The following is a 288358-nucleotide window of genomic DNA, read 5'->3' as shown; positions in this document are numbered from 1 at the left end:
ATTTATTACCGTTACTTTCAGCACTAAAAAGTCTCTCGCTGCCATTATCGTCTTCACATTTAGACGTCCATTTTCTTCTCCGACCACGTGGTGTTTTTTCTCTCCTTTTTTACCTTTTCCTTCTCGCGCACACTTCCTAATTTGCATATCCGCTTTATTTTCGCCTACTGCTGTTGCTCTCTTCGCTACTGCTGATACTTTCCCATGTGCTCGTATCCACGATGTTACAGAAGGATCAAGGACAAGTGGAGTAATCCTAGAAATGGTGTAGCAGCTAATGAAAAGAGAGCCCTTCGGTTGCCCCGTACTAGAGTCGGTTACTTGGCTTATTTTGCATCATATTCTCAACAAAATGTTGTACATTGATATTGAAAAGAGCCATTCTATTTCATAAACGCACCACACATTTAGAATTCTAACGTTTATGGTCCGCTCGAAAAAAGAACAGAAACATTCTTTTCACGTCATAATCGCACCACATTATTTTTAAATTCTAAAAACTATGTGTCGTCCGAAGACAAAAACGAGAAAACATTTTCTTCACGTCACAAACGCGCCACATATTTTAAAATAATGTACTTGTATGCTATTTCTTTAAAGCAATCATCTTGAGAAAATCTTGAAATAAAAACGAAACATTGATGATTGTCTATTAATACCGTAGTACCTTCAACGTTCGTACATACGTGTGTCACAGTTTCCAGATTATTAATTATTCGATCAGGAGATCTTATTTTTTAAAAAGGAGGATAGAATTTAGCGTTCGTAGTATGTTAACACTTTCTATTGCTCTTTTTGATAAATAGGATATCCCGATCACCGACAAGGCAATCTAAAAAAAAAAAAATTTAAATGCAGCGTTTGGGCGGTACGTAAAACTAAAATATACCTTCTTGGTCTTCTGGCTAGGATCCAAGGGTAGTATCTGTTCTGTCTAAAGATGGTATAATGATATCGCGAAGTTTCCGTTCGCACCAGGCGTCCATACAATGGAAATATGTCACAAACTCCTATAAGGATATCGAAGATAAACCGTAATAATCAAATATATTCTGACACTATACTAACTAGATAGCAAATATTAGGTTGGTGAAAAAATAATGTCGGTGTTTTACGTATTTGACGGATAAAAAAAAACGACATTATTTTTGCACCAACCTAATACTTTTACAGTTTTAACAAAAGGGCTACAATAATGTCGCGAGGTTTCCATTCACGCTGAACGTCCACAGAATGCACAACAGCAATATATTACATATGAAAGATTCCGCTGTGGAATTTCCACATGTCCCACTAGTAATAAATAATTTTTTGTTTTTCCTTTTTCATTTTCTAAATCGTAAAATTGAATTCCAACATAAAACATGCACTTTCACGATTTCACGATTCATTCATCCGCCGTTATTACTGACTTAATCAAACGAAGTAACTCATAGTTTGAAATCTGTTTATTATTTAAATATAACTTGCAATATTTTTTTTTCGAAAACTATTTTCATTAATAATTTTCTACTTTATCATTTTTCGTAATTTTTTGATATTTTATTAATTTCGACATGACAGTCAAGAAGATAGCACTGGTTTTAATTGAAATTCAATATTTCCATTTTCGACTTTTGTACTGTTCTTCCTACACGTAGGTGACCAAAAAAAACGGGCCCCAACTCTAATTAGGCCCCGTTTCTTGGTGTTTTGGCCGAATGAAATGAAACTTTGGTCATAACTAGTTTATTATATTCAAAGCATCACATCAAAACACTAGGGTCTTTGGCCTTTTTTTTCTCCGTTGACTGTAAAATGCTCAGGAAAACAATTGAATGTCCTCTGTTTTTTTTTTGGGGGGGGGGGTCACCCTGTATATCTATACGGTTCAATCACATTGGCACATCGGTTCTCGCCAGATTCACCGGAGTTAAGCAACGGTGAACCTTGCCGGTACCAGATGGGTGACCATTTGGGAAGGCTGGGCGCTGTATGTAAAGTGTCGAGTCGTAGAAATTTCCAAGTTGGTATCTGGGGAGCGGGTGGGGGGGGGGGAGATACACCCCCGAATACAAAACGGAAAGCAACAGGAAACTATCGTCTTTACTTGTCTTCCCGAGATTTCTATGTTTCTACAATTTGGAGAACCGTGGGCGCCGGAGCTGTTTTTAAAAAAAAAAAAAAAAAAAAGAGTCGCTGTATGCAGTATATGTTACATTGTTACATTGTTATAGTTTGAAATCTGTTTATTAATTTCGACATGACAGTCAAGAAAATAGCACTGGTTTAAATTGAAATTCAATATTTCCATTTTCGACTTTTGTACTGTTTTTTCTACACGTAGGTGACCAAAAAAAAAATGGGCCCCAACTCTAATTAGGCCCCGTTTCTTGGTGTTGTGTCCGAATGAAATGAAACTTTGGTCATAACTAGTTTATTATATTCAAAGCATCACATCAAAACACTAGGGTCTTTGGCCTTTTTTTTCTCCGTTGACTGTAAAATGCTCAGGAAAACAATTGAATGTCCTCTGTTTTTTTTTTGGGGGGGGGGGTCACCCTGTATATCTATACGGTTCAATCACATTGGCACATCGGTTCTCGCCAGATTCACCGGAGTTAAGCAACGGTGAACCTTGCCAGTACCAGATGGGTGACCATTTGGGAAGGCTGGGCGCTGTATGTAAAGCGTCGAGTCGTAGAAATTTCCAAGTTGGTATCTGGGGAGCGGGGGGGGGAGATACACCCCCGAATCAAAACGGAAAGCAACAGGAAACTATCGTCTTTACTTGTCTTCCCGAGATTTCCATGTTTCTACAATTTGGAGAACCGTGGGCGCCGGAGCTGTTTTAAAAAAAAAAAAAAAAAAAAAAGAGTCGCTGTATGCAGTATATGTTACATTGTTACATCTTCATTTTTTTTTATGTATTTTTATGTGTTATTTCTGCTTAAGTAATTTCTTTCTTTCTTTCTTTTTTGTGTGTAGGTCAACGAAGAACCTGGTACGATTCAATCTATTGTCAACGCGTCCGAATTTCCCCTGAGCATTATTGTGGTGGGTGTTGGCGATGGGCCGTGGGACGTAATGGAAGAATTTGACGATTGCCTACCGCGCCGACGGTTCGACAATTTCCAGTTCGTCGACTACCACGCAGTGACTGGAAAATCGAAACATCCGGACGCCATGTTCGCCTTACATGCCCTCATGGAAATCCCTGACCAATACAAGACCATCAAAAACCTCGGTTATCTCAAAGATAGCGAAGACACGCACTCGGGAATCCTCGGCAGGGACTACAAATTCGAATCGAAGGTGTAAACACTCATACGAGACTTTTTCTTCAGAAAAACGAAGAACCTGTCTTTCTTTCCACTGCATCCCGGAATCAATAAAGGAGGAATGGCTGAAACTCAGTCTGGGTCTGTTTTAGTTTATCGGTACCGGTACAAGAGCGTGGTTATATCATCAAATTTGAAGATGCCGGCGAAATACCGATGGTTGGAGTGGTTTATTTTTGTTTTGTTTTAATTCAGAATAAAAATAATGAACAGATTTAAATCCTCGTATTAAACAAAGTCGATACTTGTAATGAAAGTGTATCCAGAGAATTTCAGAACATTGACGAAGAACCCCGAGTCAGTGCCGGAAATGGCCGATGCAATTTACGATTTGAAAATCAACTTTTCTTTATTTGGAGGGGGAGGGTAGTTCTTTAAAAATAAATTTTTTTTCTGAAGGCCAAAAGAAATTTTTCAAACTTTGATACTCACCTAATCCTAAACCTTCATTAATGTCGTCTGCCTTTTTACATTTTCACGCAGCTTTCAAATCAGTGTGTGAATATTTCTTTTTTTATCGGTACTTTTAATGAAAAAGCCAGAGGATTTTCGCACTTCGAGGGAGAACTCCGAGTCAGTACCGGAAATTGCCAAAGCAGTTTACGATTTGAAGTCACGTTCTTTTCTTCCTGTTTTCTTTTCTATGACGAAGTTTTTTTTAACTCTTTTATTTTATTTTTTGAAATGCTAAAAAAATTAAACCCTAATCTAACATTTTGCGTGTTTAGTGTCATCTAACTTTTTTTTTTACATTATTTTGTGTGTGTGTGTGCGCGCGCGCGTGTGTGTGTGTGTGTTTGTGTGTGTGTGTACGCGCGCGCGTGTGTGTGTGTGTGTGTGTGCGAGCGCACGTGCGTGCGTGCGTGCTATTAAAATCATAAACTGCTGCACCCATTTCTGGGACTGATTCAGGATTCTCCTTCGAAGCACTGAAATTTCTCTGGATACCCTTTCATTACAAGTACCACAAAGTCTGATAAAATATCAGGCCGTGTACTTAAAGCGTGTAAATTATAATTGTATTATAAATAATGCAAAGTTCAATTTTTAGAAGTGGGATTTGGGGGCTAAAGACTGCTCAAAATAAAAAAAAAAGTAAAAATATAATGAAGATCATTTTACATTAAACTTGCATGAAAAAAGTGAACCCCCTGTTAAAAATTGAACATTTAATTTTTTTTGTGCGTGCTTATTCAGATTGGCACTTGTAGCTATAAACAAAAATGAACAACTTTTATATTGTACCCCCTTCTCACAGAATGAATATTTTATATTCCAAAAAATCACAAAAATTGATCGAGTAGTTTTTTTTTTATTTACGAAAAACCAATTTGCCGTTTTTTACCGATAAATGACAGACGATGCATTGTTTATCTAGAGAACATAATAAGGGGAGATAAACAGTGATTATTTTGACAGTTTCCACGTGAATCTGGGTTGTCTGCTCTTGTCCAACGATTTGTTGGGCGCTTTTTTACAACTGTCGTCTAAACAGAGTAGAATTGGATTTTCTTGAATAAAAAAAAATATTGATCAAATTACGTGATTTTTGGAAATATTCTCACCTGGTACGTGCATCATACAGAAATTTCTGTATTTTATTTAATTTTAAATGTTGCCATAAGTGCCAAACTGAATAAGTACCAAATTTTTTTTCAAGACCAATTTTTTTTATGGGAAAAGTTTATTCTTAATCTGACATTTGGTATTTTCATAGAATCACTCTCTTCTGAAAACGAGGTTTCAAACGATTTTTCCAGCGCATTTCGGGTTGTTAAAAATTGTTATGGTATTTGAATCCATTGCTAATTATCCTTTTCTAAGATAGTTACATATATTTATTTGCCACGTATGCACTATTAGGATGGAATCACTTTTCTTTTTTTTCAGTTGGAACATGGGGAGAGTGCATAGCAGGGACAAGCAAATGCAATATCAGGACCGAATTAAAAATAAATCCGTGTTTTTTTAATAACGTATTTGTTTTTGGGTTGTTTTTTGTTTTTTTTTTTAGAAAGTTTTTTTCAATGAATATAAGAAACTTATAATAACACAAAACTGACTGGATTTTTTTTAAACAAAATATACATTTTTTTTATTTTTGATAAAACATGAATTATTATTGAAATGCGTGTGATTTTTTAGAAAACTATTTTTTTTTTAATTAAAAAAAAAATTTTTTTTTTTCATAATGAATGAATGAAAGTTGTTGTCTGCCCCTGTTATGCACTCTCTCCAACTGAAAATCACCAATGTGATTCCGTCCTAACAGTGCATAAGTGCCATTTATTTTTAATGGAAGTTGTTCCAAACGTGAAGACAATTGATCTGAGGAGCTAAAAAAAAAAAAAAAAAAAAAAAAAAACGAAAGAAAAAATGATTAACACGAAAATTACCATAACGTAGTCTTGCAACGAACAAGTCTATAAGTGGAGGAAAAGAGTTCTACACTTAGCCTGTAGTTCTTAAAAAAAAAAAAAAGCTACTGGAATAAGGAAATATATTGTAATGGGATATCCGAACAGTGACCTGATGAAAACCATCAGACCAACGTGTCAAACAAACTGGGACATTATCATTTGTACCAGTTTTCCACCCAAAAATCGTTCTTACGTCACTCGAAAAACAATCGGTTGGAAAGAGTGATTCCATAAAATTACCGAATATTTTGCTTATATATATATATATATATATGTATAAAGGTATAGAATTGTTAACACTCGAGGACTCGTAAACCAAAGAATGAATCAACACGTAATTTACATAAAACGCATCAGAATGAACTTCGGTAAACGTTAACGATCACGGAGAGAACAGAATGCGAGAAAAAAAATTATATGCATTAAAAATGGTTTTATGTTGTCTTTGTTAAATAATAAATGAGGGATCGTTTCTAATTGAAATCTACTTAGTATTACGCAAAAATACTCTTGAAATGTGTCCACATTATACCGAAATTAAAACAAGATGGCGGCCGAATTGCCATGTAGTTTCGCTTATTCACGATAATGTGGGCGTATTTTAAACGTGTTTTTTCTCAAGTTTACATGCGTGATACTAACTGGATTTTAAATCGAAATGATTCCTCATTAACAACTGTTCACAGTCCCCTGCTAGACACGATCCCAAATAGTAGCATCTTGCATTCCAAGTGTTAATATACCTTGTTTGTGATTTTTTAAAAGAAAAATATTTTTAATGCCGATATAGATAATTTTCCTCGCGTTCTTCTCTGGCCGCAATCTAAAATTCTCCATTGATACCGCTTAGTTTTAATGGTGTGGAAACGAGTTGAAAGATTTATTTTATACTTTGTTTTCTATTTTTAAAAAATCTGTCAATACAGTTTACCGTTCTGTAACGAACGGAAATTGACATTTTGTTTGTTTGCTTGAGCTGTTCTGTTTTTGTTTGTTTGTTTGTGTGTGTGTGTGTGTGTGTGTGTGTGTGTGTGTGTGTGTGGTTAATTATTTTGAAAGACTCGTCCTCTGAATTTATACAGCCATGCCCACACACGTTCAAGCAGTATCAAACGATGCCCAAATGAACCACGAATGCACTAGTTTACACTTGCGAACATAGCTCACGCCTCCACATTACTAGCGCTGCGGCTTAGGTGTGTCAGAAACTTCGATAAAAATATTGAATAATTCGATCCCCTGTCTTTCCAAGCTTATAACTACTCGAAAAATGTAATTCAAACCCTAATTTTTTTTCAATTAAAGGGACAAGGACCAACGTTTCATCTCAAAAAAAAAAATACAAACAACGTGGTTTAAAAAAAGAGGGAGTTAAACTTCGGACTTTGCAGGTAAATTTCCAAAAAAACTTTTTTTGTTTGTTTTTTTTTTAAATTTGAATATATTATTTATTGATCTTTTATCTTCAATTTGTGATATATAAAACTTTGGCACATAAATTAATTATTTACTTTTTAATAGACATTTCAAAATAGAGGGCGTGAATTAAAAAAAAAGTTTGTCTAAAATATTATATTCGGTTTATTGGAAAGAGCATAAAATTTCACATTGACCCTGAAAATATCGTAAAAATAGAATCAATAGAAAAATTTTGATAGATTTTTAAAGTTTAAAAATTGAAAAATACTGAACTCGTAAAGTTCAATTAATTTCATTACTGTTTTTTTTTTTTTTAATAAAAAAATAATATTTCTATTACTTTTTATACAACGTTAATAGTTTATTTTGGAAGTATAATCCATAAGGAAAATAAACGACCCACTTTTAAAAGAGAAATTACGAGTTTTTTATATTTTATTCGCAGTTTCGTGTTAGGGGTGTCAAAAATTCCTACAAAAATTCTTTGCTCTTGATACCAAAGCCATCAGAATCTAGACCATTTTTGAAACGGCCTTTCTCCTGTTGACTGCGATATGTTGCTGGCTCTGTTCTGGGCGGCTCACCCTCCCAGACTTTGTCTTTTCTCTTTGAGAAGGGTTAGTTTATTGCTATTGCGCTTGAGGTGCTCTTACCGGAGCCAACATTTTAATCCTATTTCCCGACTATTTTGTAATATCTTCTGGTCATGGGAGTGAGATAAATACTACTTGCATCAATACCTTCGCTTTTAAAGAGCATTACAGGCGAATACAACAATACCTCTACGGACAATACCTTCGCTTTTAAATACCATTACAGGCGAATAAAAAAAATCAACGTAAAAAGGCGAGTATTTATTATTATTTTAATAAAATCAATTAAAAAAAGCAAAAGCTTAAAAAAAAATGAATAAAAAAAGCAATTTCCGATTATTGCCGACCCCAAGCGAACTTTGCCAAGTTGTAATCGTCATCGATAGCAGTAGACACTGCAGCTGAGAAGAATGCGATTCTTTCGACGCGTTAAAACAAGATTCAGTAGAGAATTTGGAACTTTTAGGCTTGAAGAACTTCTTTTTTTTTTTTTTTTTTTCATTTTTGAAGAATTCCAAGGGAAGACAATTCAAGAGGTTTTTAAAGTTTATAATTTTAAATGATTATTTTGATTCATTACGAAAGTTTAATTTTGTAAAACTTTTTGTTTGTTTGTTTGTTTCAATCTAATGATCATTTTCATTCACTTGAGAATGTTCTGGGGGTTCTTTTGTTGTTGTTTTTTTGTTTTTTTGTGAGACTGTTCATTAAAAGTTCGGTTTAAAAAAAAAATCACACATTTTCAAATAGTTTCGATTTTGTACATTTGCATATAAATACAAAAAAAAATGTGGTTTTCAGTTTGGCGATTTCTAGAGCGTACATCAGGGATAGACAAATGCAATTTCAGGATCGAATCGAAATCTCAAAGAATCTCAAGAACAATAAATGCGTGTTATTTATTTTTTTGTTGTTGTTGTTTTTGTTTTGTTTTGTTTTTTGTTACACATTTATCGGATTAAAAAAGAAAATTATAATAACACAAAATAGAGGGGGTTTTATACAGATTTCTGTTATATTTTCGTAACAAAGTCAAAATTCGTAATTTTGAAAAAACTATTTTTTATTAAAATTTTTACTTTTCGTAATGAAGTCAAAACTTTTGTTTGTAATGAATGAGAGTTGTCAAAATTTTTAAATTAACATAAATTTAATATAAATATAAGTAATAAGAGGTTAAAGTAGTTTTCTTGAAGCATTGTTTAATGTGTATATAAACGAAATTTGGGTTTATAGAATGCAGAACAATGCGGAGATGTGACGGATAGACTCGCAATGAAGCAACGTAAAGCATAATGGTGGAAACGGCCATGCAGTTTCATTTTATTGAATCAATACATGTGTGTGGATATGTACAACTATTATATATATATATATATATATATATATATATATATATATATATATAGTCTTGGAAGTTTTTTAACCTTTAAAACTATACAAAAAAATTTAATTTTTTATCATTCGTTAGAAAACTAGTCAGTAAGTCATTTAATAACCTATATATATATATATATATATATATATATATATATATATATATATATATATATATATATGTTTCTCCGCGGATTAAGGACTATCCACTTATCTTGTGCTTCCTTTTTTAAAATTTATGTTTTTAACTCTTTTTCAAGATGTCTTTTAACATGTTTTATTAATCATTTGTTCATATATATATATATATATATATATATATATATATATATATATATATATATATATATATATATATATATATATATAATTATTTTTTTACTATAATAATTATTAAATACCTACAGCCACTAGTGTTTCATCCTTTCGGGAATCTTCAGTGCAGGGTGTTACGATTAATGCCAATCGAACGATCCGAACCCCGCATCACGAGACATCTCTGGCTCGATTAGCGAAGACCCAATCCATTCGGCTACCATTAACCGCGTGAAGTAACGTCGAATTTAAACATTTTAATTTTTAAATGTTCATTTACGTCAGTCAGAGAGTGATCTAATCGTTATACGATGACCTATGCATAAGAGCTAAATTGACCAACTTTAATTCAACTGAAAGTGTTCAACGATAAGAAAAGAATTTCTTAAAGGGGCTGTCATAATTATTTTTTTCTATGATAATTATTAAATACCAACAGACACTAGTGTTTCATCCTTTCGGGAATCTATATAACATTCTACATATATGTTCTTATATTTTTACATGCGTCAAGTAGTCAGGTGTCATATCCGAAATGCTATATTTCTGGAAGTCTTCCCTTCGTCAGTCGTGTGTTTGATTTTCAAATATGCGTAGTGGATCTTGCTGATCGAACTATTCAAGCACACGCCTGATCAAGAGAAGTCTTCCAGAAATATAGCATCGCGGATATGTCATCTGACCACCTGACGCAATTAAGAGCATAAGAACATACTACATTTAAAATGTTATATAAAATATATATGTATGTATAGCCAGTTTCATCATTACACCTTGAGTTGCTTCAGTGTGAGTCTATCCGTTGTTTTTCCTTCTAATAAACCTAAATTTCTTTTATATATAAATATATGTAATCAAGCGTGCGAGTTTTTATTTACAGAGAATACTGTTCTCTTATTAGTTAAAATAAAATTTTCAATTTTCATAACAAAGTCTGTTTTCTTTTAGAAAGGTTTTGTTACGCATTTATTGAATTAAAATGAATTCTAAGAACACAAAATAGAGTTTGGGGGGAGTTTTTTTTACACAAAATAGGGTTTTGTTTTTGTTTTTTTCCTATTTTTAATGAACGCTCGGAGGACTCCTTAGGAATTCTTAAATTGCATTTGTCTGCCTCTGATCTACGCTATCGAAATCGCCAAAGTGAAAACCAAAAAAGTGTTTTCTTCGCAGTAATGCACAAGTGCAAAAAATGCTTGTTGGGTGCTTGTTAAGATAAAGTCGACAGATTGATTTTTTTAGTATGTCATTTTTAAGCAAAAACAATATTACGTACTTAACTGTCATGTTGAAAATAGTAATATATGCAAAAAATTACGTAAATGTATCAAGTAGAACAATTGCTATTGTGTTTTTAGTAAAAAAAAAAAAAAAAGGTCTATTGCTATAAAGCTAAAATGTTTGTCGCCATTAAAATGTAATCTCAAATTTGCGTTCCAAGTTATGTCCCCTGTGTGTGAACTCTTCATCGTCTATTTTATGACTTCTAAGAAAAATACAATTTTACCCAATTTGCCGGAAACATTGCTTTTAACTATAAATAATTTTCTACTCGGCGAATTTTCCTAATTTTAAGATATATTACTATTTTCGGCATGACAATTAAGTACTTAATAATGTTTGTTTGTTTTTATATTGTAACAAACACTTCTATTATAATTTATTCAAGAATTCTAAATTATTTTTTTTTTTTTAGTATTTTAATTCAATAAATGTTCAGGTAATGTTTTGTTTTAGTGCATATTTCAACTGTTTTTGAATATTTCATATCCAATAACATTTGAACATCTCGCAGCGCCACTTTTTGCCTTCTCGTTCCATCGGGTCATCCGGCGCTATCTGGAAATCAAATATACAACAGCGTTATTGTTAATTTATTGTGTTTATTTTGCTTTGACTATTATGTTACGCGAAACTTTAACAACGATATGAGTTGTCTCCCTTGAAATTCTTCAAAAATGTAAACAAAAACTAAAATGCGCATGTGCCGAACATTTGATTCTTATGCGTTTTACATAAATTATGTGTTGTTCGAGGGAAGTATGAGTTATCGAGTGTTAACTGTCCTGTGATTTTGTCATATATAATTGTTATTTAATCATAAATATTTCGTGTCGGTAAAATGAAATCTATCCGCCATTTTTAAAAACATATCCGGTACTTATTCATTCTTAGAGCGAAATTCGAAAATCGAAATATTGAATTTTAATTAATATGATTGAGTTTATATTACAATCCTCAAAGGTACGAAAAGGTTATAATATATATGACATATATGACATATATGACATATATGACACACACACACACACACATGTATATATATATATATATATATATATATATATATATATATATATATATATAAAACTGTTAAATGTTATCAAGGTAATGTAAATGTTTATTCTGTTCGAAAAATAAATAATATTGAGCGCTATTGAAGAACAAGAAAAAATGGCCGCGACGACTTTGAAGTCTCGATAAAGACTTCAAAATAAGGAACAAAACAAAATAGTGGTAGAAACCTACTCAATAAATGTCAAGCTTGATTGAGATTGTCGGACTAACTTCCTCATCTTGGTTGTTATCGTCACAACGTTTCGGCCGTTTTGCCCTCCGGCCTTAATCAGGTGTTTTGTATCGAACTGGGGAACCGTTCGTTAGGAGTCTCGAACTCAACCCTAGCTGGAGTCCGAACACGGTACCCCCGTAATAATAATAAAGGGTTGGGTTCGAGACTCCTAACAAACGGTTCCCCAGTTCGATACAAAACACCTGATGAAGGCCAGAGGGCAAAACGGTCGAAACGTTGTGACGATAACAACCAAGATGAGGAAGTCAGTCCGACAATCTCAATCAATGAAAGCACCTCATCTCAAAAATACAGACAATTAAATGTCAAGCTAACATTTATTGGGTTTCTATCACCATTTTGTTTTATTTTGAAGTGATTATCAATCTTCAAAGATGTAAAGAGATATCGTGGCCATTTTATTTTTCTTGTTCTCCGGTAGCACTCAACATTACTTGTTTTACGAACCGAATAAACATTTTACAGTAAATAAAAATACTTAAAACTTATCCAGTTAGGTATAAACGTAACTTATTTGGCCTTTGATAACATTTATTTGTTATATATTTGTTTTTTGACAACTTTTTCGTGCCTCTGTGGATTGTAATACAAACCCAAACGACGGCATCTACTTAATTGTCGTGTTGCAGTAATTAACATAGCCAAAAATTACGAAAAACGATGCGGTAGAAAATTCATTATTAATGAAAACAGTTTTCGAAGATAGCGAAAAAAAGTTTTGCTAAATTGGCCCAAGATTTTCAGAAATTATCTCCCTTCTTACGATTCGAACTCTCCTGTTTATTTGTATTATTTTTTTTTTTTAAGCAAAACTCAATTTTCGCTGGTTGTCTTCGAAAACTATTTTCATTAATAATTAATTTTTCACATTATTGTTTTTCGGAATTTTTTGATATTTTCATAATTGCGACATGACAATTAAGTAGATACCATTGGTTTTTAGTTAAAATTTAATATTTCTATTTTCGAATTTCGATCTAGTAATGAAGAAGCACCAAATTATCCTGTCTTTTTATTGGGTGTCTGTGGAAGATTCGTGCCATGATTTACCGCGACGTTTCGCTGAAAGGAGTAGGAGGAGAATTAAACGGCGGCAAAACTAAAAAACGGAATGGCATTTTGTTGCTCCGTTTTTTTCCCCACTATTCTGTTCTTATTTAGAATGTAACCTAATTCAAAAAAAGAAAAAAATACAGAAAAAATCTTTATGGTGTACGTATCCGTTATGGAACGAAAACGTCATATTCCAAAAATCGTATAAATTGCCCAAGTGGTTTTATTTTTATAAAGAAAATCATTTTTAAACGCTTTAAAGACATTAATGTGAAAGCGTTTGCATTACAAGGCTGATATCGCAAGTTTGAATTACTGTTGACTTATCTGTCCTTATTTTTTCCAGCTAACGTCGTTAGATAATCCTTTTTTACTTATACAATTTGATTTTCTTACAGTCCGGATTATTTTTTTTTTTTTTTTTTTAGATGAAGGCTGATCGTTTGTATTACTTGTTCTCATCTTGAATGTAATTTGTTCATCGTTTCGGTCGATGTAGCCTTCGACATTCGTAAGTTGGTCAGCATCGTGAAAAAGAAAAGAATTTGTTTCACACATACGAAACCACGGTAAAAAAAAAACAATTCCAAGAATACGAAACCTTTGATCTTCTTAGTTAAAAATAAAATCACTTGATTAATTTAAGTGATTTTTGGAATTTGACATCTTCGTCCTGCGACGGATACGTACATCATAAGATTTTTCTGTAATTTCTGATTTTTTTTTTTTTTAAGTAATTAGGTTGAATAATTCTAAATAAAAACTCACTTTTCTTCGCCGTTTATTCGGTTTCAATTTTTTATTATTAAAAAAAAAAGAAAGAAAGAAATTCTGGTAAATAAATTTCAATCTGATTCATGACTTTGAAAAACAAATGAGATCTTGAATACAAATTTTTGAAAAGATTTTCTTTATTAAAAACAAACTAATAAAACAAAAATTTTTTCCCCAATTAATATTTTTTTAAATGTATAAAAAAAATCTTTATGTTTATTTATATTGAGGTACATGCGAATTATAGCATTTCAAAATAAAATATCATGATTTTTCTTTTTAATTAAAAAAAAATTTTTTTTTTTTTTTTACAAAAGAAGTCATCGCTTATCAAGACCTGGAAACCACTCGACGATAATGGCTAATGGGTGTACAGTGACCAAAGAGAACATGTCGTAGTCGTCGTTAGTAGTAGAAATTTTGTAAATTGGATTACTTAAGGGGATGGCTCATCAAAAATTTGTTTTCGTTGGACTTGAAGACAGCCATATTGTAATTTGCTTATCGGCTGAAAATATTGGTGTACAACAGAAAAGTATGGAAAATTGTCGAGAAGAATTTTAGTTATAAATAAAATTGGCAGTATGGGCTTCCGTATAGGCAACATGGCTGACCGATGCTGACGTCACGTGGAAACTTAAAATTGCGAAAATGCGGTATAGGAACGAAAGGCGTTTTAATAATACAATACATGAAATAAGGTATATGAAATGTAATTAAAAATAATTAAAATAAAAAAAATTAAAATACTATTTAAATGAACGAATCTCTTTTGAAAGATTTAGGTAATAAATTGTCGGAAAAAGTTAAAAAAAAAAAAAAAATGAAATGAATCAATTAATAAAGATTTCCGTAAAAAATTGTCTGAAAAAGAGAAGACGCAAAAGGAAACTCAGTATTATTTATTTCTTTATTTTTTATTTATTTATTTATTTATTTATTTATTGCGTCAAAAACTATTAAAACGCATTTCGTTCCCATTACCGCATTTCGTAATTTCAAGTTTCCACGCGACGTCACTATAGGTCGGCCATGTTGCCTATTCAACCTACGGAAGCTCATATTGCCATAAAATTTATTTCATCTCCCATATTTTTCATTATACGTTGGATCGACGCCATTTTGAACCATTTTGTATCTTTTATTCACAAGGGTTGCGAGTGTTTGTTAAGATAAAGTCGACAGATCGTTTTAATATGCCGTTTTAATCAAAAACAACAGTACTTACTTGTCATGTCGAAAATATTAATATATCAAAAGATTACGAAAATTCATCAAGTATTAAATTATTTATAGTTAAAAGTAATTTTTACGGAAAATTGGGGGTAAAATGCATTTTCCCTAGATATGAACACCTTGAAGATTGCGAATACAGAGTACGTACTTATCTCTATTTTCGCCACTTTAATGGCTGACGTTTTGTTTTAAATCATAGCGATAGATTTTTTTCTTTGCTAAAAACAGAATAGTAGTTGTTCTGCGCGGAATTGCGTAAAAGGGGCGGATAAATCTGTCAATTTAAAGTTTTCCTAGAATGGACGCGCATAATGACTCAAAATGGCGGCGATTCAACTTATAATAGGAATTGTGAGGAAGAAATGAATTTTATTTATTACTCAAAGTATACTCGATAATTTTTCGTAATGTTTAGTGTACACTAATATTTTCAACTGATAAGTAAGTTTTCCTGTTATTTTATTTTTAGCTGTCATGACTCGCATGGATCTCAATACAAATAAGCACCAAATCTTTTCTTTTTCTTTATTTTGTATATATTCATTTATCTTGAAAATAACAATTTCATGAAAAAAAGAAATATTGGACTTCGTTTTTGAAATCATTAAAAAATTAATTAATGCAATGTCATTCTACAATGTTATCAATTTTTCCAATGCTTTTAAACTTTCTTGGCTGGAACAATTTCGTTTCGGTTAATTTGTATTTTTATATTGTCTTCAACTACGGTGTTATATGCCTTTTCTTTACCATAAAAAAATAAAATCCTAACGAGAAAGATGGGGTTTATTTTTGTACATTAGCAGGTTAATGCTAATGCTTATGACTGTACTCAAAAGAATGACAACACCTTGATTTATAAAACCACTAGCAGGGGTGCCCGGCGATGCCAGGGTGTTTAAGTGGTGTAGTAAGAACCCCCGTGCAGGGGTGAGAGGGTAACAACAACAGTAGCGGGGGCGCCCGGGTAAGTAAGGAACCCCGGGGGTGTAAAAAAGTGATAGCAGGGCGGGGGTAATCAAAACAAAAGTAGGCAGAGGTATTTAAAAAAAAGTGGTAGTAAGCAGGCAGGCTCGAACCCGTAACGCGAAGGAGGAAAAAAAAAAGACCTGACCTCTTAGTCGATCTCTCCATCGCGCGACCGGAAGTCAACAGCGTTGAAATTAAGTGAAGTCAATCTAATCGTGACGATGAATTGCAAAAACGTTGGCGAAAAAAGCTATCCCTCCTTGTGCAAAACTGCCCAGTTTAGGGTGAAAGAATTAATGTTTTGGGCCAATTTTTCGATGTTTGTTGTCCGAGACGTCCAGCTTCAAAATGATACCTATCTCTTCAGGATCCGTCGCCTCTGTCGAAAGTTTTTGCGAGACATATAAACACACACATTTTTCCCTTTATATATATATATACTAGCTGGGGGTACCCGGCGATGCCCGGGTGTCTTGAGGTAAATCAAAACTCCGGGGGGGGGGGTAAATAATAAAAAAAAATTTTTTTTGGTAGGTAAGTATGAGAATCGAACACGTACCCTTGAGTTGGAAATTAATGTGTGAAAAAAAAAGCAGGGCAACGTTACCCATTAGGCCACCGCAACATACAACACACACATGTTTGAATTTATTTATTGAACTATAAAAACAGGCGTGCGCAATAAAAGTTAACTCTGCTGCTTCCATTTAACCTAATTAAGAAGGTTAAATAGAAGTCATGCAGCGTTTGGGTTTGTTTACCGAAATTTGACTGTTTTTCCCCAACAGATGTTGGGGAGGGGAAAGCAGCTCCCAATTGTCCAGATTGAATAGCAACTGTCTGATATACAAGATTGATCAAAGCTGATTGCTTCTGGACGTTTTTCCCGGCGCAATGCCGAATACGTCCGTTTGAGTTTAGTTTCACTTTATTTATACTAAAAAGCCCAATCAACACGCGAAAAGTCAAGATAGCAATAATTTTGTAAAAATCGACGTAAATAAATCTATACGCTACGCGGTTTCCTAATTCCTAGATATTATTATATACGACCTATATAAACAGTTTTAAGCGATAGTAAAGAACCCGGGACTGTGTGCGAGAAAAGCCTTTGCCAGACATACACGAAATGGTCACACACATTTTGCCTTTTATATATATAGACTAGCGGGGGGGGTACCCGGCGATGCCCGGCTGCCTTGAGGTAAATCAAAACTCCAGGGGGGGGTTAAATAATAAAATAAATGTTTTGGTAGGTAAGTATGAGAATCGAACCCGTACCCTTGAGTTGGAAATTAATGTGTGAAAAAAAACCGTACTACATTACCCATTGAGCCACGGCGACAAACAACATTAAGCAGGTTATTTAACTATAAAAACAGGCGTGCGCAATAAAAGTTAACTCTGCTGCTTCCATTTGACCTAATTAAGAAGGTCAAATAGAAGTCATGCAGCGTTTGGGTTTGTTTACCCAAATTTAACTGTTTCTTCCCCCAACAGATGTTGGGAAGGGGGGAAACAGCTCCCATTTGTCCAGAACTGTCTGATCAAAGCTGATTGCTTCTGGACGTTGTTACCGGCACAATGTCGAGAAGACGTCGTTTGAGTTTAGTTTCACTTTATTTATACTAAAAAGCCCAATCAACACGCGAGAAGCCAAAATAGCAATAATTTTGTAAAAATCGACGTAAATAAATCTATATGCTACGTGGTTTCCTAATTCCTAGATATTATTATATACGACCTATATAGACAGTTTTAAGCGATAGTAACGAACCCGGGACCGTGTGCGAGAAAAGCCTTTGCCAGACATACACGAAATGGTCACACACATTTTGCCTTTTATATATATAGACTAGCATGGGTGCCCGGCGTTGCCCGGGTGTTTGGAGATGTGTGTTGAGCAAAAAAAATAGTGGTAGTAGGAAGGCAGGCTCGAGCCCATACCGCGAAGGAGGAAAAGAATGGGGGAAAAAACGTGACTTCTTTGCTATTACGATCACTGCCAAACCGGAAGTGACGTAGGTTTAAACTAAGGCTAGACAATCGAAAATATCGGTGGAAAAAGTAGAAGTAGAAGTGACCTGTTGAGAGTGAAGAAATTAATGTTTTTAGCTAAGTTTTCAGTATTTGCGGTCTGAAAGGTTGAGCTTCAAAACGATACTTATCTTGTGAAAATCCGTCGCCTCTGTCGAAAGTTTTAGGCAGACATACAAACGTACATATATAGATTTATATATTTACAAGCGAAGGGTACCCGGTGTTGCCCGTGTGTTTGGAGGTGTGTGTGGAAACTCTAGGGGTGGGGGGGGTTAAAAAAAAAGTAAGCATGAGGATCGAACCCGAACCTTTGAGGCAAAGTTGTAAATTAAAGTGTGAAAAAAAAAACGTGCGACGTTAACGATTGCCCCCACCGCGACATGCTAACGGAAACACGTTTGAATTTATTTAATTACTTGGATTTGGCAGGTCCACGTTTTAATGAGTTAATGAGGTCAAGTTTGACTGCGGGATTTCATTTACTGCTGAACGCTTCTCCCCCCTAAGATGTTACAGGAAAAAGACTAACCCACATGTGGCGAGCGACAAATGTTGAATATTTATCTTCCGAAATCGAGCAAATTAAATAGACAGGCGAGCTTCGTTGTTAACTGTGAGATATTACGATTTATATGTGATATAAAAAGTTTTTTAAAGTTGTGAAGCGAGTGACCGCTTCTCTGAAAAAAAAGCCTTTTGTAGACACACAGAAAAAGCGAACACACACACATACATACATACATACATACATATATACATACATTTTCGCTTTTATATTTATAGACTAGCGGGAGGTACCCGACGTGGCCCGGGTGTTTTTAGGTGTGTGTGTGTGTGTTGGCCAGGTGTTTGGAGGTGTAAAAGGAAAAAAGTTTTAGTAGAAAAGTAGGGTTGAACCTCGAACCTTTGACGTGGAGACGGAAACGAAATGGAAAAAAACCCCTAGGACCTAGCCATCTCGGCCACGAGAGAAGAGGAATGAAAAACTTTTTAATTTAATGTTTATAAAATGAAATTAACAGGTGCGAGAACCTTAAGTCGTGTGATGTTTGACTTTGAAACATGACGCGGCTGCAAGCCAGTTTTCGCTTGTTTTATACTAAAAAGCTACAAAGATAAAAAAAAAAAAAAAAGATACACGGGACGCTCTAAAAATCTGGAAAAAATAACGCGTGAAAGTCGGGCAAATTAAATAGACAGGCGACCCCCGTTCGTAACTCATATATATTATCATTTAGACGTGATATAAAAAGTTTTAAGAAGGGGTGAGCCGAGCGAAAAGTCCAGCGAAAAAAGCCTTTTACAGACATACACAAGAAGCGAACACGCATACATACATACATACATACATACATACATACATACATACATACATACATACATACATACATTTTCGCTTTTATATATATAGATAGAAGGTGATGACAGCTTCATTCTGGGTTTTGGTGTTTAGCGGTGAGGGGGTTCAATGAGTGGAGAGGCATGGTGGGTTGTTAAGAGGAAGCCACGCACACAGGAATCCACTCTCAGCCTTTGCTCGTAAAACAAACTCTCAACTCAATTCAAGCTGCTATTATGTAATCGCTTATGACCTTCAACATCTGACATCTCTCTCTCTCTCTCTCTCTCTCTCTCTCTCTCTCTCTCTTTCCCTCTCTCGAATCGATTCCGAGCCTCTATACGGTGTAGCTGCACTCGCCATTGATTCATTAACATCGGCCTTTTGAGATTTCAATTATTATTTTTGCCTAACGTTAGATTGTCGTCTCAGCATTTTTCAGTACACGCGACCTTGATTATTCAACAAGAGGACAACAACAAAACAACAATTATGTTACAATTTAAAGTGGGGGGATCAGTTTTGTATATAAATGTAATGTAAAATGACCCAAATTTCCGGGCGTTTCTAGAGCAATTAACAATATTTTTGTCATTAAATCTAAGGTTAAGATTAGGTTAAAAACTAATTTATTAGCGATAAATAATTAATGTGAATGTTTTAAGAAATAATTTATTGGAAATAAGAAAATGATTAATAGTGGGGCAGGTTATCTCAATATTCCATAAGAATCTTTCACTTAGTGATACAAGCACCAAGTGAAAGATTGTTTCAGCAATCTGCCCCACTATACAATAAATAAATACGATTAAACATAATAATATCGGCTTTGAAAGAATATCAGATATCCGGTACAAATGGCTGCTCTAGACGAGTTAATTATCGGGCATAAAATTGAATTAATATCTGTAAAGAAAGATAATCCAGTGTGGTCAAAAGGTCACTGAGGTGTTATTTATTTATTTAATTATTTATTTTATTTTGTTTCTATTTTATTTATTTATTTATCGCAAATAGCATGGGATGCCCTTTTCTCTTCCCTGCAACCTCTTTCCTACAGAAGAAACGTTGCCTGTCTCTGCTCTGTCATTATTTCCATGGCAAGTGCTCGTATGAGCTCCAATCTACGGTCTCCCCCTCCTCTTGCAAACTTTCACAAGAAAACAGTATCAATAATGTTCACCACTCTTTATCTGTGTCTAAACCTAAATGTACATTCCATAAACAAAGTTCCTTCCTTAGAACTGCACGCATGTGGAACTCTCTTCCGTTTGCCTGCTTTCCACCTGACTCTAATATGGTCGTCTTCAAGTCCAATGTAAACAAGTTCTTGATGTAAGTAATCCAATTTACTAAATGTCCACTACTAAGGATTACTACGATATTATCCCATTGACTACCGTACATTCATTAAACCTTATCCTCGAGTTGCCTCCGAGCCTTGATAAGTGGTGGCTCGTTTGTAAAAAAAAAGAAGAAAAACTCTTCATTGTCTTCGTCTTATTATGTTAACATTACATTAAGAAAAATAAAGAATCTATTCAAATTAAAAGGTTATCGCGCAGTGACTTATACTTAGAACAACTGAAACAAAATCGATCTGAACAAGAAAATTCAATAAGACCAAAAATGAATCAATAGAGCGCAATTCTATAATTTTATTAAGCTTTTTCTTTCCGTTTCGATTTTGGGCTTTTTTGCTGAAAGAATTATCAACAAGTATTTATTTTTTTTTTATCGCTTTTTGTAGGGAACTCCCATTCTCACCGCAAAATCGATACTATGGACAAGAAAGTTCAATAACACCAAAAATTAATTAATGAATTGTAATTTTATAATTTTACTAACAGGCCACCCGACGTTGCCCGGTTGTAAGATACGCTTAAATAAATGGCGAACCAAAAACATTTTAAATCTCTGTAGGGAAACACGTGACTTACTTGACTAGCACGTGCGCATGATTCAAAGGGTCGGTCGTGGAACGAAATGAAATAGAAAGAGAAGAAAAACTTACATGGCGAGAGAGTTTGTTTTATGGTGAATAATCATGTGACTGTCAATGTTTATGCAAATGAGACTGGTCTATAAAAGCGGACGTGAGGCGACAATGAGGCGAGTTCGTGGGGGATGCCCTTTTCTCTTCCCTGCAACCTCTCTCCCACAGAAGAGACGTTGCGAGCCTATCTTTGTTTTATCGTTTTTTCTATGGCAGGTGCTCGTCCGAGCTCCAATCTCTGGTCCCCTCTCGCCTATTTTTCACGAAAAACACTCTTCTAGCTGAAACCACTGTCAGTAATTTTCCCCCACTCTTTATCTGAGCCTAAATCAAAACGTAGATTCCATGAACAAAGCTTCTTTCTTAAAAGTGCACGCCTGTGGAATTCTCTTCCGTTTGCCTGTTTCCCACCTGACTACAACTTGGATGTCTTCAAGTCCAACATAAACAAATTCCTGATGAATCGCCCTCTTAAGTAAGACACTTTATCAAATCTCCAATAGTAACTATTACTATAATACTATCCCATTGATTACTGTACACGCAATAACCCTTATCCCCGAGTGGCTTCCGAGCCTTGATAAGTGGTGACCTCCATGTAAAAAAAAGAAGGCGCGTTACTTATGCAGACGTGTGGAAGTCATCTGGAAATATCGTTGCGTTTGGAAGTCGGAAGTTTTGACATCAGTGTCGAATTTAACCGAGAAATTGGTGGTTTGGAGTGCAAAATAAATAACACTTGAGTTATTTAATTATAATCTCAGATATTAAAATTTTGAATTATTTCCCTTTGCTTAAGGAGATCGTTAAGCCGCATGACTTTTTAATATTAATGGTGTTCGAAACTCGAACGTCTGTTTCGTAGTTTGTTGGTCCGTTCTTGCTGTAGTTTCGTGGTTAACTGCTTCGTTCATTATTTATAGTTGATTGTTCTCGACTAGTCGTTAGTTCGCATACGATACGAGAAGAAAACACGTACAATTGCTTACTGTTTTTGATACAGGTTGGGACGTAAGGCGAAATCGGCGTATGGCGGTGCTTAAGCAAAATTATATGCAGTACATATTAAAAATTAGTAACAATATAGAGTACAGTATATAATGCACATGTATATAATCAAATAACATTATAAATAACATCGTAATGCGGGGAAAATACCGTAACTAGGGACCGGAAAAACATCGTACTCCACATCGCAACCTGAAAAAAACGTATCCTAGGGCCACCGTATCCTGGGGTTCTACTGTAGTTTCTGAACAACGTCGCATCTCTTCAGCACATAGAAGAATGTAATTTATTGAACCACACATTCACACCATAGCACTAAGCCACTGAACTCGGACAAAAATAAAATCTCAATCTCCAACAGGAACAGAAGACTATTGCAAAAAGATAACATTCCGCATCCAAAAATATTCTCTGTATTTTCCTGACTCGGCCTTTTGTGTGGGTTGAAAATTAGAATTAAAATAAATAACTATTTGCTTTTGTTTATTAAATTATCAATCAAAAGCCATACGTGGAATATTGCAACCCTGTTTATTTTATAAGTATTTTAACGGACGGTTCTCTAATGAACTCCAAACCCTTGTACCCACGACAAACAGCAGAATCCCACCCCTTCACTATAGAAGTCCCTAGATGCCGGGAAGCCTTTTACTCTAAAAGTTTCTTCTCTCGAACTGCTTCCCTGACTGCAGACATGCAGAAGTTCAAGTGTAAATGTAATCATACATCTTGCTGTTCAACTCCGTACATAGTGTCTCTGCAAATTATGTCTCAAATAATAGCCCCTTGCATCCAAGTGGTACTGTGCCTTGTTTAGGATGAAATAGCAATCAAAAAAGGAAATACAGAATAGTTAACAAAGTCCGCCTCCCTATGTTAAGAATGGCGTTCTAAATAATACCGTTATTATTCAAAAAGCCATTCTTAACATAAGGAGGGGGTGGTTAAAAATATTCTCTGTAAGTATTTGTAAAGAAGAACACATTAACTTTGTAATGAAAATAAAATTCAATATTTCCAATGAAAGAAATTACTTTTCATGATTTCTTATGAATTGGTCTGGATTTCCGTACGTGTAAAAAAAAATTAACAGTAAACTAATTTTCACTATTCATCGCCGACTGTTGAACACATTCTTTGCCGGAAGTGGCAAATCTTAGTCGTTACGCCGTATTACCAACGATTCTAAGGGAAATACGGTGATGGGCGATCTTTTAAACCAACGCATTTCAGATGAAAACATTATTACATATTTGCGTGTCGTGTTGAAATTAATATAAATATAAAAAAAATAATCTATTAGAAAACTAATTACAAGTAAAGATAAAATTTATCGAGCTTATCGATTCATAGAGTTTTATCGTATGTTTTAACGTGAAAGAGTTCTAAAATTTCCAAGGGAGATAAGTGCACTGGATCAATTCGACAATCCGCCATTTCAAACTACAAAATGCCGGACGGTTAATCTTCTAATAGACAATTTTTCGTAATTTTTAGAATTCATACTGATTTCAACGTGACACGTAAGTACGTAATAATGTATTTGAAATACAATTGAAAATGAGTCACAATTTTATTTTTTACCTACTTGTAAAATAAGTTGTCGACGAATATTACATGTCCGCCATCACGTCAGGAGTCGCCAAAATGTTGAACAAGAAGACAAGAAATCTCAATCTAATATTTAATAACGGCTTTATTATCTTCGTCAGTAAGAAAAAAGGAAACGGGTTTGTCACCGAAAGTGTTTCTGTGTGGAAACGTACATTAGAAATTAGACAGGTCTGTTGAAAGAGACAGGGTTCGTGTGTGTGTGTGTGTGTGTGTGTGTGTGTGTGTGTGTGTGTGTGTAAATTAGTAGTGGAAACGTGCGTCACAAAAGATTGGAGACAGTAATGTAGGATGAGAAAGAGAGTTCGTGTGTGTATCGCATTGAAGTCCGTGTGTGGAGATAACCATCTTGGCTTGTTTGTATTTACATCTTAGTTGACCCCCGAGCGAACCCGAAGGCCGGGTGAGTTATGTTAAGTCCCAAGAGAGAAGTTGGGGCGAGGACTCCATTCCACATTGAGAAGATCTTGGAAGAAAGAGACAGAGAGAGAGAGAGAGAGAGAGAGTGTGTGTGTGTGTGTGTGTGTGTGTGTGTGTGTGTGTGTGTGTGTGTGTGCTGCCGGTTTAAACTTTTATGAACACGGTCTCGTAAATGTGGAAAATAGAAGATAAGAAATATCATTCTAACATTTAAAAACGACTTTATTGGTTATCTTTGCTAGTATTATGTTGGTGCAAAAATAATGCCGTTTATTTTGTCGTTCAACTATATAGATAGGAACGACATTATTTTTGCACCAACCTAATAGGTATAAGGAAACGGTTAGTCGTGGAAAGCGTTTCTGTGTGGAGACGTAAGTTAACGATTAGACAGGCCTGATGAATGAAAAAGATTTCATGTGTGTTAAAGTTATGGTTCGTTGTCATGATGTATTGTTTGTTTCATAAAAGTTATTAATAGAAATAGAAGCATAGATTAGAGACAGTACTGTATAGTGAGAGAGAAAGTCCGTGTGTATCGCATGTGGAGATAGCCATGTTTACTTGTGTTTATTCTGTTGCGTCCCAAGAGAGAACTTGGAGTGACAGGTCTGTTCCACATGGAATTGTTGTCCGTCCAAGATCTAGAAAGAAAGAAAGAAAGAAAGAAAGAGAGAGGGGGAGAGAAATAAAGAGAGAGAGAGTGTGTGTGTGTGTGTGTGTGTGTGTGTGTGTGTGTGTGTGTGTGTGTGTGTGTGTGTGTGTGTGTACGCGTGCTGCCGGTTAAACCTTTTATAAACTCGGTCACATGATAGTCTTATCTTTGTGTTTTTCGTCGAAACAAGTCCCTGTGCAAAAATCGAACACTTGAAATCATCCGCTGATAGTTCAGTCAGAGGAAAGTCATCGCAGTACTTGTTAACAATGGATGCAAAGATGAGATAATCTTTGTCGTCACGTTTCGCCAGGTTGAAACACTTCCATCTCTTGTGAAAAAGAGTCGTATTCGGGCCGACAACTGCAGATAAGAGTTTGACCTCCTTGGAAAATTCCAGTTCGCTCGTTTTTCTGGGTAGTAAATAGTCAATGAATTTATTGTGTTCTGTGGTCCCTAATTTCCTTAAAAGTAAGCAGACTTTTTTTTTTTTGCATTGCTCCACTCTTGGTAATCAACGGTGAATAAGTCTTCGTATCATCTATAAAAGCGTTCAACGTCTTATCCTGCTCCAGTACTGAGGTCAATGTTGAATTTCATATAGTGTTTTGGGGAGAAAAAAAAGCTTCGCTCTTATCACTGTGTTTCGTTCTGTTCAACATTTTAAGAAAAAATTCCTTTTGCTCCTTCTGTTGAAGGAATAATTTCTCCTCTAATATTTGTTGCCGGTGTTGCTGTCTATCTTCTTTCAACAGTTGTTTTTGTCGCATTCCTCGTGGAACTGCAGGAAACGTTGTTGCTGCTGTTGTTGAAACTACTGTTGAAATTGCAACTGGAGCTGTCTATTTTGTTCTTTTAAATTTTTTTTTTTTTTTTTTTTTTTTTTTTGCTATTGGTCGACCTCCATCTTGAGAAACTGTGGGATAATGACCTTCCAGTTCTCCATCTTTGATATCTACTCAAAGCGAACGAGTACAAAAAAAAAAAACTCGAAGAGAACAAAAAAAAAAAAGAAAAATGTCCTATCGTTTTTTATGTGTGCGTGTACGCGCGCACGCGCGTAAAAAGCCTGTAAAAGATTTTTATATCACTTGGAGTTTTCAGGTCTAAAACATTGAAAGCCAAAATAAAAATAGGAGGGGTCTTTTTCCTAAATATTTAACAGTGAACAAAAATGACGTCTTTGCCTTCTAGCAAAAAAAAATGTCATTTCTTTTTTTTCTTTTTTTTTCTTTTTTGCATAGGCATCACCACATTATCAAGGCCAAGAGGCCACTCAAGGATAAGGGTTAAAGAGTGTACAGTAGAAATTGGACAATATAGTAATCATTAGTAATGAAAATTTGGTAAATTTGATAACTTGTATGGAACGGCTCATCAATAACTTATTTACGTTAGACTTGAACACAACCATATTGTAGTCAGCTGGAAAGCAGGAAAACGGAAGACAATTCCACAGGCGTGCAGTTCTAAGAAAGAAGCTTTGTTCATGGAATCTACGTTTAGGTTTAGGCACAGATAAAGAGTGGGGGGAATTATTGATAGTGTTTACAGCTAGACGAGTGTTTCTTGTGAAAGTTTGGCGAGGGGGGACCATAGATTGAAGCTCAGCCGATCACTTTCCATGAAAATAACGATGCATCAGAGACAAACTCGCAACATCTCTTCTGTGAGATAGAGGTTGCAACGAAGAGAAAAGGGCATCTCCTACGAGGCTACGAAGTCTATTTTGAACTCTATCAATGCAGGCCAAGTCCTTTCTAGCAGCTCCTGCCCAGATGTGGCAACAGTATTCCATCCTTGGACGTACCTGGCTCTAAAAAAGATAGAGAATAGCATCAGCAGTGAGATATCTACCGGGTCGATAGAAAGATCCCACCATTTTTCCAGCGGCCTTGGCAACAGATTTGATGTACGTGTTCCATTTAAGATCAGGAGTGATGGTCAAGCCAAGAAGCTTGTCAAAACTTGAGGCCTCCTGAAGACGAGAGCCATTCATTTCAATTGATGCCAGATGTGGATCAGAATGTTGATGATGTAAAGAGAGAAGCTTGGTTTTAGATGCATTAAAAGTAACCAGCCACTCCTTACCCCATTGTACTACGTGCTCAAGATCAGAGGAGAGAGAATTGGAGAGAACTTGGTCGTTTACTGTCTTAGATGTGCTACCATAAATGGTAGTGTCGTCAGCATAGATGTCTACAAATGATGTAAGGATGTGATTTGGAAGATCATTAATGTAGATCAGAAAAAGAGTTGGGCCCAGGATGGACCCCTGAGGGACACCGGCATTAATACTGTGAGCTTCTGATTTTTGCCCCTCAACTACTACTCTTATGAACCTATCAGAAAGAAATGATTTAATAATTGAGAAGCAATACCATAGCTAGAGATCTTATGAAGTAAACCTTTATGCCATACCCTATCAAAGGCCTTAGATATTTCAAGAGTAATTGCCCTAGAAAGGTTGCCTCCGTCGAGAGATTTGCTAATCCTATGAGATATAACTATAATATATATAATATGTCATTTCTTTTCCTTGTTTCATAAAATAAAATGTTCGCTTCCAATGACACCCATGAAAAAAAAATATTCGGAGAAAAATAATCTTGAACAAATCAAAAATGCAATATTTAAATTCCTGATTGCTTTTTTCTTTTCTTTATTTTTTTACAGCAAAACATAATTTGCCTAACTCTCGCACCTAAAAAAAAAGTTTCCAGTTTGCCAAGAATTAAATCAATGAACGAGTCAACGCGACACCTGTACGCGAATATATGTCAACCGTTAAAAATTAACAGTTTCTTTGTTCTTCAAAAGGGCCACAGGGTTTTTTTTGTTTTTGTTTTTTTTGTTTTTGTTTTTTTTGTTGTTTTTTTTTGTTTGTTTGTTTTTTGTTTTTTGGCAACAAGTACAAAAACGCCTTGTAACAGAAGTCGCGGGGGGGTCACTTTTTTTCTCACGAAAGGGGATTTTTAACTTACAACTTGAGTTTTCATACTTCCTTATTTGCAGTCGTTCTTTTCTTCTTTTTTTTTCTTCTTTTTTATGCGTTCGTTTCTGCGTTCCTTTTATGAGTGGTTTCAGCATCCGTTATGACCTTCGAGAAAATTTCTTTTACCTGCCTCCGGTCCTTCGGGGCCGGGGCAACAAGTGTCAAGCAAGACCATATGTGGGAGCAACCCCACATATAAGACCTTGGTCAATGTAGGGGTAACCCTTCATACCAATTGTCACTATCCAGCTCCCCTACTCCCCGGGGAGTTGGTCCCCATTTCCCCTTCACTCCTCACATTAAAAATCGGCCTTGTGCCTAATTTGCTCGGTGGGGGAGCAAATGAATACCCCCCACCTTTTTTTTCTTCTTTTATTTTTTTCAAATTAACACCAGCCGGGTTTTGCTTGTGAATTTCCGCACGTAAATTCTTTTCACATTACCGTCAAGCGTTATTTTGAATTCGAATTCTTTCGTCGCCAGTTTGTTGCGGTTTAAATGTTGAAAGAGGGGCGAGAAGGCTTGGAAACAGTGAAATGAAAAATATATTAACAGAAAATACAGAGACGTATATTGGTTTAGTTGCACTCCGCTCAACTGGAAGGACAAAGTAAGGTTACAACCCTCTCCTTTTAAGTCTCAGATCCAGACTGCTCGATAGCGGAAACTGGTTACCGGAAGAGACGTCAGGAATCACAATCTGTAGTCAACATCAAAGTGTACCTGGATGTGCTGAATAGTGTTGTGATCCCCTGGTGCAATCAGGTGGCCGCTGGCAGACCCTGGGTGTGGCAGCAGGACTAAGCGCCGACCCACAAGTCCAAAGAGACCCAGGTTTGACTTTAGGAGTGCTACGACTTGGCACCCACTGGGTCCCTTCTCCCCCGATCTGAACCCACTGGACTACTTAGTTTGATCATACGTCGAGAACATCACTAACATGACCTCCCACAACACCAAAGCCAGCCTGATGGCTGCCATACACTGAGTATTCGCCGAGCTCCCGCCAGTGCTTGTGGAAAAGGTATGCTTCCAGTTCCGGCCCCATATCGAGGCAGTGATTGAGGCTGAAGGTGGTAACATTGAATAGATGTCAGCTCTACTACATAATCAAGTTACCTGAATTGATTTTTTCTATCAAAGTTTTAAAATAATTTGTTTTCTTATAAGGAACGGCTCATCAAAAACTTGTTTACGTTAGACTTGAAGACAACCAAATTGTAGTCAGCCGGAAAGCAGGAAAACGGAAGACAATTCCACAGGCGTGCAGTTCTAAGAAAGAAGCTTTGTTCATGGAATCTACGTTTAGGTTTAGGCACAGATAAAGAGTGGGGGAATTATTGATAATGTTTTCAACTACACAAGTGTTTTTCGTGAAAGAAGGCCAAGGGGTGCATAGATTGGAGCTCAAAGATAAAGAGTGGGGGGAATTATTGATAGTGGTTTCAACTACACAAGTGTTTTTCGTGAAAGAAGGCCAAGGGGTGCATAGATTGGAGCTCAAAGATAAAGAATGGGGGGAATTATTGATAGTGTTTTCAGCTAGACGGGTGTTTCTTGTATTTTTATTTACTAGTATTTTTTTTTCTTTTTCGAGATGAGTGTAGTGCAGCAATCAGACTCTAGAAAGATTAACAGAGATGCTACATGAAGGAATGCTATGTGTCAGCTTATATGACGCGCTACTCGTCCGTAAAATACTACGCAGCAGCATGGGCTCAGTCTGCTTATACTGCAAAAATTAACGTCGAGCTCAACAATGCATACAGAACGATTACCGGCAAGCAACCTGCCATCTGTCTATAGGATGTCCGGAAGTGTTCTGCCACAGATTCTTCCAGAGGCGATAGCAAACACAGAGCATGCAATAAATTTCAATAATTTCCCCCACTCTTTTTCTGTGCCTAAACGTAAACCTAAATTCCATGAACAAAGCTTCTTTCTTAGAACTGCACACCTGTGGAACACTCTTCCGTTTACCTGCTTTCCAGCTGACTACAATATAGCCGTCTTCAAGTCCAATGTAAACAAGTTCTTGATGAGCCGTTCCCCCCTTAAATAATCAAATTTACCAAATTTGCACTTCTAACGATTACTATGATATTGTCCTTTTCACCAATGTACACTCTTTAACCCATATCCTCGAGTGGCCTCTGGGCCTTGATGTGGTGATTCCTTTGTAAAAACAAAGCAACAAGTTATGGCATTGATTTTTTGAAACATCCTGTTCATATTAAAAACAAGAACAAAGATAAAAACTGAGACTAATATGAGTATAAAGATAAAAATATTTATTTTCCTGACGGACGCGCTGCCTTTTTTTTTTTTTTTTTTTTTTTTTTTTTACTCACCTTCACCTCAAACATGGCATATTGCCATTTGGATGCAGGGGCTACTAATTGGGACTGGGCCTAAGAAAAGTTAAGATATTGGTTTGCATTGCATTTGAATGTCTGCATATCAGTACATTAGGGAAGCAGGAAGGGAATTCCAAAGTCTAGCCGTTCTAGGGAAGAAGCTATTAAAGTTCAAAAGTTTCTGACATTTAGGGATTTCAACAGTGAAGGGGTGTGATTTTGTTGCTAAGCGGGTTTGTCGGGGATATGTACATCAAGGGGGCACAATTGCAATGAGTTCATCAGAACACATTCCATTAAAATACTTTTAAAACAGGCACAGGGATGCAACATTGTGGCGATGGGACAGGGGTTGAAGTCTAGTTGACAAAGTGGGACCTATTAGATTGCTCTTTCTTATATTTTTAGGGCAGCAGCCCCCGTATCTTCAAAAGCATCTCGTTACAGAATAGAGGCCATGCTTACAACGCCTGTGTCAGAAGCGTTTTCCTGTATGCCAGTGAGACTTGACCTGTTACAGTTGAGAACATTACAGGACAAACTTGCAGCGATCCTGCAATGATACGATGGATATGTTCCTCAAAGACTAAAAGGCAATCAGAACTTCACATGCAGAAGCTGTTTGAGATTTTTGCCCGTTTCTGCAACTCAGAATATCAAGCAAGTAGAGTTGAGGTCGTTAAGACTTCTTGCTATTTCTGACATAAATTTATCAAATCGTTAAAGAATATCAGGAATAATAAAGAATCAAGGATCGATCCCAGAGGCACACCTGCATTAATATCATGTTGTTTAGATGTACAGTCATTTGATTTTTCTCTTGTCGGGGCAGGATCTGTAAAAAAAGGTAAGGATAAATTATGAAAACATTTTTTTTTTAAATATCATGAGTTCTGGTATCAAGGGTAGACTGAAAATCAATTAGAACTTCACTTGCGGGTATTTGTACGTTCCAACTACTCAGGATACCAAGCAAGTAGAGTTGCAAAGAGAGAACCTTGAGGTAGTTTAGACTTTTTGCTACCTTAGTGAAGAGTTTGGTTGGTTGGTTGGTTGGTTGCTTTTGTTTTACGGCACATCAACCCTTTTCAGGTTATTTAATGCCGAATCCGTGATTTTGAAGAACATTTTTTAATATAGTATATTTGTTTTTTAAGTCGTATTCTATTTAACCCATAGTTGGGACCCTAACAGGTACTACCACTCCGGATCAGAGTGGACCTGGGAGCAATGGCAATTAAAGGGTGGCTCCACACTCCCCAAAGCCTGCAAGCTGGGGCCTCACCATCGGATATAGTTTAAGGTCATATGCAGGAACGTGAAGAGTTTGGTGATAGAGGTGGTTGTTGTGATGCCACAACTGCCAGAATCCGTTCTGTAAGGAAGAAATTCAGAGAGCTCCTTCCAATCTTCCCTTGCAGAGGCACTTCGTTACAAAGTAGAGGCCATGCTTACAACACCTGTCTCAGAAGCGTTTTCCTGTATGCCAGTGAGACTTGACCTGTTACAGTTGAGAACATTACGAGACTAACTTGCAGCGATCATGCAATGATACGATGGATATGTTCGTTCTCAGAGCTTGCTGATAGAGCCCCTCTATTAATATGCTGAGATCCAGGCTTGACCTCAATTCAGTAGATGAGATCTTACGCTGGAACAGACTGAGATGATTTGGCCACACTCAACGCATGGCAGTCGACAAGTAGTCAAAGAGAATCATTAACTTGGATGTCCCTGGAGCCTGTCCAAAAAAGGGTCCTGGATATAACCTTAAACTAAATCCGATGGTGAGTCCCCAGCTTGTGGGTTTTGGAGAGTGTGGAGCCACCCTTTAATTGCCATTGCTCTCAGGTCCACTCTGACCCGGAGTGGTAGTACCTGTTAGGGTCCCAAGTATGGGTTGAATAGAAACCGACTTGAAAACAATAAATATATTCTATTAAAAAAATTTTCTTCAAAATCACTGTATTCGGCATTGTCATGAATTCAGAGATCGGTCGATTCACTTTCCCTCTACAGACTCGCCATTAAAAAGTTGATGTCTAGGAGTATTCAGGACTGAAAAGGGTTGATTTGCCATAAAACAAAAAACAACCGACCAACTGTCCAAAAAAGTCGACCCAGGAAGAGGTGGAATGATAACATCAGGAAGGATCTGATGCATCATAAGTGAACAAAAGCATTGGCGATGGATTGAATCAAGTGGAGAGAAGCCATTCGACCATGTCGACGACCCAAATATCAACCCTAGAACACGGAGAACAAGCAACGATAAATGTTTTTTTGTTTTTTTTACATAGGCATCACCACATTATCAAGGCCAAGAGGCCACTCAAGGATAGGAGTTAAAGAGTGTACACTAGAAATTGGACAATATAGTAATCATTAGTAATGAAAATTTGGTAAATTTGATAACTTATATGGAACGGCTCATCAAGAACTTGTTTACGTTAGACTTGAACACAACCATATTGTAGTCAGCCGGAAAGCAGGAAAACGGAAGACAATTCCACAGGCGTGCAGTTCTAAGAAAGAAGCTTTGTTCATGGAATCTACGTTTAGGTTTAGGCACAGATAAAGAGTGGGGGGAATTATTGATAGTGTTTACAGCTAGACGAGTGTTTCCTGTGAAAAGTTTGGCGAGGGGGGACCATAGATTGAAGCTCAGTCGAACACTTTCCATGAAAATAACGATACATCAGAGACAAACTCGCAACATCTCTTCTGTGAGATAGAGGTTGCAAGGAAGAGAAAAGGACATCTCCTACGAGGCTACAAAGTCTATTTTGAACTCTATCAAGGCAGGACAAGTCCTTGCTAGAAGCTCCTGCCCAGATGTGGCAACAGTATTCCATCCTTGTGCAGTAGTATTAGCAGTAGTAGTAGTAGTAGTAGTAGTAATAGTAGCAGTAGTAGTCGTATGCTCATTATCAAGGAAGATAATTTAAATTAAACTTATATATTTAAGCTAGCTAGGATGATATACCAATGAGGCAAAAGAGTTCACAGAAAAAGGGAGGGGAGATAGTTATCTCTCTCTCTCTCTCTCTCTCTCTCTCTCTGTGTTAGGACACATTTATTAAAAACAATAAAAAAGAAAATTTGTTGTCGCTCTCACTTGCTATCCTTCTTTTTTCTAGTAGTAGCAGCAGTAGCAGTGGTAGTAGCAGTAGTAGTAGTAGTAGTAGTAGTATGTTTTTAATGACAAGATGTCCGGATACATCCTACCCATATCGGCAGTTGCCATTTTGTGTGTCGTGCTATCAAGGACAACGTACACAAATATTAGAGGAAAGAAAATAATAAAGAAACTGTTGGAATTGCATTCGTTTGTTCAGAGACAAAAGACAAACGTAAAGAAAAAATTACGGAGGTATGCAAGGTGATACACTCTGTAATATAAAAGGGCAGAACAACATGCAAAGACAATGGATACCCTCTGTAAGGGTAGCTGCGCATGCATGTAATTGTGAAGCAAGGGTTGCACAACTACCAACCACATCTCTCCTAAATCGATACTGCTTGGGTCCAGTGATGACTGGAAACAATGCTGAGATAAGCAGAGAGCACTTGGAATTCTCAAATGGTCATCAATTTTAGTACTGGCCAGGCTCAACGTTGCTCAACTTTGGTGATCTAATGGGAACCAGTGTGTTAATGCGATTATGCCGTATGCCGTTATAGAGCACTGGCTTTTCAAATCATGCTTTCCTGATTTTATATCTAATCTTCCTATCATGAAAGGGAGATAAATAAAAACTCTTTCTTAAGTTTAACCTGTTAATCGTCCTTCCAATCAATGCAGACTAATATGATATAAAGTGACAACAAGTCAATGGACAAGAGTTTTGAGGAAAATAATATAAACAATACAACATTGTACTGACCGGAAGTGATGCTCATATTCCCATCCCAAAAGTAAACTAGATTATAACTGTTACAATATTTTTGCAATATAATGGGGTATAATCTCGCACAGTCAGGAGATTCTATTTATAAACGATGCTGCTAGGAACTAACGAATCGAATTAATTCACGTTCTGCTACCAACCAATCAGAAACTAGAATTGTTCCATAAATATTAAACCTTTCTGTAGCAATTTCGCATGTTTTCTTCTTCGCGTCAACACTGGAAGAATCTTTTGCTCTGTGGATTCCAACTCGAGAATTGTCTACTGCAAACCAGTCACCTCCCAGGACTCGTGTAGAACAACAAACTATGGGAAACTGTTCGGAAACTAAACATGGCTTACACTTCTAAAATAACCCTTTGTTTAAATTTACAAAGTGCCTTCAATAAGTTTCCAGACTATTTTGTACAGACATTTAAAATTGTCGTAGACTCTTGAAAATTCCGGTATTTTATTGCTATACATCTTATGAGATGATAGACCATTTTTTTATGATTTCAGACTCAAAATGAACAGCAGGAATTGGAATACACCCTACTAAAGCCTGCTTGTCACAACTGGTGAATTTCAAAAATGCAATCTGGATGTGAGGACATTTTAGAAGAAGGATATGCAATAAAATTCTGTTTTAAACTTGTAAAAATGCCACAGAAGCGTATGGAATGCTTCAGACTAGTTTTGGACCATCTTGCATGAATCGCGCATTAGTTTTTCAGTGGCATAAGAGATTCAAGGAAGGCAGGGAGTCTGTGAGGGATGATGAGTAGTGTGGGAGGATTAAGGAAGTATGAACACTTAGAGCTAATTAACCAAATAAAGAATTTCATGAATAAGGATCGTTGTGTGTCTATAGAGACAATAAGTGCACAGTTTGATGTCAGTGTGGGAACTGTACACACAATTATTCATGAGGAACTGAAGATACAAAAGATGTGTGCAAAGTCTATCCCAATGCACCAGCCCACTCCATCTTCGTCACAAACTATTTGACCAAGATGGACATCAAGACAGTTCCTCATCCTTCCTATAGTCGATACCTCGCTCCCTGTGACTTTTGGTTATTCCCTAAGTTTAAGGAAAACCTTAGAGGCTATCCTCATGAGACAATTAAGGAGATGAAAGAGGCTGTGACGAGGGTCTTTCATGGGGCCTTCCAGAAGCTGTTAGAACAGTAGAAGTGCATTGCAGCCAGAGGAGATTACTTCAAAGGGACTAGTGTTTCATGTATGGTTTATCAATAAAAGTGCACACATGAAAAAGTCTGGAAACACATTGAAGGCACCTCATATTTTTAACTACCATTAAAACAAATATAACCCTTAGTGATGTTTACATTTCCACACAGCCCAAAAGCATAAAGTAAACATATTTTTACAAAAACCCTTAAAACCAAGTTGAAGGGAAGTAACTATTACAACGCCTCCTTATCTATTTTTAATGGATCTAATTTTTATACCATTAAAAAGCTACAAATATTTTATACTAGCAGTCCAGCCCGGCTTTACTTGGGCCCTATGTACTGTTCATAACTTTATGTGCGCACGTATATATATTTAAAAAAGTTTGACTCATGTTCAGATAACCTATATCTAAAATTTCAAGTGTTTAGACCCAAATTTGTCAGAGGAGTTTGGTAGAGTCTGCAAAGGTCAACGCTTTCAACTTTGACCTCTTGGCAGCCAAATTGTTGCCCAAAAACTGATTAAAAAGCTTGCTGCATATCTGAATACCCTTTACGTAAAATTTCAAATGTTTAGACCCAAAATTGGCTTAATAGTTTGCTAGAGACTGCAAAGGTAAAATCTTTTTAACTTTGACCCCTTGGCAGCCAAATTTTCGGCCAAAAACTGATTAAAAAGCTTGCCCTCTGTCTCAATACACTTTATGTAAAAATTTCAAATGTTTAGGCCAGAAATTAATTGAGTAATTTGGTAGAGACAGCAGAGGACAAATTTTTTTTTAACTGTGACCCCAATTTTGACCCCTTAACATTTATTGTTTTGGGCTCAAATCAAGTTAAAAAGTTTGATCCATGCCCAAGAATCTACATCTAAAATTTCAAGTGTTTAGGCCCAAAATTGGTAGAGAAGTGTGGTAGAGTTTTCAATGGTCAAATGGTACATACACAGACAGACACACACACACACAGACAGACATACACAGACAGATACACACACACAGACAATTTAATTTTTATAGATATATAGATCTTAGATGTGACGAGCATGCACAGAAGCGCTTAAGAATTGTATTTCAGCGTCTTTGTTAGGCCTACTTACAGTGAAAATGAGTTTGTCTAAGTTGATATCAGAGTCATTTGGAGAGTAACTGTGTTCAGGTTCAAATCAACAGAATTGTTTGAGATTGTGTTGTGCCGAATCGTCGGAGGTGTTTGGGATCAAATCGATGGAGATATTTGAGATCATGTTGCATGAAATCGATGGAGGTGTTCAAATCGTGTTATGTCAAATCAACAGAGGTGTTCAAGTTCGAATTCATGGACTTGTTCAGGATCATGTCAGGTTGCGTGGATAAAAATATTTGGGCCCGTGTTGCCACGTGTGATAACAATGTTTTTTTTCTGTCTTCCCTCGTGAAGCAACATTAGATTTGTCGAAAGAATTAATAAATTCACCTACCTAGGTAACCCTTGTTTAGATCCATTTTTAACTACCATTAAAACAAATATAACCCCAACCATACTAATCATAAGTAATGTTTATATTTTCACACGGCCCAAAAAGCATGAAGAATTATACCCCTTTGTTTAAAAAAAAACCCTTGAAATGTCACACGTCTCCTTATCTATCTTTAGCATATCTAATTTTTATACCATTGTAAAGATATAAATATTTTATATCTCAGATGTGACGCACATGCTAATAAATTCACCTACCTTGGCAACACAATTGAACTGATACAACTATAAGATGACATCCTGAGTGGTAGAAATAATTTACCTTATTGCTGTCATTAAAGGAATCGTTTCCTCCTGACGAGCATAACATGGATACAAGAAAGAAAAGTACATACCGGAATGAGAGGTATTCATACATATCGACCATGCGTGACCAATGTATTTTGCTTTCTGTGAAAGATGAGCTGGTCAATGTGCCCTCGAGGACCAATTAAAGACTCGTAGTGATTAGCTAATTCAAGTTGCTCGTCACATTAACAAAAGAATGCGAATGACCGGAATCCATTCATTGTGGGGACATTTTGATTGTGTCACCAAACACGTACGCAAATCGGTATCGTACAAGGAAATGCGGTTGTAATGCGTCACCTTGACACACAAACTTGTGGGGCTACATTTTTTTATCCCTTCGCGTAGGAATACAGTAAACAGGTTAGAACGCTCAAGAAAGTTGGTATATAAAGATTAACGTGCCAAAATTTAAACAATTTAGACAGTGTTTTTTCTTAAGTCATCATGACGTTGCTCACTTCTAACTCCATCCAAAAGATATTAAACCATGCCAAGTCCAGAAAGCATTTCCACAAATAACCATCACTGCTGGCCATGGTTATCACATACACTGGACTCCGTCTATCAGATGTTAAATAGCATCATCAAGACACTCTTGTCGCTGCCTGTAATGCCACTGAAATCTAACTCCAAAAGACTGTTAAGGACTACCAAATTCAGCAGCTGTTCTACAAGTCCCAACAATGATTCCTCGATCTACAGACAATCTTCTGCAGACTGAATAACTGGCTCAAAATTATCACCATGCACACTCAACTGCTATACCCAAATCGGCACGGATTAAAGTTTCGGATAAAAACTGCAAATGAATGAAATATTTTATTTCTCATTAAGGACGCTAATGCCAGCAACAATGAATTAATATGCTATGCTTAGAAACTATTTCTCCACAATATTCAACGTTCATAAAGTTTTCTTCATTAAATTACACAAACTTGATACCTTCCTCAGTCTTGAAGCATTTCTTCAGTCACTTAAAAACTATTAGTCATGCATTCATAATTAAGTAATATTCTTTTCCTCACCCGAAGGATGTTCCCAAATCTTTGCCTTATTAAAGATACCCATCTCCTCACATCATTAACAGACTCCAATCTTTTTAATTTCCTCCACATGAGGAGACAAAGCACATCCAAGAAGAACTCTGACTTGCATCTTTAGCACCAAAAAAATCATTTTCTTTTGGTTAATAAAAATTGTTATTTTATACATTCGTAATTGTTCAAGAGTCGTACCTTTTTGCTGACACATTTTTTTGTTTGTTTTGCTTGTTAGAGAAAGGTGTTTCGACTTTATCATGAATTCAGAGATCGGTCGATTCATTTTCCTTCTACAGACTCACCATTAAAAAGTTGATGTCTAGGAGTATTCAGGACGGGTATAGACGAATATAACAGTTAAATAGTTCTTATGATATTAAAACCATTATTATCGAATGTATTAGATAATATATTTATACTCCCTAGATTGTAATATCTACAATTTGCAAACAGTCATCGTCTCTACATTTATTTTAAGCGAGTTTTTAAAAAAACCTGGTTTTCAGTGTTTCTTTGTCTTTTTCGTGTAAATAAAGCAAAACTGAATTGAATCAAATCAACTCGCTGGCCTTCATGGCCAGCACGTCGTGAAAGCAATCAGCTTTGATCAATGTGGGGAACACCCTTCATATCAGAAAATTACTATTCATTTGAGAGCTCCCCTTTTTTCGGGGAGCTTGGTTTCCCCCAACATCGTGAGGAAACAAATAAATGAAACAGTGGAAAGCTGAACTGGCCTTCAGCCAACCTTCGTTTCTGCACCTGCGTATTTACTTAACAAGTCAACTTTTTGATCGACATTACTAAATTTGAACGCTTTTCACTTCCTATGGCTTCGTAGCGTAGCGGTAAGATGTCATGTTTTCTTTCACGTTCTTTTCTGCCTTTGCGTCACCGCGTCACGGGTTCGAGCCTGTCCGACTGCTAGCAATTTTTTTTTCTTTCACACAGCTAAACACCCGGGCAACGCCAGATACCCTGCTAGTTCTTAATATTGGGAGGGGGTGTTTTGTATTGTTTGGAGCATACATCAAGTGTTTTTAAATTATTAGATAAAACATGAGAATATGGATGCCTTAATATCATAACAATTATAGTGACAAATTTATATGTGATATTCGTTCATATCATACCAGAATAGCCGTAAAAATCACCTTTTTAAAGATAGCGCCTCATTTGGTCCTCTAGATCACATTGACCAATGAGCCTAATAAAAGCGTTTTAGCATTCAAAGCGTACAGAATTATAAACAAAAAAGATCCTGTACTATATAACACAAAAAGATATAGAATTATAAACCTTTGTTTAAATCTATTTTTAAATAAATATTTTTAAAATATCACGGTTGAAGGGAAATAACTATTTCCCTCTTTCTTTTCTATCATCAGCAATTCTTACTTTTCATACCATTGAAAAGTTATTAATATTTTACTAACCCGTGGAAATTCCACGATAGTTGAAAATTTTTAAAACGCATTATAAATAAAATGATTAAAAAAAATAAAATAAAACAAATAACGATGAATTTAAAACAATTTTTTTAGCAAATTCTGTGATTGACATAGAGAGGACCTACCTAAGAAACGGGCAAGAATCCGTCTCGGCAGCAGGCTGAAAGACAGAAAAAGAAAAAAAAGAGTGGTCGTAGTTAACTCCGATAATCAGAAAAAGAGAATGGTCATTGATTATTCTGAGACTGTGAATAAGTACACAAGCCTTGACGCCTACGCCTTGCCCCAGCTGGATGACGTAGTGAATAAGGTTGCTCAGTATAATGTATTCAGCACAATCGACCTGAAAAACGCATATCACCAGATCCCCATTAATGAGAATGACAAACCCTTCACTGATGAAATTATTAGTTCTGAAGACTTACACGACACCTTTGGATACCTGGAGAATATGTGGAAAGGGTCAGGAGCAACACGATGAGAATCTGGCGAAATTTATCAAAGTAACAGAAAAACGGAAAATTACGTACAATAAAGAAAAATGTGCGTTTTCTGTGAATGAACTGAGCTCCATGGGTTATACCATTGGACCCAGCGGTCAAATTAAACCTGACCCCAAGAGGTTGAAGGCTTTAAAATAACTCCCTTATCCAACTGATGGCAAATCACTCAAGCGAGCCCTGGGTTTTTTCTCGTATTATTCAAAGTGGACCCATAGGTATTATGATAAGATTCAGCCTCTTATTAAGACCAATTGATTTCCCCTTAATCAGGAAGCTCGAAATGCATTTGACAGTCTAAAGCTAGATATTGAATCAGCTGTAATAAAAAACTATCGACAAGAATGCTCCCCTTGAGTTGGAGACTGATGTCTCTGATTGTGCTCTTTCTGGAGTCTTCAACCAAAATGGTAGACCAGTTGTTTTTTTTCTCACAAACTCTACACGGTTCCGAACTAAACCATCCAGCTGTTGAAAAGGAAGCGGCTGTCATTATAGAAGCCGTTAGATATTGGCGTCATTATCTCTTGGGGAAGCAAACTTATTACTGATCAGAAATCAGTAAAATTTGTTTACAACCAAAATCACCATAGTCGAATAAAAAATGATAAATCGCTCCGTTGGAGATTCGAGCTTTCATGCTTCAATTTCAACATTATCTATAGTCCTAGAGAGAATAATCTTGTAGCTGATGCAGTGACACGTGCTTCTTGCGCTACTGTGAATAGTAGCAACAACCTCCTCAATTTGCATCGATCCTTGTGCCATCCTGAGATTACAAGGATGATGGTCTTCATAAGGAGTAGAAACCTTCCTTACTCTCTTGAGGATATTCGGCAGATGACAAAGGACTGTATTGTTTGCAACAAGTGCAAACCAAGATTTTTCCACTCTGTTGATGGGCATTTAATCAAATCAACTCAACCTTTCGAGAGATTGAACCTCGATTTTAAAGGACCTCTACTTTCATCTACCCCAAATAAGTATATGTTGGTATTAGTTGATGAATACAGCCGCTTCCCATTTGTATACCCTTGTAAAGACAAAAGTACCCAGAATGTACTGCAATCTTGCTCCCACCTGTTTTCTATATTTGGCATGCCCAGCCAAGTTCATTCAGATAATGGGAGTTGTTTCAAGAGTGCTGAGTACAAGAATTATATGCACGGCAAAGGGATCTTCACTAGCTACAGCACTCCATATCACCTGCAGGGGAATGTTCAAGTGGAGCAAATGAATGGAACAGTGTGAAAACTATTTCATTAGCATTCGAAGACAAAGATTTGCCGACTGAACACTGGGAAGAGGTTTTAGCAGACTCCCTCCATTCCAGTCAGTCTTTAATATCCACAGCCACAAATGAGACACCTCATGAGCGCCTGTTTAAACACCCAAGAAGATCAGTATCCGGGACAGTGGTACCGTCTTGGATGACCGAATCTGGTTTTGTTTTAATGTGGAGATACAACCGGTTAACTAAATATGAACCTCTAGTTGATAAGGTTGAACTTCTAGATGCTAACCCCCATTGTGCCTTTGTCCGATCTAATTAGGGTAGGCAGATGACTGTATCTACACGTGACTTGGTCCCTTTGAAAGACTTCCAATTCACCGATCACCCACATGACTCGGAAAACTGGAATGATACACCAGCAGGTCAGCAAGAGGAAAATTCACCCTCACCAGTAGAACCACCTGTTTTGCGACGGTCAGAACGTAGTAGAGGGCCACCAGATAAGTTAAATTTGTGATTCTAGAGTTTAGTGAATCTTGATTAAATTTATTTTGCGCATCAGAACTATTAAATTGCACTCCTTGTGCTGGCTGAATTAGTGAGTTTTAACATTGCGAACCTGAACTATTAAACTGCATTCCTTGCATTGGTTGTGATCAACCCACTTTCATACACTAATACTTGAATGAACTTTCCACCCACGGCAGGAACTTTCTAATCTAATGAAGGGGAGAATGTTGTATTGTGTTTCGTATTGATACAAAACCTCCCAATAGCACTCTCCGTGACGAAGCGCTAGCTCTGTATACTACTCCAGTAGTGTCCGCCATGTTACTTTATAGTGTTGACGTCGGACCCGACATATCGTTCTTTTGCGCTAATAAAAACCTTATTTAAAGGGTATACAGTATTTGTTTTACTTACAACAAGATGGCGGCTGTTGTCTTTTAAAGCCTCCGGTCATGCATAGATCTTGAGCAGTCTCATGTGGTATATGCAAATTGGGTGTGCCCGAAACATTATGAAAGGCGAGTCGCTGGGAGGAGTGAGAGAAGCGTTTTAAGACATGCAAATAGAGAATGTTGACGTGTATCTCATGTTGTAAACAATGAACTCTACTCAACTCAACTTGTGACTAGCGAACCTCTGCTTAACGTTTCAACCAAAAAGTTTTGTTGCTTTGCGTTAGACAAAGACTTCTGATACACCTTTTAAAGCTAAAAAGAATTGATTTAGAAAATTAAAAAAAAATTTTTCTAGGAAAATTCAACACACAACACATTGTTTTTAGTTTTGTTTTATTTTCTTAATTTTTTATATAAATTATAAAGGAATAGATGTCGGTTCACTTGCACATTTGTTTAAATTTTAAAAGAAAATATAATAAAAAATCTTACAGTCTCCTCTCAATATGACTGTTTTTTTTTTAATTATATAATAAAATAGCCAATTTGAAACAGTTATGGTTTTGGGGGGGATTTTTAAACTTTTTGGAGAGGAAATGGTTTTAATGATTTCTAACTGATAAAAAACGACTATAAAGGAAGGTAATTCATTTCTCATTAATTAATGTTTGCGATTTTTTTTTTGTGACACTGGACGTACAGACAAGTAACTTAATATTTAGATATCCTAGATTTGTCAAAATAGTTAATAAAGTCACCTACCTAGGCAACACAATTGAACTGACATTAGAAAAAAGAAAGATTTGTTCTTTGCAGGTCAAATGACTATTTGTACCATTTAATGTTATCAAGAAGTAAACATGATTTTCAATGTTATCATGCACCAATACAGCCAAGCTAATGCTAACTCAAGATTTAATTTATCTTTTCTTATCTATTGTTATTTCTCTACAAAAGAAGGGGAGAGAGACACTTAGTTTTAGTAGTGCTCTAGAGGCATCCTTAATTTTGTTTGGTGTTTTCAATAGTGCTCTGAAGGCCCCCTTTCACTCCTCACATTAAAAAAAAGAATTTTTCTTCTAAAGAGGAGTGTCAGAAACTTAATACTATTTAACATCTTCTAATTTAGTATTTTTTTTATGATCCGAGGCAACGGTGGGTAGCCCTGCTGGTAACGATAGAAAGGACTAGTAATTCTGGAACACATTTTCAGGGTATCTTTTCTACATGATTCCCTTTTTAAATCGTTAAATCTATGACAGATTATCAACTAGACTCCGCCCCCCCCCCAAATTAAGTTACAATTGAATGAGGTTACATTCTGCCTTTATCTCGGGACACTAACACTTTTCCACTTTATATTGATTTGACCGGTTTTGTGTATGTCAACCTCTAGGGATTATCAACTCTTGAGAGTTATTTCCCTTGTCTGGCGTCATCAATCAATTGATGGTGAAACATTCATAAATTCCATGCATCAAGACGCAAGATGCTCACTGACTCATTGCGTCCGGAAGCTCAAATCCCGAGAGGCCAGTGTCCTTTCTCAGAAGAGTCCTAATTGTAATAGGAGGCTATTCAGCTCATTGTTTGACCTCTGGACACCACAAGAGCACTTTTCCAGCAGGTTAATAATGCCAAAAATTTAGCGTTGAACAACTGCTGATATATGAAGAATATAAACAGCATTTTATTTATTACATTGTCATGCCATGATATGTTGTAGACGATGTGTATGATAGTTAGTCACACACACACATGCACACATGCACACTCACTCACACACACACACTTATTCACTTACACACACATTTTTTTTTTACATAGGAGTCACCACTTATCCACTTATCAGGACCCAGAGGCCACTCGAGGATAAGGGTTATCGAGTGTACATTAATCAATGGAATAATATCGTAGTAGTTATTAATGGAAATTTTGTAAATCAGATTACTTAAGGGGGTGGCTCATCAAGAATTTGTTTAGGTTGGACTTAAAGACAACGAAATTGTAATCAGCTGGGAAACAGGCAAACGGAAGAGAGTTCCACAGGCATGCAGTTCTAAGAAAGAAGCTTTGTTCATGGAATCTACGTTTTGACTTGGGCATAGTCAAAGAGTGGGGAAAATTATTGGCAGCGGTTTCAGCTAGAGGGGTGTTTATCATGAAAGATTGGTGAGGGGGGACGAGACATTGAAGCTCAGATGAGCACTTGCCATGGAAATAATGATAAAACAAAGACAGGCTTGCAACGTCCCTTCTGATGGGTAGACGCTGCAGGGAAGAGAAAAGGGTATCCCCCACCAAGCCACAAAGTCTATTTTGTACTTTGTCAAGGCAGGATAAGCTGCTTCTAGCAGCTCTTGCCCAGATGTGACAACAATACTCCATCCTTGGACGGACTTGGCTTTTATATAGATAGAGAATTGCATCAGCAGTGAGATATCTACTGGAGTGGTAAAACAATCCCACCATTTTTCCAGAGACCTTGGCAACAGATGTTCCATTTAAGATCAGGAGTAAACGTCAAGCCTAGAAGCTTGTCAAAACATGAGGCTTCTCCAAGACGAGAGCCATTCATTTCAATTGATGCCGGATGGTGATCAGATCATTGATGATAGGAGCTTGGTTTTAGATCAATTAAAAGTAACCAGTCACCTCTTCCCCCATTGTACCATGCACCCAAGATCAGAGTAGAGAGAATCAGGGAGAACTTGGTCATTTACGGCCTTTGATGTGTTGCCATAGATGGTAGTGTCGTCAGCATAAATGTCAACGAATGATCTAAGTATGTGTTTTGGGAGATCATTGATATAGATCACAAAGAGAGTTTGGCCCAGGATGGATCCCTGAGGAACTCCAGCAATAATACAGTGAGCTTCTGATTTCTGCCCATCAACCACTACTCTTATGAGACTATAAGAAAGAAAGGATTTAATAATTGAGAAGACATTTCCAGCTATACCATAGCTGTAAATCTTGTGAAGTAGGCCCTTATGCCATACCCTATCAAAGGCGTTTGATATGTCAAGAGCAATTGCCCTAGAAGGGAAGCCTTTGTCGAGAGATTCACTAATCCTATGAGATAAAACTTCTTTATTTAATATGGACTCCAGTAACTTAGTCATGACGCACAGGAGACTTATTGTTCTGTACTGAGAGGGAGATGATCTATCACCTGAATTCTTAAAGACAGGGCATACTGATGAGGTTTTTCAGGGTGTTGGGAAGCAACAAGACAATGCTTAAATAGTTTTGCAAGTACTGGAGCAAGTTCCGGTTGAAGCTTTTTCAACACTATAATTGGAATGCCATCAGGGCCAGTATCTTTGCTGGAATCAAGATTCTTGATTAGCTTGGCGACATCATGCACAAATATTTGTATGTCGCATAGTGTGTTGTCTGTTATAGAAGGAAATATGGGAGGTTGATGGCCTTGGTCGTATAGAGTAGAATTAGCTGCAAAGTTCTTGGCAAAGAGTTTGGCCTTGTCCGATGCTGATGAGATGATTTCAGGTCCATTGATGATGGTTGAGATAGAACACACGTTTCTGTTCAGGATCCTGTTTGCTATTTGCCAAGCTGCTCTCAGCTACTTTGGATTTAACAGACTGAGCATATAACTTTCTTGCATTTTTTAATACTCTTTTACAGTGGTTGCTGGCAGTCCTGAAAGCGACTTTAGTCTCAGTACATTTATTACGTTGGCAGCTATGGAAAAAGTGAGTTATGTGCCCAATGGCAGCAGCACATTCTGGGGAGAACCATGGCTGGCTGTTAGGTTTTTGCTGGAATTTTTTTTGGAGGGTATGAATCGGTCTATATCTACAATTAACCATTCCGTCAGGTCTAATACTATAGAGGACACATCCTTTTTAAACATGAAACACAGAGGTAGATCTGATATAAATGTATGGCAGCTATCCCAGTCAGCCATAGAGTATCGATATACTGTACGATGGTGAGGTACGTCTGAGGACCTATTATGTCTACATTAACACATTCACACACTGAAACATTCACGCACTCACATGCACTGAATTAGTTGCACGCTCACACACACACACACACAGACTCACATGTACACTCAAACTCATATACACACTCATACACTCACAGAAATTCACTCATACACATACTTACTCACCTGCACTGACACACATACGCTCACACACACTTACTCATGCTTGCACTCATACACTTACACATTCACGCACACATACATACACTCATACATACACACACACACACACACACACACACACTCACTCAACCTTAATTCATGATTACATAATCTCCTGAAAAAAATAAAAATAAAATAATTTGCCATGACTCTCATCCATCGATGGTGAAACTTTCATAAATTCCATATTCGAGAGCTCATCCTTCAAACTCCTTGGCTTAATATTTACAGGAAGCGTGAATCGGAACAAATACATTGGAGGACATTGTCAAGGCTGCTGCAAAGGTAGGCTACCACTATCTTGCTAGAAAATTACTCACACCAAATAGTATTCTATATCTTTACAAAGCCTCAATTCGCTCATGCATGGAGTATTGTCTCCACATCTTGGCTGATGCATCTATCACGTCTCTCACTCTTAGACAGGGTCCAAAAAAGAGTCTCAAATCTAATAAGTCCTCCTGCCCTGTTAACAAAGCTCCAATTTCTGTCCAGTTGCTGATGCTGCAATATCACATTCTTGTGCTTGTTTTATAATGGAATGTGATCATAGCACTTGTGCCTTCTCGGCATACATCAAAAGCAGCAAAATCGCACCCGTAGTTGGCGCTATACTTGTTTGGAGCGAAATAAAAAAAATAAACGCATAAAAAGTAGAAAAATGAATAAATAAACAAAATAATACAAGTCATTGTTTTGTTTTAGTTATGCGGGACTTAATAATTCAAGGGAAGTAACTCACGATATCCGTGCTAAGTCAAAAAGAGTAATAGCCTCTCTGCCTCTCTCTCTCTCTCTCTCTCTCTCTCTCTCTCTCTCTCTCTCTCTCTTCAAACCTAAAATTTTCCAATTATTAGGTACGGGCAAAAAGGGCAGAATAAAGATAGGGGGACATAGTTTTGAAAGCCGATTTATCACATTTTTTTTTTTTTTTGTAGGTTTTCGACTACTTTTTGATTGTATTCGAAAGATTAGAGACTAAAGTTAATTTCCAAAAGGGAAAGAAATATTTGTACATGTGAAAAAAAAAAATGTTTTCACGGCAAGCTAACCAATTCAGCTAAATTTTGAAAGTTAAATAAATTCCGAGGTGGATGTAGTTTTAAATAAATTCATTGTAAAAATCCTTTGAAAGATAAATATTAGTTTTCTGGATCTATTTCAAAGATAGTAAAGTCATAAGATATTGAATTAAATAAAAACACTTTGTTTATACAAAAAATAGCTTTTTTTTTTAAATTCCATTTTGACCCTAAACAAGGCACAGTGCCACTTTGAAGTAGGGGGCTACTATCGGGGACATAAGTTGCAGGGATACTATGGAGGGAGTTGAGCAGCAAGATGTCTGTTCACATTACACTTGAACTTCTGCATGTCAGTACAGTTGGGGAAGCAGTTCATGCAAGCAAGGAAAATATTAGAATCTTACATATAAAAATTATGTGAAACCTGTAATTTAAAAAAAAAAGTAGAAATATTTTTTGCAATGTGTGAAAATATTAAATAAACAATGCTTAATTCAATGATAATATCGGTAGTTCGAGAAATTCATTTTTCATGTTATATCAAATTTATTAATACAGACTTTAGGGGCTTTTATCGTAATATTCCTGTAAAAATTAAAAAATTTATTTTTTTAATTGTTATAATTTACGATGCTTTATTTTCATAAAAAAGCAAAAATAAATTCTTGCATTTTTTTATTACTGCAAACCATAACTTTAGTAAAGGTATTTTTGTTTAAACAAAATACATTTCCACTAAGATTTAAATAAGAAGACTGGGTTCATTATATTCTAAATATTATATATTTGATAAATACTGAAAATTTAATTAAAATTGGTTACTTTCCTGATTTGGGGGGAATTGTTAATTTAAGCGACGGGTCAAAATGTTTATATATTTTGAGCATCGGCATTCACTTGTTATATTAGTTGTTATATTATTAATCCACCACTAATTCTAAACATTCTTTTCAATTCATTATTTATTTATATTTTTCTTTTTACAAAGGAATCACCGTTTATCAAGGTTCAAAGGCAACTCGAGGATAATGGTTAATGCGTGTACGATGGTCACAGAGACAACAGCATTAGTGATAGGGATTAAGTTGGATTTGAAGAGGACCATGTTCTAGTTTGCTGGAAAGCAGGCCAGCAGAACAGAGTTCCACAGGCGAACAGTTCTAGGAAAGAAACTTTGTTCATAGAATTTGCATTTCGATCTAGGCACAGATAAAGGGGTGAGAGAAATTGTTGATAGCAGTTGTAACTAGACGAGTGCTTTTGTGAAGTTTTGACATTTGACATTTCGACATAGATTGAAGTTTACCTGAGCACTTGTGCAGTTTATAAACCGTGCTATACGAATTTCAGCATTTGTTCGAAATAAGAAAATCAAAATATTGAATTTCAATTAAAATCAATGGTATTTACTTGACTGTCATATCAAAATTAGTAAAATATCCAAAAATTTCGAAAAATGATAAAGTAGAAAATTAATTATGAATAAAAATATGCTTTTGAAAACAGTTTCAAGTTATATTAAATAATAAACAAATTCTAAACTATGAGTTACTACCCTTGTTTAAGTAGGTTATGTAACTTGTGGGTCAGCATTCACTAATGCGCAGTCGGAATCTGTCGATATTAGGACCATGGTTGCAGGTGCAGGGATAACTATAAGTCAAATGCAACAGAGTATCACTGGGACCGTTAAAGATAAATTTAACAAGATCTCTGACTTACAGAAAGATCCTACCGAGACACATCCACATCCATATACATTTAAAAGGCGTGAATAACATTGAAGAGGTGATATATCGTTCTTATAATATATATATATATATATATATATATGTATGTATGAGCAAACAGTTAATAAAATATGTTAAAAAACACTTTGAAATGAGTTAAAAACATGTTTAATCTGAAAAGGAAACACTAGATAAATGGATAGTCCTTAATCCGTGGAGTTTCGAAGAAATACTCTCCTTCTCATCAGAGGGTAGGAATTAGCAAAATGCGAGATCGGATTTTGCATGCAGAAGTATTTGATGAAACAACAAGTAAGTCAAAGATCTTACTTGAATGATATAGCACAAAAACAAAAAGGTATACAGAAACACAAAAACATTCAGTGATGGACCACATGAAGGTGGCTTTTAAGCCCTGCCAAACTCTGGCATTCCTTGGCACACATTGTGCAGACATGTATGCCACTAGCAGCACGTTCTTGATGTTCTCTTCTATGTATAATCAAATGCCACTCCAAACCACCTGCTGTTTTGTACATCCGTCTGCAGTTGACACAGGTTAGCTCTGGCAACACAAGACTGCTTTGTGGCTCACTGCACCGATGAGTAGTCTGGTGGCTTATCAGCTCAGCTCTGCTCAGACATAATCTTCCGCACACCTCGCACTTCAGACCAATTTGGTGCCCCTGCCCATCCACGGCTCCTTTCACCCTCCCTTTCCGAATATCACGCTTCAGCCGCTCATACTGGGTTCGATCTGCCTCAAACTTGCCCACACCTCCCCGCAAGTCCTTCTCCACTCTCCACGATCCAAAGCAAGACTCTCCCAGGTTCTTTCATCTATCTTACATTTCTTTAAGGTGGACCTCAAACAATCTTTGAATCTCATTTTAGGCTTTTGAGCCAGACGTCTTCCCTCGGTGAGCTCACCATAAAGGAGTTGTTTGGGAAGTCGACTGTCTAATATCCTCACCATATGTCCACTCCATCTCAGTTTATGTTTGATTAATGTGAGCTTCAATGCTTAGATATTGGGTCTGTTCAAGCACCTCCACATCACTGACATACATTTGCCAACCCACACCTAAGATTCGCCGTAGGCACATTTGGTGAAACCGCTCGAGACGTCTCAAATGCTTCCTGTATGTTGTCCAAGTTTCACAGGCATAGAGAAGAACAGAGAGAACGCATGCGGCATAAACCTTAATCTTAGTTGGCAGCAAGATCCCATAACAGCTCCACAAACGCCTGTACAACTTTCCAAAGGCATCACTTCCCCTGCTGATCCATAACGATACCTCATCATCCAGGGCACCGGACATACTCAGTGTGCTACTCAAGTATACAAACTTAGTGACAATCGCTATCCTTGACCCACAGATATAAACTGATGGCTCATAGTATGGCATGCCTGGAGCAGGCTGATACATTAAGACAGTTTTTTTTCAGATTGATATTCAGGCACAATGCGCTGCAGGCAACCGCAAAGGCGTTCACAAGATGCTGCATATCAGCCACCGTATGAGCCACCAGATCACAGTCATCCGCATAGAGCAAGTCATGGATCGTGTTAATGAGTACCTTTGTACTTGCATTGAAGCACCTAATGTTGAACAACCCCCCAGTAGTTCGGTAACGAATATAGACACCATCAGAGCAACCCCCAAATGCCATCCGAAAGACCATGGTGAAATATAACGCAAAGAGTGTGGGTGCTGAAATGTCTTAACACCATTTTTTACTGAGATAGGATCAACCAGCTTTCCCCCAACGTTGATCACAGCCTTCATATCATCGTGGAAGAGCTTTAAGATGGTTACAAACTTGTCAGGACAGCCAAGTTTTTTCAGAATCTCCCACAAAGCATCCCTATTGACTGTATCAAATACCTTGGTTAAATCGATGAAAACCTGATACAGACCCTTTTGCTGTTCTATACATTTCTCCTGTAGTTGCCTGGCTGTAAAAATCATATCCACTGTGCCGCGACATCTTCTAAAACCACACTGCAACTCAGGCAAAAAATCGTCAGCAGTGTGCTCCAGCATTCTTTCTAGCATGATCCTACAGAGCACTTTACCAACTACTGACAGCAAAGAGATGCCCTGATAATTTCCACATTCATCTCTGTTACCCTTCCCCTTGTATAGCACTAGCATTAATTCATCCCGCCAATCCTGCGGAACACACTCATCCCGCCAAGCAGTCTGCAATAAATCCGCTAATCTTGGGTCCAGAACATTTAAAGATCTCCGCATGCAAACGATTCAGGTCAGGAGACTTTCTATTGTTCAGCTTATGGACAGCTGTTTCAACCTCCTAGAGAGAAGGAACCTCTGCCAAGATATCCTTAACCGGATTGCTAGGAATCGACCTAACAAACTCCTGATCAATGTAAGAAGGTCTGTTGAGGAGGTCATTGAAATGCTCCCTCCATCTATGAAGAATGTCAGTAGGGTTTCGAAGAAGATCCCCACCACCTCTCGAGTGCAAAGGAGTGATAGGTAATCTGGATGGTCCTAAACCGCACGCAGTAGGCTGTATAAGACCTTGGTGTTGTTCGAATCTGAGGCGAGCTGTATTTCCTCAGCTTTCTGCCTCCACCATTCATCCTGCATGTTTTGCAACCTCCTCTGCACCTCGCGCTTGATTGCCTTAAACTTGTCCCTCAATCAACCTTGCTCACCATCCATCAAACCACCCCCGAGATAAGCATGCAATGCCCTGGCCTTTGAATCAAGCAGAACCTGAATTTCATTCTCATTGAACCAATCCTGATTTTTACACTCACAATGACCTAATACTCTTTCACATACCTCACAGACAGACTCCTTAAAAGCAAGTCAAGTGTTTTCACAGTCAATCTCTTCCATCTCCTTAACTAGTTTCTCCACAGGTCCCCCTCATCTTGGGCTTCACAACACACTTAATCTTTGCATGGACCAACCGATGGTCGCTCCAGCACTCTGCACCCCGCATGACATGAACACTGCAGATATCCCTTATCTCACGTTTTTTGACTAACACATAGTCTATCAAGTGCCATTGTTTGGAACCAGGATGCATCCAGGTCGTCTTGTATTTATCCTTCTGCTGAAACACTGATGTGTTACCGATTTTAAAACCCATCTCTGAACAAAACTGCAACAACATCAGACCATTGCTATTACACTTGCCATCTCCGTGTTTACCCAGCACATCTCAGGTTTCAAAATTTCTTCCCACCCTAGCATTAAAATCTCCAAGAATGAAGATCTTATCAGCAGAGAGAATGCGTCTAACTACACTGCACATCTTCTGTTGCATCCATAGTGGGTGCATAGATATGCAAAAAGTTGTATAATGACCATTTACCAGAGGTAACCTCATAGTCATGATCCGGTTAGTCACACCACAGGGAAGTTCTTCCAGGCTAGAAAGAATTGATGCCTTTATAGCAAAAGCCACGCCTGATGACCTCTTACATCCATCCGCTCTACCACTCCAGAAAATGGTGTAGGCCCCAGCCAACTCAGAAAACTGTCCCTCATCAGCCAGCTTGGTCTCAGAAAGAGCAACTATGTCCATGTCATAACGTTGAAGTTCCTTAGATACAAGAGCAGAATTACGCTCTGGACGCGTTATTGCTGATGGCAAGTCAAGCAGCATCCGCACATTCCAACAGCCGATGGTCATTGTCATATATTTCCTCGCAGTAACATGATGATGACCGGGTCCAGGCTGTGGAGCCCTGAAACACCTGCCGGGCCAGGCCTTGGAAATTCCAGTTCCCTTATTGCATTTTACGTTCATAACTATATTTGCCAACTTCATTGAATGTTTTGCCGTTTTAGGCTACAGCCAGTCTTTTTGCTATCAAGATACACGAGATGGTAAAAAGTGTATCTAATTTATATCAAGCAATGCCTGTGCATGGGGCTTTTTATAGTGAGGAAAGACTTTGCACCGAGGCAATCCAACTCTCTAAACAAAAACAATTGCCACAAAAAGAAGAGCAAGTCTACATCATTGGATGCAGCATTGCAGCAGTCACCGCAGGTTTTATATCAGAGTTTTCCTTCTCCTAGAGAGGTTGCCTTCACCACGGCTTACAAAGCCCTCTCCACCCACCATGCCATTTGATCGATGACTGGAACTTAGGTTATATATATATATATATATATATATATATATATATATATATATATATATATATATATATATATATATATATATATATATATATATATATATATACACACACACACATATATACATATACACACACACACACACATATATATATATACACACACACACACATATATATATATATAAATCGTAATTTATTGTTTATTGAATATATATATATATATATATATATATATATATATATATATATATATATATATATATATATATATATATATATATATATATATATATATATATATATTGTTATAAAATAAATTAATCGTAATTTATTGTAATTTTGAATAACATACGAAACTAAACCTTTCGGAATTTGAGTTTTACACAAAGTACTTGAGAGTTATCTCCCTTTTCAATATGGCGAGACACACGTGTTTATCTAGAAGTTGATTCAACTAAAATAATGTTTTCAGCTTTTTAACTTCTTGAAAATTGTTGAATCATGTCAGAGAAAGCACAAGACAGTTGCTACAAGGGAGACATCGATAAGAATCAAGTCTCCGAAATTACATCGGCTAAATGTTTGGATAGTTTTCTTGCCGCTGTCTTGATCTGGATAAACAAACCACACGTTACGAACCGTCGCCTTGTTGGCACTCAACTTCTGTCCGTCTTTCCTTGGAGATATCCCGAAACTGATGATGATGTCCAGGAATTTTTAGAGGACATGTCCAGAAAATTTGGTGACGAGGCAACGGCAGTGTTGAGCCCAGGAGGACAAAGGGATGATGATGATAGCGACAGCGATGAACAAAAACCGGTCGAAATAGAGACTCACGCTCCTGGTGATTCTGAACGTGGGGTTTCTAAATCTCCCCAGACGGACATAACGATAGAAGATCTAAAGTCGTTGTCGACTTCATCGACTTGGCGATTATTAGTGATCGTCCGAGATCTTCTACCGAGACAGTTGAATCAGAGCTCATCATCGCTCAGAGAGGTCATCACATTTGGTAAGGAAATATCGGTGAATTGTAAAGAATGGGTATCCATGGGATTTCAGTACTTACGTAGTCGGTCCCGAGTATTAGCGGAATATCCAGATCCAGCCCTGTAAAAAAGGCCGAAGCTGTTTATGACTTGAAAACCGCAAAAAAGAAATTTGGCACTCATGCAGAATATGGACCGTGCTATATTTTTAGATAGGATTTTCAAGTTAAATTCAATATTTACGGTATCTTTGGTTTATTAAATTGTTAGGTGAGAGTACTGAATAGTTTTTTGTTTTTTTTTTAAGTCATCTCCTCATCATGTTAAGAATGGGTTTCTAAATAAAAACGCTATTATTTCAGCAGGCTCCGTATTTTGCATATATACCAGTTGAAAAGTCTTCCTCAAATAAATAAATAAATGAAGCTGGCTTTCAAACCATGAACTGTTTCTCCTATTTCTGGCTGACTCCAGATTCTCCTGTAACAGAGTCGCTGACGCGTGTTAATAACAGCAGCCACATGACACATATGCAAATGATCAAGCGGTGTGCAATGTGACGTGACAGCAAAGGAAGAGAAGGGAAGGAAAAAAAGAGGGAAAAATACACCATGTGGCAAGAACTAAAAAAAGTGTGTGCCAGTGGAGGATGAGCGTGTGGCCCATGATGGCAAGAGACTTTTTTCGTGCCAAGACAGCAGCGTTTCACTATGGCAGACGAGATAAACTAAGAAACTTAAAACAAAATGCAATGCGTTGTTGGAAAGCACCGGTAATAAATCCCTTTTGTTGAAACTGAAAAAAAAGAAAATGCCTAGTCGAATTTCTTACCTTTATTGGTTCCTTTGCAATTTTTTCAGATATAATACAACATGTTGGGTTCAAATGTTAAAATGTAATGACACCGTTGAAGAAGATTAACAACTACGTTAACGCTCCATCGATACTCGGGACTGACTCATTAAGTACTTAAATAGGGACACCTATTCCTTACAAGTACCAAAATATCTCAAGTTTGAGTTCGTTTTCTTAAGTGTTTCTTTTTAATAACTCTGTCATGAAAAGAAAACAAAAAGTGTCTACTGTGATGATAATCTCTACTTTTATATAAAAGGAACTTTGTGTGTGTGTGTGTGTTCATTCCCTATGGACTCAAAAACGGCTGGGCCGATTTTTATGAAATTTTACACAAAGGTACAATAACCATTAGACCAGCATGGCATGATCTTTACAAAGTGTTTTCAAACCTACTTATTCTTAACATAAAAAAAGCTGTCATGTTTCACGACTGTGCATGCGCATTTGTGAAGCAGTTGGCAAACAGATAAAAATCTGATGAAGTATTTATTTTTCAATTTTGGCCACTTAGCAGCCCTTTTTTCCGGATGAAAATCAATTAAAAGTTTTCCACGTATCTGAATATCCTATATACTAAATTACAAAAGTGTAGATCAAAAATTCGTTGAGTATATAAGTTGAGAAATATCCTCACATACACATTCTCACTTTTATAAATATACTAGCAAACCGCCCAGCATTGCTCGGTCGTAAAATACACTTAAATATGATATTTTGATTAATGCAGCTTTTATATTTATTATTATATTATATTGGACCCAATATATTGTAATGATTTAAAAAGTTAAAAAAAAAAAAAAAAATGACTACAATCGAGAATCGAAACCAAAATGTTTAGTTTATGATTTTTTTTTTTTTTTACTTTGACATTAATGCCTGAACTATGAAAACATATTTGCTACAAGGCTAAAAATTAAAACTATTAAAGCTATTACGGTGCGCATGCATATTCGTAATGCCGTCATTCATCCTTCATCTGGCAAATTTTATTTTTTTAATTTTCACACTTGTGCACTGATTTTCCCCAGATAAAATCTAAATATAAACTTTAGCATGGGTTCGAATACCCTATATATTAAGTTTCATATCTGTAAACCAGAAACTGACAGAGGAGTTTGGTAGGCAAAAAGTTTTTAAACAAATATATATGTGCATATATAAATATATATAAAAAGAGGTTTGTCTTTTCTATGACCTTTGTATGCAAATATTGGGCAAGTATAAATCATGTAGAATATCTGCATGAATATAATTACATGTAATAGTTTACTAAAGATGATCATCCCATAAGAAAATCGAAAAATCTAATAGGGAATTAATTAAAATGAATGTTTAAAAGAATATGCACATTAGCTAGATCTTTTGTAGGTTAATGCAATTCTACGACCCATATATAAGAAAGTTGTATTTTCTTCTTTTTAAATAAACTAGCATTTCAGCCCGGCATTACCCGGGTGTTTGGAGGTATATGTTGAGAAAAAAAAAATAAGGGGTCAATTTTTTTAACTTTGACCCCTATTATGACCCCTTAACATTTATTGTTTTGGACTCAAATCAAGTTATTAAGTTAGATCCATGTCCAAGGAACCTATATCTAAAATTTCAAGTGTTTAGACCCAAAATTGTCAGAGGAGTTTGGTAGAGTTCTCAAAGGTCAAATCGTTGAACTTTGACCCCTTAACAGCCAAATTTCTGGCCGAAACCAGATTACAAAGATTTTCCCAAATCTCACTACCCTGTTTACCAAATTTCATATACTGAAAATTGACAGAGTTATTGCGTAGGGAAATGTACGCAGACAGACACACACAGACACTTTCACTTTTATAGATATATAGATAGAAAAAAGGGTTTTTAATATAAATACCAATACACAAAAAAAAAAAAAAATTTAGAAGAGTATTGATAGATTAATACTAACGGAGTGCACTCGGCCTTGCTGGGTTGTAAACATACGAAATTCAAAATTTAATGGTTTAAAGGCCAAACAAGTGCAGAATCTCTTCCAATAAATAAACCTATTCATTTTTTAAAATTAAATTTGATGTTTCGATTCATAACACAATCTTTTTTTTTCTTTCTTTTTTTTTTTTTTAACCTGCCACGGTGGTGGTAATGCTTGGCATGTCTTCAGATATTGGTGTAGCATAAAGTTTAAATGCCAGATACAGTGTAAGGTGCCAGTCAAGCACGTATGTGTTAAATTATAGAAAAACCACTGTTCATGTTTGGGTGTCTAATTACAATTTCCTGTTCATTTCAGTGTCATATGACTAGTAGTTTAAGAGTTCATCAGTTAAATATTTTCACACACACACACACACGTTTAGTGTTTTATTTATAAAATAAAACCATTGGATAAAATTATGTGGTGTTCTAAGATTTTTCAAAGTAAAGCAAGGTTAACACATCATAAATTTAAAAACGTTCCTTTTTGATGTTGTTGAGCAAAACTCAAAAATTAAAGGTACTTGTACAGTTTAATGAAGACATTAAAAACTGAAAATATTGAAAAAAAAAAAAAAAGTCACGTACCCGTTATGGAATGAAGTTCTCTGGAAAAAAAATTAACTTAATTTGATCTAGTAGTTGTTTTTTTGTTTTGTTTTTTTTCAGCAGAAAAAAACAATTTTTATGACAGCAAGCTGAAGGTAGCCATGTTTAAATTTTTAGACCACAAGGAAGAGAAGGAGGCGCCACGGGGGAAATACTCAGTCTAAAACACCGACACCCCTCCTACCCATGTGAAATAATAGCTTTTCTTCCTTCCTCGTCGGTCCTGGATATGACCTAAAACTATATCCAATGGTGAGGCTCCACCTTGCGGGCCTTGGGGAGTGTGGAACCACCCTTTAATTGCCATTGCTCCCAGGTCCACTCTGACCCGGAGCAAATTAAGTGAAATTTTTTTTTTTTGAAAACTTCATTCCATAACGGGTACGTACAATATAACTTTTTTTTTTTCAATATTATTTTTTTTTTTCTTGATTAAACTGTACAAGTACCAAATTAAAATACAAATTTGATAAAATTTAATAAACAAACTGAATTTTACTTTTTATGCATAACAAATTAAGGTACAATAAATAACTCCTGCTGATTCCTTACTCACGTGATATTTAGGCACGTCATTCGAGTAACCTAGGATTCTTATATCAGGAACAACAAGCAAACGATTTTAATTTAGACGGACTACCATGCCGTTTTGTTTTTTGGTACTTATGCACTTATGTTACTATGCTAAGATAATAATGCTATAATTTAGAAAGCCATTCTTAACATGGGGAGGGGAGAGAGTTTTATAACCATTCTGTACTTTCATCTAACAATTTAATTAAAGAAAGATATCGTAAAACTCGAATTTAACTTGAAAATATGATTTAAAAAATAGCATGGTAACATAAATGCATAAGCACCATTTTTTTTTTTTTTTTTTGCTAAAAATCTTTATAAAATATAAACAAGGTTTTTGTTAATTGTCAGTATTTTTGAGATGAGGTGTTTTCATTGATTGAGATTGTCGGACTGACTTCCTCATCTTGGTTGTTATCGTCACAACGTTTCGGCCGTTTTGCCCTCCGGCCTTCATCAGGTGTTTTGTATCGAACTGGGGAACCGTTTGTTAGGAGTCTCGTAATAATAATAAAGGGTTGGGTTCAAGACTCCTAACAAACGGTTCCCCCAGTTCGATACAAAACACCTGATGAAGGCCGGAGGACAAACGGCCGAAACGTTGTGACTATAACAACCAAGATGAGGAAGTCAGTCCGACAATCTCAATCAATGAAGGTTTTTGTTTTTTTATTATCAGACTTACAGGGAATATCTATTTTAGATTTTTTTTTTTTATTATTTTTTTTTTTTTTTTTTTTCAGATCAACAAAGAAAGCAATTTAAATTTTACCCTTTAGCTCTGTTTAACAATCTTGGGCAAAAATCCTCAACAGAAAATGAAATATTTTACAGTTTCACTTTTAACGATGAAGAAGAACCGAAAAGGTTGGTTGAAATATTTTTTTTCATATCTTGTTTTTTTGTTTTGTTTTGTTTTTTTAAAATACATGTTCAAAATATTTATTTTGATCTTTCTACCAAATCAGAAAAAATATTTATTTTGATCTTTCTACTACATCAGAAAAAATATATTCAAACCACTGACCTCAGCTTATATTGTTCGAATCAGGAAAAAGTGAGTTTGTAAAGTCAGTTGAATATAAAAAAAAATTTTAGTACCACACTATAACAAACAGCCTTGCTGTTTCTTTGGATCCACCAGCAATGTGGAGAATGGGATGTACTACGTGGTCAATAGTCTCTCCTCCGTATCGCTCAGACTAGCATCCAAGGGATGTAGCAAAAGCCTACTATTTTCGGTGATTAAAATGTATGGTAAAAAAACGCCTTGGGGAAACAAACTTTGATTCATTCAGCTTAAGTATAATAATAAATTTGATGTTTCTTCCTTACAAGAGCAAAAATCGAAAAATTGAATTTCAAGTTAATCCAATGGTGTCTACTTAATTATCATGTTGCAGTAATTAACGTATCCAAAACTTACAACAAAACGATGAGGTAGAAAATTATTTATTAACGAAAACAGTTTTTATTTTTTAAGCAATTGATTTTATTTTATTTATTTATGTATTTATTTTTTTTTTTTGGCAATAGAGTAATATACTTTTGCAACAAGTTTCCGGACTCTGATTACGAACATTTTGAGATGGAATTGGATGAATTCAGAAATAATGAAAAAGGAATGTGTAATCGCAAAAGCAAGGAACAATGAGAGATAACTCATTCATGATTTTAAAAACTAGATCGATTAAAGAATTGAATGTTTTGCTAATCTATTTATATATATATATATATATATATATATATATATATATATAGTAATTTATAAAATATATATGGCGATTAAGCTACACTGAATATTCAGCGTTTCATCCACTCTAGGTTGTTTCTCGTTTTTATATGGTCCTCTTCTGTTGAGGATTTTAGTTAGCCAATCAGCTTTCTAATATCCACCGCGCCCCTTCCTATCAGCTAATGGGCATGCATTTTATCGAACAAAGGATCTGTTTTAGAACTAGGTTAGTGGTTTAAGGCAGACATTTTCCTCGTTTTTTTGTTTTTTTTCTTTTTTTTTTATATATATAAATATACATATGTGTACACACATATATATATATATATATACATATATGTGTGATCGTTTATGCATATTCATGTTTATTTAATTTATTTATTTGTTTATTTTCTATTGTTTTTGTTAGTTTTAAAGCTATTTTGTATCGCTATCCTAGAGTAAGTTTTATTTTGTGAGCACAGTTATTTGCTATTTCTCTTCTACAGTTTAATAGATTTTGGGGTTCTTTAAAGTACAGGATAGCAAATTTTTCATGAAGGCATAATTTACATGGGTCGTCTAAATGTCTACACGTGGTAGCTTGTTTTATTATTTTCCATTTGACTACCGGCGAATGTCCGGCGAATATATATATATATATATATATATATATATATATATATATATATATATATATATATATATAAAAGTGAGAATGTTTATGTGTGTGTAAGGACACTTCTCAACCTATATACTCAACAAATGTTTGATCTACAGACTTGAAATTTGGTATCTAGGGTATTCAGATATGTGGAAAACTTTCAAATCGGTTTTCATCCAGAAAAAAAGGGCTGCTAAGGAGTCAAAATTGAAAAATTGGTACTTGGTCGTCAGTGGATTTTTATCTATTTTTTAACTGTTTCACAAGGTTTGAAAACGCTTTTTAAAGATCTTGCCAAGCTGGTCTAATGGTTGATGTACTTGACTCACTATCTTTAGGTTTTGGTTTCAATCTCAGCTCGAGTATTGTTCTTTTTTACAACATGTGAAGTATTGTTCTTTTTTACAACATGTTTAGAAAAAAAAAAACATGCACGCATGCACATGTCTCAGTTTCTTTCCATTTCTTTTTTAATGCATTTTTTTAAAAGGAATTTAACGTTATGTTTTAATACTGGGCAACGCCAAATACATCTAGTATATATATAAAAGTTAAAATGTCTCCGTTAAAGCATGTATGCAAATTAGCAAGTGTGTGTGAGCTTGCGTCATGTGAAAAGAAGAAAAAATGCTCCACGTGGCTGAAAGGAGAAGCAAGTTGCATGCCGTGGAAGATGGACGTGTAAATACGAGGGTGCCAAATGGCAGAGGGGCAGATACTTTTAAAAAAGCACATGTGAAGAGACTTTGGAAATAAAATGAAATGCGTTATTTTGGAAGAACAACAAATAAATGCATTTCGTTTGCACTTTTAAAAAATATAGATTTTTATATATTTCCTCTTTTTTTTGTATGTTCTTTTGCGACAGTACCAGACAGTGTGTGAGTTCAAAATGTTTGAACTGTAACGACACAATTAAAAAGTAACGGCCATGTTACTTATGGGAGATAACTCATTCATGATTTTCAAAACTAGATTGATTAAAGAATTAATCTTGGCCTTCGCGTCAAGATCAAAGTGTTTTGGGGTTTTTTGTTCCCCCCCCCCCCCGCCCTCGACACAAATGAACTATTGTACGATTTTTATTGTTATCTTTTTTTGTTTTTACACGTCAATAAAAAATGTTTTAAAAATTGGGAGTTAAGTAGGATGTCCCCCAGTATGAAAGGGTGAATGCGGTATTATGGTGAAAGATACTAGCTGGGAGAAACTTTTGATTTTGTTTAGTTCTGGAGTGACAAGGATGACCAACGACACCCACAATCCCCCCCCCCTTTTTCAGTTGGCCATGTGCCTAAGTTTTTTGTTCAATGTTGATTTTCAATGTATTTTTAACGAATAAAGGATTTAATATCTCAAAGTGTAGTATCTGTTCTTCAGATCTACACTTCAATTTCTTGTTCTCTGTCAGTGGAGGAGAAATCCTTCACGACTGAGACAATTTTTATTTTTGTTCCTTTTCTGCACATTAAAAAACGACCCTGGTGTCTAACTTTGTCCCGTGGGGAGACATTGTAAATAGGAACCCTTAATGCTCTGTCTTTCGACATGACTGACAATATGTCACAGACACTCTAAAAAAAATGTATTATTAGTGTTGTACACCTTCTGTTGAAAATGGCAACAAAAATATTATGCCTCACCAGTGTTTCCACTAATATACACAAAGAAAAAAAATTAGAAAACACAACATTTCCAGTTGGAAAATTTAAAAAATATTTCGTATAAATATTTGTGAGAATACTGGTAGAGCATAATTTTTTCTGCAAATTTTTTTACAGAGGTTGTCAATGCCTCCGTTCAGTCTCGAAAGACAAAGGATATCCTCCTGTAGGGGCAGCTGCATGGTAAATTGTGAGGCAAGGGTTGCGCAATCTCAACCACACCTCTCCTGAATCGACACTGTTTGAGTCCAGTGGCAAGGTGAAGTCCAGGACGACTTGAAACAATGCCGAGATAAGCAGAGAGCACATACAGCATCTGGAAGTCTCAAATTGTCACCCATTTAGTACTGACCAGGTTCTACGTTGCTTAACTTCAGTGATCCAGCAGAAACTGGTGTGTCAACATAATTATGCTGTACAGACGTTGTTCAATGATATAATATAGATATGTCGTTTCACTATTTACTTCGACGATGCTCAATACTTGTGTAGAGCTTACTATGACAATAAATGACGATGATGATTTCCAATAAGAATGTACAAGGTGCCTTCAATAAGTTTCCAGACTTTTTTTGTTGGGGACTTTTATTGATAATACCCACATGAAACTCTAGTCCCCTTCAAAGTAATCTCCTCCGGCTGCAATGCATTTGTTGTACCGTTCCAACAACCTCTGGAAGACCCCATGGAAGTCTTCCTGTGTGAACGTGTCCATGACCCTTGTGTCACAACCTCTTTCATCTTCTCAATTGTCTCATAACCACAGCCTCTAAAGTTTTCCTTGAGCTTAGGGAATAACCAAAAGTCACAGGGAGCAAGGTCTGGACTATAGGGAGGGTGAGGAACTGTCTTGATGCCCATCTTGGTCAAATAGTCTGCGACAAGGATGAAGTTGTGGACTGGTGCATTCGCGCAAACTATTTATTAACACTAAAAAAAAAATAGCATTACAAGAACGATGATTGTAAATATTGTGAGTCCACAATCTTGTCCCATTTTTTTTTAAGAGTTACTTCCCTTTATTTCTGCTTATAACACAAATATTATTGGCTACATATGTGGACACATGTTTTAGCTGTGATTTCTTTTGAAATCCATTGCTATGAGGTACTAAGCTCAACTGACTTCAAATGGCATTTGAAACATGTATGCACATATGTAGTCAATAAATTTTTGCATGAATAAGGAAACTTATACAATAATACAACTCTCCTTTATATTGAGCACTATTTTATAAACACCAGAGTTTCATTAGATTGACATCTTGGAAACGATAGCAATACAATCATTATATACAAATAGATACACATTACCCTTTATTATAGAGTGTAAAATTATTATTATGCGATTTTTTTTTTTTTTTTTTTTTTCACTTGTAGAATTGTTTTGAATGTGAACGAAACGCAAAAAACAGAATCTGTGAGTATGATGAGCTTCCAATGGCTTCAAGAACGTCTCTTGGTCAAGCTTAGCCGCTGGGCAGGGGAGGATAATTTGCGCACTCAAGCTACATCCCTTCGGACAGTCTCTGTTGATGCCTACCATAGACTTTATAATGAGCTAAAAACCAAATATGGACCTGATCTAATAGAGGTGAGTTTTTTGGGGGTTTTTTTTTCTTATGGAAGTTGCTGCAGACAATGCATGAAGCCACTTGCTGTGTTCAGCTAACAAGAATGAAAAATGAGTATAACAGACAGGAGATACCTATTGACCTTAATCTTGAAAAGACCAAGGCTATAGGTAATAGGAAAACAGTCAGCAGGAAGAGAGTTCCACAAGCCTGCAGTTCTTGGAAAAAAGCTACTGGAATAAGAAGCTGTATTACAATGAGGTATCAAGACAGTGAATTGATGAAGACCACTAGGTCAATGAGTCAAACGAGCTGTAACAAAGGAATCAGAAAATAAATCGGACAATTCTGAAGAACACACGTCATAATAGTATTTGTAGAAAAGAATGAGACTAGCAACATGAGTTCCGTGAGAGTGAGGGTGCAAAGAAAAAGAAAGACTGAAGCCAATCGAATTACATACTTCTGAACCTTATCAAGAATCCACAAATGGAGCAAAAATTCACAAACCCAAATAAGGTAGGATTTTCAAGAAAATGAAGTTGATAATTCTTGGTCAACTGTTACACTACAGACCATATAAACTCTTTTCCTAGAATCCGATAAAACCACGAGACAAAAAGAAAGATATACTGTAACATAATTAGTTGATTAGAGGAAAATTAACTTCTTTACTAACTCAACATTTGAGAGATAAAGGAGAACTTTACTTGAGTATTCAAATATTTATATATGCGGTTCCTTCAATAAGTTTCCAGACTTTTTTTTACAGGCATTTAAAATTGTCGTAGATTATTGAAAATTCAGTATGTTATTGCTATACATCTTATGAGATGACTGACTAAGTTTTATGATTTCAGGTTCAAATTAACAGCTATAGCAGGAATTGGAATACACTCTACTAAAGTCTGATTGTCACAGCTGGTGAATTTCAAAAATGCAGTTCTTGGAAAGAAGATAGTGGAATATGAAGATGTATTACAATAAGGTATCAAAACAATGAATTAATGGCGACCACTAGACCAATGAGTCAAACGAACTGGAACAAAAGAAGCAGGAAATGAATCGGACAATTCTGAAGAACACACGTCATAATAGTATTTGTAGAATAGAATGAGACTAGCAACATCATTTGATTAATTTATATGTGTCGAGACCAACCAACTTTAAACGATTGCATTATAAATTTTTGACAGGCCCATTTGAAATGTTCAACCCATTTGGTACAATGGAGAAAGTGGGCCAGGAAACCAGGTTCCAATTCTCGATTGAGTTGTACCAATGTGAGACTATGTTCAACTGAGGTAGTTGAGTGCTGGTATTGGTAATTTTGGTGTTATATGGGCAGGAATTTTTTTTCTGAAGGTTGGACCATCATGTGACTGCAATACATATGTTTCTTTCAGGTTGATATGTAAATAAACAGTGAAATCAACTCAAAATGTCTTACTTCTATATATGACCTCGTTGCTCATCTTATTTTTGGTTCTTATTCAGAATTCAAACTAATTAAAAAAAAAAATATACAGAAAACTCTTTGTGATGTTGGGACGATTAATCAGGAATCAGAAAAATCGGAACTTTAGGAGGTATCGGAATCGGAAAAATATGTGCCGATTTTCCGATGCCAAAAACGATTCTTTTAATTATCTTTTTAATTTGATTTTGTTGAAAGGCTGTCAGTAAAAATGATAAAATGATGAATATTTAATCATTTTCAAATTACCAACATTAGTAAAATCTATAGATCGTCACCATAAATGTTTTTCTTTTATGTTTGAGAAACTATTTGAACATTTGACATCTTTTTTTTTTTACGGTAATCAGGGAAAAATTACTAGTTTATAGTTAAATATTTAGGGATTTATAAAGAATCAGAATCTATAATTGTATCAGAATTGGTAATTTAGTATGAAATTGGGAAAAATATTGGCACTAGCATATACCCATTATGGAATGAAAATATCATATTCCAAAAATCACGTAAATTAAGTAGTTTTTTTATATATATATATAAAAAAAATTTTTTTTAAAGATTTTAAGCTATATTAAAAATAAATTGTAGCAATTACAAGGCTGATTTTTCTCTGTAGTTCGAATTGGGTTGTCTCCCCCCCCTTTATTTATCAAACATGGTGGATCAAAACATAGTCTTGCTTTGTCATAAAAATTGATTTTCTTATTTAAAAAAAAACTACTTGATCAATTTATGTGATTTTTAGAATATGTCATTTTCATTCCATGACAGGTACATACATCATAAAAATCTTTCTGTATTTTTGTTTTTAAATTAGGCTGAATTCTGGACTTGTATCTTTTTTTTCCCCCCAGAAATGGACGGAAAAAACGGATCCTCAAAAATTTGTTTATGAAGACATCTCCATCGCCACTTTCCTTCTGGTATGTGCTTTTTTTTTTTTTTTTTTTATACAATACTTTGTTCCTCATACAATCAATTAGTAAAGTATTTAATCCTATTTCTTTTTCATCTCTGACAGTAATTTGTCACTGCAATTTATTCCTATTTACTTGGCTCTCAAATTATTGTTATTATTATTATTATTATTATTATTATTATTATTATTATGTTTTTATTATTATTATTTTTATTTTTATTATTATTATTATGTTTTTATTTATTATTGTTATCATGTTTTTATTATTTTTATTATTATTATTATGTTTTTATTATTTTTATTATTATGTTTTTTTTATTTTTATTATTATTATTATTATGTTTTTATTATTATTATGTTTTTATTATTTTTATTATTATTATTATTATGTTATTATTTTTATTATTATTATTTTATTTTTATTATTATTATCTTATTATTTTATTATTATTTTTATTATTATTTTTATTATTATGTTTTTATTATTTTTATTATGTTATTATTTTTATTTTTATTATTATTATCTTATTATTTTATTATTATTTTTATTATTATTTTTATTATTATTATTATTATTATGTTTTTATTATTATTATTTTTATTTTTATTCTAATTATTATCAATATTTTTATTATTTTCCTTTTTATTATTTTATTTTCATCATTATTTTTATTTTATTATTTTTAGCTAGTGGGATCTGTGAAAATTCCACAGCAGACTCATTCATATGTAATATATTGATGTTTGCATTTTGTATCTGTTCAGTGTAAATGGAGATGCTCTGATATTATTGTACCTATTTACTATGCCTCCCCACGGGACAGAGTTAGACACCAAGGTCGTTTTTTAACGTGGAGAAAAGGTACAAAAATAAAAATTGTCTCAATCGTGAAGGATTTCTCCTCCACTGAAAGAGAACGAGAAATGGAAGTGCAGCATCTGAAGAACAGATACTACACTTTGAATTTGGCCAAATATTATTGTAGCTTTTTTGTTAAAACTGCAAAAGTATTTATTTAAGCTAGCAGGAGTGCCTAGCTTAGTTCGGTCATAAAGTACGCTTAAATATATTTTAATTCTTGCAGATTTCATATATATTATTATAGAATTAATGTTTTATCGATTTTTATATATCATAAAGTTGCGATCTCAAAATTAAAAAAAAAAAAATTTATATTGGATTCATCAGCTTGAATTGAAACTGAAACCAAAACTTATGAAAAATATATATGTGCATATATATATATATATATATATATATATATATATATATATATATATATACTTTTTTTAAGAATAGATTTTAAACTCTTCCGACTTAAGGTTACTAATACTAAAATCTAAAAGGTTATGCAAACAAAAAGCTACATTCCAAAGATTTATTTTTAAAATTTACATTTTTATTAAATTAGGCTTTTTACACGTGATCAAAATTATAAGACCAGAGACAAAAATTCTATTAATTGTACAAAAAGTGTATGAAAACATTCAACAATCAAACTTAATAATGAGTTCTACCTCCACTGCTTTTGATGACTTCAAAAATTCTTTGGGGCATGCTAGAAATAAGGGTTTCCATTAAGGTGCAGGGGATCCTGCTCCAGTTCATTTTTTGTTGAATATTGTTTGCCATTTCGATAAACCTCTCTTGTCATCCATCCTCAAACATTTTCAGTTGGGTTCAAGTCCGGTGAGCATGCAGGATGGCATAAGAGATGGACTCCATTTTCTTGTAGAAAGCTCAAGGTCCGTCTTGCAGTGTGGATTGCAGCATTATCCTATTGGAATAATCATCCATCCCCACACAAACGATGACCCTCCATCATCAAACATGCTTTTTGTAGCATACTAACATAACCAGCTACTGTCTGACGACCCTGCACCACCTGGAGCTCCATCATCCATCTGTAAGAAAAGGCACTCCATACCATTACGGACCCTCCACCACTCTGACGTGTGGAAAAAATTTCAAGGGGCATGTTTTTGTCATGCCAATATCACTGGAAACCATCAAGACCATCTTAACTGAATTTTTTCTCATCAGAAAACAGGACTTTCTTCCACTTCTCAACGTCTCAGGTTTGATATTCACGACCAAATCTTAAGCGGTCCACTTTGTGACATGGAAGCAATCGAGGAATTTGTTTACGCTTTTTATTTACCATGCCTTTTTGTTGTAAGTATTGTCTGACGGTTATTGGACTGCAATCAACATCTGTAACCGCCTTAATTTGACTAGAAGAAAGTCCTCTGTCATTCATAACAACCTGCCTGATTCTCCTACTCAATGCAGGAGAAATCGGGGGGGGGGGGGCTTACCAAAGGATTTTGCTTTTCCATAATTTTCAGTGTTCTTTAGAAAGTTGCAAATAACAGTTTTATTGCGATTTACCTTAGCTGCTATCGCTCGCTGTGAGAAACCTTGCTTATGGATCCTAGAATTCGAGAGCGCTCAACTCCGGTTAGTTTTCTTGCTTTAAGCATAGTAACACCTAAACTGAACTAAAAACATTAAAATTACCATAAATCTAACAATTTATACCCTTGGTCTTATAATTTTGATCATGTGTAAAAAGCCTAATTTGATAAAAATTCAAATTTTTAAATAAAATTTTTGGAATGTACCTTTTTGTTTCCATAACCTTTTAGATCATAGTATTAGTAACCTTAATTTGGAAGAGTTTAAAATCTATCCTTAAAAAAGGGTTTCTTTTTAAAGATTTTTAAGTGGTCTTAAATTTTGGATCAGCAGTGTATATATAACTTGAGTTCCTTCAGTTTTAATCGAAACTGAAATCAAAACTTATGAAGAATTCTTGATAAAATTGTTTATTACAAGAAATGGAAGTCCATAACAAACGACTTGGATGGAAGCGTGACACAGAAAATAAATAACACACACACTATCATATTATTATATAGATTATTGTTATTTTTGTTGTTTAGTTCATTGTTATCATTTTATTATTGCTGTTGTTGTTGTTATTATTATTATTATTATTATTATTATTATTATTATTATTATTAGCTTATTTGGGAAAAAGAACAACTGGAATCTGGTTGTTCCAAACAAAGTTTTGTTGACTTGGGTTGCGGCAATGGACTTCTCGTTTATCTCCTTACATCAGAGGGCGTGAGTAAATAATTTTTTTTTTATCCGTTTTACTTTAAAACTAATTCTAGAATAATTCAGAACTTTTACAGATAATGATTAATAATATCAAAAAAAAATATTGAAAAAAAATAATAGAAAAAAAAATTTTTTTTTAAATAATATTGAAAAAAAATAATATTGAAAAAAAAATATTGAAAAAAAAAATAATATTGAAAAAAAATAATATCGAAAAAAAATATTGAAAAAAAAATAATATTGAAAAAAAATATTGAAAAAAAATAATAGCAAAAAAATTTTTTTTTTAAATAATATCAAAAAATAATATTGAAAAAAAATAATAGCAAAAAAAATATTGAAAAAAATAATAGCAAAAAAAATTTTTTTTTAAATAATATCAAAAAATAATATTGAAAAAAAATAATATCGAAAAAAAATATTGAAAAAAAATAATAGCAAAAAAAAATTTTTTTTTAAATAATATCAAAAAATAATATTGAAAAAAAATAATATCGAAAAAAAATATTGAAAAAAAATAATAGAAAAAAAATTTTTTTTTAAAATAATATTGAAAAAAAATAATATCGAAAAAAAATATTGAAAAAAAAATGATAGCAAAAAAAAAATTTTTTTTTTAAATAATATCAAAAAATAATATTAAAAAATAATATTGAAAAAAAATAATATCGAAAAAAAATATTGAAAAAAAATAATAGCAAAAAAAAAATTTTTTTTTAAATAATATCAAAAAATAATATTGAAAAAAAATAATATCGAAAAAAAAAATAATGTGGGATTACAAGCTGATAACTGCAAATACATCAGCCATAAGAGACAATCCTTTAACGTTCCTTTTGACTTGTACTGACTGGACACAAGCTGGTAAAAATGAGTTGGATTCAGAATTCTAGTCATTAAAAATCATTTCATTTCAAATAAAAAAAATTTTTCCCTTTTTTTCTTTTTCTTTCTTTTTTTATTTGTTCCCTTTTTTAATTTTTTCTTTTTTTTTTCATTTTTTTCCTTTAGTTTTTTTTTGTTTCCTTTCTTTTTTAAAATGTTTTTTCTTTTTCGTTTTTTATGCTATTTATTTTCTCACTCTTTTCTCTTTTTTTTTTTTATTTTTCTCTAATCTGCCTCATTTAGCTTTCTCTTTTTTATCGCTTTACTTACTTTCCGGCTTTTTGGCTGGGATCAAAGTACAGCATCTGTTCTATCCTCAGGAAGAAGATCCTTCTAGACTGAGACAATTTTTATTTTATTTTTATTTATTTTATTTTTTTTACATTTTCACCTCGAACAAGGCACAGTGCAACTTTGATGTAGGGGGATACTATCAGGGACATAAGTTGCAGGAATACTATATAGGGAGTTGAGCAGCAAATCCAGAGTACCTCTCTTTTCTCTCTCTCTCTCTCTCTCTCTCTCTCTCTCTCTGCGGAGCTAGATATCAATGTTAAAAACTGACCTTGTGTCTAACTTTGTTCTCCTGAGAAAATGACTAAATACAAATTCATGTCGTGATACAAAAGTCTTCTTTTTTTTATATTCTTCGGATTACTCTTCTCATCTTGAGTTTTTTTTTTTTCACAACGTTTCAATCGATGTAACTTTCAACTTTTTTTAGGTGTAGCTTACCGAACTCATTAATCTTTTTTGTCAGATTCTGGAATCTGCATGAAATTCCAAACCTTTATTTAATCGATGGAGGTAGCATGCCCTTATTCCATCGGCCATGACCAGGTAGAAGTCATTAGTAATTTGCTGTTGTAATTTTGAGTGTCACACTGAGGATCGAACCTTTAACCTCTAGAAGAGTATAACTTTACAACTGAATTTTATCAAGTACTCAAGTACTTGATCTACTGCACCATGTGTCCTTAATTTTTTTTTTTTTTTTTTTTTTCAGCATCCAGGTTTGGGGATAGATATTCAGAAAAGGAAAATCTGGGATCTCTATGGATCCAACACAAAATTGGAGGTAAGTAAACTAACTCCATTGCATGAATGTTGAATGGATGCAGTGTTTAGTGGTGTGTTTTTTAATTTTTTTTTTTTTTTTACTCACGTTCACCTCTAACAAGGCGTATCGTCACTTGGACGGTAAGGGGCTACTATTTGGGACCATGCCTAGGAAAGATTAACAAGATGTTGGTTTATGCTACTTTTAAACTTCTGCATATCAGTACAGTCAGGGAAGCAGGTAGCAGGAATGGAATTCCAAAGTCTAGCTGTTTGAGGGAAGAAACTATTAGAGTAGAAAGCTTTCTGGCATGTAGGGACCTCAACAGATTTTGTTGCTTTAGGTTGTCGAGGGGACACAAGTGCAACAAGTTCATCAGAGTACATTCCATTAGATGTAGATGATGGATTTGTCGTGCTATATTTAAATTTCTTCCAGGATGTTAAACACAAGGTCAAACGTAAAAATATGAATCCTCCTTTTTAATAAGTAGGATCTCCCGATCAAATAATTTATAATCTGGAATATATTAATACCGTGGTAAATTTAGTGTGCATACATACATGTGTCACGGTTTCCAGATTATAAATTATTTGATCAGGAGATCCTATTTATTAAAAAAGAGGATAGAAGGTTATATCATACTACAAACATTAAATTAGTGTACGGATACGCTAATTTAATGTCCGTAGTATGTAATCACTTTCTATCCTCCTTTTTAATAAATATAGTTGTCTTCTCTCTTGATTCAGCTATGCATGTAAATGGAAACTTATTTTCTCCTTTTAACCTGACCAGAATTTATGCAGCCAAGTGCTTGACAACAAATGCTGACACTGACCAAAATGCTGTTTCCGTGGTCTTCATTTTCATCTTTTCTGGTCCTGGATATGACCGTAAACTATATCCAGTGGTGAGGCCCCAGCTTGCGGGCTTTGGGGAGTGTGGAGCCACCCTTTAATTACCATTGCTCCCATGTCCACTCTGACCCGGAGTGGTAGTACCTGTTAAGGTCCCAACTATGGGTTAAATAGAAACCGACTTGAAAACAACAAATATATTCTATTAAAAAAATTTTCTTCAAAATCTTTGGATTCGGCATTAAATAACCTGAAAAGGGTTGATATGCCGTAAAATAAAAACAACCAATCATCTTCTCTTCTGGCTGTGTTGTTGTCTCTCACATTCCCGACTGCCAAAGAGAGCGTAGCAGAGAAGAGATCTCCCTGCGAGATCTAGCGAGAGTTAAGCTAATTTACATATAAATCAACTCCCTCAAAGAGGATAAAACTGGTTGACATTTAAAAAGCAAACGACATACTATCTGAGTATCCACTGCGACGAACGGACTTCGCTAAAGTGATGACCCCCTTCTTTGACGAACACATTATTGGTTTAAATATCCTACTGGAATTACAAAAGAGCAACTTTTTTTTTTTTTAATTCAATTTTTACCCCAAACAAGGCACAGTGCCACTTTGAAGTAGGGGGCTACTGTTGAGGACATAAGTGTCAGGGGTATTATGAAAGGAGATGAGTAGCAAGATGTCTGTTCACATTACACTTGAACTTCTGCGTATCAGTACAGTTGGGAAAACAGAATCCCGGGAGGGAGTTCCAAAGTCTAGCAGTTCTGAGGAAGAAACTATTGGAGTAGAAGGCCTTTTTACACCTAGAGATCTCTACTGTGAAGGGGTGGGATTTAGCTGCTTGCCGGGTTTTTGCGGGGGTATTCACATCGAGGGGGGTACAAGTGCTTGTAGTTCGTCAAAGCATTCACCATCAAAGTACTTGTAGAACAGGCAGAGGGATGCAACATTTCATCGATGGGACTGAAGCCTAGATGACAGTTTAGGACCTATTAGGTTGACAACTCTCTTTTGAACACTGTCAAGGAGTGAGAGATAAGTAGCAGATGCATTAAGCCAAATATGACAACAGTACTCTATACATGGGCGAATGGTGGCCATATAAAGGTACAGGATACTTTCAGGCGTAAGTAGTTTTCTAGCACGGTAGAGAGAGCCCACCTCTCCACAGCAGCCTTGGCAATACTCTCAATGTATATATTCCAGTTCATGTTCCCTGTAAACATTAGGCCGAGGAGTTTAAAGGAAGTATTTTCAGGAAATGTGTTCTTGGTCATTTCTATTGGTGGTAGAGAAGGTTTCTTGTAATTATTGAAGGAAACAAGCTTAGTCTTGGCAGCATTGAATGTGACCATCCATTTTTGTCCCTGGCTCAAAAAAAAAAAAAAAAAAAAAACTTTTTGCTTCAGACGAACAGATTATTCATTATTGTAAGTCTTAACTTAAACTACATTGAATATTTTGCTTTAGTTTTGATAACATTTTTTCCTTCAAATTTTGAAGAACATCTGACAATTTCCTTTTATTTTTATACACTCACACACACACTAAAAAAGACGATTTTTCCTTTTAGTATTATTTATTAATTGTGACATTTTATATTTTGAAAAAAAAAAAACAAACGTTTTTTGTATGCAAATTTCTCTTGGACAGCTAGTCCATAAAATTTTCTTTTGTTCATTTAATTCGTTTGTTTTTTTTTGTTTTGTTTTTTCACTATTCGCAGAAGATGCAAAATTATGGTTTGCACAAGTGGACTTTTTTTTTAAATTCATGATGTCCCCCACCATAATCAGCTACGCATTTTGTGTTGTGACATGCCGGCACCATTAGCTAAAACAGTTCAGGATATAATAATTTACATATAAATCAACTCACACAAACAGCAAAGTGCGTAAAACCGGTTCACGTCTAAAAAGTAAACGGCATGCTGTCTGAGTATCCACCGCGACGAACGGACCTCGCTAAAGGAGCGTGCACTTACTCGCAAGTATAAGAAAATAAATAAAACAAGAGAAACAAAAAAAAAAAAACACAGACTATATAACATCACAGGAACAAACAAACAATAAATCCTCGAATTGCTCCAAGCCTCGATTTGCCTTCAATTGATCTTAGCTGGAAACTGACCTCAACTGTCACAAACTCCGTAAATGACTCTCACTCCTAAAAGTATCTGTAAACTAACTCAGCGCTTCTATATTAACAAAAAAATATTCAATTTCAAGTGAAACAAATGGTACCTACCTAATTATCAGCTCTCAAATAATAACATATCTAAAAATTACGAAAAACGAATGGGTAGAAAAATGATTTAATTAATTAATGAAAAAAGAAATTTGTGAAATGAAGCGAAATCATTGTTTGGGTTACTAAAAAAAAAGATAAGTTGACAAGGGGAGATAATTAAGTTCTGTTGTTGACAAGGGGGAGATAATTTAGTTCTGATGAACGTAATTCAAAATGTTGGACAAATTTTATTCCTTATCTAAACTTTATCGGAAACTGTTTTTCATTAATAATTATTTTCCTACCTTATTGTTTTCTGTTATTTTGGGACATGTTACTATTTGAGACATGACAATTACATAGGTACAATTGGTTTTACTTGAAATTCAATATTTTTTTGTTGTTATAATATAGAAGCACCACTAAGTCTGAATATATCGACCTCTATTGTTCAATCTTTTGTCCTTGTTACTGGCTCGCAAAAAATCTTTGATCTGGCCTGTGGAGCTCTTAAAAAGTTTTAAATGTAGAAATGTGTGAAAATAGACTTGTGCTTTTTCTTTTCTGTTCATAAAATGAATAAAAGAATAAGGTTTTGAGGAATCAGTTTCACTAAAAAGCAAAGCTAATGAGCAAAACAATATAAAATACGTTTTTTTTGTTTTGTTTTTTTACCTGCATAGCTCTAAAAAGTTAACAATTAGGCCCCCTCTAGCAGTATCAGAAATTTCGTGAAAACTATTGAATAATTCCACCCGCCATCTTTCGAAGCTTATAACTCCTCGAAAAATGTCATTCAAGCCCTAATTTTTTTTTTCAATTAAAGGAGCAAGGACCAAGGTTTCATTAAAAAAAAAAACACAAAAACAAACAACGTGGGTTTTTTTTTAAAAAGGTTTTAAACTTCGGACTTTACAGGTAAATTTCTAAAAAACACTACTTTTTTTTGTTTTTAAATTTGAATATATTATTTATTGATCTTTTATCTTCAATTTGTGATATATAAAACTTCGGTGCATAAATTAATTATTTACTTTTTAAGAGACATTTGAAAAGGGGGGGCGTGAATTTAAAAAAAAAACGTTTGTCTAAAATATTATATTCGGTTTATTGGAAAGAGCATAACATTTCACATTTACCCTAAAAATATCGTAAAAATAGAATCAATAGAAAAATTTTGATAGATTTTTCAAGTTTAAAAATTGAAAAATACTGAACTCGTAACATTCAATTTCATTACTATTTTTTTTTTTTAATATTTCTATTACATTTTATACAACTTTAATAGTTTATTTTGGAAGTATAATCCATAAAGAAAAAAAACAACCCACCTTTAAAAGAGAAATTACGAGTTTTTTATATTTTATTTGCAGTTTAGTGTTAGGGGTGTCAAAAATTCCTACAAAAATTCTGATACACCTAGGCCCCCTCTCCCATTCATAAACTTTGGAGATCTGTGCTTCTTTTGTAAAGCAGAAAAAAATGGAAAAATTTGAATTCGGTACAAACGATTTTGGCGACTTGAGTTTTTGGGGGTTTTGTTTGTTTGTTTTTTTTTGTCAATTGGCTCTATTTGGAAGGACCTCTATCCTTCGAGTTGAGAAATTAGTGGCAGGAATAGGAGTACATATTGGATAAAGATGCATGAGTTTATTTAATTTTTTTAAATATTATTTTTAAGGTCAAGGCTCTCATGCCTTCTGCAGAGAATTTATTCCCAGAATATGATTGGATAATTGGTAACCATAGTGATGAACTGACCCCCTGGATTCCTGTTATTGCAGCCAGGTAAACTTTTTTTTCCTTCGTTCATAATAATGGAAGGGAGGTAATAAAGATATTTTCTGTTGGAAACATTTAAAATTGTTAGCAAATCCTCAGTCATAAAAAAATTGGGAATTTCTCGAAACATTTTATTCTTGCATTACTTCCCTTGTTTTCTAGATGGTGATAGATGATTTGGCGTCCCTGACGAAACATCTTCCAACAGATATTTTAACTGAAGAAATTTTTCACATTCTTAAACGAATTATTAGTAGTATTTGTAGTATTAGTATTTGTATTATTGTTAGAATTTTGACATAAAAATATTTTTCTGTAAAAAAATGTGCTTTTTTACTTTTAAGAACATTTCACATGAAAAAGTTAACATGTGGTCTAAAATGTAATTAAATAAATTGATTACGTGGTGAAAGGAAGAAAGTAAATTACACAAACAGGTGTGCCTCTCTCCCGTCGGATGGCAGAATGAGGGAGGGAAAGAGAAAGAAAAAATTTCATTTGTAGAAGGCTCGGTTATATACATGTGGCATTAATTTGCATTTTGAAACCAAATTTCAAACAATTTTTACAGTTCATAGGTCACCTTCTTCAGCTATATTTTGAAATAAACATTTTCTATTTTCATTCATTAAAACAAAAGTTATAATAAAATTACTGGTGTTCGAAAGTTCTCTGAATTAGAAAGGAACGTGAGAGACTATTTCTTCTGATTGGCTCTTGGTTACCAGAGCAACTTTTTAAACATTGACTGTTTATTTATTTATTTTTTTATAAGCGATACTGTGGTGATTTTTTTTTCACTCCCGGAGTGCTTTAAAAGGAGAGGTTATCTGCCCTTTGTTTATATTCTCGTGGCCCCCCACATTTTTGGGACGTATTATTTGTAATTAGGTTTTATTATTTAAATATTTTCTACGTTCATGAAATTAAGTTAATTTTATGCATGTAAAAAACTTAGATAACTTAATTTTGTGCACATAGTAAATATTTAAATAATAAATTAATTATATAATATATCATATGGCGCTCATTCGGCCCCACTTCAAGAAAAATAGGGCTCATTCAGACATTAGTGTATAGAGCCCTTAGAATCTGTGTCATGTTTTCGAGAACGGTATTTATTTCATCAGGGACAAACCTACTTGTCACCGTATTTATATGTAACTTCTCGTTTTGCTGCGATGTTATTTCATTTATTTTTTTTAATCATTATTTATTTTTCTTTCCTCTTCTTTGTGCCTAAATCTCCAATATACAACAACCATTAGCGTACTTATAGTTAAATTAATTTAGAATACATTTTTTACTCATTCTCGTCAACGTGATTACGACCAGACTTGGTCATAGTGGCGGGTTTTTCAAGCCAGCACACTCTTTCCACTCTAGCCAGCCCACGTGAATGGATGTAGTTATTCCACGCTCGCCTATGCCGGTCAAACAACTGGATTTTTACCCGATTCATTGAACAATAAATACCGTATTGTTCTTAATTGGAATGCGCTTGTTTGTTTTTCTTTGCGTCTGAGTTTATCTGGCTGTCCGATCAAGGTGTCAAATAGCATTTTTGCGAGGGCAGCACAATATGTTCTTCTAGTAAACTGGATTGTGAATTAAAAATGATTAAAGACATTTTTACTCACAATGGTTATCCGGAGAAATTGGTTGATAATATTATTTATAATAAAGTTAAAGCTCACAATTCTCCTACAGTTTTTGGTCCCTCCAAGTATCCTGTTTATTTAAAAATCCTTTTAATTGGTGACCCTGGTCAGTGTTTGGGTAGACTTGTTATCAAGTCTGTATCAAATTGTTTCCCATCTGTTGCTCTTTGCTTGATTTATCGTGTTAAGTCTGCATTTCCCTCAATTGTGAAGGATGGTTTGTCCTACATCACAAATAGTAATGTGATTTATCAATTCAATTGTCAGTGTGCTGCTGTCTATGTAGGTTGAACCCGTTTAAATTTGAAGACAAGAATAAACCAACATGTTCCAGCAAGCATCAGACTAGGTAAGCCTCATCACCCCTCGTTCACCTTGGAATCTGCTATTGGTCAGCACCTCGTTGAAAATCCAGCGTGTGTCAATGCATATAAAATGGACTGGTTTAGGATTTTACACCGGGCTGACTCTTCGAATCACCTGAGGATTCTGGAGTCAGTCTGTATCCTCTCACGCAGACCCTCTCTCTGTCGACAGAAGGAATTCGTAAAATCTTTGGACTTATTTGGGGATATATTTTAAATTTTAACTTCCCCGCATATCCCATTTTGTACATATATTTTATACAATTGTACATATTCTACAACGTATAATTTACTTGTAATTTTTTTTTTTACTCATAATCCCATTCGCCCTTCATTTAATTATATATATATATATATATATATATATATATATATATATATATATATATATATAAATTTTTTTTTCATTTCATCCATTCGCTATAATTTTATAAGTAATCCCCACTTAAGTCTTCGCTCTTGCGTGACATTTGTTTTACACTTGATATAAATTCAACGATTGACTCCTGATGAGTTTCTTGATGAAAGGGGCCCCTAGAGTCTGATATTTTAATTGAACGTGGTAAGAACTCTTTTCTTACGACTGTTTATCCTAAGGCGACATTTACCGGCTTCTACACGAATTGGCGCTCATTCGTCCCCACTTCAAGAAAAATAGGGCTCATTCAGACATTAGCCCTTAGAATCTGTTCTTCTAGTAAACTGGATTATGAATTAAAGAAGATTAAAGACATTTTTATTCACAATGGTTATCCGGAGAAATTGGTTGATAATATTATTTATAATAAAGTTAAAGTTTTCCATAAAAAATATGTTTAGTTACTTTTAAGAATGTCTCAAGATATATCCTGGAATGCCATAAATTATTTAAGTTTTAGGTATTATTATTATGGTTATTATTATTGTTTTATAAAACATTGTTACATTAAATAAAGTAGTTGAAGAAAATCATTTCATAATCGTGTAATATTTATTTCTTGCAACTGTTATGTAATTAAAGTTGGTATTATGTGCATTTGATAAAATAAGATGTCTCCACACTGCTGTCTATGTCTAGAAAGAAAACCAACGTTCAATAAAATGTATCCTATGAAATGGAAGAAAAAAGGAAAATTAAATGAAGAAAAAATATTTGTTCAAACTCCTGCTTTCACACGACTAAATTCAACTGAAACTTTTCACTGTCCGTTCTCTCTCTCTGCTGTCGAAACAAGAACTGCCATTGTGCTTTTCACTCATCCTTTTCATAACGATATATAGATATATATATATATATAAAATGTATTTATGCTCTGTTTACTCATTGAGCACTTTTTGGTAGACACATGTTGTTTCATTGGATGTACTTCTAGAAAACTAACTCTACTGGCTAAATATATATATATATATATATATATATATATATATATATATATATATATATATATATATATATATATGTATATATGTATCAGTGTTTTACGGTAAAAAACTTATAAAGCGCTTTAAATAAGGTCGGGAAGACTCTAGGGGCCCCCTTTCATCAACAAACTCATCAGGAGTCAATCGTTGAATTTCTATCAAGTGTAAAACAAATGTCCCGCAAGAGCGAAGACTTAAGTGGGATTACTTATAAAATTATAACGAATGGATGAAATGAAAAAAAAAATTATTTATATATATATATATATATATATATATATATATATATATATATATATATATATATATATATATATATATATTATTATGTCTATGGTAAATAAATATAAATTAGCACAGTCTACATTTGATGCATGGAAAAATAGTATACTTGAATGCGTAAATGAAGAGGTTAAACATATAAAACAATTTAAACGCCCTAGAAAAACCAATCCTCTTTTAAAAAATTCAGAAATACGAGAGGAACTTAAAATACTTCAAGAAAAGTTTGTAATAGTTCCGATTGATAAAGCGGCAAACAATATAGCTTTTATATGTAAAAAATATTATATACAACGTTTATTGTATTTTTTTGTATAGTTTTAAAGGTTAAAAACTTCCAAGACTATATATATATATATATATATAAATTAAATGAAGGGCGAATGGGATTACGAGTAAAAAAAAAAAAAATAATATTAATAATACCTAAAACTTAAATAATTTATGGCATTCCAGGATATATCTCGAGACATTATTAAAAGTAAATGAACATATTTTTATGGACAAATATCATTTTTACGCCAAACTTCTTACAACAATACAAATACTAAGACTAATTCGTCTAAGAATGTGATAAATTTCTTCAGTTAAAATATCTGTTTAAAGATGTTTCGTCGGGAACACCAAATCAGTTAACAGCGTCTAGAAAACAAGGGAGGTAATGCAATAATGAAACGTCTCGAGATGTATGCCAGAATGCCAAAGATTGAAATGTTTGCAAGCAATTGACATCCAATAAATTTACAAATAGAGATTAAAACATCAGCGTGATAAAATTAATGTATCATTTTATAACAATTTGGTTCAGTTACTAATGTGATAAATTCTACTTTTAAAATTCTGTTTAAAAAACTAGAACTCAAATTGAAACTGGGCTCAAATTCTTGTATATATTAAACATTAAATCATTTTTAACACCAATAAGTAATTCAACTAAAATAAATTGTTTTGAACAATAAAAATATTTTCCAATGCTATAGATTGTTTTTATCATCGCTTATGTTTGAATTCATGTTTTGAAACATGGCATAAATCATAAATTTATAACGTCACGTCAAAACTGTAATAATTTTGATAAGGTACTGTTTTAAGCTCTATTTATAAGAAAAGTTCAACTAGCTCAATTGGTAGAATGTCGGTTTTAATATCTCAAGGCTCAACTTTCTGGTGTTTAACGTCTAGAATAAAATGTAGAGAACTGATAATTCTGCCACCTGACCTGATTAGACCAATCACTATTGAACACAACCAGATCCTGCACCGATCCAGAAAAAGTCTTGCCCAAGCCAAAGGGATCTAGCAGGATGTAAGTCCCTCAGCATATGTCTGCTTTATATGTTGGTAATTTAATATTTACATTATAGTCAGCTAACGTACTTGCTAACTTCCGACATAACACTACCGGAAGCGGTGACAAGGCAAATCAGTTCCTTCTCTTTTATTGTTCTTCAGTATTTCTATTGTGAAACGATTTATTGAAATAAAATATAAGAAAAGGACATTATTGAAAAATATGCAATAAAAATTAACAAAATTATAAAAAGATAAAAATAACACAATTAGTCTTTAGTTGCACTTTTAATAACAAAATTAAAAAACAAAAGTTTTTATTTTGTTTGAAATTTTATAAGAAATATATGTTTATGAAACAATAAAAAAAAAGTTTCTTTTTAATTTTAAAAATAAGCTTTTTTTATTTGAATTTATATAATTTATGTTTATGAAAGTATGAAAATAAAATTATTGAAATCAAAATAACAAAATTTCAAACATCATGAAAAAAAATGTATCCAACACATAATATTCCCAAAATAGTTTTAAAAGATTTTTAAAAGTGTTTTCAATAATTCATTAAAAAAAAAAAAGAAAGCAAAAAGGGTTTTCGATAATTCTTTAAAAAAAAAAAAAATAAAACTCATTTCAATAATTCTTGATTAAAATAAGACTGAAAAAACTTTTTCAATGATTATTAAATAAAAAAAATGAAAAATCGAAAAAAAAAAACTAATAAAAAAATTAGTACGTACACAGGGGAGAGATATAGGCATGAGAGAAAAAGCGAAGAAACTGATTTGCTTTGTCAACGCTTGTGGTAGCAGCCATGCCGGAAGCTAGGAAGTATGTCAGCTGACTATAACCAATATTTACTATTAATGCAATATTTTTCATTTCTAAAAATTAGTTAAGATATTTCGAAAATGAGGCAAATTCTGCAATGTATTACATTATATGTTTTAAAAATTGTGATGTACAGGTAGATGTACAAAATCTCTATTTATGTAAGACTAACCTGGCTATCCAGCATTACTCGGGGAAAATGTGTAACATAACTTCTATCCTTCTCCCTTTTCTCCTTCCCACCTCCTCTTATTTTTTCTTTGCCCGACCCATTCCTCTCTTTTTCTCTGTCAACATACACACACATTCACACACACAACTCAAATTGAAACTAAAAATATCAGAGTTATTTCCCTTTAATTAATGGCTCGAAAGAAATCACATGGTACTATTAAAAGATGTTTTGATAATATTAGTGGCCGTTAAACTCTTGGCCTTTTGGCCAAGATCACAATGTAGTATCTGTTCTGATACTGCACTTCGCCTTTGCTGACCTTGATCAGTGGAGGAGAAATCCTTCTCGACTGAGGCAATTTTTATTTTTGTTTCTATCTAGAGTGCCCTTTTTGGAGAGCTGGATTTCCCCACATTAAAAACCGACCTTGTGTTTAACTCTGCTCTTGTAGGGAGGCAAGTAAATAGGAACATTAGTGGTTAGGAACAGGGTGTAGTATCTGTTCTGATACTACACTTCACTTTTTCTGTCATCGATCATTGGAGGAGACATCCTTCATGACTGAGATAATTTTTATTTTTGTTCCTATCCAGAGTGCCCCTTTTTGGGGATCTGGATTCACCTCCACATTAAAAACTGACCTTGTGTCAAACTCTGACTTCATGGGGAGGCAAGTAAATAGGAACGTTAGTGGCCGTTTGACCTGCAACAAATCTTTTTTTGTTGTTTTTTTTTATTTTAAATATTATACATCCAGCCATTTTTTTTTTTTTAATTTCGTGGGTGTATGTTGTGTATTTTTCAAGTTTTAACTGGACATGCAGACATTTTCCCTTTATGTAACTGATAACAAAAAACAAAACTTAGTTCTAAAGAAAAACAGCATATTTTACAAAACTGAACTAGAAATAAAAGTATAAAAATTTTCAGGCAACACCGGATTGGTATAGTCAGTGCAATATCAAATTCTGTTAAAATGTTTTTGCAATTTTTTTTTGTTTTGTACTTGTACAGTTAAGACATTCAAAAATGAAAATATCGAGAAAAAAAAAAAAAAAAAAGATTATATTGTACGTATCCGTTTTGGACTGAAGTTCTCCGAAAAAAAATTTCACTTAATTTCATCAAGCAGTTTTTTTTTTTTACAGCGGAAAAACATGTTCTTATGATAGCACGTTGAAGTCAGCCATTATGAAATTTGCTGAACACGCCACAGGGAGATAACTCCATGTAAAGTACCAATATTCCCTCCACATCTTTAATTCTAGCTTTTCTTCCTAAAAATCGAACTTTTTGCTCGGTATCATAATAAATTGATTTTTCATTGTAAAAAAAAAAAACTACTGGATGAAATTAAGTGAAATTTTTTTTTCAGAGAACTTCGTTCCATAACGGATACATACAATATAACCTTTTTTTCGATATTTTCATTTTTTAATGTCTTGACTAAACTCTACAAGTAACTTTTTTTTATTATTATTCTTCCTGAATCATATTACATCTTGAAATGTTACAAGAGGAATTGAAGAAATGGATCAAGAAATTAAAGTTATCAAATTTTTTCAAATTAGTTTTCAATTTTTTTATGAATTAAAAATTAATTGCTAACATGTCTTTTTATTAATTTTTTTTTTTTTGGAGTATTTGAACTTGTATATATATCTGTGTAGAAACAGATTGTTTTATGATATAAAAACTTATTATCATTATCCAAATTAAAATGACGTTCTACAAGATTATATGTGAATACTCTGAAAGATGGTGCTTCTATATTATAATAATGAAAAAAAAATATTGAATTTCAAGTGAAACAAATGGCACCTACGTAATTGCCATGTCGAATATAGTAATATATTAAAAAATAACAGAAAACGATAAAGTAGGAAAATAATTATTAATGAAAAACAGTTTTCGATAAAGTTTAGATGAGGAATAAAATTTGTCTGACATTTTGAATTATATTCATTACGTGACGTAAGCAACAGAACTTAATAATCTCCCCTGTGACTTCGCTTCATTTCACAAATTTCTTTTTTCATTAATAATTATTCTTTCTACTTTATTGTTTTTCGTAACTTTTGGATATGTTACTATTTGAGACCTGACAATTGCATAGGTACCATTTGTTCCACTTGAAATTCAATATTTTTTGTTATAGATGCGCAAATATATATATATATATATATATATATATATATATATATATATATATATATTATATATCATTTAAGAATTGAATGGAGGATTATTTTCACATATTAATTTAACATAAAATGGAATCCCACTTCTAGCATTTTAGGGCAGTTAACCTGGGAGATAAATTATGTTATTTTTGTTTCTTTTTGTGTCTATTTTTTTTTTTTTAAATGATTACTAATAGTTTTACGACCTTGCTAGTCAGACTTAAAGTTAGTGCTAAGAAACTTAAAAAGTTAGAATGGCCAGCAAATGATCATTAATTCACATTAAATTTATATGAAAAAAAACGATCTCTTACTTTAAATTCTAAAATAATTGTTTTTTTTTTCTTTCTACTAAGTTTTTTAAGGTGTTCACAAGTAATCCCCTAAAAAAGTAGAATCTCATTTTTTTTTTAATTGAACATGTTCTAATTTCTTCTGATTATGTTACTGCTTCACAATTTTGTTCATATTCTTTTCAACTTTATAACAAGCTCTACGTATTTACTTTTTTGCCTTCTAATTAACCTTGTGATTTGCTGGGATGGCAAAATCTAGTTTTTGAGAAGATTTTTTCCTTCTTGATAAGTACTATCATGTCTGATATGTTTGCTTGGCTAACATTTTCCATTGGAAGAATATCTCGTATTATTTAGATTTTCTGAACTACTATTCTTATCTTGAGTGTTGTTTTTGGTCGAGATAACCTCCAACCACCAGTGTAGCATGTTCTTGTTTGGTCAGCCATGACTGGGTAGAAATCCTAAGTAACTCACAATTGTATTTTGAGTGTTATTATTAACTTTCAACCTCCAAAAGAGTGTAACTTTTGCAACTGAATTTTACCAAGTACCTTTATCGGCAAACCTGAACAAGATTTCCTCTCATGCTGTAAAATGAATTCCTTTTCACGTTTTCTTATTTTTGCTGCAGAAGATTGCTGATAACAGATTATTAGCAGGAAAATTTTTTTTTAATGTTTATTTAATGACTTTTAAAATGGGGGATCACTTTTCAATTATAATGTTCTATTAAATTGATACCCCACTTTGCGGTCAATCAGCAATTTTTTAAACATATATTCTTATAATAAGCTGTTATCCCTATTTTGGTTTGTCACGTGTCCGCTATTAAAAATTGATAAGGGAGAGTGAAAAGAAATTGTAATAATTCAAACTGAAATAATTTATTAAAAAAAATTTATAAGGAAGAATAACCACAAAGTGGGGTATCAATTTAATAGAACATTATAATTGAAAAGTGATCCCCCACGTTAAATGTCATTAAATAAACTTTAAAAAAAAAATTTTTCCTGTTAATATGAAACTTAAGTCTGTTATCAACGATAATAAGCAGAAAAAATAAGAAACCGTCAAAAGGAATTAATTTTATGGCAGGGGAGAAAGCTCATTCAGGTCCAAAATGGGAAAGCTCATTCAAGTCCAAAAGGGGAAAGCTCATTCAGGTCCAAAAGGGGAAAGCTCATTCAGGTCCAAAATGGGAAAGCTCATTCAAGTCCAAAAGGGGAAAGCTCATTCAGGTCCAAAAGGGGAAAGCTCATTCAGGTCCAAAATGGGAAAGCTCATTCAAGTCCAAAATGGGAAAGCTCATTCAGGTCCAAAAGGGGAAAGCTCATTCAGGTCCAAAATAGGAAAGCTCATTCAAGTCCAAAAGGGGGGGAAAGCTCATTCAGGTCCAAAAGGGGAAGAAAAGCTCATTTAGGTCCAAAAGGGGAAAGCTCATTCAGGCCCACTCTTTTATCCAGTATGCCATAATACAAATAATCAATCCTCAATTCAAAAAGTAAGTTTTTCCATTCAAAGAAAATCGGGAGGATGAAGGGAGGGGGGGTCTGTGTTGTTTTATTTTTTTCACTTATGCGAATTCTGTGTTTTTTCAGGTCTTCGTATCGGACTCGCTATTTCGTTCTGCCATGCTGCTTTCATGATTTTGACCAGAAGTTCTCCCAGAAAGACCACGGATTGAGCCAATACCGTACCTACCTCAATTACATCCAAGACATTGGGAAAGTCTGCGGATTCGAAGTCGAGGAAGATGTTTTGCGGATACCATCAACAAAACGAGTGCGTAGCTTTTAAATATATATATATATATATATATATATATATATAGTGGTAGTTTGATTTCGTTTCCTAAAAGTACATCCACTCAAACAACAGGTGTCTACTAAAAAAAGGGCTCAATGACTTAATAGAGCATATTATATTAAATACATTTATACAAACAAACAGTTACATATGTGCATACATGTTTCTGTAATTTCCCGTTACAGAGAAATCACATTATCAGGCCAAGGATATTGCTATATAATATATAACGAAGACAAATATATAGATTTTTGGTGTTTGTTAGGATACAGTCGATAGATCAATTTTTTTCAAATATGTCATTTTAAGCAAAAACAATATTACTTAATTGTCATGCCGAAAATAGTAATATATCTCAAAATTATGAAAACCTATTGAGTAGAAAATTATTTATAGTTAAAATTAGTTTTTACGGAAAATTGGGTAAAATGGCATTTTTGTTAGATGTTATAAAGTAAGTCGGGATCAAAGTGTAGTATCTGTTCTGCAGATGCTACACTTAAGATAATTTGTACCGGTCAATGGAGGGGAAACCCTCTATACTGGGACAATTATTATTTTTGGTAACCAGAGTGCCCCCTTTTTGCCTACTTTACGTAAAAACGGCCTTGTGCCTAATTTGTTTTGGTGGGGAAGCAAATAAATATAAATACAATAAAGTAGTAGACAGCTATACACAGGGGACATAACTCCAAAATGAATATTTTAGATTACTTGTATCATGGCTGAAATATTTGTTGCTCATTGCAATACTTTTTTTTTTTTTACTAAAAATACAATAGCAGTTGTTCTACACGATGAATTTTCATAATTTCTGGATGTATTACTATTTTCTACATGACAATTAAGTACAAGCTCTAGAATAGTTAAGTTACGCTGATGAGCCATAGTGCAGGTAAACACATGTACGTAGATAACTGTTTTATTGAAAATTAATTTAAATTCTAAAAAAACATTAAAAACTTGTACAGAAGGTATACAGAATTTTTAATTCTCCGACAAGGAGGACAAATAAACTGGAAAGATCTTATTCCACTGAGTTTCAAAAAATGCAATTCTTCTCATCAGAGGAAAGACATTTGCAAAATATACAAGAAATTTTGCAGACTAGTGCATTAAAAAAACTACAAAGATGAATAAAATCATATATATATATATATATATATATATATAGATAGATAGATAGATAGATATATATGATTTTCAGAATGTGGGAGATTATATATAATAAATTCTACAGCCAAACAACGTCGCAGCCCACAAGAGCTACGACAGTCAATGAACCATGAAACCTTGGCTTGGAGTTATTAGCTGGTTGGATGACCGCGTCCTTTGTTGAGACAAAGTAGGTCCATTTCAGTCGGATTTCGGCGCGGTTTGCTTGATCTGTGTTGGTTGATAGAATTTCTTGTGTGCGGGGTGTTGGCTCAGTTGGTAGAGTGCTTGCCTCGCATGCAAAAGAGGCTCGGGTTTCGAATCCTGAGTTCGGATGTGTCATGAGCTCAAATGAGGGCAAAACTCGAATCTTGGACTTCCAGCTCGTTGACTGTCATAGCTCTTGTGGGCTGCAACATTGTTTGGCTGTGGAATTTATTATATACTAGCGGGGGGGTACCCGGCGTTGCCCGGATGTTTGGAGGTGTGTGGTTTTGGGTAAATCAAAACTGCAGGATGGGGTTTAAAATAAAAAAAAAAGTTTTGGTAGGTAAGTATGAGGATCGAACCCGAACCCTTGAGGAAAAGTTGGAAATCAAAGTGTGAAAAAAAAACATGCGATGTTAACCACTGGACCACCGCGAAATACTAACGGAAACACGTTTGAATTTATTTAATTACTTAAATTGACAGGTGCATGTTTTAATGACTTAATGAGGTCAACTTTGACTGCGGGGTAGTATTTCATTTACTGTGGGAACGCTTTTTTTATTTTTATTTTCCAAAGATGTTGGGGGAGGGGGACCAGCTCCCCATTGTCCAAATTGAATAGCAACTGTCTGAGATAAGGAAAATATTTCCACATTGATCAAATCTGATTGCTTTCGGATATTTCCAGCGATTGCGACCGGAAAAATACCGCCAGAATTAGTGTCGCTTTTATTATACGAAAAAGCCTAATCCACATGCAGCGAGCGAAAAATGTTGAATATTTATCTTTTCAAAGTCAAGCAAATTAAATAGACAGGTGACCTCCATTGTTAACTCGTAGATATTACAATTTATATGTGATATAAAAATTTTAAGAAGTTGTGAGCCAACCGATTGCTTTTCGGAAAAAACCCTTTTACAGACATGCACAAAAAGCGAACATACATACATACATACATACATACACACATTTTCGCTTTTATATTTATATATATTTATATATATATATATATATATATATATATATATATATACTAAAAGAATAACCATCCCAGCAAAGATAAATTAATTCCTTAAATCGAATAGTCTTATCTCCTTATAAAGATTAAAATAAAAATATAAAAAATACTAAACTTTATGTCTAGAATCCTTATTCCAATTTTGATTAAAATTCAGTAGATGATTTTAAATATACTCCAATTTAGGAAATATTTATTGATTAATCGCTGATCGTTATCACCAGTATCATCTTGTCATCCTAGTGCCATGGATCTTCCTGACTTTCTCACACCATCTCACTCTATCCTTCATCACACCTGGTAGGTCTTCATAGCTGGATTGTGAGTCCCCTGTTGGTTGCTTGATGTAGTTTCATTCAACACCAATTGAGCAAGATTCCAGCATTTCTAATTTCTTAAATTTAAATCTTAGATACTTAGATCAAAACCATGAATTTTTTATAAGTAACTAGCGAGGGGTACCCGGCGTTTCCCGGGTGTTTTTCGGGGTATGTGAAAAAAACCCGAAGCGTTGACGACGCGCAGTTGGAAAATAGTAAAGTGTTAAAATAACAAAAAGGTGCGCGTTTTTGATTGACGTGACGGCGATAGGTATTCAGCAGTTACGATTTCGTGCGGGACAGTTTTGAATAAATTGGTTTGTTTGTTTTTAAAAACCTGCTCCCTGTTTATTAGGAGGAGCGAAATGAAAGCTACAGTCTGATATGACGAAATCGACATTGAACAAACGTTACTTAGCTCTCTTGAGACAACTGGCTTTCGGCCTGTCGAGTTTTGCTTTTTTTTATACCGAAAACCGAATGTAACGCGTGCCGATGCGGGAAATGTCGAATAATTAATGTTTGAAAGTCAATAAAATTAAATAGACAGGCGAGCTCCGTGGATAACTCTGAGATATTACAATTTATAGATGATATAAAAAGTTTTAAGAAGTTATGAAGCGAGCAAGCGCTTCTTTGAAAGAAGCCTTTCGTGGACATCAAGGAAAAGCGAACATACATACACACATACATTTTCGCTTTTATATATATAGATGAAACAATTCCAATATTTTTCCCAATTCTGATGCGATTACCGATTCTGTTCTAAATGCCCAATTCGGATTCAGTGCAGGCAATACGAAAAATACTGTTGTGAATTACTTAAGACAGAATGAGTGGCAGAACGTGGATTTTTTTTTTTTTACGAGGTAGTCACCACTTATCAAGGCCCGGAAGCCACTTGGGATAAGGGTTATTGCATGCACGTTAGTATTCGAGATTTGATAAAGTGTCTTACTTAAGGGGGCGGTTCATCAGGAATTTGTTTATGTTGGACTTGAAGACATCCAGGTTGTAGTCAGGTGGGAAACAGGCAAACGGAACAGAGTCCCACAGGCGTGCACGTCTAAGAAAGAAGCTTTATTCATGGAATCTACATTTTGGTTTTGGCACAGATAAAGAGTGGGGAAAATTTTTGACAGTGGTTTCAGCTAGACAGGTCTTTTTCGTGAAAGATTGGCACGGGGTGGGTGGGGGGGGCAGAGATTGGAGCTCAGACGAGCACTTGCCATGGAAGTAATGATAAAACAAAGACAGACTCGCAACGTCTCTCCTGTGGGAGAGAGGTTGCAGGGAAGAGAAAAGGGCATCCCCCATTAAGCCACGAAGCCTATTTTGTACTCTGTCAAGGCATAGGATAGGCTGTTTTTAGCAGCTCCTGCCCAGATGTGGCAGCAGTACTCCATCCTTGGATGTACTTGGCTTTTATATAGATAGAGATTCCGTTCAGATTCCAAAGTTCGACAAGATACACCTGAAGAAGGTCAGAGGTTACAGCAGCCAAAAACGATATGAGAACTCAAATGAGGACCGTAGTTCGAATAATGCTAATAATACAAAATAATAATTATTGGCACCTCCCAGTATTGTCCTGGATATGACCTTCAAAGACATCTGGTGGGGAGATCCTATTTGGCAGCTATGGAGAATGTGGAGTTGCTCCTCAGTTATCACTGCTCCCAGGTCCACTTTGGCTCAGAGCGATAATACATGTTAAGACATCCGATGCTACCAGATCAGGCTGTCTGAAGATACTGGCTTCTTAAGCAAAAACGCACCAAACCTTAATGTAATTGTTTTTTTTTCTTTACCTTTGCAAAACTCAATCATGTTCTGCTATGTCAAAAACAATAGCAATTTCTTCTACAAAAAGATTACATCAGCCAGAACAAAGTGGGGATAACACTCACGATAAGAAGACAAATCCAAATAATAGTTTGTTTTTTTTACAAAGGAATCCCCACTTATCAAGGCCCAGAGGCCACTCGAGGATAAGGGTTAAAGAGTGTATAGTAGTCAAAGGGACAATATCATAGTAATCGTTAGAAGTGTAAATTTGGTAAATTGGATTACTTAAGGGGAACGGCTCATCAAGAACTTGTTTACATTGGACTTGAAGATGATCATATTGTAGTCAGCTGGAAAGCAGGCAAACAGGAAAAAGTTCCACAGGTGTGCAGTTCTAAGAAAGAAACTTTGTTCATGGAATCTACGTCTAGGCTTAGGCACAGATAAAGAGTGGGGGAAATTATTGATAGTGTTTTCAGCTAGATGAGTGTTTCTCGTGAATGTTTGGTGAGGGGGGATCATAGATTGGAGCTCAGATGAGCACTTGCCATGAAAATAACAATAAAGCAGAGACAGGCTCACAACGTCTCTTCTGTGAGAAAGAGGTTGCAGGGAAGAGAAAAGGGCATCCCTCACTAGGCTACAGTCTATTTTGAACTCTGTCAAGGCAGGATACGGTCTTTCTAACAGCTTCTGCCCAGATATGACAAAAATACTCCATCCTTGGATGTACCTGGCTCTTATATAGGTAGAGAATTGCATCAGCAGTGAGATATCTACTGGGTGAATAGAACGATCCCACTATTTTTCCAATACAAAAAATAATAATACAAAGTAACAATCATTAGCACAATTTTCTAGCATTGAATGAGTATCCACTTCACAACCACCACCTTCCAGTAGTTCTGGGTATGACCATAAAAGTCATTAGGTGGTGAGGATTCATTTAGGGGCTGTAGGGAATAGAGTTGCTCCACAGTTACCATTGCTCTCAGGTCTACTTTGGCTCAAAGCGGCATCTAAAGCGGTAATACCTGTTAAGGCATCTAATGTTACCAGATCAGGCTGTCTGAAGATAATGGTGTCTTGAACAAAAATTCACCAAACATCGACGTAATTATTTTTTTTTCCTTTACCTTTGCAAAACTCAACCATGTTCTGCTAAATCAAAAACAATAGCAATTTCTTCTACAAAACAATCAAAATCAAACACCATGAATATTTAAAGATATAAAAAAAAACTTGAAGCATAAGACTTTTACCAAAATTACTGGGTTTGGCATTAGATAACCTGAAAAAGGGTTGATATGCCATAAAACAAAAAAGGCCAAAATCTCCCTGTACAATACGTAGGATTATTAGACTTTGTGTTGGTTAAGCTCCCAACTATTTCCAATTACAATTTTTTTTTTTTTTTTTTTTTCTCAGGTTTGCTTTTTAGGAAGAAAACGGACATATCCTGCAACTGATGAACCTGAATTCGATAAGCGTCGAAGTGACTTTATAAACGGTCGCTGCAAAAAGCAAAAACTTGAAAATTCCAATTCCACTTCGAGTAATTCGCATCCCCATCCACTTCAGAAAGGAAAGCTTGATGAAATCAATAACTCTGAATGTTCGATGGAAACAAAAATTCTGGATATCTCTGAATCGTGGACATCAGGCTTTCAGCCAAGGATTCAACAAAAAGCTTCCGGGATGTGTAAAAATGTTCCTGGGGATATTAAGACACAAATTATTGATACTGTGATAGAAAAATTGATGACTGCAAAAAACGCTACTGTTGTTACACTTTCTGATGGGAGAGTGTGGCGCAAGGGAGGTAATTCTGATTGTTTTTTTTTCTTGTTTTTCTCTCTCTTCCTTTTTAGTTAGATTAAAAATTTGTAGTAGTAATTCTTCTAATGCACTCACCTCTAAACACAGAAGGTCTGTTCTGTTTGATGTAAATACATGGGGGCTGGGAGAGGAAGAAGAACAAGCAGTTGGCGTGGTTGATTTTATGGGAAAGAGGATGAGACTAACCGAGAGAATTCCCAAGATTTTCAGAGGAATAAAAGACCGAACTGCTTCTTCTTTTTCCTCTCCCAGCCCCCATGTATTGAGAGCAAACAGAACAGACCTTCTGTCTTTTAGAGGGAAGTGCATTAGAAGAATTACTATTACAAATTTTCAAATTTTGTGGTTAAAAAAAAACAAACAAATTATTTTTAATTTCATTGCCTAATATATTCTCCATTTAGGAAAAGAAAAATGAATTTAATTGTTCAAAAATGGTTTTTGATGAACTGTCTGCTTGAAGACATGTTTTCTTAATTGCACAATTTTATGAAAAGAAAAATTCTCCCTCATTTATTACTATAGACAACAAAGCCAGCATGTGGTCAAAAAACAAATGTATAACAAATAAATGTTACCAAAGGCAAGATAATTTACTCTTCTTTTACTCTTCCAACTACATGGATGGATGACATTTATTGGGTGGGTTTCTTTCAGTATTTTGTTTTATTTTTTATCTTTAAGTGATTATCAATACTTCCTCAGATGTCCATCTCATGTTTGCTATCTTGTTGTTGTTCTAATTTAGTAACTCAACACTACTTGTGTTCAAAACTTAATAAACACTCCAAGTTAAAACACAACAAACTTATCCAGGTAGGTAGAAGAGTAACTCTTCTTGCCTTTGGTAGCATTCATTTGTTATATAGTTGTTTCTTGGCCACTTTTACGGTTTGTTGCCTATTGTAAAGCATGCTTCAAATTCTATTTTCATTTTTTATATCATCTTGAAGATTCTATACCGCATAAGAAAATAAAAAATCAGAAATTAGAATGTAAAAAAATATAATCAAGAACTTTAAATACTAAAAAACAAACGGTAGTATTTTTTCTTTTTAATTCATACCTCCAGGGTATGATAGAGTAAAATCTATATATCTAAAAGTGAGAATATGTGTGTGCATGCATGTATGAATGTGTATGTGTGTGTGTGTGTGAGGACACTTCTCAACCTATATACTCAACAAATTTTTTATATACAGACTTGAAATTCTGTATATAGTACATTCAAACATGTGGAAAACTTTTTAATCCATTAACTGTTTTTTTTAATCCATTAACATTTTAATCCATTTTTTTAATCCATTTTTTTTAATCCATTAACATTTTTTTAAATCATTTTTTTTAATCCATTAACATTTTAATCATTTTTTTAATCCATTAGCATTTTAATTCATTAACTGTTTCACGAATGCGCATGCGTGAATCGTTCACATGACAGATTATTTATTACACATTTTTAAGATCATGTCAAGCTGGTCTAATGGTTATCATACTTGCCTGACTGTCTTCAGGTTTTGGTTTCGATCTCAGCTCGAGTATGTTTTTTTTTTCACTTAAAAGAAATGAACTGTTTAGAAAAAACATAATACTTGCATGCACATGTCTCATTTTCCTTCCGTTTTTTTTTTTTTGTTGTTTTTTACTTCATTTTATAAAGGAAATTAACATTACTTTTAATACCTACAGTATTTCTGTTTATAATAAAAAAAGAATTCTGCGTTAACTAAAATATAATATTTATGCATATTTTACAACCAGGCAATGCCGAGCGGCCTGCTAGTATATGATAAAAATGAGAAAGTAGAAAATTAATTATTAATGAAGATTGCTTTTGAAGAAATTGTAAATTTTAACTTAAATAATGAACAGGAGAGTTCTTATGATAGCAGGGGAGGTAACTTGATCATGAAAGTAAATGTTTTATATAATAACTAGCGAGGGGTACTCGGCGTTGCCTGGTTGTTTGGAGGTGTGTGGGAGGGGGTTAAAAAAAAAAAAAAGTAAGTATGAGGATCGAACTCGAACCCTTGAGGCAAAGTTGTAAATTAAAGTGTGACACGAGATGCTAACAGAAACACGTTTGAATTTATTTGATTACTTGGATTTAGCAGGTGCCCTGCCCGTTTTAATGAGTTAATGAGGTCAAGTTTGATTGCGGGATAGTATTCATTTACTGCTGAACGCTTTTTTTTTTCCCCCAAGATGTTATAGGAAAAAGACTAACCCACATGCGGCGAGCGACAAATATTGAATATTTATCTTCCCGAAATCGAGCAAATTAAATAGACAGGCGAGCTTCGTTAACTGTGAGATATTACGATTTATATGTGATATAAAAAGTTTTAAAAAGTTGTGAAGCGAGCGACCACTTCTCTGAAAAAAGCCTTTTGTTGACATAAAGAAAAAGTGAACACACATACATACATACATACATACATTTTCGCTTTTATATATATAGATGTAATAATATGTTAGTTGAAATTCAATTTTTCGATTTTTGTTATTATTTCAAGCAAGCACCCATCGGTAATAGTCAGCTAACTTACTTCCTAATTTTCTGTTCTGTTCCACTGGCGTGCTTCCCAGTTGAATACAACATGGTAGCCTTCAAATCCAATATAAACTAATTCTTGAGTCGTCCTCATAAATAATTAAATTCTACCCAATTTACACCATTAATGATTACAGGGTGGAACAATAAAATTGTTGCCGTAGAAAAGACGACGTGATTCCATTTCTCTACCAAAAAAGAATGTGCCTCATGTCCTGATATTGGCGACAGAGTGAAACATAAAATCGTTCATTTACAAACATAAATTGGACTTCAAACACAACAATCCCACTAACGCACTAATTACAAGCAGAAACATTTTTACTCATAATTTTTTACTTTACAAAATGCACCCTGCTCAAAACTGAATTTTCTATCCCACGATGCAAATGTATCGAAAGTGCTGTCATCGTTTTTCCCCATCCGCATCTAACGTAAACGTTAGACTTGAATCATAAACAAAAATTGTCCAAATTTGTTTTTTAAATTCTGTAATTATTTTCTTTCTTTTCTTGAAGGTTCTTTGCCTTTATCGGAAATCGTCGCTTTGTGTGACCCGTCAACTTTAAAACTTCTCAAAAAAGAAAATGGTGGACTCCAAACGTTACTTAAAAATTTCAGCCATATTTTCCAAGGTAAATAATTTTTTTTTTTTTTTCTATAGTTGAATTTTCCGAACCGAGAAAATGCATGACAATATTTTAGGCTGTGCAAAAACCTGGGTTTGAAAAAATTTAAATTAGAGTTATGATCGTTCGGTTTAATATCCATTTTTACATGCTAGACATTGGACAGCTTTATCTCTGACCGGGTCTTTATTTATCCCTCTTTTCCTAAAGTAACATGTGATATGTAATCTATCCCGGGTTACACCGGCATATTGAAATTTGTGATTTTGCTGTGCAGGTTGGTTAGCGCAGGAATAGTTCAAGGGTTAATTTGCTGACGTATGTCAAACTTTGTAGCTGGGGTCGACGATAACACCTGAAATAGGTTATTCGGGTACGTGTGAAAGAGAACATAGAAAGAGAGAGAGAGAGCATGAAAGAAAGAAAGGAAGATATCTTTTCTCTTGCATATAAAAGAGATTGGTGCAAAAATGTGTTAGGAAAAGAAACGCAAAAAAGAGTTAAGAGCGGCCGATAAGAAAGAATGTAGAACCACCAAGACTGAGAAAGAAATAAACCAAACATTAATTAAAAGAAGCCTCATTTTCATCCCAAACAAGGTACAGTGCTACTTTGATGTAGGGGGCTACTATCTGGGAGTTAATTTGCAGGGATACTATGTAGGGAGTTGAGCAGCAAGATGTCTGTTTACATTACACTTAAACTTCTGCATGTCAGTACAGTCAGAGAAGCAGGAAGTCTGAAGGGAATTCCAAAGTCTAGCAGTCCTAGGGAAGAAACTATTAGAGTAAAAAGCTTTCTAACATCTAATGTGTAGGGGTGGGATTTTGCTGTTTGTCGGGGGTAGTTACGTCGGGGGGACAAGGGCTTGCAGTTCATCAAAGCACCTATTATTAAAATACTTGTAAAACAGGCAGAGGGATGCAAAATTTTGTCTGAGCTCCAATCTATGGTTCCCCCCTCACCAAACATTCACAAAAAACACTATCAATAATTTCCCCCACTCTTTATCTGAAGTCTAGCTGATAGTATGGGACCTATTAGGTTGGGACTTTCCTTCGAATCCTGTCTAGGAGGGAAAGACTAGTAGCAGTTGCACCAACCCAAATGTGGCAACAATACTCTATAGATGTAGTTGTCTCAAGCAAAAATTGGCAGCATCAATCCAATCAAAGAATCTTTGAATTATAAAGAATGTCAGGTAAAGAATGGTAGTATTAATCTAGTCAACCTGCAGTCGTCTTCTCGTGTCAAAACAAAAAACTATGACAGAAAAATTAAGAGATTTTTTTTTTTTATTCAATTTTCACCGCACACAAGGCACAGTGTCACTTTGAAGTAGAGGCTACTATCAGGGACATAAGTTGCAGGGGTATTATGAAGGGAGATGAGTGGCAAGATGTCTGTTCACATTACACTTGAACTTCTGCATGTCAGTACAGTTGGGAAAGCAGAATTCCGGAAGGGAGTTCCAAAGTCTAGCAGTTCTGACGAAGAAACTATTGGAATAGAAGGCTTTCTTACACCTAGAGATCTCTACTCTGAAGGAGTGGGATTCGGGTTTGCCGGGGGTATTTTGTACCTGAGAAGTTCGTTCAGTAATTCCTGTCCCTGATTAGTTTGTTCTTATCACCCCTGGCTATAACTATAATCGTCGAAATCTTTGTGTTCATACCCAGTATATTATGCCAAAATTTGCACTCATGCAGTCTTGATCCTTTTTTTTTTCTAGTCTGTATGTACAGTCAGCCTCGTAAGACATTCATAATATCACGATTTTGTTTCAAAATGTAAACATTTTTTTTTTTCTTTTTCTTTACAGTAAGTGGCAGTCATGTCCAGTTTCGGGACTACAGACAACCGTGGGGTTACAAATCTCAAACAAAAACGAAGACGAAAGAGAGGGCAAAATCTTTGAAAACCGCTTTGTGCTGGTTTCATGAAAACCATCCGGATGGTTGCCTCCTTTCGCAAAAGACCTGCAACTTTGCTCATGGACAAAATGACTTGGTATCTAAAACTGAACACCTCTAACACTATACAATAACTCATTAATATGTCTATAAAAGTTTGCATGCTTATATATATATATATCTATCTATATATATATATATATATATATATATATATATATATATATATATATAGACTAATAATAATCCAAATTACATGATCATTTTTTCTTTGCATTTTTTAAAACCCCAACCCATTAAAATCATTCATTTTTTTTAAAAATTTTTCCATAACTGGACCTGACAAAACTAAGCTAAAATAGCTGAAACATACCTACATGTGTAGCCAAATGGCTGAGGACTGTAAAGGAAGGCATAACTCCAATATGTACTGCCAAATACTGCAGCAGAGCATGATTCCCCTCCCTCCAGAAACTCGGTCGCAACATGACAATGACCCAAAACACACATTCAAGACAACCACTGCTTTATTGAAGAGGCTGAGGGTAAAGGTGATGGACTGGCCAAGCATGTCTCCAGACTTGAACCCAATAGAACATCTTTGAGACATCCTCAAGCAGAAGGTGGAGGTGCGCAAAGTCTCATATATCCGCCAGCTCTGTGACGTCGTAATTCAAGAGTGGAAGAGCATTCCAGTGGCTACATGTGAAGCTCTGGTAAACTCCATGCCCAGAAAAGTAAAGGCAGTTTTGGATAATGATGGTGGCCACACAAAATATTCAGAGTTGACATGTTGTATGTTAATATTGACAACTTTTTTAAGGGGTGTACTCACTTTTGTTGCCAGGGATTTAGATTTAATGGCTATATTTTGAGTTATTTTGAGGGGAAAATAAATTAACTCTGTTATACATGCTGCAGACAGACTACTTTTCATTGTGTCAAAAAAATCATTTTTTTCAGTGTTGTCCCATGAAGAGATATACTTAAATATTTGAAGAAATGTGAGAGGTGTACTCACTTTTGTGATTCACTGTGTATATATATAATATATATATATATATATATATATATATATATATATATATATATATATATATATATATATATATATATATATATATACTTCAGAATAGTTTTTATTTAACAATCAGTTGTTATGGAAACGTGAGATTGTAGGTTTACAAAATATTACTGGCAGTAATATTCTATATTTTATCCCATCTAAACAAGAATTGCTTGATATGCAAGATAGAGCAAATAAATTAAATTGTAATTCAATGAATTTCAAAAAACTCTCATTGAAATGAAATGAAATGGTTGAGTTTCATATCAAAGAATTTTTATTATTCTAAGCAAGACAAAGAATGCTTTAGAAAATTAATCTCCTTAACCTATAGGGTTTCGACCTTATTACCAAACGGATGTAAAGAACGTATAACATGGATTTTACCAAGCAAGCTGGATCTAAAAAAACATTCATATCCTTTTTCTGCAAATCCTCCTGCTACAGGACTTCTGATAAATTTATTATTTTGACTTTGACTTTCCATGTCTCACTGACTTTAGCAAATAGGATGCATACCTTTATAAGTATTTGCTAATATTTTCTCTCCTCTGATGAGATGGTAGACATCGAAACCCTATAGGTTAAGGAGATTAATTTTCTAAAGCATTCTTTGTCTTGCTTAGAATAATAAAAATTCTTTGATATGAAACTCAACCACTTCATTTCATTTCAATGAAAGTTTTTTGAAATTCATTGAATTACAATTTAATATATATATATACACGTATTTCAAATTTTAAGAGAGTTATAAGCATTTAACCTTTGGGTAAAACGTTCCAATGTCTGCTGTTGAACACTATCTGATTAGCTTACTTTATTTCTGATTTGGGGTTGAATACCAAACTGCAGAACCAAAAGTGAATTATTGTAACTGTGTTCAAATCTTTCGACCGACAGTAATTATCACTTTTTTTACACTGATGATTGCACTGGCATCAAGCACTAATGTCTGTAGGTAAAAATAATTAATATTTGTTTATAAAAAAAAAATTGTAAGCCCCTTTCAACTAGGATTAGACCTCTTTAAGAGAATTATAATAAACAGTCAACTTTGCGTAAAGCAGTGTTCCAGCGTTTGCTGTTGAACTCTATCTGATTAGCTTTCAGTATTTATCCACTTGCCTTGATATTATATACAGAATTCTTTTTTCTATCCTGTAATAATCTTTGTTGGCTGAGGGGTTTAATACGTAACTGCAGAGTTAGGTGTGACTTTGTGACTGGGTTTGAATCCTTCAACCGGCAATAATTGTCACTTTCTACACTGATAATTGCGTAAATATGAAACAGTGTTTCTAGGCAAGAATAATTGATGTTTATTTATAAAAATATTATATACTAGCAGGACCTGTGGAAATTCCATGGAATGAACGATAAAATTGTCGCTCTACAAAAGACGATATGAGTCTTGGTGAAAAAAACAAAAAACAAAAAGAAACGCTGTACATTTAAATTACTATGAGTATCTTTCTCACACCATTGCAATAATGATCATATATTATCATAATGGTATTTGAAAATGAGACTGCATCAAAGAGGGTTACTCTCATATTCTTGTCCAGGGTTGCCAGATTTGACTTTTTAAAGCCAAATTTCGTGAATTCGGCCTTTATTTTTTTAAGCAGTTTGACTTTCAAAAATTGTATAAACTCTGAGACTACTTTAACACAGTTAATTTTATTTACTGCAACATATGTGATAAAACTAACTATGTCTCTGAATTCTGTCTCTATTTTAACAAATGCAGGATTAAAAGACAGTTCAAAATACCTTGGAGTAGCAAAAGTTTGTTTGTTAAATCACTAAATGGATATCATTTAAGACTATGTAATCAGCCATACCAAATTCCAATTATGTTGAATCTATTGTGATTATTTACACGATAATCCTTTTATGAAAGATATCAACTAGAAATTTCTCTCCAGCTATGGGTAAAATCGAAACTTTTTGTTCAATTAGTATAATGAATTGTTTATAAAAATTGTACACTGATCATCATCATTCATTTAGCGTTTGTTTTTTTTTTTGTTTGTTTGTTATGGAAATCGCTTGAGACAAGGCTTGAAGCCACTTGATGTAAAGAGCTTTAAAACAAATGTATATACATATCTACTATTTCAAGGTTAAAAAAAAACAAAAAAACTGGCCAATGATAAGTGTTAGATGAATAGATTCCGATCCAGAAAACAGCAATTCTTCCCCTTTTGTCAGAAGCATCGCTGATGGAGCATGAGGACTAAAAGACAGAATAATGGAAGCAAGAGTTACGAGGCTAATAAAACGTCCACTTTCTCCTTTTTTACGTGCTAGCATGTCTTGGACTTCTTGTTATGACTATGACGTCACCCACGTCTCTAACGTAGTCATGGTCCTCCCCAACATAAACGTGATCCTATGCGTTGCCCGGGTGTTTGGAGGTGTGTGTGGTTTTGGGTAAATCAAAACTGGGGGGGGGGAGTTTAAAATTAAAAAAAAAAAGTTTTGGTAGGTGAGTATGAGGATCGAACCCGAACCCTTGAGGCAAAGTTGGAAATTAAAGTGTGAAAAAAAGACCTACGACATTAACCATACAAGGAAAACGTGTATGAATTTATTTATTTAACTATTGACAGGTGGCAGCAATAAAAGTTAATTCTGCTGCTTCTATTTGACCTAATTATTGAGGTCAAATAGAAGTCACTGTTTTTTTTGGGGGAGGGGGCCCCATTGTCCAGATTGAATAGGAATTGTCTGATATGAGAGGAGTTTGACCTCACATTGATCAAAGCTGATTGCTTCTGGACGTTTCCCGATGCGATGCCGAGAACGATATTAGCCTTTGAATTAGTTTCGCTTTTTATACGAAAAAGCCGAATCAACACGTAAGAAGCCAAAATAGCAATAATTTTGTAAAAGTCGATGTAAATAAATCTAGACGCGACGCGCTTTTCCAAATCCTAGATATTATTATCTAGGGTGTATATAAATACTTGTAAGCGATCGTTACCCCACCCCTCCCCGGGACCGTGTGCGAGAAAAGCCTTTAGGAGACATACACGAAATGGTCACACACATTTTGCCTTTTATATATATAGATTTAATTGGAATTCATTATTTAAATGAGTATTATTTATTAATTTGTATTTATTGCGGACTATTATCCTCATCTTTTCTTAGTTGTTTCACAACGAAGGCCAGAGGAATAGTTGGCCGAAACATCGTGAAGCAACTAAGAAAAGATTAGAGTAATAGGCCGCAATAAATAAAAATTAATATTTATGTTTTGTTTTTTTGTTTTTTCATGTAAGTTTTTTTTAAATACATTTTTTTTTTAAATACATTTTTTTAAATAAGTTTTTTTTAAATACATTTTTTTTTAAATACATTTTTTTAAATAAGTTTTTTTTAAATACATTTTTTTTAATACATTTTTTTTTTAATATACTGTTAAACTATTTTCTGTTGCACATTCACCTTTTTGAAACTGCTAAAACTGTAAAAAATGTGACACTTAATAGTTGTTTTTCTTTTCATGTTTCTGTAAATAAATATATTTTTAAAATATCTAAATAGTTTGACAAAATATATAACATATCGACTTAAATAAACATAGTTATTTGAAAAGATATGAGATTAAAAAAAATAAAAAATTAATTGATTAAGAAAAGTTTACATATTCTTATATTTTTATTATAAGGGGGTGAAAAAAAAAATAAACATAAGATATATTTGAAAATTATATCCATTTTGTGCTTCCATACCTCAATTGAGAGACGTGGGTGCCAGTTTCCAGCATGTTTGAAAGTTACAGTCTGGTTTTATGCACAATTACCAAAACAAAAATTTGAACTTTTTGGATATTGGAATCAGAAAATTTTGTGCCTATTTTTTTTTCATACCAAAAACGATTCTTTCAATTTTTTTTTTTTTTTTAGTTTGTGTTTAAAACTTAATTTTCCATTACTGGTTTTCATTCGGATAAAATGATAAACTTTATTGGTTTTAAACTACCAATAAAATTGGAAGTTTTATATTATCTTCAAAATGTATTATTACATTGTACATGAGTTTTTATGATAATCTGAAAAACATTATACAAGACAACTAAATATTAAAAGATTTTAAAAGAATATATATATATATATATAGGTTAATCACACACACACATACATATATATATATTGTTGCTATTTCTTCTAATGAGTTAATAGCATAATAGATTCACTGATTGATATAATAATTAAGTAATTGATTTTGCGCTACAAAACAGATACTGTCAAGAATTGTATAAGTCAACTGAATTAAAGGAATAAATTATAAGATGGTCAACATCATGAATTTTGGAATATAACTTTTTGTCATTTATTCTCTCTCTCTCTCTCTCTCTCTCTCTCTCTCTCTCTCTCTCTCTCTCTATTAAGTTAATTATTTAGTTAAAATGTACTCAGTTGGTGTATACGAATCGTAATAGATTAAAAAAAAACTTTTCTCATAAATAAATCGAAACGAAATGGGAAGGAACGACAGAGTGTGTCGATTACATGAACCATGTAAGTTGTCAAAAATGGTGTTTTTATAAGTTTTTTAAGGTAAACATCTGATGAGTATGTGACTAAATATGCAACAATAACATAATTTTGTAGACTTGTTAGTTGCTATACGAAACAATATTGTAATAGTTACCATTTGAAGAATAATAAATACTAACTGGGAAAATTTTATATTTGGAACTTGGAGAATTTATTATGCTACACTAATATATATATATATATATATATATATATGTTGCATCTATATTTGAGAACATCACTTATTTTACCAATTCTCTTCTGTATATAAACTTTTACATTTTTGTACAGACAGTTAACCAAGGGAGATAATAAACTAACATAGGAAATGAAAAACATGCTGTAATAACTGCAATAATAGCAGAACACAGCAAATTGCACAATTTCTTAAAGTCGCCCGATCCTTTGTTTTTAAAGTTCGCAAAGAGTTAGAAGATAATGATGGCCAAATTTCTCCTTTTACTAAACGTAAAAAGCTCTAGCAATGCTCTGACAAAATTAGAACACACAAGTTTATACAACAAGTATAGAATATCAATGACGAGAGCTCACAAAAGTCAATGTGATCAATTGCAAAAAATCTCGGTGTCTCCAAAGCCAAAATTTGAATGACTGGCCATGAGAGTCTTGCATGATGAAGAGAAGCCAGTTTATGTCCGAGACCACAAAAGAAAATCGTTTAGTGAAATCCAAGAGACTCTGCACTATCACATAAGACTCAAACAACTCAAGAATGGTTAGCGGAACATTTTCATGATCACATTACCACCAACTTCTCCAAGTTCTCCAGACCTCAATCCTTTGGATTATTACGTGTGGGGCATTGTTGAGAGAGATGTCAATAGACATCCTCACAACACCAAAGATTCTCTGAAAGCATCCATAGTCAGAGTAATGGACAACATTGATGGCGACCATCTTACATGCACCTGCCAAAGGTTTAAGTCTTGAATAGAAGCTGTCATTGAAGCGGAGGGAGATTTCATTGAATGAAATTATTAAATAAAAATGTCGGTTATGTGCCAATGTTTTATTTAATTACAGATGTGTTGTTTATATTTTTATTTTCTTTAAAAATGTAATAAATATTCTCAAACATCAGACGCACCCTCTGTGTGTGTGTATATATATATATATATATATATATATATATATATATATATAGATGTTATTTGTTTTTGTAATACTTTTTTGAATGAAGTATACGAAATTGCATTTTTATTTAAATGCGAGTTGGGAATAATTTTTCCTTTGACCAATTTGAGCGGCATATATATTGTTTTTAAAATATAATTATTCACTGACATGTGTTTCAGCATCTACGACTCATCATCTAGCTAGATTCAGACACTAATAAGTTGTAGACAATAAAACACATGTCGGTGGATAATTATATATACCAATCTTTATTTAAGAAGCTCAGTGTAATTACAGAGCAATATAGTGAATGAATAACAAAAGACTATATTCCAAAGTTCATGATGTTGACCATCTTATAATTTATTCCTCTAACTCAGTTGACATTTCTTGACAGTATTTGTTTCATAGAGCAAAATCAATCACTTAATTATTATATCAATCAGCGAATCTCTTTTGCCCTTAACTCATCAGAAGAAATAGCAACAATCAATCCGTCAAGAATTGTAAATGTCAACTGAATCAAAGGAATAAATGATTAGATCATGAATTTTGGAATATAGTCTTGTCATTTATTCACTATATATATATATATATATATATATATATATATATATATATATATATACATGTTAGAATTTGTGTTCCTTCACGTTAGGGTTTGGGTTCCTTTTATAGAAGCGTTGGTTGAATTTGAATAAAATGAAATGCGTATTAGATATGTTTAAAGCCGAAACAACACATTATTACAAAATAAACAGACATTTATTTTGTTTGGAATTTATATTAGAATTCATGAATTCTTTTATCTATACCGTGAAAACAACGAACAAACTTATAATTGATGACAAACAAAAAGGAAGTAGTTTTAGCGAGTAACAAAAGGTTTTATCAATAGACAATATGGATAGGAAGCTGTTCAGTAAGATAGAGAAAAGAGAGGCAAGGGTAGGGTTTAAATTCAGGTGTCATGAATGACTGATGAAGGGATCAAACTATGAACCTGTAGATGTATTTAGATTTGGTTTGAAGCATCTTGGGGAGTGGCTATGAGTCAGCGACAATAGAAACAATTGATGGACGACAAGGCTGGACTTAACAATGTTTTTACAACAGTCAGTGTTAAGAGCTTAGAAACAGTCGGACTTAATATGAGTTGGAGTTTAGGACCAGAAAAAAGCAGATCATGGCTTTAGCCAGTTCAGGAAAACTTTGGGAGATCAAGATGAACTGACAGCAACTGGCTAACACGGCCTCGACAGAACGTACATGTCAACTAATGTACCTCCCCGACATAACTACCCCCGACAAACCCGACAAGCTACTAAGTCTAATTCCTTTACAGTAGAGATCCCTAGGTGCAAGAAAGCCTTTTACTCCAATAGTTTCTTCCCCAGAACTGCGGGTCTTTGGAACTCCCTTCCGGGATTCTGCTTTCCCAACTGTACTGATATGCTGAAGTTCAAGTGTAATGTGAACAAACATCTTTCTACTCATCTCCCTTCATAATGACCCTGCTAATTAAGTCCCTGATAGTAGCCCCCTGCTTCAAAGTGGCACTGTGCCTTGTTTGGGGTGAAAATTGAATAAAAAAAAAAATAAAAAAATGTGTAAAGTGTTGATGGGAATGCACACACACACACCCAAAGTCCAATCTATATATGCGTAAAGCATCAGAGATTTCTTTGTTTTTCCTATTTTATTTTTACATTTGTGAGCCTGTGTGCTTCCTATTGATGGTCAACAGTGTGAAAAAGATGACGACAATATGGCCAGAACTAAAAAGATGACAGAAAAATAGAATCCACAGCAAACAATGTTGGGTCGGCAAGCTGTCAGTGGGGCCACGTTGTATTACACCATTAAAATGAGCAACCTTTTGTACTCCAGAATTTATTTTTCTACATACTCACCACCATTCTCAATGTACTTTTGCCAGGAATTCAATCTTCTGACACACGTCCATTGTTAGATACTGGCAGGCAACCCTGGGAAGAAAAAACATTCGATGGGTTGCACGCATGCAAATGTATTCAATAAAAAGAATTTGGGATTTTCCTCTATTGTCTAATGAAATGCATAATTTGATCCAGAAATATATGAGAGGATATCGGTCAAAGCATTGAAATAACAGACAAAAGAAATAAAAAACATTCCGTAAAACAGTCACAAAGAAAAAGTCCGTCAGAAAGGGAGCCAGACTCGTCACCATTTCTTCACTGCCCGACAACCACCTAAACCCGCACCACCCCAAGCGCCTTTCAGAAACATCAAAACACCAGTAATAATTTTTAATCAAAATCTGATTTGTTGGTGTGAAATAAAAACAATATATTTTTATAGATCAGCTGTGTTGTGATTTTACTTGCTGTCAGTGTGTATATGTCTTGTACCAGCAACAAAAATAGATGTTAACAATTATATAGACTGGGCAAACACATTTTGAACAACCTGCCATAGCGAATACGTAACACCATGACAGGAGTTGCTTTCTTAGTCTCACGCCGTCAATATCTACAACAGAGATAAAAATATTTCAGGTCATGAATGCATAAGTTCAGCAGTCATAACAATGCAATTTGCAACCACCTCTGATCACTTTGGGTGGAATAAAAAATAGGTGGCATTACTTTCGGAACACCTTTTGTATTTAAGAAATTCAGAAAAGCTTACATTAGTGATGGTTCCAAGAAAAAAAAATTGGGGCTTAAAAGCAAAAATAAAACAAGATCACGAAACTAAAAATAAACATCAGCATGGAGGGGGGGGGGCATTCAAAAAAATTTGAAAGACGATAAAGAAACAATTTCTTTCATCTGTTTTAATAAAAGAGGCTGGAAAAACTGCAAACATTAAGGACTGGAACCGTCTGGACGACAGCATGACTACAATTCTGGAACATTGAGATTTGTTGTCACTTGATCCTATTGGAAACTAAAAGTTACTGCTGATGGTTGTGACAGCTCCTACAATAAAAAAAAAAAAACAAAGACAATGCATTATTATTTAAAAGATATAATCAAATTATTTAACTTAGTAAATACCCCCGACAAACCTGACAAACAACAGTCCCACATCTACACAGTAACCCCTTGACATAAATACCCCTGACAAACCTAACAAGCAGCAAAATCCCACCCCTACAAAGTAGAAATCCCCAGATGTAAGAAAGCCTTTTACTCTAATATTTTCTTCTCTAGGACTGCTAGACTTTGGAATTCCTTTCCGGGTTCCTGTTTCCCTGACTGTATTGACAGGCAGAAGTTCAAGTGTAATGTTAACAGATATCTTCCTGCTCAACTCCCTACATAGTATCCCTTCAAATTATGTTCCAGATAGTAGCCCCCTACATCAAAGTGGCACTGTGCTTTTTTTGGAGTGAAAATGCAAAAAAAAAAATAAATAAATCCCCTTTCTCAAAGAATGATGTTTTTTATCTTAATTTGATCAGTTATTGTCAATAGAAAAAATATGTAGTAGGTTGATTTATTTTACTGTAAAAATTAGTGTTGGGACGATTAATCAGAATCGGGAATCAGAAAAATCGGAACTTTTGGGGGTATCGGAATCGGAAAATTTTGTGCCGATTTCCCGATGCCAAAGACGATTCTTTCAATAGTCGTTTTTTTATTTAATTTTGTTTAAAACAAAATCCAACACTGTTGATAGGAATAATAAAATGATAAATATTTATTGATTTTAAATGACCAGTAGAACTAAAAACTATAGATCCCCCCCCCCACAAGTGTATTTTTACGCTTGAGAAAATATTTGCACATTTAACGTGTTATTTTCGATAATCGGCAAAAAATAACAACTTTACAGTTAAATATTTTGAGATTTACAAAGAATCGGTAATTGTATTGGAATCAGGAAAAGTATTGGAATTGTTTTTTTTACATCATTTTTTTTTTTTAAGACGTTACGTTTAATACCCTGCAATGCTGGGTACATTTTCTAGTTATTAAATAATTGAGCACTTAAGAATATATATATATATATATATATATATATATATATATATATATATATATATAAACGGCTATATGTCTGTCGGTCTGTCTGTCTACCTGTCTGTCTCCATATTTTCAAACTCTATCTCCTCCGAAACTAAAAGTCACAGAGCGGCAGTAGGGGCTTTTATGGGTCATTAGCCGGTTAAAATCATTTTTAAGGAGTCAAAAATGGGTCAAAATTTAAAAATTTGTTAAACATTTTGTATGTTCATCTTAGCTTGTTTTTAATTTTTGATCGGTTTATATGCGTGTCACATTGTTACAGTGGTAACGTCATCAGCTTTGAATGCTGCAGTTCCGGTTTCAATTCCAGCTGATGGTACCCAAATATTTTTTTTTTTTTACTTTTGAAATTATGACTACAATAATATATACATAATCTGGACAAATTAAAATATCATATTTAAGCATGTTTTACACCTGGGCAAAGCCGCCCCCTCCCCCACTAGTATATATATATATATATATATATATATATATATATATATATATATATATATATACTTGCAGAGAGACCTGACATTGCTCGAGAATGAATGAGGATCAACAAATGTTCCATCCTCTTATGCTTTTATTGTCATTGAAATTAATTTCACTTCTGACTCCTTAGGAGCTATTTTTATCGACTAAAAAACAAATTGAATTTGTTCCATAGGTCCAAATCCCCTATATATCAACTTTCAAGTCTGTAGATCCAAAATTAACAGAGTAGTTTGGTAGAGCCTGTTCTACACACGCACACACACACACACACACACATACACACAAACAAGGTTACTTTTACTTGCAGGCCACTCGGCATTGCCCAGTTGTAAATATGATATTTTAATTTATGCAGATTCTGTATTTATTATTACAGAGCCAATTATCTATCGATTATTATATTATCATTATATATATATATATATATATAGAGAGAGAGAGAGAGAGAGAGAAAGAGAAAGAGAGAGATTTACAAATATTATCTTAAAATTAGAACCTATTAAGATAATCAAAAGCTCAATAGATACTAGATAGAGCTGTTAAAGAAATAGAAAAATATTATAAAAATAGAATTGAATCCCTAAAAAATTCAGACAAGGAATAATAATGACTAGAAATAAAATGTAAGAAAACTTTTGTTAAAATTAAAAGTATTCTCTATAAAATAACAAAAAAAAAACTAATTAGCCAATCAATATATATATATATATATATATATATATATAATGGGTTAAGAAATTCCAACGAAAGAAAGATGTATTTTTTAACATTATTTTATTATTCCGTGTCTTGTGTGTACACACACACACACACACACACACACACACACACACACGTCCTACCCTAAAGGAAAAGAAAAAACACAAGCAGAAAGAGAGAGAGAGAGAGAGAGAGAGAGAGAGAAAGAGAGAGAGAGACAACACAGGAGTGAACACAGCCCAATAAAACAGTAATAAAAATTGAACATTCCAATGAATAGTAGACACACGTTTCAAGACTGAAAGAAGCTACCATATATATATATAATATATACATATATATATAATATAATATATATATAATATATATATGTATATATAATATAATATATATATAATATAATATATATATAATGTATATATAATATATGTATATATAATATATGTATATATAATATATATATATGTATGTATATATAATATATATATATAATATAATATGTATATATAATATATATATATGTATGTATATATAATATATATATAATATATATATAATATATGTATATATAATATATATATAATATATAATATATATATATAATATAATATAATATAATATATATATAATTATATATAATATATATATATATAATATATATATATATAATATATATATAACTACTTCATTTACTCACATAAATTTAATATACGAAAGTATAGATTTATGCGTAAACTTTAAGTATTTACTTCAAAAGTGCTCAATATGTAGGTAGAGCTAGTTATTAAGCCTGACGAATCCTACAGTGGATGAAACGCAGAATATTCAGTGTAGCTTAGTCGCCATATATATTTTATAAATTACTATATAATATATATATATAATATAATATATATATAATATTATATATATATATAATATAATATATATATAATATTATATATATATAATATTATATATATATATATATATATATATATATATGGTAGCTTTTAATAGCAAAATAAAGACCAAATTTTTCCATAACGAATGTAATAAAATAAAACGTGAAAGAAATTTTTAAATTCATAAAAGTAAAATTTGGTCTTTATTCAACTATTGTAAAATTCTGTACTCCCAAAAAGATTTTTAAGTATATTTATTTATACAAACATTATTGGCTACATATATGCATACATGTTTCTGCTGTAACTCCTTTAAAGGTGAAGCTGTCTCTTTCAATAATGCGCAGCAGAAACATGCATGCACATCATATGTAAACATTCTCTCTCTCTCATATATATATACATATATATATATATATATATATATATATATATATATATATAAAGTATATTATTATGTTTGCATTTTATACCAATTTAAGCCCAATTTATATATTGGATGGAATATTGTGTATCAATCAAGGCTTCCTTCAGTCTTGACAGACTATGGATACCCACTGTAAGTGTGCCTGCGCATGAAATTTTTTTTGCAAGAGTTGCACAATCTCCACCCACACCTTTCCTGAGTCAACATTGTTGAATACCAGTGGCAAGTGGAGGTTCAGGACGACTGGAAACAATGCCGAGATAAGCGGAAAGCACATACAGCGCCTAGAATTCCCAAATGGTCACCCATCTGGTACTGGCCAGGCTCAACATTGCTTAACTTTGGTGATCTGACAAGAACTGGTGTGTCAATGTGATTGTGCCGCATATTATATATATATATATATATATATATATATATATATATATATATATATATATATATATATATATATATATATATATATATATATATATATATATATATATATATATGAGAGAGGGAGAGTATATTCTATACACAATATTCCATCCATTATATAGATTAGGCTTGGTAAATGCGAACATAATATTCCCTTAATTATATACTAGCAGGACGCTTGGCATAGTGCTGTTGTAAAATACGCTTAAATATGGTATTTTAATTTATGCAGATTTCATATATATTAATGTAAGAGTCAATTTTCTATCGATTCTTATATATTATAAAGATCTTTCAAGAATAAAAAAATGTATCCATATGACTTGAGTGCATCAGCTTAAACCGAAACCAAAACTTATGAAAAAAAGAAATATATATATATATATATATATATATATATATATATATATATATATATGTTATTTACTATAATAATTATTAAATGCTTACAGACACTAGTGTTTCATCCTTTCAGGAATTATCAGTGCAGAGTGTCACAATGAACGCCAGTCGAGAGATTCGAACCCTGGCAACAGAATATATATATGGTTTCATTAGCAAGGACCCGAACCATTCGGCTTCTGTCAATCGCGAGAGATACAGTTGAATTTAAACATTTATTCTTATTAAATGCTTTATATATATATATATATATATATATATATATATATATATATATATATATTAGCATGGGTGCCCGGCATTGCCCGGGTATTTGGAGGTGTATATTAAGCAAAAAAAAAAAAAGCGGTCATTTTTTTTTTAAACTTTGACCCCTATTATGACCCCTTAATATTTATTGTTTTGGGCTCAAATCAAGTTATTAAGTTAGATCCATGTCCAAGGAACCTATATCTAAAATTTCAAGTGTTTAGACCCAAAATTGTCGGAGGAGTTTGGTAGAGTTCTCAAAGGTCAAATCGTTGAACTTTGACCCCTTAATCGCCAAATTTCTGGCCAAAAACCAATCACATCGATTTTTCCAAATCTCAGTACCCTGTATATCAAATTTCGAGTCTTTAGACTAATAATTAACAGAGTTATTGCGTAGGGAAATGTACACAGACACACACACACACACACACACACACACACACTTTTATAGATATATAGATAAATAGCTTGAGTTCCTTCAGCCATAATCGAAAACTCAAAACTTATGATGAATTCTTGATAAAATCATTTATTACAAGAAATGGAAAGTCATAACAAGTAAACGACAGTCATTCGGAAGAAAAATAATGTAAGCTTGACACACAAAATAACACACATGCTATCGTATTAATATATAGATGATTGAGTGTTTAATGGATACTTTTTTTGTACTAATGAGTTATGAAGGCCCAAAAGCTTCTCGAGTATAATCTATATAAATGAAACAGTAGATGTATTACGTGTCTGTCTATGTGTAAATATTTAACCGATAAACTTGTAAACTACTGGTCACATAACCCTGAAATTAACAGGAAATAGTAATTATACACCAAGGATGGTTTATACCGAGGAAAATATTTGATTGGATGGATGAATAATGCGTACAGACAAATAGCAGCTAGTTGAAATGTAAAATGTTCATTTCAACTTACCGACATATTTAAAAAAATTTCTGCGCATGCTCAAATTCAATTCATTTATTCAAGTCGTTTAATATTAAATTTTTATTACTGATCCCTCAATATCTACATCGGTGGGGGACGTGACTGGAGTGCTAAATGCTTTGTCTTTGATCCTAGCTCATAGCACCCAAGTCATTTGTTTTTCAACTATTGAAATTAGTACTATATAATAGGTACAATATAATATTTAATAGAAAATTAATTCTGTAGTGATAATAAATACGAAATTGGCATGAATTGAAATATATTTAAGCATATTTTACGACCCGGCAAGCCCCCCCCCCCGCTAGTGGTTAATAATTTCATGATATGGACGGTAAAACTACATATTGAGGATTAGAGACGATGATTGAAACTGGTTCAATATAAAATGCATATGTAATAGGCCATCATTGGAAATATAAAATCCATATTAAATAATATTTCGTTTATTCTATTGTTTGGATTTTAAATGCGTGTAAAATCCATCTATCTATATAATATTCTGCCTTTTTCTTGTAAAAATTGCAAACAATACTAAGCATACGAAGAATTAGATTAGAGTTGGAATTATGTTTGGAATTAAGATTAGGTTAGGGTTTTTGTTTTTTTTGTTTTTTAATTTAGTCCTTCAAAAGAAAATTGAAATAATTGAACAAATTCCTAAAAAAAAAAAAAAAAAAAAAAAAAAAGTGAGAATATAAAAACCTAAAAAGACTAATTCAGGATTATCCGTCTAGACTGAAAACTGACTCCATGACTACTGAAATCGTCTAGATACCCCTGCCTTAAGAGCAACAATTTCAGTCGAAGAAAATAGCGTTTACAATACTGTCCCTATTTATTTAGCCCCCTACTTCTTTTTACTAACGCATCACTACTTATCAAAGCCCAAAGGCCACTCGAGGATAAGGGTTAATAGTTTGTGTCAGATTAATAGTAAAAGTAAGGGCTGCAGATCATGGTTGGAGCTGGGCGGTAATTGGTTACTTCATAGGACGGCTCAACAAGAATTTATTAACACTAACCTTCAAAACGACTATGGTGTAGACAACTTGGAAGTAGTCCCTTAGTATCGAGTTCCATAGGTGAATAGTTCTTGGAAAGAAACACTGCTCATGGAAGTTCTGTTTAACTTTGAGATTTTAACATTGGACTTGAACGCCTCAGTTTAGAAGGACACCTCCTCACCAACCCGCCCACTGAGGAGAGAAAACATAAATAATGGTACCAGAACAGATACTGCACTTTGCTCACAACCAAAATACCAACACTGTCTAAAGATCTGAATGATTACTATTCCTACTTACAATTGGTATTTCCTGCTACTCGTATACACGCACACACACACACACACGCACATGCGCGCACACACACATAGACATGCACATGCACACACACACACACACACACATATATATATCTAAGTGACTTTGTCTGTATATGTGTGTGTGCGGAATAGTTACTAACAAACTGCTCCGAATTTTTGGTTTAGAGATTTGAAATTTGATATATAGGGGGATTTGGGCCCGTGGAACAAATTCGATTTTTTTTTTTAGCCGGAAAAATAGCTGATAAGGGGTCAAAATTGCAAAATTTTAACTTGACTGGCATGTCTACTAAACAGGTACCTTTTACGCATGAACAAATAAACATTTATACGTTTGACTACGTTCATTTTTAAAGTTAGTACACACACACATATCTTCTATATCTATCTATCTATCTATCTACTATACTTATATAAATTTGTTGTTTTTTTTTTGTGTGTATTGATATTCATATTAAAAACCCTTTTTCTGTACTTATTTTAAAAGAAAATACCACTTTGTTATATATGGGCCATGGAATTGCATTCATCCGCAAAAGATCTAGCTAATTTGCATATTCTTTTAAACATTAACGTTAATTAATTCCCTATTTGTTTTTTTTGTTTTTTTTTTCAGTTTTCTTATAGGATGATCATCTTTCGTTAACTATTACGTGTAATTATATTCATGCTGATATTCTACATGATTTATACTTGCGAAATATTTGCGTAAAAAGCTTATAATAAACACAAACCTCTTTCTATGCATATTTATGTATGCGTATATATATTTGTTTAAAAAATATGGGGTTTATACATTTTATTTTTACTTTCATCATATTTTTCTTTGGTTTTGATACCCTCAAATTCGAAGCTATCTCTTTACAACCCTTCCTTTTCATAACCTATCATACTTTCATAAATCAGAGTCCATTTTCTGTAGGCTGCTTTTGAACCCAGTCAACGACGGGTACTTTTGCTAGTATATATATATATATAAGTGTAATGATTAAAATTAAATTCTGTAGATTAAAATATATATATAAATATATTCAAGTTAAGAATATATTGTTTGAAACAAGGAATATATGGAGAAAAATTATATTTATTTCCTTAATCTATGAATTTTCAATAATGGCTCATATCATCAAAGGAAATGAAATGCAATTAGCAAAATGTTCAGCTATGAATAAATAAGTATTTTGCTTTTCAGCACATATATTGAAAATGTTATTTGAAAGCTTATTTAAATGGTGTTTTAAGTCATAGAAAAAGGATATCATACAACCTGGGCGGTCCAATATCAGAATGAGTTCAATAGTTTCTGGGATATTACTGCCAGGTCGGACAAGTAGTAATCCAAAGGGAAAATCAAAGGTGATCGAGTATATATATATATATATATATATATATATATATATATATATAGGTGTGTGTGTGTGATTTGAACTTCATCGATTAGTCAAATAAATATCCCCCCCCTTCAAATATGTTTTATGAAATACATATCGTATATCATCAGTTTTTTTTTATTCATTTGATTGAAATATTAAATAATATTTCTGAAAATACAGAACAAATACTGCACTTTGATCACAACCAAAAAATCCAAATGATTAACATGCCTACTCACGATTGGTGTTTCCATACCACTCGTCCGAGTCTTTTGGATATTCCATCGCCCCTCTTCATTTTCCGTCGACTCCAATACAATTGATTGTGACGTTTTTCCTTGTGCTCTGAACTGCAAACCACCCTTCTCCTTAAAAGTCGTATCTTCATCCACAAGTTCCGGGCAAAGGATGGGGCAAGGAGCAATGCTGTCGAACCTTTTGAAATCTATGAGCCATTTGTTTTTCTCATCATTAAATTCCTCTATCTGGTTGAATCGATAACCCCACCAGATCTCATCAGCACTATATGACGTCCTCGCCTGGCATATCTCTCCGGTCGACTCAATCACACCATCGATCCACACGAACATCTCCAAGTCCCTGTCGAGAAGATCTTCCTGTTTCAGCTTAAAAAAGGGGCTTGTCTCATTGATCTTATGTGTGAGTACGATAGGCCACATAAGGAAGGCTCTGTTGCCGACCCTGTTGATCTCAAAGTAGACCTGTGTCTGGTAAAGAGGGTACACTACTCCTTCCTGCGTGATGTACTCGGTCACAAGCATGCCTCTAACCTGGGCATCGATGAGGTGTGTGTGTCGTAGATCTGCAACCCTCACCTGCACAACAAGTTGACCATTCTCTTTACAGACGCAGACGTTCGTGCTGAATCGGATCGTTCTTGCACGTTTCGCAGGGCGAACAAATTTGGCAAAGGTGAAAGCCAACGATACGGAATCAATTAAGAAGCCGATAACGACTTGAAAAAACAGAGTAGGTAACGTACCTCCACAGGTGACACTCGGGTACACAAAGCCATAACCAATCGTTGTTTGCGTCTCAACTGAGAACAGGAAAAAATCCGAGAATGTGTTCAATCCAGGAATACAAGCACTGGTTAGATGCTCAAAAGAAAGGTCGCCGTGGGTGTAACTTAAAAGCCACCAAATAATGGCGAATATTAAAAATGAAATGGCATGCATCGAAAAGAAAATGAGAAATGCCCAACGCCATTTTAGCTCTAACACTGTCGTGTAAAAGTCGCGGAGGTAGAGGAAACGATGACCCGACAATCCCTTTCGGTCGATGCAGTATTTGCCATTTTTGTCCAGTAGTATATGACTGTCATTTTCAGGTTTGCTGTCTGAAACGGAACAGAGAAACCGTCTGAACCATGAACGCTCAGACAGATATCCGGTAAGATTTTGGCGAGAATTAATAACACTTCCGGTCGCCATCTTGTTTTAATTTGATATTTTTAAAGACGGAATTGTCCGTGGTAATACAATTCCCCAAAAGGGAAATAATAAATCTAAGGAATCCGTGTAAAATAAAACTATAATATAAAAAAAAGGACGATTTCGTTGGAGTTTGGTGTAATGATTGTAAGTTTGTGAAAACGGAGCGTCGAGATTATATTTGTATTGACTAGGACATTGACAGAAAAAAAGGGGGCGTTTTTAAACTATTCAAATGAATTACTAATTGAGTTACTTGCCTATTTAAACGGAAAAGATAACGGGATTATATATATATATATATATATATATATATATATATATATATATATATATATACACACACACACACACATATATATATATACACACACACATATATATATACACACACACACATATATATGTATGTGTGTATATATATATATATATATCTATACATATATATGTATTCGTGTATATGTGTGTGCATATATATATACATGTGTGTGTATATATATATATATATATATATATATATATATATGGGTGATTATATATGTATATGTGTGAATACACACGCACACATAATACAGCTTTCAAATGAATAATTCTTTGTGTGAGGATGTAATATCTATTATTGTTAGATGTATGCATGTATGTGTCTACGTCTGTCTATGTGTGTGATGTGCGTTCAAGAACCTCCGCCTTCGCTTAAAAGACCACACCAGTTGTAGGCGGATCTTTGTTGGTCCACAACTTCATCATGTCTCCTCATCAAAGGAGAAAAAAAAAAGAAAAAAAAAAAGGGAAATGCATGTTTTTAATTAAAGCAAAGTAAAATAATTATAAGTGGGGGAATTATGTTTTCCATTTAGCTTACAAGCACTACGCTTCCGTAAAAAGAACCGAGTGCTTTCGGTTATCAATATTATAGAAACAAATGTGAATAAATGTATAGTTGCATTTAAATACGGTATGATTTCTCCCACTTCCAGTGTTAGTTACGTTTTCAGTCGGTATACCCGTGACCACCGAGAGAGAACTGAAATGCTATCTGCTAAGCCAAAACTCTGTAGGCAGCTTCCTTCGGTAGGCACACTTTACCTACATGTCGCTCTGGCAATGACGTCACGCTGTCAGGTTCACAAGCGTCCCTTTATATCTCGGTAGCCGTGGTAGAATGCCGGATGCCAACCAATGGAGTCCTGTTTTTGAATCTCTTTATGGCTAGCCACACGTGTCAGTAGATACGGTGAAAAAGAAATAATCTAAAAAAAATTGCCTTTTTATGCCTGTATAAAAATCGGCAGTTTAAAGACTTTGTAATCGCATCAAACTAGTAAAAAATACCCATTTTCTCTCTAAATTTATGTTTCAAAAATGTAATATCTGTAACAGAAAAAAAAATGAAAACGAATGAAAAGAAGGAACTGTAACAATTTGATTTGATAATAAAAAAAAAAGGGTTACTTGCTGCTTACTTAGAATTATTGTTATTTATATAAAAAAAAATAAAAATGCAGAAAATTTTTTATGATATGCACCTCTCACGGAACGAAGATGTCCTATTCGAAAAACCAAGTAAATTGAACAAGTATTTTTTTTTTTTAAACTAAGAAAATAAAAATTTATTTTAGCGATTTAATGTATCCATTACAAGATTGATTTTGATATCGATAGTTCGAATTGAGTTGTCTTTCCTTTATTTATACATCATATCCGATCAAATCACTATGGCTTGCTTAATCATATAATTCGATTTTCTTAGTTAAAAATAAAACCTATTTGATCAATTTATGTGATTTTTGGAATATGACAGCTTTGTTCTGTAACAAGTACGTCAATCATGAAGATTTTTCTGTATTTTTTTTTTTTTTTAAGTGTAATTCAAAATAAGCACCAAAGGGTTTAACCTATAACGATGTTTGTGCCCCGGGCAATGCCGTGTCGCCTTTCTGGTATATTCTTGTGTGTGACGATATTGTCAGATTGAAAAGAGGGGGGGGAGAAAAAAGAACAAATTAATTAAATCTAACAAGAAACGCAGAAATAATTGCTTCAATGCTTCATGGGAATGGGGATATTCGAATAACAGGTGTGACCTGTAACCCTGCCCGGATTGTTTACAGCTAAGGTCACGATGTTCAGTAGACAATGCTATGTACGAAACTGTCGAAAGATATTTTCTAGAATCTGGGAACACAAACATTTCTCTGATCTGGGAAAGAGACGAAAGAAAAAGAGAGAAAAAAGTTATTAACTTAAAATTTCTAGATGAGAAGGGAGAAGGAGGGAGTTGCAAAACATCAATATAAGGAGAAGCAAACCCCAAGTTAACGATTTGATTCTGCTCGCCAAAGGAATCTACGTCGTTTTGAGATAACCCCTGGACTTGGGGTCGCTGTGGTAGGTGTATCAGAATTTTTGTAGGAATTTTTGACATCCCTAACACGAAACTGCGAATAAAATATAAAAAAACTCGTAATTTCTCTTTTAAAAATGGGTTGTTTATTTTCTTTATGGATTATACTTCCAAAATAAACTATTAAAGTTGTTTTAAAAGTAATAGAAATATTTTTTTTTTTTTTTTTTTTAACAGTAATGAATTTTACGAACTCAATATTTTTCAATTTTTAAACTTTAAAAATCTATCAAAATTTTTCTATTGATTCTATTTTTACGATATTTCCAGGGTCAATGTGAAATTTTATGCTCTTTCCAATAAACCGAATATAATATTTTAGACAAACGTTTCTTTTTTAAATTCACGCCCCCCCCCCATTTTCAAGTGTCTATTAAAAAGTAAATAATTAATTTACCCACCAAAGTGTTATAAATCACAAATTGAAGAGAAAAGGTCAATAAATAATATATTCAAATTTAAAACAAAAAAAGTAGTGTTTTTTAGAAATTTACCTGTAAAGTTCGAAGTTTAAAACCTTTTTTTTTAACCACGTTGTTTGTTTGTTTTTTGTTTTTTTTTGTTTTTTTAATGAAACCTTGATCCTTGCTCCTTTTAATTGAAAAGAAAATTAGGGCTTGAATTACATTTTTCGAGTAGTTATAAGCTTGGAAAGACAGGGGGTCGAATAATTCACGCCTCCCATTTTGAAATGTCTATTAAAAAGTAAATAATTAATTTACTCACCAAAGTGTTATATATCACAAATTGAAGAGAAAAGGTCAATAAATAATATATTCAAATTTAAAACAAAAAAAAAGTAGTGTTTTTTAGAAATTTACCTGTAAAGTCCGAAGTTATAAGAGTTATAAGCTTGGAAAGACGGGGTAGAATTATTCACTATTTTTCACGAAATTTCTGACATACCTATCGCTGTGGCCAACTAAAATCGTCCAGAACTAAAAGCCAATCCAAAAACATTTTAAATATAAACTACAATTATTCACTTTTCTTCCCTAACTCAATATTGTAACATTTATTCAAACTTTATTCAAATAATTATTTTCATACAAAAAAAAATTTACAAAAAAAACAGCTGTCGAATTGTTATATTATTTTTCTGTCTTGTCAAATGATCTCAACGATACAACTCTGGTCAGAGGGTGCAAGGCCAGGAGAGTAGGGAGGATGGGTGTGGATTTCATAGCCGCATGCTCGTGCTTCTGATCTGGCGAAATGTGCGTTGTGGATCAGAATGTTCTTGCAGGAAGAAGATAACTTTTTTAATCTTGCTCCGCCTCTTGATTTTTGTATCTTTCAAAAGTAAGGCATGGTGCCTTTTGTCAGCAAATCTGTTATCATTGGTCCCAGAAAACTGTGAGTATGGCCTACCAAAGGTATCCACATAGTTTTAAAAACAAACTTCGAATTTAAAAACTAAATCGCCCACCTATAATATAAATCTCACCTGTCTGTTTAATGTATGTATGTATGTATGTATGTATGTATGTATGCCTAAAACTTTCGACAGAGGCGACGGATTTTCATGAAATAAGTATCATTTTGAAGCTCGACCGTTCGGACGACAAATATCGAAAAATTGACCAAACACATTAATTCCTTCACCCTCAACTGGGTAGTTTTCTACAAGGTGGGGTCGCTTTTTTCGACTATATTTTTGAAAGTCATTGCCTCTTTTTGATTGTCTAGCCTTAATTTAAACCTACGTGACTTCCGATTTGGCGATGGGCGCAACAGCAAACACGTCACGTTTTTTTTTTTTTTTTTTTTTTTTCATGTTCTTTTTCTCCTTTGCGGTACGGGTTTGAGCCTGCCTGCCTACTACCACTTTTTTTTTCTATTTTTTTTGCTCCAAACACACCTCCAAACAGCCGGGCAACGCCAGTCACCTAGGCTAGTTCTTAATAATAGAGTCAGCCCAAAAACACTTAAGTTGAAAATGCATTTAGAAGTTGTTGTTTTTTTCTGTACAAACATAACCTTGTAACTTTTACCCAGAAATTTATTTTATGCAACCGTCGAATTTGGATTTATTTTTCTTGCTTAAAAAATGATCTCTGCTCCGCCACTGTACAGCTCTGCTGATCAATGCCAGACGATTGCACCTTCGATCTTGACAATATGGAGTGAGTAGTGAGTAATCTGATGGGATGGGACACTTCGACATTTACAGTCTTCATCAGAGCGGCAGTTTATTGCAATCAGGTACCAGGTGACCACTCGGAACCCAGGAACGTCCAAAAAAGGGGGACATTAAAAATTCCGTTTTTTATGGAAATCGCCTCAGGCAAGGCATGACATTACTTGCTGGAAGGTCAAAACCTAACCAACAATAAGTGTTACATGGACAGACTGCGACCTAGAAAACAGCAATTCTTCCTCTTTTGTCAGAAACATCGCTAATGGAATGTGAGAACTAAAGAACAAAATAAAGGAAGCTGCAACAGAGCACAGACACGCGTATGGCAGCTGTATGCAAATGATCGAGCTGTGTGCGAGATGATATCATAGCAAGGAAGAAAGAAGAAAGTGATAAAAGGAACGTGTGTGTAGACAGAGGATCACATTCAAGAGAATCACGATCATGATCATGTTAAAGACACGTGAGTGACGTCACAGCTGTAATGAGAAGTCACGCATGGCCGGAGAATGAGGAATGAAGGTCTTTTCTTCAAACCTGAAACAGAAGTTGAAGTTCTTTCCTCTTCCTTGTCTTTGTTTTTTCTGCGACGGAGTCTACAACGTGTTGGGTCCCTACGTGTTAGCACGTGTGTAAACGTATGTGTAACGTTACATCTTTCTCTCTCTCTCTCTCTCTCTCTCTCTCTCTCTCTCTCTCTCTCTCTCTCTCTCTCTCATTGTTGATATAATCCATTTAAAGTAATAAATCGTACTGTGAAATAGTTTGCCTTGTCCAAGAAGAATTTTTAGATCTTGTGCACTTGTGTGAAGGTACAACATTTTGGTTTTCAGTTGGGACATGGGAAGAGTTCATAGCAAGGGCAGACAATCGTGCATCAAGGACAGAAAACTCTATTTTGTGTTTATAAGTTTCTTATATTTATTTTAATTCAATAAATATATAACAAAAACTTTCTCAACAAAAAAAAATCAGGCATTCGAAAATTTCAGAATTTGACTGGTTATAAAAAAATCTTTAATTTGCGTTTAAAAAAAAACTGTATTTTATGTTATTATAATTTTATTAAATGTATTTTTAAAAAAAATAATTTATGATTAGCAACGGAATTTTTACCAAATAAAAATTATGGTGCAATTCATTAATATTATTGGACTCGTCACTGAAATTGCTTCTCTTGCCTACGGATTATTTCATGGTTTTTATCTCCACCGCAATACTTAAATACTACCCTATGCTGCAGCTGAACAGACCAAACCTGTGATGATATACATTTACATTAGACACTCTGCATAATCACACGGGTGAGATGTACTGGCGATCTACTTTCATATTGTGTTCTGCAGATCTGAACATGCTGCCTCAGAATTGTGTGAATGAACATGTATAGGGTGTCCCAATAAAATGTAAAATTATTGGACTATGGTTCTCATCTTGAGTGTTATTTGTCCAACGTTCCAGTTGATGTAGCTCCCGACCTTTGCCAGGCATGTTGGTTGCCAACAAAAAAAAAGAAGAAAAGTTACTGGCTTCGTAAATGGTTTTGTATTCTTGGAATTGTTTTTGTTTTTTTAATCGTGGTTTGGAATGTGTGAAAAAAAAATGGTTGACAAAGGGAGGTAACTTTAATAAAGTTTGACGGTTAAAATTTTAAGGAGGGGTTGTACAAATTTTGTTTTTCTCGTTTTCTAATTATACATTGAAGGTTCCCATATACTGCTGATATCTATGCTCAGTCTGCTTTTTCTTTTCTTTTTTTTCTTTTTTTTTTTTTTTTTTTGCATATGTGCCGCTTCTGTAAGTCATATAATTCTCCATCTTGCATCCCTATGAATTATTATAACCTCGTTCCATAAATGTATTTTTTTTTCATACATACCAAACCACGTCAAAAAAAATAATAATAATAAATAAATAAAATAACTCCAAGTATACGACACCATCTAAGAAGCCAATAACTTTTCTGCTTTCTTTTCTAAGATGGCGACTAACATGCTTGATGAAAATCGGAGGCTACACCGACCGAAACGTTGCCCCAATAACACTCAAGATGAGAACAATAGTCGGCTCAAAACACGTAGCACAAGTTTAAATCTGTTTCATAAATTATTGTCATTCATCAATAATTCCAAATTCTACAATTGTCTCGAAGTTGAAAGGGAGCGTCTTACGAAAGCATTAATTGCCTGCGTTTATTAATTAATTTATTTATTAAACTTATTTGACACGTGGACAACGCCAAGTAACCCCGTTGGTAAAAATAAAATAAAAAAAGATAATGGATTTACCTTTTGAAGAATTAATATATTCTCAAACGCACTTAACCCTACTTTCTGTGAACTTTATATTCTTTTATTAGGTTTTTTATTGGAACAAAATCATCTTCAGTGTCAATGTTTTCACTGGTGACAGACGAGCGAATTTCGCTCGGGGGAATAATCAACCAATCATAATTCGTGTTCCGATTTAAGGTCGCCTGTCAACAACCAATCATAATTTATGTTCGCCTGTCAACAACGAATCAAAACGAACATTAAAGAAAATACATAAAGACCAATTAGAGACGACATGAAAGGTTATAGTTTTCCCATTCATTTTATCTTCTTCCTTTGTCGTCTTGTTACCTTTCATTTTTTTTTTTTTTTTTAATTATTTCTTTGAACTTTTTTATTCTACCTTATTCCTCATATATATCCAACGCCCCATTCATCATATCTTTCGTTTTAATTATTGCATTTAGTTTCCGGGCAATCGTTTAATTCCTTTGCTGAAACATCAAAATTTGACAAGTTCTATTCATTAACAAAGAGATCTCAAAAGTGGCCATCATGTGGCGCTTCAGGGGAATCATGGTAATCTAGGCGACGCTGTAAACAATTTCAGCATTAGCTTGAATTTTATCGACAGCATTTTTTTAAGATATATATATATATATATATATATATATATATATATATATATATATATATATATATATATATATATATATATAATGGGTTAAGAAATTCCGACGAGAGAAAGAAAAACATTATTACAATGATCTAAACATAATTTTCAATGAAAAACCAAAACACGGAATAATAAAATAATGTTAAAAAATACACATTGTTGGTTACCTCCCTCATTTATATATATATATATATATATATATATATATATATATATATATATATATATATATATATATATATATATATATATAATTTATATATATATATAATATATATATATTATATATATAATATATATATATAATATAATATATATATATATATATATATATATATATATATATAAACTACCTCATTTACTCACATAAATTTAATATACGAAAGTATACATTTATGCGTAAACTTTAAGTATTTACTTCAAAAGTGCTCAATATGTAGGTAGAGCTAGTTAGTAATTTATAAAATATATATGGCGATTAAGCTACACTGAATATTCTGCGTTTCATCCATTATAGGATTCGTCAACATATATAAAAACAAGAAACAACCACAGAATTCGCGCACAAGCCTGACGAATCCTATAGTGGATGAAACGCAGAATATTCAGTGTAGCTTAATCGCCATATATATTTTGTAAATTACTATATATATATATATATATATATATATATATATATATATATATATATAGTGGAAATGGGAATTAATAAAAACTGAAGAAAGTGCTCGATGCTGTTGTAGAGCAAATATGCGTTTTATATATATATATATATTAATTTTATTTATACAAACATTAATGGCTACATATGTGCATACATGTTTCTGTAATCACCCACGTTGGGGGATTACGTCTTCAGGCCAAGAATTACCTTCAAAAGTGACATTTCCACCAAATACATTTTTCTATTTCGTTTATCAAGTTAAAATACAACCTGGGTGGGAGTAAAAAAAAACAAAAAACGGTAAAAGGATGAGTGAGGTCTTTGAAGATAATAAACATCTTTTTTCTTTTCCCCTTCCCCCATCCAACCTAACTTTTGGCTTTTTATGGCATAGGGTACTTGAGAGTTTAGTTTTCTTGTCTTAGAGTCTGTAAGTTAATAACCTTAGCTATGGTCAACCAAGTACTGACCGGTGCCTTTTAATCTACCTCCACCCACACATACATGCAACACACATATAACACACACATACAACACACATATAATATATATATATATATATATATATAGTGGAAATGGTAATTAATAATTAATAATATATATATATATATATACAATTAACGCACAGGGCTGTTTAGCCGCATTAGTATGAAACTGACTATAATTATTGCAATAATAATTTTTAATACCTACAGACACTAGTATTTCATCCTTTCGGGAATCATCAGTGCAGTGTGACATGATTACTACCGGTCGACCACATCTCTGACTTCATTAGCAAGAAACAAACCTCACGGCTAATCTCAACCATGAGAAATATCGTTGAAATTTCAATATTTATTTTTTTCAATATCGTAACATCCGGCCATAGTGATCTAATGATTATAACATCATGATCTTTGCATGTGAGCTTAGGTGACCGACTTTCTATTTCAACTTTAAAGTGCTCAACAATAAGAACAGAGTTTCTTAAAGGGGCTGACATAATTATTACATCAATATATATATATATATATATATATATATATATGCCTACAGATACTAGTGTTTCATCCTTTCAGTAATCATCAGTGAAAAAAGACACGATTACTACCGGTCAGAAGATTCGAACCCAGACACGAAGTTATCTCTGATTCCAATATATATATATATATATATATGTCTGGGTTCGAATCTTCTGACCGGTAGTAATCGTGTCTTTTTTCACTGATGATTACTGAAAGGATGAAATACTAGTATCTGTAGGCATTATATATATATATATATATATACATATATATATATATATATATATATATATATATATATATATATAGTAATTTATAAAATATATATGGCGATTAAGCTACACTGAATATTCTGCGTTTCATCCAACTATAGGATTCGTCAGGCTTATGCGCATAAGCCTGACGAATCCTATAGTTGGATGAAACGCAGAATATTCAGTGTAGCTTAATCGCCATATATATTTTATAAATTACTAACTAGCTCTACCTACGTATTGAGCACTTTTAAGTAAATACTTAAAGTTTACGCATAAATCTATACTTTCGTATAGTAAATTTATGTGAATAAATGAAATAGTTATATATATATATATATATATATATATATATATATATATATATATATATATATATCCAGGTCCAGGCTCGAAAAATAACCCAGAGAAAAGGTTTGAAAGTCAAATGTATATACGGATATGACACCCCCCCTCCAAAATAAAAAAAAATTATATCCAGATTTTTGTATTTTAAAGTTCAATCTGAAAATAGCATTCCAAATCTTGTCGTAAGAAGTGATTCACTGAAAAAAAAACAACAAAAAAAAACGTGCAAATCTTTCCGGGGGAGGGGATCTTCACTAATTCATTTCACGCGACGTTGCCTGGAATTGAATGAGGATTAACGAATGTTTTACAATTCCAATACTTTTATTGTCATCGAAATCAGTGAAATTGATCTTTTTTTTTTCAATCAAATCCATTGATTGTCTGCTCTAGTCAAGGACCCACCGCATTGCACCAGGAGAAAGCTTCACATGTCTCCCCATAGCGACTTAGTCCATAATACATTATAGCCACCATTGCACTGTAGAGAATCTACTGTTGATTTTATAAAATTGTTTTTATATAATGACTTTCATTAAAGTTTAGATACAAAAGTCAAGTATCATTGTTCAATAATGCTCTAAAGAGAAACATTCATTTCAAACACGCCCCTGTCTTATAGAACCTACTGTTGATTTTATATGTGGGGCCCTTTTGCTTGTGCGGTGATAAAAATTTTCAAACACACTTGTGATGTTAGGCTATATAAGGATGTTAACTTTGGTCAAAATCGAACTGCCCTTTCTTTAATCAGATTTTTTCAATTATCGATTTTCGATACTTATCAGGAGCCTTCCGTAACAAAACCTATCCAAGAACACTCCTAGACACATAAAGTACATTTGTGTGAAATCTCAAAATAATCTGCTTAGTCGTTTAAGAGTCGATGGGTAACAAACTCACATACATATATATATATATATATATATATATATATATATATATATATATATATATATATATATATATATATATATTAGAACAGAATCTTCAACTTAATAGGTCCCACACTATCAAACAAATTCCAACCCCTGTCCCATCACCAGAATGTTGCATCCCTGTGCCTATTTTACAAGTATTTTAATAGAATGTGCTTTGATGAAATCATAGCACCCTTGACGTAAATATCTCTGACTAACCCAAACAAGCAGCAAAATTCCACCCCTTCACTACAGAGATCTCTAGATGCCAAAAATCCTTCTGTTCTGATAGTTTCTTTCATCGAGCTGCTAGACTTTGGAATTCCTTCCTGATCTCCTGCTTCCCTGACTGTACTGCATGCAGAAGTTCAAGTATAATATGAAAAAACATCTCGCTGCCCAACTTCCTACGTAGTTTCCCTGAAGATATGGTCCCAAATAGTAGCCCCTTACGTCCAAGTAGCAATATGATTTATTTGGAGTCAACAAAAGTAATCTCTCTCTCTCTCTCTCTCTCTCTCTCTCTCTCTCTCTCTCTCTCTCTCTGAATATGTACAGGAAGAATCTAGAATCCAATCTACACAATATAATGATTGCTTAGATGTAAAACCACTGAAACTCTGGTGTTTATCCCTAAGCAGAGCGTAATTTTTAGCATTTTTATTTGTACAAACATTATTGGCTACATATGTGCATACATGTTTCTGCTGCAACTCCTTTAGAGATGAAGCTGTCTATCTAAATAAGGTACAGTAAAAACATATATGCGCATATGTAGCAAATAATGTTTATTAGTGGGCTGGCAAGGCCACAGGGGAGACAATCAAGCAAAATAACCCCAAGCAAAATTCATCCCAAAGCAACAAAACTAAAGCTGGCTTGCTATGACACTATATATATGTAGGCAAATTTGGGCATATTTTATTGGTTTGAAAATATAGATTATTTTTTACCAATTGTCATAAAATTTTAACCATAGAATAGTATTATAATCTTCAAAAAGCCTGGAAATTTTCATGTAGTTTTGTCCCATTGAACCAAAGATATGAGCATTTCAATATTCAATTTAGCTATGAGCATAACTTTTAGGGTAAAAAAACTTCCAAAACTATATATATATATATATATATATATATACAGAGAGAGACAGAGAGAGAGAGCACCTTTTTTGCCAGTTTTATAAGTTCCAAATCTCAGTGACTATTGATCAGAATTTAACAAATGAAGACTCGTTGGAAAGTTAATGACCTGAATTGTGTAGTGGGCTATGTGACATTTGCCCTTAAGGTTGCATATGAAGAGGATCATCCATCATCCAGAGCCTATTGTCGCCACTTTTTTACGGCCATAAAATGTTTCAATCATTGTCATTTGTTTTCCTAGTTTTGCATATGAATTACAAAATATCTTATATTTCCCCAAAATCTCTGGCCTTGATGGAGGGGAGACTAACACTTGCTGCTATAGTTTCAAATGATTTTAAATAACAGCAAGGTAGACTTGATTCCGAATATTTCTGATTTCATACATAAAATAAATTCCACGGTGTATAAGGCTTATTTTATACTGGAGACAATCATAATCGTACCCTATTTCAAAAAAGAGGGAAGATATAAGATAGGAGATGTATTTGGAATCAAGTCTCCCTTTGCTGTTATTTCAGATCATTTGAAACCATAGCAGCAAGTTTTAGTCTCCCCTCCATCAAGGCCAGAGGTTTGGAGGATATATATATATATATATATATATATATATATATATATATATATATATATATATATATATATATATATATATAATTCTTTATCTCTCCTTTGCATGGCCGGTTTTTATCTGCATTTTCTGATTTATTCTTTAAACTTTCCTATCTATCTAATATATCAATCTACCCACACTTTCATATCTTGTATGTATATTTACTTATGTTTTACTATATGCATTTACTTACTTTTTTTCTTGCTTTTTCCTGAATTTGCAGATACCGGCCATCCTCTCCCTTTAAATAATTCTTATTTTTTATTTTATATTTCATTTTTTATTTATTTATTTTCTATTTATTTACTAATTTATTTATTTATTTTCCATTTAGTGTCTTCTAACAACTCTTGCTGACATTTTTTTAAGTGATGACCTGTACATTTCAGTTGACCTATATTATTTTGCCCTATATATTTTTTTCGCGCCTTTAATAATTTTTTTCGTGCCTTTAACATTTCCTGTCTGGATCATTTTGACTTTTGTTTCTCTATTTTATATTTAACTCTATCACCATTTTTTTTTTTCTTCCCTGATCTTTCTTATTCATATTTATGTCTCAGCAGTAGAGTGAAAAGCATATCTTATTTTTCTTTTATTAATATTATTGGAATTTTTTCCTTTTTTTCTTGTACACATTTTTGTGAATTATACCATGGATTTCTGCCTTTGGATTATTATGGACCATCTTCTTCTAATTACGGGATTTCCTTGGATTTTACTTGTGCAAATGGAAATTCAATTAACTTTCTTGAAGTTATATATTTGGATTTTACCGTCACTGGATTATTTATCTTCCACCAGACTATTCATTCATGTGTAATCACCTTTTTCTTCACCATATTCCATCTGCTTCACTTTTTTTGTTATCAAGTAAGATCTTTGACTTACTTGTTGTTTCATCAAATACTTTTGCATGCAAAATCCGATCCCGCATTTTGCTAATTCCTACCCTCTGATGAGAAGGAAAGTATTTCTTCGAAACTCTGCAGATTAAGGACTATCCACTTATCTAGTGTTTCCTTTTCAGATTAAATATGTTTTTAACTCATTTCAAAGTGTTTTTTAACATGTTTTATTAACTGTTTACTCGTATTACTTTAATTTTACCATCTTGGATCATTTTGGTAAATTTAATTGTAATTTTTATCTTATATATATATATATATATATATATATATATATATATATATATATATATATATATATATATATTAATGATAGGACAATTAAAATATTTTTCCTGATTCTAATACAATTACCGATTTTGATTCTTTATAGATATCTAAATATTTAACTATAGAATTGTTATTTTTCTTGATTACCATAAAAACATAGGTTAAATGTGCATATATTTTCTCAAACGTAAAAATACACTTGTGGTGAGGTGGTAATTTATAGAATTTAGTTTTACTGGTAGCTTAAAAGCAATAAATATATATTATTTTTTCATTAGAACTAACAGTGGAAGATTTTGTTTTAAACAAAATCAAATAAAGAAGACAATTAAAAGAATCGTTTTTGGGATTGGAAAATAGGCATCAATTTTTCCGGTTCTGATATCAATTCCAATACCTCCAAAATCTCCAATACTTCCTATTCTCAATTCCGATTAATCGTCTGAACAATATATATATATATATATATATATATATATATATATATATATATATATATATATATATATATATACGAGAGGCGCTCCAATTTTTATTCCACTCAAACGGATCAGACGGAATTCCAAACTGCATTGTTATGATGACTGAACTTATCCATTCGTGACCTGCATCAAAAGCAGAAAAGCATCATTGAATTCCTGGCAAAGTGCATTAAGAATGATGGTGACTATGTAGAAAAATAAATTCTCGTGCATGAAACGTCACTCGTTTTAATGGTTCCACTCCCGTCTTCATAGCTCTTCAACTTTCTTAGTTAAAAAATAGGAGGCTTTACTTTTGGAACGATTCTCGTACACACACATACACACGTATATATCCTTCTACTTAATTTTCATGTCTATCTAAAGGGAAGAATATATATATATATATATATATATATATATATATATATATATATATATATATAAAGGGAAGAATATATATATATATATATATATATATAAAGGGAAGAATATATATATATATATATATATATATATATATATATATATATATATATATATATAAAGGGAAGAATATATATATACATATATATATATATATATAAAGGGAAGAATATATATATACACATATATATATATATATATATATATATATATATATATAAAGGGAAGAATATATATATATATCAAAAGGGAAGAGTATATATATATATATATATATATATATATATATATATATATATATATATATATATATATATATATATATATACACACACACACACACACACACGTAGGATGAACTTGGCATTAAATGTCAACCAATAAAAACACCCTGTTCTAGCTTACAGATACAGACCCTTGCTTGTGACTCCTCCCTAAAAAAAAAAAAGGCGGAATTCTGCGAGATAAAAAATATAACTGTTTATATTTTTAGACATACACATATTCTAAATATATTTAGCAGCTTCCAAAGTATAAAGTAATTTGCTAAAACATTAAAATTAAAAACAAAACGAAAAAAAAAAGCAAGAAGAGACAGATATACAATAAATATTTGTGCGACATTTTTTTTACATAGTACAAGATGACGTCAATGTCTTCGAACAGACAAGAAAATGTCGGTGGTATTTATGAGCGATGTACCCAATACGGACGGCAGCGACAAGAAAAAACCGTCGGCTCCCTGCGCGAAGCACTCTTTGGTCAGATTCAATTCCCCAAAGTACCGTCTTTACGTCGAAAACATTCCACAAAGAGACGCATTGCTGTCGTAGACAAAAGGGGCCATTATATAATCGGCTACCGAGGGAGGAAACCAATCGTTTTCTTCAGGGACATTTTCATCACATTCGTGGATTTAAAATGGCGTTGGGCATTTTTCTTCTTTTTCATTCTGTATTTTCTCGTTTTCTTTCTTTTTACGCTCGTTTGGGCTTTAGTTTGCTGGGTCAACGGCGATTTCGGACATCTCGGTGAACCCGGCTATGATCCATGCGTCAAAGGGATAGATAGCTTCGCCGGACTGTTGCTTTTTTCGATTGAGACACAAACATCCATTGGTTATGGGTACGTCCATCCGAACACGGAATGCACGGGTTCTCTGGTCGTCCTCTTTTTCCAGATAACCTTCGGCCTCGTTTTGGAGACATTTCTGCTCGCCTACCTCATATCCAAACTCTTCAGACCTTCCTTGCGCTCAAAGACTGTACGATTCAGCAAAACCGCCACTATCTGTCAAGAAGATGGAGCCCTCTGCCTCCAGGTAAGATGTTCAACTTTTCACGAATGCTAACATGAAGTTTTTAACCTTAGATATAACTCTATTAGACTAACGAAAAAGCTATTTTATAACTTAAATATGGCAGACCAACGAAAATTATATTGAAAAATTTGCCAGACAGACCAACTAAAATATTATTTCAATTCTAAGTGTGACAGACTAATGGAAATGTGCTTCAAAACATCAGTGTGACAGACCAACGAAAATACTATTTAAAACTTATGAGTAACAAACCAGCAAAAATGATATTTCAAATTAACATGAGAGAAAACCAACAAAAATGCTATTTCAAACGTATGCAAGACAGCCCAATGAAAATGTCATTTCAAACTTAAGCATGACAAACCAACGAAAATGCCATTTCAAATTAAGTGTGCCAGACGAAAGAAAAAGCTATTTCATGCTTAAGTGGGCCAGGCTAACGAAAATGGTATTTCAAATTTCAGAGTAACATTCTCATGGCAGTTTTTTGAGCTTTACTACTTCCGTTCTGGCTCATGACAAATTGGAAACAAGTGAGAAAGTGTTTTGTTTGTGACGTCATTACGAGACGATTGTCCTATAGGACCAACAGGCTCCTTTTATCCGTTTATTTTATTTATTTATTTATTTTTAACAGAGCCCCGTTTTCTAGATGTATTGCTTTCAATACAGTTTACAGATAAATTAAGATTCATAAATAATTTAAAACACTCCTTAGTGGAAGAATGCGTGATTTATTTTAAACAATTTTCGTCATCTCGCTGCTCAACTCCCTAAATAGTATCAATGTAAATTTGGTCCCAAATAGTAGCCTTTTACATCAAAGTAGCACTGTCTTGTTTAGAGTGAAATAATAAACAAAAACAAGTGAAGCATGCATGGTCCCCGTAAGTGCACAGTGAACGAAGCATAAAAAATTACTAAGTTCAGCATTACCCCCCCCCCCCAATTTAGCCCCAAAAGTCCCCAGGGGACGTCAAATCCTGGTGAAAATAAACAAACGGTGCAGTTTTAGGCCTTAATATATGTAAATTTGAGTTCTGCACCATGCAAAAAAAAAAAAATCATTTGCACCCCCATTAATCCCCAAAAGTCCCCAAACCTTAATATATTTAGATTTGAGTTCAGCACTATGCAAAACTGCTAAATAGACATACACAGAAAATTTGGGACAAATTTGGTAAAATAGTCCCAAAAATGGAGTGGTTTTATTAACTCTGACGCACACCCAAGGGTTATAGCGAAGTATAGACAAACAAAATTATATAGAAATCAGTTAGTTACAACTTTTCAGAAAGTTTTATAAAAATCTAAGGCGTCAATTTTTTTTAATAAGCACAAAAATGTCAATTTTAGCCATTTTAATCTGAAAAGCACCCCTAGGAGGGGGGGGGGGGCAACCAGAGATTTCTTGGAAAATCTGTTCTGTTACTTTTTTACTCATATCATGTTTAATGCTTGGGAAAAATTTTTTTAAATTCCAAGGCGTAGTTATCGAACTCAATCAAAACCACTGTTTGTTAAACTGTAGAACAAACATTCAAATTATTTTGTATTTGTTTTTGTTTTTTTCTTTTTTGTTTTCTTTTTTATATATATATATATATATATATATATATATATATATACCACCAGTTTCTAACTTAGTAATAAGGATGATAAAACAAGGTGGGGATAAAAATAAAATATTTAACCAGTTAAATAAAGCATGTGTTCGTTATCCTGATGCTTTTGAATCGTTTAAGATTGACCAGACTATATTAATAAAGGAAATCCAAAACTATATTAGCAATGTATAAAATGTATTTATAATTACATTAAAAAAAAATGTATATATGTAAAAATATTTTTAACCTTTATATATCTTAATTTTAAATAAGAATGTAAATATACTAAATACTAATCATAGTGGGGGTGATAAGCAATTAGATGGATTAATCCGTAATCTTATAAATACAAGACTGATAAATTAAAAAATATATCCATTTTAAATGTGGAAATTGATGAATCACACAGAAGAAATTCATTTTTATAGTATGAAAAGGTTAGTAACTGCAATTAAGAATAGGAAATTGGATCAGATTTTTGTGACATGTCTTCTTCCTAAGATTAAGGGTGGTGGAGTTTGATCAACACTGCTGGGGAGCCATGATGTAATATACTGTTTTGTTTTTAAATCCCCGAAACAGTGTTTCATGGTAAACAACTGATGATCCCTTGAAAAATAAATTATTGGTATTATAGTAAATTGGAGAGCGAGTTGATGCAGTGATTGCAGGTGATTAAATGACTTACTGACTAGATGGTTTTCTAACGAATGATAAAAAATATTTTTTGTATAGTTGTAAAGGTTAAAAACTTCAAAGACTATATATATATATATATATATATATATATATATATATAAATTATTTACTATAATAATTATTAAATACCTACAGACACTAGTGTTTCATCCTGTTGGGAATCCTCAGTGCAGGGTGTCACGATTAACGCCAGTCGAGAGATTCGAACCCCGGCAACAGAAGTCATGTCTGGCTTCATTAGCAAGGACCCGAACCGCGAGATATACAGTTGAAATTAAACATTTATTCTTATTAAATGCTAAGTTGACCGACTTTATTACAACTGAAAGTGCTCAGCGATAAGAAATTAATAATTATTAAATACCTACAAACACTAGTGTTTATATATATATATATATATATATATATATATATATATATATATATATATATTAGGTACCTCCAATTAAATAAGTTTTGTATAGGCACTTTTGATAGTACACACATGCAACTCTAGTCCCCTTCGAGGTAATCTCCTCTGGTTGCAATGCACTTGTCGTACCGCTCCAACAACTTCTAAGAGGCCCCATATAAGTCCTCTCGTATGACACAATTAAGGAGATGAAAGAAGCTGAGGCGAGGGTCATTGATACGCTCACATAATAGGACTTCCATGGTCTCACTCTTTTTTCTTCACTGCAACCCCTCTCTCTCTCTCTCTCTCTCTCTCTCTCTCACACACACACACACACACACACACACACACAGACTTGATGTTGCTAGTCTCAGTCTTTTTTGCATTAATACTATCATGGCATGTGATGTAATTAATATTAATACATCCAGGGTTCCATGGTCTCACTCGCCTTAGCTCCTTTCATCTCCTTAATTGTGTCATACAAGAGGACTTCATTAAGACATACGTGGTGCCTTAAATAAGTTTTGTATAGGTACTTTTGATAGTACACACATGCAACTCTAGTCCTCTTCAAAGTAATCTCCTCTGGTTGCAATGCACTTGTTGTACCGTTGAAACAACTTTGAGGAGGCCCTATATAAGTCCTCTCGTATGAGACAATTATGGAGATGAAATAAGCTGAGGCAAGGGTCATATGATACGCTCACATAATAGGACTTCCATGGAGCCTTCCAGAAGTTGTTGGAATGGTACATTAATTGCATTGAAGCCGAAGGAGATTTTTTTTTTTTTTTTTTACACGGAGGTCACCACTTATCAAGGCCCGGAAGCCACTCAGGGATAAGGGTTATTGCAAGTACAGATTACTCTGAAGGAGACTAGAGTTTCATGTGTGTACTATCAATAAAAGTGGCCATACAAAAAACGTGTGGAAAGGTGTTGAAGGCGTTCCTATCCCGTCGCGGTTAACCACCTGACGAAGGCCAGAGAAATAATTGGCCGAAACGTCGTGAAACAACAACTAGAAGATGAGGATGACAACAGTCAGCAATAAATAAATGGATAAACGATACAAATTTACTTAATAAGAATTCCAATTAATTAAATAATATTCTTGAAGTTCTTTTTTTCTTTTTTATAAATCTTTGAATATTTATTCCCTGTGCAAATTTCTGGATGAGTCAAACGAGCTGAAACAAAAGGAAACAGGGAATAGATCAGACAATTCTGAAGAACACACATGCTTAAATAACTTGTGAGTTCGTTTTGAATCCTTTTGCCGCCACTGATATGATCCCCCGTAAAAAGAATATATATTGTTTGAAGAAGCTGAGCGATCTTGATTCAGTTCGAGTAATAAATCTAGTATTTCACAGTATAGACGAGTACCGTAGTTGAAATGGAAGTTCCTAGCGTGAAGTTTGTGTACATTTTGACATCTTTCCCAAATGTCTCTACCAGCTGATATTTATGGCTTAACCAGCCAATCATAACATCGCAGGAGGAAAACCCCGGATGTACTTATATTAATTACATCATATGCCATGATAGTATTAATACAAAAAAGATTGAGATTAGCAACATCAAGTGTGTGTGTGTGTGTGTGTGTGTGTGTGTGTGTGTGTGTGTGTGTGTGAGAGAGAGAGAGAGAGAGAGAGGTTTCAGTGAAGAAGAAAGAGTGAGGTCAAGCAAATTATACTTACTATCACAGTTCAAAATAAATTATAGCTGTGCACAAACATTATTGGTGTTTGTTTGTTTTTTGTTTTTTCTTCAGTAATGATTATCAATAATCTATATTTTCGTTATTTTTTTTATTCGTTTTTCATCTGCAGATTCGAGTTGGGGATCTGCGAGAGAATCCGTTACAATCAGCTGTTGCATACGGCGTTCTCGTAAAAGAAGCGGTCACAGAAGAAGGTATCATCTACCCCCTCTATCAACACGAGCTCCCCTTCACAGTCGACTGCATGGAGGGAGACATGTGCATGAGATGGCCTGTCCTGCTCACCCACAGAATCACGAGTTCCAGCCCATTCTGGGAAATCAAAGAAGCTGACATGCACTCGGAAAAATTTGAAATAATTGTTTTTATCGAAGGTAAAAAAAAAAATGGTTTAAGAATTTTATGTAAATGTTGTATACACAAAAGTGCCAGAGAATGATTGAATTTATTTTTCGTAGTTTTTTTTGTTTGTTTGTTTTTGTTTTTTTTTTGCTAATGAGTTTTTGGGTTTATATTACTGTACACATAGATTCGAAGGAGTTAAAAATAAAAAATAAACAAAATATGGTTAAAAACCCACCGAATATATGTCAGCCTATGTCACGGTAACATATATTGAGCGAGTTTCTAACAGTATTTTGTATATTTTTTTATTTTTAACTCCTTTTCCTAAACTTATAGTGTGAAAGAGAGAGTCGGGTGCCATTTTTAATTTTCCAATACATCGGTAAACACTGTATGTTTTTCGAGCTGAATAAACATGTTACATTAAATAAAAACACTAGAAAATTATCCAGTTAGGTAGAAAAGTAACTTATCTTTCCTTTGATAACATTTATTTGTTATATATTTGTTTTTTTGACAACTTTCTCGAATCTATGTGTACAGTAATACAAATCCGAGTCTTTTTGAGGATGCGAGTGTAGCCAACGTTGAATCTTTCGATAGCTCAGATAATACCACCTGTGTGAGCTACATGAAAGTCTCTCAATTGGACTGGTTAACTCTGACCGTGGATCAATGATTGATTCTTCTGCTCAGCGTCTTTTGTGCTCTGTCATTGATTGGTTCTTTAGTTCTTCCGCCATATCTACTACCATCAGGTAGCGACGTTTACGATTTGCCAGTCACTGCACGAGCATAGGACGATCTAGATCCACGTGCATCTACATCCACATGATGCCAACTGTGATCCTGAAGATTTGAGGCAGCTGAGAGGAGACAAGGAAATCTGGAGAGAGAGAGAGAGAGAGAGAGAGAGAGAGTCACATTGGTCCGGGTAAGGAGCCCGAGCAGATAGATATAGTTTGGTAAAGTTAAAAAAAATGAATGCGCGCATGTCACTTACCAGTGTAGTGTAGCCAGTGTATGCGTGTATAACAATATTATTAGTGTTTAGATAACGAATCTCTATTAACTTATGGGTGTTAAACGTGTGATTCGTGTAGTGTATATTTATAATTAGGGCTAGGACAACAGCATATTCTTTTCATTGTTTTGATTCTCAAGTGTGTATCCGTTGATATCTTATATGCTTTTATATAGAATAATGTGACCGTCTTAACCGTGTTGTGATCTGTGATTTCTCTATTGTGTGCATACATATATTAACAGTTTACCGACAGGATTTAAACAAGAGACGACCATCGTTAACAGTGAGAACACCGGCAAAAGACCATACCTCAACTCTTCCTTTTATGCATCCTAAAATCAAAGTGCTTTTCTCCAAGAAGTGAAAACACCAAGGCCGCAATTATATAGGGATATTTCATTTATTCCTACTGAGTTCCTTTTCAGAGTTGGAACACTTCATATAAAACTACATTTTGCTAAATTGGCATATTTTGACTTCAAGGGGTGTCAAATCCAAAAACCTTGTCTATCCGCTAACACGTTGCGTATTGAACTCTTCTCTCTGATGACCCAACTCCAACTGAAAAGTGTATGTGTCTCCAAATCCATCTTTTCCATGACGTCATCACTACACGTAGCCTAAAGATGCTTACTGGGTTTTTATCATGTATCTTTGTTTATATTATGGTTAACTTAAATTCGATCTATCAAGTAAACATTAAGCTAACATTCCTGAGAACTATTAAATGTAAATATTTCAACTTAACAAATTTCGCATCAATAATATTTTTCTATCTAACAAGTACAATCATAATAATCTACTATTATACTTTCTGGTGTTTTTCAGTTGACTAACAATATAGGCACATCCCCATTACATCAAGGGGTTGACACGATGTTGGCTATGTCCGAATTGCTGGGAATGTAACATGATCGCTTACCAGGGAGAGTTACTTAGGTTTGTTGCCCATGTTGTGAGTGATGATTAATTAATAATTATGAATTAAGAATCAAGAATCAAATAAAAACATACCTTGTTTGTTTTAAAGAAGATTCACATTGGAAGTCATATCGAGGCTGACAAAAGAAATTAATTAACATGTAAAAATGTTTTAGTTTTAACACACAAACAAGAGAGACCGTCTGTCTTTTTATTTCCATCTTGACACGAAGAGGGAAAATACACATAATCACAACTTCATATAGTAACGAGAAAACAAAGGGAAGTAACTCTGTTACTTAAATCCTTATATCACTGAAAAACAAGCAGAAATCTGGAGCCGTCAAAAGGGAGACAACTCTTACAACTTTCACAATATTAAAACATGATCCCAGTTAAAATCTCTATCATATTGATAATTCCAACAATAGGAACGTCTCTGGAAAGACAACTAGTTCCCCACGTGTTAGACACACGATAAAACGATAGGCACATCCCCATTACATCAAGGGGTTGACACGATGTTGGCTATGTCTGCTGGTGGGTCTTCTGTTGGCGTCATTACTGGCAAAGTTTTCATCTCAATGATGGCAGGGACAGCTGTGTTGGAATTGTATATTGTATGCAATAAGAAAACAATGTGCTATATATATATATATATATATATATATATATATATATATATACGAGCAAACAGTTAATAAAACATGTTAAAAACACTTTGAAATGAGTTAAAAACATATTTAAAGGAAACACTAGATAAGTGGATAGTCCTTAATCCGCAAAGTTTCAAAGAAATACTTTCCTTCTCATCAGAGGGTAGGAATTAGCAAAATGTGGGATCGGATTTTGCATGCAAAAGTATTTGATGAAACAACAAGTAAGTCAAAGATCTTACTTGATAACAAAAAAGTGAAGCAGAGGGAATATGGTGAAGAAATTTTTATTTCATTTCATATATATATATATATATATATATATATATATATATATATATGCGCTGTTTTACTGTGCAGAGGAAAACAACTCTCTTTCGTTCATTTTTTTCATCTCATAATTTAGGACGCTCGATTAATGGTATTTTTTTATTAAATCAAAACATTAAAAAAAGAAAGCTGTAACAAGTTTTTTTGATGTAACAAAGTTGGTAACATTAATAATACAAAATGTAGTCTGGCTCAGAGGCTAAGGAATGAGTGTGACGAGTTGTATGTTTTGGTTTCGATTCTAGCTGATGGCACCCAAATCATATTTGATATATATTTTAGTTTTGATCTCACTACTATATATTAGGTTTAATACAAATAATCGACAAACAATATTTTCTATAACAATAAACACGTAATCTGCATGAATTAAAATATCATATTTAAGCGTAACTTACAGCTGGGCAATGCCGGGCGGCCTGCTAGTAATATATAAAAGTGAACTTGTCTGTCTGCAGAACGATCTCTACTAAACTAATCTGTTAATTTTTAGTCTACAGGCTTGAAACTTGATATATGGGGTATTCGGACCTGTGGAACAAAATCGATTTGATTTTTAGTCAGAAAAATGGCTGTTAAGGGGGTCAAAATTTTCTATGCACATTCAACTAGTGTTAGTACGATTAATTGGAATCGGGAATTGGAAAAAGCAGAACTTTCTGAGGTATCAGAATCAGAAAAATTTGTGCCTATTTTCTGATGCCAAAAACGATTCTTGTAATTATTTTTTATTTATTTGATTTGGTTTAAAACAAAATTTTCCATTGGTGATAGTAATAATAAAATAATAAGTATTTATTGATTTAAACTTCTAATAAAACTAAAATTTATAGATTACCCCCTCAAAGGTGTGTTGCTTACATTTGAGAAAAGTGTATGCACATTTATGATGTCTTTTTTTTTTATAGTAATCGGGAGAAAATAACCATTTTATAACTAAATATTTTGAGATTTTTAAAGAATCGGAATCTGTGATTGTATTGGAATCAGGAATTTACCATGAAATCTGTAATTATATCGGAATCGGGAAAAATATTGGAATCGTCCCATCATCAAAATATATATTTGTTGGATATGCATACTCGTTTTGCATAAATTTCAATCTTTTAATTTCTTTTGGTTGATTTTTTGCTTTTGGTGAAGAGAAGTAACTCTTAATTTATTTATTGCGGACTATTATCCTCATCTTTCTTAGTTGTTGTTTCACGACGTTTCAGCCAACTATTCCTCTGGCCTTTGTCAGGTGGTAACCTTGACGGGACAGGAACTCCGAATTTCCTAACTGCATCCTCAGTAACTACTGCCTTCCATAGTTGTTGTCGTCTCACCACATTTTAAAACATCGCGAAACAACAACTAAAAAAGATGCGGATAATAGTCCGCAATAAATAAAATTAATAAATAATACTCGTCTCAATAATGAATTCCAATTAAATAATATGAAGGGAGGTAACTCTGTTTAATATCGGATGAAAATTAATATCTCTTTTATGACAATTATCTTTTCTTCGCCTGTTCTGGCACTGAATTGAGGAAATCATTCTTTTAGGTGTGGTGGAATCAACGGGCGAAATGTGTCAAGCAAGGACGTCTTACACCCAGCAGGAGATCTTCTGGGGTTACCGGTTCCAGCAGTTGCTCGAATTTAACCAGACAACGAGGCGTTGGTGTGCAGATTTTACACATTTTGATGAAATAAAGAAATTCCCGACGCCATTGTTGAGTGCGAAAGACATGTCGTCCGTTTTTGAAGGTAAGAAAAAAGAAGAAAGTTTAATAAACTGTAATAGAGTTAAGGTGTGGGGTTAAAGCTAGGTTTAGAACTACACTGGATAATTTAGCAGAGAAGTCAACAGACAATTATACGGAAAAAAAAAAATATATATACAAGAAATAAATGTTACCGTAGACAATAAAAGTTTATTAAATAACTAGTGAGATCCTGGGGAAGTTCCATGGTCAGTTTTACATCAATCTGTATAAATTACTGTTGATCATTTTTTTTTTTTAAATAATTCATGTCTGTCAGATTTAATATTATTTAGAAAAAAAAAAAAACCATGACTCTCTTGTAAAAATAATTGGGCTATCCTGCATATCAACCTTCTTGAACGTGGCCTACATAAATAGAAGGCCGTTTCACTAAAGTCACAGAATAAAGTATAATGGCGATAGGCGACTATTATGAGAATAATTATCATTAGTAGTAGTAGTAGTAGTAGTAGTAGTAGTAGTAGTGTTTGGGACAATTAATCAGAATTGGGAATCAGAACTTTTTTGAATTTTGGAATGGAAAAAATCGTGCCTGTTTTTTTGAGGCCAAAAAAAAAAAAAAAAAAAAAAAAACGATTCTTTTTATTGTTTTTATTTGTTTTCGTTTAAGAAAAAAATTGATTTTCGTCGGCTCATGATGACATGATAAATTTTAATTTATTTTAGACTACCAGTAAAACTAAAATCTATAGATCGTCCCCAACAAATGCATTTTTACGTTTGCAAAAATATAAGCACATTTTAGATGATTTTTTAAGTAATCCGACCTCCCACTAAAAAAACAAAGACAAAAAAAAACAACTCTATATTTAGAAATTTAAAAAGAATCGGAATCGGAATCCGTAATTGTATTGGAATCGAGAATCTTGAACAAAATCTGTAATTATATTGGAATTGGGAAAAATTTTGGAATCGTCCTATCACTAAGTAGCAACAGCAGCAGCATTGCATTTATTGTTCTCGTTTTCTTTTTTTCAGGTTCCAGAGCACTGAAGAACTTTCAGTACTCCGCCCATCTTCCCACCAATATTTCTCGCCCCACACAGCATTTATTCGACACAATGATCGCTTCAAACTGTCCCAGCATTCCTGCCACCATCGCTCAAAGTTTAATAGATGACAACGAAGGATCTATATTGTTTAAAAAGCAAGATCGGAGGTAATACGTAACTATCACTTCCTTGCTCTCTTGGCTCAAAGTGTAGTACCTGTTCTGATACAACACTTTAATCTGTTCTGTCCTCGGTCAGCAAAGAAGAAATTCTTCCAGATCAAGGAAAATTGTATTTTTTGTCCCAATCCAAAGTGCCCCTTTTTGGGGAGCTGGATTTTACCCACGTTAAAAACTGATCTTGTAAGGAGAGTAGAAAGTGAACATTAGGTTTACTTTCAGCAGTCGCATAACTCTTACTTCCCTTATTTTGTCCTTTAGTCCTCACATTCTATAACTGATGTTTCTGACAAAGGGGGAAGAATTGCAGTTTTCTAGGTAAGAATCTATCTAACACTAATTGTTAGTTAATTGTTTGATCTTAAAATAGAATTTTTTTTTTTTTACATCTTTACATCAAGTGGCTTTATGTCTTGTCTGGAGCTATTTCCATTAAAAAAATGTCTATCCTCATAGAAACGCAAGTAAATAGGGACAACGATTTAATTAGGTCTGCTCACCTCAATGCAGTCCATCGATATATGTGTCTGCTATTTTTCTTTGCATTTTTTTTGTTTTTTGGTATACAAGAAAAAGAAAAGCAAATATGTTATATTTAGGAATTTTGTATGACACCACCGTTAAGGAGGACCCCTAAATACTAGCACACACATCTTAATTGTAACAAAATAAGCTAGGACTTAACTCTGTCAAGGCCATCATTGTCGTTTAGTCAAAGTCGTCAGCTCATTTCACCATCTGTTAAATTTCTGCCGAACTTTTTCTGCTTTCATTGTGTCTACCATGATCTGCTTCAATCTGCTCTAAGCCAAACTTGGACTCCTAAATATATTTAGTTTTGACCAGAAATCCTAAACGCCCCATGTTTTGATAAGCTTCTGGGCTTGACCTTTACTCCTGTCCTGAAATGGAACACATACATCAAGTCTGTTGCCAAGATCGCTGGAAAAATGGTGGGATCCTTCTGCCACTCAGAAGATATCTCACTGCTGATGCAATTCTCTATCTATATAAAAACCAAGTATGTCCAAGGATGGAGTACTGCTGCCACATCTGGGCAGGAGCTGCTAAAAACAGCCTATCCTGCCTTGACAGAGTACAAAATAGGCTTTGTGGCTTAGTGGGGGATGCCCTTTTCTCTTCCCTGCAACCTCTCTCCCACAGGAGAGACGATGCGAGCCTGTCTTTGTTTTATCGTTACTTCCATGGCAAGAGCTTGTCTGAGCTCCAATCCCTGGTCCTCCCTTCGCCAATCTTTCATGAAAAAGACCCGTCTAGCTGAAACCACTGTCAAAAATTTTCCCCACTCTTTATCTGTGCCAAAACCAAAATGTAGATTCCATGAATAAAGCTTCTTTCTTAGACGTGCACGCCTGTGGAACTCTGTTCCTTTTGCCTGTTTCCCACCTGACTACAACCTGGATGTCTTCAAGTCCAACATAAACAAATTCCTGATGAAACGCCCCCTTAAGTAAGACACTTCATCAAATCTCAACACTAACGCAATAACCCTTATCCCCGAGTAGCTTCCGGGCCTTGATAAGTGGTGGAAAAAAAAAAAAAAAAAAAAGTCTGACACATTCCATACGTTTCTGTGGCATTTTTTCTAAGTTTTAAACAGAATTTTATTACATATACTTCTTCCAAGGTGGCCTCACGTCCAGATTGCATTTTTGAAATTCACCAGTTGTGACAATCAGGCTTTAGTAGGGTGTATTCCAATTTTTGCTGTAGCTGTTCATTTGAACCTGAAATCATAAAAATTGGTCAGTCATCTCATAGAATGTATAACAATAGCATACTGAATTTTCTAGCAACTACGACAATTTTAAACGCCTGTACAAAAAAGTCTTGGAACTTATTAAAGGCACCTCATATATTCTTCCATATTTATTCCGATTGATATATTGCAAATAACAGTTGTTTATAGCATTTCAAATTGTCCTTTCTCCATTGAATTACATCATAATCCAAATCTTCAGAGGTGACAGTGGTTAAAGTGGTTAACGGCACGGATTGATGACTTGAATGCATCCAAGTTCGAACCCAGTTCGTTCCCCAAAATCACTTTCACTTAAGATGTTGGCAACCTTCACATAGTCCCCCCTGTAAATACTATATGTTTTTCTAGAAAGAATTCTGACAAGAAAAATATCGGGGAAACCAATGCCAACAACAGAAACTTTTGATTTATATGATATGAATGAATTTCGAATCCAGTTCATTCCACAAAATCATTGAAGCATTGTGTGCAGTATGAAGGCTATATCAATGCGATTTGTGAACATGAGTTAGTATATAAAAGAATAATTATAATATTAGAAAGAATGTTTAATAATTTTCCATTTATTTTATGTTTTATTTTAATGTGTTGTACAAGATGATAGGTGTTGATGCCCCTAATTTTTTTAGAGTAGTATCTCTTCTTCAAGGGAGAAAAGAAAATAGAAACGTATACAACTGTTCGGTGAGGCTTCCCATTATTGAAAATTCCTTCTAATATTGTCATTATTCTTTTTCCACAAACCGCATTGATATGTCAATGCGGTTTGTGGAAAAAGAATAATGGTAATATTAGCCTTCAAACACAATTTCTTTCACAAATCCTAACATGATTTCCAAAATTTCTAACCGGACAGTTTGGTCATTTTATTGTTTATGATTTCGAGTCTCCATCAGTAATATTTGCTGTATCAAAGTATTAATTATTATATTGCTTTTTCATTGCAGGCTTTCCATCTAACGAAAAAGTAAAGTGAAAAAGAAAGAAAGAATAGAAATGGAAGAAAAGGAAAACAAATAAAAAGAAAAAAGAACGAAAAAAGAAGAAAAGGAAAAAGAAAGGAAAGAAGAAAAGCATTATTTATTTATTTATTTATTTATTTAAGAACTGTTATCCGCATCTTCATAGTTGTTGTTTCACAACGTTTCGGCCAACTCATCCTCTGGTCTTCTTCAGGTGATTAACTACAACAGGATACGAATGCTGGGTCTCTTAACTGTATCCTCAGTAATTACTGCCTTCCATAGTTGTTGTCATCTCACCACATTTTGGCCAATTAATTCTCTGGCCTGTATTGGGTAGGATTGAAACAGCTTTTTTCAGACAATGCTCACCAGGAATCGTGGAGACTCAACACCACTATGCCATGGGCCCCGAGAGATAACAGCCCATAATAAATAAATAAATAAATATACAAATTACTCACCTCAAAGGATTCCAATAATAAAAATAAATGAATGCTTGTTGAAAAAAAAAAAGAAAAAACACACAAAAAAAAGAAAAGAAGAAAAAAAACGGATATAAAGCCACCCATGTATATGCTGTGTATATGGAATAAATAAAACATTCGTTTTCAATGTCAACGTTTTTTGGGGGGTTTTTTCATTGCTGAGTATGAAACGCTATATATAGTGTCCTGGCAGCTCATAAATGGTAAAGTTTACCAAAAAATAAAACATAAATTATTCACCCTGTTGCCTAATATATATATATTCCATAGGATATTTTTCTTATAATGAAACAATGTGGTATTTACTTTTTTGTGACCTGTTAATGGACATCTCGCTGCTCAACTCCCCACTGTTCCCTGTGAAAACAAATGTTGTTTAAACTGACAATTCTGTGTTTTTCATTGATAATCAATAATATACATATATATATAACACTTATCACAATATTCTGTGGATCTATATTAAAAAAAACCTTGTTAAACTTTGTGACATATTTCCATTCTATGGAGGTCAGGTGCGAACGAACACCCCATAATTTTATTATACCATATTTTTTCAAACTGAAACATAATTATCAAAGTATGCTTACGCAGATAGATATGAAAAGTCTTTATTAAAGTTTGTGCCTATTTCCATTCTATGGAGGCCAGGCGCAAACGCAGACCCCACAATCTTATTATACCATCCCTATTTAAGTTAAAACATACTTATCAAAGTATTATTATGTACATCTATATCAAAAACACTTGTAAACGTTGTTTTTTTTAATTTTTAAATTTTTTATTTCCATACTTTGTGGACCAGGTGCATACGCAGACACTACAATTTAAATGAACCACCGTTCTGCCAGATCAAACATACCCATTCCTGTGTCTCGATACATCTTCTATCATTATATGTAATCAGTTTTTTAAAATAGTCAACCATATAGGTGCCTATTCGTGATCAGGCATACACACACACACATTCAGCTTTATATTATATATATATATATATATATATATATATATATATATACATGTAATAAGTTATGAAAATATATATGGCAATTAAGCTACTCAGAATATTCCGCGAATCCTAACAAATTCACAAAAGAATGAAATGTGGAATATTCTGTGTAGCTTAATTGCCATATATATTTTCATAACTTACTACTTAGCTCTACCTATGTATTGAGCACTGTTGAAGTAAATACTGAAAATTTACACATAAATTATATCTTCGTATATTAATTTATGTGATTAAATGAAATATTCATGTGTGTGTGAGCGTGTGTGTGTTTCCCCAAAACCTATGGCCTTGATGGAGGGGAGACTAAAACTTGCTGCCATGGTTTCAAATGAACAGAAATAACAGCAAGGGGAGACATGATTCCAAATATTTCTCATATATTATATCTTCCCTCTTTTGGAAATAGTGTACGATTATGAATATCTCCAATATTAAATAATCCTTTATACACTGCAAAATTTACTTTATGTATGGAAATCAAAGAGAGGAGATATAACATATGAGAAATATTTGGAATCAAGTCTCCCCTTGCTGTTATTTCAGATCATTTGAAACCGCGGCAGCAAGTTTTGGTCTCTCCTCCATCAAGACTAAGGCTTTGGGGAAATATCAGATATTTTGTAATTCATATGCAAAACTAAGAAAACAAATGACTATGATTGAAACATATTATGGCTGTAAAAAAGTGTCAAAAATAGGCTCTGGATGATGGATGATCTCGTTAATGTGCGACCTTAAGGGCAGATGCTACATAGTTCACTACACAATCCAGGTCATTAGCTTTTCAACGAGCTTTCATTTGTAAAATTATGATCAATACCCGCTGAGATTTGGAACTTATAAATTTGCCAAAAATGGTGCTATCCATCTATCTATCTCTTTATATATATATATATATATATATATATATATATATATATATATATATATATATATATATATTGATATATTGATATATTGATATATCTATACTCGTAGCCAAATTGAATATTGAAATTCTCGTATCTTTGGTTCTATGGGACGAAACTACATGAAAATTTGCAGGCTTTTTGAAGATTATAATACTATTCTATAGTTAAAATTTTATGACAATTGGTAAAAAAAAAAAACATATACCAAACCAATAAAATATGCCCAAATTTGCCTACATTTGTATATATAGTGTCCTGGCAGGCCAGCTTCAGTTTTGCTGCTTTGGGATGAATTTTGCTTGGGTTTTTTTTTTTTGCTTGGTTGGTTGTCTCCCCTGTAGCCTTGCCAGGCCACTAATATATAATAAAATATGATTTATGGTACATGAAAACGATGCCTAATCTAAAAAAATAAAGGTCAGATTATGTATCAGGATAATTTTCTTACATCGAAATAGGTTTTATGTGGCTTGTACATTTTTTGTAACCTAAAATTTGTTGCACAGTCTAATCGGTTTGCGCAGAAATAATTAACATAGATAAAGTAACATCCAACGGCAACACTGAATAATAATTCAAATTCAATCATGAATAAATTGTCACTTTTTAATAATTTGGTTTCCCTTATGCGACATTTTCTCTTTAGTCCCATCAAATTATGAGTATAAAGATAACAGCTAGACTGGCGCTCAGCAGAGCGCATACTTCCACCATGGCTCAACAGTAAAAGTTTAAATTTACTAAATTGAAAAAAAAAATTGAAATAAGAATTCACAAACAAAAAGAAAATTATACTAGCAAAAAACCCCGACGTTGCCTGGGATCAAATAAGAATCAACGAATGTTCCACACTTTCAATACTTTTATTGTCATCAAAATCGGTGAAATCAAACACTTTTCAATCAAATCAATTGACTGCCTGCTTTAGTCGATGACCAATCGTAGTGCACTGAGAAGAAGATTCACATGCATCCTCATAGTGACTGAGGCCACAATATATTGCCCTGTAGAGAACCTACTATTGTTTTTATAAAAGTATTTTATATGATGGCTTGCTTTAAAGTTTAAAATGCAAAATGCGAGTATCATGGTTCAATTGTGCTCTAAACAGAAGCATTCATTTCGAACGCGCCTTTGTCTTATCAAAAATTCTACAGTTGGTTTTATACGTGGGGCCCTTCTGCTTGTTCAATGATAAAACTTCTCAAATACTTTTGTGATGTTGGGCTGTGTAAGGGTGTCGACTTTGGTCAAAATCAGAATGTTCCTTCTTTAATCGAATTTTTTTATTTTCGATTTTTGATTCTTATCAGAGGTATTCCGACACAAAACCTTTCTAAGAACACTCCCAGGCACAAAGTACATTTGCATGAAAAAAAAAATCAGCCCAGTCGGTTCAGAGCCTATAGGGAATGGACACACACACACACACACACACACAAATAGAGGTATAAACGAGCTGAACTTGCCTAACTGAGATTATTTTAAAGTAGTGATGTCATTATTTTATCACGTTATCAAAATGTGTACAGAGACAGGGCAATATGGTGACAAAATCCACAGTGACTAACCTCTTATTTTCTTTATTTACTATTGTAATATTTTAACTTTAAACAAACACCAAAACGAACTGTCGTTTCCAACAAACGCTTACTTGTGCACTTGTAGGGTTTTTGCCAGTGAGCAATCAAAAACCAAATCAAATAATAAAAGTCTTTTTTACATACGTGTGCAATCGTCGTTTTTCCATGTGGGTCGTTTCCGGTATAATGGCGTCATCCAGTAGTTGTTTAACTTAGGCAAATAAAACTCATGCATGAAACCAATGAAGATTTTTTGCAAATTTTAAAGGTTTTATTGAGAAAAGAAATTCTTTAATGAGAGGAGAGAGTAAGAGAAAGGCTAAAATTAATTCCTTTATACTTAATTTTCTTATTTTTACCTTAAAAATGGTCGACAAATGGAAGGTCTTGAGGAAATATTCTTAGATTTCTACATTGTCTTGTCTGTCTGGTGTAGACATAAGATTGACAGAGTAGTTTGGTAGAGACCATTCCATACACAAACAGACAAGGTCACTTTTATATATATACTAGCAGGTCGCCCGGCATTGGCAGGTATTAAACGTAACGCTAAATTTCTTTAAAAAAATTAAGTAAAAAAAAAAAAAAAACGGAAAGAAACTGAGACGTGTGCATGTGAATATTATCATTTTTTCTAAACAATTCACTTCTTGTAAGTAAAAAAAAAAATCGAGCTGAGATTGAAAGACAGTGAGTCAAGTACTATAACCATTAGTCTAGCATAACAATATTTTAAAGGCGTTTCAAACCTACTTATTCTTAACATAAGTGATCTGTAATGTGAACTATTCACAAATGCGTATTTGTGAAACAGTTAGCAAACGGAGAAAAATTCGATGATTTCCACGTGCCAATTTTTCAATTTTGACCCCTTAGAAGAAACCCTTTTGTCCTGATGAAAACTGATTAAAAAGTTTTCCACATACCTATATACCAAATTTCAAGTTTGTAGATTAAAAATTTGTTGAGTATATAGGTTGAGAAGTGTCCTCACACACACACACACACACACACACATGCATTTTCACTTTTATAGAATCATCATCATCATACAGTCCATCAGCCTTGACAATGACTAGTCGGGGCCTCAGTGATTATCCTTCCGTACAGGACTTTCCACCTTGGCCCCCAGCTTGCTTGTGCAGTTTAGGTGTAGTATCTGTTGCACATCAGATAAACACCCTCTGAACCTCCAATGCTCATTTCCAGTGAAGCAAACCCGCGATGACTGGCAGCAGAGGAGACCGCAGCTTCTAATCGAAAGTAATCTTAACCTATCGTGTCCACTACTACGCCTTTTCATTCTGGATGAGGTTCTATAGCCTTTTAAGAAAAACTGCAAGGCAGCAGTAGGATTTGAAGTCAGAGTTTCCATCTCTTAGCCTTTTGCTATAATCAGGCCCATAAGGCAGTGGTGTTTGATTTTGGGGTTGGTTCCCTTAGTCTTCGCCCAACCAAGAGCACCCACAAGACAGTGGGGTAGGGGTTCGTAGTGTGCCAGGGCGTGTCCACACATAGGTGAGCCATAACACACTACCTCTGGGGTCCCCTACTACTCCAAGATCTCCTACAGGTTTAGCCTGGGACTGCAAGGCACTCAGTTACCGTGTGTGGCCAACATGGAGGCACTGTAGGAGTCTTGATGATGGAGAGGCTATGTACTGGCAGGGAAGACTTATGCATAGCTGCTCCCTTTTCACCACGAGGTTAGCCACCGGTGTTAGCTTGAAGTGAGAAGGCATGCAAGCATGAACTTAACACTACCTTATACCTAACACACTAGACGCATCACATCCCCCCGCCGGATTAAAAATCCAAACACACTTTTATAGAATATAAGATATGTGAATGATAAAAAAACCAAATCAAATAATAAAAGTCTCTTTTACATATGTGTGTAGTCGTTGTTTTTCCATGTGGGCCCTGTGTTTTTCCATGTGGTCCCTGTATAATTGCGTCATCCAGTAGTTGTTTAACTTAGATGAATAAAACTCATGCATGAAAACAATGGAGATTTGTTGGGAGTTTTAAAGGTTTTATTGAGGAGAGAAGTTATTTTAACGTGGGGAGAGTGTAAGGGAGCAGTTAAAATTAATTCCTTTTCACTTAATTTTTCTCATTTAAAAATGGTTGACGTACGGACAGGTTTTGAAGAAATCTTCTCTTATATGTCTACATTGTCAGGTGTGTTTTGTCTGTCTGCTGTAGACATAAGATTGACAGAGTAGTTTGGTAGAAACCATTCCGTACACACACAGACAAGTTCACTTTTGTATACATATATATATTGTGACATGTGTAGGGTTTTGATTCAATGAAAAAAACTTATAGATGGATGCCAGTGGATATGCCGTCAATGTTGGTCATTACATACTATATGTGTGACAATTCAACTTTAAACAAACATTAAACGAACTGTTAGGTTTAAAAAATTAAAGGCTGTACACTAAATATATCCGGTATTTTTGATTGTATAAAATAAAATTTGATCAATAAACAATTTCTAGCCGGTATTATTATGATATTATGATTACTATGATGAATTAAAGTTTGAATTATTTCCCTTTGTCGTTGACCTTAATGTAAGCAAAAAACGGCAGACAAGACATTTCACTGTTAAAATGTGTTTTTCTTTTTGTTAAAAAAAAAATACTTGATGAATTTGCACAATTTTTAGTATACTGTCTTTTTTTAAGCTAACAATGCATAATAAAAGTTTGGTGCCATTTTATTTATTTTGTTTTTACAAGCATCTTCTTTTTTTTTTAATATTGAGGTAAAAAAAATTAGTACATGTACAGTTTAATCAAGACATTAAAAAATGAAAATATCGAAAAAGTTTATATTGTACGTATCCGTTTTGAACTGAAGATCTCAAAAAAAAAAAAATTTCACTTAATTTGATTGAGTTTTTTTTTTTTTTTTACAGCGGAAAAACACGTTTTTATGACAGCACGTTGAAGACAGACTTGGGTTTTTTCTTAATTTTTGTTTGGAGTTTAGAAACGCTACGGGGAGATAACTCTAATTAAAGCGCCGACACTCCCTTCCCATCTTTAATTCTAGCTTTTCTTCCTAAAAATTGAAGCTTTTGCTCGGTATCATAACAAATTGTTTTTTCGCTGTAAAACAAAAACTACTTGATGAAATTAAGTGAAATTTTTTTTTCAGAGAACTTCATTCCATAACGGATACATACAATTTAAACTTTTTTCGATATTTTCATTTTTAATGTCTTGACTAAACTGTACAAGTACCAAAAGTTTATTGTAATTGTGAAATAAATGTGTTATCTTCAGTTCAAGAATAAATTTTGATGTTTTCCTTCATTTGATCAAATTTATATTTCATTTTACTTAAGAGCCATATACGTCCTAAAACGGAGTATTGTTGCCGCATCTGGGGAGGGGCTGCTCAGAGCACCCTTTTCTGTCTGGACAACGTAGAAACCTGGCTTCAAAATCTAGTGAAGGATGTCCTTTTCTCCTTTCTGCTACCTCGTTCTCACAGAAGAAATATTGTCAGTCTATCTCTGCTCTAACATTATTTTCACAACATGTGCTCGACTCAGCCTCTATCCCTCCTGTAAAACATTCGCACCAAATACTCGTCTAGCTACAGCAACTGACAACAATTCCCCTCTCTCTATCTCTGCCTAAAACTAAATGAAAATTCCATAATCAAAGTTCCTTTCATAGAATTGCCCGTCTGTGGAACACAATATCTCGAGGATGCTTCCCAGCTGACTATGGCATGGTCGTTTTCAAGTCTAATGTAAATAAGTTCATGTTGAGCTGTCTTCTTACATAATGAAACCTTACTTAAGCTCCACCATTACTGATCATCACGGTCTCGTCTCACCGGCCACCTGACACTAATTGACACTTTATCCTCAAGTGGACTTTGGGCCTAGATAAATGATGACCCCCCCACACACACACACACTACTACCAAGTAATTACTACTATAACAGTCACTACTCAATCATGTACATATGGCGCAATGGATAAAGGTATTATATACAATCAGCTTTAAGTGACATTCTTCTGGGGCTACACCCTCATTTACAAGCAATACTAAGAGTACAATAAAAAATTACTTAAGCCTGACAGAATGAGAACAAGCTAATCTATTGTTACTTTCACAGTATGTGCTCGACTGAGCTTCTATCTATGATCCCGCTTATAAAACATTCGCAACAAATACTTATCTAGATACAGCAACTAACAACAATTTTTCTCACGCTCTACCTATGCCTAAAACAAAATGAAAATTCCATAAGAAAAGTTCCTTTCCTAGAAGTGCCTGTCTTTACAAAGGGGTTACCACATATTAAGACCCGGAGGCCACTCGAGGATAAGGGTTAATGTGTGTACTGTAGTCATTGGGACAGTAGCATAGTAATCGTTTGTGGTGGAAATTTGGAATAATTAAATTATTTACGAGGACGATTCAATAAAAACTTTATGCTGTACTTAAAGATGACAATACTGCAGAGCAGTGGAACAGAGTTTCACAGGCGAGCAGTTCTAAGAAAGAAGCTTTCTTCATGGAATCCATATTTAGGTTTAGGCATCAATAGAAAGTGGGGGAATTTATTGATAGTGATTTGGGCTAGAGGAGTGTTTTTTTTTTTTTTTGTAAAAGATTGGTGAGGGGGGTACCATAGATTGGAATTCACTCAAACACCGTGAAAATAATGATAGAGCAGAGACAAGCTTGCAACGTCTCTTCTGTGGGAGAGAGATTTCAGTGAAGAGAAAAGGGCATCACCTACTAGTTCCTATTTACTATGCCTCCCCACGGGACAGAGTTAGACACCAGGGTCGTTTTTTAACGTGGAGAAAAGGAACAAAAATAAAAATTGTCTCAGTCGTGCAGGATTTCTCCTCCACTGAGAGAGAACAAGAAATTGAAGTGCAGCATCTGGACCAGATTGGATTTATTTGCTTCCCCATTGAGCAAATTAGGCACAAGGCCGTTTTTTAATGTGGAGAGAGAGGGAGGGGGGAGGGAAAGGGGGGACCAGCTCCCGGGAGGTGGGAAATGGGAGCTGGATAGTAACTGTTGGTATGAAGGGTTGCCCCTACATTGACCAAGGTTGATATGTGGGGGTTACCCCCACATATGGTCTTTGCTTGCGGCATCTGTCGGAACAGATGGTGTTTATTTGCTCCCCCACTGAGCAAATTAGGCACAAGGCCGTTTTTAATGTGAGGTAAAAACCAGCTCCCCTTAAAGTAGGCAAAAAGGGGGCACTCTGGTTACCAAAAATAATAATTGTCCCAGTATAGAGGGTTTCCCCTCCATTGACTGGTACAAATTATCTTAAGTGTAGTATCTGTCGGAACAGATGGTATTTATTTGCTCCCCCACTGAGCAAATTAGGCACAAGGCCGTTTTTAATGTGAGGTAAAAACCAGCTCCCCTAAAAGTAGGCAAAAAGGGGGGCACTCTGGTTACCAAAAATAATAATTGTCCCAGTATAGAGGGTTTCCCCTCCATTGACTGGTACAAATTATCTTAAGTGCAGCATCTGTTGGAACAGATGGTATTTATTTGCTCCCCCACCGAGCAAATTAGGCACAAAGCCGATTTTTAATGTGAGGAGTGAAGGGGAAGTGGGGACCAACTCCCCGGGGAGTAGGGGAGCTGGATAGTGACAATTGGTATGAAGGGTTGCCCCTACATTGACCAAGGTCTTATATGTGGGGTTTCCCCCACATATGGTCTTTGCTTGCAGTATCTGCCGGAACAGATACTACACTTTGCTCTTGTCCCGAAGGCCAAGTAGGTATCGTCTACTAGTTTATGAAGTCGGTTTTATGTTAAAATAATAAATAACTTCAATTATTCAAACAATAAATTTCTGTTCTGAAAAATTATGTTTTTCTGAATGAAATTTAAACAAAACACACACACACACGCACACACACACACACACACACACACACATATTCGCCCCTTTTTATTTTGTTAACTTTTGATAAAAAGTACCCGACATGTTTAATAGTGTTATTAGAGAATGAGAGTTACTTCCCTTTGTACGTGTACAAATTTGTGATCGCGTCATTCATAAATTTCTGCCAGTCATTCATAAATTTTTCTCTTCCTGCTTGTTGCTTCTTGCCTAATCTATATAAGCTGCCATTCTAAGGCCAGAATATTCATACTTGCCGGCTCGACTACCCACACAATTTAACATATATACGCGCGTGTGCGTGAATATAAGAATTGTTTTGGCATTTTTTTTTTTTTTTATGTTAATGTTTTTATATCGACCTCCTTTATCATACGTTCGCATTGACCGACCGGTTACTTCCTATTTTAGCAACGTAGATTATTTAGAGTAAAAATGGGGGCGGATGTTGTCAAGACTTTTTTTTTTTTTTTTTTTTTACTTTTTTCCCCTGTTAATATCATCGATTACTGACTTAAGTTTCAGATTATAAAAAAAGAAATTGAAAAAATATTTAAGTTAATAAATAAGTTTTTTGGCGAATAAAGTCGAACAATGTCAAAACCCATTTTGGCAGATATTGTCAAGAGTGCCTCCCTCCCCCCTCTAAATTCCACAATTTTCACTTTTAAAAAAAAAAAATTTTCCTGTTAATATCATCGATTACAGACTTTGAAAAAAAAAAAAAAATTTTTATAACTTTCCACATGGGGGTTCAGTTTTCAATGATAACGTTGTACTAAATTGAACACGAACTTTGTGACCACAATGAAAAAATTGATGTGACCAGAAGGTAGGAGTTAGAACGGAGAGGTTAAAAAAGGAAGATTTCTTTACCTCCTCTTCCCTCTAATCTATGTATCTATCTATCTATTCGTCGTGGTCACAAATTTCGCGTTCAATTTAATACAACGTTATAATTGAAAACTGAACCCCCACGTGAAAAGTTATAAAAAAAATTTTTTTTTTTTTTTTTCAAAGTCTGTAATCGATGATATTAACAGGAAAAAAGTTTTTTTTTTAAAAAGTGAAAATTGTGGAATTTAGAGGGGGGAGGCACTCTTGACAATATCTGCCAAACTGGGTTTTGACATTGTTCGACTTTATTCGCCAAAAAACTTATTTTTACTTCAACCACGGTTTAGAAAGAAGAAGAAGAAGAAGAAGAAGAAGAAGGAGGAGGAGGAGGAGGATGACGACGACGACGACTTGTCCAGAATTCAACCTAATTACAAGCACAAATACGGAAAAATTGGTACTTATTCATAATGGCACTTATGGCGACAATTAAAAGTAAAGAAAAGACAAGAAAGTCTGTATGATGTACAGGCTCATTAGAGAACGAAGATATCATGTTCCAAAAATTATGTAAATCGATCAAGTATTTTTTTTTTAAGTAAGGAAATCCAAATTTACAATTTTTAGCGATTTTATTACTAACCTATATTGAACATAAGGCTGATGTATTAAACGTCAGCTATGAAATAGCTGGGAATGTCTTCTCAGTTATAAAATCCTTTCTCTCTAATAGGCTTATAACAGTAGTTGTTGATGGGCAGAAATCAGCAACTCATTGTATTAATGCGGGTGTCCCTCAGGGTTCCATCCTGGGTCCAAAGCTGTTCCTGATCTTCATCAATGATCTCCCAAATCACATTCTTAGATCATTTGTAGACATTTCTGTAGACGGCATGACAATCTATGGTGACACTTCAAAGGTCAGCAATGACCAAGATCTTTCTGATTATCTCTCTTCTGATCTTGAGAACATGGTGCAGTGAGGAAAAAGGTGGTTGGTTAATTTTAATGCATTGAAAAGCAAACTTCTCTCCTTTCCTACTGATCCCCATCACAACCCGATTGAAATGGATGGTTCTAGTCTTGGGGAAGATATAAAGATATAAGCTTCTGGGACTGACCTTCACTCCTGACCTGAAATGGAACACATACATCAAATCTGTTGCCAAGATCGCTGGAAAAATGGTTGGATCACGTTACCGCTCTAGTATCGCACTGCTGATGCGATGCTCTATATATATAAGAGCCAGGTGCGCCACATCTGGGCAGGAGCTATTCGGCACGCCCTATCTTGCCTTGATAGAGTTCAAAACCGGCTTCAAAACCTAGTAGGTGATACCCTTTTTCTTCCCTGCAACCTCTTTCCCACAGAGGAGACGTTGCAAGTCTGTCTCTGCTCTATCGCTATTTTCATGATAAGTGCTCGTCTGAACTCCAATCTATGATTTCCCCTTGCCAAACTTTCATAAAAAAAACTTGAGTAGCTAAAACCACTATATATGATTTTTCCCACTCACTATCTGTGCCTAAATGTAAACGCAGATTTCATGAACAAAGCTTCTTTCCCAGAACTTCCCACTTTTGGAACACTGTTCTGCTGTCATGCTTCCCGGCTGAATACAACATGGTAGCCTTCAAGTCTAATGTAAACAAGTTTCTGTTAAGTCGTCCTCATAAATAATCAAATTCCACCCAATTTACATCATTAACGATTACTTCACTACCACCTTACATCCATTAACCCTTATTCTCGAGCGGCTTTCTGGCCTTGATAAGTGGTGACCCCCAAATAAAAAAAAACTAAAAAAAAAACTTAAGGCTGATTGTTGACATGGACACTTCGATTTGAGTTTTCTCCCCTTATTTATTTCATCGGATTTCATCATTCACAAGGAAAACACTATGACTCGCTTAGTCATTAAATTTGATATTTTTGAATAAAAAAAAAAAACCTACTAGCTCAAATTACGTGATTTTTGGAATATGACATCTTTGTTCTGTGACGAGTGCACACATCATAGAATACTTTTCTGTATTTTCTTTACTTTAATCGCAGCCATAAATGCAATTCTGAATATGCACCGAAAAATCTTTATGATGTACATACTCGAGGATGAAACACGGAAAATTCTGTGTGGCTTAATAGTCCAGTCAATCGAGCTGATTTTTTTTTTTCCTCTCATACAATTACAACGTATTCTTGTGCACACATTTCAGTTTCCGCCATTTGCAAAATGAATTTAATCAACTCCGAATAATTCCAAGAAAATCTCTGACCAAATTATAAAAAGAGATTATTCCAAGAAGACTTCCTGGAATTAAAAGATGCTGCAACATTAAAAGACAACAAAATCATGTGATAAGATTTACTGCCAATAAATAATTCAATTCTCATAAACAATGAATCCAAAATCCAACATGGCCGCCATTAATTTGCAATCTATTCTTTCATTAGATTACTAAAAACATTTAGTTAATTTTTTTTGATTGCATTTTCACCCCAAACAAGGCACAGTACCACTTTGATGTAGGGAGCTACTATTTGGGACATAATTTGTAGGAGTACTATGTAGGAATCTGAGCAGCAAGATGTCTGTTTACATTACACTTCTGCATGTCAGTCCAGTCAGAGAAATAGGAACCCGGAAGGGAATTCCAAACTCTCACTGTCCTAGGGAAGAAACTATTAGACTAGAAGTGTTACATGATAAGAACTGTCCCCTTTTCATGTAAGTAAAAAAATAGGGAATTAGTTAAATGAAAATGATATTAGAATAAGCGGGGATTGAACCCTATAGATAAGTTTTAAAGAACAATAGGTTTAAATGGAATGTCTAGTTAAATTGTTGATTCTGTTAAAATATTTAATAAATACAAATTTGTCTGGAAACTATTCGCATTCTTAGAAAGAATGCATAATAAAAATATCGGTTACAGAATTAGACAAGTAGGTTAAATTCCTTTGTAAAACAACAAAGAGAATGAGAAATTTCCTGGTCGTCAGAAATGGTTTCAAAACGTGCAAACCGCGTATGTTTGAAACACGTGAGTTGTGGTCACGTTGACCAGACATACTTGTGATTTCTCAATATAGGAAAGAGTTTGAAGTTAGTTAGAGGGAATCAGATCAGCCGGTGGGAAGAAGCAGAGAGGTTCAGACCGATTCTCAGTTAGAGTCAGGGCACCCTCTAGGAAGCGAGAGTTTTTAGAGATAACCATGTCAAACTTTGAATCCCTGAAATACAGAATCATGTCCGACCGGTCGAAGAATAAATGTATCATCATGTGTTTTTATAACTGCCATCTTGTGTTGTGTCATTCTACCAAAACAAAGGTAAAGTGAAATTGTATTAATATGAACTTTGTGTTTATAAAAATGTACAACTGTCAAAACGTAAATGTCTAACACACTCTCGGTCTATCTATCTATATATCAAATCTCCTCTCATTGTGTATTACATGCTGTCGGCTCTCATGTAGTAGTGTGTACCCTGTCTCTAGATATCTCACTAAGACTCTCCTAAGATGAACAACAACACTACAGAATATACAATAAGTGCCACCTCTTAAATCTAGGGATTTCTACTGTGTAGGGGTGTGATTTAGATGCTTGTCGGGTTTGTCGTGGGTATTTACATCCAGGGGCTACAAAAACTTGTAGTTCGTTGTAACATCTACCATTAAAATAATTGGGAAACAGGCAGAAGGATGCAACATTTTGTTGATGAGGCAGCGGTTGAAGCTTGATAGTGCAGGACCTATTAGGTTGGCGACTCTTTTGAACCCCAAGTGGGAGAGACTAGTTTGGCTGAACCTCAAACAAATTGATAACAAAGATTTTGAATAACCTCTCTTTCAAATAAAAAAAAGTTTACTACAATTGGGTCAACGGCCGCCATTTTTAAACAATGTTGCCGATTCTAGCCTCCCTTCTCTCAACTCAATTACTGTAAATTCATCTTCAAAAATAACAAATGTAGCAATGTGAAATTGGATAAAAGCAACAGTTTTCATAAAGTTAAATATAATTATAACTTCTGCCTTATTTTATGTCTCTTTTGATGTATTACTGCAGGAGCTTAATATTCTGTGATATTCTAATTGAAGGTTGGCCAAAGTGAAGTACCGATAATTATTGGTGCTGACAAGTGTGCTATTTGCAACAATGAACTGTCCAGTAATGAAGAAATATTCACCGTCAGCCAGAATGGAATCGATTTCATTAACAGAGGTTCTGAACAACATCCTGTTATTAACGGTACCAAGTAGTGGGATCCACCTTGCCAGGTTTTGTTTTAAACCATTTCCTTATCCATACTATCAAAACGTTTGTTACTTTTGTATTTGTCTCAATACGTCCGATGAAATGCCAATCTGGAAGATTTTTGAACATAGAGTTTAAAATTGTTCGAATGGTGTCAAAACAATTGTAACACTAATGAAAAATACACAATATGATACAAACTTTTTTCCTTGTTATTTTGGTTTTGACATTGTATATATATATGTATATATATATGTATATATATATATGTATATATATGTATATATATATATGTATATATATGTATATATATATATAATTATATATATGTATATATATGTGTGTGTATATATGTATATATATATATGTATATATATATGTGTATATATATGTGTATATATATATGTATATATATATGTGTGTATATATATATCTATATATATATGTATATATATATATATCTATATATATATATCTATATATATCTATATCTATATATATCTGTATCTATGTCTATCTATCTATCTATCTATCTATCTATATATATATATATATATATATATATGGGTAGGTTATCCATTAAAAGGCGTTGAGTAAAATTTGAAAATTAAATATGATACGTGTTACATTGAACACTTTAAAGCCAAATAGCTGCAATGCGAATTTTTTTTTTACCTTTATAAAATAAACGAATGCTTATTTTATAAAGAGATATACATATTTCTGAGATATACACTCCTTTTTTCAATCTATATATATGCCTATTTTTTTCCTCTTATTCTTCGCCATGGTGTTGAATGGGAGAATTTGTGTTGAGTCCACATGATGTTAGCTGCGGATTTATCTGTAGACGGATAATTACGCGTGGTCGCACGTGGTTTGAAAATCTGGGTAGGTTATCCATTAAAAGGCATTGAATGAAATTTGAAAATTAAATAAGATACGTGTTACATTGAACACTTTAAAGCCAAATAGCTGCAACGTGAATTTTTCTTTTTACCTTTATAAAATAAACGAATGTCTATTTTTAAAGAGATATATCAACTCAAATTCTCCCATTCAACACCATGGCGAAGAATAAGAGGGAAAAAAATATAGACATATATATAGATTGGAAAAGGAGTGTATATCTCCGAAATATATCTCTTTAAAAATAAACACTCGTTTATTTTATAAAGGTAAAAAGAAAAAATTTGCGTTGCAGCTATTTGGCTTTAAAGTGTTCAATGTAACACATATCTTATTTATATATATATATATATATATATATATATATATATATATATATATATATATATATATTTGTAGTCATCGACATACAGTATTGTTTCGTTGTATCACAACTCATCAGTGCCGCTAGACTAGCACCTCTCCCAAGCCAAGGATCGAACCTAGAACCATTACGTTGACAGTCGACAGTGCTACCTATTGACCCACGCAAGTTGTGCCTGCAAATAACCTCAACAAATGCATATTTTAAACAAACATTCGTCCACCACTTTTATAGTGCTCAAACCGCATTTTTCAGCCAATTAAGTAGCGGATGAGATTATTTACAACAGTGCTCTACCCAAAGAGGATGTGCTTACTCATATAAATTTTTTTTTTTTGTGTATTGATATTCATATTAAAAGCCCTTTTTTCCTATTTATTTAAAAAGAAAATACAACTTTGTTATATATGGGTTGTTGAATCGCATTTATCTGTAAAAGATCTAGCTAATTTGCATATTCTTTTAAACATTCATTTAAATTAATTTCCTATTAGTTTTTTCGGTTTTCTTTTTGGATGATCATCTTTAGTTAACTACGTGTAATTACGTGTAATCATATTCATACAGATATTCTACATGATTTATACTTGTGTAATATTTGCGTAGAAAGGTTATAATAAACACAAAACTCTTTCTATATATATTTATGTATGCGTATATATTTTTGTTTAAAAAAATTTACCTATCAAACTCCTCTGTCAATTTTTGGTCTACAGACAAGAAACTTCATATATAGGGTATTCGAACCGATACAAAACTTTAAATTTGGGTTTTAGCCTGAGAAAATCGGTGCAAAAGTGTGAAAATTAAAAAAATGGAATATGCCAGGTGAAAATCGAACGGCAGCATTACAATTATGCATGCGTGACATAATAGCTATTGGTTCATGTTTTAATTTTTAGCTTTACAGTAAATATGTCTTCGTATTACAGTCATTAAAGGAAAAGTAAATCGTAAGCTAAATGCTTTGATTTGGATTCTCGGTGGTGGTGCATGATTCATTTTTTTTTTTTTTTAAATCATTACTATATATTGGGGCCAATATAATATAATAATAAATACGAAATCTGCATAAATCAAAATATCATATTTAAGTGTATTTTACGACTGGGTAATGTCGGGCAGCCTGTTAGTATATATATATATATATATATATATATATATATATATATATATATATAGTAAGTTATGAAAATATATATGGCAGAATATTTTCCGTTTCATTCTCGTGAGAATTCATCATGAGAATGAAATGCGGAATATTCTGTGTAGCTTAATTGCCATATATATTTTCATAACTTACTACCCAGCTCTACCTATGTATTGAGCACTGTCGAAGTAAATATGGAAAATTATCAGATAAATTATATCTTTGTATATTAATTCATGTGATTAAATGAAGTAATCGTATATATATATATATATATATATATATATATATGGCAATTTAGAAGAAAAAGTGTATCAATCGGTATAAAAAAGAAAAGAAAAAAGGAAATGGCTTATTATGGAAATAGAGTGAAGAAGTTCTTTTGTAATTTTTTTAAACTCCAGGTATTATCTCAGACTTGTTACATACTGTTTTTATTCCTCTTCCCATAAACACTTGTTTGGCAGAATGGATATATATATATATATATATATATATATATATATATATATATATATATATATATATATACCCAAATTTCAAGATGTTGTCCATCTTACCGTTTATTTTTTTAATTTTTGGATGGCGTAACTAAAAGAAAATGCAATTGCAAATTCACTTCCGATTTTGCAATCATGCCCCTATCCCTTTATTTTCTTTTAAAGTTGATGAGTTCCTTTTCTTTTAATGAGTTAAGGGCGAAATAAATTTTAAAAAATTGACATAATAATTACATGAATGATTCTGCACTACGAAACAGGTGCCGTCAAGAATCGAGCATTTTAACATGCTTAAGAAATAAACGGCTACATGGACAGCATCTTGAAATTTGGAATATAGACTTTTGTCATATATACTCTGTAGTTACATCGAGCTTCATAAATCAAAGGATTAGTATGAAATATAATTGAAGAAACAGATTTTGCCACAAGCATATATATATATATATATATATATATATATATAGCAATTAATCTATACAGGTTTCATACCCAAAGGGAATCGTCAGGCTAAAATACTGAAAATTGATACAAAAACTATATCTCCTTATGAGATAGAATATATAATTAAGGATACCTTTTGTAATTCATTTTAGACTGAGGGGATTGTCTGACTTGCTATTTCTCGCTTTCTTCTTTCCCCTAAACACTTGAAATAATTTGGTCCGGCAGTTTTTTTTTTACACGCTAAACTTTGTTTGGCGGGGAGGATATATATTTATTAATGCATTTTTATGCCAAATCCCATCCCTACACAGTAGAGATCCCTAGGTGTAAGAAAACCTTCTACTCCAATAGTTTCTTCCCCAGAAACTGCTAGACTTTGGAACTCCCTTCCGGGATTCTGCTTTCCCAATTGTACCGACATGCAGAAGTTCAAGTGTAATGTGAACAGACATCTTGCTGTTCATGCTGTTCATCTTCCTTCATAATGTCCCTGCAACTTATGTCCCTGATAGTAGCCCCTAACATCAAATTGGCATTGTGCCTTGTTTGGTGTGAAAATTGAATAAAATAAAGGTAAATGTTACCTTATGCTACAACAGAACACCGACAAATCTAAGTTGTTTTTTAGGGGTATTCGAGGTCGCTGACAACGAATCTGATAATAAAACCCGCCACAAATTTACCGTTTGCATGGTATGAGCCCCTGGACCTTGGGACTATTTTGTGCCATTTCACTGCTTTTGGTATTGTTTTTCTTACATGATACGTTCTCATAGTCTTACCACATCGCGTAGGAATCTTGGCATGCCGGAATCTTTAAGCGGTCATTTCAAATAAAGTTTAAAAAAAAAAAAAAGTGGTTTATTTATTATTTATTTATTTATTTTTGTCTTACGTAGTTTTAATGCTTTTTAATTGATCTAGAACGAGAGGTTTACAAAAACATAACCACCAAACATATTTTTATTATTTTAGTTCTTTTTTTGGAGTGGAGGGGGTATTCAATTATAGGACTTGTGTAGTTTAACAGGTGCTTCTGCAGTTTAATTAACCTTTTTTTCCGTAAGTAACGCGCCGACATTTACCATTCACAAAAATTCTGCTTACATTGGGAAGGGGGCAGGGGAGGTGGTGGTGCTGGACTGCTGGGGGTGTGATTATCAGATTCGTTGTCAGCGACCTCGAATACCCCTAAAAAAACAAATTAGAGTGGTCGGTGTTCTATTGTAGCGTAAGGTAACATTTACCAAAATAAATAAATAAATAAATATAAAAATTAGTACACATTTGTCTTTATTATAGAGTAGAGGATTATTTTAGTGTTAGTAATCTGTATCTTCTCTCCCTCTCTCTCTCTCTCTCTCTCTCTCTCTTTCTCTCTCCATTGTTTGAAAAGTTCTATTGTGCTTTTGTCTTTCTTTCAACATCCTCACGAGGTTAATTGTCATTAGTTTGCCCCCCCCCAACAACAACACGAGGCGTAATTCAGCTTATATAAAAAAAAAAAAAAAAAAAAAGAAGCTGCCAATGGGTTACTAGGAAAATACATGAAATGAACAACCGTAAAGAGAGAGAGACAGGGGGCGGGGGACAGACAAAGATAGAAGGTGGGCGAGGAGAAGGAGGAAAAGAAGGAGAGAGAGAGAGAGAGAGAGAGAGAGAGAGAGAGAAACAAAATGATATAAAGAGAAAGATCTTTCATTTCTCTCTCTCTCATTTTGTCTTCCTTTCTCTCTATTATTTTACCTGTCCCCCCACCTCGTGTGTGTGTATAAATATATATATATATATATATATATATATATATATATATAACTATATATATATATATATATATATATATATATAGTTATATATAGTTATATATATATATATATAGTTATCATCCCAAAACCAGATGTATTTATTTCAGTCATAGTACTGATATGTTAATATAGTACATCTTACGCGTGTTTCGTTGAATAGCGGAAATTTATGAAACAACTCCCCAGAAACAGATATATGTTCCTCGGAAAAAAAAAAAAAAACAGTCGGAGAGTTTACATATATATATATATATATATATATATATATATATATATATATATATATACTAGCAAAAGTACCCGTCGTTGACTGGGTTCAAAAACAGCCTACAGAAAATGGACTCTGATTTATGAAAGTATGATAGCTTATGAAAAGGAAGGGTTGTAAATTTGGGTTGAATTTAGGGGTATCAAAACCAAAGCAAAATATGATGAAAATAAAAATAAAATAGATAAACCCCATAATTTATTATACCATACCTGTTCACACTGAAACACTTATCACAATATTTTGTGGATCTATATTAAAAAACCTTGTTAAACTTTGTGACATATTTCCATTCTATGGAGGTCAGGTGCGAACGAACACCCTATAATTTTATTATACCATATTTCTTCAAACTGAAACATAATTATCAAAGTATACTTACGCAGATAGATATGAAAAGTCTTTATTAAAGTTTGTGCCTATTTCCATTCTATGGAGGCCAGGCGCGAACGCAGACCCTACAATTTTATTATACCATCTCTATTTAAGTTAAAACATACTTATTAAAGTATTCTTATGTACATCTATATCAAAAACACTTGTAAACGTTTTTTTTTTAAATTTTTTATTTCCATACTTTGTGGACCAGGCGCATACGCAGACCCCACAATTTTAATGAACCACCGTTCTGCCAGATCAAACATACCCATTCCTGTGTCTCGATACATCTTCTATCATTATATGTAATCAGTTTTTTAAAATAGTCAACCATATAGGAGCCTATTCGTGACCACACACACATTCAGCTTTATATTATAGATATGTGTGTGTGTGTGTGTGTGTGTGTGTGTGTGTGTGTGTGTGTGTGTAACAGGCTTCACTACTCTGGCATGACAATGTTTCCATCTGTAATTATTAATGACTAAGATCTCATCAAGCAAAAAGTCTTTTCCTTTCAATGTTCATATTGAATCGTAATTATTAATAACTACAGATCGAAGCATTGTCATGCCAGTGTTATTATATTAAAATAGCTCTATTTAGTATTGAGCAATGTTTTATAAACTCGGTTGAAATTTTCTGGATTTTTTTCCTCCGAATATATTCTTACTCTGGATTACTCTCTCTCTCTCTCTCTCTCTCTCTCTCTCTCTCTCTCTCTCTCTCTCTCTCAAGATAAAAACCCAGAAAATAACATATATATATATATATATATATATATATGTGTGTGTGTGTGTGTGTGTGTGTGTGTATAGAGAGAGAAATAATGAAAGAGAGATGTACAAAACGAAAGCAGAGAGGGATAGAGAGGGAGAAAGAGAGAGAAATTAAGGGGAGGGGGAGAAGAGAAAAGGGAGGGAGGAGAAACAATAGAAAGAAATACAAAACGACAGAGAGGTAGAAGGGGATAATGAGAGAGAAACAATAGAAAGAAAGACAAAACAAGAGAGAGAGAGATAGACAGACAGACAGACAGACAGACAAAAAGATAGACAGAACGAGGAAAAAGAGACGGAGGGGTCGAGTGAGAGACCTGGCGTGTCGTGCCGTGAGAAGAAACAAAAGCCACGGATTGTCCTTAATCTCTGAACAGCAGGTGTTCGGCTTAATGAAATTATCAAGAAAAGCGAATAAAAAAAAGACCCCCCCCCCTCCCCGAAGTAAATTTGATAATAGAAATAAATCCCCTGCCCTTTCTCTCACCTGGCCCCTATTGTAAAAGGTTTTCCTAGGGACGCTACCTGAAATTAAGAGTCGGTTAAAGCCTAACAGATCGTGTGTGTGTGAAAATTATCGTTTATTTTTCTGAAGGAGTCAGTCTGTAACTGCAATTACGTTAACATTCTGAAAGATTACGTTTCTGAACTTTTTGAGATGAGGATTGGTTATCCGTATTATTTGGATTCTTCGGACTACTGTTTTCATCTTGAGTGTTATTTTTCACTTTTCACAGCGTTTTGGTCGATGTAACCTTCGGCCTTCTTCAGGTGTATCTCGTCGAACTCGTGGAAATCTTTTGCTGAACTCAGGAATCTGCACGGAATGTTGAGCGGGACCCTTTATTTAATCCGGGGGGGGGGGGACATGTTCTTCATAATTTTTGGTTTTGGTTTCGATTATGGATGAAGGAACTCAAGTTTTTTTTTGTTTTTTTTTTTACATGGGGGTATCCACTTATCAAGGCCCAGAGGTCACTCGAGTTAATGGGTATATATTAGTCATTGTAATTTTAGCATAGTAAACATTAGTGCGAATTTTATAACTTGGATTACTTAGGGGGACGGTTCAATAAGAACTTGTTCACATTGTACTTGAAGACAATCAGATTGTAGTCAGCTGGAAAGCAGGCAAACGGAATAGAGTTCCACAGACGAGCAGTTCTAAGAAAGAAGCCCTGTTTATGGAATCTATGTTTAGGTGTAGGCACAGATAAAGAGTATGAGAAACTGTTGATAGTGGTCCTGGCTAGACGAGTGTTTTTCATGAAAGTCCGGCGAGGGGGGGGGGGGCTATAGATTGATGTTCAGATGAGCACCTGCCATGAAAATGATGATAAAGCAGGGACAGGCTCGCTACATCTCTTCTGTGGGGAAGGGGTTGCAGGGAAGAGAAAATAGCATCCCCCACTAAGCTATGAAGTCTATTTTGAACTCTGTCAAGACAGGACAAGCTGCTTCTAGCAGCTCCTGCCCAGATGTGGCAACAGTACTCCATCGTTGGCCAAATCTGGCTATTATATAGGTAGAGAATTGCATAAGGAGTGAGATATCTACTGGAGCGGTAGAAGGATCCCACCATTTTTCCAGTGGCCTTGGCAATGGATTTGATATATGTGTTTCACTTCAGATCGGGAGTAAAGGTCAAGCCCAGAAGCTTGTCAAAACATGAGGCCTCCCCAAGACGAGGGCCATTCATTTCAATTGATGGCAGCTGGGCAACAGAGCGTTGATGATGTAAAGATAGAAGCTTGGTTTTAGATGCACTAAAAATAACCAGCCACTTTTTTCCCCATTGTGCCACATGCTCAAGATCAGAGGAGAGAGAGTCAGAGAGAACTTGGTCATTTACGGTCTTCGAAGTGTTACCAATAGATGGTAGTGTTGCCAGCATAAATCTCAACGAATGATCTAAGGATGTGGTTCGGAAGATCATTAATGTAGATCAGGAAGAGAGTTGGCCCTAGATTTGATCCCTAAGGGACTCCAGCATTAATACTGAGAGCTTATGATTTCTGCCCATCAACCACTATTCTTAAAAACCTATCAGAGAAAAATGATTTAAAAGTTAAGAAGACATTTCCAGCTATACCATGACTGGAGATCTTGTGAAGTAGACCATTATGCTATACCTTATCAAAGGCCATGTAATATGTCAAGAGCAATTGCCCTAGAGAGGAAGCCTCCGTCGAGGGATTCACTAATTCTATGAGATATAACTGTAAGTACGTCTGCTGTAGATCTAGCAAAACAGAAACCATATTGCATGTCACTAAGAAGGTTACTTTTGCTGAGATGGTTGACTACTTTAGCACAGATTCCAGCAGCTTACTCATGATGCACAGGAGACTTATTGGTCTGTACTGAGAGGGAGATGAGCGATCACCTGAATTCTTAATACAGGGCATACTGATGAGATTTTCCAAGGTGTTGGGAAGCATTTATCCTTAAGACAACGCTTAAATAACTTTGTAAGCATGCGCGCTAGTTCTGGTAGAAGCCTTTTGAGCACTATAATTGGAATGCCGTAAGGACCAGTTGCTTTACTGGAATCAAGGTTTTTGATTAGCTTGGCAACATCATGTTCACATATTTGTATGTCACATAGCATGTTTTCTGATATACAAGGAAATTATATATATATTCCATAAGTTTTTATTTCTGTTTCGATTAAAGCTAATGCACCCAAGTCTTATGGACATATTTTTTTATTTTTGAAATCGCAACTTTATGATATATAAAAATCAATAGAACATTATATAATAATACATACAAAATCTGCAAGAATTAAAATATCATATTTAAGCGTACTTTACAGCCGGGTTTTGCTGGGCGTTCGTGCTAGCTTAGATAAATACTTTTGCAGTTTTAACAAAAGAGCTACAATAATATCAGAGCGTCTCCATTTACACTGGACAACTACAGAATGCCGACATCAATATATTACATATGAATGAGCCCCCTGTGGAATTTCCATGGGCCCCGCTAATAAACTAATAATAAAATTACATGTAATAGTTAAACTTGTAAAGGTAAACTCTTTGTTCCTCTTCCTCCATACCTGACCACCCCTCTATTCTAAGTGCAATGGACTCAGCCATTCTGAATTAACAGGGAAGAATGAATTCCCTCTCTCTCTTCTTCGTTTAGCTTGTCTTTTCTACATCAGATGCAGGTTGCACGTTGCCATGACGATACACAGAAAATTTCTCCATGAAATTATATGCCTTACATTGATTTCAATGTACCATTGCTTGTGTCACGTGTGAGCACACGCCATATAAAAATTATTATAACATTTTAGTTTTATTTATAAAAAATGAATAAAATATCGAAATATTTACTTTATAATAATAACATACATAATAAAATAATAATTAATGATATAATATACGTATTATAATAAGTAATAATAATTAATAACATAATTGATGATTAATAAATAAATAATTGTTAATTCTATGATAATAAAATGAATATAATAATAATTAATAATATAATATACGTATCATAATAATTAGTAACAAAATTAATGATTAATAAATAATTAATAATTAATTTTATAATAATAAAATGAACAATATAATAATTAATAATAATCAAACAAATTATTAATTTTATAATAATAAAATTTTTATAATAAATAATAACATAATCGATGATTAATAAATAATTATTAATTTAATAATAATAAAATGAATAAAATAATAAATAATAATATATGTATTATAATAATTATTAATAAAATAATAATTAATAATATAATATCTTATATTAATTAATAACATAATTAATGATTAATAAATAATTATTAATTTTATAATAATAAATGAATAAAATAATAATTAATAATATATCTTATATTAATTTATAACATAATTAATGATTAATAAATAATTATTAATTTTATAAAAATAAAATGAATAAAATAATAATTAATAATATAATATCTTATATTAATTTATAACATAATTAATGATTAATAAATAATTATTAATTTTATAAAAATAAAATGAATAAAATAATAATTAATAATATGATATCTTATATTAATTAATAACATTATTAATGATTAATAAATAATTAATTATTAATTTTATAATAATAAAATGAATAATATAATAATTAATAATATAATGCCTTATATTAATTAATAACATAATTACTGATTAATAAATAATTAATTTTATAATGATAAAATGAATTAAATAATAATTAATACTATAATATACGTATTATAATAATTAATAACATAATTACTGATTAATAAATAATTAATTATTAATTTTATATTAATAAAAGTAATACTATAATAATTAATAATATATGTGTTGTAATAATTAATAATAAAAATAAATAACAAAATTAAATAAAAATATGTAAATGTTATTCACAGTTAATTTTAAAAACAATCTAGAAAGCTCTTTCAGAGAACGCGAAAGTGTTGTTTTTCTTTTTCAACTTAATAAGAACAATGTAGAATAATCAGAAAATTCTGTACTTGCCACTCACAATTGAGTCAGTTTCGTAAGCAGATTGTTAACCTATGAGCTAACGACTCATTTGAACTCCAGTAATGTTTCCAGGACGTCATTCCAGCCGAAAGAAACTTCAAAAAGCATCAATTAAAGAATTGAATTTCGGATAAATACAAAGATTTCTCATATTATTTGTATTCATCAAATTACTGTTTTCATTTTGAGTGTGATTTTCACAACATTTCGGTCGATATAACCTCTGACCTTCTTCAGGTGTATATTGTCAAACTCAGGAATGTTTCTATCAAACTCAGGAATTTGGATGTAATTTCGAGCAGAACCTTTTATTTAGTTCATGGGGGTAGTGTGCTCTTGTTCGTTAGCCACGACTGGATAGAGGTCCTAAGTAATTTGCAATTGTACTTTTCGGTCGCCCACACTGAAGACTTAACCTTCAAGAGAATATCACTTTTTTTATAACTGATTTTTTCAAGTACTCTAACCACTGCTCCACAGGTCCTTGGTAGTAGTCCGATGAATCCAAATAATACGAATAACCAATCCTCATCTCAAAAATTCAGAAACGACAAAGATTTCTCTTTAATTTTTCATTGACCAAAGTTTTATCTTTTCAAACTCATTTGATTCATTTATAAGTATTTGACTTCAAAGTTAATAAGAGTTGTTCCCCCTTGCATCTTAAGACATTATAGACTTAATATTAGCGTTCAAGACTTGTTATATCAGTACAAAAAAATGCGTTTGTTTGTAAATGTTATTTAATTGTTTTGCTTTTGTAAAAATAAATATTTCATTTTTTATAACTCGGCGTTGATTGGTTTTATTTACTCTTTTGGTTTTTTTTTTCATAACCCTAAACAAAGACATAACACTTGAGATCACGGTTTCCCAGTGATCATGATCTTCTGTTAACTCAAGATGAATCTACTCACGCACAGAAACACACTGGAGACTTGCAGAAGTTTCAAAGGTTTTATTCGAGAAAGGAAGTTTGCCCAATAGGGGGAGAGACCAAAAAAGAGATTAAAATTAATTCCTTCTTACTTGTTCTTCTACTTGAGAATTAAGAGATGCAGACGGCAGACATAGGGGTACCATCTGTTTAGATTTTTTTTTTTACAAAGGAGTTATTAATAGGGCTGTGACAACAGAATATTCTTTTTATTGTTTTGACTCTTGAGTATATATATTCATTAATATCTTATATGTTTTTATATAGACTGATGTGGTTCTTGGTTGATTAACTGTGTCTAACTGTGCCGGATATATACTCGAGAGTCAAAAGAATAAAAAGAATATGCTGTTGTCACAGCCCTAGTTATCAAAGCCCAGAGGCTACTTGAAGATAAAGGTTAATGAGTGTATTGAAGTCAATGGGACAATATCGCAGTAATCATTAGTTGTGAAAATTTGGTAAATTGGATTACTGAAGGGGGAAAACTCATGAAGAACTTGTTTATATTGGACTTGAAGACGGCCGTATTGTAGTCAGCAGGAAATCACGTAAACGGAAGAAAGTCCTACAGGCTTGCAGTTCTAAGAAAGAAGCTTTGTTCATGGAATCCACGTTTAGGTTTAGGCATAGATATAAAGTGGGGAAAATTATTGGTAGTGGTTTCAGCTAGACGAGTGTTTTTTGTGAAAGTTTGACAAGAGGGAGCCATAGATTGGAGCTCAGACGTACTTGGCTCTTATACAGGTAGAGAATTGCATCAGCAGTGAGATATCTACTGGAGCAGTAGAATGATTCCACTATTTTCCCAGCTACCTTGGCAATGGATTTGATGTAGATGTTCCATTTCAGATCAGGAGTAAAGGTCAGATTCAGAAGCTTACCAAAACATGGACCCCCCCCCTCAAGACGAGAGCCATTCATTTCAATAGATGGCAGACGTTGATGAATGGAAAAATAAAGCTTAGTTTTAGATGCATTAACCAGCCACCCCTTCCCCCATTGTACCACGTGTTCAAGATCAGGAGAGAGAATTAGAGAGATCTTGGTCATTTACGGCCTTTGAAGTGTTGCCATATTCTCTCTTCATTTTCAGATGATTGGTACTCCTGTTGCTCCATAGCTCTAACTGAGCAGAAAATTTGACACCTGCATTTCCGGTGCATATTTTCTAGGGAGCTAATCTTTGAACCCTCACCAAAATTCATATTACGAGGGTTGTTCCAAAAGTAAAGCCTCCTATTTTTTTTTTATTCAAAAAGTTGAAGAGCTATGAAGGCTGGAGTGGTACATTTAAAACGATCGATCTTTTGTGCTCTAGAATTTATTTTTCTACATAGTCACCACCATTCTCAAGGCATTTTTTCTAAATATTCAATGACACATCCCTGTTTCTGATGCATTACTATGACTGAGGTTGCTTTCTTATAATCTTGTACCATCAATATCTGCAACAGAAAGATGAAACTTTCAGGTCTTGAATGCATAAGTTTAGTTATCATAACAATGCAATTTGCAATCTCTTCTGATCCATTCAGGTAGAATACAAAATTAGGAGACGTTACGTTTGGAGCGTCCCTCGTGTGTGTGTGTGTGTGTGTATATATATATTAGTCAAGTCATGTCATATGCTACTGGTACCATGTAATCCAGTACTACCTGCCTCATGGTCGGGTCACTGGCGACTAAACTGGTTCCCCCACCAGACTTGTTTGGTGAGAAGGGTAGCTAGTCTCCCTGAAGGATTAAAAACAAGATCTTACAAAGGACGAATGAACCCTTTTTTGGGGTCAACGGCCAACTAGCACTGTGTGTGTTTGTGTGTATGTATGTGTGTGCTGGGGTGAAGGAAATCATTTTAGGAGAAGTAAATCTTGGATTTAAAAAACCATAAAGCGGGAGACCAGTACCCGCATTAAGCTAGTCTGTAGTTTAACTTGTTGCTGGCTATCTTGCTCTTGCTTGTTGCTGGCTCTCAACATTTTGAACCGAGAGAGAGACTTAGCTGTCGTACAAAGCTAAGACTCTGTAACATCATCTATGTATAGATACTCCCTCAGGCATTTGTCTACAAAAATAGTCCTGTGGCAATGGAAGTCATTTTTGGGCTCATGAACTTTAATTGTCTGAGAGAGTGGCACTCGTCTGACAAGACGTTGCAATCATCATACATATATACACATACATATATATACACACATATACATATATATATACATATACATATATATATACATACATATATATATACATATACACATATATATATACATATATATAGATATACATACATATATATACATATATACATATACACACATATATATACATATATATATACATACATATATATACATATACACACATATATATACATATATATATACATACATATATATATACATATACACATATATATATACATATATATGTACATATATATATACATATATATATATATATATGTATATATATACATATATATACATATATATATATATAAATATATATATATATATACATATATATATATATATATATATATACATAGTATACATATATATACATATGTATATACATATATATTAATTTTTTTATTCACAGGAAAAAAATACAATTGGGAAAATGAACAAAAAATTTAGGCACAGTCCAACTCAAAAACAAGGGGGGGGGGATGGTGATGTTGGTTGATCCATCTCGTCTCTATTGGAAATTTTAAAAGATTTATCTCTCGGCCAGCATTTTTTATCATGATTACCCTTTCAAATTTGTATATATGTGAGTGTGGTGGGAGGGGGAGTCCCTACTTAAACTGTATTTTAAAACATTTTTTATTTATATCAGAAAATATACTACATTTTGGTCCTGACCCGTTGGTGTGAAATAAAAGTTAAAAAAACAAAACAAAAAACAAAAACGTAAACTTGTATGAAGTAGAAGCACTACTTAGTACGACCTTTGAATGGCTTAATTTTTTTTTTTTTTTTTTTTTGTTAGCATTGATTTCCTGAGTTTTTCCTCTAGAGTCGTAAACTCACGGGAGGAACTACGGCTCAATTCATATCGGGCGGAGACTGCCGTCACAAGTACAAGCAAATAAGTTTTAAACAATGGCGTGTTTTTATTTGGAATTCAGAAAAGAAAAGCAAAGCTGTTCGATACTGTGATATGAAAACATTTTGTTAGACGAAAAAGATAAAACCGCATTTAGACAAGAGTTGTATTTCGACACGAAACGGTTGACGCACCCATAAATCAGATGAAATGAATAGCAATTTTTCTCGAACAAGACTTTCTGCTCCCGTTCCAAAAGGGAATATTTCCCATTTTTTTTTTTTTTTTTTTTTTTTGGTGTTTCGACAGAATCCGCTGCCAACATTTTTATGATGCAGACAATGATGCTAAGAACTATGAGAAAAAATTATCTCTTTCAGGAATGTAGCCTTCTCGTCAAAAAAGAAGAAGAAAAAAAAAAACGAAAAAAAAAAAATGAGAAGAAAAAAAGGAAAAAAAAAGAAAAAGTACAAAAAGAACAAAGAAAAAAGTCGAAGAAAATAAAAAGAAAAAATATTTTTTAGTCTGATGTTCATATTTTAACAGACGTGAAACAAGAGAACCGACATTTTTTTTTTTACTTTTTTTAAATTTTTTACCATGATAAAAAAGAAAATAAAAACAAAGGAAAAGAAAACAGAAATTAATAAAAACCCAATAAAAACAAAATCCAAAAAGAAAAAGCAAAAACAAAAAAGTAAAAAGAATAAAAAAGAAAAGTATAAAAAGAAAAGAAAAAGAAAGAAAAATATTTTAGTCTGATATCCATCATATCTTTAACCTGACATGAAGTAAAGAGAAACAAATTTGGTGCTTCTACAGAATTGGGACGAAATTTTATAGTCAGTAAATGGAGTTTTCAGATGAAAAACAATGGTTTCAACAGATTTTTTTTTTTTTTGTCAATTCTAATAAGTTACAATAGATTCCAAATTATGCAGTCGAAATTGCCTGGATATTCTTGAATCATTAAACAAAACAACTTTAATCGTGTAGCAGGTGAAAAATTGCCGCCATCTTGTTTAAATCAAAACGGAAATTACCTTTCTTTTGAACTCTCCCGTGTCTTACGATCATTTTTATCAAATTCTATTTTTTATTTTCGTTGATAAATGATTTTGGTACTTATACACTGTATCGCCGAAACTGGAGACGCCATTTTATTTCGCGCACTTGCTGTTAAAATCCAAGGAAGAAATCATTTTTTTTAAACTATGGCCGAAGCATGAAATAAATAGCCAAAAAATTACACTGGAGAACGATTGCTTCCGGAAAGAATAAATTAACCTAAAATTAAATGAAAAACTTTCCCGTTTTCATTAATTTAAAGGGAAACATTTCCAACAATTATGGATATATGTTCTCTTTAACGTTACGTTTTTTCATAGTTCTTTCCGGAAGTTTATCTATTTTAATTTTTTTGTTATTTATTTCTAACTACAGTCATAGTTTAAAATACTGATTTCTCTCTCGGATTCTGATCTACAGGTACTCGAAATAAAATGGCGTCTCCAGTTTCGGCAATAAAGTGTAGAAGCACCATAATTTTCTACCTTATCGATTGTCATAATTGTTGGATATAATCATCTTAAAAATACGAGGAATACATTAGATACCATTGTTTTCATGTGAAATTCAGTATTACGATTTCTGAAATTTCGTTCCAATAGTGTATAAATCCACACTTTTTATTTATTTATTTTTTTTTGCCGTTTTTATTTTTCATTTTTTAACCAAGCGAACAAAAAATAAAAGAAAACAAAACAAAATAAGGAAAAGAAAAGTCTAAAACGAAAAATGGGGGGGGGGAGAAAAGAAGGAAGGAAAGTAAAAAAGAAAACGAAAAAAAAAAGAAATATTTTAGTCAAACGTCACGTTCATCTCGTGAAACAAGAAAAGCGACAATTTTTTTTCATTTCTTTTTTTTTTGTGTGTGTGTGTCTGTGTGTGTGTGCGTGCGCGCGCTGTGTGTGCAAATGCCATAATTCTATGGATGGGTGAAGAAATATTATTTCAAGAGAGCCAAATGTTGTTTCGAAAATATATATAAAGCTATACTAAGAATACGTCACATGGAGCTTGCACTCTGGCATGGGCTCCTGCTCCAGCGTCTAGACATGTAAACTGGAATATAATATTTAAATCCATACAAAGAAGACTCACTATGTCATGTAGGTGTAAAGGCTTTAAAGAAAACAGATATTCGACTGAATCTAGTATATAGAACACTATAAAAGTTTTTACATTTTCGTGGCGCAATTATTCCCCCCCCCCGCCAAAAAAAGGGTATTTTTTACGACGTGCCCCACCGGCCCACCGTAGTATAAACACCCCCAACCACCCCATGTTAAGAAAGACTTTCGGAATAAACACCCCCAACCTCCTCATGTTAAGAACGGCTTTCGAATTACGGGCGTGTTTATTCCGAAAGCCGTTCTTAACATGGGGAGGTTGGGGTGTTTATAATACGCTGGGGCACGTCGTAAAAATTTACCGAAAATAATAAAAACAAAAAAAGATTATATAATGAGAATTTTTATTCACACAAATCAACATATCCTGTATTCAATACCCGGTATCGTTTTAGTATTGAAATCGGGTCTGAATTATTCCACTCCGATGCCGATTCCCGATATTTTGAAAAACTCATGATATTTTAATGAATCGTCCCCACTAATATCAACCATAAAAAAAAAAAAAAAGTTAACCAATTTGTGTTTGCGAAACGTTTAGATTCCAGAAATTCGGCGACTCGAATTAAGATGTGTTATCATGATTTCAGAAATTAAATGTCTTTATTAAACCAAATGAAATTAAATGGCTTCTAGCTATTATCTCTGCGGCACACTAGTAATCATTCCACGGCACACTGGTTGGGAACGACTGGTATAGTGTATACTTATACAGACCATTGCTCACATGTTTGGCCTTTAATATCTATGTAAATTGATGAATAATATTGAGATCAGCACAAAAGTTAGGAGAGAACTGGAATGCCTACTAGACACTATTTTCGAGTGTCTAAGATCCCTCTGTACAGGGGTTTGTTAGGACAACCTGGCATGACAATACTTTTTACTACAAGTAAACCCTGACTCATCATCATTCAAGTAGTGTCCTGCCTGGTACAGGTGCTGACAACTATGGCTCTCCATCTATCTTTCTCTCGAGGCATTCATGAATTCATTGTTGCTCATCATTTTTGACGTTGCCCAGGTATTCAGACTGTCAACGTATGTTTCTTGCTGTCGTCCTTTGCTTCTTTTACCCATGATCTTTCCTGTCAAACTAATCTGTTCTATTCCGCTTTTTCTGTAGACATGGCCCATGAACCTCATTTGTTTTGTTTTGTTTTTCGCACTGTCCTTATTAGAGACCTTTCTGTGTTTACCATTTCTAATACCTCTTGGTTTGTTTTCTTTTCTGTCCAGGATATCTTTAAAATTCTCCTCAGGAACCAAGTTTCAGTTGCCTCTAGTCTCTTTCTCGTAGCACTCACAGCTGTATAATAGAACAGACCATACCGTGTATAATCAGGTAAATAAATAAATTAATGTTTATTGAAAACTATTGAAGTATTTATTATCATTATTATTTATGTATCTGTTTACAACTGAATAATCCCTGCATTGACAAGCCTTCAAAGAAACCTTTTATCTGATAAACAATGCTTCAAGCGAACTACAACATACTTTAGACCATACAGTATTCTGAATTTGTTGTCTATTTTAATGTTTGTTGGTCTTGATTGATGACAATCTCTTGAAGGTGATTTTGGCTGCGGCTATGTGACTTTGTATTTCAGTAGTGCAGTCATTACATGTCAACACTTGGGGATCCGCTCATTGTATGCAGACAGTCACAAAGAAACAAAGGCAGGGAAAAAAATTTGATTCTTTTTTTTCAGTTGATTTACAGGTACTTTCAGAATAACTCTAATAATAATGTCTTTGTCTGGCCATGTTTAGGATGCATCATTTCCTGTCACTATCAAGTCTATCTCTGTCCTTCTTGGGCCTCGTTTTTTTTTATATATAATCTTTTTCTTTCCTTCTTCCCTGCTGTAGCATCACTTCACACACAACTCGGTCATTTGCATACATTGGCTGTCGTACAGCTGCTGCTGCTGCCATACGCACGTCCACAGTCTCTAAGTACTGTTACCTACAGTGACAGCACTAAGCTGGATACTCCACCAGATTAGATGAATTCTTGTCCTGGAATCCAGTAAAACCAAGAAACTATAGGCAAGATATATCTTAACATATTTAAATAGTTCAATACACAAGAGGAAAATTAATATTCTTAACTTCTTTACTAATTCAACATTTGAGACGTAAAGAAGAACTTTAATGGAACTTCGTAGCCTAGTGGGGATGCCCTTTTCTCAAGTAGCAATTTTTGAGTGGCATAAAATATTGAAGGAAGGCAGGGAGTCTGTGAGGGATGATGAGAGGTGTGGGAGGAGTAAGGAAGTCAGAACACCAGTGTTGATTGGCCAAATAAAGAATTTCATGGATAAGGACTGTTTTGTGTCTATAGAGACAATAAGTGCACTATTTGATGTCGGTGTGGGAACTGTACACACAATTATTTGCGAGGAACTGAAGATGTGGAAGATTTGCATAAATGCATCAGTCCACAATTCCATCCTTGTCACAGACTATTTGACCAAGATGGGCATCAAAACAGTTCCTCACCCTCCCTATAGTTCCAGAGGAACTGAAGATGCAGAAGAATTCTGTAAAAAGTTTGTCCCAAGCATACTCAGAGAAGATCAGAAAAAAAGACATTGTCAAAACAGTCTGTCACCCTCCCTTTAGTCCAGACCTTGCTCCCTGTGACTTTTGGTTATTCCCTAAGAAGGAAAACCATAGAGGCTGTCATTATGAGACAATTGAGGAGATGAAAGAGGCTGTGACGAGGGTCATTCACATTCTCGCACAAGGGATTTCCACGGGGTCTTACAGAAGTTATTGGTAGAGTGCAAGTGCATTGCAGTTGGAGGAGATTACTTCGAAGGGGATTAGAGTTTCATGTGTGTACTATCAATAAAAGTGTCCAACGAAAAAAGTCTGGAAACTTATTGAGGGCAGCTCAAAATTTAAAATTCTAATAACTACGGTTGGTCAGAAATAAAAAAAACAAAACATTTTTTTTCACCAATAAAATCCATTGTTCAGATACACCCGAAGACTGTCGAAGGTTACATAGGCTGAGACGTTAGAATAACAACCAATATGAGAACAGTAGTCCGAACAATACAAATAACTTCTACATACCTATAAAGTTGAGTTTTTGTCTTGTTCTGACATTCATATTAAAAACCTACATCTTCTATTTAAAAATTATTAAAACAAATTTTTTTAATATACTCAACCATGGATATGCGAACGACTAGATGAAGGTTAACTAATTTGCATATTCCTTGGAAAAATGAGCATTAATTAATTACGTATTCATTTTTTCTTATTAGATGATTGGTTTCATTAAACTGTTATGCTGAATTCTATTTATGCATAGTTTCTACATTCTGCATAATTGCATAGAATTTAAGAGGAAAAGGTTTTAGCATATTTATATATATATATATATATATATATATATTTTGTGTACAGAAAGTTGTTAGTTGTGACAGGTCATTGGTACCGTCGGTTTCAAGCCCGATAATAAGGCCCGTTTAAGGTATCCTTATCGAGCTCTCTTCAGCCAATATTCGACGAATATTGGCTGAAGAGAGCTCGATAAGGATACCTTAAACGGGCCTTATTATCGGGCTTGAAACCGACGGTACCAATGACCTGTCTCAACTAACAACTTTCTGTACACAAAATATAAGTACGCTCTTAAAATTTGGATTTTCCTTTTAATTGAGCACTCTGCTGGAATTCTTTTTCCAAAAAAACTAATCATATATATATATATATATATATATATATATATATATAATTTAAAGGAGATTAGAACAATAGTCTAAAGAGCTGAGTGTATTTTAATGTAACAGTGAAATTACTAGTTTAATTAAAATACAGGAAATAGAAAGTGCTCGTTGTAATTTAGATATATAATAAGCTCGATAGTTAAATGTCCTAGAGCTAATTCAATATTAAGTAATGTGATTTATAATTTAAAATTTAAAAATCAAATTTTAATTAAATTAAAAATCAGTTTCATAAGAAGGAACAACAACAAAATCAATTATCTGTACGATCGTTTCGGAAATCAGTGCTTTTTATTGTGGTATACATCAAGTTATGTAGAACAATTATATATAGTTTTTTGGTAAGCAAGGTCTCCTCATCAGCAAATTTAGGAGGGTTTTTATTGAATTTAAAAGACACCATAAATAAACCTAGCATTAAAAGTAAGGCAGATGAATCTGAAAAAATTGAAATAAAAGGTTTGGATTTAAAATTTATAAGAAAATTAATATGGGTTAGAGATAGAAATAAGTAGATTTTTAATTAAAAATTTGATTTTTAAATTTTAAAATTTTTTTAAAATTTTTAAATTTTAAATTATAAATCACATTACTTAATATATATATATATATATATATATATATATATATATATATATATATATATATATATATAAATGTGACCTTGTCGGTGTGTGTGTGTGAAAAATCCCTACCAAACTCCTCTCTGAATATTTGGTCTACAGAGTTGAAATTTGATGTATAGGGTATTTGGACTTGTAGCACACTTTCGATTTGGTTTTTAGCCAGTAAAATAACTTGCTATGAAGCCAAAATTGAAAAAAAAAAAAAAACATTGACCTTGGTCTGGCGTAAGTCGACTACATCTGTATTTTTCTGCGCATGCACTAATCTAATATATAAAAGGTTATATGTCTGTCTGTCTGTCTGTCTGTCTCCATATTTTCAAACTCTACCTCATCCAAAACTAAGTCGCAGAGTGGCGGTAAGGACCTCAAATGATTGGATTTTTTACTGACCGTTATGGGTTTTTAGCTGGTTAAAATTGTTTTTTTAGGGGTCAAAATTGAAAAAATCGTTATACATTTTGTACATTCATCTTAGTTTATTTTTAATTCTTAATCAGTTCATATGCATGTCACGTTGGTACAGTGGTAACGTCACCAGCTTTAAATGCTACAGTTTTGCTTCCGGTTTTGATTCTAGCTGATGGCACCCAAATACTTTTTTTTTACTCTTGAAATCACGACTCTATAATAATATATACGAAATCTGGACAAATTAAAATATCATATTTAAGCGTATTTTATGACCGGGCAAGGCCCCCCCCCCCTTCCACTAGTAATTAATAGAGTATTGGTTCTATAATAATAAATACTAAATCTGCATGAATTAAAATAACATATTTAAGCGTATTTTATCACCGGGCAACTTACACTTAGATTTATAGCAACCGGCTGGTGTATAGATTTTGCAAAAATTTAAATGTAATGTAAATCACTGCTCACAGTCCCCTGTTAGACGCAATCCCAAATAGTATAATGGTGTATAGATTTCTTTTGTTTTTTTGTTTCCTTGTATGTATATACCTTATTACTGAATTGAAGTTTAATTTCAAATTTTGAAATAATCTTAATCAGTATATTTTCTCAAATTTCCAATTTATTTTTATCTTTAATTAAATTATTTATTATTTTTTTTTCATAGCATGTACAGAATATGCACTGATGAACTCATAGCACTTGTGCCCCCCTTGATGTACATGCTCCCAACTAACTCGACAAGCAGCAAGATCCCACCTCACTTCTCTTAAGATCCCCAAATGCCGGAAAACTTTCTACTCTAATAGTTTCTTGCCTCAGACTGCTAGACTTTGGAATTCCTTCCGTGTTTCCTGCTTTCCTGATTGTACTAACCTACAAAAGTGTAAATATAATGTAAACAGATATCTCACTGCTCAACTCCCCATAGTCCCCTGTTAGATACAATCCCAAATAGTAGCGTCTTACGTTCCAAGTGGCAGTATTCCTTGTTTTGGGTGTAAAAAATAAATAAATAAATAAATAAATAAATAAATAAAAATAAAATTTAAATATTGCGATTTATCTAAAAAAAAAAAGTGTCAGGAATCGTTTTTGATGTTTTTTTTTTTTTTTTTTTTTAACTGACCCCAGAGTAAGGAATCAGTTTTTTTGTTTTATTTTTTAATTTTTAGAAGGGAATGGAGGAGCGTGGAAACGAGAGGGGGTAGCAAACCTTTCACTCCATCTGTGCGTGAGACCATGAACGCACTAGGAAAGTTCATTGCGCGCATGATGTCTTCTTGCACGAGCGATGCGTCGATATTGAGAGTCAAGCTGAACAAATACCAATAATGTGAATATCACCTCGGTTTCCATAGAAACTTAATTTTTTTTTTTTTTTATAGATACTTGCTTCAAGGAATTTTATAAAGAATTGACTAATTGGTCCATATGAAGAAAATGTAATCAGAATAAGGACCGAATCTCGATTAGTTCTATTGAAAAGAACACCAAAATTTGATTGGATGATTTTACTACTGCAATTATATATATATATAAAATTATATATGATTTTACTACTACTACTACTGCAATTATATATATATAAAAATATATATGATTTTACTACTACTACTGCAATTATATATATATATATAATATGATTTTACTACTACTACAGCAATTATATATAAAATGATTTTACTACTACTACTGCAATTATATATATAAAATTATATATGATTTTACTACTACTACTGCAATTATATATATATAAAATATGATTTTACTACTACTACTACTGCAATTATATATAAAATATGATTTTACTACTACTACTGCAATTATATATATATAAAATATGATTTTACTACTACTACTGCAATTATACATATAAAATATGATTTTACTACTACTACTGCAATTATATATATATAAAATTATTTTACTACTACTACTACTGCAATTATATATACAGGGTGCGGCATAAATAACGCCCTTTCTTAATATCCTTTTTTTCTTTATAATATGAATGCAATTTAAAGATAAATAAAAGTAAAAGGTATATCTCAAATTTATTAAATATCTAATTCAATATCCACATTGGTGATCTTTACAGTAATGATCTTCTGAACTAAAGAAACGATTTTTGGGAACAAAATTAGTCAATAAAAATAAAATCAAAATAAATTTAATGAAAAAAAGGATACCAACTTTATTAACTTTAAAATTTAACTCAGATGTTCAAAATGTTCTCCATCATGTTCCATACAATTTTGAACTCTACCAGCGACACTTTTACAAACTTTTTTACACTCTTCAATGGTAATTTCATGAAATTTATCTGAAATTGCATTTTTTAATTCCTGAATTGTTTTCGGCTTAAGATTGTAAACTTTATCTTTCAATATACCCCACAAAAAAAAGTCTGGTGGCGTTAAGTCTGGAGATCGTGATGACCATTCAATTGGTCCCCTTCGTCCTATCCACCTATCTTCAAAATTTTCATTTAACCATTCCCTAACTCTTAACCCATAATGTGGTGGAGCCCCATCCTGTTGAAAAAAAATATCAGTCTGATTTTCAACTCTTGGCCAACATTCCGTTTGAAGCATATGCAAATAATTATTTTGATTCACAGTACCCTCGAAGAATATTGGCCCTATTAATCCCATACAAGAAATGGCAGCCCAAACTGTTACTCCTGGCGAATTAACATCCTTTTCCAAGATGATATGAGAATTCTCATTATTCCAATACACACAATTATGGCGATTGATATGCCCATTTAACTTAAAGGTTGCTTCATCTGACCACCATATCTTTTCAAGGAAAGTTATATCTTCATTAACTTTATTCAAAAAGATTTCACAAAATTGTAATCGTCTATCTTGATCTCCATCATGCAAACTTTGAAGAACACGTGGAATGTGAGGTCTCATCTTTAGCTTCTTCAATATTCTGCGAACACTCCTATCACTGATTGCTAACTCTGTAGAAAGACGTCTACTGGATTTTTGAGGAGTATGCAGCAACGATTCTTGTAGTTCATTGGACTTTTCTAAGCTCGTTGCAACAACTGGCCTTCCGGATCTTTGAGCATCCCTTACACTTCCTGTGGATTCAAATTTTTTAATCAAGCTTTTGATATTTCGGCTTTGCACTCTTGGGATGTCATATTCATCTGATAACAATCTTGCAGTTTTAGCACCATTATTATTATTTTGATAATACAATTGTATTGCTTTTACTCTCTGTTCAATTGTTAATCTCATGGTTTAAAAAATACCTGAAAAAAATAAATGTTTAAGAATTAGTTAAAGAAAATATACATAAATATAATAAGATATAAAAGGGCGTTATTTATGCCGCACCCTGTATATAAAATTATATATGATTTTACTACTACTACTGCAATTATATATATAAAATTATATATGATTTTACTACTACTGCAATTATATATATAAAAAAATTACAATTTCAAAAAATTACAAAAAAAAATTTTTCAAGATGTTTTTTAACATGTTTTATTAATAAATTTCTTCATATATATATATATATATATATATATATATATATATATATATATATATATATATATATATATTGCCCGTTTGTAGGATACGCATCAATATTATATTATTATAATTAATAGAGAAACTGAGACGTGCATGCGAGTATTATCTTTTTTTTCCTAAACAGTTCACTTCTTGTAAGAAAGAAAAAACAAAAAAATACTCGAGTTGAGATCGAAACCAAAACCTAAAAACAGTGAGTCATGTATGATAACTATTAAGCCAGCTTAACATGACATTTACAAAGTCTTTTCAAAAAATTTTATTCTTAACATAAAGAAGCTGTCATGTTTCTAGAACGCGTATGCGCAGTCGTGAAACAGTTGAAAACAGATAAAAATTCCCATATACCATAATTTGCTCTAGAAGTATAAGCCATGTTTAGTTTTAGAACAGTTTCCGATGGTTCATTGTTCTACACAAGTTCTGAGAGGTGACTGGTTTGCAGTAGACGGAATAGTTTCCGATGGTTCGTTGTTCTACACAAGTCCTGGGAGTTGACTGGTTTGCAGTAGACAGTTCTCGAGTTGGAATTCACAGAGCAAAAGATTCTTCCCGTGTTGAGTGAAATTGCTACAGAAAGTTTTAATATTTATGGAGCAATTCTGGTTTCTGATTGGTTGGTAGCAGAACGTGAATTAATTCGATTTGTCAGTTCCTAGCAGCATCGTTTATAAATAGAATCTCCCGACTATGCGGGATCATACCCCTCTATATTGCAAAAATATTGCAACATTTGCTAATTTTGATCCCTTAGCAACCCTTTTTCAGGATGAAAACCGATTGGACAGTTTTCCACATGTCTGAATATCCTAGATACCAAATTTCAAGTATTTAGATCAAAAATTTGTTGAGTATATAGGTTGAGAAGTGTCCTTACACACATATTCTCACTTTTATAGATATATTAGATTATTATAATATATTATAATTATTATTATTATAATAATTATTACTAGCGGGACCTGTGGAAATTCCACAGCAGACTCTTTTATATAAAATATGTTAGCATTCTGTGGATGTTCAGCATAAATAGAGACGCTCTGATATTATTGTAGCTCTTTTGTTAAAACTGCAAAAGTATTTATCTAAGCTAGCAGGGATGCTCAGCATAGCTCTGTAGTAGAATACGCTTAAATATCATATTTTAATTTATGCAGATTTCGTATATAGTCAATATTCTATCTAATCTTATATGTTATAAAGTTGTGATTGCAAAAAATAAAATAAATGAAATTAAAAATATCAATATGACTTGGGTACCATAAGCTTGAATCGAAACCGAAACCAAAACTTATGAAAAATTCTTGATAAAATTATTTATTACAAGAAATGGAAAGTCATAACAATTAAACGAGAGTCACTCAGAAGAAAAAAAGATGTAAGCGTGACACACAAAATAACACACACGCTATCGTATTAATATATAGATTATGTACGGCATAATCGCGTTGACACACCGGTTCTCGTCAGATTACTGAAGTTAAGCAACATTGAGCCTGGCTAGTACCAGATGGGTGACCATTTGGGAATTCTAGGCACTGTATGTGCTCTCCGTTTATCTCGGCATTTGTTTCCAGTCGTCCTGTACATACACTTCACTTGCCACTGGTATTTAACAATGTCGACTCAGGAGAGGTGTGGTTGGAGATTGCACACCTCCTGCCACAAAAATTTCATGCACAGGCACCCTTTTGTAGTCTGTCAAAGGAGTTGTATTATTATTATTATTATTATTATTATTATACAACAATGACGACGATAATGATGATGATGATGGTGGTGGTGGTGGTGGTGGTGGTGATGATGGTGGTGGTGGTGGTGGTGGTGGTGATAGTGATGATGATGATGATTATGATGATGGTGGTGGTGGTGATGATGATGATGGTGATGATGATGATGAGAAAGCGAACTAGTAAAAAGCAAGGAATTTAAGGCAATAAATGAACAAAAAATGAAAGACAAATGGATTGAGAAGAAAATGCACTGGCAGTTCAGTAGAGATCTACCAGAGGTAGTGGACAAGAGAAAAACCTGGTGATAGTTGTCAACATGTGACCTGACACCTTGGGACAGAAGTCCTGATATGTGCCGCGCAGGAGCAAACGCTCAGGACAAGTTATGTGAAGTATCACATTGATAAAACGGCTGAAAGTCCCCCGTGTCGACTGTGCGGACAGAAAGGTGAGAATGTACAGCCCTCATTAGTAGTTGAGAGAAGTTGGTTCAAAAGGAATTCAAGACATGACAATATTGCAAGAAAGGTCCATTAGGATATATGAAAGAAAAGAGGGTTGGAATGCAGTGAAAAATGGTACAGGCGTGTTCAAGAATGGGTGGTGGAGAGTGATAATGTGAAATTATTGTGGGATATGAATATCCAATGTGATAATGTGATTGAAGTAAGGAGACTAGATGTAGGCTTGTTGAAAAAAAAAAAAAAAAAAAGGAACACAAGGCAATAATTATTGATGTAGTAGTGCTGATGTGAATGTGGAGGAAAAAGGAAAGAAGGTCGAAAAGAACGAAGACTCGAAAAAGGAGATAAAAAGATTGTGGAAGTTGAAGAAGGTAGAAGTTGTACCCATTGTGATGGGAGCCCTGGAGAGTGTAACAAAAGGATTTGAGAAGTGGATTAAGAAAATTGGGATCCATTGCAATGTTAGAGTACTTCAAAAGACTGCCTTGCTGGGAAATGCCAGAATCTTGCAGAAAATGCTGGAAGACTGAGAAAAGATGCTAATAGCCTATGTTCATTTGTTATGATCCGCCTATAAGTATAAAATCGGAAATTCTACTACTACTTCTGCAACAACAACAACAAATAATAATAATAATCATAATAATACAAGAACAGACATGACCAAGTGGGAAGGGCAGTACACTGAGAATTATGCAAACAACTGCATCTCGAACGCACAGACAAGTGGTACAAACATAAGCCAGCAACAGTACTTAAAAACGAGAATCACAAAGTCCTATGGGATATGGACATACAAACTGATAAATCCATCCAAGCAAGAAGAACGGATGTCGTAATAATTGACAAGAAAGAAAAATCCTGTCAAATCGTAGACTTTGCTGTTCCAGCTGACCACAGGGTGAATATCAAAGAAAAGGAGAAACGGAGCAAATACACAGGGCTAGTCAGAGAGCTGAAAGGGACATGGAAGATGAAGAAAATCCAAATAATACGTATGATAGTAGGAGCACTAGGAACAATCCCGAAAAATTTTGGAAAAAGAATAGGAAAAATTAGAATCAAAGAAATGACTGGAAAAATACAACGAACAACAATAATGAAAACAGCTGAAATATTAAGGAAAACCCTTGAATGTGGAGACTAACACACATGAGCAACAATCACGGATCAGACAATCTGCTGCAGAGGCAAAACATGAAACGCCACATGGAACCAAGAACATTGAAGCCGCATATCTATAAGTTCTCTAACCCCACCCCATCCCCCTATTACCACATCACTGCCCCCCCAAAAAAAATAAAAAGAGTGAGATCAAACAGCCAAGTAGAGTGAAGGAGGAAGGAAAGACCGAGGAGAGAGCACTGACCAAATCTCTGCTGGATAAGTGTGAAGAGAACTGGGACCTTGGGGAGGCTTATTGCCACTCAAATTCCAGTAAAGACCAATAGCCACTGCCAACGAGAAATCAATGGCAAGCAGCTGTTGCGGTAATGCAAATTTATTTGCAAACACTATCGGAAGAGGTGGAGAGTTCTGGAAATCTGGGGAGACTTGTTGTCACTCAGCTTCCAGGGAACCCACAGGCTGTTTTCAAGGAGAGACCTTTGATGACCTGTGTGAAAGCTCCTTGTAAGTCAATTATAATGTACAGTCTCGATCAAAACTCATGGGAAAAATATGGTTCACCAATGTTTACACTTGCTGTTATCTAAATATATGACTAAAATCTTCCTATAAAATCGTAGAATTAATATCAGCATTTTAATTTTTCATATAAAAATTATTAGCATTTCTGATGATCTAAAAAATAACTTTTTGTAGTCATGTCTGGCAGGACTTTTCTTTCTTGTTAATTATTACGACATCTGGTCTTCTTACTTGGATGGATTTATCTATTTGTATATCCATGTCCCATATGATTTTGTGACTTTCATTTTCAAGTACTGATGCCGGTTTGTGTTATACCATTTGCCTGGGTGTTCAAGATTCAGTTGTCTCCATAATTCACAGTGTACTGTCTTCCACACTTGATCGTTATTAATGAAAACGGTTTTCGAAGACAATTAGTGAAAACTGAGTTTTGCTAAAATAAGAAACCAGAGATTTCAAATCGTAACAGGGGTGGTAACTGTTTGTTTTCTGAAAACTGTGAAAATCTTAGGCCAATTTAGCAAAACTTGATTTTCACTAATTGTCTTCAAAAACTGTGATCAAATTAAATAAAAAAATTTTTTTCTTGTTTTGCTTTAAAATTATTCATTTTTTTTAGGCCATTATAATCAGCTATTATTTAGATTATTCGAACTATTGTTCTTCTCTTAAGTGTCATTTGCACGTCACATAATCACACATACACACACACACATATATGCATATGTATATATATATGTATATGTCACATAATCACACACATACATATATATATGTCACATAATCACACACACACATATATGTATATATATGTATATGTCACATAATCACACACATATATATATGTACATGTCACATAATCACACACACACACACATGTCACATAATCACACACACACACACACACAAAACTTGATTTTCACTAATTGTCTTCAAAAACTGTGATCAAATTAAATAAAAAATATTTTTCTCGTTTTGCTTAAAATTATTCATTTTTTTAGGCCATTATAATCAGCTATTATTTAGATTATTCGAACTATTGTTCTTCTCTTAAGTGTCATTTGCACGTCACATAATCACACATACACACACATGCATATGTATATATATATGTATATGTCACATAATCACACACATACATATATATATGTCACATAATCACACACACCCATATATGTATATATATGTATATGTCACATAATCACACACATATGTATATGTACATGTCACATAATCACACACACATATATATGTATATGTCACATAATCACACACATATATATATATGTATATGTCACATAATCACACACATATATATATGTATATGTCACATAATCACACACATATATATGTACATGTCACATAATCACACACACACACACACACACATACACATAATCACACACACACACACACATATATATATAGTAAGTTATAAAATGTAGGCGATTCTGTGGTTGTTTGTCAAACAACCACAGAATTCGCACATAAGCCTGAAGAATCCTAGAGTGGATAAAACGTGGAATATTCAGTGTAGCTTAATCGCCATATACATTTTATAACTTACTAACTAGCTCTACCTACGTATTGAGCACTTTTGAAGTAAATACTTAAAGTTTACGCATACATCTATACTTTCGTATATTAATTTTATGTGAGTGAATTAAGTAGTTATATATATATATATATATATATATATATATATATATATATATATATATATATATGGTTATGTAACATATGGTCGTCTATAACATTGGTGTGTGACCAACCCATGTCTTAGAAACGGTCCCATGATGATGTGATGATGGGCCAGTCATTAGTGTCTGAGTATCAATAGGAAATGCAAACCTGAGATGTTGGTTGTAAGTGTGCGGCCCCTTCATTCCCTCAAGATGTCTTCACTCTGGTGGCATTCGGGTTGGAACTTTCCTTGTCCTCAGGGCCGCTTCATTCTTTAATGCAGACATTTATGGCAGACACAAAAACGCACAACACAGGTCACAAATTTATGTGAGAAATATAATTAACTATTTATTTTATAAAATGTATACAATATATATATTACAATATTGACATACAATTTACAGATCCTACAATTGATTTTCACCGTTACTTCTTTAAAACTAACCTGCCTTAACTATTGTTGAGGGAGAGGGGATGTCACCCCCCCCTTCCCCTCATTTACAGAGAGACAGAAATATGCATGCTCACCTCATGGCCGTCCGAAGAGAAAGAGGTTGATAAAAGAAAGGGAATTATGGGGTTGCATTTTTTCTATGTATCCTCTGCCTACGGCCCAATTACCACCTGGCCATGCAGGGGTCGGTGCATTAACAACTACCACAACCGGGGTACTAAGATATAGTGCCACATCCGCCACACATGCTTAAGGCTATCAGAAGCAAGCAAATTAAATTTCGTCTCATAGGACATGGTTCTAGTAATCTATGGGCTTTGTTGGCATGTCTTCAGCAAACTGTTTGCGGGCTTTCTTGTGTATTGCCTTCAGAAGAGGCTTTCTCCTGGGGTGACAGCCATCCACACCAATTTGAGAAGTACAAAGATAATTACGTCATGCCTACAGTCAAGTATGGTGGTAGGAATGTCATGGTCTGGGGCTGCATGAGTGCTGCAGGTATTGGAGAGTTAACTTTCATTAAGGGAAACATGAACTCCAACATGTATTGTCGAATATTGCAGCAGAGCCTGATACCCTCCCTCCAGAAACTGGACCAGTGTTTCAGCATAACAATGACCCAAAACACATATCCAAGACATCCACTGCTTTACTGAAGAGGAGACAATGTGTACACCTTGTAAAGACTGCCTGTGCATGTACTCATGAAGCAAATATTGTACAATCCCAAACCTCACCTCTCATGAGTCGGCATTGCTTGATTCCAGTAGCAACTTTGGTGTCCTAACGGGAACCAGTGTGATTAATGACTACAGTTTATAATAAGTCACTAAAAACCATAAAAATGATTAAAAAAAAAAAAACTACTTGATCATTTTACATGATTTTTGGAATATGACATCTTCGTTCCGTGACGGCTTTGTACATCATAAAGATTTTTTTTTTTTTTTTGATAGTTTTGGTTTTTTAGTTAGGTTGAATTTTGGACAACAACTAAAATTTTCAAAATATTTTTAAATATAGATTGATAATGTTTGATTAGTAATTCATAGCACACAAGAACTACACGTGACTGTGTGTCCACAGAGGCCTTCTTCGTGTTGCATCTTGGCCAAGAGAGGACGGGTTGTCACACCTGGTTATAAATGATTTCATTCAATTTCAGTTGTTGCATAAAACTTGAACTTAGCGGCCATTTTCTTTCTAGGCCGCTGTGTCTACACATTACCTAAATAAAAAAAAATAAATAGACCGAATGTCACACGCTGAACATCTCAGCACAAAAATTAGCCCTACCAATTACATAGCCGGGCAAACAGGCGTTGACTCACGGCACCGAGCCAGACAGACATGTCTTTATGATTACATATGAATTGTCGTCGAATCAACTGAATTAATTTCCATACAACGAAAGGGACATTCCTCAGTGGCAAACAACTCTAGTCAAGTGACTTGTATGAGCTTTTGTTTACAGCTAATAATAATAATAATAATATAAATTAAAAAAAAAAAAAAAGATGCATTGTAAAAAAAGAAAAAACGTTTACGCATGTTTGGATTCATTCAGATTCCAAATCTGCCATCAGCGTCGGGAGGAGAAAAGAAACAAATGTTCAAATTATAAAATAAAAGAATCTCATTAATAAACACGCACACACACACACACACACACACACACAACCAGCACACAAAACACACACCCACACACAATCGAAACATACATATGCACACAAAAAGCATACACCTACACACATAGATCCTACAACACACATACATCCCCCCACACACACAAAACCTCCACACATATGCACATTCCACACACACACACACTCCCACAACATGCACATATACACACATCCTACACGTACACATACATATCCCACTCATACACGCACTCATTGAGAAATGGGCATCATAAGACGGGCATGTATTTGTTATATTTCTTTCTTTCTTTTTGTTAGCCTGTTTTCTGATTCATAACAAAAAGAATGCAGACAATGATTGGAAAATCAGATATGGAGGAAGGAGGATATTTCGGGGTGGACGGTAAGGAGGGGGGGGGGGCATTAGATTATCTGCTATTGTTCATTTAGGCTTTTTTATAAGAGGGACAGATGGCGGTTGCTTTCTTTTGTTTTTGATTTTTTTTTTAGTAATAGTAATTTTTCAAAACAAGCTAATAAAATTTTTGGTGTATTGTAAAAGTGCTTTTTATTCCTCGAGATCCATTTTTTTTATGCCCATTAAAAATACACTGTTATAAAACCCCCTCCTTCGGCAACAGCAGCCTTTACACACACACACACACACACACACACACACACACACACACACACACACATATATATATATATATATATATATATATATATATATATATGTGTGTCTGTGTGTGTGTATATGTATTTCGATCCTAGCTTGAGGTAGTTGCTTGTCTAGCCGCACTGGATGACTATAATGCTCCCTATCTTAGGTTGAGCATATTGAGAAGTGATATACAAATTACCATAAGTGCATGAAGCGATGGTCTTTGTGTAAACAAATTGAGCTTAGGTATTTGGACAATGTCAAAACATTGTTAATTCACTGCACGCATAGCAGCAACCGTATAGCGCGACGGTTAATTTCAGCTGGCATATTACATAAAATGGCGCCCAAAATTTGTTGTTCTCCCATATTTTTCTCAAGCGCTTTCTATCTGTTTTCTAAAAAAAAAAAAAAGAAAAAAAAGGAAATTATAAATACACCAAACCGCAAAGGAAAAGAAAACGATAACCACAACAATCGCCCCTGGTGATAATCGGATGCACCGATAGAAAGTGCTTGAGAAGAATATGGTTGTACAACAACTTTTGGGCGCCACTTTATATAATATGCCAGCTGAAATTAAAAAGACCGCTCGGCGAATGGAAAAGATATCCTGAAAGATCGGAAAAAAGAATAACTCTGTTGTTTTCAATCAGACGTGCTTGATATATATATATATATATATATATATATATATATATATATATATATATATATATATAGGAATGTGTCTCCAAAAAACAACTCGTATATCAGCATGACTAGAACCAATATATCTCGCCAGCTCATATATATTTAATTTTTATTAATTATATTTATTTATAATATTTATGTTTAGAAACGTAATTAAATGCTTATATTATTTGTTGATACTTAACATTATGACGCTAATAAATAGCCACACACACGCGCGCACACACACGCACACACACAAGACGCCTTAATTGCTGTGTTTTTATATACGCAAAACAGAATTGCATTAAAACGTTCTAATTACCTGCAGTTGGTAATTATCTCTTAAAAAACAACTTTCCCTTGCATTATTAATCTGTTCCACTCAGTTGCATCCTTCTCTATTTATATGTTGGATTAAGTTTTTTTTCAATTGGAAACTATTATGAGCTCGTTTCAACACACTTTACGTCACCCGACAACATCGCACCCGTTTTTTTTTTTTTTTTTTCAGAGAGAGATGGGGGTGGAGAAAGGAGTAATAATGATGAGAAGGAGGAGGGACTCTCTCTTCATATGGTGCATTAAATGAGCACTTACATTTGGTGTCTTTTTCGACGCACTATTAAACTTTCTCTCTCTCTCTAGTTTACGTCTGTTATGTTTTATTTAAGTTTATAACCTAACCCTAACAAAGTGGTTTTGCACATTGCAGGTAATGGCGAGCTTACGTTTTTAATTTCCTAATGAAAGGGGCAGGTGGGTCTGTTCGAGCACACTTCTCCCAACGTATGGTGAACGTGCGAAATCAGCTGCCGGAAGTGTTATCTGCAGAGTCACTCAATACCTCCAAAGCCAGACTAGGCGAACATTAGAGGAATCACCCACTTCCCCTTGACTACAAATTTAGAGTTGATGTATATTAAGAGATTGTAATCTCGGGTGTATAGGCTTGTGTTCCTTCTTGCTGTATATTGTATTGTATTGGATTGACATAAGAATCCGATGTTGCTTGAATGGCGTGCCTAAATATCACACGAATCAGCATAGTGTCAAATATCATATGGGAAAAATCGTTTTCAGTTTATTAATATATATATATATATATATATATATATATATATATATAATAAGCTCTATTTTCTATTTGGTTTTATCGAGCTTTTACATCTGGCTGAGATAATTTTATAAATATTAATTCTTTAATATTTATAATATACTTTAATTTTACCATCTTGGATCTTTTGGTAAATTTAATTGTAATTTTTATTTTATATATATATATATATATATATATATATATATATATATATATATATAGTAATTTATAAAATATATATGGCGATTAAGCTACACTGAATATTCTGCATTAAATTTATGTGAGTAAATGAAGTAGTTATATATATATATATATATATATATATATATATATATATATATATATATATATAAAACTACTTCATTTACTCACATAAATTTAATATACGAAAGTATAGATTTATGCGTAATGCAGAATATTCAGTGTAGCTTAATCGCCATATATATTTTATAAATTACTATATATATATATATATATATATATATATATATATATATATATATATATACACTATTTTATGTGTTCACATAAAATGTCATGAGGAGATACAATATTTTATGTATGGATTCTAAGTATTTACTTCAACAGTGCTCAATACGTGAATAGAGCAAGATAGGAAGTTATGAAACTATTTGGCAAGTAAGCTACACAGAATCTTCTGCGTTTCATCCCCCATAAGGAATCGTCAGGCTGAAATGCATGGAACCTGGTGTTTTCATATATCCGCATGGTGGATATATGAAAACACATGGATCTGATTAGTTATCTAGCAAAACAAAACACAAAAAAAAAGCCAAGAATTGAATCAGCAGAAGGCGTGATATGCTTTGATGTAAACTCCACCTTGCTGTGATGAGAATGCCAAAATATTTTAAACTCTATAAACCAAACTTTCACGAAAAACACTTGTCTAGCTGAAACCACTATCAATAATTTCTCCTACTCTTTATCTGTGCCTAAACCTAAACATAGATTCCTTGAACAAAGCTTCTTTCTTAGAACTGTACGCCTGTTTACCTGCTTTTCAACTGACTACAATATAGTCATCTTCAAGTCTAATGTAAACAAGTTCTTGATGAGCCGTCCCCTTTAAGTAATCCAATTTACCAAATTTTCACTACTAACGATTACTACAATATTGTCCTATTGACTACTGTACAGTCTTATTCTTGAGTGGCCTCTGGGCCTTGATAAGGTGACTTCTTTGTAAAATAAAAACCATTATTGAGGATGATGGGTGTTTTTGTCAGCTGGGATGAAGGCAACAGTGAATATTTTTTTCTTTGAAGCATTTATTTTATTTTCATCCAAATCTCCAACACAACACATCGAAACTCATTAATAGCAGACGAAACATCAGTAAATGTTTCGCTGAGTAGCATCCTACAGCATGGAATGATAAAATTGTCACCCTAGAAAAGACGACATGATTCCATTTCCTTTTGATGAAAACAAGTTTTCTTTTTAGTTGCAGACCATCTACTAGTTGGCCGGTTGTGTACAAATCCCAAAAGCGATAGAAGTATTCTATCATATCTAAAAGTAACATAATATTAAACAAGCGGGATCAGAGATGCGACACTGTACAACTCATGCTCTCCACTGATCCGAAGTTATGACAACAGGACCATTGCTAACACTCTCAAAATGCTAATCTGGATTGTTCAATGCTTGAGGACAAAATTTCTGGCCACGGTTATGGTCTTTGGTGTGTTTTCAAATGAGGGCCACATTATGCCACCTCACATCTTCGAAGTCAGCTTGAAAGCCAGCACCAAAGTGTACCTAGATATGCTGATGAGTGTGGTGATTTCCCTGGTGCAATCAGGTGACCGCTTGCAGACCCTGGGTGTGGCAGAAGGACTTAGCCCCCCACCCCCCACAAGTCCAAAGTGACCCAGGCTTGGCTTCAGAAGGAGTGCTATGACTTTGTACTCTTCTCTCACTGCCCCCCCTCCTTCCCTGCTGGACTACTTCGTTTGGTCATACATCGAGAACATCACCAACATGACCTCCCACAACACCAAAGACAGCCTGATCATCGCCATCTGCCGGGCATTCACCAAGCTCCCGCCGGCGCTTGTGGAAAAGGCATGCTCTCAGTTCAGGACCTGTATCGAGTCGATGATTGAGGCTGAAGGCAGCTACATTGAATAGATGTCAGCTCTACTACATAATCAAGTTGCCTGAATTGATTTTTTTCAATAAAAGTTTAAAAATAAAGCTGTAGTGCAGTTTTCTTTAGGCTGACACTTTTATCGTTCCACTCTGTAGAGTAGCATAAATTGGTAGCAAATTTGATCTCGTTCACATATTAAGATAGGTAAATCTACATCTTCACTTCAAGGCCATCAAGTTGCGTGCTAAGCTTCTCAGGTACAACATTTTAAAACTGAAAAGTAAATAAATTGATAACTGCACGCCTGTGGAACTCTCTTCTGTTTGCTTGCTTTCCAGCTGACTACAATCTGATTGTCTTCAAGTCCAACATAAACAAGTTCTTGATGACCCGTCCCCCGTAGTAATCCAATTTACAAAATTTACACTACTTATGATTATGTATACCCATTAACCCTTATCCTCAAGTGGACTTTTGCATTTTAAACTTTAATTTAAGCCATTGTATATGAAAAGTAATTTTATAAAATCAATAGGTTCTCTACAGTGCAATGTAAACTACAATGTATTATGAACTAATTCACTGCGGGGAAGCATGTGAAACTTCCTCTTGATACACTACTTGATGCGGGGGGGGGGGCTTAAATAGAGAGGCAATCAATCAATTTGATTAAAAAATGGGTGATTTCACTGATTGTGATGACAATAAAAGGTGAAACATTTGTTGATCTTTATTCAATCCCGGACAACGTCGTGTCTCCCTTCAAGTTATTTAATTATTTCTTACTATTGAAGAACATAAGAAAACGGTATGTTGCTCTTGTTGGTTCTTCAGAGATTAAAAAAAAATTAATTATACATTCCAGTGATGGTGTCACAATAAATACACCAATTTCTGGTCTGTCATTTAACTGGTAGACTTTTCTTTGTTGGCTAACCTTGTAACCTCTCCTTTTTCCTTCCCTGTTCAGTTCTTGAAGGGCTTACTCTTTGGCTAGCCTGTTTGGAGCCCAGGGGATTGAAAGCTGATGGTGGGCTTTCTTTCAGGCTTGGTTTGTCTTAAAATGATTGATTCCACCTTCCTCTCCCAATTTTTTTTTTTTTAGGATTAACTCTTTAACATCAACTGGCTTCTTGCCTTGTCTGGAGCAACTTTCATGCAAAAAATCAAATATAGATTGCTGTATTTAAATGAGGACAGTGCTATCTGTGATAGAGCACATATAGATCCAAGTTGGAAGAATAAAATTATAAGAAAGAGATGGTGGTGAGAGGGGAGGATAAAGAATACGCATTATGCATGAAACACATTTTTTTCTCTCCATAATTTGCTTCTATGACATTGACAGCACTGACAGGGGTCCCCTAGATAGAAGCAAATAAATTGCTTCCTAGTCTGCTGAAAGTGACTTGCATGGCGCCGCACGGCACGCTACACACAGATCTCATTTCATCTGTCAGGCCTCACCTGACTCCCAGATCCCTCCTACCACCACCATCATGTGCTGTGTGTGATAATAATACCCATTAGTATTCAGAGAGAGAGAGAGAGAGAGAGAGAGAGAGAGAGAGAGTCAATTAGTCTTTTGCAATGAGAATGGAATCTTTATCACAGACTTTCTTGTAAAACTGTTATTCTAACGACATGGGATTCTTGTGCGTATGCCTGTGTGCCTACTCTTCGTACATTTCATGCATAGCAAAAGCAATTAATCTTATGTATAAAACTCACTATGTCTGTCTGTCTCCAATTTTTTTGAAGTGCATCCCCTCCAAGATGCAATGTCACAGAGCGGCACGAGGCGGGTCAAATGATTGCACTTTTTCTGGACAGTTGTTTTATATATATAAAGAGGAACCTTGTCTGTCTGCCTGTTTGTGTGAGGAACAGTCTCTACCAAACTATTATAAATATATTTATAAGTTAAAATCAATTCATCTTTAACTATTTCTTATCTGTCTGGCAATAGCTCTAATGGTAACAACTAAGGCTGGAGTGCTAAATGTTTTCATTTCGATTCTAGCTGATGGCACCTAGGTCATTTACTATTGAAATCACTACTATATATTGGGTACAATATAATAATCAATAGAGAATTGGCTCTGTAATAACAAATACGAAATCTGCAGAAATTAAGATATATTTAAGTATATTTTATGACCGGGCAATGCTGGGCGGCTTGCTAGTCTATATATATTAAAGTCAATGTTTGTTTGTGTGTTATAGAAATCAATATATAAACATAACATTCAAATAAGTTTCGATAAGGGTTAAATTTATCACAGCTCTGATCTATCGTTATTTTCATGGCAGATGCTCGCCTGAGCTCCACTCTATGCCCCCCCATAAAACATTCACGGCAAACACTCGTCTAACTACAACCACTATTAGTAATTTTATTTACTCTCTATCTGTGCCTAAAATTAAACGAAAACTACATGAGCAAAGCTTTTTTGCCAGAACTGTTCATCTGTAAGAATTTGAAAATAAATGTTGTTGCTACAAAGAAAAAAGAGCAAGTCTGAGTTATTTCCTATTCTTTGTCTTGATCTCCTTTGCGACCGAAACTGCACACGTGTGTTGGTTCCCAGACAATGTTACAGAACACAATACCATGGAGCTGCTTCCCAACTGACTATGACATGGTCCAATGTAAACAAGTTCTTGGTGAGCCATCCTCTTGAATAATAATTCCTATCCAATTTCCACCATCACCAATCATTAGTGTTGTCTCACCTGGCACTTATTAGTGTTTATCCTTGAGTGGCCTCCAGGCCTTGATAAGTGATGATTCTATAGTATAAGAAACAAAATATTTTTTTAATTTTTTTTGTTTTTGAGATGAGGATTGATAATTCACAATGTTCTCATATTGAGTGTTATTTTCACAATGTCCCGGCCAATGTAACTTCTGAAATTCTTGTTGAACTTGGGAATCTTTACATCAAACTCCAGAATCTGCTCAATGGAACCTTTTATTTAATCCATCGGGGTAGCATGCTCTCGTTTCATCAGCCATGACCAGGTAGAAGTTCAAGTAATTCGCTATTGCATCCTCAGTAGTGCCGTCCACACTGTGGATTGAACCTTCAACCCTTAGAAGAGTGTCACTTAGAACTGAATTTTGAACAAGTACTTTATCCGCAAGGACTTATAATGGGTAAAATACTCTGGAAAACTTCTGCAATTTTAAATTTATATGTTCTTGAAGTACAAAGAGAACATTTGCTAAAAGCATGTTTTCTTTATTTTCTCTAATAATGCATCCAGCTGACTACAATATGATTATCTTCAAGTCCAATGTAAAGAAGTTCTTGATAAGCCGTTCCCCTTAAGTTAACAAATTTACTGAATTTCCATTACTGACGATTACTATATTGTCCAATTGACTACTATACACTTTTTAACCCTTATCCTCGAGTGGCCCCTGGGCCTTGATAAGTGGTGATGCCTATGTAAAAAAAAAAAACAAAAAAACTATTTACTTACCTTCTTACAAGGATAGAATTAGACACAAGATTATCTTTTTCTTTTTTTAATCAAGTATCAATATGTCAGATAGATTGCTACTTGGGTCTGACTCTGAAAATCCGACAAGATAACTTTACATGTTGGATGCATTATTAGAGGAAATGAAGAAATCAGATATCGATTAGTGTTGAGATGATTAATTGGAATCTGGAATTGTAAAAATCAGTATCAGAATCGGGAAAAATTTTGTCTAATTTTCAATGCAAGAAACTATTCTTTTAGTTGTCTATTTTGTTGTTTTTGTTTGAAAGTTAATATTTCATTGCTGGTAATAATGAAAAAATATTTTTAATCTATATGTCACCCCACAAGCATATGATTAACTTTGCAAAAATATACATGTTTTTTTGTTTTGTTTTTTTACAAGATAATCTGGAAAATAATAAAAACAACAACTCTACAACTAAATATTTAGAAATTTAAAAAGAATCAGAATCGGTAATGGTATCAGAATCAGAAATTTAACACAGAATCGGTAATTGTATTCGAATCAGGAATTTAACACAGACCCAGTAATTATATCAGAATCAGTAAATGTATCGGAATCAGAAATTTAACAGAATCAGTAATTGTATCGGAATCAAGAAAAATATTGGAATCGTCCCATCGCTAGTATTGATCGTATTATTTATGAAGAAAGGTTAGCATGAACTTAAGTCAGAATTAGTCATCTATTTCTTAGGGGGATTAGGAAGATAAAGAAAAAAGAAGAGATTATCTTAATCTGGTGAGCACAAAATCCAAGCAGATGGATTAAAGGATGAAGTAACAGGTTTAAATTACGGATCATACATACGTAGAAAAATAAGTTTCATAGAAAAAAAAAAAATTAAAAAAGAAAACAATTTTTCTTTCTTCTCTTCTAACTCATAGCAGTTGCTTCACTTGTTTTGCTTTACAGCATATCACCCCTTTTTCATGTTCCTATTTACAATGTCTCCCCAAGGGACAGGATTAGACACCAGGGTCGTTTTTTTAATGTGGAGAAAAGGAACAAAAATAAAAATTGTCTCAGTCGTGAAGGACTTCTCTTCCACTGACAGAGAACAAGAAATTGAAGTGCAGCATCTGAAGAACAGATACTACACTTTGATCTTGACCCGAAGGCCAAGAATTTTTCATGTTGTTAAATGTTAAATCCAATAATTATGGTGAAAGTTTTTAAACTTCAAATTTTTTTATATCTTCAAATATTCATTCATAGTATATATTATTTTATTTATCTTTGGAATTTTTTTTTTTTTTACAAAGGTATAAGAACTTATCAAGGCCCAGAGACCATTCAACGATAAGGGGGGTTAAGAGTGTACAGTAGTCAATTGGACAATATTAGTAATCGTTAGTAATGGAAATTTGGTAAATTTGTTAACGTAAGTGGAACAGCTCATCAAGAACTTCTTTGCGTTGGACTTGAAGACAATCAGATTGTAGTCAGCTGGAAAGCAGGAAAATGGAAGCGAGTTCCACAGGCGTGCAGTTCTAAGAAAGAAACTTTGTTCATGGAATCTATGTTTAGGTTTAGGCACAGATAAAGAGTGGAGAAATAATTGATAGTGTTTTCAGCTAGTCGAGTGTTTCTTATGAAAGTTTGGCAAGGGGGGAACCATAGATTGAACCTCAGTCAAGCACTTGCCATGAAATTAACGATAAAACAAAGACAAACTCGCAACATCTCTTCTGTGAGATAGAGGTTGCAGGGAAGAGAAAAGGACATCTCCTACGAGACTACGAAGTCTATTTTGAACTCTATCAAGGCAGGATAAGTCCTTTCTAGCAACTCCTGTCCAGATGTGGAAACAGTACTCCATCCTTGGACGTACTTTGAGAATCCTTTGAGATGAGGCTTCATAATTTGAGTATTCACTTTTTTGCAGACTGTTATCCTCATCTTCATAGTTGTTGTTGTTTCATCATGTTTCAGCCAACACATCCTCTGGCCTTCTTCAAGGGATTAACCGTGACAGGATAGGAATGCTGAGTCTTGTAATTGTATTCTCAGTAATTACTGCCTTCCATAGTTGTTGTCTCACTACATTTTGGCTAACTAATCATCTGGCCCGCTTTGGGTAGGATTGAAATCACTATTTCCAAACAATGCTAACCTGGAACTATAGAGACTCTATCTATTGCACCACAAGCCCTGAAGGGAAATCAAGGTTGGATTTTATCGTCTTATAAATCCAATTTTGTGTTCTTATCTGGTCTTCTATTGAAGAAGGCCAGAGGATAAGTTGGCCGAAACGTGGTGAAAGAACAACAACTAGATGAAGATGACGGTAACAGTTTGCAAAATAAATATTCATTTATAGCGTTCAATTTGGTTGTTTTGTTTTACAGCATATCAACCCTTTTCATGTTACTGTTGATTTTGGAAATGCTGAGTAGGTACATCGGTAAAAGTACTCCCTATGACTACAGAAGCAGACACAGATTCGGTTTTTAATCTGGGGAAACTCCAGTTCCCCACAAAAATGGGTACTAAATTGGAACAAAAATAAAAATTGCCTAGGTCTAGAAGGATTTCTACTTCGACGACTGATGACAGAGCAGAACACTGAATTATTTATTTACTACCTAAGGTAAAAATTAAACAAGTGAAGCACGCATGGTCCCCCCGTGCTTGCACAGTGAAGAGGGCATCAAAAAAATGACTATGTTCAGCATTGCCCCCCCCCCCCTCATTTAGACCCAAAAGTCCCCAGGGGACGTCAAATCCTGATGAAAATGAACAAACGGTGGAGTTTTAGGCCTTAACATATATAAATTTGAGTTCTGCACTATGCAAAAAAAGAAATGACTAAGTCCATTATTTGCCCCCCCCTCAAGGCCTTAACATATTTAAATTTGAGTTCAGTACCATGCAAGACTGCTAAATAGACATACACAGAAAATTTTGGACAAATATGGTAAAATAGTCCCAAAAATTGAGTGTTTTTATAAGCCCTAAAAGAACCCCTAGGGCACAGCCAAGAGTTATTGCAAAGTATATACATACAAAATTATATAGAAATCAGTTAGTTACAACTTTTCAAAATGTTGTATCAAAATCCAAGGCATCGATTTTTTTTTTAATTAGCACAAAAGTGTCAATTTTAGCCATTTTAACCTGAAAGGCATCGCTAGAGGAGGGGGGGGGGGCAACTGAAGTTTTCCCAGAAAATCCGTTGTCACTTTTTAACTCATATCATGTTTAATGTTTGTGCAAAATTTCAAAAAATTCCATGGTGTAGTTATTGAGAAAAGTGCGGACAGACGAACGGACAAGGGTGAATTTACAGATCCACCCTGCTTTTGTCAACACAAAGCCATCAAAATTCTGTGTGGGAAGGGATAAAAATGTCTGTTCTACACAATTAGAATTATCTCGGTCACAACAATACCACAATTGTCCAGAATTCCCCCTATATTAAAAAAACAAAAATATCCGTATGATGTACACGCTCCTAACGGAAAGAAAATATTGTACTCTTGTTTGTTTTGGATTTATTGGTTGTTAACTATATTGCACAAATGCCAGAATTTGTTTTCTAAAGTTAAGGAATGTCATTATTGCATTTTATCAGCTCCTATTTACATGCATCCTACAACAGCAAGATGAGATACAAGGTTTTTTAATGTGCGTGTTTGTATGGCAAGGGGAACAGCTCCCTCAAGGGCAGAGGGGCACACAAATAGATGTGAATAGCCGGACCCATTGGTATTCACATCGTAGGGACGCCTGGTAGTAAACCAAATTCCCTCTGAACGTTTGCCAAGGATTCCTCTGGCTGGTATGAACTCAAACTTAAATCCCAATGACAAAAAAAAAAACGCAAACAGTTAGAAGCTAGATAAGTTTTTTGTTTTTGTTTTTTTCTTACCAACCGTGCATAGTATTTTTATTCAACACAAATTCCACATCATCTCAATTTTTGGTACTTATGCATCTTTTGAGACGGATTTCTGTGACGTTGGCTTAAGCTCGAGTTCTGCCTTGATTGGCAGCTGACGAGAACCGCCGGAACAAGCTGAGTGAAATAAAAGATGCTGGGAAACATAATTATCATTTATTAGAAAAAAAAAAAATTATGTGTACAAATGAATACATATATATACTAGCGGTTCAACCCAGCTTTGCTTGGGCCCTATGAACTGTTCATAACTTTATACGCATATGTATGGTAATAGCTTTCTATATAACAGGCTTCCTTAACTACTATAGAGAAAAGTTGGTAGAGACCACAGAGGTCAATTTTTTTTTTTTACTTTGACCCTATTTTTGACTCCTTAACATTTGTTTTGGGCTCAAATCAAATTAAAATGTCCAAGTAACCTACATCTAAAATTTCAATTGTTAGACCCAAAACTGACAGAGGTGTTTGACAGAATCTGCAAAGGTCAACTCTTTCAACTTTGACCTCTTGGCAGCCAAATTTTCGCCCAAAAACTGATTTAAAAGCTTGCTGAAAATCTGAATACCCTTTATGTAAAATTTCAAATGTTTAGACCAAAAATTGGCTTAATAGTTTGCTAGAGACCGCAAAGGTCAAATCGTTTGAACTTTGATCCCTTGGAATCCAAATTTTTAGCAAAAAAAATGATTAAAAAGCTTGCCCTATGTTTGAATACACTTTATGTAAAATTTCAAATATTTAGACCAAAAATTGGCGAAGTAATTTGGTAGCGACCACAGAGTCAATCTCAATACCCCTTATGTCAAATCTCGAGTCTGTAGACCGAAAATTGACAGAGTAATTTGGTAGAGAAATATACACACACAGACAGACACACATTGACATTTTCACTTTTATAGATATATTGATATATATTGTTTTGCAATACTTTTTGAATGAATTCAATTATTTATACAAAAGTGCATTCTTACCTAAATACGAGTTGGGAATAATTTTCCCTTTTACCAATTTGGTACCCCCAAATGGGGAGCGGTATATATATTGTTTTTAAAATATAATTATCCACCGACACATGTTCCGTTGCCTACGACTCATCAGAGTAGCTGAATCTAGCAAGATTCGAAATCGGAACCCCATAACAGTTGATTTGTTGTTTCATTTTAAAAGGCTAAATTTGCAACACCATAACATCTGTGTCATCGTGCTCTGATCAATAATGTGTTCGCTAACAAACTTTTACAAGTTTGCGTCCAACATTTAAAAAAAAATTTTTACAACCCATCCCCCTGCTAGTTAAATTATAAATGCCAAAAATTAATATTTGGAATATATCATATTTCAGTTTCTTTGTAAACAAGTTATTTTAATAGTTTGTTAATAGTTTTAAAAAAAAATTACTTCATTGATAGTTTGAAATTTTAAAGGAATTTGGAAGTATTTAAACTATTGAAGAAAAAGTCATTTGAACTGGCTTTAAAATTCTTAGCAAATCTCCAAAGAGATTAAAGGGTACTTGTACAGTTTAGTCAAGACATTAAAAAATGAAAATATCGAAAAAAGTTTAAATTGTATGTATCTGTTATGAAACAAAGTTCTCCGAAAGAAAATTTCACTTAATTTCATCAAGTAGTTTTTTTTTACAGCGAAAAAACAATTTGTTATGATACCGAGCAAAATGTTCAATTTTTAGGAAGAAAAGCTAGTATTAAAGATGGCAAGGGGTGTTAGCACTTTAACTGGAGTTATCTCCCTTTGGCATTTCTAAAATTCAAACAAAATTTTTTTTTTTTAATCCAAGATGGCCGCCTTCAACGCGCTCTTATAAAAACGTGTTTTTCCGCTGTAAAAAAAAAAAACTACTTGATGAAATTAAGTGAAAATTTTTCGGAGAACTTCATTCTATAACGGATAAATACAATTTAAACTTTTTTTTTTCGATATTTTCATTTTTTAATGTCTTGACTAAACTGTACAAGTACCGATTAAAGTTATGGAAGATATTTAATAGGTTTACATTCAATAAAAATATTTAAGGACATTAATTTTATAAAAACTTAATGCAATTAATACAAGAGAAGCCTTTCTAAGTTTGGCAGGTGGTTGGAGGGGTGAAGATCTTGTGGTGTCGTATTTCTGATGTTTTTATCAAATGTGAACTGGGAATAAAAATGTATCTATGTGTAGGTGATAATAAGCTTTAAAGAAAACAAAAATAATTAATCTTTTTTTCTGATTGGTTTAAAACTTTTGGTTATTTGAAGCCGCCATAAAAAAAAATAAAAGAACTGCCATCTGTTAGCATAGCTAGAGAGAGAAAGAAAGCAATTATTAACGATGAAGATACAGAACAGTAAAGAATGGATTGCTACATAACACCGTTGCTCCAGCACGGTTCGTGTTCTGCATAAGTGCCAAAGCGATTTAAGGTCCTTTCCTGATTCTGGTGAACTTGAAGAAAGAATCGGATCACTTTAATCATCCTTCTAATAGAAGGGAGTACCTGAACAGATAAAAAACCAAATGTATTAAGCTTTGTAGGCTTATCTAATCTCTTGAAAGTTTTCACAAAACCTACAATCTCAAGTCAGTATGGATGGCCAGAAGTGTTATAAAGTCCTGGTCAGATGTAGAATATGATTCGGACATTATAAAGAATATATATTTTTAAAGGAGTTCATATAAAACATCTTTATTTGAAAAGTATATTTATTTTATAAAAATAAACATCATAAAAATCTTTTTTTAATCAAACGTTATAAAATTATATTTTACTATTTACAAACATATATTTATGTGCGCTTAATATGGCTGAAACTGATAGGGGGACATGATTATCATAATTTTTTAATAGGTTTTCAGTTACTTTTTTATTGTGTTTGAAAGATTAAAGCCTAAAGTTAATCTTTAAAGAAAAAAAATTTTTACATATGAAAAAAAAAAAGTTATAATGAAAATTCTTTTCATGGCTGTGGTGAAAAGTGAAAAGTTACGCTAAATTAGAAAATTGGCACTTGTACAGTTTAGTCAAGACATTAAAAAATGAAAATATCGAAAAAAAAAAAAAAAAGTTATATTGCATGTATCCGTTATGGAATGAAGTTCTCCGAAAAAAATTTTCACTAAATTTCATCAAGTAGTGTTTTTTTTACAGCAAAAAAACAATTTGTTATGATACCGAGCAAAAGGTTCGATTTTTAGGAAGAAAAGCTAGAATTAAAGATGGGGAGGGAGTATCGGCGCTTTACATAGAGTTATCTCCCCGTGGCGTGTTCAGCAAATTTCAAAATGGCTGACTTCAACGCGCTATCATAAGAACGTGTTTTTCCGCTGTAAAAAAAAACAAACTACTCAATCAAATCAAATGAAATTTTTTTCAGAGATCTTCAGTCCAAAACAGATACGTACAATATATAACCTTTTTTTTTTTTTTTTTTTTTTTGATATTTTCATTTTTGAATGTCTTAACTAAACTGTACAAGTACCAGAAAATTAAATAAATTCATTGTAAAAATCCCTTGAAAGATAAATATTAGGTTTTGGGATTATTTCAAAGATAATTATTAAAGTAAAGTCTTAACATATTGAATTTAAAAAGAAAACAAAACAAACAAAAAAAAAGACATTTGCACAAATAGCTTAATTAGCTCCCAAATGCGAGAGTTTAATAACAATGTCAGCTTCACACAATCAAAACAAATGAAAAGTCGTCACACATAAGTTCTACAGAAGCCCAAAATGTCAGAAAGTCAATTTTATTTTAAAATTTATAAATCAATGGAAACATTATTATAACTTAATTTCTATATTTTTGAAAATTATAAAAAATATTAATTAATTTAGGTGATCCTATTTGTTGCAATGAAAAGGAAATGCTTATTTAATTAGCATCTTTATTTTTTCTATATGATGGTTTGATTTCTTCAACGTGTTGTAATGATTAATTAAATTAATACTTTTTAAATTAAAGTAAAAGTGCATTTTAAATGTGAAAAAAAAAATCAATTAAAATTATACTGACAATTTATTAATTGAAAAAAAAAAAACCAAAACAATATAATAATTAAAGAGAAAATGGCGGGCAGGATGCAGATCCCGTCGGTTTCCTTTTTATTCATTTTTTTTTTTAATTTTAGTTTTGCTCATCCGTATTTGTCTAAATTAATCGTTATTAAAAATAATAGCATTTTTGAAATTATTTTTTCTCAGTGAACCTAAATTTCAATTTTTAATTTATTTTTTTTTAAATATTTTCAGGATAAGAAAAATTTCTTATATATTGATATTTGCACTATCATGCCTACAAGAAAAAATATATTACATTTGAAATTTTTGTGAGAATTGTTATTCTTAAAATCACATGAAATCTTTTTTTTCAATTGTATTATTTTTTTTTTAAATATTGAATAAACAATGCTTAATTCAATATAAACTAGCAGGACCTGTGGAAATTCCACAGGGGACGCATTCATATGTAATATATTGATGTTGGCATTCTGTAGATGTTCAGTGTAAATGATATTATTGTAGCTATTTTGTTAAAACTGCAAAAGTATTTATTTTAAACTAACACAAATGCCCGGCAAAGCCCGGTCGTAAAGTACGCTTAAATATGATATTTTAATTCTTGCAGATTTCGTATATATTATTATAGAGTTAACGTTCTATTGATTTTTATATCTTATAAAGTTGCGATTTCAAAAAAAAAAAAAAAAAAAAAAAAAAAATACCCACATGAATTGGGTGCATTAGCTTGAATCAAAACCAAAATAAAAACTTATGAATATATATATATATATATATATATATATATATAACTTGAGTTCCTTCAGCCATAATCGAAACTGAAACCAAAACTTATGAAGAATTCTTGATACAATTATTTATAAAAAATTAGATGATTTTAGTGTCATCAGCTATAGTCGAAACTGAAACCAAAACTTATGAAGAATTCTTGGTAAAATCATTATGACAAGAAATGGAAGTACATGACAATTAAACAACTCAGATGTAAGCGTGACACAGAAAATAACACACACGTTATCGTATTAATATATAGATAGTTTGAGAAATTAGTTTTTCTTCCACTTACATTGATTTCATTAACACAAACTTTAGTGGCTTTTTCATTATATTCCTGAAATATAACATTTTTTTATTATTATTGTTAACATCTACAATGCTTTATTTTATATAAAAAAAGCAAAACAAAATTCATGAATATTTTTTTAGTTTACTTAAAACTTTAACTTTAGAAAACGTGTTTTTTTCTTTACAAAAAAAGTACATTTTCACTAAAATTAAAAGAAAATAATGGGTTATTATATTCTGTGATTATTAATTGATAAATACTGAAATTTTCATTAAAATTGGTTTATTTTCTGAATTTTGGTGAATTTTTAAATGAAGGGAGGGGTGAAAATGTTTACGCATTTTGGCAGATTTGCCGCTTAGTTGTACAAATATTCTCAAGCCATGTAATCATTAAAAGGGACTCTTTATGTTCGACACCGATATCGCTTAATGTAAACAGAAGTTTGTTTATGGGTATATTAGAAATGTTTTACAAACTTTAAATGGGTAAAATTTAATCACGCTATTATTTCAAATGTAACGATGTGACTAAAATTTAAGTTAAATTAACCATGTTGTTTAAAAAAAGAAATGATACAAGATGAAGTTTTAAAATGATTAAATGTGTTTTATAATTTAAAATTAAAAACACTGAACAGTACAGAGGAAAATTTCGGGTACTTATGTATTTTGGTACCGTGCTGAAATAATATTATTTTGAAAGCTATTTTTAACATGGGGAGGGTGTTTTGTAACTATTCTGTGCTTCAGCCTTACAATTTAATTAAAAAAAAAAAAAAAGAAAAAAAAGGTATTGTAAAACTTGAATTTAATCAGAAAAAACTATTTACAAATAGCGTTGTACCAAAAATTCATAAGCACCAAATTTTACAGTAAATATTGTTCTCGGATGCATATGATGACAAATCATGATACCATCTGCCATCGTATGCATCAAGAGAACAATATTTACTGTAAAATAAAAACAAAACTTGATGCTTATGCATTTTTGATACGGCGCTATTGTTAGTTTTATTCAGGCTAACTTCAACTTTCACAATATCTTTTTTATTATTATTAAATTGCAAGAATAGTTACAAAACACCCTCTCCATGCAAAGAATGGCTTTCAAAATAACATTATTTCAGTACAAAACAAATATATACATAAGTACTCAAAATTTTATTTTTAATGTTCAATGTTTTTTTAATTTTAAAGTATAAAACAAAACACATTTCAGCAGTTAAAAACGTTTTCTTGCATTATTTCTTTCCTTTTTTTTTTTTAACATAGGAATCACCATTTATCAAGGCCCAGAGGCCACTTGAGGATAAGGGTTAAGAGTGTACAGTTGGACAATATAGTAATCGTTTGTAATGGAAATTCGGTAAATTTGTTAACTTATATGGAACGGCTCATCAAGAACTTCTTTACGTTAGACTTGAAGACAACTATATTATAGTCAGCTGAAAAGCAGGAAAATAAAACAGTTCCATAGGTGTGCAGTTCTAAGAAAGACGCTTTGTTCATGGAATCTATGTTTAGGTTTAGGCACAGATAAAGAGTGGGGGGAATTATTGATAGTGTTTTTAGCTAGACGGGTGTTTCTTGTGAAAGTTTGGTGAGGGAGGACCATAGATTGGACCTCAGTCAAGCACTTGCCATCAAAATAACGATAAAGCAGACAAACTTGCAACATCTCTTCTGTGAGAAAGGTTGCAGGGAACATCTCTTCTGTGAGAAAGGTTGCAGGGAACATCTCTTCTGTGAGAAAGGTTGCAGGGAACATCTCTTCTGTGAGAAAGTTTGCAGGGAACATCTCTTCTGTGAGAAAGGTTGCAGGGAACATCTCTTCTGTGAGAAAGGTTGCAGGGAACATCTCTTCTGTGAGAAAGGTTGCAGGGAACATCTCTTCTGTGAGAAAGGTTGCAGGGAACATCTCTTCTGTGAGAAAGGTTGCAGGGAACATCTCTTCTGTGAGAAAGGTTGCAGGGAACATCTCTTCTGTGAGAAAGGTTGCAGGGAACATCTCTTCTGTGAGAAAGGTTGCAGGGAACATCTCTTCTGTGAGAAAGGTTGCAGGGAACATCTCTTCTGTGAGAAAGGTTGCAGGGAACATCTCTTCTGTGAGAAAGGTTGCAGGGAACATCTCTTCTGTGAGAAAGGTTGCAGGGAACATCTCTTCTGTGAGAAAGGTTGCAGGGAACATCTCTTCTGTGAGAAAGGTTGCAGGGAACATCTCTTCTGTGAGAAAGGTTGCAGGCTACAAAGTCTATTTTGAACTCTATCAAGGCAAATGTTAAATTTGTTCAGTTTAAATTGAATATATCATGGTTACATATTCAATAATAACGTGATAAAATGTCACCCATTTTTAAAGTTGAATAGGCAGATTATATTAAACCAAACTTTGGTGCTTATGCAGTTTTGGTGCCGCGCTATTTATAAATAGTTTTTGCAGGTCAAATTCAAGTTTCATGATATCTTTTTTTTTTAATTAATTAAATAGTTACAAAACATCCTCCCATATTAAGAATGGCTTGTGAGAAATTTCACATACAACCACCATCTTTCTTTTAGGCCGGCCATACAGCTATAGTAGCCGGTCTGTGATTGGTTTAAATTTGAATGTGTCAGGTGATTTGACTTGGTGCCTTTTTTGTATTCATGCGTTTATTTTTCAGTCTAAGAAAAAACATGAAACAGTATAGACTCAAACCAGCGGTTCTCTCACTAGTGAGCCAAGAAAATTCCTTCATGGGCACCAAACAGTCAGTGAACGAAGGACACATCTCTACGAGCAGAAACAACTTATTTTGCTGAACCTATTCAAATCAAGGAGGACATTCTACAATTGTTCGGCATGTTATTATTGGATCTTATTTTTTCTCGAGTCCCAAGGGGCTCACATTATGCCTGATTATAGGCGCCATCATTCCCGTTGTGTTTTCCATGATCTTCATGGATCCTTCCAAAGGAACAACGAACTAACATTCCAACAATAGGAATTCATACTAAAGGCGCCATGCATATGGGGGCAAATCGGGCTACCGTTTTGCAAAAGGACTATACCAGAAGCGAAGAACTTTCATTGCTGTTATTTGTGAATAAATTTTAAGTTTAAAGGTATGGCTTTTGTTTGTGGAATTCAGTTGCTTCTGCAGGGAGGAAATTGGGTGTGTAAGAAAGAAATTTTTTACAGGCTTTCAAAATAATAACATTATTTCAACACGGTACCAAAAATACATAAATACAAAAAATACATAAATACCAAAAATTTTTTATTTGTACTCTTCAATGTTTTTCATTTTAAATTATAAAATAAAGCATGTAATCGTTTTAAAACTTCAACTTGCATTATTATTTTTTTTTTGTTAAATAACGCGGTCAATTTAAATTAAATTTTTAATCACATCCTTACATTTGAAATAATAGCATGATTAGATTCTACCCGTTTAAAGTTTGTGATCCATAAACAAACCTCTTGTTTACATTAAGCGATACTGGTGTCGAACATAAAGAATCTGTTTTAATGATTACATGGTTCGAGGGTATTTGTACAACTAAACGGCAAATCTGCCTGCATTTTAGGGATCGGCCATTCATCTTGCATGTACCTACAAGCATAAAAAATAAACACAAAAATGTTTTTATCATAAAAATCTTTTTTTAGCAATCGTTAATTATACATTATAAAAAATAATTTTTTTACTTTTACAAACAAAAAAATAGCCTGTATTATATCTTCTAACTATACAGTTGTGATAGAGAGTTCACTTTTGGCATGATATAATTCATTAGTTTGCTCATATATAATTAAAAAAAAGGAAGGCTTGTTTGAACTAAGAAAATAACTTATTAGAAAAACAATTTGCATGGAAAATAAAATCTTTATAAATTTTTCTTTTTTTTTTTTAAATCTTGTTTAAAAAAACTTTGTAATTTTTAAATTGTTTTCTTTGGGGTACCCGGCGTTGCCTGGGTGTGGAAAGGCCTAAAAAAAGTTTCAAAACGCTGTAAAAAAAACCCTGAAAATAGCAACGGGTATTCATGCGAGGGAGGAAAAAAGTAGTAAGCAGGCAGACAGGCTCGAACCTGTAACGCTAAGGGGAAAAGGAAGTGAAAAAAAGTGAACGGTTTAGTTGTCGCGCCCGCCGTGACACATACGTCACTCTGAAAAAATGTTGACGAAAAGACTGACGCCTCAGTGTAAAAAACGGCCCAGTTGACGATAAAAATAATTAATGTTTTTGTCCAATTTTCGGATATTTGCCATCCGAAAGTCTGAGCTTTTCAACGATACCAATTTTATCGGTGTTGGTTGTGTGTGCCGAAAGTTTTGGGCAGACATACAAACACACACATTTTAACTTTTTATATTATAGATTTTAGTAAAATAAAAAATAAAAAAACTTTTAAAAACAATAAAATAATTTAAAAATTAAAAAAAATATTCATTACAAAGTTTGTAGAAGTTCTAAATAACACTTTACATTCAACCAGGACTACTTCTCGCCATTCATACTGACTCGAGAGGCTTCCCTTCAGTTTAACCTAGCTTTTAAAGAGCATAAGTTACAGAAAAAATAACGTTAATTCTATTCTGAAAAGTAAAAAGAAAAAAAAATTCTAAAATCTGAAAATATTTAAATCGCGGGCAGTCAGGGAGGGTTAGTTTTAAATGTGGGAAAAATCCATTAACGCAAATTCTATTTTGAAAAATAAAATAGAAATAAACTTTAAGATATTTGTAAAATTAGACAATATTCAGAGAGGATATAAAATAACCACTGGTTTTTATTTATTTTTTGTTAAATATTTAAAAAGCAGACGATTCTCTATACTTATAAAGGCTTACAATTTATTGGTTAATTGGAATCACACAAGAGAAATTCTTGATTGGTGGCGGACACTAACAGGCATAAAAAAGTTCTGCCGGTATTATGCTTTCAGTGCTTCAACTTCATGTTTTATTTTTTATAGTTTTAATTAATTATGTTATAAGTTATGTTTTAAGTAAAAATATTTTATTTTGCATGTGGATCACCACTTATCAAGGCCCAGAAATCACTCGGGGATAAGGGTTATTGTGTGTACAGTAATCAATGGGATAATATCGTAGTAATAGTTGGTGTTGGAGATTTGATAAAGTGTCTTAAGCGGGCGATTAATCAGGAATTTGTTTATGTTGGACTGGAAGACATCCAAGTTGTAGTCTGGTAGAAAACAGGCAAACGGAAGAGTTCCACAGGTGTGCACTCCTCAGAAAGAAACTTTGTTCATGGAATCTACGTTTTGATTTAGGCATAGATAAAGAGTAGGGGAAATTACTGACAGTGGTTTTAGCTAGACGGGTGTTTATCGTGAAAGATTGGCGAGGGGGGGGGCGAGAGATTGGAGCTCGGACGAGCACTTCTTTTTTTACACAAGCATCACATTATCAAGGCCAAGAGGCCACTCAAGGATAAGAGTTAAAGAGTGTACAGTAGAAATTGGACAATATAGTAATCATTAATGAAAATTCGGTAAATTTGATAACTTATATGGAACGGCTCATCAAGAACTTATTTACGTTAGACTTTAAGACAACTATATTGTAGTCAGCCGGAAAGCAGGAAAACGGAAGACATTTCCACAGGCATGCAGTTCTAAGAAAGAAGCTTTGTTCATGGAATCTACGTTTAGGTTTAGGCATAGATAAAGAGTGGGGGGGATTATTGATAGTGTTTACAGCTAGACTAGTGTTTCTTGTGAAAGTTTGGCGAGGGGGGACCATAGACTGAAGCTCAGTCAAACACTTTCCATGAAAATAACGATACATCAGAGACAAACTCGCAACATCTCTTCTGTAAGAAAGAGGTTGCAGGGAAGAGAAAAGGACATCTCCACAAGGCTACGAAGTCTATTTTGAACTCTATCAAGGCAGGACAAGTCCTTTCTAGCAGCTCCTGCCCAAATGTGGCAACAGTATTCCATCCTTGGACGTACCTGGCTCTTATATAGATAGAGAATTGCATCAGCAGTGAGATATCTACTGGATCGATAGAAAGATCCCACCATTTTTCCAGCGGCCTTGGCAACAGATTTGATGTATGTGTTCCATTTAAGATCAGGAGTAATGGTCAAGCCCAGAAGCTTGTAAAAAATTGAGGCCTCCCTAAGACGAGAACCATTCATTTCAATTGATGCCAGATGTGGATCAGAATGTTGATGATGTAAAGAGAGAAGCTTGGTTTTAGATGCATTAAAAGTAACCAGCCACTTCTTTCTCCATTGTACCTCAATCTCAGAGGAGAGAGAATCGGAGAGAACTTGGTCGTTTACTGTCTTAGATGTGCTACCATAAATGGTAGTGTCATCAGCATAAATGTCTACAAATGATGTAAAGATGTGATTTGGAAGATCATTAATGTAGATCAGGAAAAGAGTTGGGCCTAGGATGGACACCTGCATTAATACTGTGAGCTTCTGATTTTTGCCCCTCAACTACTACTCTTATGAACCTATCAGAAAGAAATGATTTAATAATTGAGAAGACATTTCCAGCTATACCGTAGCTAGAGATCTTGTGAAGTAAACCTTTATGCCATACCCTATCAAAGGCCTTAGATATGTCAAGAGCAATTGCCCTAGAAAGGTTGCCTCCGTCGAGAGATTTGCTAATCCTATGAGATATAACTGTAAGCACATCTGCTGTAGATCTAGCAGAACGGAAACCATATTGAGTGTCACTAAGAAGGTTATTTTTGTTGAGATGGTTGATTACTTCTGTATTTAACACTGATTCCAGCAACTTACTCATCATGCACAGGAGACTTATTGGCCTGTACTGAGAGGGGGATGAGCGATCACCTGAATTCTTAAATACAGGGCATACTGATGAAATTTTCCAGGGAGATGGGAAGCTATTCTCCTTAAGACAACGTTTAAACAGTTTTGTAAGTATGGGCGTTAGTTCAGGTTGAAGTTTTTGAGTACTATAATTGGAATACCGTCAGGGCTGGTTGCTTTACTGGAATCAAGGTTTTTGATTAGCTTGGCAACATCACGTACAGATATACGCATATCACATAGCATGTTTTCTGATACAGGAGTAAATATTGGGGGTTGGCGGCCTTGGTCGCAAAGGGTAGAATTGGCTGCAAAGTTCTTGGCAAAGAGTTTGGCTTTGTCTGATACTGACGAGATTACCTCAGGGCCATTGATGATAGTTGGGATAGAGCACACGCTTCTGTTTGCTATTTGCCAAAACTGGTGGGAATCAAGCTGCTGCTCAGCTACTTTGGACTTAACGGATTGAGCATACAACTCTCTTGCGTTCTTTATTACTTTCTTACAATGGCTGCTGGCAGTCCTGAAAGCGGCTTTAGTTTCCATACATCTATTACGTTGTAAGCAGTGGAAAAAGTGATTTCTGTGCGCAATGGCAGCAGCACATTCTGGAGAGAACCATGGCTGGCTGTTAGGTCTTTGCTGGAACTTTTTCGAGGTTATGAAACGGTCTATACCTACAATTAACCATTCCGTAAGGTCTGATACTATAGAGGACACATCCTTTTTAAACATGGAACACAGAGGTAGATCCGATATAAATGTACGGAAGCTATCCCAGTCAGCCTTAGTGTATCGATATACTGTACGATGGAGAGGTACGTCTGGGGACTTATTACATTTCATTTTTATCTTAATTGATACAACAGAGTGGTCGGAAGATCCAAGAGGAGACAGAACAGAAAGTGAACATAGTTCAGGGCAAGTTGTGAGAAAAAGGTCTAGTAGACTCGCCTACTGGCCGTCATTGTCGGGCACACGGGTGGGTTCCTGAACAATCTGAGTGAGGTCATAAGCAATAGAGAAATCATCACAGAACCTCCCCTCATCATCGGTCTTGTTTGAGTGGGTCAACCATTCCACGTTGTGAACATTGAAGTCTCCACATACGTGAATGTTAGCTGAAGGATAAGCAGATAGGACTTCATCAATTTTCTCAGATATGCTTTTAAAGATAGTAACTCCGCTGTTGTGGGGGCGATAGAGAGTAAATATAAATGCAGTAGTGTGAGCTAATGCAACCCGGAAGCACATATAGGGTAAGTTAGGATCTTCCCTGGAGATGTCCCTACCACATGGAAAGCCATCTTTAATATAGGCACATATGGCGATCTTTGGGGTCAGATTTAGAAGTTGTTAGAGTATCCTTTAATTGCCATGGAACGATAAAACAAAATATACAAAGATTTAAGTTTTACATCGGTTTTGCTCACTTGTATTAGAAAAGTGGTTAACTTGAACTTTTCAGCTTTACCTCATTTTATTTAACTTTACTGCAGGGGTGACAAATACCTTATTCGTCTGTACGAGAAAGAAAATAGTTTGTCTCCAGAAGAGGAAGCGGATTTAAGAAGCGGAACCGAAAAATGAAATGAAATAAATAAAATAGGAACTGAAAAAAAAATAATGAAATAAAATTATGGTCATGTACATCATTAACAAATAGTATGTTTAATTTAAAGGTAAATGTTTACTTTAACTACAACAGAATACCGACACATTATTATTTTTAGGTTTTCGGGGTCGCTGACAACAAATCTAATATTCAAATCCGTCGCAAATTTACCTATATCTGAGTGGCCGTGTTGCATGGTATTAACCCCTGAACCCTCAAACTATTTTGTGGTGACGGACGGGTGGTGTCGCAATATGTGCATATCAGCGAGAAAAAGTGAAAGTAAAACAGGGAAACAAAAAGTACATGAGAACTCATCAACCAACTTCAGGTTAGACACAAGGTCAAGTAATAAGTTCAAAAAGCATGAGTAGCCCTGTCGACATTAAAGGGTAGGGGCACTTCGGAAGATTAGCAATAAACCCCTCAAAAAGTATAGGCCTGATTAGTATGGTGGTTAAACTGAAAGAAACCCCTTTTCACGAGGCTTCTCGGATCAGTATGGATGGCCAGAATTGTTAAAGTCCTGGTTGGATATAAAGTGTTATTTGAACTTTTACAAACTTTGTAAAGAATATTTAGGTTTGTATTACTATACACAGATTCGAAAAAGTTGTCAAAAAAAAAAAATATATAACAAATAAATGTTATCAAAGGCAAGATAACTTACTTTTCTACCAAACTGGGCAATTTGTTTGTGTTTATTTAATGTAAAATGTTTATTCAGCTCGAAAAACAATGTTTATGTATTGAAAAATTAAAAATGGCGCCAGACTATGTCGAACATGGTAAGTTTGGGAAAATGAGCTAAAAATAACAAACTATACAAAATACTGTTAAAAACCCACCGAATATATGTCAGCCTATGTCACCGTAAGATATTGAGCGAGTTTCATACAGTATTTTGTATAGTTTTTTTTTTAATTTTTAACTCATTTTCCCAAACTTACTGTGTTCAACAGAGTATAGCGCCATTTTTAATTTTCAAATCTATCGTTAACACTTTTTACATTAAATAAAAATACTAAAACATTATCCATTTAGGTAGAAAAGTAACTCATCTTGTCTTTGATAACATTTGTTATATAATTGTTTTTTGTTTTTGACAACTTTTTCGAATCCATGCGTATAGTAAAACAAACCCCTTTTTCAAATATACTGATAAGCACTTGATTTTCAAACCGATTACACGTTTGTGAGTAAAAACACTAAAAACTTTTGTAGACAGGTAGAGTAACTTATCTTGCCTTTGATAACATTTGTTATATTATTTGATTTTTGGCCACTTTTTCGAATCTATGCATATAGTTAACACAAACCCTAAAATGTTTATTCGGTTCGAAAAACATAAAACGCTACCAGACAAAAAAAAAAAAAAAATGTAAAAGTGGCCGCAATGTGTCTGAGCAATTATTTGAAATGTCGATAATAACTTCAAAATAAGAAATAAAACAAAATTGTAGTACAAACTCACCCAGTTACATTTGCGTTACCATTTTGTTTTATTATTTAAGTCTTTTTTTTTAAAATGAATAAACATTTTACATTAAAAACACTAAAAACTTATCTAGTTACGTAAAAAAGTAACTGATCTTGACTTTGATAACATTTATTTGGCGTATGCATGGAAGCGGTACCCTGCCGTCTGTGTTTTTGTTTTTTTTCTGCACCCCTTACAAATGTTGAAATATTGACTTAATTTTTTTTGATAATCTGGGAGATCAGTATCCATTTGATAATAATCCACTGAAAAAATTGAAAAGACGGGGGGAGGGGAGGTACATAGGGGGAGGGTACTGCTTTCATACGTGAGCCATCATTTGTTTTTTTGATAAACTTTTCGTACCTCTGGATTGTAAATCCCTTAACTTCGATACTACGGAAACTGCTGTACAGTACGGCAGGTCGATTTTGGAACCTCGGTGAGGCAATGGTGATGATAGTTGGGGTTTGACATAGAAAAGACCTACACGAAATATTTTTCTCAAAATCGTTATCTTTGCTTGAGGAAATGACTTTAAAAGTTGAAAAATTGAAGCGATTAAAAGTTTTTTGGCGAATTGTCAAGAACGTCCCGTCATCAAAACAATCTGTACTGTTAAGAAAATGGAATCATTATTTAGAATATATTTCAAACTACATCTTTAAATAAAATGAGTGAGGATAATGAATTAATAAAATAAATATTAAGTGTAAAGGCAAAATGTTTTTTTTTTTAAATAATAACGACCAAAGTTTGCTTTTTCATTTTAGGAACTTTTCGGGGTGGAAACATTTTAGATTTCACCGTCGCAAAACACGTTCGTTATTGATATTGAAAATGAATGTTTGTTTATTATTTAATTTTTTTTTTTTTTTTACACAAGCATCACATTATCAAGGCCAAGAGGCCACTCAAGGATAAGGGTTAAAGAGTGTACAGTAGAAATTGGACAATATAGTAATCATTAGTAATGAAAATTTGATAACATATGGAACGGCTCATCAAGAACTTATTTACATTAGACTTGAAGACAACTATATTGTAGTCAGCCGGAAAGCAGGAAAACGGAAGACATTTCCACAGGCTTGCAGTTCTAAGAAAGAAGCTTTGTTCATGGAATCTATGCTTAGGTTTAGGCACAGATAAAGAGTGGGGGGGGATTATTGATAGTGTTTTCAGCTAGACGAGTGTTTCTTGTGAAAGTTTGGCGAGGGGGGACCATAGATTGAAGCTCAGTTGAACACTTTCCATGAAAATAACGATACATCAGAGACAAACTCGCATCATCTCTTCTGTGAGATAGAGGTTGCAAGGAAGAGAAAAGGACATCTCCTACGAGACTACGAAGTCTATTTTGAACTCTATCAAGGCAGGACAAGTCCTTTCTAGCAGCTCCTGCCCAGATGTGGCAACAGTATTCCATCCTTGGACGTACCTGGCTCTTATATAGATAGAGAATAGCATCAGCAGTGAGATATCTACCGGATCGATAGAAAGATCCCACCATTTTTCCAGCGGCCTTGGCAACAGATTTGATGTACGTGTTCCATTTAAGATCGGGAGTAATGGTCAAGCCAAGGAGATTGTCAAAACTTGAGGCCTCCTGAAAACGAGAGCCATTCATTTCAATTGATGCCAGATGTGGATCAGAATGTTGATGTAAAGAGAGAAGCTTGGTTTTAGATGCATTAAAAGTAACCAGCCACTGCTTACCCCATTGTACTACGTGCTCAAGACCAGAGGAGAGAGAATTGGAGAGAACTTGGTCGTTTACTGTCTTAGATGTGCTACCATAAATGGTAGTGTCGTCAGCATAAATGTCTACAAATGATGTAAGGATGTGATTTGGAAGATCATTAATGTAGATCAGGAAAAGATTTTGAAAACATTACGATTTAGGCTTAATTATTTCGAAAGGAAAAACGAAAAAGACTTGTTTAAAATATATATTATTAGTATATTTCAACTGTCTGCAGGGAATTTAAAACATATTCGTTTTATCTTTTTTAATTTGTTTTTCTATTACGTTGGTGCAAAGATAATGGCATTTTTTGATGTTCAAATGAACGTCAAAAACATTTTTGCACCAACCTAATATTTCACATCAAATTCTATTTGAAATTTTTATTCAAATATGGTAATACTCCCGTTTTATATTACAAAAAAAAAAAAAAAATAAAAAAAATAGTCCATACAATTTTATTCTACACATTCTTTACGAAACATAACCGTGTAAATTTAAGTTTTTCTACTTAATAAAAAATACTTTGCGGAAAATTAGTGTCAAATTTTAATTTTTTATTTTTAGGGAGTAATTGTTTTTAAGCAGTGTTTTTCTTCTAAAATTATAGTTTTAAAATCAGATAACCCACAAAGATTAATACGAGTAAATAAGGAAACCCCTTTAAAGGTTTTTCGTTATTTGTGCATCTGTTATTGTGCTAAAATAACTTATTTAGAAAGCCATTCTTAATATGGGAAGGAGGTTATATCGTAACTATTCTGTGCTTTCACCTAAAAATTGAATTTAACTTGAAAATAATATTAAAAATAGCATAGTAACAGATGCACAAGCACTGGTTTTTCAAACTCTAAACACTCGTTTAAAATGGCACAGATACAGCAAGAATGAATCTCTTTATGGATAAATTCATGTTATCGAAGGAGGAGCTAAAATTTGCTAAAAATGTCTAAACTAAACACTATTATGCCTCTGATTTGGCCCTCTCTCTTCAATACATCTAATTCAACAAAGTTTTTCATTATTTCTTATAACTAGTACTTATTTTTTTTTACATATGAAACTGGAAGATAGCCTAATACAGTTTCCTTCAGTTATAATCCATTAATTTATTTTACTTTTCAGATTAGAATGTCAGTAAAAGCACAACGTTCAGTTTTAACCAGTGGTCCACCTTGTCACTTGGATCAAACAGCACTCCCAACTTCACAACAAGTCATCCAGTTATTTCCTCGTAAACAGTTATCCCCACTTAAAAGTGAGATTTCTAAGTTAATAATTGCTAAGGAAATAATTAGTATTCGGCAAGCAGTCAATCCGTAATTGCCCTTGTTAAGGTAACATTATATAGAACAGAAGATCAATATATTTTGCTATAAGAGGGCCAAACAGATTGACAGGAAATCTCTTGCAGCAATCAAAGTGAAAAGAATGAAGGAACAGCTAGACACAGTTTGATGTATCTTCTATTAGCTGTAAACTTTCTGACTGCAGTAAAGTGCAAGACAGAAAATTGTCAAACAAGGCACATAATCTGCATTTGTCCTCCTAACAAGGAAGTAAAATTAATTCCATAGATTCACCTGCAATTATATTCCTTTTTTGTGTCTATCCTCAAACACTATGATAAATTAAACATTTTGGTCGAATTTATCATCCAAGTGTATGCGGTTAGTTGGTTTGAGATCAAAACCGACAATATTTTTTTTAACCAACAACAGTATATTTTAATGATTCAGAACAAAACAACTGAAATACAAATTACTGTTTTAAACTGTTCAAAATGTAGTGCTTTTGCACTACTTCCAGAAAATATAATATTGATGATAAACTCAGATGAATTGAATGCGAGAGAAGAGGGCATTCAAAGGATTTCGTCCATTAAGTAAATAAATATTTATCCATTAAATTTTATTAGTTTTCTTAATTTACCCAAACAATAGTTAGCTTTATTCATATTACATTGCAAAAATATAAAAAATAAGTGGTTTTCAAATAATTGTTTTGCCTTTTTTTGTACTGTTTTTTTCCAGAAATACTGAAACAACTCAAAAAAATTATACAGAACAATTTAGTTCTATTATAAGTTTATATTATTACCTCTAATAAAAAAAATATATGGTTCTGTAACTTGTATCAAGTTGTTATATTGTGTAATACATCATATCTTTTTGAATTGTGAAATTTAAAAGACTTAGTTGCTAATTAGCTTCTTTTTTTTTTTTACAATTTTTGTTTAATTAATGCAGTAAAGGTTGAGATATTTTGCTAGTTGTAATTCGTAATTAAAATTATAATTCATGTATTTATTTTTCTTTCAATATATTTCATATAAATATATCAATTTTAATTGAATTTTTTATAAAAATAGTGAAATTTCAAAGTCAGTGTTGTGAAAAATACAATGAAAATGAAGGATTTTTCAGCATTTTTCTACATGATTTTAAAAATTAAATGCTTAATTTTTTGTTCAAGATGGGAATCTAATTTTTGGTAAATGTTCTTATCACATCAAATCCGAACTATCATCACCAGTGCCATGTTGATTTTCTGAAAAAAGTTGCAAATCGACCTGCCCTACTGTACACATCAAATTTGGAGCCACCGTCTATTAGGTTGTATTTTTATTGGATCTAGAATATTCCTTTGCGAGTACAGAAAAAGTCCTCTTACTGCACTTTTGTGTTAGTTGGGGGTTTTTTTTTGGGGGGGGGGGGGTATTTTTTTTAATGAAAAAGTCTTGTTCCAAGTTTTGTTCAGACTCAAAATGGTGATTATTTTTCGTCATCGTTTAAGAGAGAATTAAAAAAAAAAAAAAAAAAAAAAAAAAAAAAAAAGTGAATAATAACACGAGTGAAATAAGAAATCGAGTTTAAACATTTCAGGTTTTTTATTTTCAAAAATAAAATCTGCAAGAAAAACGTTATAACAGGAATATAATATCAAAAATAAAAACGATAAAATTCGCTTTGATATGACAGACGCGTTGGAAAAAATCTTCAAGACAAATTGAGAAACGTTAAAAAAATTTTTTTTTAATTTACTAAAATATTTTAAAACAATTTTTTTTTTTTTTTAACATCAAAAACCGATTAATTAGCTGGAAAGTATTTGAATAAAAAAAAAATGGTTTTAAGAAAAAAATAAAACTTATGTACGAAATAGTTATATGCCAAAAATCACAAATTGATCCCGCATTTTTTTTTTATAAGGTTGGGAAGGACACGTATTCGATCTATCGAAGCCAGCTTTATAATAATAGATACAATTTACTCTTAAAAATCAATGCTTGTCAACAGATCGATCTATTGAATTTAAGCAAAAATATTGCGTACTTAATTGTCATGTCGAAAATAGTAATATATCAAAAAATTATGGAAATTCATCGAATAGAAGTTATTTTTAGTAAAAAAAAAATACCGCTATAAACAAATATTGCAACCATGAAAAATCTAAAATAGTCATAACTTTCTACTCGACTTTTCGTAATTTTTAGATATTACTTTTTTCGACATAAGTACATAAAAAAAATCGACCCATAGACGAAGCACAGAAAATTCTGTAAAAAAAAAAAAAAAAAAAAAGAAGTGATTTTTATAGAGAAAATCCGAGGTGTGTACTTACTGTACACAGATTCGAAAAAGTTGTCAAACAAATATATAACAAATAAATGTTATCAAAAGCAAGATAAGTTACTTTTCTCCCTAACTGGAGAATTTTCTAGTGTTTTTATTTAATGTAACATGTTTATTCGGCTCGAAAAACAGTGTTTATTTAAAATGGCGTCCGGATACGGTAAGTTTGGGAAAAGGAGTTATAAATAAACTAGACAAAATGGTAATCATGAAGAAAGAGAGAGCCTGTTTCCTCCGTTTGCCTATAGGTGGCGTTAATGTCTGTCCACCCAGTTACGGAAGCACAAAATGTATATAATGGCACCGTTGAAATAAAAATAGATGTTTTAATTTTAAACTTTTTTTTTTTTTTTTTTTTTGCAAACATTTAAGTTTTATTTTGTTTTGTTTTCGCAAACATATTTAAGTTTTATTTTTCCAAACATTTACGTTTTGTTGCTGGTTTATTTTCAAACATTTACGTTATTTTTGTTTTAATTTTAATATTTTTTTTTTTTTTGCAAGCATAAATTAAATGTTTTTGCTATATTTTTCTTTTAAACATATTTATGGGTACAACCGTTTTTCCGCGAGTATTTTTTACGTTCTTATAATAAAAAAAGTCAACGTTTTTTCTTTTATCTTTTTTTATTAACCCCCCCTCTTTTTTCTTAATTTTTCTGGACTTATTTTACTTTTTCCGCGAGTATTTATATATATATATGTTTGAAAAGGGATATTGTAAAACCTGAATATTACTTGAAACTACTATAAAAAATAAAAAAAAAATAGCGCGGTACAATAAGTGCATAAGCAAACTTTTCTAAAAGAAAAATATTTCAAAAATATTTAGTTTATGCCTGCAAAAAAAAAAACAACAAAAAAAAACGTAAAAACAAAAGAAAAAACGTAAATGTTTGAAAATAAACTAGCAACAAAACGTAAATGTTTGGAAAAATAAAACTTAAATATGTTTGCAAAAACAACAACAAAAAAACAAACGTAAATATGTTTGAAAAAACAAAACAAAAATAAACTTAAATATGTTTGCAAAAAACAAACAAACAAAAAAAAAATGTTTAAAATTAAACATTTATTTTTATTTCAACGGTGCCATTATATACATTTTGTGCTTCCGTAACTGGGTGGACAGACATTAACGCCACCTATAGTCAAACGGAGGAAACAGGCTCTCTCTTTCTTCACGATTACCGACAAAATACTGTTAGAAACTCGTTTAATATGTTACTGTAACATGGGCTGACATATATTCGGTGGATTTTTAACAGTATTTGGCATATTTTTTTTTATTTTTAACTCCTTTTCACAAACTTACAGTGTGAAAGCGTTGGCCGGCATTTTAAATTATCCAAAGCATGGTAAACAATGGATGTTTTTCGAGATGAATAAACATGTTACATTAAATAAAAACACTAAAAACATATCCAGTTAGGTAGAAAAGTAACTTGTCTTGCCTTTGATAACATTTATTCGTTATATATTTGTTTTTTGACAACTTTTTCGAATCTATGCGTACAGTAATACAAACCCGAAGTCTTGAACGTTAAAATCATTTAAATCTGGATAATGGTTATAACCATGAATGAAAAACAAAATTAAAACGGCGTACGTATGGAAGCGGTGCCGGTACTCCTAAATTTTCTTTTCGTCTTTTTTTCAGCGGATGATTATCCAGATAAAAAAAAAAAAAAAAAAAAAAAAATTTTTTTTTTAAACAGGTGATCCGTTTCTAGTACGTTCTAGTAAATTGATCCCCAATTTTGAAAGCATCGCCTTTTCGCGAAATTTAGCCGAAGTCGATGCTTTCGGGGGGGGGGGGGGGTCGATTTATGTATCAGAAACGGGAGATCCTTTAAATGTTAATTTTTTTTGTTACACTATTGATCCGTGCTGAAATAACGTTATTTAAAAAGCCGTTCTTAACATGGGAAGAGTGTTTTGTATCTATTCTGTACTTTAACCTTACAATTGAATAAAAAAAAAAAAAATTTCAATTAAACTTGGAAATACGATTTAAAAAATAGCGCAGATCAGCAAGTGCATTAGCACCATTTTTTTTTTTTTTTTGTTGATAATCTGTTAATTAGTGACTATTCGATAATTATCCGCTATAAAAAAATAAATAAATAAAAAAGACGAAACTAGGAAAATTACCGAAGGTAGCGCTTCCATACGTTAAAACATGCAGCTTTTCTTTAAAAACAATTCGAATACATTTAGAGATTTCTGGCCTTTACTCTCCCTCCTCCAATGCCTACACGTAAAGAAAATAAGGCAAATATGAGAAAAATTCGGCTTCCAAAAATGCACTCTTGCAGTTCAGATAAACCAAGACATGAGGAAAATACTGGGACATATTTGGAGGTACACCGTCTAAAAGAATATTATTTGATTGGCTATTGAAATTAAATTATTGTTAAAGAACAATTGTTTCATTATTACTTTATATTTGGTTATCCTGACGCTCCGCACTTCTTTGTTTACCTTGGAAGTGATGTCACACAAATCTTATAATACGGATGGCTACAATTGTAAAAATAATTTGTTTTATTTTTCTTTCATTTTGAGCTCCTTTTTTCTCCCGTTTGTTTTTGTTTTCTACAATTAATAAACCAGTTTACAAGTAAAAAATAATTTGTTTTACTTGCATAGTTTTTTAACAGGTACTTATGCAGTTTAAATAACCGTTTTAACATAAGTAACGTGCCGACATTAACCAAGCAGAAGAACTGTTTATTATTTTACACCGCTTCTCACCAAATGTAAACAGGTAATTTTAAAGAATTTTCCGATGGTAGAAAGGAACCCCCCCCCCCAAAAAAAAATTATGGCTACAAAGTGGGTGATCATTTTACGTTAAATTATTATAGAGAAGTGATCCCCCACTTTTTAAAACTAACATTTCTTTATATCTTGGAAACTACTCGTTTGCCGTAATTTTAAACGTTATTTTCGTTTTCAGCGACCCTGACGAAACCTTTAAGAGTGGTAATTTTAAAGGAATTTTCGAGGGTGGAGTATTACTCCACTGGAGTAATTCTTCATATTTACCTTTTTTTTTTAATTGAATTGTTAGGTGAAAGTACAGAATAGTTACAAATACACCCTCTTTTCCCCATGTTAAATAATAGGTTTCTAAATAATAGCGTTAAAAAATAGCTCGGGTCGTAAAGTGCAGGACCGCAGGAGTACCTATAAAAGGTAACGCCGGATCGGAAAAAGAGCTCAAAATGAAAGAAAAATAAAACAAATTATTTTTACAATTGTAGCCACCCGTATTATAAGATTTGTGTGACGTCACTTCCAAGGTAAACAAACAAGTGAGGAGCGTCAGGATGTTCAATCTGTATTTGCTGGAAGTGTGTCCGAGGAAGTAGTCAGGCATTTCTCGTATATTATGTATCCGAGAACTATCATTTGTAATTAGCTTGTGTATTCAATAAAAATCATTTAATAAAAATATTGGCGGAGTTGTACAATCATCAGTCACCCTGTGCGTAATTTGTATAGATAGGTTTTTGGAAATTTTTTCATTGAACACTAACAAGATTATGAAAAAAAAAAAAATTATTTCGACATTGGTGCTCACTTTTTAGTTATGTTCTGGTAAATCGGTCACCAATTTTGTAACAAATAAAAACGCGGGAATATAAAAACCATAAAAAGTAAAAATAACAAACCTATCGCATTTCGGCATTTGTAAGTCGGAAACATGGTAAAGACATTAAAAAATGAAAATACCGAAAAAAAGTTTAAATTTTATGTATACGTTATAGAACAAAGTTCTCCGAAGAAAAAAAAAATTTTTTGCACATAATTTCATCAAATACGTTTGTTTGTTTTTACAACGGAAAAAAACACGTTTTTATGAGCGCACGTGCACGTTGAAGGCAGCCATCATTGATTAAATTTTTTTTTGTTTTTTTTAATTTTAGAAATGCCAATGGGAGATGACTCCAGTTAAAGCGCTGACACCCCTTCCAATCTATAATACTAGCTTTTCTTCCTAAAAATCGAACATTTTGCTCGGTATCATAAATTGTTTTTTTCGTTGTAAAAAAAAACCTCTTGATGAAATTAAGTGAAATTTTTTTTTTTCGGAAAACTTCGAATACATACAATTTAAACTTATTTCGATATTTTCATTTTTTTAATGTCTTGACTAAACTGTACAAGTACCGGAAATATTGTTTCTCAAAAGAAAGGAAAATAAAATGTAAATTATTTTTTTTTTTTTTAATATTTTGTTTTTTTATGAAAATGAAGTTTCGATTTTTTTTTAAACTTAGTTTTTCATTGTGGGATATTTCTTTACAATAATTTATCTTTTTTATGAAAGGTGAGAGTTTTTTGGGGAAATTTTTTTTGAAGTATTATAAATTTCGCTAACATGCTGAAAAATGTTTCGTAATTTTCGGGTTTGTATTACTGTACAGATTCGAAAAAGTTGTCAAAAAATAAATATATAACAAATAAATGTTATCAAAGTCAAGATAAGTTACTTTTCTACCAAACTGGATATATTTTTCGTATTTTTATTCAATGTAACATGTTTATTCAGCTCGAACAACAGTGTTTACCGATGTATTGGAAAATTCAAAATGGCGTCTGATTCTTTCTTTAACACCGTAAGTTTGGGAAAAGGTGTTATAAATAAAAAAAACTATACAAAATACTATTAAAAACCCGCCGAATATATGTCAACCTATGTCACGGTCAGACGGTCACATATTGAGCTAGTTTTTAACAGTATTTTATCCGGTTTTTTATTTATAACATCTTTTCCCAAACTTACCGTGTTAAAGAGAGAGTCGGGTGCCATCTTGAATTTTCAAATACATCGGTAAACACTATGCTTTTCGATCTGAATAAACATGTTACATTGAATAAAAACACGAAAAATATATCCAGTTTGGTAGAAAAGTAACTTATCTTGACTTTGATAACATTTATTTGCTATATATTTATTTTTTGACAACTTTTTCAAGTCTTTGTAATTTTCATATCGTACGCCTTCCGATGTTGACGAGGCTATGTATCGTCTATACAGTACATAGACTCGTCAACATGGAACCATTTCATATCTCCCGAAAACGCCTTTTAATTCTAAACCAGTATGCTTCGATGTTGTTTGTGCAGATTAGTTAGACGGGTAACGAAATTTTTAGAATTTTTAAGACTGTCCCGTGCACGTAGCCATGATTTTCCTAAATTAGAGTAGTTCCGCCACTGATCCGTGATTGTGGAACGGACAGCAACGCATTTTGAAATTACCCGCGCCAATGTTCTTGCCCGGGGGGGGGGGGGGTCATAAAAGCCATATCTGACTGGTCATTTGGCCGACGTTATTATTATTATTTTTTTTTTGTTTAAACAGATTTTCATCTAGTTGCACTTGTCATGACTAGCATTTCCCTTTTCTTATCCCGGTAATATTCATACAACTGAACACGCTTTTTGGGTGATGCCAATTCGCCGAGTCGATAACGAGTTTATCTTACGAAGTCGAACATTATTTGCAAAATTGTTGAAATTGTGAATTTTGCGTGTTCGAAAAGTGTACTACTACTCCATAAAGATATTCTGTAACTGCGGCATCTCGAGTAAAGGTTTTCAAGTTTGGCTCTGGCATATGTATGCAGGGTCAGTCATGACCACATTAGCAAACCTTGCTTTGGGCTATTAATGTTTCTCCTAGGCATATTTCATCGGCGTTTCATTCAGTTTGTCAATTAATTCCCATCTTGGGTTTCCGGAGGTAGCCATTAATTTCTTTATTTACCGCGTGTGCAATGGAAGAAAAAGTAAACAGGAGGGGAGGGGGACAGTTATTAACTTTCCGTGCCAATAATTCACTTTCGTGTTTAGAAAAGAGGGGGGAAAAAAAGGGTAACTGATTTACCAAACGTTATAACTAAAAAGCGAGAACCCCTTTAAAATATCGATATAATGATTTGGTTTTTTTTTTCATAATCTGGTTATTTAGTGTCCAATCAATAATAATCAAGTGGAAAAAATTTCAAAAACCTAATACAAATTATGCACGGTTTTCGGTATTTTTTACATGACCCATCGTAACCAGCCAATGTTAAGAACGGCTTTCGAGGTTGGAAGTGTTGTTTTGCCAAACGCTGGGGGACGTAAAAATTTACCATATTTTCTGATATTGTTTTAATGCTTTATTTTTAAATTCTTTTACAATAATTACGTAAATTTCATTAGCCAAATCAAGTGAACCAATGAATCATTCTTACTGATATACTGATTGGTATACTCCAAATATGTCCAATATTTCTCATTTCTGCCAGAGGACAGATTTCTCCTTCAATGATCCAGAAGAAAAAAAACTAATATTCGAACTATTTTGCTTTTAGCCAAATGAACAAAAAAGGAAATATCAGTTATGCAACAGGTACTATTCTTAAAGTGAAGCCTGGTGTTGAGAATTTTAATTACACTTAGTTTTGAAATCTACCATTTTGATTAATTTTAGGCAAAGTTAAAAAAGATGGGCACGCATGCAGAGTGATCGGTACTAAAATAACGTTATTTAAAAAGCCATTAACATGGGGAGGGGGGTGTACCTATTCTGTACTTTAATTTTACAATTGAATAAAAAAAAAAAAAAAGCGCCGATCACTCTGCATTAGTACCAAAAGATGAATTACTTTTTAATAAGAGTCAAGAAGATTGTAGAGAGCCCCCCCCCTATCCCGGTCCCTATTAAGTTTAAGGTCCAACTGTAAGCTGTAACTTTGATAGCTTTAAGAAAAATACAGTAATACTAATCAGCTAATTAATTTTCTTTTGCAAAATCCTTTCTTTAGAGGGCTAGCTAAAATCTGACTTTCTACCCTAAGAGATTGGCAAATTTTATTTGAATCTTATTTCCCACGGGATTATTCTGCCCCCCCCCCTCAGAAGATGGGACTTCATGCTGACCTGGCCGTAGTTTAATTTTGTGTAGTTCTAGGAGGTCCACCCTCCTAGGCCTTACTTTTCTAAGAGAAAAGTTTCGGTAATCGGTTGAGGCGTCCTTAATGGGAATGGCGCCGGGCTGCACGGGCACTTTACGCAGGCCATAGTGAGTGTCCCTCTGGAGCGCCACCTTATTAATCCCACTCCGACCCTGGTACAAAGTTTTTATAGTGGACTAACTACCTTCCTACGAGGGTAGAATAGGATTTTGGGGGAGGGGCAAATGCCTCAGTCAAAGAATTTAATTAAAAAAAAAAAAAAAAAAAAAGACTTGCTGTGTGGATTCCCCATTTCACATGCATTTGTCACTCATGAGAAATTAAAGTTTAAAACATTTCAGGTTAAACAAAATTTAGGTAATCAATATAGAAAATAGAATTGCCACAAGAATATGGAGATGTAAAAGTAAAAAGCTTTCAGGACAATATATTTTCAGGTAAATTACTTTTATGAAGATGTTTTCCAACTGTCCATATTGTACATGACATGAAAATGACCTCAATTCATTTAATGGAAAATTAAAGTCTTCAAATGGATTTTTTTTTTCACGCTGAAGATTAAATCTACTTAGACAATTGTTTCTTTATAGGAATCCATAAAATTCTCGAAGGCTGGAGATTTTTCAAGCATTGATATAAAAGGATTAAAAAAAATTGAAAAGATGAAGGGGATAAAAGAACGCAGACAGTCACGTGGGGGTCGTACGTTACAACTGATAATTTTGAAATCAAATCCGCTCATCTGATTGGTCAATTAAGGGAGGGGAAGAAAAGCCATCTTTAAATAGATTTTTTTATTGTTTAAAAAATCACCCTAAGATTTTAATAACGTATAAAATTTTACTTATTAATTTACAATTTTAACTAGTCTCATTTTTGGCAATTTTATTGTCCAAATTAAATTAGATTTAAAAATGCCAGTATTAATGATATAAGGAAAAATGGGTAAAACTATACAAACACCGTGACAGCGAATTAACCCTAACCCCAACCCTAACGCTGTCACGGTGTTTGTATAATAATACCGAAAAATGAATTACATAACTTTCCCTATTGACTTTTAATTATATTCGTTAAGTCAATTGTTTTATGTAAAAATGGAAGTTGGGGGGGGGGGTCGACAAGCATTTACCGTGAATACATAAGGGGAAAAAAATGTTAGTTAAACTTGAAAATGGAAACCTTTTATTTTTTAGATTAAGTGATCCATTTAACTGTTTATTACATGTGAAAATATGAAAAGATTTGTAAAAATGTGTACTCTTGAAATATATTGGAACACTTTACTTTGTTTTAAGGCGAGGCGGTGGGAAGAGGCACTAAACGAAAAATGGCGCCAATTTGCTATAAAGATAAATTGGCGAAGACGCATTTGACTATAAAGAAAATTGGTTAAGTCCCCGTATTTTTATAAATTTTAAAAGGAATTAAAAATTTTATTCTTTGTAAAATTGTTAATTTTTTACATTTTATAATTAGTCACCAATTGAATTTAGTAAAATACTAATTCATAGGAGATTTTAATTTTAAAGATTAACAAAATGGCTAAGGAAATTAACATTTGACCCAAAAGAATTTTTTAGACGCGTAATAAACTTACGAAATGTGATATTTTGTGTAGCTATTCAGTCTTAAGTAGAAGAGGTATATTATAGGTTAAAATTAGTAAAAAAAAAAAATTTGATTCATATAAAATATTACCGAGTACTTATTGCAAATGAAGGAAATGAATATTGATTTTATTTTATGCTGCTTGATGAAGACTCGGCGACGCCATTACCGGTCGGACCACGTGGGTGACTACGTGCGACCTCATTCAATAAACCGGCGGCCGACATTGTGTGTATAATTCATTTTATCACGTATTTTTTTTGAATATATATTATTTCGTTTTTTTTTTTTTTATATATATATATATAGGATGGAATAAATGATTAATTGTAATTTATTAATATATTCATATTGTAAAATGTGTTCGCCATGAAGTTGAACTGGGTCACGAGCCTCGATTTGAAATAAATTTTTAGTTTTTCCTTTTTCAAACAAAATCGAAAATTTTAAGGGAACCACGTGCGTCATAACACTTCCAAATTTATCTAATGGTAATTTCGTGAAAGTAAAAATTTATCTGAAATATGGAATGTATATAAATAAAAAGTGTAAAATATTGAATTTGTATACTTACAGTTTCTCCATTAAAAGAATTAACTTATCTTAAAGTTGCATAAATCGTGGCGGTTTTATCATCAGTCGAGTCTGGACAAGTTAAGAGACTTAGATTGTCTTAAACTTTTATTTTAAAAACCTGCTTATTTTTAGTAAATAAAATTAAAGCTCACAGATTCTATATCCATTTATGCTAGAATTTTACAAAATTCTGGCAATAAGGCGTACAAGCATTTGTGAATATATTAGATCGAAAATTAAAGGTCTACTTAATAACGTAGACAAATTTAGAATTAGAAAAATCACATATGCAAGTATGGAAATTGAATATTTGGATATAGAGACGTGAAAAGATTAAATATAAATGAACACAAGACAAAAGTTATAACAAAATTCAGATTTATATTTACAATAATTTTTAATTTTTATTATAACTCACTCTTAAGGGCGAACCTGGATTCACAAATTTAGTTTTTTTTTTTTTTTTAATTCTTTCGAAGTTCAGATGTTAAGAAATGTCTATGATTTCATGAGGAAGAGGAAATGATTGTATTTTTATGAGTTGTTGTAAGTGGAATCTTTTTATCTGAACTGTATTTTGGTAATCATGAAAAAATGGTTGACATATTCCCACAGAAACTGGATGACCAAAAATAAATCAAGCTGCTCTAAAATATACAAAAAGCTTAAAATTATTTGAACTTCACTTAAAAAAACTGGAGGGAAATTTTTATAGTATTTTTTCGGAGGAGGAAACTTGGAAGTCCATTTGTTTGGTTTTTAAATAAACAATTATAAAAGAAAAAATAAAAATAAAAAAAAAGAATCAATATCACCTTGATCACTTTTTTCTTTTTCGTTTTTTCTTTAAAATTCCTTTTCCAAAAGATGAAGGCAGTCACACACGCAAAAAGATTCAGTCTTGGAAATTGGGGATATTTCTTTTTAAGGAAACTTCCTTGAAGAGGAAGGTCCATTTTGACAGGAAAAGGTTTAGGATTTCATTAGAGTTTTTTTTTTTTTTTTTTCCAGTCTTGTTTTCATGAAAACATGGGGACAATTGAAAGATTCAGTTAAAACTTGAAATATTTTTTCCTCGCATTTTCCTTTCTCCCTCCTCATCCGGACATTTAAAAATAAAATAAGGATCTCCAATGGGGGAGGGTGTTAAAAAAAAAAAAAAAAAAACACAGGTAGAATTTGGAGGACAGAATTTACTAGAATACGTTAAGGCTTGTTTGGTCAATGACATTAAAAATGATAGCATAAGTCATTTCTAGCGTCATACTATAAAGAGAAAGTCCTTTGAGTAATTTGTTTATATTTAAGCAAAGGGGGGGGGAACCTTATAGAAAATTTTTAAGAGCACATGATTTAAACACTCACCCAAAATGGCCTTTGAGAGGTTGATGGGTTTAAAGGGGAAAATTTAAAAAATGCGGGTAAAAGATAAAAAAAAAAAAAAAGAAAAGTTTTATGAGAGTGTAAATGCTGCCTGTGGCTTGAAGCTTTGGTGGAGTGGGGATTTTTTGTCCATTTCTTTTCCTGGAAGATTTCCCGAATTGTAAGGGAAAAATCGAATAGAAAATCTTCAAGAAAAAAAAAAAAAAAAAAATATGAAAGTCTTTATGATCTTAGGCATTTGGGTGTTCACCAGTTGTTGCTGCTGCCATATCCACCTCCATATGGACCCGCTCCACGCTGTGTGTAACCTCCACGCCCCCGGGTGGGGCCACCGCCGGTTCCATTACCATAACCGGTACCAAAGCTGCCGTAACCGTCACCTCCGTAGCCATCATAACCGTAACCGCCGGCACCGCTGTAACCACCATCGTATCCACCAGGACCGCCATAGCCTCCCCAGCCGGGGGCACCACCGTAGTTTCCGCCACCGTAGGGAGCTCCGTATCCACCTCGGCCACGACCACCACCACCGCTTCCACCACGTCCGCCCCTGCCGCCAGCGCCCATGCCCTGGTTAAGTTCGTTCTTGGAGACGGCCTTCTTCACCTCGACACTCTTCCCGCAAAGTTGGAAGTGTTTCTGGATGACGCATTTATCCACAGCGTCGTGATCGTCAAACGTGACAAAACAAAACCGCTTTTGTTTCCCTGTGGTTTTATCTTTAATCATTTCGACCTTCTCGACGTTACCGAAGGTAGAAAAGGTCTCCTTCACCTGCTCTTCGGAGGTGTTCTCATCGAGGCCCCCGACGAACATCTTGTTGACAGTCACCTTGTTTTCAGGGGCTTCCTCTCGGGGCATAGCACGCTTGGTGTCGACTTTCTTTCCATCAATATTGTGAGGCCGTTTCGCCTGGGAGGCATCCAGACTTTCGGGCTCCTTAAATGTGATGAAGCCGAAGCCTTTGGATCGGGTAGTAGAAGGGTTCTTCATGATAACGCAATCGACGACTTCGCCCCATTGTTCGAAATGGGCCTTAAGGGTCTCTTCTGTGGTATCGAAACCTAAACCGCCGATGAAAAGTTTACAGAATTTTTCGTTATCACTGGATCGTTCTGGCATGTTGATTTTTTTAAACTTATTTTTCTTCTTCAAAGTAGAAAGTGATTGTGAGTTACTGCGACGACTACTCTCACTAACTGTTAATCGGCTATGACACGGCTGATACCACGTGGCCGGGTTTTATACGGAAACTAGAGTTGTCCGCTAGATGGCGACACTAGCATCTGCCTCAAAACGCGCGCAAAATCTCACGTGATGTCTACGTAAGGGTTTGATAGAAAAGAAAAGATGCTACAATTAATAGTCTCCTGCCCTTTACAGCGTAGGACGAGGGAGGGAGGAAGGAAGGAGTAAAGACAATATTTTAAAATCTTCGAATATATATTTTTACTGATTATAATCAGTAAAAATATATAATTAATGTAATAATTATTATACATACACTTTTTTTTTTTATATATACTTCGTTAGTTTACGGACCATAGTAAAATAATAATGTTATTTAAAACCCATTCTTAATGCTACAAGTAATGCCCCCCCCTGCCCTTAACAGCGTAAGGAGGGGAGGGGCAATGACTCATTTAATTAAGACGTATTATATTGTTTATTTGTCTTTTTACCAGTAAAAAAATGTACAAGTATTTTTTTTAAATTAAATAAAAGCGCCTTTAAAAGCGATATAAAAAAAATGAACGCAGTTTCGCTTTAATTTCGAAAACCTACTGAATGGTGAATTTGAATTTAGATATTTTATTTTCCCATATTTTTTTATTATTTATTTTTAGGAGGCTTTATTATTTATTTTCATTTTAATTTCCTCAAAATATTAAATAAAATTCTTAATTGTTTGGAAAAAAATTTTCTAGAGATTACTTGGAATTAACGGCATATCAACCGTGAGACGTTGGATCATTTTTATCCCCCAAATCGTACATATGTTTTTTTGTTTTTTTTTTAATTAGATTGTTTTGTAGATCAATTTGTCCCGTAGGCCTATATTTTATAAACGATTACTTGTTAGGCGATAGTTTTTATTTAATTGATTAATTGCCTGTACTAAGAACTCGCGATAAAAGTGAATCTAAGAGTCGTATAGCAAATCCCCTAAATGGGGCCTCGCCACAAAGGTCATCACTGGGAGTATCCTATGGATTTTAGGTGCTAATGAATGCACTTACTGATCCGCGCTATTTTTTAAATCGTATTTCCAAGTTTAATTAAAATTTTATAATATGTTTTTTTATTATTCAATTGTAAGGTTAGAGTACAAAATAGGTACAAAACACACTCCCCTTCTCATGTTAAGAATGGCTTTTTAAATAATAACGTTATTATTTCAGCACGGATCAATAAGTGCATATGACTGCAGTGAGTACCAGATTTTAACCGTGCTTAAACAATAACGTTATTATTTAGAAAGCTATTCTTAACATGGGGCAGGAGGGTGTTTTGTAATAATTCTGTACTTTCACCTAACAATTTAAATAAGAAAAAAGATATCGTAAAACTTTAATTTAACTTAAAAATACTATTTAAAAATAGCGCGGTTTAATTAGTGCTCCAGCTCCAAGCACCATAATTAATATAAATATTTTTTTTTAATCCGACCGGAAACTTATTTTATTTATTTTAACTTAACTTTATTATTACTACGACCCTTCGTAAATTGTTTAAACGAGGAGTTAAGTGAATACTCATAGTCTTTCCCTTTTTTAAGTTCAATTGAAGTCGTAATTTGATAGTCTAAGTTAGGGTCCCAGACAAAAGGTTTAAAAAAATGTCTTCTTCGTGGGGCAGTAGTTTGAACAAGATTCGAAGTCCAAACAAACAAAAGATCAAATAAAATACGGTGCTAATGGCTTGACTACTGAGTATCGACTTATGGGTCGTATAAAAAATCAATACATGACGTTTAAAATAAAATGTATGAGCGACATTATATCAAAGTGATATGTAAAAAAAAAAAAAAAAAAAAAAAAATGTCTGTTCAATGTTCCTATTAACGTGCTTCCCCACGAGGACAGAGTTAGACACAAGGTTTGATTTTAATGTAGGGAAAATCTAGCTCCTCAAAAAGGAGCATTTTGGATAGCCTAGGAACAAAAATTTAAATTGTATCAATCATGAAGATTTTCTCCTCGACTGCTCGAGGGCAGAAAAGATGAAATGTAGTAGTATAACAGATACTATACTTTGTTTCTAGCCAAAAGACCAAGTACGTTCAATGTTATTTAATTGAAATAAAATTTCAGAAGAATGAATGCAAATTTTTTGTGTGCAAGGCGAAATGAATTATGATTTTCCCGCGTTTGGTTCAAAGTTTTATAAACGAAAGAAATTGTACAATTCTTGACTGTGGAAACAGTATAATTGGGGGAAAAAATCTCATTTATTTCACTTGCTTTTTTTCTTTTTCTTTTTTTCACACATTTTGGATAATTATTGATTTATTGTCTTAAAATTACAATTTAATAAAAATTCCGGGGATTTAAAACGAAAAATGGGTCAAAACAAATATATAAGATTGTTACCAAATGCAAGATGAGTTACTTACTATTATACCTAGATAAGTTGAAACTTATTTTATAGCGTTTATTTACTTCAAACCACATGTAGTGCTGAGTGTTATATTAGAACAAGAACAAAATGGCCGACATGAGACGGTCATATGAGGAATCTCGATAATCACTCAAAAATCAAAAATTAAATAAGATATTGGTAGAAACCCACGAATAAGTGTAACGCCGTTACACTTATTCGTTACACTGTAACGGTAACGGTGACAAAATTCCAAATGGCTTTTTTAAAGTCTTAAAAATATAACTTGAATTCGATGTTTATTATTTTTGATATTATTGTAAATTAGGACCTTATGTTAGCCCCCCCCCCTCCTCCTACGAAAAAAAAAAAAGAAGATTTTACTCTTTTTAGGCGATTAGAAATGAACATTAAAAAAAAATTTCCGAGAAAAAAATTATTTTAGAATGTAGATTAGTTTTTAGCATATAAATTTAACGTATCCACCAGATAGTGCTTGAATACCATGTAAATGTTTTAGCTGGACGTAGCTGTTAGAGTTTGAGTTGGGTTTAGGGATGCTTTTTGGAGTGAGAGGATGAGACTGTAGCCACCAGAACTTAGGGTTAGTGTTAAGATCAAGGAAAGGGTCGACAAGTTTTATAGGCTGTTACTTAGGAGGAAAATAATCAGGTTAAACTGTAGTTTAGTGGCCTGACTTCATATAAATGGAAGTGACAGAAAGTAATAATTTATCCAAAACCCAGATCGTAACTAATGAGTAAAGAAACAAATGTGTATTAAATTTGTTGTTATTTTTATTTTTAAATAAATTTATCTTCTGAAAAAAAAATCTACTTTAACATGTTTTATGCTTTCATTTTAAGAAAGTTCGGCCCGCAGCAAAGCAAAAGTTAACAAAGCTCCCCCACCCCCGTCCCGCCTCCAAGGCCAAGGAAAACATTGAAGTGATAAAAATGGATTTGTGAGAATGAGGAAGGCTAACCGGATTCTCGAAACTATCAAACATACGTTTACAACTCTGAATACAACATCTTTCCTGCTTCTTTATAAGCCCCTAATCCGCCCACACTTGTCTTTTTCTTTTTTTTAACTTCAAGCACCAGCCCGAAGTTAAAGAAAAGAAAAGGACACTCGGGGAGCAACAAGACTTATACAAGGCATCTCCAATTTGCCTTTCTCTGAACGCCTCACCCATCTCAACTTCTCTACTCTTGAATTCCGCAGATAATGTGCCAATATATTACAGGCCTACAAGAAGCTTTGACAATGTCCGCCATAACAGACTTTGCACGAACTGTGGCAACTGCTTGTTCGCTACAGCCCTCAACCCATCCACCAGTGGACATAATCTGAAAATGCAGATTCAGCATTACCCTGGTTCCTGTGGTCTATTCTTCTCCAATAGAGTGATTCCTATTTGGAATGGGCTACCATCAATGCCCCCTCAGTAAATGCCTTCAAGTCTCGCCTGGCTGCAGAATGAAAGTACCACACAGACATATCAATACCAATTTTCCTACTGAACCAGAGACTCTACTATTACATATTTTTTCATGTGAATTACTAGTGCTATTTGACATTCTTCTGACAAAGAGGGTTAAAATCTCAACATATGGTTTTAATATCCTAGTCGGGTAATCAATGGCCTAGACTTATGATAAACTTATGATTTCTAAGAGCCATCCAACATATGACAGCATATTAACAAGGTGTTAAACCGGCCATCATCATCATTGTCATCCTTTTCATCATCATCATCATCATCATCATCATCATTGTTATCATCGGTATCATTATCATTATCATCGTAATGATAATATTTGGTGTACATGATGATGATGATGATGATGATGATGATGATGATGATGATGATGATCCACCAGCCACTGCAGAATCCGATTTAGGAAATTTTGGTAATGCACAATCATTGAGTACAATGTTCATTAAAATGGGGTCATCATAACTAGTGATGGGACGATTCCAAAATTTTTCCTGATTCCAATACAATTACTGATTCTGGTTTAAATTCCTGATTTCGAAATTAACCGATTCCAATTCTTTCTAAGTTTCTAATATTTAATTAGAGATTTTTTGCCTTTTTATTTTCGAATTACTGTAAAAAAAAAATCCTATGCAATATTCGCATATATTTTCACAAACATAAAAAATGCATCATCATATATTACACAAGTAGATCTTTCTAAATATTTTTCTCAAATGTTTTACATGTAATTGATAAAAAAATATATAGTGAGGCAACTGAAGATTTATTTCTCTTTTAAAATTTAAAACTGATTTGCATTAGTTCATTAGTTTACAAAATGGTATTTGAAGTTTTTCATGAATAACTGAAAATTGTCGACACTTGGTATGCAAAATAAAAAGACAGGTTAGAAACAATAGTTAAGAAAGTCTCCTCTTCATGTTAAGAATGAGTGTCTAAATTATAATGTTACTATTTAGAAAACCATTCTTAGCGTGTGAAGGGCAGGGTGAGGTTGCTTTATTAACTATTCTGTGCCCTCCCTTTATAAAAGAAGGTTCTTGATTTTATGTTAATTATAAAAATGTGATCGGTCAATAGGTTTAGGAAAATTAGGCAACAGAAAATAAGGCAATTTTGACAAAGTAGAAAAATTAGGCAACTAAAGAATAAATATTGATTGAAAATAGATTTTAGAACCATTCTTGAGGGAGATATCATTTTCAATAGGGGGCAAGTGGCCCCTCCCCACAATAATATTTAAAAAATAAATCTATACTTCCATGAATTTGCATTTTTTTTTTTTTTTTTTTTTTTCGGGTCTTGATATTCATTTTTAAAACCTTTTTTTCTATTTATTTAAAAAGAAAATACAACTTTGTTATATATGCAAAAGATCTAGCTAATTTGCATATTATTTTAAACATTCATTTTAACAAATTCCCTGTTGGTTTTTTTCTTATGGGATGATCATCTTTAGTTAACTATTACGTGTAATTATATTCATGCAGATATTCTAAATGATTTGTTCTTGCGTAATATTTGTGTAAAAAAGTTATAATAAACAGAAACATCTTTCTATATATATATTTATGGATGCATATATATGTATTTGTTTTTAAAAATTCTGCCTACCAAACTCCTCTGTCAGTTTTTAGTCTACAGACATGAAACTTAATATATAGGGTATTCGAACCCATGCAAAACTTTATATTTGGGTTTTAGCCAGGAAAAATCGGCACAAAAGTGTGAAAATTAAAAAAATGGAATTTGCCAGGTGATGGCCGAATGACAGCATTAGGAATATGCATGCATAACGTAATAGCCATTGGTTAATATGTCTGATTAGCTCAGGCATTAATGTCAAAGGGAAAAATAAATCGGAAGCTATATACACACATATATATATATATATATATATATATATATATATATATATATATATGTATCTGTGTGTGTGTGTGTGTGTGTGTGTGTGTGTGCCTCTAAATCAACAAATCAAAGAAGCTGAGTCAAAGGGAGCAGGGAATAGATAAGACAATTCTGAAGAACACATGACATAATAATAATATTTATAAAAGACTGAGACTGACAACATCATGTCTGTGAGAGAGAGATTGCAGTGAAGAAGAAATAGATACATACATACATACATACATACATACATACATAGACAGATAGATATAATTAAAATTCAAAAGATAGATATTATCTTTATATTAGAACCTATTGAGATAATAGAAAACTCAATATGTATGACAGCTGTGTATGTACAATAAATGTAATACAAATGGATGGTACATGCATGAGCAAACATGATATGCATTAACCCTAAGTCTCAGTGGCTACACATTTAATTTCATTTAGTGATGGACCCTTCAAAATGTAATTAGACACTCACCGGACACTAGAAAATACCCCTCTGATGCTCTGAGTGAACAAAAAATGCACGACCCTAAGTCTGTGTAGAAATACCTTTCACTCATTGTTTTTTTTTTTTTTTTTTTTTTTTTTACAAGGGTGTCACCACTTATCAAGGCCCAGAGGCCACTCGAGGATAAGGGTTAATAGGTATACATTAGTCATTGTGATTTTAGCATAGTAAACAGTGGGAATTTTGTAACTTGGATTACTTAGGGGGACGATTCAATTAGAACTTGTTCACATTGGACTTTTTCTTTTTTTTTTTTTTTCATAGGTATCAACTCATTATCAAGGCCAAGAGGCCACTCAAGGATAAGGGTTAAAGAGTGTACAGTAGAAATTGGACAATATAATAATCATTAGTAATGAAAATTTGGTAAATTTGATAACTTATATGGAACGGCTCATCAAGAACTTATTTACGTTAGACTTGAAGACAACCATATTGTAGTCAGCCGGAAAGCAGGAAAACGGAAGACAATTCCACAGGTGTGCAGTTCTAATAAAAAAGCTTTGTTCATGGAATCTACGTTTAGGTTTAGGCACAGATAAAGAGTGGGGGGAATTATTGATAGTGTTTTCAGCTAGACGAGTGTTTCTTGTGAAAGTTTTGCGAGGGGGGACCATAGATTGAAGCTCAGTCGAACACTTTCCATGAAAATAACGATACATCAGAGACAAACTCGCAACACCTCTTCTGTGAGATAGAGGTTGCAAGGAAGAGAAAAGGACATCTCCTATGAGGCTACGAAGTCTATTTTGAACTCTATCAAGGCAGGACAAGTCCTTTCTAGCAGCTCCTGCCCAGATGTGGCAACAGTATTCCATCCTTGGACGTACTTGGCTCTTATATAGATAGAGAATTGCATCAGCAGTGAGATATCTACTGGATCGATAGAAAGATCCCACCATTTTTCCAGCGGCCTTGGCAACAGATTTGATGTACGTGTTCCATTTAAGATCAGGAGTAATGGTCAAGCCCAGAAGCTTGTCAAAACTTGAGGCCTCCTGAAGACGAGAGCCATTCATTTCAATTGATGCCAGATGTGGATCAGAATGTTGATGATGATGTAAAGAGAGAAGCTTGGTTTTAGATGCATTAAAAGTAACCAGCCACTCCTTTCCCCATTGTACTACATGCTCAAGATCAGAGGAGAGAGAATTGGAGAGAACTTGGTCGTTTACTGTCTTAGATGTGCTACCATAAATGGTAGTGTCGTCAGCATAAATGTCTACAAATGATGTAAGGATGTGATTTGGAAGATCATTAATGTAGATCAGGAAAAGAGTTGGGCCCAGGATGGACCCCTGAGGGACACCAGCATTAATACTGTGGGCTTCTGATTTTTGCCCCTCAACTACTACTCTTATGAACCTATCAGAAAGAAATGATTTAATAATTGAGAAGACATTTCCAGCTATACCATAGCTAGAGATCTTATGAAGTAAACCTTTATGCCATACCCTATCAAAGGCCTTTGATATGTCAAGAGCAATTGCCCTAGAAAGGTTGCCTCCGTCGAGAGATTTGCTAATCCTATGAGATATAACTGTAAGCACATCTGCTGTAGATCTAGCAGAACGGAAACCATATTGAGTGTCACTAAGAAGGTTATTTTTGTTGAGATGGTTGATTACTTCTGTATTTAACACAGATTCCAGCAACTTACTCATGACGCACAGGAGACTTATTGGCCTGTACTGAGAGGGGGATGAGCGATCACCTGAATTCTTAAATACAGGGCATACAGATGAAATTTTCCAGGGAGATGGGAAACTATTCTCCTTAAGACAACATTTAAATAGTTTTGTAAGTATGGGCGCTAGTTCAGGTTGAAGTTTTTTGAGTACTATAATTGGAATACCGTCCGGGCCAGTTGCTTTACTGGAATCAAGGTTTTTGATTAGCTTGCCAACATCACGTACAGATATACGTATATCACATAGTGTGTTTTCAGATACAGGAGGAAATATTGGGGGTTGGCGGCCTTGATCACAAAAGGTAGAATTAGCTGCAAAGTTCTTGACAAAGAGTTTGGCTTTGTCTGATGCTGACGAGATTACCTCAGGTCCATTGATGATAGTTGGAATGGAGCGCACACTTCTGTTCAGAATTCTGTTTGCTATTTGCCAAAACTGGTGGGAACCAAGCCGCTGCTCAGCTACTTTGGACTTAACAGATTGAGCATACAACCATCTTGCGCTCTTTATTACTTTCTTACAATGGTTGCTGACAGTCCTGAAAGCGGCTTTAGTTTCCATACATCTATTACGTTGGGAACAGTGGAAAAAGTGATTTCTGTGCGCAATGGCAGCAGCACATTCTGGAGAGAACCATGGCTGGCTGTTAGGTTTTTGCTGAAACTTTTTCGAGGTTATGAAACGGTCAATACCTACAATTAACCATTCCGTCAGGTCTAATACTATAGAGGACACATCCTTTTTAAATATGGAATGCAGAGGTAGATCAGTTATAAATGTACGGAAGCTATCCCAGTCAGCCTTAGTGTATCGATATACTGTACGATGGAGAGGTACGTCTGGGGACTTATTACATTTCATTTTTATCTTAATTGATACAACAGAGTGGTCGGAAGATCCAAGAGGCGACAGAACAGAAACTGAACATAGTTCAGGGCAAGTTGTGAGAAAAAGGTCTAGTAGGCTCGCATACTGGCCGTCATTGTCGGGCACACGGGTGGGTTCCTGAACAATCTGAGTGAGGTCATAGGCAATGGAGAAATCATGACAGAACCTCCCCTCATCATCGGTCTTGTTTGAGTGGGTCAACCATTCGACGTTGTGAACATTGAAGTCTCCACATACGTGAATGTTAGCTGAAGGATAAGCAGATAGAACTTGGTCAATTTTCTCAGATATGCTTTTAAATATAGTAACTCCGCTGTTGTAGGGGCGATAGAGAGTAAATAAAAATGCCGTAGTGTGAGCTAAAGCAATCCGGAACACATATAGGGTAAGTTAGGATCTTCCCTGGAGATGTCCCTACCACATGGAAAGCTATCTTTAATATAGGCACATATTCCATGCCCATGGCGATCTTGGGGGTCAGATTTAGAGGTTAAGTCAGAGTATCCTTTAATTGCGAACTCTTCTAGGGAAATAGCCTGTCCAATGCCAGTTTCACTTAAAAATAAAAGGTCTGGTTTAGTCTCCTGTAATTGGGTTTCAACCTCTGGAAGGTTAGAACGTAGACCCCTGATGTTGGAGAAGGAGACATGGTAGTAGGGGTCTACGTTGGAAGTTGGAGAACCGGGTTTAATCGTGTATTTTTTCTTGAAACTTGTCATGATGAAATTTTGAAATTTGTGGACTAGGTCGTCAGATTTACTTAGAGCAGGACAGAGAGGGGAAATTAAGAGAAAAAGAAACGAAGAATTTTTTTTTTTTTTTTTTGTAGCTAATGATAAGGTAAAGCCGTAACAATTACCCACTAGTATGGCATCGAGAGGCCCCACCAGAAGCTACTTCATGGTCCAGAATCCATTCACCAAATGGCAATACGGCAGCCCCAGCACTTTGCACCTGCTGATAGGACAGCCTCCTTAGTGGTTAATCCAAGGTTCGGGTCCCTGACTATCAGGCGGATAACGTCAGCCCAGACAAAACGTTTACCTCCAGCACCCTTACTAGTGACATGGCTACAATGATAGACATAGAAACAGAAAATTTCCGCCATCTCAGCCAACTGTTCGCACAAAATACTGCCAACCTAGAAAACAGCTTTTTCTTCTCCCTTTGTCAGAAAAATCACTCATTAAAAAATGAGGACTGAGGGACAAATTAGAAGAAGCGAGAGTAACAGGAGCTGCCGATAACGCATCCACAATGCGTTTTCTACTCTCCATTTAAAAAAAAAAAAATAAAAGTCCAACAGACGTGTTTAAGGGAAAGTATGGTGATAGATTCCCCTCACACGAACTAAAAATGAGTACAATTCGTAATCTATTTTTGCAATCAACTCGGTAGATAAATAAACATTTATGTACGAGAAAAAAAAAAAAAAGCTAGCATTTAATAAAACAGAAATACACAAATTTAAATACTGAAATAAAATGGAGTTTTTAATATTTTAAATCTAAAATAAAAAGCATGATTAAAATTGAAATCACTCATCTCAACAAAAACAATTCCGTCTCCAAATTGCAAACTGTAGTGAAAGAATTTGAGTTAGCAGCGTTCAAAACATTTTTTTTTTTTTTTAAATTAACCGTTAAAAGAAAGCATGATTTTATTCTGAACTTGTCAGACGGTGTAGTTGAGTTCTTCTACTGTAGGTGCTCTGGTGATGGCTGAGGTATATATTTTTTATTTTGTGGAAAATATTACAAAATAAAAAATTAGGCACAAGGCCACTCAAAAATTGGAAAGAGAGGAGGGTGAGGTCTATAGTCATTCTCATCACTGTACCTTTGGTTGGTTTATGCTAATTCTAGCTAGAATTCTCATTCACCATAATACCACAAACACACGGGGGGGGGGGCGTTCTACTTAATATTTCCGAATCAAATTTCTTTTGTTTTTTTTATAAATAAATAAATATTAAATTATATATATATAATACAGTAAGAAATAAAATTTTATGGTCAAATTATATATTTTTTATTTTCTCTGAAAAGTTGCAAAAGAACAAAATAATTAAAAAAAAAATTAGGCACAAGGCCACTCAAAAAGTGGGGATATAGTTATCCTCATAACTGTACCTTTGCTTGCCTATTCTGATCCTAGCAAAAGTTCTCATTCACCACAATACCTCAATCCCACCGGGGGGGGGGGTCGTCCTACTTAAGATTCCCAAATCATATTGTGAGTTTGTGTGTGTGTGTGTGTGTGTGTGTGTGTGTGTGTGTGTGTGTGTGTGTGTGTGTGCGCGTGTGTGTGTGTGTGTGTGTGTGTGTGTGTGTGTGTTTTGTATATACAACAAACAATAAAATAAATTTGTAAACATAAAAATATATAAAAAGTCATTTGTTTTATTTCATGGGGGGGGGGGCAAAAAATAAAATCAAAATGTTAGTAAGACTCCCACCCCTCTTTAGATGGAAGAACGCCCACTGTTTTCCGGCTTCGTGTGGGCCGAAAACAAGCATGGTTGATACGCCACCTCTCTCAGCTGCAGGGTGGGCATCAGGATAGATATGAAATCAACTGCGTTGCTCTCAAATCATAGCAGGCAATCAATAATCGATGATAACTCGGCGGAGAGATCATTTTCATGCAAACAAAAATAATTATTAGTGCAAAAGAATTCCATATTAAAGTTTGTACAAAAAGACTTAGTTAACTTCGAACTTGTTTAACATAAAGCGCTTTTTTTTATGCAGGAATTATAGCTCAAAGCAATTTTTTTCAATAACTTCTCCATTAGAGGATGAGGTGGGGTTGGTAGGATGCACAACCGGCCGGCTCAAGGCAAAAGACGGTTTTCACTTCCCGGTACTATTAGGTTGACAACTAAGTTCTTGGCGTTTTTTTTAAATCTACATTTTTTTTTTAAAAAGTATAATAAAGAATAAACAACTATTTAATCAACGATGTATTCTCCATTCGTGTTCACAAGCAGTCCGATTTTGAAAAAAAAAAAAAAAAAGAAAGAAATTCGGCAACTGCACTTAAGGGAACAACGAGGCTACTAAAAAGAGCTCTCGGTTGGTTTCAATAAAAAGCAGGGCAATGTTGGCAACTGGTTTGGCTGTCCCATACCCAGCGTTACAATCTTCAAAGGAAGAAAATTAAAAAAAAAAAAAAACAACAAAAAAAAACATCACAAGTGCATTTGAGAAGTTTTATCACCATACAAGCAGAAGGGCCTGTCATATAAAATCAACAGCAGGTTCTTTGATAAAGCAGGGGCACGTTCAAAATGAATGTTTCTGTTTAGAGCACAATTGAACCATGATATTTGACTTTTGCATTTTGAATTTAAATTCAAGCTATTATATAAAAATGATTTTATAAAATCAACAGTAAGTTCTCTACAGGCCTCATTAGAATGGAAATAGGCACAAACTTTAATAAAGACTTTTCATATCTATCTGTGTAAGTATACTTTGATAATTATGTTTCAGTTTGAAGAAATATGGTATAATAAAATTATGGGGTGTTCGTTCGCGACTAACCTCCATAGAATGGAAATATGTCACAAAGTTTAACAATGTTTTTTTAATATAGATCCACAGAATATTGTGATAAGTGTTTCAGTGTGAACAGGTATGATATAATAAATTATGGGGTTTATCTATTTTATTTTTACTTTCATCATATTTTGCTTTGGTTTTGATACCCCCAAATTCAACCCAAATTTACAACCCTTCCTTTTCATAAGCTATCATACTTTCATAAATCAGAGTCCATTTTCTGTAGGCTGTTTTTGAACCCAGTCAACGACGGGTACTTTTGCTAGTATATATATATATATATATATATATATATATATATATATATATATATATATATATATATATATATATATATATAAGTTGAGTTCCTTCAGCTATAATTGAAACTGAAACCAAAAACTTGTGAAGAATTTTTGGTAAAATTATTTATAAAAAAAAGATGACTTGAATTCCAGCGGCTATAACTGAAACCAAAACCAAAACTTATGAAGAATTCCTGGTAAAATTATTTATTACAAAAAATAGGTCAAAACAATTAAATGACGGTCACTTTGAAGAAAAAAAGATGCAAGCCTGACACACAAAACACCACACACGCTATCGTGTCATTCAAACACGGTAGTATTTGAATATATGGTTAAGTGGCAGTTTTAGTCATTTAGAACTGCTTTAAAGCTTCACTGTTCACTCATTTTTCGACCAAACTTCAAGCAATTATTACAGTTTATAGATCACCTTCTCAGCTACATTGTGAAAAAATAATTTCAATTTTCGTTCAGTAAAACAAAAGTTATGATTAATTTACTGGTGTTCAAAATCGTAAAAAATGTAAGGAGGTGAGCAACGTTTTTTATGACTGGTTTCCATAGCAACCACGTCGCTTCAGTGACTACTGTTGCTACCAATTCACCGCTCTCGCGAAAAGGGAAGTAACAAGTGAAACAGAGAGAATCGAAGAATGAAAGGGAAATAATTGCGGGAATTTTATTGAAAGCAGACGAGCGTTGTATGTTGTTATTACATATGTGTGTATGTTATGTTTATGTAAAAAATAAGACAGAAATTAAACAAAGAACAAGTGAATTTACTTGAAGTCTGGAAAAATCATGGGTTGCAATAGAAAGATGCAAGCATGAAAAGTAATATGGTTAAGCTTAAACATAGAAAAGTAAAGGACAAGATATTCTAGAAAAAAAAAATATAATAAATTTATAACTTAAAGTATTGCAACATCAAGAATTGATTATATAATGTTAGAAATTGAATTAAAAAAAAATTTAATGCTGCAATATTTTAAGTTATAAATTTATTATATTTTTTACTAGAATATCTTGTCCTTTACTTTTCCATGTTTAAGCTTAACCATATTACTTTTCATGTTTGCATTTTTCTATCGTATTAAAATATAGATGCGTATTAAACATACTTGAGGGTAGGGTCACTGACTCAATAAAAAAAATTGGTAGTGATGTAGATCTTGATGGATCTTCTATTCTGCTGCCAGGCGTGACTTGAAGGTGTTTATTGACTCGGCATTACAGTGTGGGAACTTAGCCCTATTCTAAACAGGAGTAACTCTACTAGAGAAGAACTTGCCGCTGCTTGATCTACATCTTCAGATTGTGTCCTCTGGTTGATGGGTTTAGAGCTGAAGCTAACAAGCGATTACCACAGTTGCTGCAAAGTCTTTTAAGGTGGACATTGTCAAAACCCTTTATTATCTTGTAGGCCTGTATTATATCAGCACATTGTATGCGAAATTCAAGAGTAGGGATGTTGAGACAGGCGAGGCATTCGGAGTAGGGCGAACCAGAAATGCTCTGTGTTGCTCTATGTTTGGCCCGTTCCAAACTGTCTGTTTCCTTTTTTAACTTTGGGTACCAGACCACAGAAGTATATTCCAGGTGTGGGCAAATTAGGGACTTATAGAGAAAGAGAAAAGATGTTGTGTTCATCCAACTATGAAGATGAGGATAGCAGTAAAAAAAAAAAATCAATACACCAATTATGAAGACTCATCTTAAAGGACTCCAAAAAAATAAATAATAACATTCAGTACGGACCTGACAATGGAAGACCAGACAAGAACACAAAATTGGATTTATAAGACCATCAAATCTGTTATATTCCTAAATACTTAGGAAATAAAGACAAACGTGAGTTACACCGAGTGGTATGTGTAATGGGGTTTATTTATAATACAGAAACGTAAGGCTGCTCGCCTAAGGTAAATAGAAGTACATAGTAACAAGTATGGGGAAGAAAGTCTGATAATCACACGTAAGACTATCCGTCTTACTGCGACTGCTTGTCTGCCGCTGTCTGCCCAACAGTCCAATATATATATACAGTTTGTAACCGGTGTATAGCCAGTTATGTTCCTTCACAACAAAATCCAATCGTGATTGCCCTTCAGGGCCCGTGGCATAGTAGATAGAGGCATTGAGTCTCTACAGTTTCAAGTGAGCATTTTCTTCCTTATTGATCTGATACCCAATGATGCCGAGATAGTTGTTTTCTCACCACATTTTGGCCAACTAATCCTCTGGCCTGCTTGGGTAGGATTATGTAGGATTATGTTGAGTCTCTACACTTCCAGGTGAGTATTGTCTGGTTTCAATCCTACCCAAAGCAGGCCAGAGGATTAGTTAGCCGAAATGTGGCGAGACAACAACAACTATGGAAGGCAGTAATTATTGTGGATAAGTTACAAGACTCAGCATTCCTATCCTGTTGCGGTTAATCACCCGAAGAAGGCCAGAGGATGAGTTGACCGAAACATGGTGAAACAAGAACAACTATGAAGATGAGGATAACAGTCCGCAAAAAAAAAAAAATAAAATAAAATAAATATACAAAAAAAATGAAGCTCAAAGGATTAAAAAAAAATAAAAATAATATATAACAAAATGACTTGCGTACCATTAGCTAGAATTGAAATCCAAACATATAGCTTTCCAACCATATTCGTGAGTGTATGAACTAAATCAACATGTATACAAAAACGGCAAAAAAATAACGTTGTTTAACCTATAAATTTTAATTTATTGGTTTTTTTTTCAATTTTGACCCCATTAGCAATTATTTAACTGACAAAAAATCAAATCGAAAATGTGCTACAGGTCCAAATAATCTACATATCAAATTTCAACTCTGTAAAACAAATATTTAGAGGTAGAGAGTTTTCGCGCACAGCTACAAGGTCACTTATATATATATATATATATATATATATATATATATATATATATATATATATATATATATATATCCGTGTGTTAGAATGTTTTCGTTCATAAATTTTATGCAGAATGTAGAAACTATGCATAAATAGAATTCAGCGTAATAGTTTTGAAATGAAACTAATAAGAAATTATAAACAAATGAATAATTAGTTAACGCTCGTTTTTCAAAGGAAGATACAAATCAGTTGACCTTTATGTAGTCGCTCGCATATCAATGACTGAGTATAGTAAGAAGTTCGGTTTAATAATTTTTAAATAGAAAAAGTAAGCTTTCAATATCAATATCATTTTTTTTTTTTAATAGAAAAAGTAGATCTGGCCTTTGGGCTAAGATCACAGTGTAGTATCAGTTCTGATATTACACATATGTTAATTTGTCCTTAGTCAATGTAGGGGGGAAACTAAGGCAAGTTTTATTTTGTCTGCTGCCAGAGTACCTCTTTATGGGGAGATGGTTTTCCCCTCACATTAAAAACGACCTTGTTTCACATTTTGCTCACGTGGGGAAGCAAATAAATACCAATAGTAGGCTTTTAATATCAATGTCAGAGCGAGAAAAACACTCGACTATTTGAGATAGAAACGGTGCTTTAATAAGTTCAGTTCGTGTCTTCATCAAGTATCTAAAATTTTCTCTGCTTGCTTCCCCCTTCCCCTTACTCTCTCTTCCCCTCTCTCATTTCTTTCTCTCTAGTAATCTCATTTCGTTAGCCTTTTTTTTCTACTTTTCGTTTTGTTCCAATCCAATTTCCCCACTTCCCCGTTCGTTAACGGTTGCTTCCCCATTCGTTCGAAATTGTAACAATAGTCATTTGAAACGTCTCTTTCTTTCTGCCTGTCTTTCTTTCTTTCTTTCTTTCTTTCTTTCTTCGGCTTGCTCGCTCGCTCGCTCGTACTTTTTTCTTTCTTTGATTATTAATTTTAAAATAGAAATCTCTCAAAATAACAACGTCTAATCAGCTTCAGCCTTGAATCATCATCATTCTCAATAGCACAAAAAATAGAACCGGTATTTCAATATTTAATTAAAAATCATCATCAACATCAGCAGTAGCAGCAGCAGCAGCAGCACCACCACCACCACCATCACGAACGCAACGAGAACAAGAACAACAACATTTTTGGCTAGGAACAAGGTGTAGTATCCGTTTTGATACTACATTTCACCTTTTCTGTCCACGGTCAGTGGAAGAGAAACCTTTTATGACTGAAACAATTTTTATTTTTGTTCCTTCCAGACTGACCCTTTGATTTTCTCCACATTAAAAACCGACCTTGTGTCTAACTTTGCCCTCGTTGGGAGACATGTCAATAGGAACAATAATAATAATAATTTTAATGAAAATAATAATAATAATAATAATAATAATAATAATAATAATAATAATAATAATAAAAGATGAGACTAATAAAAACATTTGGACATGGCTACAAAAAGGAAATCTAAAGGGAGAAACTGAATCACTAATAACAGCTGCACAATATAACGCAATTAGAACCGACGACGTCAAAGCAAAGATCAGCAAAGCACAAGAAAATAGCAAATGAAGACTTTGCACAAAGAGACGAAATGATTAACTACATAATAAGTAAATGCAGTAAATGTAGTAAACTAGCCCATAAAGAATATAAGAATAGACACGATGAAGTGGAGAAGGTACTACACTGGAAGATATGCAAATAACTGCATCTTGAATACTTGGACAAATGGTACAAGCACAAACCGGCAACGGTACTCAAAAACGAAAATCACAAAATCCTAAGATACATGGACATACACACAGATAAACCCATCCAAGCAGGAAGAATGGATGACATAATAGTTAACAAGAAGGAAAAGTCCTGCCAGATTGTAGATTGCGCCATTCCAGCAGACCACAGAGTGAATACTAAGGAGACAGAGAAGCGAAGCAAATACACAGAACTTGTGAGGGAGTTTAAAGGGATATTGAAGATGAAAAAAGTCAAGATAATACTATTAATAGTAGGAGCACTAGGAACAATAATGAACACAACTGAAATATCAAGGAAAATCTTTGAATGCGGAAACTAATACACATGGGTTACAGGTGCAAGCCAGACATATAGAAACTGCTACAGATGTACAATACAAAGAAACACCATATAGAATAATAAAAACTGCAACTGTATAATTGTAAGTTAACCTCTCCTCCGTGCCCCCACCTCCACCCTTTCCCTCCATTTTATTTTTTTTTTTAATGTCAACGTAAAATAATTGAGGAGGGTCAAGGAGGATGGAAAGACTGAGGAGAGAAAGCACTAATCAGACCTTCACTAGACCCTTTAGCGGCCCTTTTTGCCTGGATGAAAACTGATTAAAACGTTTTCTACATGTTTGAATACCCTCTATACAAAATTTCAAATTTGTAGATAAAAAATAATTGAGTATATAGGTTGAGGAGTGTCCTTACACACACACACACACACATTCTCACTTTTATAAAAATATATAGAAGGCCGCCGATCATAAAATACGTTTTAATTTGATATTTTGATTAATGCAGATTTTGTATTTATTATTATATTATATTATATTATATTATATTATATTGGATCCAATATATAGTAATGATTTGAAAAGTTCTAAAAAAAATGACTTGTGCGCCACCACTGAGAATTGAAACCAAAACGTTTAGCTTACGATTTACTTTTTCCTTTGAAGTTAATGCCCGAGCTATGAAGACATGTTTGCTGCAAGGCTAAAAATTAAAACATGAACCAATAGCTATTATGTTACACATGCATATTCATAATGCCGTCGTTCAACCTTCACCTGGCACATTCAATTTTTTAAAAATGTTCAAACTTTTGCACTGATTTTCTTCGGCTAAAACCCAAATATAATGTTTCGCATGAGTTTGGATACCCTATATGTTAAGTTTCATGTCTATTGACCAAAAACTGACACCGGAGTTTGCGAAGCAGAATTTTTTAAACAAATATATATGCACATACATAAATATATATAGAAAGAGCTCTGTGTTTACTATAAGCTTTTTACACAAATATTACGCAAGTATAAATCATGTCGAATATCTGCCTGAATATAATTACACGTAATAGTTAAAGATGATCATCCCATAAGAAAACCAAACAACTAATAAGGAATTAATTAAAATGAATGTTTAAAAGAATATGCAAATTAGCTAGATCTTTTGCAGATTAATGCAATTCCATGATCCATATATAACAAACTTATATTTTCTTTTTAAATAATCAGGAAAAAAGGTTTGCCTTTTTTTCTTCTTGGTCAAGATCTTTTTTCTGTTATCAAAGTGTAGTATTTGTTCCAGCAGCAATCAAAGTAATATGTGGGGGCAACCCCACATATCAGACCATTGCTCTTGAGCAATCAGTTTTGGTCAATGTAGAGGAAACCCTTCATACCAATTGTCACTATCCAGTTCCCTCCCGGGGGAACTGCCCCCCTCCCCTCACTCTCCACATTAAAAAAATGGCCTTGTACCTAATTTGCTCAGTGGGAAAGCAAATAAATAACTAAACAGTAAAAAGGTTTTTAATATGAATATCAATACATAAAAAAGCCCAAATTTATAAGCGTATAGAAATATATATTTATAATATTAATCGTGTAAGAATAAAGATTTTGGCTTGAACTGATTGTTCGTCTGTAAGCTAGTGTAGAAAGTAGGAGAGAAAGAGGGGAAAAAATCTATCTATCTATATATAGGTATGAAAGTGACCTTGTCTGCTTGTGTGAGGAACGATCTCTACTAAACTCCTCTGTCAATTTCTTTTGTTTACAGATGTGAAACTTGATATGTGATGTACTCAGACCTGTGAAACAAAAAAAATCGATCTGGTTTTTAGCTGGAAAAATAAAGAGGTTAAAATGCTCTATGCATGCGCAAATATACATTTAAATGTTTAATTGCCTTAATTTGTCAACTTTGACAGGATGATTATTCTTGTACTGTAAAAGATTACACAACCATGCAAGAACGGTCTCTACCAAACTCCTCTGTCAGTTTTTTGTTTACAGACGTGAAACTTGTTATGCGGTGTACTCGGACCTGTGAAACAGAATCGATCTGGTTTTCAGCTGGAAAAATAAAGAGGTTAAAATGCTCTACGCATGCGCAAATATACATTTAAATGTTTAATTGCCTTAGTATACAACCACGCAAGAATATAGACTTTTTAATGCAAAGAGAATAATATATTGAAAGAACCAAGTTGAAGATTTCTTGTACAAAATTCCAGAATTGTACAAATAGTTATCACATCCTGTTATTTCTGTCTGTGCACATCTAGTATCTCATCTAAATGTTGACCTTTAGCGTGTTCCCTATGACATTCCACCGTTCTTAAGCACTGATTCTGCTTATGAAGAATAATTATAAATATTTACACGCATTTCACGCTTGCATATCAAACTGATAACCTTTCCCCGTTTATTAGTTGGCATTGCCTCCTTCTAGATTATCTCCCTTTCTTAACTCTCTTCTCAATTCAACCTTTGTAAAAAAAAAAAAAAGGTATTATTGTACATTAGAATCCTATGCTATTATCCCTCAAAATAAAATGAGATTCTAGATTTTAGAGGTCATTATGTGTAAAGACCGTGAAAAACTTGGCGGTAAGAGTTACAAAAGATACAAAATAGTTTATGTAACGTTGTCTGGGAACCAACACGTTGTGGCCTCAGTCACAAAGTAGACAAAGAATAGAAAAGAACTTTGACTGTTTTTTTTTGTTTTTTTTTTGTACAACAACATTTATTTCCGCATTTTCTCATATAAATTTAACATAAAATGATCATACATTTTTCGACCAGATAGTAATTGAATGACATGTAATCATTTTCTGATTTTAACTAAATCTGAGCTTAAGAAATTTATTTTGGACTAGTGGAGGGTGCCTGGCCTTAACCTGCTGCAGAATATTCTTAAAAATATATTAATTCATGCAGATTTCATATTTATTATTACAGAACCAATTTTCTATTGAATATCATATATATAATATATATATAATATATATATAATATATATATAATATATATATATATATATATATATATATATATATATATATATATATATATTATATATATATACTCCTATAAATTTTTTTTTTCTGTGTATTGATATTCATATTAAAAACCTTTTTTCTATTTATTGATATTTATTTGCTTCTCCACAAAAGCAAAATGTGACACAAGGTCGTTTTTAATGTGGGGGAACACCAACTTCCCAAAAGAAGGGCAAAAGGGGCACTTTGGTATGGACCAAAAATAATAAGTGTCTCAGTATAGAGGGTTTCCCCTCCATTGACCAAGAACAAGTGTAGCATCAGAACAGATACTACACTTGAACCCCAGCTCAAAGGCCAAGGACCTTTTTTCTATTTATTTATTTATTTTTTTTTTTTGTTGACTTGCCTCCCCACGAGGGCAGAGTTAGACACAAGGTTGTTTTAAATGTGGGGAGAAATTAGCTCCCCCAAAAAAGGGCACTCTGGTTAGTAACAAAAATAAAATAATGTATCAGTCATAAAGGATTTCTTCTCCATTAACAGAAATCAAAAAAGTGAAGTTAGCATGAAAACAGATACTACACTTTGAGATATATCTTTTATTCAGGTTAAAAATACAATATACAGTAGCGTCCAAAACTAAGGGACGAAATTTTAAAACCTAATATTTGTTCAAAATAACAACTGTGAAAAGCTGAAATTTTGACAACTGGTAGTCATTATCATCCATAATAACATACGAAAATTTGAATCATTTGCAAAGGATAGAAAAATAATGATAACAATTATTTATTTATTTTCAAAATAGGAACATTCAAAAGTATCAGAATCGGGAATTTAGCACGGAATCGGTAATTGTATCGGAATCGGGAAAAATATTGGAATCATCCCATCACTAATATATATTTATATATATATGAACCATTTCAACTAGGGTTGGAGAACTTTTGGAGAGAAGGGTCCAATACGATCAATGCAGTGTAATAAGAGAGAGAAGGTAATATGATTAATACAGCTCGATAAATGGTCATTATATTAAATATGTTGGCAATGGATTTTCTTGGATTGAAACCGTTTTGTCCAAAAAGTTTCTTATTTTGATGTTTTTTAAAAAAATACAAAATCTAATTAATTTTATTTAATGACAGGAATAACAAATTTAAAAGAAAAAAAGCCACTAACAATAATAATTGTATAGCCAGAATCCAAGCTACTGAGTTGGTGAGCCAGACGAAAACGATTCAAGGGTACGTTGTTGCTCACAAACTTGATGGTTACCAATCTATTTTTTTAAAACTCAGAGCTTCTAGAATACAACTAGAATTGTTGCTTGCTTGTTTGTTATTTTGCTCGTTTTTCGCCTGACACAATAGATGATGTCAGAAGGGGATGACGTCAGAAAACATCATGTCAATCCTTTATAACATTCCAAAGGGATGACGTTATACACTAAAACCGGTTGAAGACATCACAAAGCGACCTTTTCTTTATGACATTATAAATGTTGAAGAAACAAAAAGATGACTATGTCCATTAAAAGAGGAAAAAATAGATCACCCATGACCTTTTCTTTTTTTTTTTTTTACAAAGGAGTCACCACTTATCAAGGCCCGGAGGCCACTCGAGGATAAAGGTTAATGAGTGTACCGTGATCAAGGGGAACATGTCAGTCATTATTAGTAGTGGAAAATTATTAAATAGGATTATTTAAAGGGGTGGCTCAGCAAGAATTTGTTGACATTGGACTTGAAGACAACCATATTGTAGTCAGTTGGAAAGCAGGAAAATGGAACAGAGTTCCACAGGTGTGCAGTTCTTAGAAATAAGCTTTGTTCATGGAATCTACGTTTAGGTTTAGGCACAGATAAAGAGTGGGTGAAATTATTGATAGTGGTTTCAACTACACAAGTGTTTTTCGTGAAAGAAGGTGGGGGGGCATAGATTGGAGCTCAAACGAGCACTTGCCATGAAAATAACAAGTAGAGACAGGCTTGCAACGTCTCTTCTGTGGGATAGAGGTTCCAAGGAAGAGAAAAGCCCCCCCCCCACTAGGCTACGAAATCTAATTTGAACTCTGTCAAGGCAGGATAAGCTGCTTCTAACAGCTCCTGCCCAGATGTGGCAACAGTACTCCATCCTTGGACATACTTGGCTCTTATGCATGTAGAGAATTGTGTCAGCAGTGAGATATCTACTGGATCGATAGAACAATCCCACCATTTTCCCAGCAGCCCAGGGTTCCATCTCAGATCAAGAGTAAAGGTCAAGCCCAGAAGTTTGTTAAATGTTGGCAGTGACTGGATGTATGAGTTGTTTTTTTTTAGAGGCAGCGAATATTAAATTGACAACCCTATTTTCTTTCATGGCTAATATTTGTTATTTTGCATTCAGCTTGGTTTGGCAATAGTCATGTGGTTTCAGTGCGACGGAGCTACATACCAAACAACAGGTAATACGATCAATTCACTGAGAGAAATATTTGATGAACAAATAATTTCACAAAATAAACCTGTCAATTGGCCACCTCGTTTATGCAATTTAACTCCATTAAATTATTTTCTTTGAGAATATGTAAAATTCCATATCTATGTTGATAAACCAGACACAATAGACAACTTAAAAGACAATATTCAACATGTTATTGCCAAAATACAACCTAATTCAATGCGTGAAGTTGGTGAAAATTAAGTCTCTAGATTATGCCATATACCCGAGAGCTACAGGACTATATACCTGCAATTGTACTTAAATTATAAATGCCAAAAATTAATCTTTGGAATAAACCACATATTTGCATAATAATAAAAATAATTTGCAGTGATATACTTTAATTTAAATTTTTCTACCTCTTAAAGAACACCCTATGAAATTTTTAAAAATCTGACCCAGTCGTTTCAGAGTCCATAGGGAACGAACTCACAATACACAAGCAAGTGCCTTATATGCATGTATCTGGTCCCAAATAATAACTCCTTACGACTTGGTGGCATTGTGTCTTGTTTGGGGTGGAAAAATAGTAATATATATATATATATATATATATATATATATATATATATATATATATATATATATATATATATATATTACTGTTTTATGGCTTAGGTCCTTGCTAATGGAGTCAGACATGGCTTCTGTTGCCGGGTTTGAATCTATCGACCGGTGTTAATCATGACACTCTGCACTGATGATTCCTGAAGGATGAAACACTAGTGTCTGTAGGTATTCAATAATTATTATAGTAAATAATTATGTCAGCCCCTTTAAGAAACTAATTTCTTATCGTTGAGCACTTTCAGTTGCAATAAAGTCGGTCAATTTAGCTCGTATGCGCAGATCATCATATAATGATTAGATCACTCTGACAGACGTTAAAACCATTTAAAAATAAATGTTTAAATTTCAACAATATTTCTCGCAGTTAGCGATGGCCGAATGGATTAGATCCTTGCTAAGAGAGTCAGAGATGGCTTCTGTTGCCGGGTTCGAATCTATCGACCAGTGTTGATTGTGATATCCTGCACTGATGATTCCCGAAAGGATGAAACACTAGTGTTAATAGGTATTTAATAATTATTACAGTAAATAATTATATATATATGTGTGTGTGTGTGTGTGTGTGTGTGTGTGTGTGTGTGTGTGTGTATATTACTGCTTTTTGTTTCATATATATATATATATATATATATATATATATGGCACAGTCATATATATATATATATACTGATGGTTGTGTAGTTCCAACGAGAGAAAAAAATGTATATTTAAAAGAGTGTAGCCATCAACAATTGTGTTTTTTTTTAAAAAAAAACCCACAATTGTTGATGGCTACACTCTTTTATATATATATATATATATATATATATATATATGTACGGCACAATCGCGTTGACACACCGGTTCTCGTCAGATCACCAAAATTAAGCAACGTCGAGCCTGGTTAGTACTAGCTGGGTTACCATTTGAGAATTCTAGGCGAAGTATGTGCTCTCCGTTTATCTCGGCATTTGTTTCCAGTTGTCCTGAACATACGCTCCACTTGGCACTGTTATTTAACAATGTTGACTCAGGAGAGGTGTGGTTGGAGATTGCGTACCTCCTGCCACAAAATTTCATGCACAACAGACACTCCTACGGTGGGTATCCATAGTCTGTCAAAGACTGAAGGAGCCTTATACACACACACACACACATATATATATATATATATATATATATATATAATTTTTGACGTTAGTTGATGATCATGTTTTTACAAGTATTTGCTTTAAAATTCATGAGATCATAAAAGATGAACGGTAGCTTTATGACATCATCCATCACGACTTGTGATGTCATCCAATGTGCACACTAACAAGATACAAACATACAAACTAACGAAGTTTACAGATTATTCATATTATTTGGATTCTTCGGACTACTGTTCTCATCTCAAGTGTCATTTTTCACAACAATTTTGGTCGATATAATCAACCTTTTTTTCAACCAAGGTGTATCTTGTCGAACTCAGGAATCTGCATGGAATTTTGAATGGAACCCTTTATTTAATCTATGAGGGCAGCGTTCTATCATTCCGTCAGCCAGTGGATATAGTACTTGGTAAAATTCAATTGTTAAAGTTTCGCTCTTCTAGATGTTGAAAGTCCAATCCACAGTGAGGGCGACATTCAAAGTACAATTGCGAATTACTCAAAAACTTCTACCTTGTCATGGATGACACAACGAGATTAAAGAAAGGATTTCATTCAAAATTCCCAGGTTCATTAGAAAGATTCCCGAGTTCGACAAGATATACCTGAAGAAGGTTGGAGGTTACATCAGCTGAAGTGTTGTGAAAATAACACCCAAGATGAGAAAAGTAGTCCAAAGAATCCAAATAACAGAATAATCATTCATCTCCAAAATTCAGAAACGAAAGATCCGCAGAATTTTAATACTGCATGAGACCAGCCATGACTCATTAGGTCATTAATCCTCAATGAGTACGACATTAAGAATACAATCGCAAATGAGAAAAGTAGTCCGAAGAATTTAAATAATATGAATAATCAAGTATTCATCTCTAAAATTCAGAAACAGAAGATTCACAGAATTTTAATACAATCAGGGCTCTACATTGCAAGTGAAACAGTTGCATTTGCGAGTGATTTTTCAAAGTAGCGACTAGAAATAATGAAACACTTATCTTTTAACGATTGTATATCTTTCACTAACAATCTTGCACAGCACACTACTGAGTGAAAAATATCTTTTCAACTAAGTAATGATACTGGTAAATGGTTAATTGTAGGCATAGACCAATTCATACCATCTAAAAAGTTCCAACAAAAACCTAACAGCCAGCCATGGTTCTCCCCAGAATGTGCTGCTGCTATCGCGCACAGAAATCACTTTTTCCATAGCTACCAACGTAATAGATGCACTGAGACTAAAGCTGCTTTCAGGACTGCCAGCAACCACTGTAAAAGAGTAATAAAAAATGCAAGAGAGCTATATGCCCAGTCTGTTAAATCCAAGGTAGCTGATCAGCGGCTTGGTTCCCACTAGTTTTGGCAAATAACAAATAGGATCCTGAACAGAAGTGTGCGTTCTATCCCAACCATTATCAATGGACCAGAGGTCATCTCGTCAGCGCTAGACAAGGCCAAACTATTTGCAAAGAACTTTGCAGCTAATTCTACCCTATGCGACGAAGGCCATCAACTCCCCATATTTCCTCCTATAACACAGAACAAGCTAGGTAACATACAAATATCTGTGCATGAGGTCGCCAAGCTAATCAAGAACCTAGATTCCAGTAAAGCAACTAGTCCTGATGGCATCCCAATTATAGTGTTAAAAAAGCTTCAACCAGAACTTGCTCCCATACTTACGAAACTGTTTAAGTGCTGCCTTAAGGAGAAGTGCTTTCCGACTCCCTGGAAGACCTCATCAGTTTGCCTTGTATTTAAGAATTCAAGTGATGTCATCTCCCTCTCAGTACAGACCAATAAGTCTCCTGTGTGTTATGAGTAAGTTGCTGGAATCCATATTAGATAGAGAAATAGTCAACCACCTCAGCAGGAATAACCTTCTTAGTGACACACAATATGGTTTCCGCTCTGCAAGATCTACCGCAGATGTGCTGACGGTTATATCCCATAGGATTAGTGAATCTCTTGACAAAGGCTTCCTATCTAGGGCAATTGCTCTTGACACATCAAAGGCCTTCGACAAGGTATGGCATAAGGGTCTACTTCACAAGATTTCCAGCCACGGTATAACTGGAAATGTTTTCTCAATCATTAAATCATTTCTCTCCGATAGGCTCATAAGAGTAGTGGTAGATGGACAAAAATCGGAGGCCTGCAATATAAATGCTGGAGTCCCTCAGGGGTCAATCGTAGGCCTAACTCTCTTCCTGATCTACATCAATGACCTCCCTAAACACATACTTAAATAATTCGTTGACATCTATGCTGATGACACGACCATCTACGGCAACACATCAAAGGCTGTAAATGACAAAGTTCTCTCTGATTCTCTCTCCTCTGATCTCGAGCGCGTGGTTCAATGGGGGAAGATAGATGTGGCTGGTTACCTTTAATACATCCAAAACGAAACTCCTATCCTTACATCATCAATGCTCTGATCCCCATCTGGCATCAATTGTGATGGATGGCTCTCGTCTGGGTGAGGCCCCGTGTTTTGACAAGCTTCTGGGTTTGACCTTTACTCCTGATCTGAAATGGAACACGTACATCAAGTCTGTTGCCAAGGTCGTTGGAAAGATGGTGGGATCCTTCTACCGCTCCAGAAGATATCTCACTACTGATGCAATTCTCTATCTATATAAAAGCCAAGTACATCCAAGGATGGAATACTGTTGCCATATCTGGGGAGGGGCTGCTAAAAACAGCCTATGCTGCCTTGACAGAGTACAAAATAGACTTTGTGGCTTAGTGATGGATGCCCTTTTCTCTACCCTGCAACCTCTCTCCCACAGAAGAGACGTTGTGAGCCTATCCTTGTTTTATCGTTATTTCCATGGCAGGTGCTCGTCTGAACTCCAATCTCTGGTCCCCCCTCGTCAATCTTTCATGAAAAACACCCGTCTAGCTGAATCCACTGTGAAAAATTTCCCCCACTCTATATCTGGGCTTAAATCAAAACGCGGATTCCATGAACAAAGCTTCTTTCTTAGAACTGCACGCCTGTGGAACTCTGTTCCGTCTGCCTGCTTCCCACCGGACTACAACTTGGATGTGTTCAAGTCCAACGTTAACAAATTCCTAATGAACCGCCTCCTTAAGTAAACACTTCATCAAATCTCCACACTAACGTAATGTACTTGCAATAACTCTTATCCCTGAGTGGCTTCCGGGCCTTTATAAGTGGTGATCACTGTGTAAAAAAAAAAAAAAAAAAACTTTACCAATTCTCCAATACTATTACTACACTATCCCTATGATTACTGTACACACAATAACCCTTATCCCCGAGTGGCCATTGGGTCTTGATAAGTGGTGAACTCCGTGTAAAAAAAAAAAGAAAAACACTTTTTTTTGTTTTTAATATATATAAAACGAACGAAGTTAAATTATTTAAACAATAAAAGTTTAATAGAACAATGTATTCGTTTTTTTTTAACGAAGGCTATTTAAAAAAATATTTGAAGAAATTAGAATGTTTATACCTTCAAGTGTCAACATGAAATTTGTTGTATACTTAGAATTTCATTTATTAAAAAAAAAAAAAACAGAAAAATATTTATGATGTGCATACTCGTCACAGAATGAACATGTCATATTCTAAAAATCATGTGGGTTTGGCTAGTAACTTTTCTATTTGGCTAGCAGACGAAAATATTTAGTTGTCAAAGGTCGACTAAAGATAAGTTTGTCCATAGAGCCCTGACTATACTAGACCAACTGGCTCATTATTTGTTATACACGTTATTAAATATACAATTTTCTTAAATCCTGCAAGTCGAAGTCAGACATTATAGTTTCTGATTTCATGACTCTACGTCGTCATTAATCATCATTATCATCATCGAAAATATCAATAAATCTAACATATAAGTTGTCAGATTTTTTAGGACATAGCTAATAGATTAACTAAATCGATGTTTTATTCTAACTAGCCAGCTATGTTTGACAATTATCAGTTTGCGCTACTTGTCATAGCAAAATAGATTTTTACTCGAAATGGTTCATCCTGTAATAAAAATTTACTTTCAAATTTCAAAGGGTCGCAAAGTAATTTATTCTTTTTATTTTCAACTATTAACAAAAAATTCAAATGGCTGCCTTGTTTAGAAAAAAATCGAAATGCATTCTGGTGTTGTTAAGTTTAATGAATGTCCACTATATCTTGTTGAATTATTGTTGAATGTTTGGATTTTATTTTTTTACTAGGGAGTCACAGCTTATCTAGGCCTGAAAGCCAGTCAAGGATAAACCCTGATGATATTGGGTAGAAATTGATTATTCATAAGGACGGTTCAGCATGAACTTGTTTTTGTTAGACTCCAAAGCGATCATACCCAAAGGACCGATGACCAATGGACATGGACAGTAACTGAGTGATTGACAACTGATATCAAGTGCCCACTTGGTTGACTGGCAATAAGATAGCGTGATTCGTTGCAACAAGACTGGGGATTCGACTGGGCCAGGACAGACATTTTTTTGTGATCTACACTGACCAGACACTGGTCAACATAACAGATTAAATAAATAAATAAAATAAATTTCTCCATCTTGAAAATAACTTTTCTTGCGATATGTTTTTGATTGATTTAAAGTATTCAGGAATTCAACCTACTTAAATATTCAGATGGAGCGCCGTGGATGACCATGAAAGATTATGAGTATCTGATTTTTAAATATATGCAAATCATTGTTAAAATAAAAAATATTGCTTATTCATCCAAGTTTTGCTGAGTTTTTAAAAATTTGAAATGAAAAATTTTTGCTGATTTTCAAAATGTGAGCAAAATTTTAGAATTATTTTGCTGATTCTAAAAAAAAAACATGAGCAAAATTTTGCTGACTCCCAAAATTTAACCAAAGTTCTGCTAAAATATTTATCGGGAACACAAAAAGACTGGTGGCAGGAAAAGTGATGTTTCTGACTAAGGGGGAAGAATTGCTGTTTTCTAGGTCAGAATCTATCCATCTAACATTATTATCGACTGGTTTTTACATTGAAGTAGTATTTTTTGTCTATTTGTTTAACTCCTTACATCAAGTGGCTTCATGCCTTGTCTGGAGCGATTTCCGTAAAAAAAAAAAGCAGAGTGAAACTACAATAGGTTCTAAATCTGTCTACCAGGTATCTGAGTTCTAGAGGGCATAGCTTTAATGCAGTGTAACCCAGATATAAGAGACGATAACATGAGAGAAACGGATATAAGAGAGATTTTCTCTGGTCCCAAATTAGAGTCTGTATTAATATACAGTGTAACCCAGATATAAGAACCTCTGGATATAAGTGTAACCCTGATATAAGAGAGCGGCATGGTCCAGAGAAACGTCTCTTATATCCGGGTTACACTGTACGACTATAACCACAGTAAGAAAGGTTAAGACTTCTGGGTAGAAGGGCTGTTGATGGTTTTGCTGTTGTTGGATAAATCTGATTTCTGCACAGAGCCCACAAAGATCGTCTCAAGATTGTCTGATTTGCATAAAGTTCTCCTCATTGACTATCGTTTTTCATTATGCTTAAAAGTTTGAAGGTTTTTACCTCCCGACACAGAGAACAACAAGGTCCAATGGTTGCATGCAAAGTCGAGAGAAGTTTGGCACTGAATACGCAAAGGAATAGCAGGATGCAACTGCACTAAAAGAAAAAAAAAAATCGACATGTTTGCTCAACTTCGGGGCCCGTGGCGCAGTTGATAGAGACGTTGAATCTCTATGGTTCCAGATGAGCATTGTCTGAAGATAGCGGTTTCAATCCCACCCAAAGCGTGCCAGAGGTTAATTGGTCAAAATGTGGTGAGACAACAACAACTACGGATGGCAGTGATGGCTAAGAATGCAGTTAGGAGCTTCGAAGTTCCTATCCGTCGCGGTTACCACCTGACGAAGGCCAGAGGAAGTTGGCCGAAACGTTGTGAACCAATAAAAAGATAAAAAAAAAAAAACAACCAATAAAGATGAGACTAATAGTCCGAAACAAAAATAAATTAATATATAATGCTCATCTCAAAAAATGAATTCCAATTAAGGAATAATATATATATATATGTTTGCTCAAGTCCAGTTGCCAACAAGTAAGTTATTTTTTAAATCTCTGCTTTTCTTTCTACTGTTATGTCTGCAGCTCGCCCCATGAAACACGGTCGCCCGACCATTTTTTTTTTGTTCAAAGTTTGGATTGCATCTTGTTTTGAAAGCTCCGCACACACTCACTTAAAAGTCACTATCGACGCTCACATGGTTCTTTTTTTCTTTGCATTTCCTTCTCTTGTCTTCCTCTGCCGTGACGTCACCTTGCGCCACGGCTTAGTCATTTGCATATGTGTCATGTCACCGCTGCTACTACATACGCGTCACTGGCTCTGTTACCTGATCACCACAATTTTGCATCGCTGTACATGTGTTTTACAAGTACATCAATGGAATGTGCTCGGACGAACTTGCTGCTCCGGTAACCCCTCGACGTAAATACACCTGACCAACCCGGCATGCGGCAGACTCCCATCACTTCACTGTGGAGGTCTTATATCCGTAAAGCTTTATACTCCAATAGTTTTTCTCATTGCTTTTGGAATTGCCACCCTGTTTTCCTGACTGTAACAGTATGCAGAAGTTTAAATGTAAAATGAACAAACATCACGCTGTACAACTCTTCACTTAGGATGACCACTTATAAATTTTGCCCCTAATTCATAGTAGCCCCTTACTTCTCATTGGTAATGTGTATGTCGTGTTAGGGATTGAAGCAAAAAAAAAAATTAAGAGGTGGGAAGCTGCTGCTGATTATACAAATATGTCAGCTCTGAATCTGATACCATTGTGTTTGGGTGTAAGGACTTGAAGCAATTGTTTTCGGGGAAAGGGGAAGGAAAAGGTTATTGTTTGGCGGGGAAGAGATTAGGTTTTTTTTGTTGTTTTTCTTTTTTTTTTCTTTCTTTTTTTACGAAGGAAGAGGGGGATTATTAAACAGAACCATGAGGCTTGGGAAATAGACTGCTGGAAAAAAAAACAAAAGGGATTTGTGAGAAGAGATAGAAAGGGGGATGGTGAGAGGGGGGTAAGTGAGAGAGAGAAAGGAGGAGGGAAGTAACAGAGAAGAGTTCGTATTGTTCAAACAAAACAATTGTTAAATAAAGAGAATTAAAAAAAAAGGGGGGGGGGGTAGACGTGTATGACACATAAACATTTTATTACTTAACTAACTTTACCTACCCAGTGTTGCTCTGGAGTCTTTAGTTTTATTGGCGATATTGCATGTTAACCTACTCGAGCGTGGCCTACGCAAATAGAAGGCCGTTCCATTAAAGTCACGTCACCTGCTGGCGTCGCAGAATAAAGTACAATGGACACGGTTAGGCGAAAAACGACTATTACGAGGATTATTTTAAAACGGGTGCATTTTTTAAATTAATAATTAAATGCACTTTTAAAAATTAAAATTTCATTACAGCATTTTCCCAGTAAAAAAAAAAAAAGAAAAAAGAGAGAGAGAACAAATACTCTCTTTTAAAAATTGCTTGTGTCCAAATGTAAAATAATTCTTTTCATAAATTAAAATACAGTCACTTTTAGATCAGTTTTATAAATCCATTGCCGATTACTTTGAGAATTAAAACAGGAAGGAAATAACTATCCTTTAATAGCCTTTTGGCTGGGAACAAAGTGTAGTATCTGTTCTGATACTACACTTCACCTTTTCTGTCCTCGATCAGCGAATGAGAAATCCTTCTAGACTAAGGCAATTTTTCTTTTGGTTCCTCTCCAGAGTGCCCCTTTTTGGGGGGCTGGATTTTCCCCCACATTAAAAACCGACCTTGTGTCTAACTCTGCCCTCGTGGGGAAGCAAGTAAATAGGAACTATCTCCGTAACAGCTGTCAATTGCTTAACAGTGGCCTTTATTCTGTGATGTCAGCACATCACATGACTTTAGTGGAACAGCCTTCTATTTACGTAGGCCAAGCTCGAGTATATTAATAAGTATGATCACTGTTTTAGTTTTGCTTACCTTTTTTATTTTTGAACTATGCCGTATTTTTTTTATTTTTAACAAATTATTATTATTATTATTAGTAGTAGTAGTAGTAGTAGTAGTATTATTATTATTATTAGTAGTAGTAGTAGTAGTAACTCACTAGGAATTCTCAAACAGGCCATCATCAGCGATTACTCACTGGAATCTAGATGACAACTAGTCTCCCCAGATTTCCAGTGCTCTTCACCTTTCTTGGTAACTAGCACAGATGACTTCACATTATTGCAATAGCCACTTAACATTGATTTCTGGCTGACAATGCTATTGGTATCCCCTGGGGTTTCAATGACAAAACACCTCCTCAAAGTCCCAGTGTTGTCTGCGTTCTTCTAGAGTGGAGGGAGGTCTGGTCAGTCCTCTCCCACCTCAGTCCTCTCGGACCCTTCATGACTCTTTGGTGTAACACCAACTTACGTAGACGCTATAATTTGCTTTTATTTATTTATTTTTTATGTTGGTGAATATAGTTAACTTACAGTCTTGCAGTTTCGGTTTTCTTGGTTCCTAGTGGTCGCAATCTTTCCGTTTTTGTTTCATTCCAATTGCAGCATCCTAGTTACTGATTAGGGTTTGCAATGTATATCGATTGGTTTCCACATTCTAGGAGTTTCCTTAAGGTTTCAGCTGTTTTCATTATTGTTATCTTTTGAATCTTCTCAGTCTTCCCTCTGATTCCAATTTCTCCCATTATTTTTTCCTGTTATTTTCGGAATTGTTCCTAATACTCCTATGATTATTGGTGTTATCTTAATTTTCTTCATCTTCCTTATCTCTTTCAGCTCTCTGGCCAGTTCCATGAATTTTTGCTTCGCTTCTCAGTCTCCTTGATATTCACCCTGTGGTCTTCTGAGATGGCGAAATCTACGATCTAGCAGGATTTTTCTTTATTGTTAGCTATTATGCTATTTGGTCTTCTTGCTTCTATGTCCCAGACGGTGTTATAATTTCCGTTTTTAAGTACTGCTACAGGGTTGTGTTTATACTATTTGTACTATTAGTTCAAGATGCAGTTATTATTATTAATAATAATAAGAAGAAGAAGAACAAGAGGAAGAAGAAGAAATAGAAGAAAGACAGGAAATTCAGATGAAGAAAATGAAGAAGAAGAACATGAATGATAATAATAATAATAATAATAATAATAATAATAATAATAATAATAATAATAATAAAAAAGTATAACCTAGCAGAAGCTTTCTGTTTTTCTCTAATAATGTTTATTTAAACTAAAAACTGCCTAAATACACTATAATATATAATTTTTTTTATATATTATTATAATTATATAATAATATAATTATAATATATATATATATATATATATATATATAATTATTTTTATTATAGTTTCTGAAAATAGAAATATAAACATTACGCTCTTATTTTGAAATTTTTTCCTAATAATAGAGCACTCTGATGGAATTCTTTTTTCCAAAATATAACATATTATACATATATATACATTTCTATGAAAATGTGTTTGTTTTTTCAATTATATTTCACTTTTTATTTATACCAATCCTTTAATTTATGAAGCTCAATGTAAATACAGAGCATATAACAAATAGATGACAAAATATGTGTGTGATGTTGCCAAGTTAATCAAAAACCTTGATTCCAGTAAGGAACTGGCCCTGACGGCATTTCTATTATAGGGCTCAAAAAACTTAAACCAGAACTAGCTCCCATACTTGAATAGCTGTTTAAGCATTGTCTTAAGGAGAATTGTTTCCCAACACCTTCGAAAACCTCATCAGTATGTCCTGTATTTACTCCCTCTCAATACAGACCTATCAGTCTCCAGTGCGTCATGAGTAAGTTGCTGAAGCCTGTGTTAAATAGAGAAGTAGTCAACTGTCTCGCCAAAAATAACCTCCTCATTGACATGCAATATGGTTTTCGTTCTGCTAGATCTACAGCAGATGTGCTAACAGTTATATCCCATAGGATTAGCAAATCTCTTGACAGACGCTTCCTTTCTAGGGTAATTACCTTTGACATATCAAAGGCCTTTGATAGGGTATGGCGTAAAGGTCTACTTCAGAAAATCTCTAGCTACGGTATAGCAGGAAATGTCTTTTCAATTATTAAATCATTTCTCTCTGATAGATTCATAAGAGTAGTGGTTGATGGGCAGAAATCAAAAGCTCACACTATTAATGCTGGAGTCTCTCAGGGATCCACACCTAGGCCCAACTCTCTTCCTGATGTACATCAATGATCTCCTAAATCTAAGATCATTTGTAGACATTTATGCTGATGACACTACCATCTATGGCAACACTTCAAAGGCTGTAAACAACCAAGTTCTCTCTGATTTTCTCTCCTCTGATCTTGATCATGTAGTGCAATGGAGAAAGAGGTGGTTAGTTAATTTTAATGCATCTAAAATCAAGCTGCTATTTTTCCATCATCAACGCTCTGATCCCCGGCTGGCATCAATCGAAATGAATGGCTCTCGACTTGGGGAGGCTCCATGTTTTGACAAGCTTTTAGGTCTGACTTTTACTCCTGATCTGAAGAAGGATAGAGGTAAGTTGGCCGAAACGTGGTGAAACAACAACTATGAAGATGAGGATAACAGTCCGCAAAAAAAAAAAAAAGGATACATAAAAACTTATAATTTCCGTTGATCGTTTTAATTATTTTAAAAAGTATTAATATTAACATATGAGCACAAATAAATATAAATCACTGAATAAATGAGTAGAAGTGGCTTTCTTTCTTGTCATCATCAAATAGACACAATGTGCCACTTACAGTGCATGCGCCACAGGTTGGCCATCCCTGAAATAGGGACTTGGCACAAAGCTTTAATCCTACTACTACTACTACTACTACTACTACTACGTCGTCATCGTCGCCGCCGTTTGAATCCAAAGATTCTATTGTTGGCATTAGTTTCTCCGATATTTTTCAAGTCAAAATTCTTTCTAAAAAGACATCAGATACTTACAGGAGGGACCACATAAAGGTTGCCAACATCCTTAGTGAAGGTGATTTTTTTGTGGAACAAACTGGATTTGAACTTCAAAAACCCAGGTCAACAGTCCGTGTCATTAAGCACTTGACCACTGTTATCTCCCATAGATATGACATGACCATGAGCAGGTTGGCATGACAGCGAACTATTAGTTGGTGCAAAAATAATGTAATTTTTTGACGTTCAACTTCGAAAGATCATAACTACTTTCATGATAAACTTTATTAATCAAAATAAGAACCATTAGAATCGACACATTTTTACCAACGAGAAACAAGTTTATTTATCCCATTAACATAAAAATCCGGAGTTCTGGAAACGATGAAGTCATTGAAGGTCGATTTAGCATCATCTCGAATTTGAAGCGTTTTTCATGCAGGAAGTTATCAAGATGCTTGAAAAAGTGATAATCGGTTGGCGAGAGGTCCGGTGAATATGGCAGATGAGACAGTCTTCATCTTCTGCAGGGTCACTTGAGCAACATGTGGGCAAGCGTTGTCATCGAGGAGAATTGGTCGCTTCATATTGACCAATCTCGGGCACATACGTTGGAGCTTCTAGTGCATTTCGTCAATTTGTCAGCAGTACTTCTCCGCCGTAATCATTTCGCCCAGATTCAAGAAGCTGTGATGGATGAGACTGGTCCCAGATCACCAAACAGTCACCATAACCTTTTTTTGGTGCAATCTCGGCTTCGGAAGTGTTGTGGAGCTTCTCTGGCATCCAACCCACTGTGCCAAACGTCGCCAGTTGTCATAGAGGATCCACTTCTCATCACACGTCACAATCTGCTCGAGAAATGGGTTGTTTTTGTTGCACAGATGGAGCATAGAAGACACCTCAAAACGATGATACTTTTTATTATCATTCAATTCATGCGGCACCCATTTATCCAACTTTTTTGACTTCTCTATTTGCTTTAAATGCTGAATGACTGTCGAGTAGTTGACCTCGAGTTCAATAGCAACATCTCATGTGGTTTTGAAAGGATCAGCTTCAAGTAAGGCTTTCAAATGTTCATTATCAACCACACTCGGCCAGCCATGACCGTCTTCATCTTTAAGGCTCTCGTCATCATTGCGAAATTTCTTGAACTACCATTGTTCTACACGTTTGTTAGTGGTTCCTGGGCCAAACGCATAATTGATATCACAAACTGTTTCGCCAGTTTTTCGGCCTAGTTTGAACTGGAGCAAGAAAATCGTGCAGATTTTAATTTTGTCCATGCTGTTGAAAAACCTGCAAAAAAATGAATGAAGAGATTGAGAACGGTAATGAATAACACGATTCGATAGTGAAAAGTGCACTTCAAAATGATATATAACATGACTGTATATACCAATGAATTAATTCTGAAATCATATATAAATGTAACATATGTGAGAAAACGATATTGTTTTTGTACCAACCTAATAAATCAAGCAAACAATCATTGTAAAAATACATAAAATAATCCAGACATTTGTGTTGTTCTGCTTCATGACAGCGGCCATTTTGTTGTCTTTAAAAGTTGATAGTCCCAGTGTGATTAGCGGAGTTAAATTCTGCTTTGTATATTAATCAAATTCTTTTAGACTGTTAGCAATATACGATTTGATACAAAGCTATTAATTTTATTAGACTCTGGTGGGTTGATTTTTTTTCTTTCTTTCTTCTTCTTCTTCTTCGTTCTAATCAAAAAAAAAAAAGATGTTTTAGTTACTCCTGGGAAAAGTCTTACCCTTAACAAAGTAGTTTTTTCATGCTAAGCAAGCGTATTTCGTCTGGAAACCATGTCAGTGCACAACATAACTACTTGAAAAGAATTGAAATGAAAAATAGCCGGCACTTGTCCAGAACTACCCTGCCTATGAAAAAAAAAAAAAAAAGAAAGAAAAATAAAGGAAAATCTGTATAAGCTACGTGCCAAAAATCACACAAATTGATCCAGTAGTATTATTTATTTATTTTTAAAGAAAACCATTTTTAGCGAATTGAAGGTTTTTAACATGTTAAAAATGGCTTTCTAAATCTCACAAGTTTGAATTATTTGGAGTTATCTTCCTTGTTCCTTTATATATTCCAAACATAACAAACATCCCTTTATTATATATATATATATATATACTAGCATAGGTGCCCGGCGTTGCCCGGGTGTTTGGAGGTGTATGCTGAGCAAAAAAAAAACAAAAAAAAACACGGTAATTTTTGTTAACTTTGACCCCTATTATGACCCCTTAACATTTATTGTTTTGGGCTCAAATCAAGTTATTAAGTTAGATCCATGTCCAAGGAACCTATATCTAAAATTTCAAGTGTTTAGATCCAAAATTGTCGGAGGAGTTTGGTAGAGTTCTCAAAGGTCAAATCGTTGGACTTTGATCCCTTAACAACCAAATTTCTGGCCGAAACCGATCACATAGATTTTCCCAAATCTCAGTACCCCGCATATAAAATTTCGAGTCTGTAGACTAAAAATTGATAGAGTTATTGCGTAGGGAAATGTACACAGACACACACAGAGACACAGACACGTTCACTTTTATATATATATATATATATATTGTTAAAATATAATTATATTATATTTTAACAATACATGTACTGCTCCCCATTTGGTAGTACCAAATTGGTTAAAGGGAAAATTATTCCCAGCTAGTGGTAAAAATGCACATTTGTATAAATAATTGAATTAATTCAAAAAGTATCGCAAAACAAAAACAAATAACATCTATCTATCTATCTATCTATCTATCTATCTATCTAGCTATCTATCTATCTATATATATATATAAATGTGTGTGTGTGTGTGTGTGTGTGTGTGTGTGTGTGTGTGTGTGTGTACGTACATTTCCCTACACAATAACTGTCAATTTTCAGTCTACAGACTCGAAATTTGATATACAGGGTATGGAGATTTGGGAAAATCTTTGTAATCCGTTTTCGGCAAGAAATTTGGCTGTTAACGCTAGTTGATTGCCTTATAGTTTTTTATTTCTCAGGTAGTGCCCATCCTTAATTATTTTTAATATATATATTAGTGATGGGACGATTCCAATATTTTTCCAGATTCTGATACAATTACCGATTCCGATTCTTTATAAATCTCTAAATATTTAACTATAAAATGATTATTTTGCCCTGATTACTGTAAAAACGCATCTTAAATGCACATATATTTTCTCAAATGCAAAAAACACTACGAGGGGATCTATAGATTTATATATATATATATATATATATATATATATATATATATATATATATATATATATATATATATATAAATTTCCATGTTGGTATCTGGGAGTGCATTAATTCACTAGGAGAGATGCACTCTCAGTCTTTGTTAAGACATGTATCTAGGAGAAGGGAACTGGTATAAAAACCTGCGGTCTACTGTATACTCTTTCCTGCATCGACAAAGGTTAGCAGTAATATCAAAAAGCGTGGTTGGTTCTACACAAAGCCTTCACCACTATAAAAGAAATCATTTGTGTGGATTTCCAAGCAACTTAGTTGTTGTGGCAGAAACTCATACATTGGAATCGACAGGAGAGTCCATCATCATCATATATATATATATATCGCTTTTCAAGGCCTGGGAGCCACTCAAGGATATGACACACATAGACATACACACACACATATATAACATCATGTAGCATTCCATTGTGGTAGTAGGCAGGCAGGCTTGAACTCCTACTGCAAACAAGGAAAAGAACGTTGAAAAAAAAAAAACGTGACGTCCTTGCCGTTGTGCCATCTCTAAACCGGAAATGGTGAAGGTTTAAATTAAGGCTAGTCAATCATAAAGAGGGAATGACTTTCGAAAATATCGGCGGAAAAAGCAAACCCCTCCTTGTAGAAAAGCGGTCAGTTGAGGATGAAGGAATTAATGTTTTTAACTAATTTTTTGATATTTTTCATCTGCAGGATCGAGCTTCAAAATGATACCAATCTCGTGAAAATCCGTCGTCTCTGTGTGGATTTTCAAGCAACTTGTTGTGGCAGAAGCTCATAAATTGAAATTGACGGGAGAGTCTATCATCAGTTTTAGACATACATACATACATACATACATTTAAACAGACAGGTGAGATTTATGTTATAGATAATTTTATATGAACATTGGAAGAATACCCGTCCTAGGACAGGTAAGAGTCCATTGAGGTGATATATGACACATTGAACCACCCGAAGTAGCTCCAGAACACCGCCGATCAGTTCATGGGAGTTAACTAACGATCCAAAAAGGAAAAGGTACTAATACCTTATTGAGGAGTAAAAGCTTGGGAGTGGGGGGTGGGTGTATGGAGACCTACCCGTTCACTTGTAACAGACTCTTCTAATCATTATAAAATACTTAATATTTAATACTCTTGTGAGAAATTATGAAAAACTAACACTAGACTACAGACTGTCTAAATAACAATACGTACTGATAGCAGCCTTAAGTTACTGTCATTGCCACAATGCTATTTTTCTCTTCATTTTTCTTTCCTTCCTCTTCCTCTGCTGGAACGCCACCCTGCACCACGGCTTGGTCATTTGCATACGTGAGATATCACTGGTGCTACCTACGTGTCTGCGGCTTTGTTACATTAGTAGATGTAGAACTAGTGAGGTAACAACATTACCCCACAGGTGAAGGCCAAGAAAAACAAAGTGATAAGGATGGAATTGAAAGAAGGAGGTATAAATAAAAACCTGACCAGAGATAGGCGAGTTAATTTCTAAAAGCCATCCAACACATGTCAGCATGTAAAATGGATGTTAAACTGAATATTATTACCATTATTATTATTGTTGTCGTTGCAGAAGAAGAAGAAGAAGAAAAAAAAAGAAGAAGCACACGAAGAAAGCTTCTTTTGTAGAACTACCCACCTATGGAACACTGTTCCGTTGTCTTGCTTCCCGGTTGAATACAACATGGTAGTCTTCAAATCCAATGTAAACAAGTTCTTGTTGAGCTGTCTCCATAAATAAGCAAATTCTACCCAATTTACACCATTAACGATTACCACACTACCACCTTACATTCATTAATTCTTATCCTCGAGTGGTCTTCGGCCTTTGATAAGTGGTGAGGTGACTCCCAAGTCAAAACAAAAAAAAAAAAAAAAAAAAGAAGAAGAAAGGATTATTATTTATAGACGCTAGAAGTTCTCACATGGACCATCATCAGAAATAATTTGCGGACAACAACCAATGGTGTTCCCTGGAGTCTGGATGTTGATGTTGTTCATCCAAGGCTTGTGACAGTGGTAAAGCTCTTTGTAGGATGGTAATCATTGCAGCACCTTCTTGGTGTCCAAATAGGGGATAGCAATTCTCATTGCTTTGCTTGTCATTCTCTGCATTCGCTATTACTACAATTCTGTTTACTTACAAATACCTTTTATTTTTTACTTTATTGTTAAGATTAGTGCCTATAAATTATAATTATATTATAAAATTATATAGTGCCTATAAATTAATCTTGACATGTATTTATTATTTCCAAAGTAATATTATTAATAACAAGAAAATTATTTGTATTATTTGGATCATTCAGACTATTGTTCTCATCTTGAGTGTTATTTTTATTGTGCAAAAATTGGTTGGTTCTACGGCCACTTCCTCATTGGCACTATTTACTGACACTTCCTAATGTTCTAAAAAAATTTTAATTTGGTGGTAGAAAATGATTTTCATAAACTTTAAAAAAATGTTAATCATATTTTCTCAGATGTTCTGGTTTGAAAGTTAGTTTCAATAAAGTTGCACGATTTTTTCTGTCCACGGTTTTTGTAATTAACTTAAACAGTCTGATGCACATATCCATCTCTGTAACATGCCTTCTTCTAACTCAACCTTCTTTTTTTCTTCACGGCTTCTTTTATGTGCCTAGTATAGTTTCATTTGCATAGAAACGGTGAGAATCTGTGTTGCTCACGTGTGATCGTTAAGCACAAAAGCAACTGCGAGCCGGCATCTTTTTTTTTTTTTGTCAAGCAACCAAATCCTACAAAGCACACACACACACACACATGCTATTCAGGTAAGTTTTTTCCTACTAATTTTCCCAATGATTTTCTCTACAGATGTAAAATCATGTATTTATTGAATAAATTTTTTAAATTTTCTGTTGGTAGCGACCATTACCTTTAGCTTTCACCAGAATGGGTGGCAACAAGCCTATTTAAGATTCCAATTTTCTTTGCACTTATCCAGTGGAGGTCTAGTTTAGTTTTTCTTCTCCTCGGCCCTTCCATCCTCCTTGACCGTTCACAACTATTTTGTGTGGCGCCAGTTGATGCTGACTCCATTTTGGAGGACGGTTGGAGACATAGTCATTAATATTATTATTGTGATGATGATGAAGAAAAAGAAGAAACATTACAGGGTGGAACGACAAAATTATCGCCCTAGAAAAGACGATATGATTCCATTTCCGTTTGATGAAAACTGGTTTTCTTTTTTTGTTGCAGACCATCTACTAGCTGGCCAGTTGTATACAAATCCCAAGAGTGATAGGAGCCTTCTACCATATCTGAAAGTGATACAATGTTCAACGAGCGAGATAGAAGATGCGCTACTGTCCAACTCATGCCTCTACCGATCCAAGTTATGGCAACAAGACCATTTTCAGAACTCTCAAAATGCACTGCTGGATTGCAACGAATAACAGGGACATGCCAAGGATGATGAAAATAAAGTTTCCGACCACGGTTATGGTGTTTGGTGTGGTTTCAAGTGAGGGCCACATCATGCCACCTCACATATTCAAAGTCGGTTTGAATGTCAACATCAAAGTATACCTGAATGTGTTGTAGAGTGTGGTGAGCCCTTGGTGCAATCAAGTGACTGCTGGCAGACCCTGAGTGTGGCAGCAGGACTCTGCACCGACCAACAAGTCCAAAGAGACCCAGGCTTTTTTTTCAGAAGGACTGCTACGACTTTGTACTCTTCTCTCACTGTCCCCCTTCTCCCCTTACCTGAACCCGTTAGACTATTTCGTTTAGTCATGCATCGAGAACATCACCAAATCGTGGTGAGACATCCCACAATACTAAAGCCAGTCTGACCATTCCCATTTGCTGAGTATTCACTGAGCTCCCACCGGTGTGGAAAAGGCATGCTCCCAGTTACAGACCCGTATCAAAGCAGTGAGTGAGGCTAAAGGCAGCTACATTGAATAAATGTCAGCTCTACTACGTAATCAAGTTACTTGAAAAGATTTTTTTCAATAAAAGTTTTAAGATAAAGCTGTATTGTTGTTTTCTTTAGGGCGACAATTGCGTTTCCCGAGACCCCCAAAGTCTTTGGCGGATATACGAAAAAAAATGCACACACACACACACACATTTTCGCTTTTATTTTTTAGATAACAGGAAATTATTCATATTATTTGAATTCTTCAGATTACTATTCTCATCTTGGATGTCATTTTCATAAAATTTCTGTCGATATAACATCCGACCTTCTTCAGATGTATTTTGTCAAACTTGGGAATCTTTCTATCGAACCCAGGAATCTGTACAGAATTTTGAACGGATGTCTTTATTTAATTCACAGAGATAGTATGCTCTCGTTCTGTCAGTCATGACTGGGTAGAAGTCCTAAGTAATTCGTAATTGTATTTTGAGTGTGTCCGCCACTAAGGATTGAACTTTCAACCTGTAGAAGAGTGTAATTTTTACAACTAGAATTTTAACCAAGTACTTTATTCACAGCACCAAGGGAGATTACATCGATCGAAATGTGGTGAAAATAACATTCAAGATGAGAACAATCGTCCGATGAATCCAAATAATACAAAAAAATTAATCCTCGTCACAAAATTTCAGAATCACAGAGAAAGAAATTGTCCAATACGGGAAACAATATAAGGAGATTTTTGTATTATTTGTATTCTTTGGACAACTGTTCTCATCTTAAGTGTTATTTTCACAATGTTTCGGCTGTTGTAATCTCCAACCTTCTTCAGTTGTATCTTGTTAAATTTGGTAATCTTACAATTGAATATCACTTCATCCACTACACAACAGATAAATTTTGGGTGCTGCACAATTGGACCTTCAATACAGAATAATGTAACTTTACAACTGAAGTTTACCAAGTACTTTATCCATAATGCCATGGATCCGAAGTAACTTATACAGATTGCTGCAGAAAACACCATCGAATTTCCACCCGGTCACTCTAGTTTATATGCCAATACTAGTGATGGGACGATTCCAATATGTTTCCTGATTCCGATACAAATACCGATTTAGTTCTAAATTACTGATTCCGTGTTTTTTAAATTTCTAAGCATAGAGTTGATTGGAGGTGGTGGGGGGATTGCTGTAAAATAAAACATAATATTTGCCTATATTTATAAAACATAAAAATACACTAGGAGGGATATAAAATTTCAGTTTTACTGATATTTTAAAATCAATCAATATTTATGGTTTCCTCATTAATACAAGCAGTGAAAATTTAAGTTTTGAATAAAAACAAACAAATAAAAACAATTAAAAGAATCGTTTTTGGCATCGGAAAGTAGGCACAATTTTTTCTAATTCCAATACTGATTCCAATACCATATTTCCGCTAACTCATCCTCTGGCCTTCTTTAGGTGGTTAACCGCGATGGGATAAGAATGTTGAGTCTTGTAACTTTATCCCAGTAATTACTACCTTCGATAACTTGATGTTTGTCATCGCTAAATTTTTTGGCAAACTAGTCCACTATCTTTGGACAATGCTCACCTGGAACTGCAGAGACTGAATGTCTGCCCCTAAGGAGCTGTGGTGCAGTTGATAGAGGCGTTGAGTCTCTATGGTTCCAGGTGAGCATTGTCTGAAGATACTGATTTCAATCCTACCCAAAGCAGGCCAGAAGATTAGTTTGCCAAATCGTGGTGAGACAACAACAGCTATGGAAGGCAAATTATTGGGGATACAGTTACAAGAGTTAATATTTCTATCCCGTTGTGGTTAACCACCTAAAGAAGGCCAGAGGAATAGTTGGCCGAAACATGGTGAAACGGCAATAACCATGAAGATGAGGATAACAGTCCACACAAAAAAAAAAAATGAATGTACAAATTATGAAGCCTCATTTCAAAGGATTCCAAAAAATAAAATAATATATGGTTCCGATACTTCAAAAAGTTTCGATTTTTTTTTTATTCTGATTCTGATTAATTGTCCCAACGTTAAATAATTTATCTAAAGATATTGAAAGAAGGGAATGTTCCTTCAATCGATGTACAGTGGTTTCTTACAACATAGCAGCCCTTGTATGTAATAGACAACGCTGCTTTACAGAATTTCTGGAAGAAGATAATGATTCACGGATCGAATATTTCCATAATAAAAAGACTCACCTACAAGACGTAACACATTTGCTTCAGATTGTATACTGTTGCGACAGCTGAGCAGTTTCAAAGACAGCTATGGATTACCTTGATACTTGGGTAATCGTGAAGAAAGAGAGAGCCTGTTTCCTCCGTTTGACTATAGGTGGCGTTACTGTCTCTCCACATAGTTACGGAAGCACAAAATGTATATAATGACACCCTTGAAATAAAAATAAATGTTTTGATTATATTTTAATGTTAAACATGTTTTTTTGTTTGTTTTTTTTTTTTTTGCAAACATATTTAAGTTTTATTTTTCCAAACATTTACGTTTTGATGCTTGTTTATTTTCAAACATTTACGGGGTTTTTTTTTTACGGTTTTTTTTGCAAGCATAAACTAAATGTTTTTGCTATATTTTTCTTTTAAACATATTTATGGCTACAGCCGTTTTTCAGCGAGTATTTCTTACACTCTTATAATAAAAAAAATCAACGTTTTTTCTTTTATCTTTTTTTATGGACCCCACTTTTTTTCTTAATTTTTCTGCACTTATTTTACCTTTTCCGCGAGTATATATATATATATATATATATATATATGAAAAAGGATATTGTAAAACCTGAATCTTACTTGAAACTACTATTAAAAAATAGCGCGGTACAATAAGTGCATAAGCAAACTTTTCAAAAAGAAAAATATTTAAAAAATATTTAGTTTATGCTTGCAAAAAAAAAACGAAAAAAAAAAACGTAAATGTTTGAAAATAAACAAGCAACAAAACGTAAATGTTTGGAAAAATAAAACTTAAATATGTTTTCAAAAACAAAAAAAAAACGTAAAAATGTTTGAAAAAAAAAAAAAAACTTAAATATGTTTGCAAAAAAAAAAAAAAACCCAAAAAAAACGTTTAAAATTAAAATATAACAAAAACATTTATTTTTATTTCGAGGGTGTCATTATATACATTTTGTGCTTCCGTAACTGGGTGGACAGACAGTAACGCTACCTATAGTCAAACGGAGGAAACAGGCTCTCTCTTTTTTCACGATTACCGATACTTGTCATTGCTAAAACTCGAGAACTATCTTGAGGAACTCATGGCTGAACAGAATAATCACAGACAAGGCTCGATATAAGACATGCGATGCCCTTCTGCTATCGATGAGACAGCTGCATTGGTCCATGTTTAATCGGGTCCTAACGACGTCAGGTGTTCAGCAGACATTTTTCTTCTTTTTCTTTTTTATTTATTAATTAGCAAGTCACCGTTTATCAAGGTCAGGTAGACAGAGGAAGATGAGTCACCAATTTGATTACTTATGAAGGCGGTATATAACAAATATTTGTTCATATTTGGATTTGAAGACGACTGTGCCATAGTCTGCAAGGAAGCAGTATCATGATAATGTGTACCACAGATGAGAAGTTCTGGGAAAGAAACTCTGTTCATGGAAATTTGTTTTGATCATATGCACATAAAAGAAAGTTCTTTGCAGCTGTGATAGCTCAGTTATTTACGAATAAGTCGCCACATATTAAGGCCAAAACCACTCGAGGATAAGGGGCAATGAGATAGATAGGGATTACCAAACAAGGCTCAATATAAGATGTGCAATGCCAATCTGTTATCGGTGAGGTGCAGTGGGACAGCTACACTGGTCTATGTTTAAATCGGGTGTTACAGATGTTTCTTTTTTCATTTTTTATTAATTACTTAGTTGTCTCCCCTTCTCTCTCTACAGTTGCGCGATAATGTTCTCCAGTGGCGTGCCACACAAAAGCCCGTAACAGAACAGCATAATGAGATCAGTGAAAAGTATTATAGCAGATTAGCAGTGAAACGTTGCAAAAAAAACAAAAAAAACAAAAACACCTAGCGTCAGTCAACTGACATAAAGTCATAAACGTGGTCAATAACGTTGTTTCTTTTTTTTTTTCATTAAGCTTTTCTATCCATCTACAGATCTACATAACCAACATCATAGGAGGTGACTGACGATGATTGAGCTGTTAACGACCTGAATGTATCAAGTGGCCTTTGGCCTTACTAATTGATGACTGATTCATAAATAATTGAACTACCAGAACTGCAGAGACGTTTCCTTCCTTTGTTTACCTAACCTTGAAAAACGGTGACTCACTAATCAATAAATCAAAAAATAAAAATGTGTGCTAAACATCCAATATCTGTAGGATCCGACTAAACATGGACCAGTGCAGCTGTCTCTTCGCACCTCACCGATAGCAGAATAGCATTGCACATCTTATATCGAGCCTTGTCTGGAAATCTCTATCCATCTCATTGATCCTTATCCTCACATGGCTTTTGGCCTTGATATGTGGTGACCTCATTTGCAAATAATTGAGCTATTACAACTGCAAAGAACTTTCTTTCCTTTGTTTGCCTAACATCAAACAAAATTTCCATGAACAGAGTTTCTTTTCCAGAACCTTCCATCTATGGAACACATTACCATGGTACTGCTTCCCTGCAAGCTAGAACATGGTCATCTTTTAATCCAATGGCAACAAATACTTGTTATAAACTGTCCTCATAAGTAATCAAAATTTGTTCATTTATTCTCAATTCTATTTATACAAAGGCCATTCCAAAAGTAAAGCCTCTTATTATTTTTTCAACTCAAAAGGTTGAAGAGCTACGAAGATAGGAGTGGTATTATTAAAATGAGTAACCTTTTTCTACATAGTCACCAACATTCTCAATGCACTTTTGCAAGGAATTCAATGATGCACCTTACTTCTGACACATGCTGACACATGACAGGAGTTGTTTTCTTAGAGTCTCACACCGTCAATATGTGTAACAGAGAGATAAAATTTTCAGCTCATGAATGCATAAGTTCAGTCATCATAACAATGCAATTTGCAATCCCTTACTTTTTTTCAGGAGGGTTTAGTTTATTGTTAATCACCTGAAGGGTCCTTATTGGAAATTGGAGTTGCTCGGGTATTTTCTATGCGTCAAAGTGCAGATAAGTCTTGTGTGCTAACTTTTAAATCCCGACCTTGTATCACATATTCCCATGGAGAGAAGTAGGTAAATGCTAACTCACAACTTGTATCCACCTTTTGCCAGATTCCATGCAACGTAATTGTTTTCTATCACATCTAATTTTGATCTTAAACTGATGCTTAAAGAATGTCATCAACAAAATGTTGCATCCCTCTGCCTGTTCTACAAGTACTTTAATGGTGAATGCTCTGGTGAACTACAAGCACTTGTACCCTCTCGACATGAATACCCCTGACAAACCCGACAAGCAGCTAATTCCCACCCCTCCACAGTAGAGATCCCTAGATGTAAGAAAGCCTTCTACTCCAATAGTTTCTCCCCCAGACCTGCTAGACTTTGGAACTCCCTTCCGGGATTCTGCTTTCCCAACTGTACTGACATGCAGAAGTTCAAGTGTAATGTGAACAAACATCTTGTTACTCATCTCCATTCATAATACCCCTGCAACTTATGTTCCCGATAGTAGCCCCCTACTTCAAAGTGGCACTGTGCCTTTTTGGAGTGAAAATGTTACAAGAAAGGCTGTCCCCTTTTCTCGTAAGAAGAACATTAGATAAGTGAAAATGAGATTAGGATAGACCGAAATTCGAACCATGTAAGCAAGGTTCAGAATGATTTGGAGTTGGAATGTTGAAATTTGACTATTGTCAAATTTCATATAAAATAGTTTAGATATTGTTTGTTTATAAAAAGAATTAATTGTTCATTCTTTTATGGAAATTGAATTAAAAAAGGTCAGTCGAAGATCAGAGGCAGTCGAATCCGGATCGAACAGTCAACAGTCGG

At 33.9% G+C, this 288358-nt stretch overlaps 4 protein-coding genes, 1 long non-coding RNA gene and 1 pseudogene across 6 annotated transcripts in view; 3 read left to right on the top strand and 3 right to left on the bottom strand.

Annotated features, from left to right (window-relative positions):
• Window positions 1–6497, top strand: part of LOC145255652 (uncharacterized) — a 268590-nt gene extending 262093 nt beyond the window's left edge. Inside the window, exon 4 of the mRNA XM_080114195.1 lies at window positions 2968–6497. Within this exon, the coding sequence (XP_079970321.1) occupies window positions 2968–3300 (333 nt within the window). The 3' untranslated portion in view covers window positions 3301–6497. The remainder of the gene's footprint in view (window positions 1–2967) is intronic.
• A 47480-nt stretch (window positions 6498–53977) lies between these two features.
• On the top strand, window positions 53978–147544 carry LOC145255649 (putative tRNA (uracil-O(2)-)-methyltransferase). 2 transcript variants are annotated; one of them, XM_080114191.1, is made up of 15 exons: window positions 53978–54599; window positions 59310–59433; window positions 63988–64201; window positions 66513–66581; window positions 69606–69710; window positions 71599–71670; window positions 76432–76538; window positions 86615–86798; window positions 92743–93136; window positions 96226–96342; window positions 133188–133510; window positions 138049–138313; window positions 142768–142971; window positions 143970–144150; window positions 146893–147544. In XM_080114191.1, exons 1-15 carry the CDS (start codon window positions 54089–54091, stop codon window positions 146903–146905), a joined length of 2883 nt encoding a protein of 960 aa, XP_079970317.1. In that variant the 5' UTR covers window positions 53978–54088; the 3' UTR covers window positions 146906–147544. The 2 variants fall into 2 exon arrangements, with proteins under 2 accessions (XP_079970317.1, XP_079970318.1); XM_080114192.1 differs by lacking the exon at window positions 143970–144150 and having other exon boundaries at window positions 146893–147543.
• LOC145255651 (uncharacterized) lies at window positions 107424–197163 on the bottom strand. The gene is made up of 3 exons (XR_013863883.1): window positions 196866–197163; window positions 137917–139170; window positions 107424–107968 (listed from the first exon to the last, which is right to left on the bottom strand). It is a non-coding gene; the product is annotated as an uncharacterized LOC145255651 (long non-coding RNA).
• Window positions 116316–117683, bottom strand: LOC145255865 (ATP-sensitive inward rectifier potassium channel 1-like). The gene has a single exon (XM_080114631.1). The coding sequence runs from the start codon at window positions 117681–117683 to the stop codon at window positions 116385–116387; it is 1299 nt and encodes a 432-aa protein (XP_079970757.1). The 3' UTR covers window positions 116316–116384.
• Window positions 197164–237099: 39936 nt separating the features above from the next.
• Window positions 237100–239490, bottom strand: LOC145255650 (heterogeneous nuclear ribonucleoproteins A2/B1-like). The gene has a single exon (XM_080114193.1). The coding sequence runs from the start codon at window positions 239224–239226 to the stop codon at window positions 238351–238353; it is 876 nt and encodes a 291-aa protein (XP_079970319.1). The 5' UTR covers window positions 239227–239490; the 3' UTR covers window positions 237100–238350.
• A 32346-nt stretch (window positions 239491–271836) lies between these two features.
• On the top strand, window positions 271837–272019 carry LOC145255970 (U2 spliceosomal RNA; annotated as a pseudogene).
• The last annotated feature ends 16339 nt before the right edge of the window (window positions 272020–288358 follow it).

This window comes from Euprymna scolopes, chromosome 31 (assembly GCF_053919585.1).
Source record: "Euprymna scolopes isolate OS-2025 chromosome 31, ASM5391958v1, whole genome shotgun sequence".
Classification (NCBI taxonomy): domain Eukaryota; kingdom Metazoa; phylum Mollusca; class Cephalopoda; order Sepiida; family Sepiolidae; genus Euprymna; species Euprymna scolopes.
Note: the sequence above shows the minus strand (reverse complement) of the source record. Positions and strands in the feature narration are given on the sequence as shown.

Coding starts and splice junctions, on each gene's coding strand:
- LOC145255649 (XM_080114191.1), top strand. CDS start 54,089: ATGTCAGAGAAAGCACAAGACAGTTGCTACAAGGGAGACATCGATAAG. Junction 54,600..59,309: donor CAGAGAGGTCATCACATTTG/GTAAGGAAATAT, acceptor TTTTTTTTTCAG/ATCAACAAAGAAAGCAATTT. Junction 64,202..66,512: donor ATGGACCTGATCTAATAGAG/GTGAGTTTTTTG, acceptor TTTTCCCCCCAG/AAATGGACGGAAAAAACGGA.
- LOC145255865 (XM_080114631.1), bottom strand. CDS start 117,683: ATGGCGACCGGAAGTGTTATTAATTCTCGCCAAAATCTTACCGGATAT.
- LOC145255650 (XM_080114193.1), bottom strand. CDS start 239,226: ATGCCAGAACGATCCAGTGATAACGAAAAATTCTGTAAACTTTTCATC.